The 249,795-nt window shown below is 39.7% G+C and overlaps 7 protein-coding genes across 10 annotated transcripts; 5 read left to right on the top strand and 2 right to left on the bottom strand.

Moving 5' to 3' along the window:
• The first annotated feature begins 28,475 nt into the window (after positions 1-28,475).
• Positions 28,476-53,194, top strand: BRDT (bromodomain testis associated). The gene is given in 21 exon segments (XM_068406377.1): positions 28,476-28,499; positions 28,502-28,669; positions 30,777-30,914; positions 31,644-31,773; positions 33,730-33,763; positions 33,765-33,900; positions 35,062-35,433; positions 36,476-36,604; positions 36,809-36,997; positions 37,690-37,874; positions 37,950-38,242; positions 38,349-38,462; positions 40,012-40,143; positions 41,118-41,179; positions 42,374-42,566; positions 43,301-43,416; positions 44,727-44,868; positions 48,557-48,630; positions 50,254-50,456; positions 52,278-52,440; positions 53,126-53,194. Coding segments are annotated over 21 exon segments (3,066 nt in total).
• A 6,146-nt stretch (positions 53,195-59,340) lies between these two features.
• EPHX4 (epoxide hydrolase 4) lies at positions 59,341-80,515 on the top strand. Its single transcript, XM_068406954.1, has 7 exons — positions 59,341-59,583; positions 62,249-62,334; positions 65,774-65,931; positions 67,812-67,940; positions 69,804-69,907; positions 70,849-70,997; positions 80,281-80,515. Exons 1-7 carry the CDS (start codon positions 59,341-59,343, stop codon positions 80,513-80,515), a joined length of 1,104 nt encoding a protein of 367 aa, XP_068263055.1.
• A 2,347-nt stretch (positions 80,516-82,862) lies between these two features.
• Positions 82,863-119,363, top strand: BTBD8 (BTB domain containing 8). The gene is made up of 18 exons (XM_068406773.1): positions 82,863-82,972; positions 83,069-83,254; positions 93,401-93,669; positions 94,578-94,695; positions 97,715-97,804; positions 99,994-100,074; positions 101,235-101,331; positions 101,955-102,043; positions 102,263-102,365; positions 106,100-106,282; positions 107,095-107,232; positions 108,311-108,440; positions 110,983-111,044; positions 112,139-112,772; positions 113,122-113,206; positions 113,788-113,927; positions 115,071-117,419; positions 118,758-119,363. The coding sequence occupies exons 1-18, from the start codon at positions 82,863-82,865 to the stop codon at positions 119,225-119,227; spliced, it is 5,334 nt and encodes a 1,777-aa protein (XP_068262874.1). The 3' UTR covers positions 119,228-119,363.
• A 10,490-nt stretch (positions 119,364-129,853) lies between these two features.
• On the top strand, positions 129,854-137,657 carry C8H1orf146 (chromosome 8 C1orf146 homolog). Its single transcript, XM_068405847.1, has 5 exons — positions 129,854-129,922; positions 131,885-131,978; positions 133,103-133,271; positions 136,139-136,217; positions 137,502-137,657. Exons 1-5 carry the CDS (start codon positions 129,854-129,856, stop codon positions 137,619-137,621), a joined length of 531 nt encoding a protein of 176 aa, XP_068261948.1. The 3' UTR covers positions 137,622-137,657.
• A 6-nt stretch (positions 137,658-137,663) lies between these two features.
• Positions 137,664-160,811, bottom strand: GLMN (glomulin, FKBP associated protein). Of its 3 annotated transcripts, XM_068405844.1 has the most exons (20): positions 160,638-160,726; positions 160,334-160,438; positions 158,973-159,044; positions 158,353-158,478; positions 156,804-156,923; positions 155,897-156,005; positions 154,593-154,839; positions 154,000-154,099; positions 150,376-150,563; positions 149,837-149,890; positions 148,870-148,900; positions 148,408-148,497; positions 147,820-147,861; positions 147,663-147,736; positions 147,257-147,341; positions 144,950-145,056; positions 143,747-143,810; positions 140,408-140,531; positions 138,909-138,991; positions 137,664-138,761 (listed from the first exon to the last, which is right to left on the bottom strand). In XM_068405844.1, exons 3-20 carry the CDS (start codon positions 159,036-159,038, stop codon positions 138,654-138,656), a joined length of 1,818 nt encoding a protein of 605 aa, XP_068261945.1. In that variant the 5' UTR covers positions 159,039-159,044; positions 160,334-160,438; positions 160,638-160,726; the 3' UTR covers positions 137,664-138,653. The 3 variants fall into 3 exon arrangements, with proteins under 3 accessions (XP_068261945.1, XP_068261946.1, XP_068261944.1); XM_068405845.1 differs by lacking the exon at positions 160,334-160,438 and having other exon boundaries at positions 160,638-160,811; XM_068405843.1 differs by lacking the exon at positions 160,638-160,726 and having other exon boundaries at positions 160,334-160,565.
• Positions 160,801-211,198, top strand: RPAP2 (RNA polymerase II associated protein 2). Of its 2 annotated transcripts, XR_011048610.1 has the most exons (14): positions 160,801-160,867; positions 161,873-161,918; positions 162,927-163,041; positions 163,724-163,822; positions 164,856-164,921; positions 166,147-166,235; positions 168,521-168,556; positions 169,434-170,376; positions 171,468-171,562; positions 173,941-174,021; positions 181,114-181,182; positions 202,112-202,261; positions 202,846-203,052; positions 209,807-211,198. XR_011048610.1 is itself a non-coding variant. In XM_068405842.1 (13 exons), coding segments are annotated over exons 1-13 (1,851 nt in total). In that variant the 5' UTR covers positions 160,801-160,806; the 3' UTR covers positions 202,847-203,451. The 2 variants fall into 2 exon arrangements, 1 of the variants encoding a protein (XP_068261943.1); XM_068405842.1 differs by lacking the exon at positions 209,807-211,198 and having other exon boundaries at positions 202,846-203,451.
• Positions 211,199-231,318: 20,120 nt separating this feature from the next.
• Positions 231,319-241,077, bottom strand: GFI1 (growth factor independent 1 transcriptional repressor). Its single transcript, XM_068406789.1, has 7 exons — positions 240,963-241,077; positions 240,771-240,805; positions 240,494-240,644; positions 235,582-235,997; positions 235,355-235,492; positions 233,592-233,757; positions 231,319-231,497 (listed from the first exon to the last, which is right to left on the bottom strand). The coding sequence occupies exons 1-7, from the start codon at positions 241,075-241,077 to the stop codon at positions 231,319-231,321; spliced, it is 1,200 nt and encodes a 399-aa protein (XP_068262890.1).
• Positions 241,078-249,795: the final 8,718 nt, after the last annotated feature.

Genomic DNA, 249,795 nt, shown 5'->3' with positions numbered 1-249,795 from the left:
TTATTTATATAATATCCACAGGGTGCCAAATGTTTTACTGAAAAACACCGAGACAAAGCTCCTGCATACAGAGGTAATAACTTCAATTAGCAAAGGTAAGTGAAAGAAAGGAACACAAGACAAAGTAATTGAGCACTGAAGTTGGACACACTGTATTAGTGGCTTGAATATTTTCTTTTAGCCCTTTTGGTCTTTTGTTGATTTGTTTTTCTCATTTTCTTCCCTTCCCAGTCTGATTCGATTGCAAGGACACGATCCACTGGGTTGTGACATAGAAATGGAAGGAGATTGGAGTACAGCCTCCCTCAGAGATGAAGCAGAGCCAAAAATCAAGCAGCTAGATACAGAGTCATTATCTTTCATAAAGTAAATTTCATCCAGCACAGTAAAAATGCCTGAAAAAAGACTGCTTAAACTATATTTCTGTCCCAAAATAAATAAATTGTCTAGATGTTCAGAATCTAGCTATAAATCCCAGTGAAATTAGAAAACTTCATGTGAAGTAAAAAAAAAAACACAAAAAACCCCAAACAAAAAAACCCACAAAAAACAACAAAAAAACCCAAATTTGCGAGTCCTTTTTTTTACTAAATAAAGCTACCATTTTGTAATCAGTCTGTTTGAAAAGGGGCTTGAGGATGAGGAGATCACAAGATGTTTATAAGGTGATACAATATGATATTTTTGGAGCCCAATTTTAAAGCGGAACCATAAAATGATTCTCCCTTTAGTATACAGTTTGTTTCCAAAATTGCTCCCCCACAAAGAAAAGTCATCCATTTAAACCTACTAGCTATATGAACTTAAATACCAACCTGTGGCAAAATTTCTGGATTTGGGAACCACCGAGTAATGTATTGCTCAGGCTCCAACTTATTTCTTGTTTGAACTCCAAAAGTTTGAGGAAGGAATTCTGCACTGCTCCTCCATGCTCAGGTTTAGAACTGCTCCTGGAGAACACCCCTCTATTTTTCTTTTGCAATGGAAATTACCGATACTACTACAAAACAAATGTGTAAAAGTGCTTAATGTTATACTTTCCTATATGACTTACAGGTTAGATCTAGCTGGAATTATGAATTAATGTAGAAGTTTTTTCTTCACATATACTGTGCAGTGTTAACTGTTTCAGAGGACGTATTCTTTTGTCTTTATGTAAAAGAATTAGAGTCTTTTTGCAAGCATTGGATCTCAATTTCATCCCTCCACGTGATCTGTAATATGTTACATTCCTTATTTTGCTTTAGACTGCTACTGATTAATGCCTTATGTTGGATATTTGTTTGCTTTTCCCATGTGTTAGTTCATCGTCCTTGGAATTACAACACATGCCAGGGAATGTGACCTATCAGTCTTAACTGTCCTTCACTGAGTCTGAGTGTAGATGTAAGACAAGTGCATATATATAATATTTGAAGGGTTTACACTTAAATTTGACACATAATTTGCTGCTGGAAGACTTTCATGTCATACACTGATTCATAAAGTATCAATTATTTAGTGTAGATGTGTGTGAATTGCTATCAAAATCCATTCTTTGTTGCCATTCACACATTTAAAAAAGCCAAATACAAGTTTCTTTTTCCTTTGCATATACACAAAAGATCAAGAGAGGTCTTGAGAAAAGAGAGAGAGGAGGAAAAGCAACCCAACCTCCTACCTGCTCCTCTACCAAACCTTGAGAGAAAAGATTGGTCTTTCCAATTCTTGGGTCTCTTGATTGCACTAGTGAGAATGGGGCTTTTGGAGAAAGATAATCTTTCAACATAGAAGTCCACGCAGATAAGCTGAAAGATGCTGAAAGCACCTTGAAACAAACTGACCAACAACACCAACCACAGCACAGATCCGAAGACAAACAATGTGAATACCAGTTCACAAGCCGTCCAGAGTACATTCAACTAGCTGTATTTTCATTAGTATTCCTCACTAAAGGCCCAAACACAAGCCTTGGTAATTCTCACAGCTGCTTCTTGTAACCCACCAACATTCCCTGCCTTTCACATTTCAACAAGAATTTTATGTATTTCTGGATTATTTGTTCCACAGAACTGGCAACGTCAAAAATGAAGGTGATAATGAGCTGAAGGACATCAGCAAACTGAGTACATCAGAGCCAGTGCCCCCAATGTTATCATGTGGAAATTGCTAAAAAGCAGGTACAATCCAGGCCCTGCTACATCACAGGGCCAAGAACCTTTTGGACAAAACCGGTTGCTTACACTCACCACGTGTGAGCTGTGCATCTGTTGAACCATCTGAAGTTTATCAGACAGACAACAGAATTCCACACTCAGTGCTGTTGAAAACCATGGACAAAAAGAAACAATCAAAGGCAATTTATACTTTTAGCGAGAGATCATTACATTTATATATCCCTAAGTTTGTTATATAGGTCTTTCAATTTTGCTGTTGCCTTAAGGATTAATTTTATCTCGAGGACTGGGAGTTCCATCTGCACCAAAATCTTTTTTCTGAGGTATTTACAGGCTGGCATGGAAGGCGTCCACCACAGCAATATAGATCTGCAGGAGGTTTCAAAGCTCATACTGGAAAATGCATGCTTTTCTGAACTAGCCAAAATGTACCTAAAAAATTTCAACTTGCATAGGGTGTAAGAGACAAAAATTACTAAGAAAGAAACATTATGTGCGTGCATTTTCTTTTTGATACTTCATTTATTTCATTCAATTGCTCAGGGAGTAGGGAAGGGGGAGAGAAAAAAAAAAACAGAAACCATTTCTACACAACATACTCTTTTTAAAACATGGAAGGATAACCTACTCTAGAAAATACACTGATACATCCAAGTACACACAGACAGGAAAATCTATAAACCAGAGAGCTCTTTGTTACCTCACAGATAGAGAGAACATATTTTTTCATGTTACTTAGATATCTATATATTTAGACATCAAGATATTGTGATATCAAGAGGCAACAGAAGCAGAATAGTTAACTACATCATTGAAAATTGTTCCTAATGTGTGAGCCACAAAACTAGCACTATAAGGGTGAGAAAGGCCTCATGCTAAAGAACATTGGCTGGCCTCCATCTGTCTCATCCTGTTTCTCCCACGAAATAGACCAACCACTTTGTTAATGAACAGTAATTAATTCCAGAAGGAATGGGAGATACAATAATAGATTCCCATAATCATTAAAAAAAAAAAAAAAGAGCAAGATGTGTTAATGATCAGACTGTGGGTATCTCACTAGTAAAAACTAGCTCAGTACAATAGGAAGGGGTCTATAGAACAAAACCGTATGTGTTGAGGGTCTGATGTCTACACCACACACAGTTTATAGGAAGTTATTTCCAACCAATTCCAGTGTGGACTGCACGTCCATTAGTTGTTGAAGCATGTTAGGTCCTGGGTCACAGTTTAATTTCACCCAGGAGGAATCCCATTTGTGTACTCTGGGACTGCAAACCATCTTGCGAACCAAAGCCCCACAGGTGGGAATGAGCAGGAGGTTCATTTCCAAAGCCCACTCCTGATCCAACCTAAAATGCTAAAGTAGGCATATCACAAATACCTCACAGGACACAATTTTAGTCTAACTGCTCTGTAGGGACCTGCAATGGCCAGAGAAACCTACAGATAAGATACTGCAGGGCACTGACAGCACTAACACTTGCTGCCTGCCAAACAGATGCATCTGATACTATTCCATGATGTTCACACTCAAAGTGAATTCAAATTTACAAAACATTTTAGATATCTGCTTCTAAGGGTTGAAATCTATGCCAATGCAGAGAAACAGCTTTCATGTACTGCTCTGCCCTTTATTCCCATTTTGACTCCATGTGGTGTCCAGGCTTTGTACTGGCCCTCTGCTAGGGAGAACTTCACACTGACTGTCCATGAAGGGATTGTAGAATCCTTCCCCCAAGTCCTCTTTCTCCACTCAAACAAAACACAAATGACTCTTCCATTACACTTTGAACCTTACATATCCGTACATGTATGCGTGAGGCAGATATACCAGAGGAGATACTGTCCTTGGTGCTTACCTTTATTTCTTAAATGGTTTTACGTCAAGGTAAAAATATTCGACCATAGTCCTATTTCATTGTGTGGGATGGAATTCAGATCCCTGAAGAGAAAGCAGCTGAATTCTTTGGGTCCAAAATTTCAGTGTTAGAAATATAAAAGGCAGCAAATTCTCTTTAATGCAGAAGGGATTAGAAAGGTAATTTCTTAACAGCCGCATAACAGCCCACATACATTCATGATAAAACAGACTTATTTAGCATAGGTATAAGAATACTTTTTTTTTAAAACCAAAACCAACAGTGGTTTCTCTGATGCAACATACTTTCTTTTACCTTTTATGTAAAAAAGTGTGATGGCAAATAACGAAACCATCCACTCAGCAGCAAGACTAAGTTAGCATCTGTTAGGTCAAGTTAGCAAAAGACAGACAACATGTATGACTGGCCTGCTCTCTTTTCTAATTACAAGAAATGCAGTAACTGAGAGCAATTCCTATCCTAAGTAGTAAAACTAAAGCCCATGTTGGGTTTTGTGTATTTGTTGAATTTCTGTGGGTAAAAAAATGCCCAAACCAACATATTCAGCGGTTCAGTTGAATTTTCTTGTTCTACATGTAGTTTTTGAAATAGCAGTTTGTTGTACTACTCAAAACTTAGTCCTTGGTAACTATTAGCATTTTATTAACAATGCCTATATGTACATTTTTTACTGTAACCATATACATCTCTCACAGGGGCATAAGCTGGAGAGCATTCTTAGCTCATACTTGTTTTCCCCATGCAGCCACACATGTGGAGAACAGCTGTAGAAGTTGTAAAATTGTCTTTACACATTGCATATGCTGTTGAATATAATATGCGTACACATTACGTATGAAGCAAGTCCTGAAGCAAAATAATACACTGAATATTTCTTTTTACTTATTTTTGTGAATATTTGGCTTTATTTAAAGACAAATGTTTCCCGCTTAAATTCTTTCAACAAAATAATAGCACTTAATTATTCAGAATTGCAGGCTTACCAGTTCTTACCACGAGCAAGCGTTCTAACCACCTCCACTATGGCAAAGAATCAAATGCTGTCAAAAGTGAATTTGCAAAGCAACTGTTACTATGGTATTGTGACCAGCTCCACTGCAATAAAATATAGAAATGAAAATGTAAATTGTTACTTAGATATACATTTTTTTCTCTAGGGTGCTATAAGCAAAAATTGAAAACAGCTGGCACTGAGTCACCCTTCTAGATAATAAATATTGCTAATATGAATCTGATGTGTTAAAGGGTGGGGGGAAACTCCGGAGACTAACACTCCCCTTATTAATATTCTACCACCAAATTGAAAGAAAGGTGGGGTGATTTCCCCATCTCTGGTGAGAGCTTAGTTTTCTGAACGCAGCTAAATCAATTCCCTCAGAGATATCTTATCTGCAAGGCTCATGAAAAAAAAAATCTGAAGAGCAAATGGTTAGCATTTGGAATGGACTACAGTGCGTGAAGTAACATTTATTTCATAAGAGATTTCCCATGGTAGATATTCCCAAACCCAACTACAAGGTCTTCACTCCCACACCCACCACAAATGATATTATTTGAATGCTGTGCTATACTACTAATACGCTCAGGGCAATTTGAAGCAACAAAGTACGTATAGCCAAGCACAGCAAAAGGATACCTTATTTCTTGGTTATTATTAAAAAAAAAAAAGAACAGAGAAGCATTTAAATGAGAAACACCTCCCTCTGCTCCCATCTTCCATCTGCCAACAAATACAGATACTGCACATGGGGCTTATCACACACTAGAAAGGAAAGTGTTATACAAGCCCACTGTTAATTTAGCTATGTAAATGTGAGCAATCTATTTTTAGTTTTCCCCTTTCTCTGCTTTCTTACAGTCCTTGTAACATGTTCAAAAGAATAAGCATTATTTTGAAAACTTTCAAAATTATTTGTATTTTTTGAACTATTTTGACCAACTATATACTGCAGAAATGTGCTGTCACTTTGATTGTAAAGTTAGCATGTATGAAAAGAGAAGCAATCAATTGCACATACAAAATGTCTGCAAGGCTTTCACACTTCTACCACATGTTTTCTGCATACACTAAAACTGGTCAGATTAAACTTAAATATTTTCCTTTCAATTTAAAAAAATAGCAAAAATCAGTTAATCTGATCTATCGATCTGACAAAAGAACTTACAAAAATTGTCAGCTAATTTGAGAAATTTCACGAAACATTTTCATTATAATATCTAATTACATTGCGCTCTCCCTTTTCTGTACAGTACATGTCAAAAAAAATACCCCACCTTTTACAAAGTGGTTTTACTTTACTACTTTTAGTATTAATTTATGTTTGTTCTGCATGTCAGAACAGTGCACGGATTATTCTGGTACTCTGATTTAGGGTATCATCTCACTCATCTTTACCAGTGAAGTTTTTAGGGAACTCTATCCATAACGCACATGTTCAAGCCCCAGTTCAACCAATTACTGATGTGTTTACCAATAAGTTAATAAGTTGTTCCCCTCAGAGTTAATGAAATTGCTTGAGTGTCTAAGCTGTGTTGACTAAAGCCGTAATGAGGTCATCTGCCTGGAGAGATGCAAGTTGGAACCCCTCACTATTTCAGCTTACATGAGTTCAGATCTCCTAGTGGTACTAGCAACAAATAGTAGCCAAAGACCAAGACTGAAACAATGATGAGACTCAGGCCAAAATAAGCAAAAAATAAAGTACATACTATTTTGTAGGATGCTGCATTTTGTTCCTTGTAGGATATTGCATTACTCAGCTGAGGCCCCAGTCCTGTTAGCTCTGCTCATTGGGAAAATTCACACATTATTTGACACAAGTAAGAGTGGCTGAATCAGGCCACTTCAGATTAGAGAGCCTGTGAAATTTAGCATTTAGACATATGTTCACCAGACAATTTGCTCTCCCAAAAGTTAGGGGTTTTTCTGTTATTGCAGTAATTGTCATGTAGTTAAGCCACTGTTGATACATAGGAGAGAGATCAGACTTCTACCGTAAGGATTATCCACACAGCTGCTATAAGAGATATCAGAAACAGGTTCTTCAGACATACAGGGCTGGCTTTTTTTTCCAGCAGAGATCGAGGAGAAAAGGAGGAGGGGAGAGTTGGAGAAATCCTTAGACCAGGAACATTAACTTCCAATAACGACTTACAGATGTCAGAGTAACGTTCTAGGATCTTCCTATTAGTCCAAAGCTATTATTTGTAACATATGCAGAATAAAAGTCCCTTGCATAAAACTGTAAACAAACTTCTTGACTAAACTAGTTGTGGCTCAGCCAGCTTCAGCCCTGGGGGCAGGGAGGGGCAAAGGGGGTAAAAGGGGCCTAATTTTGTAGTATCACACTCAGTTTGTCTTACGATTTTATCATTACTTGAGAGATGGGATGTCTCTACTATTTAGGTTCCAAATCACCACCACAAAACTATTGGAAATGCCAATGATAATGCAAGTAAAACCACACCCAGCATTGTAAGAGAGATATTTGAATTTAGACATGCAACAGTAATGAGAAAAGATTGGAGTTTTCTTAGAATATATGAAATGCACTGCCAAAAAGAGAATGAAAAGGCATCCAAGTTGAGCAGCTCGTATATATCTAGGACAGTTTAAGTGCATCCAGCTTTCATGGTAAACAGCATAATATCTAATTAATTATATTTCAGCAGTAAATACTAAGATGCTGAATGCCTCGTTTACTATAAAACACTTTCAAGGCTTGAATTTCAGGGTCTCATTCATAGGAGCTGTTTAATAGAAATTATTTGTATAAATTAAAAACAACATTTGATCTTCATGCTGGTTCTTAATTATCAGATAAAACTCTTAACAGTGTATCATCTTTGATGTAAAGCAAGGCGACATTGGAGGTGACATATTTCCTTTACACATGAAAATAAAGTGTTTACAGTGTGTGTCACCGCAGAAGAGATTTGTCACCACATGTACTTCAGGATCAACAAGAGACAATTTGATTCCATCAATTAGGTTGTCCTTAGGATGCCAATCAGCATTTTTACCAGCAAAAAGACACTAGAGTGTGCCTGGAAGCATCAACTGTGTCTGTCACCAGGATTTGCTGAAAGGGGAGCAGATAAGGAAAGAAAAGGCACACCTGGAGTCTCACAGACCCCCGTGGTGGAGGTTAGCAGAAGGTGACCCAATACTCCCTTTCCCTAGTCCTAAACAGACTATGCCAAGATGTACCTGGCTCCGTCTGGAATGGCACAGACCTTCTGACAGCAAGAATGGAAACCCTGCTCCTCACCAGTTATGCAGGAGTCAGCAGAGCCTGTGAACCTGATGTACCTGAGCTACATTTTAGCTTCCAAAACTGCAGTAGTAGTTTTAAACATTTGGTGCTTCTACAAGCTAGTGCAGAGTAGGAGGTTGAGCTGGACTTCTCTTACCTGGTATGACCTAGGAAACTGCCCTCTTTGCATATACACAGATTCCTCCTAAAACTAGTAGGTGTCAAGACACCACGAGGACCTCATTCTGCATCATGGGGGGAATTACTGCCATCAGAGTGGAGGAGTAACAGCTGTTGTGCTGGATTAGGCCCGTGGTTCAGTGGGTGTAGAGCTTTGTCCTTGGCCGCAGCTGTTTCATAAAACTTCAAGGAGTTTTGCAAGAGGTAGTTAGGTCACATCTGTCTCAGGTAAAGATTCTCTTAAACCCCATTAGTCAGAAGCATAAGAATTTATCTCTTCTCTAAAATGCTTTATTCTTTACTTAACAGTATGTCAAATCTGAGTAAGCTTGGAGTTTGGTTTTGTTGTGTTTTTTTCATTGTCAACTCCTTTTCTAGATCCCATTAAACTCATCAAACACTATCCTGAAATAATTTTTTCCCAAAGGAAAATACACATTGTATAAAAAAAGCTTCCTTTCAATTTTGAAGGCAAAATATTTGAGTTTCATGAATATCTTATTCACCATGTTTTGTAAGATAAAGTGAATAGCTATTCCTGCTCTAGCTCTTACTTTGTACAAGATTAGATGCATTATGGCATAGCTTATTCATCTAAGGTACATAATTATCTTAACTGGAGTTTTCACCTGTTTGAAAGCTTTTCTGTGTTTTTATCACTTTTTTTGACCAAACTAAACTTGCTGTAGCCTGCCGTAATTTGGGACGAGAAAGATTTTGCAGCAGCAGGAGTCTTATCAACATATGTGACATACTCTGTCTTCTCCATCTCTCCTACATTCAAAGTACACAATGATGTGATGCAGGGAAAGCCACTTGCGTGAGTGGCCACACAGGGAACTGAGGATGCCTTGCAAGCAGCCGCTCTGGGCTTTCTGTGTTTGTAGATGTCAAATAGACAAGTAACAATATCACTACAATTTCACGTAGGGGCAAAATATTTTCCCAACAGTTACAGAGAACTGTTTCCTTCTGTTATAAAAAGAAGCAGCAATGCAGAAAAGTAAATGTTTCCAGCACCGAGGTTAATCATTTTAGGACAAGTCCAATAGCCTTTGTTGGAAACTTTGCACAACTGAGGACTAGCATTTGACAAAGTTTTTAATCCTAAGGGAAGACTGAAAGAATTTAAAACTATTTCCAATTAATGGAAAGGTACATGGCATGTTAAAAATTTTAAAGAATATGTCTTCAAAAGAGCTTCAGCAACACCATTCAATTTAGGTTTCCCATGAGCCTCAAAAAAAGAAAAAGTGTTGAACAGAACTTTATTCATATTTCATGAAATATTAGAATTATTTATGTTCCTACATAATTTTGCTGAAAACTACAGCTAACTGAGCACCACCTGTGAAATTTACATAGTCTGTGTAAAATCATACAGACAAGACAGGATTTCTTCGTCTTGTAAAATCTGCTAAAGTCCTCAGAACCTCACTACAGGACAATAATAACCTGAACACAAGCAGATTTTGCACAGAAAAAAAACAGTCTGAGATTTCTCTCAGTGTTTCATTTTTCTTGGTAGTATAGCTGATGAGCAGGTGCTTATTCTGCAAGAATTCCTTCGTTTCGGCTTCTCTAAGCTGTCACAACCCTTGTATTTACAAACTGCTGCAGCTGTAATGAAACTCATTCCCAGCTCTGTTCATCGCCTCCACCAATACTTAACACTTCTCAAAATTTACCATTAATGCATGTAGTACAAAGTGTTCACAGAATATCTTAAGTATCCTATAAGACTCCACTTCAGCTCCTCAATCTAACTAACTGCCTATAAATAAATTTGTTCGGAATAATTACTGTAAGAGTTTACAATTATGCAGCTTGAAAATTAATGAGATGCAATATGGAACACTAGTTGAGATTTTCATTTGTTCATATTTTCCTAGATCATCATTTCTAATAAACAGAAATAGAGGGGACAAGATAGAAACCTCAGTTACAGTTAACAATACAAATACTTCTATTAAACAATCAGAAATTGCATAAACATGATACTTATCGATCTATACATGTATAATATTTTTTCTTCATTCTAAGCAGTGCAATGTCTCAGTTATGTTAGGATTATGCAAACAGAAAGGAAGAATACTTGCCATACTACAGAAATAACTGCTGTCTCTGTTCTGTGGCAGCAACAAAGAAAGAAATATCTCCGTGAAAATGCAAAAAAAAAAATTCTATCTCCTTTCCAGCAATTTGTAAATTATGTTGCAACTACAATTCAACAAAATATGTTTTTAAAAGGGCAGTCAATTATTTCTTATTCTACTATAAACCTATTTGCACTCTCAGCCTGAGATTTTAGCTTGATAAAGATTGATACCTTCATCTCTGATTAACTTCTTTTAATTTTAGATACAATTCTAAAATAAATAGCTTTATATCCCTAAACTGACCTTTGTCTCTGTTTCACTAGTTCTCCTATAAGAAGAAACAGTATAGAAGGACTTGAAATAATGTAAGGTATTTGGTTAATTAAAAAAGGTTTAATAAAGCAAGTTTTACCATGTTAAATCTACCCAGGAGCTATTTCTTGTTTAGTGAATAGAAACATATAGTTCATAATTATCCAGTTTTAATTCTTGATTAGTGAAGCCAAGAGGTGTGGTGCCTCACAAGAGCTGTAAGAAATCCTAGGTTTGATCCAAGCTCTTATTAACTTTCACAGCAGCTGAAGTGGGCTCCATTTTTCCCTTGATATCTCCACTGTACTACAGGCAAACAATCCCTTTTCATATCTCTTCTTTTACCATTCACAGACAATATATTTGTTTATAATGAAGTAAAAATATTTCCTGCTTAATAGAGGGATATATTCTCAGTCACTTTTTGAGATTTATTCTTTTTAAGGATTTTTAATAATTTTTAAGTTGATTAATTGGATTAATCAAATACTTGAAGAAATACAGAGCACTTACACCTTCCATTGAATTAGAGGGGTTTAGATCTATCTTAGGACCAAACCCTCAACACGTTACATTCTTTTACAATATGGCTAGAATTTTATCTGCCACTCACACAGCACAAGAAATCTACACAAAGAACTGAAAATATATTAAGTACCTGGACGTACTTTTTTTACTCCACTATGGACATTGTACACATTGTATTCACAATGATAAGTACACAAAGTACAGTGGGATTTGTCCCCTGCATGCAGCAATTTTTACAAATAGAGAATGCTGAAACGTCTCACTGCTGATGAGTCGCACCATTTCTCCGCATTTAGAATATTCCAGTGCTAGATGGATACTAAAGTGGATTTGTGTTTGCAGGAATCACCTAGAAAAGGTACAGGAAGAAATGACAATAAGTTGCACAGTTTTTGTTACTCGGAGGCAGAAAAGGTGTCCAGAACAATTTGCTCTTAATGGCTATTTTAGCTCAAAAGAGGCCCTGAAGGGAAGAATAAACAAACTGTCACGGGAACAGAGAGTAAGTCTCTTAAGATCAGGGTTAAGGTTCATCGGTACAACTGCTCTAAGGCAACATCACCACATCTTGGATTAATCTTGGCATGTAGATAAATATAAAGGTACAGCAGTAATGCACATGTAGTGCCTTTTTTGTAACCCTTGCACATGCAGTACAGCCAAATGCATAACACAAAATGTAGTGTCTTGTGAAAATGAAATAGGAGTTCTAAATATGTTGAAACAGAGGTTTACAAATTCAGAAAACTAGATAATAATAAACAAAAGTTAGATAAATATGCTCTGCTGTTGCAGTCTTGCACAAATTATATTACCCTTGTTTAAGCTAAAACACAGACGCCAGCCAGCCATTTATCTCAAAAAAAAAAAAAAAAAAAAGAGACAGTTTTCCCATCTACAACTTGCCTTCAGCTTCTTTCTCCCCCACAAAGCCTCAACATTTTTTTTTATTGTTTTAAAAGATTATTTTAACATATTTTGACCCTCCCATGAAGAAAACCAGATATGCACAGTGCAATTCCATGCTGGAGGACCAAGTGCAGGATTCAGAGAATTGGATACGGAAGCTTCTGCACACACCCATCAGAGGGGTTAGTTCTCCCCATTTATTTGGAGAGACAAATTACTGAACAAACATTCAATTTAGCACCAGTTAAAAGAGATGTTGTACCAAAACCCTCTTCCCTTCTATCTGCTCGTTACTCATTGCCCACGAGCACCAGAGTCCAGAATTTAGCTCCATCTCTCTCACCCCCAGAAACATGCCTCTCCATACACTCCCAAGCCCGTTCCAGCTAAAGACATTTCAGCTCTCGGAGCTGGGTCAGAAGTATCAGCACAGAGGCTGCAGTATCAACCCGAGTAGTCTCCTCTTTGCCGCCTTCAGAGCTGCCCCTGTATCAATTGCTCAGCTTCAGGTAGCAGCCAAGGACATGCCGAAGTTGGGGCAGTCGTAGCTGCAAGAGTGGGACTCAGTGAGGACCTCTCGTCTCCTCCTGTGTGAGATTCCTCATTCCCTCACTATGGACTGTAGTTTTAGTTAACACAACACCTCACCCCGTGCAAAAGTCACATATTGCCACACTGATACAGTGATAAACATTTCCGACTCACGAAGGAGCGTTACTGTTGCAAGACCAGAGCTGTATAAAGCTGTACGTCCATGCTGCTTCATCCTTCCTCGTTTATTTGCAGAACATAGCTGAGGTAAGAGGGAGAAAGGGGGAGAAGCCTTCTTCCAATAGCAAGCATCGCATCCCCTACAGCATTGCATTGTCGTTTCTCCTCCCTAACAAATAATGCTGGCCAGCATTATTTGTTAGAACAAGAGCAGTAACAGTCTATCAGATTCCTGGACAGGGCAAACTCCCAAGGACTGTGCTGGACACTTACTAAGCCTCTCCATTTGCTGATAGACTGCTCCCTTCACAGGCTTTTTGGCACAGAAAAGTGGAATATTCCCACTGGCCTCAAATATTAGTTCTTTTTTCCATTGTGGTATTTTAGAAACTGTTATACTCTTCAGGACTTCTCTGGCCTGAAACAAAGTTAGAACCAGCACTGGTAACAGGGGCTCTCCCCGGCCAAATTCTAACATTATTAAACTGTTCTTAACATAATGTGCTTGTGGACACTAATAGCAAGAGCTGCTGCTGACACGCATGGAGGGAGGAGTGTTTAACAATGGAGGAAAGGCAACAGGCCCTGCCTGAGTTTTTCCACAGAAGTGGGTGCAGAATGCAGTGCTGTACAGGCAGAAACAATGGGGCAGGTTCCTTGCAGAAGGACAGAGGCTTAGGAGCAGGACCTCATGCTCATGAAATCACTCACCAGTCTGGGGCCAAGAGCTTGTTTACACAGTTTCACAGCAGCTTCTCTACCAGCATCAATATCAGTGCCACTGCTCTGAAGCACCAGCATCCACATGCTCAGCTTCAAACCGCTTCATACAAGCAGTTATAGGACCTGCTGAAGTCTGGGGACGGCCAAGAAGTGGAAGAGTTATTCCAATAACCATTATCAATGAGACTGACCTTCAATAATCTTATTTGTGACTCACATAATTTCACTTTAACTATTTTAGATGTTTTGAGCACATAAACATACAGATCATTTAAATTCACACTGTACATGAGTTATTTTCTCTGTATGTGAACAAGCAGCTAGTAGGCATAAAATGGTTTAGCTTTAATGGAATAGTTAATAATTTGCTTTGTTTTTAAAACATGTTGCTACATGGGTTCTGCACATGCAGAAGAGCCAAGGAACAGATTACTAAGCTTTAAAAAAGTTGTAAAATGTCACAATCACTTAAAAGCATGTAAAACATATGGTCACTTAAAAATCTCACTAAACCTATAATCCCATAAAGCCTGTGACAAATTAACTGATGGTTGTATAGTAAAATCTAATTACAAATTAATCAAAATTGTTCAAACCATTATAGCCCCCCTCAGAAACTCACATCCTATGTCACTTGGATGTAGGTATGCAGGATGTCTCTTAATTCCCCCCCTGCCTTGATCTAGCCCCAGTAATGAAGGGAGTCTCTGGTTGCCCATATCAGCTCTGTAAACAAGCAGGCTCCTGGAAACACCCCATATGGAAATACCCCTGTGTCTAGAGATGCAGGGTTTGTTAGCTCAATCTAATTGACAGCCTTGACCACACTGGTATCCAAATGGATTTTTGTCACCAGCATCAACCTTCGCTCAGCCCAACAAAATCACCCTCTTGCCATTGTCAAACATTTACAGCCAGTTCTATTGTGCCTGGCCCTCTGATGTTAAAGAAGTACCATTTGTTGAGCAATGGCAATAGTGAGGAAGCACTCCCCCTAAAAAAAGTAACATGGTAAGCAGCAATGTCACTAGAGTCAAGTTTTTAAGCAAACAGGCAGTTAATCTCCTAAAGATATTGGAACTGTGCATCTCGACTTTCCTGAATTTAATATACTGGCATTCACAACTGTGCCTTGAGCTAGGCCACAGTCTGCAAAAATAAGGAATAACGTTCCCTTGGAACCGATGTATCCGTTTTCTCTTTTTAGAGGCCCAAGTGGGAGCAGGTATGCCATCTATAGGACACTTATCAGTTAAAAAGGCCTAATCTCTGAAAATCGTCTATTATTTCTTATCTTCATGAATTTTGAGGAGACACATCATTAATCACTTTACAGACTCCGTGGTACTAGTACAGAGAACTGAACTGCCAATACAAGTTTAATTTTAACTTATACATGTATTTATAAATTATAATTTGTAATATACATAACATAAATCAGCCTGTGATAGCCACCCATGGGTAGCAGCAGGTTGGTGTCAGGAAGCAGCGGGAGCTGGCTGTTCCACCAGGGAAGGTGAGCATGGAGCCCACGGTGACAGTGGCCTCACCAGCAAGGTCCCCATCCCAAAGCCCCCAAGCAAGGCGAGCAGAGCAGGTCTGACAACACTAACCAGGGTCAGCCAATAGTCCCATGATCGTCGGATAAGTTTGTGGTGATGAGGCAGGTCCTAGTCCAAGCCAGGAAGCCAGCTGGGGGTCTGGACTAGCAGGGATATGGCCAGGCATGGGCACCAGTGCCACGTAGCTCAGGCAAGGGCAAGGGTGAGGGCCTGAGCCAAAAAGGGGAGATCCCCAGGAGGCCCCTCACAGCCCCTTGTCACACTGCACTTTTCACAGCAGTCTTGCCCAAGGCTACACAGCTGCACTGCGTCAGGGCTGGCCTCGAACGCAGGCAGCCAAACCCACTCCCAGGAGAGGAGAAGGGGCTGCCCAGCCTGTAGGTGCACTCAGGGTCCTGACAGTTGGGAGGAAGCTCCTTATTCAGCCCCATGGTCTAGTTCCCAGATGCCCCACTGTCGATTCTCCCAGATGTACACAACAATGCGGCTTCAGCCCATCCCAAAGCCCCAGTCCCTTCACAGAAACGCACGGTAACTGCAGCATTCACACACCTGTTGAGTCTGTGTCCTCACCCTCCATGCCCTGTGCCTTCTGCATTTCAAGGGGAAAAAACATTTCTGAATGCCACTGATTTCACCAAACACCTACTCCACAGCACAAACAACTCGCCTGCAAGCAGGAGCAATCAATCCACTTCTAAAATGTGGATTTGAGCGGGCAAGGCTCAGTAACACAAAGAACAGGAAGAGTCTCAGTTAAACGTGAGGATGGGCTAAAGTCACTGCCCCACAGGGCACAGCAAGCTCTCCCAGTGTACCACAGACCAACCCATCATAGCTCCATGGCTGTAGCACTAAGATCTCTGGGGCAGGCCTCCAGAAGTCCTCAGAAGAAATAGCTCCAGCAGTATGGAAAGTGTGGGAATATGCTAATAGCATGCTTCTATCCCCGAAGCAGGAATTTCCAAACATAAGACTGACTGTCCCGTGCATGCTTGCTCACATAACACAGGAATACATTGAAGCAAGAACATTTCCCAAGAGAACGGTAATAAGTCTGTCTGTCCACCTTGGGAGCAGATGCCATAAAGCATCAGAGACCAGCGCTATGGCACCTGTCTCCACAGTATATAGGAGAATACACCTCTTCCCGTTCCAGCTTGTGGTTACATGTACAGTGCCACGCTACTCTAAAGACCGATGGTCAAATTTTGCCTCTCAGATTATGTTCCAGCACATATCCAAGCTGCAAATAGCCCTATAATTTTAAGAAAAGAAAAAAGAAAAAAAAAAGTCGCAAGAGAGCAGTACAGACCAAGCATATTCCCCGCATCACACTGTCTTGCAGGGGTAACCAGTTCACTGGGGCAGGAGACTCCTCCAGATGCTTCAGTAATTCTGTTTCTGCCAGCGTACAGGCTGCCACAAATTACTACCTCCCTCTGCACTACAGTGGTTCCTTTGCCCTGGCTTATTAGCTTAATCTAGAAGTATGTCAACTTGGAACTAGAGTCTGATCTTGAAAAGTCTTTCCTTAAAGTTTAACAACAAACAGAATAACTGCCTTTTCTTTTTTGATCACATATTTATTCAGTCTGAATTCTGTCTTTACAAATGTCACAGAGTGCGTAAATGTCACGCTGGTCATACGTTGAATGTCTGAATAGTGACATCATGCTTTCTGATGTTCTGAACAAGCAATCTGGTATCAAAAGTCAAGGTCAAAGCCACAGAACCACTAATTTGAATTACCTTGAAACGAACAGAATAAATTTTCACCAGTTCTGAGCTGACATCTACTGGTAGAAGAATGCAACAGTGTAGGACATGACACAATCGGGAAACTCATAGCAAGATATTTTGTTAAGGATCTCCAAGCGGTACTTGGTGAATGATCTGGGATTGGAAAGGTTGACTGCTCATAAAAGTATAAATTTCATTCAATTCTGCTCTGAGGGTAGGAATCTCTCACAGAGGGATCAAGCACATAGGATGTAACTCCTCAGTAATCACCTCAAGTTTTGCATTTCAAGCACAACTTTGAGACAATTTTATTAATGCAAACCATTGTGCTGAAATTCATTTCAGTCAGATCTGCTTTGGGTTAGCTTAGATCATGAAGGGTATGAACACATAATAGCTTACAACTGTGTTAGAGCAGTTCAAAAACTTCTTAGGTCTCAGCTGAGGAAGAGTAATTAATAACATGCATATCCTCCTAGCCAGCTGCAATGTAGTCAGCCCAGCTTGCAAAAAGCCACAATTGAAGAGGGTTTAAAAATTCAAATTATGCTGAAATAAACCATTGCTAAATCAGAAAAAGATTGTTTTCTCAGGGACTTGAACTAGTGTAAGAACACTACTTCAACAAAATCAATTCAGTGTGCAGGTAAGGCTGCGGATGCATCTTTTCCACCCTCAGTTTCTCACATACCATAATGAAGAGATTGGCAGCGTTGGGAGCATCCAAACCTTTCAATACACATGAAAGTGGCACTCAAATTCTTTGGAGTCAATCATATGATGGCAGCACTACTACACCACAGCTGCACTTGAAAATTAACTGCCACAGATTCTGTCCAAACTACTATAAATTATGTGATTTAACATATTTTATATAACAAATTAGATCCCTAGTTTATGACTAAAAACATAGGATTTTATCATGTACTGTTGCTTTTGGTGAACATTAGAGGACCTGCTAGAACAGGTCCCTTTCTGACACATTCGAAGAGGGCAGCCCATGAAGGAAAAGAAAAAAGTGAAATTCAGTCTCAATATGCTGTTTTGTTTGTCCTGTTCTTTGTACCCTAGTTGGTTCTAATAACCACAAACTTTACACAAATTTAGTGCTGATTATGGAGTATCAACACCCTGGGGAGTACAAAAATATAGTGAACAACCCTGTCATTTTCCTTTGGCAACCTATTGAAATCTTTGGTTCTGAAAAGCATGCTGAGAATTTGGTTCTGCCAGTTTTACACATCGTGAAGAGCCTCCTTTTCCATGTCAGGGGAGTTTGTAAATTTTTTTTCTATTCTCTCTGTATGCCTAAAGGTCATGGGATGGGAGAGAACTGATGTGTACTTGAACTCTTCAGAATAATGCATTAAAGTCCTATAAAGGCTTCCCTTTATAGGACCACACATCAGTCTTTAAGTAACTGAGGGCTTCTTTTCATGCTCAGTGTACAGAGGAATGGGCTCTTCCAGAGGATACCCTGCCTTTCAAAGTAGAGTAGCGCCCCTATCCGCATTCAGGTGCAGTCTCTGGAAGCACAGAAGCAAGCTGGCCATCACAACTGAAGGCCTGACCAGACAGAAATTGTTTTGAGGAGGTAATTAGTGAGGGGAATGTAGGCAAAGAAAGAACTCAGAAGATGCAAGGAGTAAGCAGACATCCCTTACCAACCCAATGAACAATAAGGCCAGGCAAGAGCAAAGCAGCTGGAGGGACACATTTGTTTTGGGTGAGAAGATGAAGTGCCAGAAGGGAGAGCAAGGCAGAGGAGACTGCTCATACGCAGGCTGGTGGAGACCAGGAGAGCAGCAGCAGGGGTACAGGGAGCATCTCACTGGCTGAATGTCAGAAATAATTGACTCAATTGTAGTGAAAGAGTTTAGAAATGAATTTTCAGGGAGAGAAATAGGTGGTTGCCAGTTCCATCAGCTGATGATGTAATAGGATCCCAATCAGGGATCACGCTGCAATAGTCCCTTGGTTGGACACTAGCTGAAAGCTGAGTAAAGCGTGAGATTTCTTTAGCAAGTGAGACCACTCTAATGGGTGAGAAAGGCAGCAGCAAACAGGAACAGGGCTGCTTTCTGGGATGGATTAATTTTTCAGTCATTTCCTGTACGTGCCAAAGAGCTGCCTGCACAACTTTCATGGGTACTCTGCTATAGAGTCTCAGATGAACATAGCTTTATAAATAACTGGGAAAATGATACAACGAATTAAATTAATACCATAGTGCAATGACACTTTGCTATCATTTACCTTGAAGGAAACCTAAGACAACTCTGTTAAGTTAGTAGTTATTACAAATTTAGAGTGGTATCTGAGAGCCAAATTTGGCCTATAAATTAAAGCAGTAGTCATAAATTTCTATGTCTTGCTATGACGCAGAGATGACTTCTGTAATCACATTTTGTTTGTGGGGAGCTTCAGTCCCCCTTACTCTGTTTCCCATGGTTTTTGAAGTATTTGTTACTCGCACAGTTATGTGTGCTATTGCACAGCATTCACAGTGTGAAGCCGTAATTTAAACGCTCACCAGGAGAACAAAAATGAACATGCTGTAAGTGAATACTTTGGGGAAATACCATTCAACTGTAAATACAATTAAAACAAACCAAAGTCTTCATTCACAAGGTTTCATTTGTTTGCATTTCATGTGTTATGAGGCTGATTCAGCAGTCTCAGAGCAACAGCCCAAAACACAAAGTAAGCATATATCAATGTGAATTATTAACATATGCATCAAATTAAAGCTACTATCTAGGATAGTGCTCACCATACATGATTAAACCTAGAAAGTGCTAAAAGGTAAGTGAGGGGGGAAGGGGAAGAGGTGGAGGAAAAAAAAGTGTCAGGAATCTGATTTATAAATAATCGTCTCACTTATCAGTGTTTCTCCCTAAGATCTTTTTTGCAGAACACAGCCCATACAATTCTGCAAAGCATTTGCCTTTGTTCAATGTTCTGTTCCAAACACAGAGACAGTATTGCTGAAATGCAGCAATACGTGCAGCAGCACCTCGAGGGTTGTTTTTAGACTAATAATAGGAAGTAATGCTACAGTAGCTCAGACACCATGTCATAAAATCCTACTCAGAACAGATTTAGGTGGGCACAATTCAGAGAACTGTTAACAGGAACGATGATGTCAGCACTCTCACCAGTACACTGTCTCCAGGGAAGTACCTGAGCATTTTAGAAAAAGTACAATAGATCAGAAGACTATAGACAGCTGCTGGTATCTTAACCACCATATCACCTTACATTACAAGCAAGGGATAGCAGAGGGTTCTTTTAGTATAAGTATCTATGAAAATATAGCTTCCTATTTCCTTTTTCTTTTTCCATTTAGTATTTTAATGTTACTAGAAAGAATAGGGTTGATTTTTAAGAACTTAATTCTGACCAAAACACATTACCTTCCTTATCACAAAGACTCCAGTGTTATAAATTGTTGTTCCATGTTTCCAAAGCATGATAACCCTCATGCTTCTAAATCAAACTAACTCTTATATGAAAATTTTATTCAGATATGACTATAATCACTATCCTTCGTCCACAAAGACTGATTTCTTGACACATTCTTCCTGTTCCTTTCTCCTGCATCCAGGGACCTTTCCTTCCCAGTTTCACGTTGGCTGCACATTCAGTATTAAAGCTGCATCACATATATAACACATTTATCATTTTGCTCAAACTCTTGCTACTGGTCTAGGAATAATAATAAGGCAGCACAGCCATTTCCAAAGACAGGATTGCATTTATAACTTTGAAGTGGTATATGGTAAAGGCATATCAGTGGCAGGCAAAGGTTTTCATAAAGGAGAATTTCTATTAGATGCTATGGCAACTCTAGAAACTATATTTGGAATATGATATCATATGAAAGATATAAGGGCTAGTCAATGAAACAATTGTAGTGTCCCAAATGCTAAAGGAATAGGGGCTGAAAATCCAGCTATCCTTAAGACATAGCTTAAACATTTTATGAGTGATATAGGACATGGCTGCTGGTGAGAAGAGAAGATTAGAGTCAGTGAGCCAAGGCGTCCTTCCTGTCACAGGTAAAAAAAAAAAAAGCAACCCCACACTCTCTGTTACCTCAAACTGGGAGCCCAAATTTCTTTGTGATAATACTGTTTTTTGATTTCTGAACTTCAGTTGGCATTGTTGATCACCTCTAGACAATTTTTACATTGATATTTATAATCAGGAAGAGTTCATCGTGATTCAGGGATAAACAGCTATCTGGTGAATAGAAATTTTCACCAGAACATATAAAACTTACAAACCTCACCTAACATGATCTATAGAAACTTTAAAACATACCCTGTAGCAAGATACCATTTTTTATTTAAAGATGACAAGAAATAGATAGTTCACTATTTCAAATCTCCTTAGCGAGCTTTTAAAAATTCACTTTCTACCCACGGGACCTTCAAATGTCTTTGTTCAGTAGGTCAGCTCCCACTCATAATATGTTTTCTACCTTTAAGAAGGTAGAAAAGAATGATCAGTGATACTTGCTTTAACATTCTGAACAGATGAATCATTTCAAATATAATACCCAATGCAGAGTCATCAATCTTTTTCCATGATACTCACCACATTTATGGAGTCTCGGGCTACTAGCTTAGACATTGTCTTACAGTCTCCCAGATAGAAGTGATTAAAAGTCTTTGCTGAATAAGATATCTTCAGAAAGAGGCAATCTAACCCACTGCAGGAAGAGAAAACTGTCAAGAAGTCTTCCACTGAAATACCATTCAATTTCAGCCATCCTATCCGACTTGTAAAAATTCATTTTCTGGAGCATGTCAGGAATGTCATTCTAATCTCTCACATAAGTGGATGGTACTAGGACTGTTTTGGAAACAGCAGATACTGGATGAGGACAAAAGCATAGAGGTGACCACCTCTTTCCACTCTTTTGTTGTCCTCTTCTCCCCTCTACCCAGTTATCACATTTGGGAGAACTGCCAAGAGCATTTTAGTGGCTACCTGCCTACAGGTGACAGACGGCCAGAATCAGAACTTGTAGCAAGTGCTGAGACTGTGGAGCCAGCAAGGAATACTACAATATTTTTCAAGTCTTTTTTTCAACACCATATTTAAATTAAACAAAAATTATTGTAATACACTCTTTTCCAGCTTATTTTAACATCAGATACACAAAGGTAGTGTTTTCTTTAAAACTCAATTTTCTACTTGATTACAAACCAAACCAGTATAATTTTCAAACATAGTGTTTCCCCGTTCACAGCATAGCCCAAAAAATCCAGCTGACTTAAATTTTTACAAGACAAAAACAGATTCAAAGGAGGATTAAGCAGTCACAAGCCAGAAATTAAAGGCAGAAAGCAGAGTAAGACAACTAACAACTACACTTCAGGGACAACAGCTTCTCTTTTCTTTTGCCGGTACCCTTCCTATCTAACTGCCCAACCCCATCAATAGTAACAAAACCTCACACTCCCCAATGACAGTCTTCTAGCAAGACCACTCAGTCCAACAAACCTTGAGACCTGCCTATATAGGACTCCACTCCCATTCCTTAATTCACTTCATTGAGGGAGATTTCTGTTACTTGCTCTGTTTCAAATATGAGGAATCATTTCCATCCCAGTAAAGACATCCCCTTCCTGTCACCTCTAAAGAATAAACTTTGCATTACCTCCTCCCAGCTCAGTAAAGGTGCCAGAGGAAGCAGCTGTTTGCTGCATCCCCCAACAACTTCATCCATATGCTCCTAACAGATTGGGCTGCTTAAGTCAGAATACATGCTGGATCTACCTAGATATTTTTGATCCTATGCCAGTACTTCATGCTTTTGCCAGGAAAACAAAGAAGTCTAAGTAAAGCTGGCCTAGTATCCAGGACATCTAGCTCAAAAAAAAAAAAAAAGCGGGGAGGAGGGGAGAGGAAAAAGGCATGCAGATTAATCACTGATACAATAAGAATCCAAACAGGTTTTGGTCCCAAGTTGACACACACACCTGAATGAAACAACATATTAAATACAAATCTGATTTTTGTACTACAGCATGCTGGGGCTGAAATTTTTAGGTGTACTAAGAGAACAAAAACTTAGTCAAAAGCCAAAATTCAAAATAAACTGGCTAAATTCTAAGTCTTTGTGGTTTTAATTACAACATCAACTTTATTAGGAAACAAGCTGATCCTCACTTTTATGCTACAGCAGCATTTACTAAATATATTTGCTCTTTAATTCAAGTAATGGAACTAAAGAACAAAGGAAGGTGTGAATACTGTAGAGTCCTTAACCAGATACACTATTTATGTAACCCTCATGCCATGACACAGTATGACTCAGGATAATTAGTAAAACATAAGCATTTCGATTATGCTTAAGCTCAAGACTTTAAAGCTAAGATAAGAAAATCAAACCAAAATTGATCTAAGTAGAATCACTCATCTTTTTGCATCGCCCCACCTTGTTTTATTGACTAACTAGTGAGTACGTCTGGCATAAATAACCACCTGGTGTGTCTTAGCCCTTAGCAGCTGTTCCTATTTTATACTGATAACTTTCCAATGAAAACCGCTGATAGGGCAGGTGTTAGAGTTGCAGGTGTGTGCTAGAGAGCAAAACGAGGGAGTGAGTAGACTATAAAGACTTCTCTGTCTTCCTTCTAAAGCTCTGTTCTTCCTTCGCCCTTGAGGGGGGGAGGAAATAAGTTCTGGCTTTCCCTAAAGCTAAGGTAAAAAGATGTCTGCTCTGTTCTGTGGGTGGTAGCTGAGTTTTGAATTGCCCAAGGCTAGTAAGGCTGGCTGGTTATGGTAGTAGCTGTAGGTCAGTGGTTTCTCAGGTTCTAATGTTTATATGGCTTGTTTCTGCAACTAATATTTGTTTGATGCACCTCAGGAGAGGTCCTAAAAATAATGAAATGCTGTTTTATGGATATCTGTAAGGGGTTAGCTGTCCTTCTGAAAGAAGAGATTGTGCTACTTAGAGTAAGAAGGCTGTGCTCTGTTCTGGGTGGCCTTAATATATCAACCTAGGGGTATGCAGTACTGCTTGTCAAAATTCTATGTGATAACTGACTATCAGCTAAGCAAAACCTGTTAAAAGTGCCTTGAAAGATGAAATGTTCTTAGTGTGGAGAGTCTGGTAGAATGTATGCTTCTGTTCTGTATGTGGTATGCTAGTATTTCTGAGCTGCTGTTCCTGACTAGTAGGAAGATATATACAGGTTCTATGTTGGTAGCTATAATGCTGAGCTAAAACAAGGGGAAATAGCCACGTTTTCAGTAGGCTAACTAATGCCTGCTTTTAGAGAGCTATCATTGATAGCAAATAATCTCTTTTTAAAAAAAAAAAAATGCTTTATTATAGCAAGATGTGATATTTTGCCAAAAGCTTTGACTTTTCTAGTGATGTAATTAATGTGAGCTATTTGCTTTTTACTCTTAAACTAAAAAAACCACACTTCTGTCATGCTAGCTAAAAACTTTAAATTGTGCCTTAAGGAGACACTCAAGGCTTCTCTTTTGAGACTGCTTGACCTTTGGGACCTGCCTCAGCAGCTCAAGGATCTATGGGGCTGGGAAGGGGTGGTTTGAAAAATATCAAACAAACTAGCTGGCTGGAATCTAGTCACACTTTTGTTTCAGTACACAAACTTGGCTCTTATTTTAAGTTAGAGTGCCTTGTGACTAGGGAGAACTGGGGGGCAGGGCAGCGGGGGGTGTAGTAAAGGTTGGATTGACCAAAATATAAACCCTTCTCTGTCCTTTAGAAGATGCAGTCCTAGCTCCTTTGATGGCATGGAAGTTAGATTCCACAGCATAAATTAAGGTTTCAAATGCTAGGCATCTAGGCCCAAGAAACTGTGTTATGTACACAAAGCTTCAATCTCCTTGTTTCCTTGGGCACTCTTGATGCCAAGTTTGAGCTGCCTTCAAGACTCTACTGTGCTAATTTATAAAATGTTCAAGAAATTATATGTTATTTTATGTTCTGATTTCAGTGCTAAATGTTATTTATCTGCTTGTTATGATTGAACTTTTTAAGTTCAAATTGTAGTCTTTCCCTTCCTGTCTCCAATTTCTAGCCTCTGTACTTCAAATGGGGAAGGCAAACAACTTGCACTTTATATCACAAAATGTGTTTTTTGGCAGAAAGAATCAGGGAAAAACAATAGTGTGGCCTAATAGATGAAAACAGTGAATGCTGGACTTGGCTGGGTTGTGGGGTTCTTAAAACTACCTCAGAACTTTTCTGAGTTCTTCTAATACTGGCCAGTTATAGGAGAGGCAGATCAGGTGTGCATCTGGATTTTTCCATTCTGAGAGATATACATTAGTAAAAAGGTTAGCATTTAGCATGATGTGTGGTGGTGCAAACTACGTGCACTTTTCTTATCTAAGATGTAATATATATGGAGTTCAACTTAAGTTTTTTCAGCTTTTTTGGCTTGTTTTAACTTCTACTGTAAACTCTTGCTGATGCAAGAAATGCAATATAGCAGTAGAAATGATTTATATTCAAAGCAGCTGCTCTTGGGACTGGATGCAGCTATATGTTGTTTGGGGGTGGGAGTGTACATTCCTTTAAATATGAAACATATATTGGGATGGAGAGAATGGAGGATAACAATTAGTTGTTTGTGCACGTTTTCATAAAACATTTTTCTGTCTGTAGTGCTGGAAAGGATGAGGAAATTGCAGCTTCTGCAGCTGTTATTCCCTTCACCTTTCTGCTCTCCTCTTTCCTCCCCCTCTTGCTAGAGTACCCAATACAATATTTGGAATTTACTTGGTCTTCCAGACTCTAAGTTCAGCATAGAACTTTCTATTAAGTTCTGGTCCTTTCTTGTTTTGCATACTGTTACCTGCTTATGTGTCTCCATCTGAATAAAAGACATGCGAAGCCTGAGATTGTGTACTTGGTAATAAAAGTTACATTTGTACTCACTTTTCCTATTAGTTAGGTGTTGCTATTTTCCAAGGCATGTGAACTCTAAATATGTGCAGCAAACTCTAGAAAACAAAGGTATGTTGCTCGCACAGAGGGAGAGCGATATGAATGCCTTAACTGTGGTACTGCATCAAAATAAGGTGTCTGGTGAGCTTGCTGCTAGCCTGTGCCAGGAGGCAGGCAAGGCTCTGCACTGACTGGAAGGACAATGCCAGTAAGGTGGTTCTCAATAGCCCACCTGGCTGGGTTCCCTCTGGGTAGCTGTGGACATCTCTAACAGTAAGTATAGAACGAGTGGTCAAAAAGAGCAGGTTAGTCTGATACCAGCCTCCCTCTAGGAGAAAACAAGTTGCTGCAAGACTGACAACCACAAAAATACAATGCATTTTGTGCTATATTGTTAGTGCCTCAGCACCTGAGAGCAAAATGACATATAGCTAACAGTTTAAAACTGCTAACTTTTCTGCAAGGAGGTAGCTGGGACTTCAGTGTTTTAAGGGGAGGTATTGTGAGTTATGGTGTTTCTAAGCCCCTCTGGAAGGAAAGAGAAGAAACAAGAGGAAAAAAAAATTAGATTGTGAAATCACTTCTGAATTAAAGAGACCAAGTTCCCTAGTGCATCAACTAGCTTTGCAAAAGCAGGCAGCAGAAAATTGCTTAACTTCAGAGTTAGTATGCCTTGTGCTTAACAGTGTGCTATCTTCTCTGTCTGAAGAGTGCAAGCTGTTTTGCACATACTGTACCCTGGCAGCTGAATATCTTATTCCAGGAAAACTAGGTTCCTTTTGGGTTTTTTGAAATTTGCTTTAAAGTGCTCTGTCTCACTAGAAGACAGAGGATGATTATTCTCCAATTTAAAATTAACACAACTTGTTATATAAATAACTTGAAACTAAAACTTCGTGCCTAAACTATTAAAATTGTCCTCTCAAGTGAAATCAATATTATGAAAAATAACAGTAGTTTTGATACCTGCTTTACTGTGAACCTCAAAATAATTTGATCTTGTACTGAATTTATTACTGATGTAATATGTAGGTATGCTAGCTCATAGCCCAGAACTGTTCCTGGTATTAACAACTCAGATTTGATAAGTTTTTCTTACTTAAGAAAAAAAAAAAAATCTTTTATCTTGATGGCAGTACTGTTCAGTGAAAGACATCTGCATTCTGTAAATGACTAGACTGAACACATGGGGAGAAATCAGAATAGCTCTTTAGCTTCGAGAGCTGTTTGAGAAGAGGCATACTTTTGAATGCTCAAATAAAGATGAAGACTTAAGATGTGTGATACGTAATGTCTGATGGGATGTTACAGTTGTAAGAGTTGGGCATAGATGCTATTCTAGCAGTGTGCTGATAACAGTAGCTATTTAGCTTATTATTTACCTTTTCTGAAACTTGTGAAATACTTCATACCATGATAAAAGCAGGCTATTAGATTTTTCTTTTAGCAGAAAGCAGGACAAATTGGGAATGGAATAAGTAATGCTTGCTTGAATGAATGCACAAAAAGAAACCATTACATTGGTAAACCAAGGAACTAACATTAGAATGAGAAAATATGGTGCTTTTTTCTCTTAATGGGGAGAAGAAAGTGAGACCCTTGACTATAACTCAATGATGAGCTAAGAAGCTGGAACTTCTGTAATCATGCTTGGCGAAGGTCTTGGCTAGCTTAGTGCTGGTGTTATGCACCCCAAAACACAGCCTCTGCCATTCTGAAGTACCTGCATGTTCTGCTCCACCACAGCAACACTGAGCTGGCTAAAGACAAATTACATGGTCGCTCCTTGCAGTATTCTTTAAATGATCCAAAACTGTTTGGCGAGGGGAATGAACCTTTTATAGTCCTCTGGTACATAACAAAGCTGATGCACAGTGGCATAAAATGCTGTTGTGAATATACACAAACTTGAAAAGCACTGTTTCAAAACACACTTATGCTAAAACGTTTTATTGGCACTTGTAGGACTTATGTGTGGTGCCCTGGCTGAGATGCATGAGGAAGGTAATACCTAGCTTGCTGTGTGCTAAGCTATTGCAGTGTGTGCTATAAAGCTGCTTCTTAGGTTAAACCTCTTCTGTAGGACTCCATTGGTGGAGGCAGGGAGGTGGCAGAGGATGTGCTCCTGGACTTTGATAGATGAACCTTAGTGAGGAAGCTTATTTTTAGGCAAACCTAACAGATCTCAACGTGTCTCCTCTTTAAGGCTTTACAAATATAGCTGTTTATAAACTAAAGAACTGACCTCCAGTGGTCCAGCATGCCCAGTTATGCACTGTAAACAAATGTGTCTTGGCTAAACCATGAAGGTATGCCTGTGACTACAGTCTTTACATTCCACAAACAGAAGTGAATATGTAAACAGCATTAAATCTAGGTATCTTCACTGAATACTATTTATTTTTCTTTTTCTCAGGTTAGATGTATAACGAAGATCTTTGAACAAGCGGATATACAAACTTGCTAAAGATGTCTGTTCCAAGCCAACACTGTTTCTATTATTATTAAACCCTCCTCCACCAGAATATATAAATAACAAAAATAGTGGTTGTCAAACAAACCAACTTCAGTACTTACAGAGGGTGGTCATGAAAGCCATGTGGAGACACAACTTCTCCTGGCCATTTCATCAGCCTGTAGATGCAGCAGCACTGAATCTTCCTGTAAGAACCATTTTAGAATTGGAGTATTAATATGTAAAGTATTACAGGACTTGTGAATTAATGTTAGTTTAAGAGTTTTTTTCTGATGCAACAGATCATAGAAGACTACTTTTGCATATGAACTGCTTTCATTAATCCAAGTCTGCAAGAAAACTGTTTTCTCTCAGGGTTCTTACAAAATGCATCTTTGTTCATTTGTCTTCTGATCTGAGACTGTAGTAAGTCAGTATTTCTAAGGAATAATAAGAGTGCTTTGACAGGCCTCTTGGAGTTTTCTTGACATTAGTATTCTGTCTTGTCTTCTTTCCACCTCCCTGCTGGTTTAGCCATATTTCTTAACACTGCAAAGCAGATCTGATTGACCCTAAAGTAAATAGGCAAATCTGGATCCAGTTTGATGCATAGAAGTAATTACACTTGTACTTCTTAATTTCAAATCAACTTTGGCATCTTGCTCTGAAGAGTCTAGAGGAATTCAATGTCCCTGCAAAAACGGGGAAGAAAAAAAAAAGGATATGGTGTTCTCATCATACCACAGTAGCAGAACATTCTTCTAGGAAAAAGATCTGATGGTTAAATTATTGTTCTGTATTGCCTTGTGGGTTTTATTTATGTTACAACTTAATTGCAACAAAGTGAATGAATATAATGTCTTGAGACAAATTGTCTTAATTCAGGTATCTTTAGACTCCAGTTCTGGATTACCCCAGCTTTTTCAGTCAAAAGAAAATGTTGGTTACTCACACAATGGTATTTCAAATGACCTGGAAGGAAGATACTGCTCTTGGTAGATAAGTAGAAAGGTGTTAAATAAAACCATGGTACATTTCCTTTGATTCTTTTTTTTCCTCCCCCAGCTTAAGCAATCATATTTAGTTCTCTCAAATTTCCAAGACTAATTCTACAAAATCATTTGTTGTTTTTAGAGCAGCCTTTATTTGCAGGTATTTCTCCTGACAAACTCATTTGGTCGGTTTGTCTAAAAGCACAGTCAAAGCAACTATCTTTCTGTGTGTTTTCTTACCCTTTTTCCTTCATGGAAGAAACTGTCGCTTAAGGTTAATATTAAGGGTCATTCAATCAGAGTTGTAGCAACATTTGCAGCTGGCCTCAGGCCAGTTCTGCCTCTCTGGATTTCTAAGGCAGCCACTTGACTTGTAAAAGTATGTGTTAGTTCAAACGCTGCACCATAACAAGCAAACCTCTGGCTCCATGGCAAGGACAATGAAGGCATTTGCCTCCTTTGCCTCTCTCCTCCAGCTGTTAGAAGATGCAGAATGGACAATACTCACTTATTAGTTGCATTATTTAAAAGCTTTCTTGGGTTTGTTGCGGTAAATTCAATGGTCTGCACTATGATGTATTTAGCTTTTTTAATTTCACTAAAACAGACTGTTAGGACAGCTTTAGAAAACTCCTGAAGTAGTAGTAACTTCACACAATTACAATGTATATGTGAACTTAGTGGGGATATTCCTGTTCTGATTTCTCAAATGTACCAGCGGGGAATTGGCCTCATGTTCTTAATCACAAGGTTTTAGCCATGCTACTAAAATAATCACAATAGTTCACACTCCAGCTGCCTTTCAGTCATATTGCCACATCTTCACTGACTAAGCCTGAGAGGAGAGCCACTATAACCCAGGGGTTAAGTATTTGATCAGCAACTGTGAAAACTTGGTGGCTTCTTTTTGTCAGTGACTGAGTCTTTGTCAAAGTCTGTCTTTGGCTGCTTTTCCCCCCTGTTCTGTAAACTAGAGTGCTACTTCAGGTAAATGGCTTTGAGATAACAAATGAGAAGTACATATACTTTTTGTAAGTACTACCACCAGTAAGCTCTGGATCCTATTGAAATAAATATTCTTTGGGGCTTTGAATGGTGGATGTTATATGAAAGAGCAAGGAGGAAATATGAGGTGAAGAGTTCCTGAACACTTACTTCTGTGGTACCTATGACTATAGGGGAAAATTTTCCTTTAAAATATTCCTTCCAACATAATGCAATTCTTCTCTCTTGCAATTTTACTTTCATAACTAAATGTGCAAGAAACTTCATATCCTAATATTAAAGATATCTGTTGTGTGACTAACTCTTTCAAAACCACAGGATTATTACAGTATTATAAAGAAACCTATGGACTTGAGCACCATTAAAAAACGTCTGGAACATAATTACTACACAAAAGCTGTGGAATGCATTGAAGACTTTAAAACAATGTTCTTGAACTGCTACATATATAACAAGGTACGTGAAACACAACCTCTCACTAGTAACCAATTCTATTGAACAATACAAACAAGTCTAAAACAAGCAAATGGTAATTAGAGCCTGCACTAAATTAGTCAATGTCTTCATGATTTTTTTAAAACTATTTTCTCTGAAAGGTGAGGGGGCTTTGTTAGGATTGACTGAGGGCACATAAGCAAAGTCTAGCCTGCTGTTACAACAACTGTGTGCATAGTCTCTTCCACACAAGGATTCTGCCTGCAAAATCTCTGGGTTTTAGTTGCAGAGCTCACGAACAGCAAGCACCTTGTAACTGCTATACAAGTTTAAGACTAGCAACCCTGAGCCATGTTCCACTCCTCCAAGAAGTTTAAGTGTGAGCATCTCCCTGTGCTTGAATGTTTGTTGGCTGTGTCTTAGTATCTTTAAGCTTCAACAGCTTTCTTTAGAACAGAGGAATAAGGGACTTACAGATCTGCTCCCTTTTCCCTTTGCTGTGGGAAGTATGTGGATATCAAGCAAGTAGGACTGTGCAATGGGACAGTGGGAGAAACAAGTTGCTTCATTATTGAAATACTCTATCAGAGTTGGGAGGGCAGGGATGGTAAGAACCTACAGACCTCTCTGGTACTGGTGGCTTGTTTCAATCTGTTGGAGCAGGATTCTGTAGTCTGTTTAGTTTACAAGGTAGCCCTCCATTACTGCAGCCTCTCCCTTACTCTGAATGTCACTGACTATATTTTGCAGCCAGGTGATGACATTGTGTTTATGGCCCAAGAACTAGAAAAAGTGTTTATGCAGAAAATAGCCCAAATGCCACCAGAAGAAAGACTAGTGGTTCTCAACAAAGGAAAGAGAAAAGGAAAGAAGCCAGAAGGTAAGGCCTATATTATATGTTGAATTGTTAACATATTAAGCAAAATCTGGAAATGGGGAATCCTCTATAGCTTGTCCCAACTCAACCCTGGAGCAGTCAGGGTGTTCTCCACTCTTCCCAGAACATATCAGACAAGTAACAACATTGCTATAAGGCTTTAGCAAATTCAGTGCAACCATAATATTTTTTTATAGGTACTAGTTAAACTACCTATTTTATACTAATGAAGTATGTTTAAGAAGGAGGAAAAAAACAAAATTAACAGCTTCATAGGCAAACCTCTGGTGAAATGTAGTGCTCTTGCCCACAAAAAGGATGATTCAGTCAAGACATCTCAAGCTTACAAGGAAACTACATAGTGCTTGAAGTGATATTGAGAAGCCTAATTGCAAGTGGCCAGGTGATTAGCTGCAACTTATTACTCATCACTGACTTTCTATGTCTTTTTAATTGCTCTTATAACCTGTTTCACTTGTACAAAGTGCTCATTTCTACATCTAAGCTCTCAATATTGCCAAAGAATAAGTATTTACGTTGACAGAAGTAAGACTATGCAGTGCCTGGAATCACTTGTGCATATCAGTGGGTTAATTTGGAGACCTCCAAGGTAGTCTTCCAAACTGGCCTGGAAGTACTGCTGTCAGTTACTGGGGAATCTCTTACTCATGCTCTTATTGTAGAGCAACTATACAGCTCTTCAGGGTCTCCTGATGACTTCATTAGCTTTCTCTTACTGCTCTTTGTGGTGTGGTGGTCCTTGGTGATGGTAGGATCTGAAACAAATGTTTCTTCAAAATAGTATTACAGTTTGATAGATCTCTGTAGCTTTCTTCTCAAGGTATATCTGAGGAACAACACTGCCTTTGAGTGATCTGGTAGATGGATATGGAAAAGCAGTGGATTTCTTGGCCCTTTCACAATAATTTTTAGGGGATTAGGAGAAAGAGGATGCTCAGCTGGCTTCCTGCTCTTACTAGCTTATTTGAGTAAAATCTCAAGCAATTCATTGTCTTGGTGGAATATGTTTGTTGAACAGGTAGAAGTGTCTCCCAGAAAAGATTTCTGTTGAGAAATGTGTTGGAAGCTGAGTTAGCTTTTTGGTTCTCAAATGATTGCAACAATTTAAGATGCTTTTGTAACATGATCTTGCTGCTATTAATGCTGTTTAAGTCCCCTCATTCCCTTTGCACACACAAACATGCAGCTTGTACAATTTTGAAAATGTTCTAAGCACTTCTTTTGAATTGGCTAGTAGAGGCACACTGCTACAATCAAGGAATATTTCTGTACCATCTCTTGCAGACTTTGGCTTTAGAGACAGACCTATACATACAGATTATTTCCCTTTCTAAAAAAAAAAGGCAACTGACTTCCATTTCAGAGAATGTCATGGTGCTGCTCAGTGTTGTGTTATATAAACTAATAGGCGTGAACATACGTGGGAACTAAACAGAATTACAGAGCTGGAAAAGACAGTAATCTAACTAGTCAATTCAAATACAGAAAAATATTGGTCTAAACTGTCCTCAAAGCAGTGATGGATATCTGTAATATTGCTAAGCAACATATGCAGGTCTTAACTATGCTTAGGAAACTTGAACCTTCATGATGCAGTCTGCACCCTTTGCTGCTTGGTCTTTGTGTATGCAAAAAACAACTTGATTCTCTTCTTGGCAAGAATGTTTTTACAGTGTACAAGTTTTAGTGTGATGTCTCTTTAATATTCCCTCTGAGGTTAATCCATAGCTTCCTTGAAGCCAGATATGTGTAACTTGGTACAGTATTCTAGATGAGGTACTAACAGTGCTGAGTAGATGTGGATACTGATGTTGCTATATGTAACAATGCTCTTGTTTGTATAGTTTGGGTGTTGACAACTGTTCAATTTGATTGTGAAAGAAATTAACTGCAATATTTAAGACCAAACTTTAAAACATTCTGTTTTAAAATAACCAGAAACCCAGCAGCCCAACCCTGGGACTTCAAATGACAAGCACAAAGCAGAAACAAGCTGAGAGCAGTGAGCAGCCTCCAGTGATGACTCAAGAGCTACATCAGGTTACACTAGCTCCTTTGTCTGCAGCTCAGCTGACTGCTTTAATGCCAACTGCAGTCCCTATAAGAAAAGTAAGTTTCTTCAAATAACTTTTTCTGAAAGAAAGGTATTGAAATTGCTGCTTCAAGCACTAACAGCAAAACCATAGGAACCATTGCGATATCTCTTCAATACACTTATTGCACTTCAATACACTTATTTCAAACTTCTATTGTGATAGAAGATAGTAAGAGATCTCTATTAAACCTTCTAGGTCTATGCTAAATAACTGGGCCAGTACTAATTCTAGAAACTAAGCAGTAATTGGGATGACTGCTTGGTAAATCTTTTCTTATAAATGTTTTAAATTGTTGTTCTCGAAGAAAAAGTGAACTTTAAGATGGTCATTCTTGAAGTGTACTACTATACTTCTGCAGGCTTCACTTTGATATAGAAACTGTTCTTTCCTTGAGGTGTAGATAATGGTTCTAGTATTAAAATAAAGCTCTAAGTTCTATTTAATAACTTCTCATGTTTTCAATGTAAATCAAATGCTTGATTAAAAAAAAAAAAACCAAACATTTTTGCTTAAACATTGTGTAACTAGCCTGGAAGGTATTTGTAGCTCACAAAAGCAAATTCTTGTTAACTGCGATCTGAATTGTATGTGAACATCTGACATTTTCATCAGATAAACACCCTTGTATTGACTTAGTTTTGGTTTGTTCTTCCAATGAGGAATAAGCATATGTGCTAGGCTCTCCTACAGTGTATATGCGTACTCTACTGAAGAGTCTGACACTGACAAAGCACACATTGTATCACTTCCAAACCAAATACCACCCAGGTTAAAGAAAAATAGAGATAAACCTGTACATAAAGCCCTCAATCAGGCTTAAAATGAATTGCAGGTAATTTTTCCCCTTCCTGTGGCAGTCATCTTGTGGTAACTTCATAACCTACCAGCTGCTTGGAATCTTCTCAAATGGCTAAAACCTGACCACAGCCTGACCTGCAGTACACACCTGTTCTTTCCTTTACATCTAAGATTGAGCTTGGTGTGCTGAATCTTGTAATGTCTTGTAGGTTTTCAGTCTAAACTTTTGGAAGTGCCACATTTTGCTCTGACTTCAATTGCTGTAAAAGTTCTGACACTTTTTAGATTATTTTTGTGTGTGTGTAGTCTGAAAGCTGAGCATTCCTTCACTGTTCTGGACACCTGTATTTTAGACTGTAAAATTTTCTTTTCCTAGGCAAAAAAAGGTGTGAAAAGGAAGGCTGACACTACCACTCCTACTACTTCAATATTCACAGCAAGTGGTGAATCTTCTGCAACTTTTAAAGAAAGAAAAGCTGTTAAAGCATGCAGAGGTGAAAATGAATGTATGATACCAAATAAGCTTCTGAAGAGATACTTGCCAGATTCTCAACAGTCACCTGAAATTCTTAAAAAGAGTCAGTTGTCAGAACAACTAAAACATTGTAATGAAATACTTAAAGAAATGTTTTCAAAGAAACATGCAGCATATGCGTGGCCTTTCTTAAAACCTGTAGATGTTGCATCTTTCTCACTTGGTGAGAACCAAGGGATCACCAAATGTCTTATAGACCTGGGAACAATTAAAGTAAGTATGTTTCAGAGGGAATTGGACTATATGTGTGCTTGCTTGAATAACTTGTGTAATGACTGGATTTTAATAGAGTTAGCTGAAAAGGTATCATGAAAGCTGCTTCTCATTTGAAAGAAATAATGGGCGTAGAAACCATATACACTTATTTCTCTCAACAAACTAAGCCACAGATAGCTGAAGAAAGTCTTCTAAGTCTCATTGTGACTATATGCATAGTGGTTAATCTACTTATCTGTTGAAGAAGCTAACATAAGTAGTGAGGTAATTACCATCTCCATGAAGCACTTCCAAGCAGGCTGCATTTTAATTATCTTTCAGTCTATATACACAATGCTATTGCTAATGCTCTATAAAACAAAATGCAATTCTGTAATGTCAACTTCTGCTTCTTTCTGAATCTCATTGTCCTTGGTGAAGTGCCCTGGAACCTCAACACTAGATATTTATGTGACACCTTTCTCCTTTTCTGTGAAAAGGAACTGTTCTAGATGGAGATATGTGGCCAGTGCTTTGTGAACACTGGGCACATCTGTCTGGGTTTGAAGTATTTAGCCAAGTTAAGATCCGCCCTTGTGGGGAGGGTTGAATTTCAATAGTCTGTTGAATTATCTTGAAAACTGGCTTGTGCAATATAAAGGTTATTTAACAATTTCTAGCACATTACTTTGACTCAAACAATTATGGAATAGGCTTTGTATAAATACTGTGCTTAGAATCAAAAACAAGTGCTAAGTACATGACCAAATAAAATCACCTGGACATTGTTGTCTTGACCTAGTGCTGAAACTAGTACTACAAAGTCCTTCTAGCAATTACAAATCTGTTTAAAAGAGGAAAATCTCTTACTTTGTTAAAGGGACAATGTTGAAATGAGAAGCAGGCAATCCATAATGGTTCTTACAATATTTACTGCCTTGATACAAGCTGAACCCGATACTGGATGTCAAAATTCTTGTTCCTCCTCTTTTTCTGCCAGTTCATGGTGATGTTCTCTACTTTTAAGCCCTAAATTTTCATTAATTTTATCTTCCTCTAGAAGAAAATGGATAATTTTGAATATAGAGATATACAAGAATTTGCTACAGATGTTAGATTAATGTTCCTGAGTTGCTACAAACGTAATTCTCCAGACCATGAAATAGTTGCTATGGCAAGAAAACTTCAGGTGAGTTATCACTTAAGTCAGACTTGAAAAAGAGTAAGACTATAAGATTCCCTTGTGGTCATCTCATGCCCTGATGTAGCATCTACTAATATTACCAACTACTATATTGCTGTGTAGTTCTAGAAAACAAGTAGCAACTTCATAATGCTTTTAGAAATCTGAAATGTGCTGACCTTTCTGCTGTTCCCAAACCTAACTCCTTAGGATGTTTTTGAGATGCACTTTGCCAAAATTCCTGATGAACCTGTTGCAAGTGTTCCTCTGCCACAGCCTATGAGAGAAATGACAGAAGCTTATTCCAGTGAGAGCAGTAACGATGACTCTTCAGAAGAAAAATCATCTGAAGACTCTGAACAGGAGAGAACAGTGCACCTTGCAAAGCTTCAGGAGCAAGTAAGCATTAGTACTCAATGTGCATGAGGGACAAATGAGGGACAGTTTAGTTTTTCAGTATTTGTCAGAGTAGCATATGCATCATCAATTTATGAATACAGGCATGAGGACAACCAAAAGTCTACAAGACAGAGCCTTTGCAATACCAAAGTATTTCAATGTGTCCAAATTCTAATTCTCATCGTGTGTCCATCTTCCTTTTAAATTCCTAGGAAGTTTAAACAAACTTGTGTTAGGTCTTTCTCTAAAGCTGTTAGTATGTTCCTAACTAGTCATTTATACGCATAATATATGGGGTTTATGGGTTGAAGATGCACAAGCCCAGGCCCACTAGCCTACTTCAGTAATGTTGTAGAGGCCTAATCTAATAAGGCACTTATGTGCTTCCCAAATGCTTGAAATTAAAGAGAAGCTGCTGGATACTCCCACAGTGATTTTTGCTTTTTTTTTAATCTTCACAGGACGCTAGAAGACATATGCTGTTAGAAATGTCTGCATAAAATAAGTAGTCTTACATCCTCTATATACATAGTCTGTGACTAATCTATGATATAGTAAGAGGTTTGGAAAGCAAACATCTTATTAATAACCACTCAGCTGTCACAAATCTCCTGTAATATTTAGGGCCAGTTTATTGTTCATCCTACATTGCCTAAGATTATCAGCACTATTTTTTTTTTTGCTTTTGATAGCTTAAAGCTGTTCACCAGCAGTTGCAGGCTTTGACCAGAGCATACTTACCTAGACTGAAAAAGAAAAAAGGGAAGGCTAAAAGGGAGAAAAGTAAGAACAGGGAAAAAGCCACAATAAAAAGCCTGATTCAAAAGAAGAAAAACCTAAAACACAAGAAATCTAAGAAAAAGCTGTCTTTGAACATGTAAGTGTGGGAGACTTGTGTGGGTGTCAAATTATTTTAAACTGCTGTTACTGCAGTACACTTTTTTTCTTGCAGCCAATCAAAGAAAACCATGCAGCAGGTCTTGTTGGAACGTAAGTCAGAAGATGAAGATGGTGCTAAGTCTATGAATTATGATGAAAAAAGACAGTTGAGTTTGGACATAAATAAACTCCCTGGAGATAAGCTTGGGAAAGTAGTCCATATAATACAGTCAAGAGAACCTTCACTGAGGAACTCTAACCCTGATGAGATAGAAATAGACTTTGAAACTTTAAAGGCTTCAACACTCAGAGAACTAGAGAAATATGTGGCAACCTGTTTGAGGAAGAGACCAAGAAAGCAGCGAGGTATGTAGCATAAATGATGCTTTAAAAAACAACAACAAAAAAAAACCCCACCAAACTAGATTTGCTTTCTGTTTTGCTGCAATGTTAACTTCTGTTTCACATGCAGCTAAAAAAACAACAAAGTCAAAAGAACAACTTAATTCTGAGAGGAAACAAGAGCTAGAGAAGAGACTACTGGATGTCAATGGTCAACTAAACCCAAAGAAGGAGAACCTCAAGTGTAATGTGACTCTTAATTCTATTCATTTGCAACAGAAATAGCTTAACGTGGGATTCTCCCCTTGGGCTTATGTACTGTTTTGCATCTGGAGACTTTCTCCTCAGAACAGTTGAGGTCTTAAGCTTCCCACTGCTAGTCTTAAGATTCTTCCTGTTGAGCAAGCTAGAGTCACAGCAGTAAATTTGGTCAGTTACTTGTCCTATCTAAAATATCTTCCTTATTCTTGCACCCAATCCTTTATTACAGGTAAAGATGATAACAGCTTCAGAGCTTAAGGAACACTGAACACCTTTTCCTTTATGCTGACATGAAAACATGGGGGGGAGGAGTGTCCCACAGTCTATGTATTTGTTTGCAATTCACTTTCTGTGGCTTAGATTCAAGAATAACAAACTCTAGTCATGCTTGTTAGATTGCAACCTCACTAATGCTGTCATGCTAGCAAAACTTCTGCATCAGTGACCAGTGTGCTCTGTTGCCTTAGTCTTAAGGAAGTGTCCTAGGAGAATCAGCTCAGTTTTTCAGGCAATAATGCATTTCCATAGCAAAGCCAGAAATTCAGTACATACTTGAGCATATCTACACTTACTGGTGGTTCATGTCAGGGACTGAGAACAGATCAATGCAGCTGATGCTACTATTATAGGTCAAGTTGTTCCTCATTAAACTACTGAGTGCTATTATTGCCCTCTATTGGATACCTATTTAGCTCCTATGTAAAACCAGTTAGCTGAAATGATAAGAGCAGCCCTGCAAGACACAGGCTTGTATCCAGCATTAGCTCAGGCAAGTCTTCTTGTCTGGTACACATGATGGCTTGAAAACATCCTAGAAAGAAAGACTTAAAGAAGCACCTGAAATGAATTGTGAAGGATATGTTGTGAGGAGAGGGAGCAGGAGGGCCAGGGAATCTTTACAGATGGCATCTGGCTTGTTTACAGGAAGAGCTTAAGCTGGCACTTAACAAAGATTTGTGTCCAAGGAAACAGCTATCCATGTAGCATTTTTAATAGCTTCCATCAGAACAACACACTTTGAAAGAGCTTTTTGACTGCAAAATCACTATGAACTGAGTTAAATCAACCCTGCAGATGCAAAATAGTCAGATGGTGGGGAGATGGCAAAAGACGACAATTCTGGAGTACATATGGCTTGGGAAAGAGGAGAGTTGTCTATAGATAAAGACCTCAGCATGCAAGTCTGGCAGTAGCAACAAGCACAGAAACAGGCTCTTAACGGCAGGGAAACTTATGGGGGGAAATTGCTTGAACTGTGTCTTAAGACAGCACAGTTTTATCCTACTTTAGGATTGTAAGTTGTGTGATTACAGCTCCTCCTTGGCTATTTCCTTCATTCAACTAGCTTTCTGCTGGTAAATCTCCCTCCTCTATAAAGGTCTCAAATCCACTGCTAAATGGACAGTGGACAACAAAATGGCAGAAGATAAACTGCTATATAGGAGAATAGACCTAATAAAGTTGGTTGTAGTCTTGTACACGAAGACTGCTCCATTGCAGATTGTTCTAAATTCTTTCTTTTTATCCTGCAGTTGAAAGCAACACTGAGTCCAGTATTGGACCAAGCAGACTGAGCGAGAGCAGCAACAGCAGCAGCTCCTCGGACTCTGGCAGCAGTACTAGCAGTGGTTCTAGCTCCTCAGATAGCAGCGACTCTGAATCGGGTCAGAAAGCTTCCTTTTGTGTTTGTGTAGGGAAAACATCTGCCTTCTCAGTTAGCATCTACTGTTCCACATGCTTACCAAGGAATTCAGTTACTCTTGTAGGTTTGCTCCATGTTGAAGGCTCAATTCCAGTGCTATTAGTGTCTTAATACTGAGTTCATAGGGTTTTTTTTAAAAAAAAAAAAAACCACAAACAAAACAAACCCACAAAACACCAAAAAAACCCCACTACAACATCCACTCAACTTAGCAGTGAAAAACTTCAGGAACCAAAATCAGCTAGCAAGAGATCTATGTATCTAATCTGGAGACTTGACTATTGGGCTAAACTTATTCTGGTGGTTTTGATTCCTCTTTGAAAGTGTGATTTACTTTACTTTCATCTTCTGGTCTGCAGGATGAAGGGTGCCTTACCTTGTGGGTAAGGCTTAGTCCCTAAGCTGAGAGACAGAAGTTCCAACAGCATTGACTGTTGAGCCAAGGTCTACTCTGGTAGAGTAGAGACAAGCTGTCTCAAGCTTGTTCAAGGGACATTACAGTGCTGCAGCATCAGGATATCAGAATGATGTTTCTCATTGTACACAGAACTCTCTTCTAGGACAGAATAGATCTGCCAAACTGGAGGTCTACAGTGTAGATATCTGTATGAGGTAACAGTGTAAGGTGAGATGAATGCTCAACCCTTTGCAGTTTGGGGAAGCAAACACAGTGAAGTCATTGATGGCAGCAAAGACATTGATCCTGCAGGAATCTTTGTGGGGTTTTTTTTATATCTGGGAGAAGTTCTCTAAACACATCAAGCTGAAGTCAAAGTATTCAAGATAAGTGTGTTCCTTTCACTGTAAGGCTTGGCTCTCTAGGTACAACTGCAACTCACATCATGTATTTGTAAACAATGAAACATATGCAAATGACTGATTTTATTTTTTTCCATCCCCCTCTCTCTGCCCACCTCACTGTATTTACAGTTACAGAAACCTGCTCAAAACAGACTGGAGCCAGACAGAACTCTCCCACTTCTATGGAAAAGCCCAAGGTAAACTGACTGGAATGGGTATAACATTTTTGCCCTAAACAAAGTTATTTGTTACACACAATGGTACTGGCAATGATGCAACTTTATCAGGAAATAATGAATATGGCTTGAATGCTACTTGTTCTGTAGGACTGATTTACACGGAGGCATCAAATCTGCTGTTTGTTAAAAGTAGCTTGTGTATCTGTATAGAAACTTACATATTGGGAGAACTCCTGAGGCTTTTATCTCTTACAATCACTGTGGTAATTCTGTGTTGGGTAAAGAAGGGAAAAGCAGAGGGGGCAAATGTTCCACACACCTACCCCCCAAAAAAAGGAAAATCCTCTCAAACTTGATTTATTTTTTTTTTAGTATAGAGTTGACCAAATAAACAGGGCAAGCCCCACTTAAATATCTTTTCTTTATCTATGAAAACCTCTCTTCTACACCTGAAAATAAACAAATTGTACAATATACTAGCAATTTTCAGGATATTTTATTACTTATTACTATGGTGGTATTATGAGCAACAGCAGTTTTATCTAGAAATAATTTTTAATCCCTCAGATTTAATTGCTCTATTCCTGTATACACAATGGGTGTTAATTCTTGTCAGGGTTGCTGCCTTTCACAATTTCCCTTGAAGCTACCAGAGGTAAAGACCTCAGATTTCAAAGCAAGGTTATAGCAAAGACTTCATTCTTCTTACAGTAGGCTTGCTTTCACTTAAAGTGCTCAGCTGGATACAGGAGACTAGACTGCAAATTTATTATTCAGCTGCTCCTTCTGCATCTTCATAAGCAAAGACTGAGGGGAGGAATTATGCAACACACTTTTTTTTTTTTTCAAAAAAGTGCAGCCTCTACAGTGACAGAATGACAGCAATAAACTTGAAAAAATAGGATACAGGAATTAAACTTCAGCTTGGTCAGCTATAACAGCCCCTAACTGACTCTCTGAGTAACAAACATACTTCAAATCCTCACATTATATTTTGTTCTGGTGGATTTTCTGTATCTGTCAGACCAAGGCACTGCACTTTACCTCATGGGTTTTTGCCATCTAAACTCTTAGAAAATGCTAGATTAGTATCACAATACAAGGACTACTGAATCCTATAAACAGTGGAAATGGGGCAGTTGTGGGGAAAGGGGATCAAATAGCTATAAAAATTAAGATTTGGCTGTATTAACTACTGCAATCTCTTTCTAGAGAATACCACTGTGTTTGCAGAGGACACCCTGCAATGCTGTTCTGCAAGTACAGCCCTCATCTCTTACTAGTAGCTTGCAAAATTTTGGTTCATCTGAACGGCAGCAGTCACCTCCCAATGTACTGTAGAAGCTTCAGTCTTTACAGAATAGATTACTTAAACCATCAAAACAAAATGCCCAGTCTCCCTCAGGTAACATCTTCATGGCAAGAAGCACGGCTATATTTGACTGCTGAGGAAAGAAGGGATGGCAGAGCTAATGTTTGTATTGCCCAATAAACTTATCTTGGTTTTGGAGGTTATCAAGTGGGTAACAGAAAAAGTTCTTGCCAAATATGGATTATAAAGAACACGATGTAAATAAAAGTGTGACAGCAGTGAGGATGGGCTAGGGTTTCATGTTATTGGGGCACTTGTGGTAGGGCAGAATAGTATTAAAACAGGAGGAGTTCATACCTCATTCCAATGAGATGGAAAATGATACATTAAGGAACCTAGGGTTATGGGAAGTGCTGAACACCTTGAGGCAGGAATTAGATGCTTAAACCCATCACCACCACTAAAGTTCATGTCTGAAACTCCTCTTAGCAGAATTCAAGGCTTGGTGCCATAGGCCCTCTGAATTGATTGCTATATTGCCAGACATATCAAATTTCAAGTTGCTTACAAACTTGATCCAAGGAGTTACTATCTTCCCTCCCTCACTTCAAAAGGTCAAGTAACTGAGATTTTGCTAAAAGACTGAGCTGCTAGCTGATTAACTGAGAAATCAATTAAAAATTAATTAAAAATAACTGTCTCAAATCATGCAGCTAGGATATGTATCTTTATATCCAGTTAATCCACAGATCTAAACAGTGACCTAATTTTGAGATTACAGCTGCCCTTTGCGTGCTAGGGGAAATCATACACTACTTCTTTCTCAGGTATAATCTCAGCTGTATCTGCTCTGCATGATGCTCCAGACTAGTAAACTCCTTGGAATACTCCAAGGACAAATCATTCTTCTTCTGTCACCCAGTGCACACATGCTCTTCCAGAGGTGAATACATGCTTCTCTCCAATGCGTTCATTCCAAAAAACTTCTTTAAAGCATGCTCTTACTACTTTAAATAAGATCTAATACAATATTCCAGGCTTGAATTTGATGCAATGAAGGCCACTTAAGGTTTACAACAAAAGTTATCTGAAACTCCACTAATGAAGTGATTCTTATCCTTCAATAGGGCATTAATTCATTGCTTGTTGGCTGCAACGCAAGGAAAGAGTTTGGCTGATCAATATAAAGTTTATGATGTACTATAAAGCTTATCTTATTTCTCTTCAGTCTTCTAGCTTGAACTTCAGTAACCCTTGCACAGTTACAGGTTAAAAGCCCATCCTGTAAACCTACAGTTTCACAAAAGAGAGAGGCACTTCATACTGTGTTCCTGTTTTCTAGAAATATCAATCTCACAAGTTCAGCAATACTCTGAAGTCTCTAGAGGCTATGCTGGAAAAGTGTGTTGCTTTTTCTTCCTGTCCCTAAAGCCATGGAAACCAGGGCTTTCAGGGTCATAGATGAGATTGTGAAATACTTAGTCACTGTTGATTTCTATCTTAATATGTTCTTGGAGGATATCCTGGTTAGAAGGGCCTCTGTTAGAAAGGAAGTTATTGATGTTATTGCAGCAGCATGATCTCTTCCATCTTAAGATGTTTAACTATCTTCCTCAACATGGTTTCAAACATAGCTGCTTTAGCCAGGTTTTAATAGCTTTTGTTTTCTGAAATGGATAGAAACTACCTCTTGAGTCTATGAGTACAAGGAGGTGTCCTGCAAGAAAGGAAGAAAAGCTACATGCCCTTTCCCATTTGCATCCGCTATCCAACAGCAGCAAGTAGTATCTATGATGAGACTTGGCTTTGTGCAACACCTTCCCCAGTTCAAGGGGATTACTACACAATCTTGCACAGAGGAAAAACTACCACTGAAGTGAAATAATACAGCTGCCTTTCACCCTGATCCAGAAGCTGGAGTGGAACAACTGGCTTTACAACAGTAAAAGCCAACTTCTATTATGTTGTACCATGTTAAGGGTTAAAGAGCTTGTATCAGTTTCTCATATCCTACCTGCTCCATCACTTAGGATCTCTGAGCAGTTTTTGTTTTAAATCCAAAGTGTTAGTGTAAGAACTTGCTTTGACTACTATAGTATGAATGAAATATAATTCTTCCCTGGTATTTACAGAAGCAAGAGCTGCAACAGCTTACTCCTCTAAGCTTCTAAATCTTTAACCCTGCTGCTGTATAATAAGAATCCACATGTTTAGCACTTCAGAACATATTTTGAAGTCTAACTTCTCTTCTAGGTATCCAACAGAACTCCCCAGGTTGACAGTGCTGACTGGAGTAAACAAGCTGAGAAAACAATACCTCTAGACAAATCAAATAATCTTCAAAACAAGGCCAGTGAGAGAACTGCTGATTCAATATTCATAAGTCAAGCACAAAGTATGTATTGTCATAATAAAAACTGTAACTGATATCAGGGGTGTAAAGTTAAAAATGTATATGAACTTGGTTTAAAGAAATAAAATGCTGAATACTTGTACATGAATCAGTTTGCAGAATAATGGAGGGGGTGCAGTTTTCCCTTGCTCTTTTTCTTTCTCATTTGCTGCTTTTTTTTTAAAAAAAAAAAAGTTAAACGGATGTTTGGTTCTTGTTCTGTGTTAAAATAGATAAAGCAAATGACTTTTTGATTTAAAAACTTAGCTTTCTGAATTTAGTACTATGGATAAGTAACCCAGTCTTCCAGGAAGTCTGAGAGAACTGATGCTCCAATCTGTTGAACTTCACTGGCCTTTAACCTGTCTTCTGCTGAAGCTTCATGAGAGTTACTATCTCTGGCTCTTGGTGACAAGGATCTGACAGCAAAGCAATGTCAAACAGGCTTTCACTATGGAACAAACTTGCAATTATCACAAGAACACAGGTTCCCTGAAAGCTGCATTCCAGATAGAGATGCATCAGACTTCATACATATTTCAGATTAAAGAATTCTGAGCTGGATGCTGAACACCCATGCTGAGAGCCTAGTGTTACCAGGCATGATTGTCTTGGTTCCTTTTTTGTTCCTTCCTCTCTAGACCACCTGTATAGGCTTGAACAGGGGAGGGAACAAGCTTCTGAAAACTTGATGAGATTAAAAGGCACAGCCTTCTCACTGATGAACTCTTTAATTGTTAACAAAGAATAATGCTGGGTACTTGAGTTGTATTAAAGCAACTCTAAAAATCGAGATTTAATTCTCCAAAATGTTCTGTTTGGTGTTTTCATGGTCTTAGAATGCCTATCCGTGCACATACTGACCTGCTTTGTTTAGGCTTGTAGCAGCTGGAGCTGGTATGTGGGTTCCATGGATTCAGCTGATGATCTTCACTTATCAAGTTTTGAAGCTGCCTAAAACTTGAATTTCTGTCCTGCATACTGCATGACTGTAACTATCAAGATCCTGGTGTTATCTTAATATGTTAAAGGGCTGGTAAAACAAGCAGGAATAAATCAAGCTCACTGTTACAATATTCATAGAAAAAAAAATCATAGCTAATCTATTGGGAAAGCTTGCTCCCTTCCACACTTAATTGTTTACTGCTTAGGTTTTATTCTTCTTAACTTTCTATTTCTAATCCTCATTTAATTTCTACTGTTTCTATCTTCTCCCCTTTTTCAAGGGACAGTTGTAGAGGAGCTCCAGTGTTTAATATGGGAACTATCCAGTAATGAGGCTCTGCCTTTGAGTACACTTGAACTTCAGCATTACGTTGCATAGCAGAGCTTTTAACACTGTTGCATGAGTGTAGTCCATAATATAGTGGTGTTTGATTGTTCCTGCAATGGTACATGCCCCAGCTGTGCTCAGTGTTATCTTAGCCTTTCCACTATTATGTCCTGTAGAAAACTGGACGGTGCCGGGGAGGAGGGGTGGAATACAGGTTTTTGGCTTTTGTTTTTTTAAACAACAACAAAAATTTGATAATCTGGAACCGTTGTAGGGCCTGTAATCTATGGGCAGAAAGTGGGGAGAGTGCTCAGTACTACATGCATCTACTTAGATCAAACCACGAAAACTCATTTTAGAATGCTTAGAACAACATGATGAATTTTGTAGAGAATCCCACTGTCTCAGGCTTTTCTGTGAGGTTACCTGCATGTCTGAAACAAGAGTTCTTGATTTTAGACTTGTGACACCTCTGATGGTACAGGTGCAGGCTTGGATGTATTGCTGAATTCAGTGGTGGCTTGTTAAGAAGCTTAACTTATGAAACTGGTAACCACAAGCTTCCCTTCCGATTAAAAAGCAGTGTCTCTCAATGAGAGGTTCTGTGAAGGCTGGTATTGCTGTAAGTAGCTCTAAAATGCATGTTTCAAAGCCTATGGCTGCAAATACTTTTGACACGGCCTCATATTCCTGTGTTATATCTAGAGCTTTAAGACAGACATGACTATAAACTTAAATTCATCTTAAGTTTGCTTCAGGTAGATCTTGGCGGGTATAACAGGTTGATTAAATTGATCTTAACAATGGGGTTAGATGTTTTTGGGTATGTGAAGCTCTTGCTTTATTTTGGAGTATTCAGTGCTCAAGACTGTCAAGTTTCTTATGTAAAGATTCAAGCTGCCTCTATGAGGACAAATGATTGATGAAAGAACGATGTCTATTGTATTAATAGAGGCACCTTAATACACTAGTTCTCTACTCTGAGGGGAACAAATCTCTGATAACAGAATTTGATCAAGGTAGACTTTGCTTAACTGGACCTGGAATCCACAACAATGGAGATTTGGAACCCTCTTCAATAGGACTTGAGAGACTTCAGAGTTCTTTCATCCTGTTTTATTCCACTGTATAGTAAAAACTCCCCTGCTCACTTGCAATTATACTATCTCAGAGGGAATGCATGGGGGCAGAGTGGAAAGGCCAGGCACTGTTCTTGTCTTGACTTTTGGAGGCTGCAAGGTCTTTCTGAAAAGTCCTTTTATAACGAACTGGCTGAGGGTTTGATACTCTGCCTTCAGCATTCTAGATTCAAACATCTAAAAACTTTATCCTTTGCCTTAAAAAAAAAAAAGTTATATTAAATTTCTTATTAAACATTTACTTAAAAATAAATACCGAAACATCTCAAACTGCAGTAGAGGATCATTGCTGAATGATATAAAATGTGTTGTTTATATCTAGTTCTAAAATAGTGGCTTTTTCAGAGTACATCTAGATTTTAATCCCAGAAGCTCTTTAGAAAGAAATGGAATATAACAAAGTAATACATAAGATTTACAAAAAATCCCCTACCCTACAATACACGGCTTTTGTTAACCATGTGGTATTCTGGCCAGTTCCTGGTATTACAAAAGTCTATTTTCAGGCTTACCATAATGACTGTAGGAAATTGTATTTGTTCTTGCATTTAAAAGGTTTTTGAAGCCTTAAAATGTTAGGGCGAAGTGTTTTTCACACAAAATAGTATGGATTTTCTATTGTAACACAGCATATCAGAACTGCTAATCTGAAGTTAGTATTGTCAAAATAGCACTTCCACTTTGCCTGTGTAAGTGTTGGGGTTTTTTTCCCTCACAAGTAATAAAGAGGTAACAGCATGGAGTATTCATACATCCTGTAGGCTACTGGAAATGTGATGACTAGCCCTTACTGGCTGACTTATGTGCTTTGTTTTAAAAAAAAAAAAAAAAAAAAAAAAAAGGTTGGAGAGCTTTAGGCAAAATGAGTTTACATTATGAATGAGCTACTCTTCAACAATGCTGGAATCAAAATGGAAGAGGGCTGGGTGCGGAGGGGACAGGAGGTGAGCAACTGGCAAGGTACTGTGTTGAGACTTTCTGACCAAACTTTTTGGGCATTCTGCTGGGACCTCTCCTAGAATTAACCAGGAGTTAATTTCTCATCTGTAGTTAAGCTTAACCATTCCTTTCCCTGCCTCAAACTGGAAAGAAGTGGTCCAGTCCAATTTAAGCTTAGGAAAGCATTTCTGCCATTCTGAACCTAATAATAATAATAAAAATCTGCTGTGTGAATTCTTAAGTCAATTTCTAGAATGACTAAATTTTTATTACTTAAATTTGAGGAAACATAGTCCATAAAATCAACATGAGTGAAAAATCTTTTTTATTCTTCCATCAGGTCATTGTACACCTAACGATAAACCTAATGGTAAAAACATGCTAAAGCCAAAATACAAAATTCTTCCAAGAAAGGTAAGTGTTGCTTAAGTCCTATTTGAGGAGAAGAGCTTGAGTATACTTAGTAGGATCAATAATTCCCTGTCTTGGGATCTTCTCTGAAAATTTGGTCTTTTATGATTCAAATCTAGTGATAGGACAAGAGGACATAGTCTCAAGCTTCTCCAGGGGAGGTTCAGGTTGGACATTAGGAAGCATTTCTTCACAGAAAGGGTCATTAGACATTGTAACGGGCTGCCCAGGGAGGTGGTGGAGTCACCATCTCTGGATGTGTTTAAGAAAAGACTGGACATGGCACTTAGTGCCATGGTCTAGTTGACATGGTGGTGTCAGGGCAATGGTTGGACTCGATGATCCCAGAGGTCTCTTCCAACTTGGTTGATTGTGTGATTCTGTGATTCCGTAAATATTTAGTGTCTGATAGGCCTTCGGCATTGTTATAACGTGTACAGATTTATCTTATTTCTAGTGCTAAAAACAAACAAAAAAATCTATGGGCTCTGGTCATTTCAGAATGTAAATGATAATAAGATTAAGTTTAAAATAACATATCCGTATTGTCATTAAAAATATGGCTCATCTTATCTAGTTTTAATATTTAAACTATTAGAGTTCCTTGATCTAGTTCTAATATTCAAGCTATTAGTGTGCCTTCCCTTGTTGATCCATTAACAAAAATAAGAGTAGTGTGAAATATAGCCTTGGGTACTATTGAAAAACCTGTTCTGAACCAGGATGATACACTTTTGATGACATTATTACAATTAAGAAATAATCTGAAAGTTTCGATTAAAGTTAAGTAAAATATTTCCTAGCATAAAACAGGTTATCTTAAATGAAGGAACAGAGGAATTTTCTTACCTATTATTTAAATTCTCCTGTGGTAATCAGCTATTTAAAAACATCAAATCAAAATTACTAGTCTAAATAATTGATCATGTCAGCCTCTGGACCTAAAAATTTTGTAATTTGAATTACAAAAATTTTGTAGTCTCTTGAATTCAAGTATTCCTACGATTTTTCTTTAGGCACTTAGTTAATAGCTTTCAGTAAGCTAACTTATTGAATTCAATTCTAAAAATAAGTATTTCCTTCATAAACACATGACCTTCTACTTAGAAGTAGTACTTTTAAGAATACTGGGTTTATGCTGTTTTACACTGTGAAGATAAATGCCCCTGGGTGGGGGGGGAATAAAACACGAGTATTTAAAACAAAACCCACGAGCCTAACACAAAACTATTGTTATGTAAGGATTGCATATAGAAATGAGATGGATGTTCTCTGTATTAAAATATTGTTAATGGACTTTGCCTAAGCTTGGTCTTGTGAATTCATGTTTTCTGGAACTAAAAAATAGAGGGATGGACGTAAAGGATTGGGTAAGAATAGCTAACAATTTTTAGCATATTGCTAAAGAATCTCAAAGCTGATGAGAAAATATATTGAAATCTGCTTAGATTGCTGTATTTGCACTAATATTCTGCCAAAGTAAGGATATTTTGTTGTATATATTCCCAAACAGGTCCAGTAAAAACCAACATTGTGCTAATGTAAGAACTAAGCAGACAATGGATGATTAGTAGGTGTAGAGTATTTTTTGCCTCTTCCATGTTTTCCTTTTTCTAATAACTTCAGGATACAGGATTTAAGAATATAGATTCCTGGGTAAGATTATGTAAAACGATGACGCTTCCAGCTCCGATAAAAACATCTGCCGAGAGCTTCAAACAGTTCAGGAAAGCAGCATTAAAGAAGACGAGTGGGCAAGCGCAGGAGTTAAAAAGGCCTCTGGTGCAAGCCGAGAGGGAACTGCAAAACCTTCCGCAAGAAAAAGAGAGGTTTGTAACCGCATATGTTTAAATATTATTATATGCTTTGCTTGTATGCTTCATTTATGTGCAGGGCTTACAATCTGGATAGTTAAATAATCTTGTGGTCTTTCTGTTTTTAAGAAAAAAATTTCAGCCTCAGGCTGCTTAATTGATGCGATACGTGTCTCAGTGTGGGTAAGGATACAGAGGTGTTGAAGAATAAAAGTCAGCTTTATAAACTGATAATACTATTATTTAAAGTTGTATAATAAATATGGTTGGAATGGGTGCTGTTACAGTTGAAGAAATATTTCTGGCTAGTGATGGTAACTGTACTGGAGCACTGGCATGATGGTCCACATTTGTGCTCAGGATATCTGATAAAATAAATTTACCAATGTAGGTCTGCAATTCAGTAGTAACTGGCTAGAAAGTTTGTGGAATCTGCTATATACCTGAGTACTACCTGATCAGTCAAAGAGAAAGGAAAATCAGGAGCTTTTGAATTAGTAAAGACCTTAACCATGTGTTGCCTACTCTCCAAAAGTTTGGTACTAGGTGGGTTAGTTATTCAGGAACAAGTGGTTTGGATTAGATAATTGCCAGGTGTCAGATGAAGGGGGGGAGCTGTACCACTCCAAGCATGACTGCACATCCAAAATGCACAAAGTGGCTTTTTCCCTTGCAAATCATTATCATTTCCACAGTCAAAGACACTTCTCAGGTACTCCCTTTAGGTACTCCCCCTTTTTTGTTTGTTTTTTTTTGTCCCCTGGAGCACTCAATTCCTCTGGTCCTGACCAGAATTCATGTCTGTCCTCAATATCTTACTTTCCTATACCTGTAGCCAGGAAAATCCCAACCTTATTGCTGTCCTAAGGGGAAGCAAGATAATCTAGTCTTCAAGAACCTGGTGTTAACATAGCCAAAGGAATTCCAGCATGCACCACTTCAGACAGCAGCATTCTTTGCATTGCTGTAGAAAAGCATACTCAATAAGTTACTGCTGTAGTATTCTTCCCTAGTTGTTTGCAGCCACTGTTTTAGTGAGTGCCAACATATGTATCCCAGTCTGAGGTCTATTATTATGCTGAGTGGGGTAAGTGACTGCCTACTAATTACTGCATTGTGGTAATATCTTGGATTGCTGTTTACTGCCTTTTTGAAATTCAGCTTTCTCTAATATCTCCCCTTCACTAGTCCTGATTTTTTCTTGTCTGTTTGACCCTGTGAAAGATAAGTCTGAGCCAGTTCCTAAATTCTCCTTCCTGCCTGTCGCTGGCTGCGTTGGAATAGGTCACTTGTTTGGCATGTATTGTTTTAATAAACAGCATTTGAGACACTTAAGAGTACAGTCCTTGTTCAGAACATACAGTGAACAGTCCAGGCACCTTCAGCTACTACAGGTTTCCACGAGGAGGAAACCAGGCATGTAGCTCTACGGAATAAGACATTACAGATACTTGCCTGAAGTTAGTGAAATCTACCTCAAATAACTAGTTGAAGAGGAAGAAGATAGAAGCAAAACATCACGGGCCAAGAAAGTAACAGAAAACTAAGTGTATATGTCTTTCAAAGTGCATGTGTAGCATATATATAAATCCTGCGTGCATATAGATTGGAAATGGAACACAGGAAACCTTAACCTACTACAGCCCAACTATTGGGTGCACATACCTCTTGCGAAGGTAAATGACTATGAATCAACATGTAAAACAGAACCACAGTTTAAGTGCAATGCATGGATTTAAATTATTTGCAGAATTCTGTTCAGGTGCAAAGGCTTGTTATGAAGAAAAAGAAGAAACAACTTTTATCCTATACTGATCTATTCTCCTGTCTTTAAAGGGGCCATGAAAGCACAGGATTGGATGCCATGGCAGTGACAGACTGTGAGTCCCAAAAAGAAGAGCATAAGAGCAAACAACTGCCTGAAGTTCAAGAACATACTCTTGTTCAAGACCGTAACTTGGCTAGAAAAATGGAACAAGAACGCAGGAGGAGAGAAGCAGTAAGTTGCTGACTCTTGCCAGCTGATTTTGTTTCAGCTTTAGTAGAGAATAAAAAATGTCAGCGTCCTTTAAAATAAGGACCTGAGTGATTGAAAACAACAGAACTATGCTACCTGAAGAGTAAGTCCAGAAAATGAAATAGGAAACTCAAAGTAGATCTTCAAGTCATGTAATATGAAAAACTATCTGCTTCCTTCTATTACTCCCATAAGCTTAGAATAATTGCATGGTAAAATCAAATTTTAAAGAGGAGTCCCTGCCCTCTGACAAAGCTCAAGTCTTGCAAGCTGTCTATCCTCTTTAACATATTCTGTGTCAACAAAAGCGCTAGCCATACTGTTCTGGTCTGAAATATTAAAACTGAGAATGAATGTTTTTTAATTGCTAGGTTTCTTAGATTAAACATTTTTTTAAAATTCATAATATTGTCCAGTGGAATGTAAGAACCACAGTGTGAGATCATGCTAGATTCAGATAAGGTCTACTGAAGCCTTCGTCCTGTTCAGCTCTTTTCAGAGAGGGCTTCAACAACATGCACGCTCAAACTTGTAATAACAGAGGAAGCATACACTTTTTGGGAAGAAGCTTTGTAGTTTTTTCTTAAATCTTTATTAAATACTTGACCTGCATAGTATTCGTCAATGTCTGACTGCTCTGAAAATACACTAATTTGCTTTCTTGCAGATGGCTCGTATAATTGATATGAATCTGCAGAGTGATATTATGGCATCTTTTGAAGAATCTCTTGAGTGAAACCTTTAGTTAATATAGAACTTAACTTCAACACTACTACAAACTACAACTTTGAAAATGTACTAGTTAAAAGCTTAAATGTTAAGACTACGTTAAAGAGCATGTAAGCCCCTCTAAAATGCTTAATACTAAAAGCTTGTTCGTTGACACTTGAAGCATCACAAGATCTTTTTGCTGCTTGTTTACAATATATGTAATCTAGTCTGCTACACAGTGGAACATAGTTGTTCTTTTGATTACAGTTTTATATGTTGTGTGTATATCTATGAGAAAATATCAGCTTCTTGAGTTTTTTCTCATTTTTTTTAAATAAATTTTTTCCAGAAACACTTGAGCGTCTGTTATACTGAGCATAGCCAAATTCTTGCATTTGACTGTTTTAAGTCATAGTATATTAAATATGCACTTATAGAAACTACTTTAAACCAAGGCCTTGTCAATTATGTGACTGCTATTAAAACAATCACTTTACTATTACACGTGCACGGAATCTGGGCTGTGACAAAAGATCTCTATAATAGTGATAATTTCTAAAGGGTGTGTAACATTATTTGTAGTTGTAAAAAAATGTTTCCTGGAACTCTGTAATTTCAGCAGCAAATCCTGTACACTTGCACATCTTTTTAGGCCCAGGAACATTGATCTTCTGTTTAATGTATTTTATGTTAACATAACATTTGGATAACGGTGCAAGCGTGTTTGTCAGATGGTTCTGCTTCTTCACAGAAAGAAGCTATCTAAAACATCCCACTTCTGGTTCCAGTTTGAAAGGCTTTCTGATTAATACAAGATTTTATTAATGTTGGGTACTTGTCTGAAGTAGAAACTGAAGTGTAAAAACCCTACATTCTTGTTGATTACATATAGCTATCTCCAATTAAGTACAGGACTAATAAAACATTGTTTTATAGAATTAATACCAAAACACAATGTGTATTGCAGAAATGTTGGGTGGAAGGGGCCCCCTCGAGATAATTTAATCTAGTTCAGTGGTCTCAAAACCTTTTTCAGTTATGCACCCCACGAGTAAAAAATTTTAAGCATGCACCCCCAAGACGTGTATATTCATTTATAAATGATATACATGTTCTACTGTACTAATTTATTATGTACAGTATAAAAAATACACAAAAAAAATTTAAAAGATGTAAATAGTGTTTATTTAATTTTGCTTAGTTATGTTTATTTTGTTTTGTAATTTAAAAAATTGTTTTGTTTTGTAATTGTAAAAAAAAATTGTTTTGTGTTAAATATTTTCTTCCCACACTCCACTTTGGAGACCACTGATCTAGTTGAACCTCCCTCTCAAAACTCTCCCTCCCTATGGACACCTCTGGTCTGTCAAGTTCCTGGATCAAAGTTGGAAGTGAAGGTAACGCTGCCAGCATTGTGGTGAGCGTCTGCCACAGATCACCCAACTAAGTAAACCAAGTGGACATGACTTTCTACACATAAAAAAAATAACTACAAATTCTCAGACAAAGGAAAAAAAAATGCATCTAAATTCATAAATGATAGCCTGGTCTTTCAGGTAGCAGGCTGATGAGCTAGTGCTTGCTCCAAAATACCTATTCTGCAATAAAATACTGCTCTGTATCTTCTACTCCTGCCATTGCTGGAATTGGTAGTATTTCATTCAATAGCAGAAAGAGTGTATGTTGACAAATGCTCAGATTGGGGTATCACTCCTTGAAATGTCTGGGGAAGTCCTCTTGCATGCATGCTCAAGTGTATGCTGTTTGGGAGATTTGAGTACTTGACCAGGAAGGGGATTTGGGGTGAAAGATGGGTTGTAACGTAAAGTGGTGCTGTTAGGATGAGTTGTTTCACATCCACATCAAAAGTGATTTAGGCCTGGCTTCATTTATAGTTTATACATCATTAATAGCTATTTGTTGTGCAATAAAATACTACAGTTCACATTCAGGAGTCCCCACCTTGCTGTCATGTGGACATACTTTCTGACTGGGTTAATGCAAGCTCAGGATCTCTTGTTTTGGAAATAGGAGGTGACGGAGAGAAGGGCAAGAATTTCTTCTCTGCATTTCATCCATTCTATATAACCATCTGTGCATTGCTAACAGCATGAACTGGTATTCTTGCCCCTTCAAAAACTAATGCCAGCTTCCATGAACTCTATATTGTCATGACGACTTAAAGTCACAACGTCAGCGCTGCTTACACTAATTTGATAAACTCTTTATTTGCAACCTACAAGCCAGCTAAAGAGGATAATCATTTCCTACCTCCAGATAGAAGGCTGAGTTCAGAGGAAAGGGAGATGGCTTCCAAACATAAGTGAGTAGCAAGCCTATAATGATTGTTTGCCCAAAGCTGATCCCACACTCAAGCAGGCAGGAATACCACTTGTGCAGATATGACCTGCAAACAAAAAGCTGCTTAAACAGACTAAGATTTGTTAGTTACCTAACAGTTAAAATGTGTACTGAGTTCTGTTACACTGTTAGGTTAGCTGAAAACAGCTGCATTAATGTGTCATTTTTATACTTGTGTCTACAGTAGTAGATTGTGTCTACACTAGTAGATTTTATCTACACGTAAATGAAGGGTAAGATAGTTAAAAATCTTTTACAAGTTCCTCTGTCACTAACAAATTGAGTATGTTAAATTTTTTACTACCAACTATGAGTTGGCCATGCTGGAAGCAGAGTCAGTGACGTGCAAAGTTGTCCTCTTTCATCTCAGAGAAACGGGATTAGTTGACCTGACAAAAGACAAGCAGGCAGATGGCACACCAGGGAGGGCAAAGCACACTGTCAAAGCATGTAAGACAAACTGCCCTGGGGATGGTTTGGCTTGGCACCCATTAGAACCACAATTTAGGGCAGAAAATGAGAAAATCAAAATATAAGGATAACAGAAAAATAATTGTTGGGGTTCTCAACATTCTTATTCATATTTGCTACTAGTTTGCATGAGATATATAGAAAATTCTAAGCTTTCTTCTGCAAAATGCTGGAAAATGTGTGGAAGGTATTTGCCTTGTACAAACAGGTTTGCCACACATATGTAGACAGCGTGGTCCTGGAGTATAAAGAAAGTGCTCCCTAATAAAAGAGGAATTCTACTACTTCCTTCGCAAACAGGACAGCTAAGGTAGTGCAGCTGGAGGTGCGCAGAAATGCTGAGCCAGGGTGTGTGGCAGCGTGTGCAGCAATTCATCGTGCAAAAGCCACTCTGAACTGCTAGGTCCCTGGCACTATCTTCTCAGCTCTGACACTGGATCCGTATCTAATATTGGAAGATGACGTAGCTGAACTCCATGGGCTATTGCAAAAGATTTGTATCATTTAGAAGTTTTGACACAAAACTACCTAAAGTTAGTGATGTATAAACTACTGGCTTAGTTCTATTCTTGTGAAAAAATTAGCTCTACAGTTTGTACAAGAAATATGGCACAGCTTGGCAAATACCTCCTTATAATAAGGCACATCGTGGTTCCATCCTTAACCCTTCTTACGTCCTACATGGCTACTATCATTTTGTGAACACTGCGCCTAACCTGTCACTGAGCTTCCACTGATCTTTCTTCAGAGGTAAGTGGAACCTTGTGGTCAACTCCAGGATTTCCAACCTTGGTTTTCCAGTTTTTCTTAGGAGATGTTTTCTACCAGTTCATTACTGGTTTATCAAGGAAATTGATGACTACTCTGATATAAACAACATTGGTTGCTTTGCTCCTGCCAAACTTTCTGGCTTCTCTAACTGGGTCACTCTTTTATTGAGGGAAAATCAGGGAAATCCTGCTGCAGCTAGTCTGATATTGAGAAGCTGCAAAGGCTTCTTCCCTACAAAAAAGGTTATTACCACAAAGTCTGACGTATAAAAAATTAGCTACATGCTAATCCTAGGGTTGGCAGTATGAGTAATCTGAGCATGAACGGAAGGCTCAGGCTTGGTAGGCATGATTCATATAATCCTACTGGAGTCTGTGGAGGTTAGTGTCTTTACTGAATCATCAGCTTCTGGGTGTTGTTCCCTCTCTTCTTACCCAAGAGAAGGAAGGAGCCTTAAACAGCCCACCGCCTTTTTCCGCAGCAGCCTGATAAAGCTCCTGACCTTAAGTTTGTAGGGCTCACACTGAGACAATGAGCAGGGACTGTGAACAGCATGATTCAGCGTTGTCAGCTGATGTGGGCTGCTGCTGTTTCATTTGTGTTATTGATAAGAGGAAGCTAGGTAGCTTTTTACAGCTACTTGAAGATGTTATCTTTAGTAGTAAAAATAAATTCAGGTGATTCTGTGTGATTCTGTAATGATTTTGTCTTATTTAAACTTTTAAATGCATGAAAATGCAGTAATGGGCAATTCTTTATAGCATTCCTCTCTGCTGCTTGAGTTTTTTATTTGATTTCTAAAAAAATAAAAATTTTGAACCGGTTGAAACCAGCATTAATTCTGTCACTGCCTTCAACGGGACTAGGATTCAACATCAGTGTCTATATTTGTAAGTCTGAATTTAGAATAAGTAGGAGAAAACATTTGGTATGTTACAGACAAAAACTGTCTACAAGCTGTGTTCCATGCATAGTGAAAAATATATATTCCATCTGTATACATGCTTATCCAATTTTTTTTTAAAAAAGCTCATTAAATTACATTTCTTAGAGTTAAGAGATGCATGGTGTCTTTGTACCAGCTTCTACTTGCGCTGCTGGACAGAGCAAAAGAGTTGGAAGTTAAGTTCTAATCCTCCAAACTCACCTGGACCAAGAAGAAATTTTGGTCCTCATCAAATTCTAGTAAAATTTGGCAAAATCCTCCCCCCCAAAAAAGGCAGGCAGTTGCACACAGGCCTACATTATTAGCTGTGACTCTCATGTGGCCTCTGCAAGTCTCGAACCTGACTGTACCCTCTAGTTTGAGAAGCAAGGGGATTAGATCAAGGAGCAGGCTGTGCAGTGAGTGGGATCAGGACCTGTCAGGATTTGATATGCAAGCTCAATTCTACTTTTCTTGTAATCAGCAACTACTCTGCATTTTGTTACCTCCCAGAACTAATAAACTCTAATTTTTCATAACATGTAAAATCAATTGCTTAATATAGCTATGCTTTTTCTTACCATTTTGGATTACATGAACCATTCTGATTCTTTACCCTGCATGTCAGTAGGTTAATACCAGATAGGTGCTGACTGGAGCCTTTCTTCTTATCCCAGCAACTGTGGCCTCGTCTGTGACTGCGACTCCTTCTTGTGCACGTAGCAGTTTACGACTAACGGACAGGCATAAGGTTGGTCAGCTTCTATGCCAGCCTTGAGTGGCTGAGATCTCAGTACTGCATTAACTCTGTTGGAACAGTTAGTAACGATGATCCAACTTCCTCTTCTAGAAAATTTCTTTCTTAGAATAAGCTGAAATTTAAAAATTATAAATTTTGGTGCTGCAGCTCAAAATTTGTATATTTTTAAGAAATATTCATAGTAATAGCATGTAATAACTAAAATTGTAATACATTTACAAAATCACCTATTTAAATATTTACCTATTTATTTAAATAGGTAACGGTGAAGCAGCAGTGAAGGGATGTAGAGTCTTGACAAATGCTAAATTGCAACCACACCGCACATCCCCGTGTGCTTCCCTTCACAGGCAGAAAAGGTGAGTACGATCTAGCAGGTGCTCGGAGCAGGCACGGCAGCCGCCGGCGGGGACCTCTGGCAGGCACCGACGCGGAGCCCGTCCCGCGCACCCCGCAGGCACTGTCCGCAGTGACATTTCGGTGAGTTCGGGAGTGTTTGGCCGGTCTGTCGGAGCGCGCAGCTGCCAGCCTCGCTCCTTTGCTCCAGGGACGGTTTCTCCTTGTTTCACTACGACGTATTTGGGGGGAAGAGCCCTCCGTGGCCGAGCTGGTGGGCGCATCCCCGGCCTCAGCGCCGCCGCCCCCCGGTTCTGCGCGGGGCCTAGCGCGCTCGGGCACGCCCGCAGCGGAGCCGCGGCAGCGGGGCGGCGCGCCGCTGTGCCGGCGCTGGGCCCGGCGGCGGCGCGGGGCGAGGGCCGCGGGGGACCGCGGGGCGGGCGCGCCGCCGCCGCCGCTCCCGGTGCCTCCGCTCGGGCGGCTCCTGGCGGCGGCGGCGCTGCGAGCCCCTCCCGGCCGGCGGGGACGGCGGCGGCGGCGGGGCCCGATGGCGAGACCCGGCGCTGCGTGCCCGCCGCCCGCCCGCCGGGTGATGGTGGCCGCCCGGGCGCTGCTCTTCTGGGCGCTGGTGTACAGCTACTGCGGGGTGTGCGCCTGCATCGCCGGGCTGCGGCTGCTCTGGAGCATCGGCCGGCGGCCCGGCGAGACCTTCCGCTGGGTGGTGCGGGAGAACCCCCCCGCCTGCCTCAACGACCCCTCCCTGGGCACCCACTGCTACGTCCGGATCAAGGTGAGGGCTCGGGCGGGGGGGAGCGGGCCCCGCGGTGCGCACACGCACCCCTGCGCCCGTCCCTGCCCTGCACGGCACCCCTGCCTGCCTGCCCGCCGGTGCGTGCGTGTGCACCCGTGCACGGTGGCCTGTGCGTGCTCTCCTGTGCGTGTTCGCACACCTGCGCGCAGATACGCGCCCGCCTGTGCTGCCCCCGGGCAGGCGGGCCGTGCCTGGCTGGGGGTCCGTCCGGAGGGGCCGCAGGCCGGGCCCGTACCGGCTGCCGTGGGGGGAAGCGGTGCCCGACCGGCCCGGGTGCAGGGCCCTCGGCGTGGGGCTCGGGGGGCGGGAGAGGCGCTCGCCTGCCCCGGGTCCCTCGCAGCCCGTGTGCAGGTACGTGCCCCGTCGCTTCGCGCACCCTCCTGTGCCGTGCCCTCCCTGTGATTTACAGTTTGCCCAGTTGCACCTGGGAGCCCCTTTTCGTGCATCGGGGTCGCAGGGAAAACGTAGAGTAGGAAGATAAGTCCTGTCTCTAAGGTTGTACAGTTAAAGCCACCAGTCAATTGTTATACTTGTCTCAGATCTCTACCTGTGATTTGCTTCTCCACCAAATGCTCTAAATGAAGTTGTATTGCCTTGGTTTCTTTTGTAGTTATAGGTGAGCAAAGAATGTGCTGCAAATTTTGTCAAGTGTTATTTTTAATAAAACGAGCACAAAGAACTCTGTTCTCAGGGATCTGTGCAGATGATTTTGTGCCAGCAGTACTAATATGAATTATCGAGCCTCCAGGTTTCTCATTATTTGCTTGGGGGTTTTTTTCCTATTAGGAGGCACATGCGTGATTTTTTACTTATGTGCTACATTCTTTTTTCCTATAGCACCAAGCAGTAAACGAATGGGTTGCTGGGGAAGTGAGGGTTGTGATAGTAATAAAAGAGCATTTGGGGGCAAATCAAATTGCTGTAATATGACAGTCTATCACTCATTTCAGGAAATCAGAAACCCTCTTGCTATTGGATAAGAGCAGGCTAATGTGTTACTTTCCAAACACATGTATCCTACAGGTCTGTACAGATTTCAACAAAACAAAGGAAAAAGCACGTTTCAGAAAAGATGGCAACATCCTATGTCTTTTTTGGGGCGCAGAAAAAAAGCGAACAGAAAGGAGCAACTGAAAAGTAAAGGATGGGCTTAGTTTGGGGCGTGTGACATTTAAACTGCTGCTGTACAAGTGGTGATTGAATTTGTATGAGTAAAGGGGATGTCCTTAAAAGCCATAAATAGATAAAAACATGGAAGGTAAATCCCTAGAGGACACTAACTGAAAGAAGTGAGATGGAGGAGGGCTGACCCACTGCTCACTAAATTGAGAAGAGAAACTGTGGAAGAAAACTGGAGAAACTTCTACTTTTTTGAATATAAAAGGATCAAAGGCAGACTGATATGGAGAATGGTGAAGATGATGTAATGGCCCTAAAATTTACTAGGAAGAGATCATCAAGTACTTAGAAATGTGTAGATACTTTTACCTCTAGGGACTTCATCAGCATCCCAGAGGAGAAGAATCAGTGTAATTTTGGGCTGAACTTTGCAGAAGTCCCTATTATATCAATAGTGAATATAAGCTCTTGATGTACAGTAAAGGCATGAGGTTTTTCTTCCCTCTTTAAAATAGAAGAGACAGTGCAGGCTCTGACATTTGTTCAGGAGCTGTGCAACCTTTCTTCCTGCAGTTGCCTTCACATGACTTCTAAACAGCACGTTGTATTTTGTGAGCTCTTTCTCAACTTCTGTATCCACTTCTGTGCCAGAATTCAGTAAACCCTCTAGGTGATAATTTCAGCTTTAAATTCTACTGGATTTGACCTTGAGCTAGTGTAAGCTGGTGGACATCCATTCATTGCATTGGCATTTCAACGTTCAGCCTCTGCACTGCTAACAGTAAGTAACTTGCCTGCTGGTAGTTCTTGTAAGACCCATTTTCTTCAAAGGTGCATCAGAAATGGTGACTATAGAAAGGGGAGAATGATGATGATTACATGAAGGCTTTCTTTTCTGAAGTGAGTCTGAAACCTTGAAGAATAAAAACAAGGGAAAACCGCTTGCTTGCTTGTTACTTGATTTTGATTGGTTTTGGTTTTTAAGAATCCATGCAGTACTTCATTGTGCCAGAATGTAACATGATGGTTTAAAATAGTTGCATAATCTTACAAATTAACAGGAAGATTGCAAGTGCATTTAAAGCATACTATGTCTTAAAGTCTTTCCATGAAGCACGACTGGAGTTCGTGTGAAAGCAAGGTGCCAGCTTTGACAATAATCTGCATTTCCTAGTCACCGTGCCAGGCAGTGCTCTTTTTCAGAAAGGTTAGCATGCACATGGCTGAGCTGGCACATTGTCAATATTGCCTGGCCTGTATTAAAGGTGGTCCTCCCTGGAAGAAGCTGTGGCAGCCGGGGTGTGGGATACTCTGTATTGTGAGGGTGTAGCAGATACCTCATTTCAGAACCACAGAAGACTTCAGCTTCAAGAACTGACAAGTTGATATTTTTTTTTAGGGGCAATACATTGGTTCTTAGAATATCATCTGAAACCATATTCATTCTCAAATCCCAGTACAGCAGTTCTGTGCAGCAATAAAAACACAGAATCACAGAATCACGTTTCTTTTTCTCTCGTTTTAGGATTCAGGGTTAAGATTCCACTATGTGGCTGCTGGAGAAAGGGGTAAACCACTCATGCTGCTGCTTCATGGCTTTCCAGAATTCTGGTAAAACTCCCCACACACTTTTCTTGTATAAAAGAGGCTGCTTAAGATACCCGAAAGTGATCATCTCAGTTTAAGTATACCCAATGTGATCCGTTTTATGTATCTATGAGTGCTAACTAATGGCATGAAGTTCTAGTAGGGAACAAACCATTGAAACTTTTTTTAACTGTAGCATCCACAAAAAATTCCTGCAGGCTGACATAAACCAACCATCTTTTTTGCATTGTCAATCCATTTTTCCCCAAGTATGTACACTTTTCTTCAAACTTTGGGGAGGAACTGCTTATTTTTAATGAATTTCCTCTTTGGATAATATTTGTACTAATATGGCTAAACTTATGAATTATAGCAGAGGGTGTTAAAATTAGGATCCATTATCTGTTAAGTGCAACATGGATTGCTGCATTTGTTAAAAATACTATACATTAATTTTTAACTGGAGGAAGGGAAGAAGAACTGAGTTCTATACACTATTGTGCAGCCTAATTTCAGAATACTACTCAGGCAAAAAGGTTCTATTATTAGTTCATCATAAGATGAAAGATGAATCAAACCCAATCCCAAATGTTTGTTTATAACAATGAAAAGCAGTCATGTGCCTAATGATTTAACCAAATTGCTCAGGCTGCCATTGCCATGTTTAACTAGTGAAGCATGGCTTACAGAACTTGCAGCAAAAAAATAAGGGAACAGGGGAAGTGGTGATGCCAGTAATTCAGCAAGTTAAACAGTCCTTTTCCTTTCTAAACTCAGTTACGGAGCTACGCTCCACTGTTGGAACTGTGATCTTTCAAGCTGAATTCAGGTCATACCATGATAAATTGACCCAGGTAAACCAGAGGTCAGTTCTTTTCCCTTAGCAATTTCGTATAGATACTAACAGCCTTGAGGATGATGGTAGAAAGTCGTATTTATCTTAAAATAAATTTTTAAAGAAGTAAACTTTTATTAAAAAGAGTTAAATTGGGGGGTTTGCATATTCTATGCAAACATTATGCATACCTTGCATAATGCGTATTCTAACACAATAAGACAGCTGAGACTACAGCTAATTTCACCTACAGTATTGATAATATTGCAAAATTTAGCATTTTATATACATATTCTGCTGAGATCTGGTGTTTACTTTCAAAAAGCAGAAAGCTATTCTTACAGTTTAGAATGGTGAGTCATGCTTTAAGTGACTGTTAATATATTGTATTATCTGACCATTCAAAAGGAATGAATAAGAAACTGTTATGTAGGTCACTGGGAACACCAATAGCATAGTTTATATAACTGTTTTTGAAAAGAAGAATACATCCCAATATTCTAAAAGTAGTCACACTACCAATACTGATGTTGGTTTGTTAATTCAATCAGGGAGGAATTTTTTATGCAAGAATAGAGATTGTTCTGAGAGCATGAGATAAAATAATCACAATTTAAGAGATATTTAAAGCCGCATCAAATTTGTATCATTTGGCTAGCAAAAAAAACCCAAAACGGATATGATTCACAGTTACAATTCTTAATTGTAACAAATCCTCTGCCTTCAAATGTCTCGAGGTTATAAGCAGGACAACTATAGCCAGACAATACTGACCTCAGTGAGTGAATGAGAATGTCTGAAGATGAAAGATCGCTTAAGAATATAATGCACCAGAGCCATTAAGTTCTTTAGATGCATAAGAACTTGAAAGTCAATACCAATGTTGTGCAAAGACGATAATAAAATATTTGAAATTGGGCATACTGTATTGAGGCAGCTGGGTACGTATAAGACACGTGTGAGCTGCTAAATTCTGTACAAGCTGCCTTTCAGAAATATTCTGATCAGCAAGTCACAAAATATTTTTCATTATGCAACCTTATGAACATGAAAGCATTCAGCAACATTACCAAATTCTGCTTGCAAAGCAGTTGCCCAAGAGTTACATTTCACATGTGGTAAAAGGATTTCTTTGAATATAAAACATAACCATTTGGTAGGTGAGACATTTGGTGATTGATGGACTCTTGTGAAAACAGAAGATGAGGATAGCAAGCAGACATTTTCTGAAAACAAAAAAAGTTTATTTATAGGCCTCATTGTTTCTTCTTACTGAAGTATATAGGATAGCTACAACAGTTACCATGGCAAATTCAGCTTCCAGGTCATTATATAATGCCTTTAAAAATTTAATTCCTGGAGATCTCAGCTAAATCTTGTATTTGCGTTATATGGCACTGAAATGAAAAGATTCTGTTCTGTTTATATGAATACAAATTTCTATAATTAATGAGTGTTACTGTAATGTTACTTATGTTCAAAATCCCTAACAGTCTGGAGGCAAAGCTAGAGTGGAAGAGCCAATTGTCTGATACAGACGCTGTTTGAATTAAGGTAGAATTCTGTGCATCACTCTTACAATCGCTGATGATCCAAATGGTATATATTGTTTATCTGAGATTGTTGAAACAAGAGCAGAAGGAAAAGCTAGATCCTGGCACAGAAGGATGCAGCCATTATCATATATGCCTAGAAGGATCATGTTTTTCATATATCTTTCTATTACAGTGTAAGATAAGACCATGTCTGTGTTGGTACTGGCTATTCTGAAATTTATTTGGTTCAGTAACAGTTGAAGGACAGGTAGTTCTTGCAGGATGAGACCCATCATTTTCTTGTTATTTTTGCTTCATAACATGCATATAGTCACTACATACTATTACAGAATGAGGAATAGCTCAGGCCTTTGCCTGAGTTCTTAATTTTGTTTGTCTTTTAATGTGTGTAATGTTATCACTCTCTTCCACAGAAACACAAGCAATTAAATTCTTTGTGTAGTACCAACACATTGAGAGATTGTTCTGGAACAATTGTGGTAGTATAGACACAGATGAAAGTGTATATAATATAAATCATATAAACTTCATCAAGTTCATTTGTTATTCATTGTATTTCTTTCTTTGGTTTATTTAGCATATGAATTATCTGACATTCCTTTTCTGAAAAGAAAAAAAAAAACAGAACAAAACATGCCTTGACGCATCTTTCCCTACTCCATCAAAATGTGTGTGTGAGCAAGCCAGGGAGAAGAGAAAGCTTTTCAGACCTTTTTTGATGATGCTGCAGTTCCAAGGATAAAACAGAATAGTCCTCTGTGTGCTCTGGTTTATGCCTGCTGCCTTTGCAGCAAAGGGACCATGCCAGACTCCAGGGACTGTTGAAACACCCAGGCTCTGGCCATGCCCCCTTTCTGGCAGCTGCACTTCGTTACTGGGGAACTCAAGAAGGGTGCACAAAACTACTATAGCCACAAAGGACCATCAGCGTACCACAGAAAGAAAAAAGAATCTCTTTGCAAACAAAGCCATGCTAATTTACCCTCAACTATTTGGGAGCAAAAGCACTGAGTTCATTTTGGTATCATACTGCTTGACCTTATAACTCCAACTTTTTTTTCCCCTTTGTTAGGTATTCTTGGCGCCATCAGTTGCGGGAATTTAAAAGTGAATATCGAGTGGTGGCCCTGGATTTGAGAGGTTATGGAGAAACAGATGCTCCTTCTCACAAAGAAAATTACAAGTTAGATTGCCTGATAACAGATATAAAGGATATTTTGGAATCTCTAGGTGCGTTAGTAGAAGACAAACTACTCAGCTTGTACATGATGGGAAAAACCCCATAAAGATGTAGCACTGATTTTTTTTTTAAACTGCATTCTCTAATATATACACATTACATATATACATAGATATAAAGCTAAGGATACTCGTATTTTATGGACTATTACCAATATTAATGAAAAAGGTTTGTTTTCTAATTATGATGTATATGTCAGTGTAAATAATATGTAAAGATGATTTTCCATCATGAGTTTAAAAAAAAATCTTCCCTATGTGTTGTGAAATCCAGCAGTACAAACCTATGGTCTTTTTCGCTAAGAAGGTCTTTGCTTACTCCCAGCTGTTGCACTTAACGGATGATGTTATGAATTAGAGTCTAATAGCACTTGCAGACCAAAGAATTTAAATCAGGTGATGTTTTTCTTGCACAAACAAGACAGAATAAATATTGTGGGCTTTATAAAGATGATGACAGTACATCTGCTGTATTTTAAAAAAAATCCCAAAATACTACTCCTGCACGGTAGTCAGTTCTCAAGAGCTGAATCACTCTGTCTTATACAACAGCGAGAACAGAAGGAAGAACAAGGGATACATTGCTCCCTATGGCAAATACACAGTGTAACAGTCTAGAGCTGAAGCGAATCTGCAAAATTTGCCCCTCCAGTTCAGTCTGAAGCGTAGCTGTTGTGATAAATTTTAACACCTAGTGAAGGGTATTTCCCTTACATACCAATAGCAAGACAAAGGATTAGACTCACATTCTCTGAATCATTTTAATTCCCTGGATACTCCAGGGATAGTGAAAGAACTTACTGCATTTCACATGAAGAAATAATAAAGCAGTGATTCCAATTCTAAGGTTTGAATTTAGGATTTGCTTTGTTTGTGATCTTTGAATATTGTCAAAAGATTGGGCAGGCAGTCCCCACACTGTGTTTACATTTTCCAACCTTTGCTGGTTGTGTTAATCTCCATGGTAATACCATGGTTATACTTGTGAAGTACTCTCATCACAATTCAATTTCATAGGGATTTAAAATTTCCTGGAAAAAAGTATTTTTGAGGCTTGTTATCTTTGTTCTAACCCCAAGTTAAATTCTTTTGGAGCACTTGATTATATCAGAAGTGCTCCAAAAGATTTCTGTTCAAGAGGGGTATAAGGTGCTTTGACAACTGTGTCCAAATTTATGTCAGAATTCTAAACAGTTTGGCTTTTATACATTTCATTTGTAGTGTATGCGCTCAGCATTACAATCCTCAATGAGGAGTGTGATGATATCTGACACTGTAGTATGTGTGCCCGCAGTGGTTAAAGGAGGAATGGTTAGGCTTTCATATATGCTATATATATGGCTATTAAGTATAATGCCCACTTTTTGCATAATGATGATGTTCAGTGCTTAGATAACCTCCCATATTCAGAGAAATTCATAAGGATTAGTTTTGTTCAGAAGGGACTCAGGAGATTGCTCCATCTTTCTGTCTGCAGTTTCAAACTCCAAACTCCCTAAACATGACAAATAGACATGCATTATAATGACTGCAAGTTGAACTGTATATCTGACCGAACATTGGCCAAGATGTGAACAGGGTGGCCATTTGGGTACTGAGTGACTTTAGTTTGACACTGAGGTAGTATAGTTAAAGTGTAATTGAAGTCCAATTAAATAATTTTAATTATTTTTTAATTTTTAACCTGTAATAGTGCACTTTTTTTTTATGGTCATTAGTAATGGAAGCATTGCAGTATTCAGTAGTCACATTAATAAATGTGCTGGACCGCCTATTTTGCCCAATAATTATTTTATTGTATGTGATAATTTGTATGGATGTATGGACAAAACCCACTGAAATAAAAGCACAAATCTGTGTTTATGTGGTAGGATACAACAAGTGTGTGTTGATTGGCCATGACTGGGGAGGAATGATCGCTTGGTTAGTGGCTATATGTTACCCGGAAATGGTGACTAAGCTGATTGTGGTTAATTTCCCTCATCCTTCTGTGTTTACAGGTGAGTTTTATAGTAGTCTTTGTTAATCCAGAGTATCTGCATTTTCATTAATATTGTGTTTGTTTTGAGGTTGCTAAAGAAGAACCAGCTACTTGCCCCTTATATACATGAATTTGTTTTATACCACTTTGGCAGGAAAAAATTCCCTGAACAGAAGTGTATATTGCGTTACACCTAGGTTAAGGCCTCACTGCATTATTAAATCTGCATAAAACAGCCTTTGTATAAATGTGAAACAGACATGAGAATTTTATCTTGATTTAGGTGATAAGTGACAATTTGTGATCTTGTACCATATTCAGTGGAACAACACTTTGTTGTGTTGCCCACTTTCCAGGCTACTTCCTAGAGGCTCAGGAATGTACTAGTAGTGTGCTGAAACAAGGATTTAGATGCACTAGCAAAATCTGTTGTGTGACAGGCTTTGAGTTTGTCTACTACCAAGAATTACAGAACTTTTCTTAGGGATTAGATCAACATTCAGTAATTACAATGAAAGTAGTATCTCAGTAATTTTAATTTCTTCAATTGTTGACCTTACCCTATTTCCATTTTAAAGGTCACCTCTTTTCCCCAGAAATAGTTAAGAATATTCAGTGCAGCTTTGATTTTCATTGCAGTTGAATGTAAATCTGACCTTAAACCACTGTGGAATCAGAATCATCTTGTTCTCACAGTGTCCTTGGGCGCCTTTCTAAGATATTAAAGAACGTTTTGCCAGGTAGTTAAGCTTCACTTACCCAAGGAAAGGTCTGTTCACCACCGTCTGAGCAAGCAGGAGCATTTTGCAGTATTTTCGCTGAGAGCAGGAGCCAGGCTGTATAGAAGACAAATACATTTTATTATAGTATTTCTTAGTATTTGTTTGCATATTTTTTAAAGTACAAAATCTGTTCTGTAGCTTGATAAAGTCTTCCTGGACCAAATTTGTTCTACTGTGGATTAAATGAAAATACACAGTTTATAAATTGTGCAGAACAGTAAAGTGAGCAGTGTTGATGATGGTCCGTCAAGGGAAAATATAATGGGTGATGCAATTTAAGAACATATAAGATATGAAAGCTTAGAAGATAGCTGACAGTTCCATTTACTTTGTTTTAAAACCTATTTTTATTCACTGTCAGAATTATTATTTCAGAGATATCTCCTATGTTGGGAGTGCAATTTTCCTTTACCGAATTTGCATCTGTAAAGGATACTTTCTAGACTTCCTAGTATCTGCATACATTCTGTGGTTACTTGGAGGAAGTTAAATATTTGAATGTCAGTGTTGGCTCTTGCAACTCATCAGAGACACAAAATTACAATTAAAAAAACATACTTAATGCAAATTTGGCTGTATCATTTTCTTTTGTTATATATGCTTCAATGTCTTTAAATTGCCAAGAAGACAACTGTTAGAAAAATTCTGTACTTCTGTGGACAGGATTGATGTTGTCTTTGGAATGTAAGTGGATTATCATCTACAGATTTCTGGGCATCACATCTTTGATGAGAGAATTACTTAAAGACTGTATTTATGCCTCTTATTCCACAGCTGAAAAAAATGCTTTGGACTAGCTACACAAATAGATCTCTCAGTGAAAACCTATCATGTGATTAAACTCTCCAATGTCACTGCCCTCACCTAATCTTTGGCAGGCTTCCGGTTTGCTGACTGTTCCTATTAACACATAAAAGAAGTATGTTTTAATGGCCACATCGTATACTTACTCCTGAAACAATAATCATCTTTTGTCACATAGCATGCTCTAACATAATATTTTTAAAACATTCCTTTAAGTTTAAAAAATAGTAATATTAACAGTAATTTTGTTTGAGTCATCAGTTTTCATTTTTAATTCATGGGCATTTTTGTTTCAGAATACATTCTACGACATCCATCACAATTGATTAAATCTGGTTACTACTTCTTTTTCCAAATGCCATGGTTTCCTGAATTCATGTTTACAGTAAATGATTTCAAGGTGAGCAAAATGAGTGCTCTTGTTTATATATTTAACTGTGAGTGATGGAAGAATTGCCACCTACGTTGATCCGTTCTGATGTAGTTATAATTACTGGAAACATACAAAGCTTTCTTATTTTTCTTCTTAAGCTTTCTACATTTATATAAAGTAGGATATGAGTACATAGAGTCTCTGAGATTAACTCTTGCTTTTGCATTTCTGGGAGGCGTTCAGGTACATACTTTTAACCTCCAGCACTATAGTGCATTAGTCCACCTAGACAGTCAGCTGGTTTTACTTGTGCCCATGCCAGTGGGACATATTTGGTGCCTGGGGAACTCCTGCTGACTTATCTGAAGCTCCTGTGTGCAGTGGGACATCCTCTTATCCCTCAAAGCCTGCTACAGGGCAGGTAGCCCGGGAGTCTGGGCATCAAATTCAGCCGGGTGATTAATTCTGCCTGAGGAACCAACAAGGCCAACACCTTATATAACCTTAAAAAATAGAAGGGTATAGAAAGAGAAAAAGCAGCTGCAGGCATGCATCCTCCTACATGCATACAGCCCAGTACAGAGCTCCCAGCGCTGCACGCACACAGGGCACAGCAAGCTGGGGAGGTCCTGAATCATTCTCCCTGCCGCCCTCTCAGCTGCTGGGTCCATCCCAAAGGAGAGATGTGCCTGTGCTTGCCTTGGCCTGTCACAGGTGGCAGGTCAGGGTGCAGAACTGAATAACTTGGTAATACTGGCATTTGCCTGTACTTAATTATTCTGAAGTAAGTTATACCAGAAATAGGTTTACTGTGTGCTTTACACATAGCTCTCTAAAAAAGCATTTAAACCATTCATTATACTCTAAACAATGTATAAATAGATTTTAGAAAGATGTGTCCTGTTGAAGCAGAGAAATCACATTTTCTAGCTATCTTATGTGGTGGCTTTTTATTCTTCCTTTCGTAGGTTCTGAAAAGTTTATTTACCAGCCAGGCCACTGGAATTGGAAGAAAAGGCTGCAGATTAACAGCAGAGGATATTGAAGCTTATCTCTATGTCTTTTCACAACCTGGAGCATTAACTGGACCCATTAATCATTACAGAAATATTTTCAGGTGAGTATAACATTCTGAAACAAGGTAAAATATTGTAGAGGCCACTCGAGGCCAAAAATGTGATTGCATGTTCTGCCACTAAAGTAGGAGGAAAAAAATCTGTTTCTAAAGTCTGAACAGGTAACAAATGGATTCAGTGTCAAGCAGTGTGATGCAAAGTGAATTGTATGAGATACCCACACAAAACAGTGACACAACCGGAGTGCAGAGAAGGAAAATCTTTGTTTCAAAATCTAATAAAGCAAAGACCCTTCCTCATTCACAGAACCCATGGCAATCACAAAAATCCATCTCTAAATAATACTTAGAAAATTAACGTCAATTAATTGTTTGCATTACAGTTCATATTATCTGATAATAAGCTCTATGAAGAGCTTATTATTAGATAATACTACTAGATAATATGACATCCCAGTAAGTTACCCTCACTTGTAACTTTACAAAACCATATCTGACTTTCATTTTATTGTGTTTGGGCTGGTTTTTTTTAAAAAGGTGGGGTATGTTTTTTTGTAACTAAGCCTAAAACTAACCGTAACTTGTATTTTTTTTCCTGCATTGGTCTAATGAGACTCACTGGCAGCAGTAAGCACATATAGCAGGGAGCATGCATAGACTAAAACTGAGAGATAGTATCATAATAGGAAATATTTTTGCAGGCTTAATATTTGTATTATTTTCTCCAGCAGTTTTCTAATGGTTTTAACTTTCCTGGAAAGAGTTGGCTTGGCCTTAGAGACTGATGCCCCCTTTTTATCTACAAAAACTTAACAGGGCCAGAAGGTCTTTAACTCTGCATATACTCTACTTACAACTTGTAGCTCTAAATTGAAGGACTATACCAAGAAGAGTGGGATTGAACTCCTTTTCCCTTTACTGCCTCCAGTCTTCAAGAGTGCTAAATCTCCAGCATGCTTCTCTAACACAAGACCAGCCTCCCAATATTCTTTAAAAATTACAATTCTTTTCCTTCCCTAAACTCAGACAGTCGATTTTTGAAGTGGATAAACTTTTCACTTTCCCTGGTCGAAACGTAGTGCCACCTATACTGCTCTTTCTGTGCCTTCCAGGAGAGCAGTCAGCAAGGAAATACTGGGAGGAAAATGGAGATCTGAGCTAAGTGCTGTCTTGTACAGGCTAAGACAAAACTGGAACAAGAAAGTAGGCAGATTATATATTTTCTTCTAAACAAGATTAACACCAAGCAGAGACACCAATGGGGAATAAATGAGATGGCTGTGCTGGTAACAGTGTACTTCTTTAAAGCTATACAGAGTGGTGATGACATCAGCTGGGATGTCCAAGGGCAATGGGGAGCTGTGCGGCTGCACAGGGGCTGCACTGCAGGAGCCCGCAGGGTAGGGCTAATGAGGAGCTGGAGTGGCATGAGCGCCCTGAGCCTTGTTCGTTACATTTGCTGCAGCACCTCGCATCACTGAGTGTGCACATTAACCAGGTGCTGCTCTGACAATAACAGTGAAAACTATCTGTGATAGCTGATAGCTGAATTGCTATGGGATTCAGATGAGACACATAAGAGTAGCGTATGTTTAAACTATTGTTTCAGGCTCAAAAAAAGCCTAGTATCAGTTATTAATCAGAAAGTATCTATCTTCACTGCTATTAATTCCTCTGTGTCTGTGTGTGTGTATGTTTGTGCATTGTTTGCTTTATTTTTCTAAGGAAAGTGTATCTGTACTGAATTCAGAGAATATTATTTTAGGTGCTATCAGCCACAATGCAGCAGGCTTTGGACTGGAAGGAAGAGACTGGTCTTCAGCTCATTCAGTTCTTGCCACCAGTTGTGATGGTCACACCTTACGGGATGTGAATCGTTAAATATGAAAACTGGATTGAAATTTTCACTTCCTCTCATAAGCCATTGAGCAGAACTTAGATGAGAATCACAGAATCACAGAATCACAGAATCACAGAATCACAGAATCACAGAATCACAGAATCACAGAATCACAGAATCACAGAATGTTAGGGATTGGAAGGGACCTCGAAAGATCATCTAGTCCAATCCCCCTGCCGGGGCAGGATTGCCTAGACCATATCACACAGGAACGCGTCCAGGCGGGTTTTGAATGTCTCCAGAGAAGGAGACTCCACAACCTCTCTGGGCAGCCTGTTCCAGTGTTCGGTCACCCTTACAGTAAAGAAGTTTTTCCTCAAATTTAAGTGGAACCTCCTGTGCTCCAGCTTGCACCCATTGCCCCTTGTCCTGTCAAGGGATGTCACTGAGAAGAGCCTGGCTCCATCCTCTTGACACTTGCCCTTTACATATTTATAAACATTAATGAGGTCACCCCTCAGGCTCCTCTTCTCTAAGCTAAAGAGACCCAGCTCCCTCAGCCTCTCCTCATAAGGGAGATGTTCCACTCCCTTAATCATCTTCGTGGCTCTGCGCTGGACTCTCTCTAGCAGTTCCCTGTCCTTCTTGAACTGAGGGGCCCAGAACTGGACACAATACTCCAGATGCGGCCTCACCAGGGCAGAGTAGAGGGGGAGGAGAACCTCCCTCGACCTGCTGAACACACCCCTTCTAATACACCCCAGGATGCCATTGGCCTTCTTGGCCACAAGGGCACACTGCTGGCTCATGGTCATCCTGTTGTCCACTAGGACCCCCAGGTCCCTTTCCCCTACGCTGGTCTCCAACAGCTCTGTCCCCAACTTGTACTGGTACATGGGGTTGTTCTTGCCCAGATGCAGGACTCTACACTTGCCCTTGTTACATTTCATTAAATTTCTCCCCACCCAACTCTCCAGCCTGTCCAGGTCTCTCTGAATGGCTGCGCAGCCTTCCGGCATCTCAGCCACTCCTCCCAGTTTTGTGTCATCAGTGAACTTGCTGACAGCACACTCTAATCCCTCATCCAAGTCATTAATGAATATATTGACTAGAACTGGTCCCAGAACCGACCCTTGCGGAACTCCGCTAGACACAGACCTCCAACTGGACTCTGTCCCGCTGACCACTACTCTCTGGCTTCTTTCCTTCAGCCAGTTCACAATCCACCTCACTACCCGATCATCCAGACCACACTTCCCCAGTTTAGCTGCGAGGATGCTGTGGGAGACCGTGTCAAACGCTTTACTGAAATCGAGATAGACCACATCCACAGCTTTACCATCATCTATCCACCGGGTTACATCCTCATAAAAGGCTATCAAGTTGGTTGAGCAAGACTTCCCGTTGGTGAAGCCATGCTGAGTGCCCCTAATGATCCCCCTATCCTTGATGTGCCTAGAAACAGCACCAAGAACAAGTTGCTCCATCACCTTTCCAGGGATGGAGGTGAGGCTGACCGGTCTATAGTTACCCGGGTCCTCCTTCCTGCCCTTTTTGAAGACTGGAGTGACATTCGCTTTCCTCCAGTCCTCAGGCACCTCTCCCGTTGCCCACGACTTAGCAAAGATGATGGAGAGTGGCCTAGCAATGACTTCCGCCAGCTCCCTCAGCACCCGCGGGTGCATCCCATCAGGGCCCATGGATTTATGGACATCCAGGTTGCTTAATTGGTCCCTGACCCAGCCCTCATCAACCAAGACAGATTCCTCCTCTATCCTGACGACTTCTGAGGCCACAGGGGTCCAGGGCGCCTCAGGACAGCCTCCAACAGTATAGACAGAGGCAAAGAAGGCATTCAGTAACTCCGCCTTCTTTTTATCCTCTGTCTCCAGGACCCCCACCTCATTCATCAGTGGGCCTACATTGCCTCTAGTGTTGGCTTTACCTGCAATGTATTTGAAGAAGCCCTTTCTGTTGTCCTTGACCTCTCTTGCAAGGTTTAATTCCAAGGAGGCCTTAGCTTTCCTAGTTGCCTCCCTACATCCTCTGACAACAGACTTATATTCCTCCCAAGTGGCCAGCCCCTCCTTCCACGATCTGTACACCTTCTTCTTCCACTTGAGTTTGCCCAGCAGTTCCCTGTTTAACCATGCAGGTCTCCTGGTACCCTTCCTTGACTTCCTACCTGTTGGGATGCTCTGATCTTGAGCTCGGAAGAAGCAGTCCTTGAACGCTAACCAACTATCTTGGGCCCCCTTACCTTCTAGTACCCTGTCCCATGGGATTTCCCCTAGCAATTGCTTGAAAAGGCCAAAGTTGGCCCTCCTGAAGTTCAGGGTTGTGATTCTGCTAGCTATTCTGTTCCTGCCACATGAGATCCTGAACTCTACCATCTCATGGTCGCTACAACCAAGGCTGCCCTCAACCTTCACCTCTTCAACCAGACCCTCCTTGTTAGTGAGGATCAGATCCAGCAGCGCTCCTCTCCTAGTTGGCTCATCCACCATTTGCATCAGAAAGTTATCATCAACGCACTGGAGGAACCTCCTGGACTGGGGATGGCTGGCTGAGTAGGCTTCCCAGCAAATATCAGGGTAGTTGAAATCCCCCACAACAACCAGGCCCTGTAATTGCGAGACTGCTCTCAGCTGCCTGTAGAAGGCCTCATCACCCTCCTCATCCTGATCTGGTGGCCTGTAATAGACACCCACAACAGTATCACCCCTGCCAGCCTGCCCCTTAATTCGCACCCACAAACTCTCAACTCGCTCCTGATCCGCCCCTGGACAGAACTCAATACATTCTAGCTGCTCACTCACATAAAGAGCAACTCCACCACCTCTCCTTAGCGGCCTGTCTTTCCTGAACAGGACATAGCCATCCATGACCACATTCCAGTCATGCGAGGCGTCCCACCAAGTCTCTGTAATTGCCACTAGATCATAGCCCCCCGACCGAACACGGATTTCTAACTCCTCCTGCTTATTCCCCATGCTGCGTGCATTGGTGTACAGGCATTTCAGGGAGCGAGCTGGGCACACCGATTTCATCCCAGATTCACCCCCTGATTTCACCCCAGGGGGATGGGGGGCCTCCTGGTCTACCTCAACACTAGAGCGTTGCCCCAGTGGTGCAAGCCCAGCTACCACCCCAACCCCCTTCGAATCTAGTTTAAAGCTCTCCGAATGAGCCCTGCTAATTCCTGTCCCAGAACCCTTTTGCCCCTACGACATAAACCTTTCCCATGTATCACTGTCACGCCTGTTGTCTTATAAAACCAGCCATTATCAAAGAACCCAAAGCCCTGCCTGTAGCACCAGTCTCGTAGCCAGGCGTTAATAGAGAGAATCCTACTATTCCATCCCACGTCATCACCTGAAAATGGAAGGAGGGAGGAGAAAACAACTTGTGCCCCAGACTCTTTCACCAACCGTCCTAGGGCCTTGTAGTCTTTCTTCATCCCCCTCAGACTACGGGATGCAGCTTCTTCCCCACCTGTCTGGAAGATCAGCAGGGGGTAGTAGTCTGTGGCCTTCACCAGGTTGGGGAGTTGCCTGGTGATATCCCTGATTCGGGCTCCAGGCAGGCTGCAGACCTCCCTGTGGTGGGGGTCAGCTCTGCATATTGGGCCCTCAGATCCCTTTAGAAAGGAGTCTCCAACCACTAAAACTCTTCTCTTCTTCCTTGTGGAGGAGGTAGCTATACGCCCGTCAGGTTTTTCTGACTGTGGTGGGACCTCTGATATAGGTTGCCTCTCCACCACATCCCCATTGGACCGGCTGTATTCCACTAGGGCTTCATATCTATTGCTCAGAGGCACCTGTGGAGGCAAGGTAGGCAAGGAGGGCACTCGCCTTTTGCCACGGCCATAGACTTGTCTCCACTCACTCTTCTCCTCTAGGTTATTGTTTTCCACCTGAGAGGGGCAGAGTACAGTTGTCCCTCGATCCTGGGAGCTCTCCGGCAGGTGCTCCCATTTTTGTTGCAGGGAGGGCAGAGCCTGGCTCCACTAGTCTATCTCCATTTCAGCCTCCCGAATGCTCCTAAGCCTTTCTACTTCGGCTTGAAGCCTTTCAACCTGGCTTTGCAGCTGTGCCGCTCGGCCAAGCGGATCATCTACTTGCTCACAGCACACACAGCCCCCTGACACCACAGAGACGGTGTAGCATTCCCTGCAGCCGGCAACCTGCACCATCGCCTCCTTCCGTGGGAGCTCTGTCTGGGTTCCCACATCCATTTTGGTCTTCTTCCACCGGGCAGATACCATTGTTCTTTCACTGAACTGGGAAATACCTGTTGGTGGCACCCCTGGTTCACAGCTCCTTGGCACCTTCCTCGCCTTGTGCACTGGGAGGGAGTCAGCGCCCTCCCCAACGAGTTGCAAACAACTGCAGCCTCTCCTGCCCTGGGACACACCCAGTCACTGCAGATTCACACAGGCACTGCTGAGTCTGAGTCTGAGTCTGAGTCTGAGTCTGAGTCTGAGTCTGAGACGCCCACGCCCACGCCCACGCCCACGCCCACGCCCACGCCCACGCCCACGCCCACGCCCACGCCCACGCCCTTCTGGCCAGGGACTAGTCCCTGCCCTCCAGGAGGCTCTTTATCAACGATAACAGGGGGTGGAGGATTTAAATCGCCCGCGGTGCCTCTGGCTACGCCCCCTCCTCTCCTGATTCGTTGCCGGGAACCTCCGGGTCCGGGGTCAGAGGGAAGCAGCTCGGGGCTGATGCTCGCGGGGGGCTCAGGGGGGGCCCAGAGTACGAAAAACCGCCCGGTTAAGCCCGATGTCGCCCTCGCCCCCGCACTAACCTCAAGTCGCTGCCGCCGCTTTCGCTGCTGCTGCCGCTTTTCACTGCTGCCGCCGCTGTCAGCTGTTTGTTCTGGTTTCACCGCGTTTAAATCGCCCGCGGTGCCTCCGGCTACGCCCCCTCCTCTCCTGATTCGTTGCCGGGAACCTCCGGGTCCGGGTCCGGGGTCAGAGACTAATGACTTGTATTCACCGTAACTCCCGGTGGGCTGGCACTGGTGACCTACGTGTTAAGGGTTTCCAACTCATTACTATCCACCTGGAGTTTCATTCTTCAAGGCTTAATTTTTCTAGAAGGTTATTTCCAAAGAGATTATTGTAATCACCTACTTCCATCCATCACCAACACATCCTTATATAAATAGCACAGCAGTCATTTCCTTCACTATACTTTAGATACAGACACTTTTGGAATAAAAATCATAAAGCTTTTTGTATCATGTTTGGTTAGGAGAAATAGGTAAGCAGTTGAAGCTTAAATTTCTTCTGATATGCGATTTTTTAGAAAATGGGATTACTTCTCTTATAGCAGTTAAGTACTCCAGTATTTGTTTACAGAAAAACTGCTGGTTAACTAACAGTGCTGTATGAAGGTTTGAGTCTGTTTTTCAAAGACTTAAACTTCACGGTGGAACTTCCCTTCCTAAATGTGAAATCTGCATGTTAGTCCTTGTTAAAGGAGATTTCTAGAAACTTCAGGCACGATATGATGTGCCGTATTCCAGACTGAAAAGAAATATAGTGTAGTTCATAGGCAATCAGAAAAAACAGGTTGTTTATCTGTGCAGTGTGCATAAAAAGCCCAGTAGAGTTTTCCTAAGTGAGGCTACAAATCTTGTGTGACACTTAGCCACAAAAGAATAATAGTAAACCCTACAGTAGTGAAAAAATACACATATAAATAGTTAAGAGATCCAGGATACTGGATTTAAAATGTAAAGAGATTAGTCTAAATGCACTGAATCATATCATCAGATTATCAATTTTTAAAACTGATACTATGAATAAGCTATGGTTCAGTAGGTTAGGTCACTTTGTTTAAAAAATGAGATTTTAAATCCACTGCTACAAAAGCCATTTTAAGAATTTTCCTAATTCATCAATCAAAATGAAATTAAATTATTATTTAAAGCGAACTTTTATTAATACTCCTTGACATTATGTATAAGTAGAGAGGAGGAATGTCTTCAAAGTCTCCATTTCTTGGTCTTATCTTAAACTAATGCATGCCATCTTCTTTGTCTTTCCCTTTTTACAAAGCACAGTCTCTTAACTAACTCCTAAGTTTCAACCTAGCACTTAAGTTTGCCATAAAAGTTTGTTCAGAAAATCTTTATACATTACTGGTTCAAAATAATCATGTTTGAGCATTAGTATAATAAAGATTTGTATCTGATCAGATGGAATCTGTTTGAATTGTCACAACTAGTCTGTTAGAATACGTGGCTAAGATTAAGTAATTCAAGCATAAATTAGATAAAGTTTTCAGCATCTCTGAAATAGATGAGCTGGAATAAATTCTGGGGGGTTAATATGGTTTATGTTGAAATAGTCTTTCATTTTTAGCTACCTGTGTCTTTCCTAATGTCTACCTTTAATGTGAGGAAATATTTGTAAAATGTTCCATTTAAAATAATTATATTAAGAAAAAATAATAAGTTTTTACTGAAACTTTAAATAGGTCATTGTGGGGGTATAATTTCTATTAACATTTTACTTTCTAAGGGCTTTTCTTCAAAGTATCGATAAAATGTCTTATAATGTATTTATCTTTAAACGCTTTCTAGTCTGCCAGAGCTCTGGGTTGTGATGTTGCAGTTTTAAAGAGATTATGACACCATGAAAGGCAAATTTTTAAGGAACCCTTTTCTTTCACTGCATACAGATGTAGGTATGTAAGTCCAAGGACTTCAAAAACGTACTGTAACTCTTTGTAAAGGGAACTCTGATGCACTGTGAATGTTAGCATGAATTTGATAGATGAGTGAATGTAACTGACTTCAGCATTTCAGGTATCAGTGTTCTATAGAATATCTTCTTCTATAGATATTTTTATTTTCAGCTGTACTACATGATACTTAATTTTGAGTAGGTCTGAAACACTCTAGCTGGGATCTTCCGTAGTGTCCAAAAATGGCAGCCTGCCATTTCCTAGACAACCATTTTGGTAAAGCAGTTTGGCTGCTCAGGTAGCTAGATGCCTTGAACACTGCAGTCTAAATGTGATTCAGAGCATCATATTTCATTAAAACCTACTTGCAGTAAATAATGCAGGTTCAGAAATTTGCCATAGCAGTCATCAACCAAGGGAAAGCCACTGACCTACAAAATTCTGGCTGTGTTGTTCCATATTCCCTTTTACAGAGATCATGGGGCTCCTGAGCTGAGCACCATGCCGAAGCATCATTCATGTTCCAAAAATAAGAACTCTGTTGCAATCAACTGCTGATTACAGTCATGTTACAGGAAAAGTAACAATTTTACCATCCTGAAAAACAGTTAAAGGACTTTGAATCACAGGAGTGTTTTCTGGGTGTTGTAGAAGATATCTTAGAACCTAGAAAGCTTGCAATGAGATTCACTGTGTTGAGATTTCAAAAGCTAAGTTGACTGAAATCTGTCTTGGTGATTTTTGTAAAAAAAAAGACCTAACTAAGTGTGTTTTATTTTTAAAGCTGCCTACCTCTGCAGCACCATGAAGTCATCATGCCAACCCTGCTGTTATGGGGAGAAAAAGATGCGTTTATGGAAGTTGAGATGGCAGAAATTACACGGATTTATGTTAAAAACCACTTCAGATTAACTATTTTGTCTGAAGCCAGTCATTGGCTCCAGCAGGATCAACCAGACATAGTGAACAAGTTGATATGGACCTTTCTAAAGGAAGAGACAACAAGAAAAAGAGAATGACTGTTTGTACATGTTTTAAGGGGTCTACATAAAAGCTCTTCAGATTTAAAAATTAATTGTTATCAGGGCCATATTTCCAGCCTGCCTTCTATTTTGAGCTCTGTTAGAGAAAAGTGTTTTCAATGTACTGTACACTTGGACACCAATGTTACTGCTAAAAGAAATGAGTATGACAATATATGATACCAACATTGGTTTTACCTGTATACTTGTATTTTGCACATAAAAACACCTGCCTTAAGATATATATGTATTTGTACAGAAAGAAAGTCATGGAAAGTTGCTTGATTTTGTTTTCTCCCTCGCTTTACAGTTTTAATGTGTGGTGCCTTTTACAAATTTATAATGAAACAATAGAGTGGTGCCATACTGAAGGAAGTCACGAGTTTTCATTCTAGATTCATCTGAATTTTTTTAATGTATTTTACCATTAAACAGTAACTAACTCTTTTTATTGTCTATATTTTAGCATACTGAATGATTGAAAAATTTCTGGGCACATTTCTAGTCTTCAAGTGAATAATGATCTTGTATTGTTGAATGTGGCTGCTTTGTGAAATGTGTTTTTTCTCTCTTGACTAAAAAATGGGAAACCTGTACCCTCAACATATCTGAACAAGAAGAATGGAAAATTAAGATCTAGCATGTATCAAATCCACTTCTGTAATAAAATGCAACTTACACTACTCCCTTTATCTGACTTCTTATGGGGAGATTTCTTACTGAAGATAAGAATTGGGTTTGAATAGCTGAAGTGTCTGTCCATTGTGCAGCCTTCCTCATGCTATGATTGTTGAAGTTTATTGGAAATAATGCCTCATTGTTGGCATTATCCTTCCTATGTTAGCAACTACTGTTCTTGTCTCCAAGAACTGCTGCCAAGTTCCTGTGTTTATAGGAGGAAGAGACACTGTGATTATGGAAATAGAGGGTAGAATTAACTTGCATGTGATAGCAGGAGTGAAGAAAAGTGGATGCTAACCACAAACGAAAAAGCAGCACAAAATACAAGTCCCCAGATGAGGTGAGTCACCTGCCTACACGATTTCCAAAGGCTCCCTTTCCACCTGCAGAGCAAGGGCCATGCACTGGGAACAGGCAAAGGTGAACAAGGACACTCAGAGCCAGGTGGGCCTGAACCAAGGGTCTACACCAAGAGTAGAAGACAGCTGACAGTTACTGGGGAGTCCCAACAAGCCCCACGCTGCCGTGTGTGTCGTCTCTTTTGACCCACAGTCTCCCGTGCAGGTACTTGGCACAGCCCTTGTGACATCTCGCTCAACAAGCCTCACAAGAAAGTGGACCAAGGGGTGCCGTCAGACGAGTGTTAGCTTGTGGCTGGCAATCTGCTTCCTTCCGTGCAGTTCGCAGAGTCTGAGGAAGAGTCCCCTGTGATAATGGTATTGATCTCACCTTTTCATCCATGGCAGGTACCTGCTTTTCAAGGGTATTTTTCACCTGAGTATCTTCAGCATTTGTCAGCTGGAATGGTTACATGCTTCTTTCACTTAAACTACAAGGTTGGAAAGGTTCTTCCTTGTTTCAGAAGGGTCTTGTAAGCGACTTTTATCATCTACACAGCAGTTTAATTTCTCGGCAAGAAAGTCGCCGCCGGGCGGTACGGTTTTTCCTGAGGAGCAGCGGCTCGCTGGGGCCTACTGGCCGCCAACCCAGCCACAGAGCTGCCCGCCAGAGCGCCGGCTCGCAGGCCCGTGCTGCTGTGCTCTGTGAGCCGCAGCAGGCGGGGAGGTCACGGGCAGTGACCAAACCCAGACTCTGCTTGTGAAACAGCCGGCGCTTCTGTCCCGGTGGGGCAGCACCGGTTGCGCACCATCTCGTTCCGCCGCGGCAGGGAAAGGCGGGCCGTGGAGAGGGCCGGGGCGGGGGCACCGGGGTGCACCCGGCGCCGGGCGGCGGCCAGCAGGGGGCTCCCTCCCCCCGTCAGCCGGGACCCGGAAGGCCCCTCCTGCCGGCCCGGCCCCGCCCCGCCCCCCGCAGGCAGGGACCGCCCCGGCCGCAGGGAACCGCGGGGAAGGGCGGGGCCAGGCGGAGCGCCGCTGGCCCTCATTGGCGGAGGCCGCCGCTAGCCGCGCCCCGTGAGAGGGAGCGGGGAAGGCGCCGCAGCCCGCACCGCGGGGCTCCCGCGTCTCGTTGTGAGGCGGTCCCGCGGCTCCCGGGGGGGCTGGCGCTGGCGGGAAGGAAGGCGCCGCCCGCGGTGACGAGCGCTGTCCCGGTTGTTTCGGTGAATACGGCGGGCCGCCTCTTCGGCGGCATCGCTAAGGGACCGTCTGTCAGTTGCCGCCCCCTGTCCCTGCCGCCGCTCCGGGCGCGGAGCGGCCGCCGGCACATGGCGCGCTGCGGCGGCGGCGCTGCGCCGAAGGGCCCCGGCCCGGCGACGGTGGAGCGGCAGCGGCTGAAGGAGGCGCTGGCCGAGCAGCTCCGGCAGGACCTCGGCAGGTAGGCGCGGGGCGGCCGCTGGGCCGGGGGGCGGCTCCAGGCGGGGTGGAGGGCCGGGCCAGGCGGGGAGACGGCGGTAACGGTGCGCTCCCGCAGGCTGCTGGCGGAGGGGACGAGCTCCGACGTGACCATCTATGTGGGCGACGCGGCGCTGCGGGCGCACCGGGCGGTGCTGCTGGCGCGGGCGCCGCGGCTCTTCGCCGGGCTGGGCGGGGGGCGGCTGCCCCGCGCGGTGCTGCGGCTGGACGGCGTGGGGCCCACCGAGTTCCGGCGCTTCCTGCGGTGAGTGCGCGGCCGCGGCGAGCGGGGGCGCCGGAGCAGCGGGCAGCAGCCGCGGGCTGGGGCGGCACGGCCTCCTCTGTGCCCTTCCTCCTCTGTTTTCCCAGTATTAACACCTGTCGGAAAGCTTTCCCATTCCAAGCGGTGTCTTTACAGCCTTCCTGCAGCACGTGCACAGGACTTCCCTGTAACTTACTTATTTTCCTCTGCCTTCGTCTCTTTGCTGACAGCGCATGGGTTTACTCTCCACCGTAGCGTGTTTTTATATGGTATGTAAAGGCTTTGTAACAGAACAAGAGAAAAAGCAGCAAAAATCCTGAATGTATCCTTTAAAATTGTCTGTGCCTTACTAACACCCTTGTTAGCAAGATTACCTAATGAAAAACAACAAAGAAAAACTGCTCTAGTGCCGTGTTAAAAAAAAAGTTATGGATTTGGAAACCTAGGAGGACTTCATCAAGTCAGATGAACATGCATCAAGAGGGTGCATCAAGTTAGAAACTGTGTGGTCATCACTGAAATCCTAGTGATCCATGGGCTAGGCCAAACACAGCACAGCTTTCCCACTGAACTGGGATCCTGGCATGCACCATCAGTGCAGTGTGTGGGCTGGCTGCTCCCCAGTGACTGGTGCAAGGGCCAGCGTGTTTTCCCATTGCCAGCTATTAGCATGAATCTGACATCTTGCTTGTCTTGCTCCAATCCTTTGGTGAGTACATCAGGGGCGTTGGCTGGTGCCACCACCAGACCTTGCAATCTTCCTTGCCTATAAATGCCTCTAATCCTTCTTTCAAAGCACTGAGCAGCGTTTGCTTTTCTCTAACAAAGCTGTGGTGGTGCCAACTACCTTTTATAAAACAGGGTTGGTGTTAGAGCCCATGGGCACTTTGGGGCATGCACAGGAGCAGAATGGTAGGCACTCTGAGTTTCAGATGAATTCAGGGTCTGCCTAGAAAATGTATGCACTTACAAGGTCTTGAGAGTGAATGTTGGCAAGAGGATGGGGAAGGTGTTGCAGTTTTAAAGTTTGGTGCCTAAAATATAACCTAGGCTGACCTTTCCATGTTGGTTTCACTCATTCTGTCCTTAAATTTGTAAATAAGGCAAATCGCTAAAAACATGTATTCAGGGTACTGAAGTTATAATAAGTATGAAAGAAAACTGAAGGTAATATTTAAAACACAGAATCGTTGTAGTGGAACAGGCTGATAAACTGACATTTGCTAGGTTACTGTCAGTCTGGCAGGAAAATTAGCAAAACAAGCAGTGAGAAACAAAACAGCATGTTTTTTGTCTCATTTTTCTTAACTCCGTTATTAGATTTCATTAATTTGCTTCACATTCACATAAGTGGTGGTACAGAAGAGTCATGCAGAAGTATGATAATGCAAATTTTTAAAATTCCAAATTATTTTAATTTGGAAATTGGGAAATAATTATTGGGAATAATTAAAATAATTATTTATCTACTGTTATATCATCCCTTTGTTTTCCTAATGTAAGCACTTAATATGCCACAGTTCATTGATACTTGCTTTCAATTTTATCTGTGTTTGCTGGAAGGCAAGTAATGATCCCTAGAGTCCTGCATGTTCTCCAAAGAGTATGGTAGTGAAAAAACACCTTTAAACTCAAACCAGCTCATCTAATTATAAACCTTTTATCTTTTCAGTGTGAGTTTAGATTCTTAAAATGAACCTCGCCATATATTCTAAGCTATGTATGAAGTGCACTTTGCAAGATGGTTGGTTTTTCTTAACTTAGTCTTCAGTGCTGTTTGATACTTCAGCTTTTGAACTCTCTCAGCTAGCATATTTTGTGAAAATGTGTGTCACAGAATGCACTGGAGTTTGACCACAGTGAACTGCTTTGGACCGAGGAAAGGAAGGAGCTTTGGTTGAGAAGAGCCTAATTTCAGTGTTGGACTGATGACTTCTGCTAATATCAGTGGCTATTGAATCTCTTACTGTTAAGATGCAAATGAGTTAGATCTTCACAAATACAAAACAGTGCCTTAAATTACAGCTTGAGGTTGCCTGAAAGCTAGCCTAGTTCTTGGAGCACGTGAATCACCATGATGAGTTGTAACAAAGACCTGTAGATGCAGTTGAGCTCCCAAGGGAAAGCTGTAATCTTCTACAATCTTCTGCTTATGAATACTCTTTGTAGAACAGAAGTGGAATGCTAGTATAGTATTGAAGAGTTCATCAGAACTCTAACAAAATCTCATTCCTTTCCCTGTTTGTGTTTAGCGTTTATTTTAGCTTCCCAAGTAAAAATGATCTTTCCTTGGGGATTTAGGGATTTTTTTTCTCACAAGCTATATCTGGCATGCATCTCAGTGAGACACGCTTCCTTTGGGCCTCTGTCTCTTAATCAGGAGGGATGTAGGCTACGTGTCACTTGTGTGCTGAAGGCTGTGCAGCTCCTCTTGCCAACCTTCTGAGCATTTTTGAGCAGGATGGAGGACATGGTGAACTTCATGCTGATCTTTCTGCATAGCCTCATCATGAAATAGCTGACTGAGCAAGACTTTGTTTCCGTCCTTATACTTGCACTGTCTGAGAACACCAGCAAGAAACTGCTGGTCACCAGGAAGTGCAGCATCCATATTGTAGAGACTATTCACCCTACATTTTTGCCCAATGAAGCTAATGTAATATTGACTCTGCCCTTCAATAGCCTTCTGTCACTCTTCATAACATAGTTAGAAAAGGGTCAACAGTTGCAAGTATGTCAATGGCAGGAGATGACTGCTCAAGCAGGGTTCTGCAGTCTGCCTTGAGAAGCAAGCAACTCACCATCCCTGAAGGACAATAATCTGTCATGGATCATTTGGTCGTTAATATCTTGCCTTTTGAGAAGCAAACTGCTTTTACCCTTTCAGTCAGAAAAATATAGCTTTAGAAATAGAAATCTAGTTATTATCTCATCGTTTCCTGATATTTGTATTAAAGGGATCTGATTTAAGGAAGGACAGAGAAGGACCTAATGACAGTCAGATCCAGTTAAAAAGCACTAAATACAGATCAAATACAAAGGAATACGATTGTCATTGTGACGTTTACTGCCACAGGGGTTAATTTGCAGCACCAGCAGTTGATTCAAAGTAGACCAGGCAAGGCATCAACTGTGTTATGTTTGTATAGTTCTGTATCAGGCAGTAGAAGGATGCTACATCTGGCTTAAGTGCAGGCAAAAACATTCTTGAAGGTAAACTACTAGACAGCATGATGACAGTAACTTCTTTCTGTAGACTCTGTGCACACCTTTCCTTTGTAGAATAAATTTTAGGCTGTAGCAACTGCTCTTAATACAACAGATACCCTATAGCATTGTTTCAGTTTCATCTGTCACTTAGTCACACCTCTTGCAATCTCATTGTTGCTCATGTCTGTCTGTCAGAATCTTTCCTGTGTGCAGGGGAAAAAGAAAACAAGCCAGAAAGTGGGGTACCTGTTAACGTTATGTGACATCAGACTGACACTACAGAAGATGATGGCTTAGCTCTATTTTCAGCTTGACCTCTTGCTTGTGAGGTTCTCATAAAGCGGTTGCACCAAATACAACACGTTTGTGCATATTTGTTTTTTAAATATGATTACCAGTTACAGTTCCATAACGTTGGATTACAAAGTAGTGAAAAAGGGAAACATTTCTTTAAACAACTTGTGCATGAGATTATTCTTACTGATTGATGGATTGTCACAGTCTCCATTGGATGCTGGCTATTTTGGAGGAAACAAATGTGACTTCTGCTCATGTACACTGAATTCCTTTATGCTATGCCTCAGCAATCTTACCCTTAATATCTAAGCTTCCGCATTCCCCTCTAGTGGGTTATGATTGCAGACCACTCTATTTCAGAAGAATAGCATGCCTCCCATGTTCTTGAAATTTTGTGGGTTATACAGTTTACTCTGATATGATCCTTCCCTTTTATCCTCTTATCACGCGTGCCTGTTGATGTGGTGTACCCTACCATGCAAGGAGTATCTTCTCTGAGGGACTGATTCATGTAACTTGAAAACAAGCTATCTGCAAAAAGGGCCTTCTGTGGCACTTGCAGGTGCATTTTATGACTCAACAACTATTATTTCCCTTGCATTAAGACATAAGGGAATCAGCGATTCAGCTGAACAAAATCATCCCTCCCAAAACAAATGGAATTAACAAACCCTGCCCTATACATATGGGCAACATGGGAAATTTGATGTGACTGTCTTAAACTTTGTAAAACAGTAAATGCTGAATTGTAGAAGTTGAAATGCTCTGTATGCTGTAAAATGCTTATCTCCAATGAACAGTGAAAACTGAGAAAGTTGAGAACAAATTATTGTGAATCAAAATGTTTATTTCCCCAGGTAAGGGATTAAGGAATTTGTTCCTCTGAATAGCTAAGCTGTTCTAACTCAATGGCTTTCAGTCACACAGCCATATTCTCTGGTCTGAGTGTATTACTACAGCACCGAGTTAGTTTGTTGTGGTTATAAATATGAGCTAAGCTAGTCATTGAGAATAATTAGACTTTGCTAAGCAAGGAAGGTGGGAGGGAGGGAAATAAGATACTACATGAAGTTTAGATTTTATGCTATATCCTGTTGAGGGAAGAAAGCCTTCATCATGATGACTTGTTTTTCCATGAAAACAAGCTTTAAACACATGCGAAACAATGGCGACCTTATCTCCTTTCCACATACATAGAAACAATGAGTTTGTCTTTTTTCTTATTGGATTTTTTGTGATCCATGTTTATATCTAATCTCAATTTCTCAGAGGAAGCTGAGAAGCTAAACTGTCAAGTCACAATATATTCTGTATGTGTGTGATATTAACATCTTGCTTTGGAAAACATAGTGTCTTAATGCCATGGATTTATGCCTCAAGAAAAAAAAAATTCAACTTATGTGAGAAATGGGTAGAAACCTTTCAGTGGGACCATGATTGTTTCAGGGCCAGATTCTTCTGCTGAAATGCTTAGCTTTCACAAGAAATCGGAAAATTGAATTGGCATCTGTGTGAGGCAGCGAAGCAGTTGATGTTGCATCTCATAAGAAATTTACTGAAATACTTGTCTCAAGAAATCAGTTAAGTTAAAATAACCATCTTAGCTGCAAAAATCAAGCAGACAGTTCTTTTAGCCAGATCTTAAGGGAATGGAAGAATCTTACATGATTAAGGTAGGTTGAAGTTGTGTATGACGTGCCTAACTTGCACTAAGAAAGATTCACTGCTATAGGTGTGTTGCTGAAATATTTTTGCAAGTCCACCAAGATTAAGTGCATGAGAGTATTTGCTGCAGTTGGGCTTGCTAAAGACCAATGATAAATGCATTAAAACTGTGGGCAGGGAGTGGCTCAGAGACTTCCTACATTCTCGGTGTTATTTTTATTAACAAAAGTTAATAGATCTTGTTTTTATTTTGGCATTTAACTGTGACGGCACATAGCTTTAAGTAAAACTGTATAATATGGTATTTTACATGGTACAGAAGATATTTCAGTGCTAATCTTGTTACTGTGTGAAGTTCTGGTGTGTGCTATACCAAGTTCCTGTTAAAAACAACACAGAGCATCTGTACAACTTGTAAATAAAAGAAAAACATAATTTGTTTTGTCTGTTTTCATTAATTGTATTATCCCCTACACTACCAAGTAAGTATCCGGTTTTGGGCATCTGTACTTGTCCATCTCTTCTGAACTTACCGTAGTATCTTTTTTTCAGGGCAATTAAACTGAGGCACTGTCAAACAGCAGAATTTCCCCTCTTCATGTGCGTAGGACTTTTGTGCTGACAGTTTCATGCTATCCATAATATTTATGATGGAGAAGTTCCTGATTTTCTGATGGACTTCAGCATTAACAATCAGTCTATGTTGCTAGCTGATAGAAAAAAACATCAAGACAGGGAAAAAAAATCCTTTCCCCTGGGACTAATGGCTTTTGTTCAGGCCTGCTTTGTAATATCTTTACTAATGCTCTGCAAATCTGGGCATATACACAACATATCCATAGCAACATGTACAAAATCCTATCTGTTTAAACAGCGAATATCTTAAGAACTCAAAAGCACTTCTCTAGTGACATTAATGACGTGTGTATGTGTATGTATAACTTTAAGGAGATCGTGGGTAAGGAGAAGATGGCAGGTAACTGTCTTTTCCAGGCAGGCTCTCAGTGAAGAGCTCTCACTCAGAGGAAGTGGAAACTGCTGTAGGGAGCATTTGAAAGGTGGATGCCTAATTCGTTGAGAAATTTTTAAAAATTTGTTTGGTTAACAACTACTTTGGGACAATAGGAGAGGCTGTCCTAACAGCTTTCAGTGAAGTTTGGTGATGATGGTGTTAATTCCAGTGACTTTCAGTGTTTTTGGAAATAACAACAAATATGGATTCCTCATGTTTTTAAATATGGTATTTCATTAAAATAAAACTTGCCCTTTCTCACTTCCCTTCTTATTTGTGTTGTCTTCATGGTCATTAGTGGCATACAATGTTTCTGTTTGGGATTTTGTCAGTCTTGCAGACAGTGGGTGTGGCCCACAGTAAGGAAAGGTACCTCTTGACTCAGAGGACCAAAGTAGTGGATCAGAACTCAAAATTCTTTTTCAACTCAAATATTATCTTAGGATTTTTTTTGTGATCACGTTTTTTATATTTTTAGTGAGCATAAAAATGTCTTCCTGATCTAGTCAGTATTTGTGGCTGTTCTGAGAAGATTGTTCCTCTAATGAGACTGTATGGTTTTCAAGTCTGTGTGGAGTCATGCATCTACAATTGATAGAAATAGGTGGGCCTTAAAGAGTGCTCTAAGGCTGAGAAACTTCCCAAAGAATTTAGCCTAAGTGATTTGGAATGAGAGGAGAGATAACTTCAGGACACCTTTAAAAACAAAACTGTGAATGAAATCTTTAGATGCACAAAAATAAATTCCGTTGGGCGTCTTAGCATTTTCTTGGTACTTTGCAAACTACTCACAAAGTCCGTGCTTTTCTTCAAAGTGCATTTTGAGATGTCTATGTAGGCTATGTGTTGTTATAAAAACAAAATAACTCCATACTGCTTATATGTTTTAGGAATCTGTTTGGTCACAGTGAGTACCATCTAGTACTTTCCTGATCATCATTAGGGATGTTGGAAGAACTGGAACATTTTTATGCCTTCTTAGATTGTTCAGATGACTATGAAAACTACTTTCTTGTAAATACTTAACTCGGTTCAAAACTGGTCAAGCTCTGATGATACTTCTACCTGATTTAAAGAAGAAATTTATCACTTTATAGAACAGTAATGTACTCTTTAACTTACTGAACTAAGGTGTCACATTGAATGATGCCTACTCAAGAGGTCTGGAACAGTAAAAACTATTCGTATCATAATTCTGCAGTAAGGGTCCTGGTTTCTTACAGCAGCTGTGTTTTAAAGAGATGGTTTTTACATTATCACTAAAACACCTGAGCTCCAAGGTCTGAGCTATGCATTTTGCTGTGGATGAAGGATTTCCCTAGCTTTTATTTGTGCAGGAAGGCACCATTTGATACTCTGTAGAAGACAGTCTAGAAAACTTTAGAAATGAGCCTATAAAATAAAGGGTGTTGCCAAGCAAAGGTTTCTATAACTGGTTTTAGAAAACTGCAGAATATTCCATTCTGGAAAGACCATCTAATGGAATTTAACTGAGAAAAAGGAAAATTTCTAAAAGATGTGCTAAAAACATTGTTGCTGTCTGGGAAGCAGAATAATGGATGTCTCTATGAGTCTTTCAAAGTAGTAAATTTACAGTCTGTATTAAGCAGGACTCTAATACAGATATTCTGTGGATTTTAAATGTTAACTGAAATAATCGTGGTTCCTTGACTTTTTACAGGAGAAAAACCATATTTCAAATAGAATAACTTTTCCAGATCTAGAAACCAGTTACTTAGTTCTGGTTTAACAACATGCCACTTTACTTGTTTTGTTTACAGAGTTCCTAGTTGTGGTAAGGGTGCCATTTTTATTGACTTAAGTCCTAGTGATAATAGAATTGCATTCCTGAGGTTTCTTATGTAGATTATCTGAAAATACCCTGAGGATTCCCGGGAGATTGCTGCCTCATTCCCTAGCTTATCAGATTCCCTATGGATATGTTTTTCAGTTACTGGCAGAAAGTGAGCAAGAATATTAAAATATTGAATTTATGTCAAAGCAGTGTATCTGTTGCCACTAATTTTCTTTCTCCCTCAAAGTCAATTTGTACTGTCTTTACATGTTGAATATGCAATAGCTCTGCAGCGACAGAAAGGTGAATAAGTAAAGTTCCAGAGCAAATTTAGCCTAACATGTTATGAATGGCAATTTTCTTTCGACAAACCCTTACGAGGGATCTTCCTGCAGTATTTCACATTCAGTATGTGTTACCAGTTTATTTTTGTAATTGTGGTATTTGCTTACATCTGCTTATCATGCAGGGATAAAGTGGGAATGATCAGATTTTGTCTAGTAATGGCATTGTCTATATGACTTTAAGTGACATTTATTGGAAGATCTAATGTGGAGAAAAAATTTGAAGACAAAACTTCAGCATACTTCTGTGGAATTTTGAAATCTCTAGGTTAATTGGGTTTCTATTCTGAATTTCTGTTCTTGGATCCTACTGCTATAGGGCTGTCAAACACAGGTGTTATATACTAAGCATAGTGAACAGGGAAAAATGTGTGGAAGTCACGGTCTTGAATTTTCTAAAGAATTGAAAAATTTCCTGCTCTAGCAAGCAACCTGTGGTCCTGTTCTTGGTTATATGACATGTTATTACTTGCCGTTCCCTCATGCCTCATGCTATTGTTATGCTGGGTTGGAAAGCACTGTAAATATAAAAAGCAATAGATGGTCAGGCCAAGTTCACAGGTTAGGAGTTCTGAAAGCACGTACAGGTACAACAATCTTAAAAACTCATGTAAAGAAGGTCCACCAACCTTACTCTTTCAATGTGAAATTTTATTATTCCTGTCACACATTTTCCTGGCCCTTGCTTTCAGAAACAAATAAAATATTAAAATTCCCATTCCCTACATTCTTATTTCTTGTCATTCCCTCTTGGTGAGAACTTGTGTCACACAGGCAAAAAAAATTCTGCCTAACTCAATGCTTTTAGTACAGGACTTGAGAAGGAAGATGATCTCTTTGTATGTTTTCTCTACCTCTTTAGAGGACAACGTTCAAATAGCATACTCAAATTACTATGTTCCCAGTGTTAACAATAAAGCCTCTTTGCCATGGAATGAGTGACTAAATGCAGTTCTGTAAGTACATGTCTGCTAAATCCAATGGAACTGTAGCTCTTCTGTTAAACTTTGTTAACTTCATCTATATGGTATGAAACCACTGATAAAGCATGTTATCTGTTCACATTGACTATTTAAGGCTCCATTAAGTTGCTGGAGTGCAGTATCTTTCTATAAATATGAAATCTTTGCAGTCACAGACTGTGGGCTTTGTTAGCCTTTCCAGATCTTGGGCCAAAAATAAGCTGGTGAAACAGATGGGAAAGTGGGAAGCTGGAATTACTATATGGGCAAAGTGAAAGCTCTTGGGTAATCTTAACTGCAAATTTTCATGCTTTCAAGCACTTCCTTTGAAATTAAAATTTATATCTCTAATACCATTCATTTATATCTCTATACCATTCTTATGGTTTTGTACTTGTAACCTTGATGTTAGAAGGTTTTTATATTTTGGGGTTTGTAAATTTGATGATATTGAAGGACAATCAAATGCCTTTTCTTGGTCATACTAAGATTTATAAATCAGTCATCTGTCATTACTGATACAGCTTGCTTCTGCTTTTGCCAGTAGATGATTATAGTAGATGAGCTATAAAGAGCAGACAAAAGTTTCTTTAATTAAAAAAGCAAAGTAACGGAGAGAAACTTATGTTCCTTTTAATGTGATGTTAAATTTTACTTGTGATGCTTGTTTATGCTTTTTTCAAGCATTGCAGAAATAAGTTTTCCAGAGATACAGTTTTAAAATGGTGGTTTATTATTAACCACTGTAGAGTCCAGCTTTTGTTTTCTGGTCATGAACTTTGTTAGAGGAAAAAAAGGGGTTTTTTGTTTGTTTGTTTTGATCAATTGAAAAATTACAGGAGTAAACTTACTGTCATCTTCTAGGCTTGTATATTCATCTGATAAAAATCTTAAAGAAGCTGAGGAGTTGACTATGATGAAAAAAGTATTGGAACCCAAAGTAATACAGGAAAACACCATTGCTACTCTTCGGAACACTCAAACAAATGTAAATTGTCTTGGAGATGGCAAAAGAACACCTGGTGATCAGAATACTCCAAGTGGAGCTGTGCAGCAAGAAGCTGCTTGTTCATCTTGTACTGAAGAGGAAATTCCAGAAACTGTTGATGCAGAAAGTGACAAAGCTGCTGCAGGTAGGCTTGGAATTGTACTTTTGTTTGTTGTTTTTTTTTTTTCTTTTAAATAATTATTTAAAGACTTATACAGATGTAAAAATGCAGGAAAAGATTACAGCTATTGTTATAACACAGCTTACATGGATATTCTTTGCTACAGTCTACCTCATTCTCTCACACTTTGAAAAAATGAATTGCTGCAGAAGTTTGGCAGGAGCAGTTCCCAGCCAATGTGTAGCATAATGAATCTGACAGGACTTGCCAGGCATTGGTCATGTTCATCAGCATTGTGTCCTGTCTTTTCTCTGTAATACAGCAAACCTGAGTCCTCACCATGGGGGACTTCCACAGAGCAGAATCTCTCCATTCCTTTCCTTTTCTAGCAAATTACACTAGTTCCACTGTTGTTCTATGAGGATTTTTGAATGTTTCAGAATCTTCCGTACTACAACCGTGAATGAAGTAAGTAACATGAGGAAATGTTTAACTGCATCTACACCAGAGGTCTTGCCTGCTACAGCTGTGTCAGTAAGATAGGATCAAGTAACAAATCTGTTCAGGCAGAAGCTTGTAGCACTACATGACCCTGAACTTTCTTCAGAGTCTACTTTTCTTTAATGTAGAGGTATCAGATCTCTGTAGAAAAAAATGAACTGGCTACACAATCTTGAGAAAGAGTAACGGTAGCACTTGTATAGATATCAAATACGAAGCATTGGTCAAATTTCCAATATCTCAAGTCAAAACGAGAAGTAAAATGCAAGGTCTGGAAAAACTTTCAAGGAAAATTCTAGCTTGAATATGCAATATTGAAAATTTTCATTATGTCAGATTCTTCTTTTCAAATATTTTAAGTTGCCTGTGTAGTGTCAATAGTCTAGTCTACAGCGGACAAAGTGAAAATAGCTATTTCTCACTGTCTGCAGGTAATTCCAAACTAGAAACTGCATCTGTGTTAGGAGAAGACTTAATGATGCTCTACAAGAACTGCTGTTGTCCAGATATTAATATTTGCATAGAAGGCAAAGATTTTCAAGCTCACAGGTACGTAAGTATTTACTGTTAAGTTTTTCAACCAAAATCCTTCTAGTATAACACTGCTGGTACTGTATATCTGTAGTAAGTTATTGCTGGTGCTGTTACCTAGCTGTGAACCATTATAGTTTTCAGGTCTTATGTGAGAAGAGGCCATACTTTGATACTTATGAAAAATATTTATCTCATTAATGGCAACTATTGTGAAAACAATTGCGTTTTTAGCACTTCTAAGATTGCCATTGTAAACTCATACAATGAGAATATACTCATGTATAAATACTGTGTAGGTTTTCTTTGCTAACATTTTTTTAAATAATCTGTGCTCTCTGAAGAAAATTAAAATCTATTAAACTGTTCAGCTATCAATGCCAAATAAAAATACCACAGAGGTAGAAAATTTCTGCAGTAGTCGGTTTTTTTCTACTCTTCAGAATCAGTGCTTACAGAATCTGACTTTACTTTCATGACTTCAGTCATGTAGATGTAAAGATTGTCAGCAGCCTTTAGTAGATCTAAAGTCCAAGAGCATTTAAGAACTTTGGCTTATTGGAATTCTGTAGCTTGGGAAAGCAAATTAAAGCATCAGTGCCACTCCTTGTACCTTTGGTATGAGTCTGTTTGCACTTGAGATAGCAAACTAGACAGCTTGTATTTTGTACCTATTGAGTATGTAAATAACAGAGATTATAAAAAAAATTCCACTATTTTTAGCATTTTCTCAACACAAAACCAGCGTGGGGGTAACTTTACTGATATTACAAATATCTTTACAGAAGATATGTCATAATAGTGTGGGAGGGGTATTATTTTATTTTTTTACATAATAGAATCAGTATATATACTAAATTTCCAGAATGTAGTGTAGTTAGGCATGTTTTTCTCTACTGGTCTACACTATAAGAAGACATGTTCTCAGGTCCTTAACTTGGAGAAACAAATACTTTAATGCAAAAAGACAGTCAACAAAAAGATTCCATCAGCAGAGCTGCTTTAATTTAGGCCACTTACTGCCTGCAGCAATGTATCTAGTCTAACCAGCATCAAAAAACGTGGCAGTAAATCACAAGAAAACAAGGATGTTCTGAAACAGGCACAAGACTTCCTTGTTTTAGTACGGCATCATGTGAACAGTAGAAAGTGAATAAGGGAAATCTAATGGGGTATAATTGTCGTGAAAGCACCCGTATGACTTACTTATTTTAAGGGGTTTTTTTTAAGTTCTCAAACAGGAGACAATTTAAGCCCCCACACTCTCCCACTCACTTATCTCAGTATTCCTTACTTTCTCATGAAGTCCTATGAACTTCCAATCGACTTCACAGTGCGAGCAGCACTGCTCTGAGCATTGCCAAGTTATGTCTTCTAGTGCTGTTGTATTCTTACAGAGCTCTGAGTGGAGCAAGTAGATTTGTTCAGTAATAAACTTGTGGCACAAACCATGACAGTAGGAAAGCACAGGTAAATTTACTTCATTTGGTATCTCCATGTATTTTATAAGTTAAAATTTTATCAGTGTATATTTAGGTAATACATACTTCTCCATATTCTACTGAGTAGCCATCTAATTTAAAATGAGTCTTTGCAATATCCACTTCAACTATGCCCTTGGAGTTGATCTAGCCCTGTTGATTACTAAAATTTATTTGGAAGAGGATGACAAAATTGGAGATAGTGTATTCCATATCTCCATGATATTGTGTTATTGTATCTTATAAAAACAAGATCGTGTGTGTATTCAGAACTTCACATACTCAAAGTTGTGATTAATACCCATTTACGTGTGGACATATTTCACTGAGATATGAAACATTCTGTAAAAGCTTCATTATTATCATTGCTGGATGAATTACAGGAGGAATGTGCGAGAAGTTCCTAATTTAAAGTACTGAGACTTCTGAAACAGGAGGAGGGAAGAGAGATGAGAGATTCCAGAATACGTAATGACTAGAAAAGAGATCATAAATAGCATTCTTACTTCTTCCTACGTAAAACGAGAGTGCTCTGAAATTTTAAGAGCCACCAAACACATGTAAAAGAAAGGAGTCTCATGCCTAATATAACACTTTGCTTTTTCTGCCACAGGAGATACGTGACATAAAGTAATTCTATAAATAATAGGAAGCTTAGTAAGTGTCAGGAAAAAATCATATGTATGAGAATATTATCTATGGCTGCAGTAGCCCTGATAAGATATATAAAGGCTAACACTATAAATGGCGTAAATTTGGAAGGCTGAAATCATAAAGCAGTTTTCATCCATTGTCTTGTCTTCCTTTTTGCCCTTCCACCTTAAGAAGCTCCTGTTGCAAAGGTCTTCTCATCTGGTTTTTTGAATGGCTATGATACTGGTGGAGATACTGAGCTACACAGACTACTGGTCTGGGGTTTCTTTATTGTCTTTGGGAGTAGTAGTAAATCGAATTAGCTCCTTTATGGCCAGTTATGCCTTTTAAATATACAAGGGTAATAAGTCTAAACAGAAGTAATTGATAGCTCTTCTCAAATAGTGCTGGAAACACACATCATATGGTTGTATCATATGTTAATATCAAGTTTGTTGGACTTTTAGGATGTGCTGGTAGGTGACCAGCCAATTTCGAGTTAGAGAAGTTTTATACTTCTATTTTCATTTTAATAATTACACATTCTGTAGTAGAAAAAGAATTTAAGAGATTCAGGATATAATTATTTGGCTAAAATGGGGCTGTATAAACAAGGTTATTTACGGTTCTTTGGTAAATAGAAGAAATAAATTTGCAATTTTATATTATATAAAAGGAAAATGCTCATGGTAATAATTTCCTCTGTGTGAATGTCAAAGTCATACTAGAAACAAGCTTTAACTGAGAAATTTAGAATACTGATTGGTTTTTTTATTTTGAAATTCCAAACATGCTGGGAAAAAAGGCATGCAGTATACAGATGCCACCTTAATGAATAAGGGGCAAAGATTTAAGTCACTGTTATCAGAGTCTCACAATAAATATTTGTATCTAGTGGAATATGTTTACTTTTTCTCTCTCAGGGCCATTTTATGTGCCAGATCTAGTTACTTTGCTGCTATGCTGAGTGGAAGTTGGGCTGAAAGCTCCCAAGAGCACATCACTCTTCAAGGGTAAGTGTTGTCTTTGCAAGTGGTATGGGAGCAAAGGTAGGCAATTTAAAATCACTGCAAGTATGTAAGAACTGTGCTGCGTGAAGAGCCCTGAAGATTAATCTGCCTTGACACTTTTCTTCAACCTGATACATTTCCTGAGTACTGTTTTGACTTCAGTATGAAACAGTGTGTGTAGTGTATTTGTTAATATTGTCAGATGGTTCAGAGAAGTCTTTTTTCATCAGCAGAAGAGTACTAATCATGTTTTGTAGAGTATGTTTTAGTATTCACAGTCTATTTTACAATTCTCTTCTCTCCCTTCACGTTGTCCGTGTCATGAGAAGTGTTATGAATGTCTGAACAGTGTGATTTATTTTCATACCTATTTGTACAATAAGAGTATATTTATAATGTAAAGACAAATAAACAATTACATTTCTTGAATAGTGTTTAATAATATTTCAGCCTCATACACTAAACCAATTTTGACTAGTGTGCCTGTTTGCAATTGGCTTTCTGTGTGTGAGGTGAAAATAATGGAGCTGTCAGTGTAGGATGAATTCTTAAGACTTTGTAGATAAATTGGGGACTGCCAGGTTAGTTCTTTTCAGTATCAGAAAAATCATGGAAATATATTCAATTTTCTTTAAAAGCAAAGTAATGCTGATACTTGTACATGTTTGCTTTTTTAGTTCAGGCATGATGTTGGCTGACTCAGCTTTCTTCAGGAAGAACTGTGTACCTTAGTGTTGCAAAATGTAATTGCTTTGTGTTAATATAAAATTGCTTGGCCAAGTGATACTTTCTTGTATTGTCATAATTTTAGTTTTCTGTCAGTATAATAATTTTGCTGCAAAATCAGGAAGGTTATCTGTTGATTTGGTTATACCTTCCTAATCCTTATAAAACAATACACTTCTTTAATTGATTTCTTAACTTTTATGCTATACACAGTATGTTTTAGAGGCTAATCATCAACAATTAGTCTGGTATTTACAATTCTCTCCCTGTAGTAGATTTCTATATGGCTAAGAAATTTTCATCCCTGTTTTTCAGCAGAGGCTTTCTCCTGAGAAGTGCTTCATCTTTATATGAGTATATTCTCATGCCAATGTCTCATAATTTCTGTTAGTAAGAATCTCATCCATTTATTTTACCTTTTCTAGTTCAGTTTTCTGCTTGGTGCAGATTTCCATGCTGTCTTTTTAAACACTTATAAATAAAGTACATATGGCTTATTCTGAAATAATGAAAACTCTGCCTAAGATAACACCTGTCAAGACTGTGGGGAAATTCCTCCTTGCTGATTTCATGGCTGTCGTGTACTAATACATAAACAACTGTGTTGATTTTGCTGCTTAGCGTGTTGCAACCTTTTTTTTCCCTTTCCTTTTTAGTCAAAAATGTCTGTTGCTTAAACATGTCTAATGTTTTAAAGGGTCTTAGCTCAACCTGCATGACTATATTCCATTTGTACTAATGTATGCAGCATTTGTGAGTTCTGAAGATTGCACACAGAGACATACGTCCCCAAGTACAATAAAGTATTGTTCAGGAGATTGCGTCCACCATTTAAAATAGACGTTCTGTGCCTTTCCCTGTTACGGTGCTGGGATGATGCAAGGAAGCAAACACAACTCCGTGTAGAAATTCCATCTATCTTAATCTGAATCTAGGCATAAAGACTTTTTCTAAATATTTTGAGATGCAACATTCCTACATTGTGTTGTAGTAAAACTATTAAATGTATTTTTATTGTGGGAAAAGCTTAAATATATTCCTAAAATCAAGAATTAAAACTAATTATTATAAAACAATTTTAAAATATATATTTGCTTAATAATTTACTTGTTACTAGTAAAGAGCTTGGAGATGATGAAAAAAAAATCCTTTCTGCATATTATCAGTGTAAATAATCTAAATACTAGTATTAGTCTGCTTATGACTTAATTTCAAAGATTTAAAGTATTACAGAGTTTCAGCAAGACTATTGAGTAGCAAAATTCACCCAAAATATAGTCCATTTAGATATTTTTACGTTGCAGTAATCTTGAAAATAGCTTTAATTTTATAAGACCATTTACCTTCCATTCACAGAATGGCTGGATAATGTATCAGCCTTTTGACGAACTTCCTTTGGTTAAGAAATGTGGTGGGTTTTATTCTGGACATGTCTTTATTTATGTTTTTTTCTTTCTTTTTTTCAGGATAAGCCATGTAGAAATGAGTGTCATCTTGCATTTTATATATGGAGGTATTCTGGACTTCCCAGACAAAGTTGATGTTGGGTACATGTCAGCTTTTATTATTTTTAATTGTCGTTTGTGCTTGTTCTGTATTTTCTTAGTTAAAAGTCAGAAGGAAAATTCTTCATGTAGTATAAATCAGACAAAGATGTCAAATATAATGATCATTACACCTAAACATACTTGAGGAAGTTCCAAAAATAAAGCTATTGAAGAAATCTTTTTATTTGGCAGCTACTGGAAAAGGTGGGCCAGACATTTTTGGAATATTATATAAGGAGAGTGTTTTATAACCAAAATAATTCCCAATTTGCCTGTACCTTCCTTTTAGTTTTCAGAATAATATGTACAATGTGTGATAATATATAATAGTAAATATTTGGAATTTATTTTTAAATAATCATTTGAGTTGATGCGAAGGCTAAGTCTTAGATAGTCTTAGATCCATAGAAGATGATATATACCAACCCAATGTAAATGTTGGCATTTTCTTCTGGTATATTTCTTAATCACAGTTTTATACATAATCCTGAATTAGTGAAGGAAGTTCTGAAATGTGTAAATTATCGCCTGAAACCACTTATATGTTAGCTGTTGAACTGTGCCACTAAATATTAAAACACTGCAATTTCTTCAGGTTAGAAATTGTTGTTCAAAGCTTATCTATCTAAAATAAAAATATGGACTTGTTTATAATATGCCCCAATGTCAATGTTTAGGTAATGAATTGATATAGAAAATAAAAACATAGTATTGATTATTATGTAAAAAAATTAATAGTTTGCTCACTGTGCTTTTTAGTATTTGTAAGGAACATAATTCTAAGATACGATGTCATCAATAACATTTTATGTAATCCTTGGAAAAAACCTACTAAATGCCAAAACTCTGCTGGCACAAATATCTTTTTCACTTGCTACCTTTAAAATAGAGAAACTGAGAGTCTTCTAAATAGTTTCTCAGTCAGTGACTGAGACTTACTTTTATATAGACTGGACCCAGTGGTTGGGAGATTATTAGTAGGTTGATACGTGTTCCTGTTTGAAGATTATTCTTTGTAAAGTTTCACACCTGGTTATCAATCTATTTCTGCAGTAAATTCTGATTGAACAAAGAGGTGAATTAGCATGTAAACTGTCTTGTAAGCAAAATGCATAATTGAAAATGATTTTTGATTTCTGTTGCTACTGCTTTCTCTTTAGTCGCATGTTGGGCATTGCAGATATGTATGGGCTAGATGGGCTGAAAGAAGTAGCTATCTACATTTTGAAAAGAGATTACTGCAATTTTTTCCAAAAGGTATGTCAGTTCTCATGCTACCTTGTCAACTGTAAAGCCTAAGAAGAATTTCCATTCTATTACTTACACAAGATACTTAACAACTGTGTGGTCAAGGTGTTAGCTTAAGTCAACAGACCCCATTTTTGCGTCTAAACCTGCTAAATTCACTGGGATTGGTGATGAGAGTAAGGCCTGTGGTATCATCCACCTATTTATAGAAGCTTGTAAACCACAACTGATGAAAAGCAGTATTCCACATGATCAATTCAATATATACATGGAGTATAATTTAATACATTCCATGGTACAGGTGATCTTAGTAGGAATATGGAAATACTATATGTCTGCATCTCAGATTTCATGGACAGGTATTTAGAAAATATTTCTGTTCAAATAAAATTAGTTGAAAAACAAACAGCTTCTTAGAGTCGAGCAATTTCATGCATTAGGCTCACTAGGCTGTATACTACTTTATTGACACGTCTGGAAGCTGATGACTTCCCTATTCTGCGTAAAGGCAAACAAACTTAAATACCATGGTAGCTAACAGTACTTCTGTTTGAACTGAAGATATTGTACTTCTCTACAGTTTCTGTAAGTAAGAATGTACAATAATTGTGATAATTTGCTAACAACTCTAGCCTGTTCCTGGAAAACAGCAACCTGTACTAGAATGTATGGCTATTGCTCATTCATTGGGAGTGGAACACCTATATGCTGCTTGCATGAAGTAAGTGAAATAAAACAAATTATGGTTTATGTTTTTAGTTTCTCTGCGTTCTGCTGAAATTGTTTTACTTTGTGAGATTGGGTTTATTTTGGCATATAAAATGTTCACATTTTAAACATTTTTTTCTTCACAATACTTTAGAAGTATCACTGATGCTAACAAGTGAAGATAGAACGTTTTTCATGTTCCTTACCTAAGAAACGCTCTTTTTTTCAACAGATGGGTAGGAAAACATTTTGCAAAATGTTTGTCAGAGAGAAGCTTTGCCAGTTTACCTCCTGAACTTCAGAACAACTGTCTTGTTATGTTGATTAACTCTTTGGTAAGTAGTATATACTGTGCTTTATATAAAAATAGAGCAATGTAAACTTTTTCCTTATTTAGCTGTGCAATGAAATTTAAGAGATAATAAATATAGTGTTTTAAATCTGTAGTACTTACGCTGTGTAAATGTTCCCATTAAAATAACAATTTTAAAATAGATTTTGATGTGCAGATGTCGTTATGCTTCATAGCACACAGTCTAGTGATAATCACATCCAAGTCCAGCATAATAATACAAAATAAGTTTATAAAACACAGCTGTGACATCATAGCGCAGCATTATGTATTCAGATAGTGAGGAACAGCAAATTACTGTATCAATTTCTATGTTAGGTGGTGGCATACGCGGTTTGTGATGGCCTACTCCTGTTTGCCTGTATTTGAATTTGGAAAAAAATGTACTACTTTTTTTTCAGACTTCAGCTGATCACTGGCTATCAGTGATCACAAGCCATTTGTTTACAGGCAAGCTGACTTTTCAAAAATAAACTAAGTATAGTGTACATATCTTCTACTTCTCAGATGGCAGTACTGAATTGGTCCCTTCAAAGCTCAGCATTCACTTTTTGTGGCATGTATTTACATTGTTCCAATTTAGATCTGCCTAAACTTAAATACTTTCTAATTGTGCTTCTGCACAAAACTACTCCCAGAGCTGACTTAAAGTAACTGATTTGAACTAGAGCTGTTAACAGGAATTTGGTCCAGTAAATAGCCTATAAAATACATGGAATTGTAACAGATATGAAGAGGAGGTAGAAGAGCTAAAGGTAAACCTGTACAGCTGTTGCCAAGCATGACAGTATATGTATGTGACTGTAAAGTGGGTTGACATCCACAAAGTTTAATCTAGCTAGCTCAGGTAATGTTTACGGGATGATTTTGGTTCTAGCACACACCAGACAGCTAAGTATGTGATATCTCATGCTGAACTCCTTGTCCCCGTGTCTCCGTCACTGTTGTTATCCAATCTAAATAGCTCAGGTATGGCTATCCACACTGCCAAACATACCACTAGTTCAAGACATGCACTCTTAAATGGTTCTGGCCAAGAACTGCCCCTCGCTGAAAGGGCTGTGAAGGCTTCTTGGGACTGTTTTTTTTTTCTCAGGATTCTTTGATGGAGTACTTACCCCATCAAATGCTGAGGCCAGCAGGTCAGCTGTGAGTGGTGGCTGCTACTCCATATTCTGGTGAAAGCCTGAAAAACAAGAGATTTCAGAGCTATGTGGCTGTACCAAGAGAAGCTTGAGAGTATCCACAGTTACAGAAACTGAACAGTCCTTCTACCAGAATGCATAATTTCTAACAGAATAAAGATAGTAGCTATGGCTCTGAAGATACTAGGTGTTCTGCCGTTATATTAGATCAGTATACTGAGTTGTTCCTAGAATATATACATAGCTTTGTATGTTATACATTGTTTAAATATTTGAGAAGTTTTAAGTAATGTTTTTGGGGTTATAGATCAGTTCATTGTGATCTACAGGTGTTCATAGTTACACCACCACCCACCTCCAAACTAGCTCAGGTGTAGACAAGGAGTGTATGGGGACACAGTTCTAGGCTCCCCTCTAGGCACCCTTGTGCAACATTATCAGAACAGCTTACAGGTAAACCTAAGCCACTTCAGGCCTTCCTTCCCCTTTGTGCCTATTATATCAAGATGCTGTGGTTACAGTTTGTGTTGAAATACATGAGCTATCTTTAAGCTACCAGCACTGGCAGAACAGTCATGGTGCTGTGGTACTTGGTACTGTTCCAGCTGTGTACCCAGCTTCTCCAGAAGATTTTTGCAGTCTGGACTAAAGTGTGTTTTGGTTCCCATTTTACTGATTTAAAATTTGTGTTGGTGCATGTTTGCAAGATTCACTGGTATTTTAAGGACTGAAGCCTGGAAAGCTTTTAGAATTGCAAAATTAAAAAATAAAGCATAAGCCTCTTCTGCCACAGAGCAGTTCTGGTGAGTGATGATTTAACTCTGAGCTTTTAAGACACACAGTCCAAAAACTTGTGGAATTCCCGATGGAGTTTTTCACAATCTGCAAAAATGCTTAAGGCTGCTTGAGGGAGAAAGAAGAAAAGGTCTAACATTAATTTTGCAGGGGCTACTGTATGTTTCATGATCTTCTTTTTCTCTGCTGCTACAGTTCTCTGCTGTAAAACTTTTTAACAGTTACACCCAGTTACACAGTATGACTATACTGATCCTTTCATTTACCAATCTTGGAAATGTAAAACCTAGTTAACGTGGGCAGCCCTTTAGAGAAAGAAAAGGAGATTGCTGATCGGAAAATCTCTGGGAAGCCACAATGATGAACAGAGAAACATTTAAATATTTGGGAGTGCAGTTTAAAACACTGTTCAGGTACCTGTCCCTGGTGTCTCAACTACATGCAATAAAATTAACGGTTTTTTTAGATAAGTGGACTCTACTTTAGAATGCTTAGGAAAAAAACATAACAAGAGAAGTAAAATTCAGTTAGAGCCACTCCTACAAAGTGCTGACTTAATTAGAAGTCAATGAAGGCATTTTATATTTCACTGGAAGTGTCTAATGGAAGTCAATGCTTATTGCCTTGTGAGCAGGGGCTGAATTCTGGACAATTCAAAAAGCTTGTAATTGAGTCCAGTGGGAGCAAGATCAAACCATATGCATATACTTAATCCTTAATTTACCTTAAATGCATAGAAGCAAACTGATTTTGTCCACAGATGAGTAAAATAATAAAAAAAAAAAAATAGTTGAAAAATGGCTGGCCAGATTTTATAACTACAATGTGCATGAAGAAAATCTTCCCTGCTTTCTACTTTGCGTGGGACAAACATGATTACAATCTGAATTTACAGGGGTTTTTGTGTCAAATATTTATCTGAATTGTTGCTTTCTCCAGTGTCACTGATCTTACTGCATAGTTTATCAGTGACCTGCTAGGTCATGTTGAGTAGAGCTTTCGATCCACTCTGATGTGGATAGAAATAAATTGCAAGTTCTTTTTTAAGTGATGTGTTAGCCAGTAGAAGTTGCCCTCAGGTACCGTGCTGATGAGGCAATGCAAATACTTAGACAACTATGAAAGAACCAAAGGCACCGACCAGGGGAATAAATACTAGGAAATCTGTTTGCTCGTTTTACATGTAACTATAGACATAACCGTTATGTTTCTTCGAGAAATGTTGGACAACAAAGAAGGTAAGTTCAGTTAAAACTCCATCTGGGAAGACAAATATTTGATGACTGACTCCTTTAAATAAAGCAAAGGGGTTCATAACTATGAAAATGCCTGGGTATTTATGTATCCCAAATGCTAGGCCATCTACACTCGCCTAAAACTTTCACTTACCCATTTTATTCAAGAATTTATTACATCTTTCAGTGACCTAAAAGGTTTTTTCTCTCTTCAGTTTCTCCAGTTAACATTTGCTTTATTTTGTTCAAGACTGCAGTATGTAATGACACACGGTTGAAAAAATGCAATAAAATTTACTGAAAAGTTTACTGCCTAACTTCAGCAGGCAAAACAGAAGCAGTAGCTTTTCCTTTTTCTGCTTTAGTTTCAAACGTAGGTATAATGATCAAATTATTAAAATCCAAATTTATTTAAAGAAGGGAAATTAATACATGACTGGATCCTTGTGTAAGTGTTCAGTAACTGAACAGAAGCTATTTTAGGAGCAGCAATTCTTTAGGTGACTACTTGGCAACAGGCTAATTTCTGGTTTTATTTTAAGAACCACAAGAACGCTGCTTTCCTTTTGATGGAGAGTGACCGGCTGATCAATAGTCTTCCCCAAGTGAAGTGGACGGAGACAGCTGTGGCCTTGGCATCTAGGCTACAAGAAGAATGCATAATGTTTATTGTGGCAAACTTCCTACACATAGTACAAAGTGAAGGCTTCTCTGTTTTGTTGCAGGTAAAAGTGCCCTCAAGTTATTGTATGCTTCCAAATAAATTGAATTATATCACACTTTGGATAGTTCAGGCTGCTAAATAATCAAAATAGTTTCAACTTTTGCTTTAAAGTACAATTCTATGGAAAAAAAAATTAGGCAGTGCTAAGTTTTTTTTGGAGGGTGGGGAGTTTTATTCAGTGTTGTTTTAAAGCATATTAATACTTTGATGTGCAGGGTTGATACTGCGTTCACCTTATGTGCCTCAGGTAAGCAAAAGTTCAAATTAATTTAGTGGGACAGTTTCTGTGTTGCAAAGAGATAAGTATATACACAAGCACTGAAAAAGCTTTTGTACCCCTAGAACAACGGCATGTACTTACAAGAATGATTATGAGTATTAGCAGTATACTCAAACTTCTACTGATTTTTGTTGCAAGTTGCAAGAATGTGGCAATGCTGCAGGTCCTGGTGAGAACACACCTACGCATCTAGCTGGTGCATTTCTCCCATTAAAAAAATTTTTAATATGTACAGAGGATTAAAAAAATAAATAGGGAGATGTTAAAACATTTTGCCTTTGAATCAAGAGTTGCATGTGGCTGCAAATTCATCACGGCGTGCTTGTTCCTAAAATTTGGGTTAGCGAGAGGCCTCGGGATGATTTGTTAGAGGCCTGGAGAGGGGTGGGGTTATGGAATGGATACAAAGGAAGATGCTCAGCTTTGGAATACCTCCTGCACAGCATGAGAGCAGATCCTCTCTGCTCAGTAATGCTTTTGCATACGAAGTACACTCTTTTGTATTAAACGGCTGCCTTTTGTTGTTTCCTCAGGCACAGGCAATGAGCAGCAAACCTGACCTTCTAGAACTAATTTTTAATGCAATTGAAAAAAGTATTAATAATGAAAATAGCTGCTTTCTTCTTGTAGCTGTGGATACATTGTTGGACTCCACAAATGTGAAGGAGATGGTAGGTTTTTCAATGTGCAGTGTTTTAGGAAAAACACTTCTGGTATTGTTTCGTGTAGTGGTTCAAATCAGGTGATGTGGTTTGAGCTCAAGTGTCAGTCCCACAATTGGCGTGGCACAGAAAAGCACCTGCATAAATCCAAGGTCCTGCTGGAAGTGCAGAAAATGTTGGCATTTGTTTACTGGATTTTCTTTTAAAGAGAAACTTTATCTGGTATTAAAAAAAATTATTGTGTATTACTGAGAATGTGAGTCCCATGGGCACCACTGCTCTGTTGTTCTCTATCACTTTAAATTTGTGATGAGAAAAAACCTATCAAAATGTTGCATTACCTTAAACTTACAGATGAAGAGAGCTTATTCTTTTTCTCTGTATGGGTCTTTTCCCCCTTTTTTGTAAAAGTCACAGCTACATTCGCTTTTGTTTAAGACTGTCCTCTGAAGCAAGGACTGCCTCTTAATCTAGTGTGTGTGTTTTGGATTGGGGGGAGGTGTCAGTCTCTGTGTGTGTCATATGCCGTGTATATTCACGCAATCTAAACAATATTTAAGCTATGGTTGACTGTAATGCTGGGGATAATTCATGAATAATATGATATACTGATTAAAATTCAGAATGATGCTAAAAGCAAAAAATGAAAAATAAATGCAGAATGAATTACTGCAATCTGGTGCTATTGATGATCATCTTGATAAAAGCAATGAAAATTTAATCAGATACATTATTTTTCCCAAGAGTATTTGACCTTGTTGTGACACAGCTGACAGTAAAGAGCTCTTATGGGGTTCATTTAAAAAAAAAAAAAAAAAAAAAAGAAAAGGAAGATAAAAAAGAGCAACGTGGTGTTTTCTAGTGCTGTAGTATACCTTGGAGTGACTTGGTTTTAAAGTATTGTAAAAATTACTGTGGTGGGCAATAATCCTTCAAAAACAGCATCTCCATCTACCAGGCCATTATAAAATATAAGTGATGACATCATTGATCTAGCTTAGGGAGTAAATAGATTCTGAAAGGAATAATGACTGGTTGCCATGACAATATGCCCCTCGCCAGCTGCTGATTTGTTACTTCAACACAGGGTTTTACGTGCAAGATCCAGGCTCTGCGTGATAAGCTCTGGGTCTTCCTGGTTCAGTCTTTTTATGCTGTTCGTCACACAGAAAGCTGGAAGCTGATGCGGCCAGACCATCAACAGAAAATACAAGCAGGTATGTCCGGCATCAAATGGCATTAGAATTTTTTAGCAATCTGTTTAGTAGATAAAATGTACGTGGTATTGTGGAGCCAGATACAAATTAAAGCAAAATTTGTTATGCTCTAGGTTTTTGAAGTGGTATTGTAGAATAGAAGCACGATAGCATGCTTAGCTAGTTTCAAACGTGGAAATCAGTAAGTCATTTTCTGTGAAAACTCTCCCCTCCTTTTCTTTTTAGGAGCATCTATAATAGGAACCAAAACCATGTAGATGGATTCCGTTCTTATTTACAGCTACTCTAAATTATTGAAAATACTGCAGTAGTATTAAAAACCTTATCTGTCTCATTTTTAAGGAGATAAGCACCGTGGATGAATTAAATATGCACAAAGCAGATTATCCATTCTATGAATTCAGTTTCTATCCCTAACTTTTTCTACATAATGTATAAATATTGCTTGTCTCTTGCATAATGCTCATCTTGTGCACTGTGAGTGCATGCAGATAGCTTGACTTCACAGTTGATCGGTATTGTGATATTGTGTATGCTGCTGCAGAGAGCCCCTAAGGAGCTGCACAGCGTTCTCTCAAAATTTTAACAGGCAGCACTTCAACAAAAAGGAGTTTTTGTTCTGAATGTTTCTTTGTTTTGAAGTACACGCGTATTCTGAGGGTGTGGAACTGATGATGGAGTTTGGGTTATGGTTGAATACAAACTTTGACAGTAGAGTGTTATAAAAGAAAAGAATGTTTTGAAGACCTCTAAAATCAAATCATTTTTGATTCAAAGGAGAAATAAACATTTTGCAGTCCTCTTGTTAAAGACATTAGTAGCTAGGATATGATAGTTATAAAATTTATGCCTATGGATAGAGTAAAATTTTATTCTACAGTTACATGCTGAGAGAAAGACGCAGTGTAAGTCTTTCTAAGTGTGATTTAGGGATGTAGTCAAATAACATCTCACTGCTGCTGTATAAAACAGGTTTATGATTTCTTTCTGGATTATAAAATCCTTCAGAAGCTCAGGAGCTGGCTTTAGAAACAAGGGTGGGGTTTTTTTTGTTTGTTTTGGGGTGTTTTATTTTTAGGATGATCGTGTCCTTATTGTAAATAAGGTTTAGGCTGCTTTGCAGTAGCGCTTTCAATACAAAATGATATTTAAGACCGAGGTGTGCCTTAGTTGTCCAAACTCCATCTTGCCAGAAACAACTCAGAGCTAGCATACATTTTATATGTAAACAAATAGGCTGAAATGTTTGCATAAATTATCTGGTTTTAATTACAGGCAAAGCGATCGCACAGTGTTGGTAGACAAATTTTAATCTTCGGGTGAAATATGTCTAGGATAACTTAAATCTACTTTCATCTTAAAGATTTCTGGTGGTGGTTCATCTTCTAGAGGTGTAACCTATATAGAATTAGAAGGCTATAAGAGAGGAGGAAAAATACCAAAGACGACAGATGATGTTGTGGATTTTTCTTATGCACAACATATATTGTGTTTTCTTAGGAACAAGTTTATATGGATTTTGTCTTAATATATTGGTATGTATTAATGTGCAGAGTCATTGCTAGAAAAAGGATTAGATCCCTGGGGTGCCATTTTCAGCATACCTTTTGTGTGATTTTTACAGACCTATATAAACATTATTTTTAGTATCTTCAATAAGAATTCAGCAGAATTTTTGTTTATGTTATACGCAGATATATTTTTGTATGTATAAATACTATGTCAGAACATGAGGCACTGAATGCTTAAATTTTTTAATACTTTTTTTGCAAAACCTTTTTTCAGCTGAAACATTAATACAAACAAAAATGAAACCTTCTCGATTCTGGGTCTGTACAGTGTCTATAAATATCCTTTCTGTATTCTACAAGTGCAATTGATTTAAAGGCTTTACTGAAAAATGCTTCCCTCCCAGAGTAGATCAGTCAAAAAAAAAAAAAAAAAAAAGGTATTCAGCGCCTGAAAATTCCACATGACAATCACAGGGATAACTCTCATGCCATTACGCTGCATGCTATCTAAAGAGGCACTGTGATCTCACTGTGCACATTTAGATATTTTGACTTTACCACTTTTGAAAACTAATATAATTTACTTTACTGTCATTAATCTCTTCTTTAAATAGTTTAAATAAATATTCTATAAATTACAGTACATCCCTTAAGTCATTAGTACTCTAAATTTGAAGGTCTTTTTTGTAAATTGTGTACCTTTCAAAGGTCTCAGTGCACTGCAAGCTTGAAGTGAGCTAAGCCTGGATAAACAAGTGTGTCTTACTATGGAAATGGCGAAACACAAGAATTAAACAACTTGCTTATGGCCATGTGACCTCATTACAGATACCACATTTTTTGTTCTGAACATAAACAATGTATTTCCACTTAACATTTGCTGTGTCACCAAAACTAGCCTTCCTAGAATAATTACAGGACCCAAAGAACTGCTTTCTGATTTCAGATGATGTTAATTCAGTAGGCCGGATTGTTTTCTGTCTCCCTTCTTTCCTGCCAAAGAGTAAAGAAACTGCTTGTTCCTTTTACAGCTGCATTTGACAAGGGTGATGACCGAAGACTTGGCAAAAAACCTGTATTCACTAGTTCTCAGGTAAACATTTATATCCAAACATTAAAAATACTCAGAAGCTTGCAAACAAAACTATTTTCATCATGTGTTTTAAATTCAGTATTAATTTGTCATATTATTTAATGGAACTTGCTTTTGGAAAAATTGTATTTTTTTTGGTGAACTGTTATTTCTGCAGAATCAGTAATGTCCATTACTGGAAACATCTTAGGACTCAGCCTACACTCTGCCACATTTTCAAACAGATAAGCTTAAATAAAAGACAGGAATTTGAGTTCAGAATCTCACATTCCCTTGTTGCTACGTAATGAAACTGATCTGTTTCCCAGAGCAAATGGTTTGCTACTGAGCTAATGAATCTCTGCTACTATCACAAGCCACCACAGCACTGAGTCTGTTACACTCCCTGCCCTGAAAAATATTTTTTAGTGCCCTCAACAACTCTTCTGTTGAGACTCACACTCAAAACTACATTACTGTTCGGTACAAAAACAGTATGGGTTTCACATGATTTAAGAGTCTTGGATACAATGCAGTGACGCTGGTATCACAAAGATTCCATTTCATGCACTTAATTTTCTATGTTTCAGTATATATCTTTACCTGAGACAGAGTGAATATTGGCACTTATCTGGTGGATACACTGTTGGTAATGGTTAAAAACATCACATGTATTATAAATTAAGTTTTGGTTTTATGTTTGTAATAATTCATAGTCTTTATTCCTCTTTGGAAAATATGCACATATAAATGAAAAAAAGTTTTCTTACTTCATCAGACACTGATAATATAAATAAATATTACAGGGTAATTTGTCCAAAGAAAAAGTGAAACTCGGATATTTCTATAGAGTAGTATCTCACATAAGATTTACTAGGCACTCTATAGTTATTTCCAGTACTTCTACATCTTTGAAAGCCAGCAATCTGAGCTAAAATACGATTTTTAAAAAATTATTTCTATGTTGAATCTTGTTGCTTTAGATTCATCTACTACTTAAAAAGTAGCTGTGTTTCAGAAAGGAAAGATTATGGATAGTTTGGTGTTATAAATGTCTTCTGTTTGTTGTTTGGTTGGTTGGTTGTTTTTTTTTCCTGATGCTTTTTTTTTTCTAGCTAAACAAATCTATTACTGCATCTGTTGGTATAAGGAATACTTCCTGGACAGAACACGGCAAGAAAGATTGCTGGGGAGATTCTTCCACTAATCAGGATAAAATGAAATCTGATGGATTAGGAGCATCTGGGCATACATCAAACACCAATAGAAACACTGTTAATAAGGCTTCAAAGCATGAGGATGTCAAGGGGAAAGATGGCAAAAAAACAGTTTCCAAGATTACCAAGGATTCAAAACCTGGAGAAAAAGCTGCTTCACCAAAGGCTAGAGCTGTTATAAAGACAAAAATAGAAAATAATGGAAATGTGAAGGCTGAAAGCATGCTTACCAAGCAAGACATAGAAAAGACATCATCTGCAAGTGGTCAAAAAAATTCAGGAAGTGGCAAAGGACTAAAGAACCATGAAGGAAAAATTGCAGGTGCCAGACCTAAAGTGCTGACAGTAACCTCAAGTGTGCAGATCAAAACAAAATCATTGAAAAAATCCACAGGGAAGGAATCTCCCTCCTTAGTGACGGGGGCAGGAACTTCTAGCAAGTCAGCAAACTCAAGCATAGATATCCCGGCTGCCAGTGAACAGACAGAGGAACCCAAAGAGGATAAATTAGAGGAAGGGAAAACACAGACTGGTAATGTTTTGTTTTATTTTTTTTTTATTAAGTTCCCTTCTGGTTTGTCCCAGGCTGGTCATAACACTGAAAACCAGCCTAGGAAGCTTGTAAAAAATCTACTATAGATTGATAAGGGTAACCTTCTTCCCCTGTAAATGAATATTAACTTGAGATAAGAATATTAAATTTCTCCTCTATTAACTGACTTTATTTTATGATCAACTCATAGCCATGTAAAATGGTAAAAATTTTACAAGTTTAGCATCTATGCTGTTTTCAATAGCTGATCTTCCTATATTAAATTTTTTCAGAACTTATATGCAATGCATTTCCCCCTATAAGTAACTTTAAATTTACTTTACAATAGTGAAAACAAAGTCATCTGTGAAGACACCAAATGGAGTCACCAACAAAAAAAAAAAGACTGAGCTTGAGGCTAATATAACAAGCAGGTATGTTACAAATCAGTATGCTGCTTTACCTATATGTATGTGTGTATCTGTGTGTATATGTTTGTGAAAAAAGTTTCAGGTGAACTATTAAACTTACTGTTAAGTCAACATGTTCTTTTTAATCTGAGAATGGTTGTCTATTGTATGTAATCAGCAAAACAATTTGAGTTAGCTATTGGAACCATTGCTGTAAAAATAAAACTGGTTTGGCTTTTGTGTTGGATTGTTTCACGCTAATCCTTTTAAAATTGTTGTAGGTCATTCAGAATTCTGCACACTGGAACAGTTAATGACTACACAAGGTGTTGTAAACTTACCTTTTCTGGGATAGCTTAGATTAAACTAGACAGGAAGACAGCTGAAGCACTGTGAAATTGTGAAATGGGTCATTTATATATGTGTGTATATATAAAAAATATATATACACATAGAGGTTTTATTTTCAAAAAGTGTACCTTTTAGGTTGCTTTTTCAATGTTTATATATGTGTGCATATTAAAACATATATTGCTTGTTTAAATATAATTAAACATTGTTAGATATTAAGCTTGGAAATGATGGATGTAATAATTTCTTTGCAGCCTGACAAAAAAATCAACAGGAAAAGTGTGTAATGAACAAAATGGACAAGCTGTTCAAAAGAAAAAAGGGAATGTGAGTAGCAATTCTGCAGCACAGCAAAAGGCTCAAAACGCACCTACCAATTCTCCCAAGAACCAAGGTAAAGTTTCATATGGCAATGAAATGGTCTGCCATTATGCAAAGCTTTGTCTTTTTTTTTTGTCTTTTTTTTTTTTTTTTTTTTAGCAGAAGCATTTGGCAAAATCTCCTGAACAGTTCTGTTTTCCATATTTCACTTTGGGTGACAATCCTAAACTGTAAAATGCAAATGAATGTGTGTCAACTTCAAAATATTTAAAAGATGCTCTTCACTGCCAATTGGTGTTTTCTTCTGCTTGTTTAATCTGCTTTGCAGAGTCTTTTATTTGCTGGTCCCCTGCACTTCTGCACTTGGAACTGTGACTGAGTTCAACAGAAATTCTGTAGGTCAAGCATTTATAATATGCATCAAAGATCTGGACTGCAGACTTCTTTATGAACTGTTAGTTTATGCCTCCCTTATTTGGTGATCCGGCCTAGGGGCAGCACTACTGGTACTGACCTGCCCCACAAACGAATACTTTATTTCAACAGCTATTTGTATCAAGTGTGACACTGTAGGCCACAGAGAGGAAATCCAGTTTTATAAAGGTACAAAGTGTTAAGGATGGAGCTCTTTTTAATCCCATTTGGACTTTGCACTTACTGGGAGGGAAAAGAATATTCAAGTTATATTATCATAAATGCATTATGATATAGAAAACACAGGTCCTGTCAATTTGTGGTCATTAAAGATCTTGCAGTATTTTCTGACTGAGCAGGGATATTAATTCTGGTATTCTAATCACATTATAACTAATGTAATTATTTTCTGCCTACTTTCATTTCCTCTACAATAGAAATTGAATACAGTACTCATCACTTCCTGTGCTAAGCTGCTGTGCAGTGTTTCTGTGCGCTATTAGATAGCTGCTGCTTTCTGCGGCAGTGATGTCTACTTCAGTTAAAGGCTGAAGTAATTCTTTTATGTATAGTCTAAAAGTGCTTTAGTTTTAAAGATGGCATGTAAATGCAAGATGGTATTTTTGTCTAGTATTTGTTTAAGATCTCGATTCTTAATTCTTTAACAACCCTTAAATCCTTTTGTTACATAAGAAGTTGAGTAACTTGCTTCTCAACATAAACAAACACTAACATAAATTTGGTGAATATGCTTTGACTGGCATCTACAATCTTTATCATCTTTTTTTTTACTGTTTGTTAGGCCCTCAGGGGGAATCACCAAATTCACTGAAATCAGGAATGTCTCCAAAACATAATGAAGAAAAAAATATGTTACAACATCTGGCTCAGACAACACTCCCAGAAAAACATCCTTCAGCCAAGAAGAGGAGTGTTAAGCAGTCGCAAACACCTGTAGCAAAAGCCACTGCAAAAATAACACCTAAAACTCCATCAAAGCATGCTGAAATTATGAATAATAAAGACCTGAAACTGAAAACAGCTGGGCAATCTGTATTAAAATCTCAGTCCTCTGCCCAAAAACATTCAAGGAGTGAATCTCCTGTTGTCCAGAAGAATGTGCACACCTCTGAGCACAGAAGTTCAGGACAGAAACCTGAAAAAAACATGGCTGGTGCTGTGGCAGGTCAGCTTCATGACAATAATGAATGCTGTTCTGCAAAGCAAAGTGAATCTTTAAAACTTGTGATGGAAAGTAGCAGCGAAGATAAACTGCTGGCGTCCTGTCAACCCAATAAACAAAAATTATCAGATTCTTCTGAAAATGTGGAATACAAAATACCATCCGAATCTTCTTCTCCTCTAATTACAGAAGAAACTACTTCTAAACTGCACATTTCACTGCAGAATGAAATGGAAGCAAGTCAAATCTGTGGAGATCAGACTGGAATTAAACAGATTGAAGATACAGAGAAAGATGATAATACAGCTGAATTTCACTGTCATGCGGAGTCTTCCAGTGATGGATACTCAGACTTTTCCAACGAAACCAATCAAAAGGCTACTGCTTCAGGAGAACTGGTGAAACATTCAAAAGCAATAAAAGTCTGTACTGAACAAAGTGATAAATTAAACTCTGAAACAGGTCTTAACTACGATGAAAGTGCTTTACCAAGCTTTTCCAGAACGATAACCAATGAAGAGGATGAGACATCATCTCCTCAGATTCATATGGAGGGATTTCTTACAGCTGATGAGCTGTGTGATACATCAGCCTTGACTGAATACAGATCAGTTACAGCAGATTTAGATGATATTTCAGAATGTTCCACAGAACAAATAACAGAAAAATGTTCACCTAGTTACACAGAGCCTATAGATCCTACAGAAATGCCAGAAAACCATGAAAATGCAGAAATTCCCTTTGTGGACCAGTGGAGTACTGGTGCACTAGATCCAAAAGAGAGTCCTGAGTCAGATACTGGCAGTGCAACCACATCCTCTGATGACATAAAACCAAGATCAGAAGATTATGATGCTGGAGGCTCTCAGGATGATGAAGGATCCAATGAAAGAGGGATTTCTAAATGCAGCACTATGTTATGCCACGATTTTCTTGGAAGAAGCAGCAGTGACACGAGCACACCTGAGGAATTAAAAATTTATGACAGCAGTCTAAGAATAGAAGTGAAAATGAAAAAAGAGGGTTCTGATCTCTTCCGCGTTAATTCAACAAGTGATGATGAAATACCAAGAAAAAGACATGAAATTTGGTCCCATCAAGAAAGCGCAAGGACCAATACTAGAGAAAGCAAAAGTTCTACTTTTGGCAATGCACAGTTTACTCAGGAAGCAGACCAAGTTTCTTCTTCTGCTGATGAAACAGAAGATGACAGATCTGAAGCAGAGAATGTTGCAGAAAACTTTCTTCCATCAAATGTTCCTACTCAGCAGTTCCAAGGAATTGATAATTTAGCTTTTGAAGATGCAACAGAAAATGATACTGCAAGACAGTTTTCTAAAACTAAAAATTTCAAACGATCTGTTTTACTTTCAGTAGATGAATGTGAAGAATTGGGATCTGATGATAGAGTGGAAACTCATACTTCATGTCAGCATTCAGTAGATTCTCTTACTCCTTCAGAAGTATTTGACAGTGTTTCTCAAGAGCACCATGGAAAGACTTTTTATTCAAGATACTCCCTGGAAATTGAAGATGGATTCCTGGACTGCAAACAGCATAAGGATAGAGACAATAGATTGGATAAAAGTGAAAGTTCTCTCCTACATCTTCATGGCACTGAAATCCCAGGGAAGGAGAATCAAGGTGCTTCGATGACTGAACAAAATTGCCCAGAGAAAGTATATTCAGCAGCTAGTCCATGTCCAGGAGAAAAACAAAATATAAATATGAAGAATGAGGTAGCTAGTGAATTTCACCAGTGCAATAAATACTTAGACAATGATGCAAAATCTCAAGAAAGACCATGTCATTTGGATCTTCATCAGACAGAAACTAATTCTGATGTGCAGAAGGGCAACTCTGCAAAACCTGTAGAAGCCAGTAAGAATCAGATACTGACTCAGGAAGGTCAAGTGAGAGACAGTCAACCAGCAACTACTGAATGCGCTAATACTGATTTACTTCCAGGTAATGTACAGAAATAGAAACATTCAGTCATTCAAAAACAAATTAATAGGGAAAGCTTTGGCAATTTGTCTGGGATTGAATCGTGAACTGAAGTAATTTTGGCTGAAATTATATTAAATTTAAATTTTTTTTAAGTATTTCACTTGGGTAGAGAATGCTTGTCTGTTTGAAATGTCCATCGGTACCCTGCTGTTCAATGAGAAACCTGACTACAAGAAAAGAGATTTTATGTAATGCTAAAAGAAAGATTGGATGCAGTTGTCTGTATTTCCGTTATTTTTGATCCAATCTAACATTGACAGCATCAGCTTTTGATGGAATCTTAGTGTTTGTTCTGTCTGCTTGACAACATATAGTATGTCTGAATGGGATGTGCAATAACTACAGTAATAACCTTAACTAAAGCGCACTGAACTGTTTACCTGAACAGCTATATGCATTATTGTTGTAATTTATTTATTTATATATTATACACAAATTTGGATCCTTCTCCCACTGAATATAACTGAATATTTGCCATATACATCAGTGGGAGCAGGTTTGAACTCTGATTTAGAGCTTATGAGATGTCTAAAATTCTAAATTTTACCAGTAAAAGCTTATTTCCTAAGAGAGATTATACTTAGAACTAATGCTTACTTACAGAAAAGTTCTAACTTGTTTCACATAGCTAGATGAATACTTGTCTAGTTTTGTATTTTGTCTTCTTTATGCTGATAATTCAGTCTGTTTATCCCATCAAAAATATACAATAGTGTTGATTACAACTATTGTGTATTCAAGAGTAATGAAATGCTGATGATAATCTGTGTTCAGCCAGACCACAGAACAAGAAGACATTAAAAGTTGTACTATTTTTTAAGTTTGCTTGCCCTTGCCTGCAGCTGCCCTTGCATGTGCAGTGTAGAAATAAGCCTGTGGATAAACAGTTTTGGTTTTAATTCTCTTCTAAGCTGACATAGCTTAAGTCACCATTCAGTAATCATTCTCTATTAATTCCCTCCATGCACCTCCTGGTCTAAATTTAATTTATGTAGTAAATGAGAACTTGCATGTGCATTAAGTATATTTACATTGTCATTTTCTGTATCAGAAAATTACGGAGGTTATTGTTAATTACCAGTGGTGATTGCTGATTTAACTTAATTTATAAATCATACTTTGTTTTTTATATAGGAAATAAATGCCTCAAATTTTGTCAATTTTGTATAACCCTCTATCCCCCCTTTAACCTGGTTGGATTGTCCTTCCTGAATGAGTTAAATTTTGCTCTACACAGCCCTGAGGGGGAGGATCATCTGCAATTTTTACATTGTACAGTATTGTGAATTATTTCAGGAGACATAGATGATTATGACACAATGGCACAAACCTGCATGTATGAGCATCGGCCTTCAAAAACCCTTTCTCCAATATATGAGATGGATGTTGGAGAAGCAATTGAGCAGAGGATGGATTCAGAAACAGCAGTTCTAGGTGTGGATTTTGAAGATCAGCAGTTTGCAGAACAGGACTGGACTCTTCTCAGGCAATTGTTATCTGAGCAGGACTCAAATATAGGTTTCAAAAACTCTGTTCCTGAAGACCTTAACTTAGCACAATGTCTTATCAATCAGACACTGTTTCTGGCACGAGATGGTTCAAATCCTCAGGGTACATCACAAGTTGACACATTCAGTAGGTGGACTGAACTAATGTCTCCACTCGATGATTCTTCAGCAAGCATTACAGTGGCAAGCTTTTCATCTGAAGACTGTTCGTCCCCTCAAGGGGAATGGACAATTCTTGAACTGGAAACCCATCATTAAGGTGACCAAATGTTTGCAACTGAACTCCAACCCATTCCCCAAATCTATTTTTGATGAGTTGTTTCCATACAATAATGAAATACTGCATCAGTCAAGAACGAGCAATTCTTGATACTGAGGCAATCTTTCTGATATAATGAGGTAAATATGTTAATTTATAATCTAGATTTAATCACAAGTACAATAATTTTTCAAGACTTAAATGTATGTCTTTTCTAAAAATTAACTTTGAGCATGTATTTTCTAGAATTGTTAGAAAAATTAGGTGACATGAAAGAAAAATATTGGTTTCCACCCTCTCTTTTATCTTCCTCTCTGACATTTAATACTCTCATTCAGCAAGAATTTAAAGATGACTGCACAACTGTAGCTATTCCCCTCCTTTTTTTCCTGCTCTCTATATGGTGACTTCATTTTACAACAATAAAGATTCAGAATGGTTGTGTCGAAAGGTGATGTGTGCCAACACTGCTTTAAATGACAGAAACATATACTTATGTTCAAAGAAAATGTTTCAATATGAATCTGCCTTAGGCCTTGTTAATATGAGCAGCCTGTTTCATCTGTTTCTTCCAGATTTGATTTTTGTATTTTTGGTTTGTTTTGCTTAGAAGTTTCCAATAAATTTTTTAAATTGTCTTTCCTTTAAATATAAGACTTCAGAGGGTTTGTGCTATAGGAAGAGCACTGTTTCTTTCTTGGAAATGCACATATTGAAGTAAATATTTTTAATGGCACAGTGTATGAATTCAGAGGATTTGGTAGAATGCTGCTCCTGTTCTAAAAAAACAGTATGTCTGATATCTCCAGAAGTGTATCTCAGTCCAAAGTCGTGGTCAGTGTTACATCCTAAATCTGACATTGACTAGAATTACCTTCAGGCTTCAATTCATTGCATTTGCACCCTTCTGATGCTGTCTGAGGCATAGCAAGATTCTCAGGAATTTGGTTTTGTTTGTTCTCATAGATGCTACATTTTTGGAGGGGTAATGGGATTCTCGCATCTTCATTAATACCTCTAGTGTAGATTTTATATTGAGACTAAATGTCAATATAACCATTCTTCTGATTGAGTGAAATAGGATATAATTCTCAGTACTGCTCATTCTGCTTTTGGCTATTAATTTAGGTGTGGATAGGACTGTTTATTGTCTTTTCTGATTTGACAGGGGAGGAAGGGAGTGAGAAACTATTTATAACTCTTACCAAGTCAGAATTCCTCCTGAAATATACAGGGGGGATTCCCTGCTAAGGTTAGGCCCTCTAAGATACTGGCATTATGGAAATCATAGGGCTTGTCTTTCACACAGCTTAAAATCTAAGCAGGAAGTATTCTACCTCCTCTTGGTCATTAACAGAAGTGCCTTCAGAAGCGTGTGCCATATGGCAGCAAAAGGCTACTAACTTTTTTTTTTTTGTCAAAACTGTTTAAGATAAGTGCACAACTTAAGCTAGCTGTAACCACTGATAATATGGTCAGTTTTGCAAGCTTTTGCACAATTCCAACAGTGCACCTGAATTTTCTTTAGAAACTTCATTTCTTTTTGTTCACAGTCAGAAATTCTCAGTTGTGTGGAAATATGAAGTTGCCCCAGCTAACTAAAGAAGTTACAACTTGTCTTATCTTTGGACTTGACATAATAAAGAGCTCTGAGGCAAAATAGTTTATCTAGAAAGCCACTTTGTTGAACTTCTTATACAGAAGTAAAAGCAATGTTTTATTTCCCCCAAAGTAAATGGAGGAAGAATTTTATCTCTTCCTTTTTTTTCCTGCCTTGATATTAGAGAATAGCATTCCTTTCTCTTTATGTCAATGAAGAAGGAGGACTCGAAACTCATGGAAGGAAGATGTTCAGTCTCATAATAAAAATCTTTCCCCTACTCTTGTAGCTTTTAGCAGCATAAATAGTCTGAGATCTAATTCAAAATATTTTAAATGTAATATGTTGTATTTACCCCAGTCTTCATAGTGGGTGAGTTAGAAGAACATTTAGAAGTGCAAATCTTCAAGAAAACCTGTGTTTCACCTTCAGGTTTACAAGGTATATTGGCAGTGAATAATCTTTTGGATAAATGAAAGAACTATAGTATTAGCCATAGGAAAAGATGAAACTCTAGGGAAGCTCTTACAGAAGGCTACGGAATGGTGTTTTCTCAATTTCTGTGTAAAGACTAAAGTAAAAGTTGTTTAAAATAAAGTTTAATCAACTTTAAAATCCTGATGATATCCTGGTAGTGGGCATTCGCATGTTAAACAATGAAATGATGGAAAGGAAAAGATAAAGGATTAGGAAAAGTGACAGAAAGTGAAAGAAGGGTCCGTTTTGTCTATTTTTGCTTTACCCATATTTTTAACTTCATACTCAATTGAAAAAGTAACACTGAAAAGTGGCACACAAAGTTCCATGTTTCTCATATGAAATACAACCACATATAGGGGTTTTTTAATTGTTTTTTCCTTTGCATTTACTTTTCCAGTTGTATGAAAATTAAATTAGCTACTGCCTTCAAGTGCCTAATGTTACTGTTGCAATTCCTTTAATAGTTTTGTAGTAGACCAGTGATTAGGATTTGGTGTATTGTTCAGTTGGTACATATGCAGTTATAGAATTCAGCTTCCCACAGCCAAATAGTCTCCGTAGAAGTAGCAGGAATAGAAAGTGATATTGTTTTTAATTCATGTTACCAGAGTGCCTGTGAGGCTTAATCAGACCAGCATCCCACAGGCTAGACACTGTACAAACACAGAACAAAAACAAGGACTTCCCACTGGTTGGTTATAATCCAAGTTAAGACAAAAGACAAAAAAAGCATGGATGAAAAGGTAAAATGAGTGTCAGTATTTGTCTAGCTGATTAGCAATGGTTTTTGCACACCATCAGTTTAAATATTGTCTTTTTTTTTTTTTTTTTACTTTGTATGCATTATGAGAAAGGGAAATGGGAAGGTGAGATTTGGAGGCTGGATAATGAGGGAGCTGTAAGGATCTGTATTCCTGACCAGCCCTGTGTATCACCTAAACTCTATTCCTGTTTGACCTTGTTTAGTAGTCGCTCCTCATTCAGGAGGATGTTCAAGCTTTAAGCAGGTGTAGGTGGCTATCTGTTTAATAGTATCAGTCACCTGATTTCTCTGGAGTCCTGCTCATGCCTTCTGACAGTGATTTTGCCACTGTATTGGCCTCCTCTCCAAAACATGAGAGAATGGACAAAGGTTTGTTTGAAAACTTCATATACAAACAATCAAAGCTAGTGTCATGGGCTCCAAGTGAATAGTGATTAAGAGGTCCTGAATGACCTCTAAAGTAAAGACAAGGTACGTTATCTGATGAAACAGTGAAAGGGCATCAGTGAAGAAACTAAAGAAAGAGATGGCATGGTCAAAATAATGTTTAAGAATTTACCTTTGCAGTAGTATTTTGAATGAGTAAGAGCAGTGCAATTGCTTTCTCAGAGCCTGAGAAGACAATGCTGCACTCAACAGGTGATACTGATTGATAGCTTACATGTGAATGGGTAAAGATGTCTATCCTACAGGTAGTAATGAGTAACGAGAAATTTAGTGAGATATCACTGAAGTTTAGAGGAGAGGACTCAGAAATCAGAGTTTAAGATAATGACCCTGTTTTTGCCTACCTTGAATGACATGTTATGAGAGTGAAAAATAAGGAGAGATGTTTTACGTGTATGGATGTATTTATTAAGTTTAAAATAGGCTAGACCTCCAAAAGGTCATGTCAATAGGCATAAATACTTTTTTTTGCTTGGAAAATTAGAGTCTAGTCTGGACTGGAGAAGCAGGTCTGCAGGTTTTTTACATATAGACACTAGCTAAAGCAGTATTTGTGGAATAAATCACTGACAGACATATTGCGGAGGGAAAAGAGAAGGAAATTGAGGCCCAAACACTTGGACCACTACAGGAAACTGAGGACAGTGGAGGTTCTTCCAAATGATCTGCTCAAAAGAACAATTAGGGAAGCAAAGGAAATAAATAGGATGGAGTCAAATAAGGATGACAGGATATAAGGGAAAAAGCATTGTTGGCTTCATTGAAGATGGCCCACAAGACAGATGAGTATAAAATAGCAGTTTTGAGGCTGGTTAAGAACATGTTCTTAAGGACTGTGATCAAAATGAGATACTGGCTTCCTCAGAATGAAAGGCAGGCAGATGCCAGTTGGGTAGTATGACAGAATTGCCATGGAGAAACTGAGCTTAACCATTAAGAGAGACGCAACAGTTAGAAAAGCACATCAGTTGTTAGTAATATATTTTGGTTTGTTTTTTGAAGGCATGACATTATCCCATATTTATATAGTGTAGCAAAAGAAATGAGGAGACTGACCTTACGTGAAGATCAGGAGAGATAAGTATTCATGAAATGAGATCAGCAGGCAGTCTGGGCTGCTACCACAAGTGATCAGACACGAGAATAAGCAAAGACAAACATCTGCTTTTGTAGTAGGGGTAGCAGAAAGGACACTCCATATATTCATCATTTTTCTCATAGAAAAACTTGCTGTAGAATCATAATTACAGAAAAATTACAGAAAAATCATAGAATTATAGAAAAATGCAGGCTTGAAGGGACTTCCAAAGGGGGTAACTTCAAAGTTAGATCAGGTTGCTAGGGCCATATCAAGGTCTGTAGCATGTAAAATGGTAATAAAGTCAGCAGACAGGAACATGGTGCTCACAGGAAATAGTTATTTGAGATAAAAAATATTATAATAAAACTACACTGGGTATTGTTGGAAAAGATCAGTAATGAAGTACAAGAGAGATGGCTTGCTTACAATATTTTTAAGTTCTGGATGATGTGTGACGGAACTGTACACATTTCATAATCTTATTCCACACTTTTTACGGTTTAAAATTTTTCAAAATTACACTGAGTTTTTGAGTTTGCAAATTTTATTATTTTGGAGGAACTAGTGGGCAAGAGAACTACCCATGTTTCTCACACAAAGACTGTCCATAGGATCTGTTCCCCTAGCATTGTCTATCTCAGTTTCTTTCAGGAAATATGTACAAAAAAAATTAACACACCTGTTCTGGGTACAGATTGCAGGAGACTATTTTAGAACTTTGAATATATATTATTGCCACCTGGAAAATAATTAGTAGCATGCTCATTCTACTTTGCTCCAGAAAATCTAAACCTTTGCATGAAGGAATTAAGAACTGCTATTATGTTGTTCATATGTTGCTCAGAAGCAAGACATTTAAGAAGTCATTATTTTGCTTCCACTAATGTCACAGGAAAAACTCCTGTTGACCTCAGCTGAAGCAGGTTCAGGGCTTACCTATAGTAAATGCATGTACTAGAAATGCTATTTTTCCAATATATCTATTTCATAGGTTTCTAGTTTTACTCTACTAATAACATTGTACAATTGTAGATGTGACAAATTGCAGCTGAAAGACTTCAATTTAGGAGTCATAATTGTATGCGTTCTGTTAATATTTCATGACTGGGGTGATTTAACATTTGTACATTGATAGATTATATTCTTGCTGGGACTACACAGGAACGGAGGACAAAAGATAGAATGAGAAGTAACAGCTTTGTTACAACAGATGATTCCATGGAAATGGGCTTTTAGATTTGAAATCCAATATAATTAGCAGCTTTCATCTCTCGCAGAAAATACATACTGGTTTTCAGCTCTATCTCTTGAGCACAAGCTATATGTGCTATTTTTGAAAAATAAGCTTTAATGTGTTCAATTTTGGAAAAATTACAGCTCAAATCTATTCTTTGGCTAATTTAAAACCAACCTTCCCATCAACAACTACTATGTGTTTAAGGAAACTAGACCTGTAATAGAGGAAAGTGATTTATATAAAAAGTGGATATCAATTGGGGAAAAATGCTGGGTTTGATAATTTTTTTTTTCCTTTGGTAACTAATAACTGAAGAAGCTAAACAGTGCAGGCATGCACACACACCTCTTTATTTCTCGCATTTGACCTTCCTTTTATACTTTGCTTTGCAATCTATACTGTGTAGTCAATTAGGCTACAGTTCTGCAAACATGGGAGCAAATCCACTTAAACATTTGTGGATTAGCTTTCAGGTTAACATTCACTTTTCAGAAAGGGTAATGGAACTGGCACTGGGGGCAGGCACTGTGCGTACTTGTGTTTTATATGGTACTGAACTTAATGAGGTTCTAAGCCCCATGAACCATCTGGATGCAGTTAAAGTACGAAATAATTAATAATGGAATTCTATTAAGTTGCTTCCCTATTCTCCTTGATTTATTGCTGAAGTTCACAGCTCAGAAGACTGTTCCATTAGAGAAATCAAAGTCCTAAGAAATCTAACTTTTTGCATTACGTGCAACAAAAGATCTTTCGATATTGCACAGTAAAATATGAATACTGATCAGATCTTCAATAACTGAAGCTTCAATATTGGGGGGAGTTGATTATAACTCAGTAACTAGATATATTTAACAAGGACATCAACTGTCAGAATAGTTTTTGTATGTTAACAGAAGATGACTGTTAACTGGATTAGAGTGAGTGAATATTCTGGTGAACCTGAACAGAGGCTCACATGTACAAATTTGGGGACTGAGCCAAATTACCCAGGTAGCCCATCAAGTCTTGTATTTATGCACGCAAGTAACAGTGACTCTGACTTTTTCTCAGCTCCTACTGAAATTAGTGTGAGTGGTATCAGATCCACATTTATAAAAAACAGAAAGACTGGTTACCCGAGTAAAAATTTTGGCTCATGTAACTTACTTTCTAACTGTATAAAACAGACTGAGCTCACCACATGACTTAAATCTACAGCATCCTCATTTATGCAATCCTTATTTAGTCATTTGTGTGATTTTCTTACACTTGTGTTTAATTTAATCATTTTAGTTCTTCACTTCTTTTTTTATAACCCTCTTTTGAGTGTGGCATGGCATCCTGCCTCTCAGTAGAATTGTATCAATGTGCTTAAGATAAGTATAAATAGGACAAACCATACATAGGTGCCATATTCAGTGCAGGTAGTGTAAAAACTTTTTGTTACCTTCATAGAATGAGGTAATTTTCATGAACATGAGACCTACCTATAAGTCAAACTTCCTACCTGTAACAAAATGTCCTCCTGTATCTTTGTGGTAGAGAAGGAAACTTCAATCTCTATTTTCTGTATTACCATGTTCTAGTAATCAAGATTAATCCTATATATGTATAATGGGATGCATTTGGAGAAAAGTCTGAATCACTACCTGTAGTCCAGGGCTTTATGGTCCAAGAATATTTTGACCTCTCAGTATTTGGGAAGGGGGGGGTTGTTAAGCTCTCAAACTGAATGCTTGCATGTTTTTCACCCGCTTGCTTTTCAAACCTAGATAATTAGCTGGGGCCTAAGTAACCACATTTCCAAATGACTCCTTGTGAACACAGTCTTCTGTTTCCAGAGTCTCTGTACGGTTGCATAATCCCACAAGCTTTCTTCCCCATGCTACAAACTGAAGATTCTTAGTTGATTTCTGTGTGACAGAAAATAATAAATCCTATGTGTAACTTAAACGCTGAGTCATTGTACTTCATTGAACTTGTGCACTGCTGCCATCAATTTTTATTTGTGCTCTGTACATTGAAAAAAAGTGTTACTTTCCTCTTCTGTCTAGTGGACTTTCAGTCTTCCTCCTTCTTCTCTAAAAGGAAAAAAACTACTTTTTTTTTGATCATGTCATTGGCGAACAAGACAGGTGTGAACAAGATGGGTGTGAAGATGAACAAACAGTTCTCATATAAAAATCTATAGAGAAGGAAGATACCTATGCAAACTGCCCTATAAAATCAAAAAATGGTGCTGATTTACAACATACAGGATATAGCCCAGGAGAGCCTAGAGAAACACTAATTTGATGAAAGATTTTGTCTTGTTATAAATTAGTTATTCACCCAAATGCTTAAGCCATTATCTTCATCATATGGGAGTTCTAACCTCAAGCTCCTTCTAAAGTTCCTGCCTAAATGGGGTTCTCTGCTTTGCTCCCAGGAGGTATTTGACATGCTGCCAGATACAGTCCTATTCTTTCTCTCTCTTGCAGCTTTACCAGTATATGAAATGCACCATGTAGGTATGTGGAAAAGGAATGCTTCTCTAGTACTGAAACACAACTTCATTCATAGTGTGCATGAATTCAAACTTCGTGTCAGCAGATGTCAGTGGGATCATCAATCCTCATCATAAAACTGCCTTATTATTTTATAATTGTATTTTAAAATAACTCCTGATGTTCTTAACTCCCTGATCTTTGTACACAGTCAGAGCACGTGGCTCCACTCTGTTACAGGAAACAGCTTCACAGTTTGTTGGTCCTGTCACAGCTCTCCAGAACACTGCAGCCAGCATACCTCATGCATCTGTTATTTTCCTTTAATTTGCTGACTTTCACATTTATACTCCACAAAAATTTAAAAATTCAGTATTAGAAATATTTGACTTACTATCAAAAGTAGCATGACATTTCCATACTCTTGCAGTGAGGGATAACTGTAACTCGGGTCCATTTGACCAACAGAAGTAGGAAATCAGATGTGAATCCACTTATTTGTCTGAAATAAAAAGAAGTGTCATCTTTAGATCACTGAGATTGTCTAATTATTTCTGATCAAGCCAGACAATTTGCTATTTAAATGTATCATTTTCAATATATAAATTAGTTCACTTTCTTCTATTTTAAAATGCTCTGAGTTTAAAATGGAAAAGCTTTTACTACAATCTCAGATTTTCAGTAAAAATACTGGTTTCAGTAGATAGGCATGAGTCTATATTCATATACTGGGTGAAGAGCACAGCTGGAAATCAATGCTCTTTTTCAGTACTTTTAATGACTCTACACTCCAGCTCTTCTTTACGATATAAAAGACATAATGTTTCCTCTGACATGATGAAAAAAAAATCTCCAAGATTCTCGGTATTTCTTTCACCAAAAGTGGTGCTGTTTCTTGCTTTCACATTTTTGTACTGTGTAACTTCTATATTTAGAATATCATAGAAAATTTGGAATATTCTTGCCCAGAAACAGCTGCAGAATTAGCTGTCCATTAAAAACACTCCCCCAAGTTTTTTTTCTATGCAAAAATAGACTTACTACCATTATTGTTTATCGCACCCGCTTGTTCTGCCTGGCGTCCTTCCACATTTTTGTCCTTTCAGTCATTTTTTATCATCTAAAAATGTCACACAAGCTGTACTTGTACGGCAGCAGTCTCTCAGGCCAACACCAAGTTTCTGGAAGACTTATGGGGACACAAGGTGTCAGGGTTTTCAGGAGCATCCGAGCAGAAGCCAGGCCCCGTACGCTGCAGGCCGAGGCAGAGCAGCAGGCAAGAGTGGAGCGGGCCGGGGGAAGGGCAACCGGCTTCGGTGCTGCCTCACTTCCCACCAAGGCCCGAGGCACTACCTCAGCAGTAAGTTCCCTGCACTTCATTTGGTTGTTGGGAGCTTTTGTTTGCCAGCTCTTAATTCCTCAGATCTGTGAGGCAAGGCTGGCTTCAGCTGCCGCACGTCCCCGGTAAGGAGCAGCCGCGGTTACCCCTGAGGGCGGCGGGAAGGAGACGGGGGACTCTCGGAGAGGCCCGGCCGGAGGACGGACCTGCTCCGGGCCCTGCGGCGCCGCTGGATGCCGAGGGCTCCGCGCCCAGCTGCGAGGCTGAGGGACACTGCGGCACCGGCGGTGTCAGGCGGCGCGGCTCTGCGCGCGGGGCTCTGCGCGGAGGGCGGGAAGCGCGGGGCGGGCGGTCCCTGCCCGCCGCCGCCCGGGCTCCCGCTGCCCCGCCTCGCGGCCGGCCCCGCCGGGCCACGGCGGTCTCGTTTTCGCGCCTTACCAGGTTTTTACCACGAGGAGGGGCCCGATTAAAGCTTACGTTGGGAACCAGCCGGCACCCCGCTTTCGTGGAAAACGGCTCTCCCGATCCCACAGCGCCACCGTGCCCTGGGCGGGCACCTCAGGGGTGTGAGGGGAGGCCAGGCCCAGCCCCCAGCCCGCCTCGCGCTCTGGCCCGGGAGCTTCAGTGTCCCCCGCTGCACCCCATGAGCCTCACCGAAACAGAAGCGCCTGCCAAGCTGGATAGCCAGGGACGCGTTGAGAAGAGCGAAATGCAGACGTACATGAAAAGAGCTAGTGCTCAGGCCCGCGGCATGGTGGGCTGCCCCAGGCTGGGCAGGAGGCCTGGGGCAGGCTTCCCAAAAGTAGCTCAGTGTAAAAGGTGCACAATGACAAATGTGCCCTTTGAAAATAGGGCAAATCTTCCTTAGTCGTTTTAAGTGCTTTTAGGAATGCTTTTCTAAAGTCATTTATGCATTATGCTGCTCTCTTTGTTATGCCTTATAGAGGAAGCCCTCTCAGGTGCAGATTCTTTAAAGCCATGTAGGTTTCTAATTGCCATCTTAAATTAGTTCAGTGGTGGTGGGCACCTGTATACATTTTGGAGAATTGGGTAGTGGCCCTAGTTTTTAATCAGATCTTTAATGGATCGGTGTACCTTAAACATTTCACCTCTAACATTGGCAGGTAATATTTGTCATCTTTCTTTTTCCAAGCTTTTCAGAAGGTGGCAGCTGAGATTTTATGGCAGAGCCATTAACCCCTTGAAAAAAATGACAGGAAGTCGTGGGCAGGAACAGTCAAGATGGATAACAACAGTTATTATGAGTACAGCTCTGCAGGTACAATACCACTTGTCAAGAGCAGCATCTGACTCACTAAGAAACACTGAAAGAAGCATTTCCTATATTCTATACCTGCAAATATTTTATGCAATGTCAATGAATATAGCTTTTTGAGGATAAAACAGTGACAGTCTGAAGTTGTTTCTACTATGGTACTGGTTCTTTGTGTGTGTTTTTTCTCCTAGCTACTTCTGTACCTGTTTAGTATTCTTTCCACCTGCTCTTCTGAGTTACACTGCTTTAGGATTGTCCTCCTGACTCATCATCTTCGTACTGCGCTGATTCTGCTTTCAATTAGCACTATGAATAATTCCATCAGAAATGTTTTTAATTTTCTGAATTTGTCCCTAAACACTTTATTTTCTACGATACAGTATCAACATTAGGCTAGATTATTACTCAGTAAGTGTGCAATTCAGTTTAAAATAGTGTTACAGATATTGATGTATATTTATATCTGCTAATATCACAAGCCTGGGCTGTGTTCTTCAGTAAAGTGAAAGGGTATGTCAAGGAGCTGGTAATTAGTTCCTGCAGCTGAGACCAATTTCATGCCAGCTGGAGAGCATTTAGAGGCAAGAGGGCTTTGATTCACAAGCAAGGATAACTTATGCTAGCTTGGCTGACAAGGTTATCACCCCATCTCTACTGTATAAATGGGTGAATGGTGTTGAAGTAATTCCTAAATCACCTCAGTTTAAAGCCTGTTCTTATTTGCCTGCTTGTCTTGGAACGACAGCCTGTAAACTGTTCCAGTTTGGGAACTGCTTCAAGAGCAACTTAATCCATAATATAGTGAGAGGTATCAGAGGGCAGTGATCTCATCAGCTATACCAGCATAACTCACTTCTATTAATAAGAGCCCTAAGCTCTATTTGAAACTGCTCCTGTTGGTAACGGCTCCCAGTGAGCAAAGATACGGAAATAGCTGAATGGAAATCTAAGATGGCTTTTCTTTTACGAAGGCATTGCTCTGTATTGGTTTTGGTTATGAGCTTTCTCTTTTGCCTGTGCAGCTATCCTTTTTTTCTAGCTGTTATTTATATTTGTGTATTAAATAATTCCCTGTTAGCAGTGGCTTTGAAGCAGAGAGTTTTTCCAAAATTGTAGTTATACCTCATAAGAAGCTGTCATTGAGTGTTCCCTTTCCAGACCAATCGAAAGCATAACATCCCTGGTTACTGTCTCCTTCAGGGTTCACTTGCTATCCTGACTTTATTTTGTATGCTTCCACTAAATCACGACACTTCCCTATATAAGCAAGTTGGCTATGTGTTAAATAGATAGGTTAAAGAACATGTTATTAGCTAAAAAGCGTTCAATGATTTAACCTTCAAAATGTGTTTAAGCAGCTTCTGTAGAACATACTGCAGAAATGCTTTTTGCAGGCTGAAAAATATATCCAAACCCACTCCATTCTGTAGATGATTATGTTGCATAGTGCCATGTTCTAGTTTTCCTGAGTGGATTGCATGCTGTCAAAAAGCTTTAAAGAAAATAATATCCTGTAGAGATTTTCTGAACTGTCTTCCAAATGAAGTGCTGACATCTGTGAAAATAATGCAGTCTAATTAACTGGAGTCATAGAAACACACTACTGCAAATCTTCATTTCTGCAAATCTGCCTTTAGCACATCTTAGAAAAATAGACTGTAAAATGTTTGAGCTTCTTCATGTATTATGCAAGAGTTTCCTGTGGCAAACTGAACATATGCATACAAAATTGTCGTTCAATGTTTGATAACTTCCAATGCAAATATTTCAAAATTTCATTAACTGGAAAAGTTTAATTAACATTTTACTACTTTTTTTTATTGCAAGTGGAATAAAAAATATATTTTAAACAACAATGCTGAAGTTCTATCTATAATGGTTCATACAATGCTTTAAGAATATTTCTATTTATCTAACTTCTTGGCTGACAACATATTTTTAAAATAACCTTTTAAATTTTTTTAGAATCACGAAATTTCTACAATTCTACAGAGGCAACAACACCGAGTTCGATACTCAGAATCAGTAGAAACTGGATCTGTGATTTTTTCTCTTTCTGGTACAGTACTTTGAAGTTTATGTTTTTAAACTCATAAGCTCTAATGAGGTACAGGATTAGGCCCTGTTGTAGGCTACACTAAACTGAATAAAAACTGCCTTGTTGGAATGTCGTGCCATAGTGGAAGGAGCTGTGCTGTGATTGCACGTAAATCAGAGGATGGAGCAGAGAACTTTGAGGATGAAACATTTTCATTGGTTTTTACTGGTTTTGGATGTGTTATAGAACAGCTACATTAGATTTGGCGATCATCAGCTGAACTGTTCAGTAAATTTTTGTTATAAGTGAGCAAACACACTGAGCACCACTAACATGTAAGACAGCTATCGAGATTTTTAGTATTCATGGTTGTAAACACAAGAGTGAACCAAGACCCTTGACTTTCATCTTCCAAGTTGAGTTTGCAGACTGGATGGCAGCAGAGGAGTTAGGGAAAGGATTCTTTGAGCAGGTTTGATTAGGAAATCACTGAAACTCAAACACGAAATATCTATCCTTCCTTTTTAGAGCAGAAGATGCTTTAGACAGGTAGACGAGATCCTTATGCTGAAGCTTTCTTAAACTATAAGGATTAACAAGGCCCACATTGGCTTAGTATTTTGTATCCTCGATTGTTAAGCCTCCTGAACTTCAGTCTTCTTAACTTTCCCTTTCAGAATAACTTAGATGATTTCATTTTTCATGGTAGACAGTTTAGCTTACTTTTAAGATGTTACAGGTGTGTTTGTTTATCTCATTGGGAAGCAGGACTTGCTGAGCTCTTCAATCAGTCTTTGCATTTGCCTTAAATTCATTCTGTTATAGCAGTTGCTTGTTCCTGACGCATATGCCTTCAAAGGCATTCAGATGTCTGTACTTGAGTGGATTGAACAGTTGGGGTTTTTTTGATGTTATAGTCAAAAATAACCTCTGAGTTATTTGTAGTTTTATCTTAAAAATACTAGTCATCATTGGCCAAATCTCATGATTGCATTTCACTGTCAAGATGTGTAAATTCATTCATGTGTTTTGTTCCATCGCCTTTTAAACTAATGTTTGAATAAGAATTCTGCTTCCTGGTTTGTGGTGAAAACTTGACCACCTTACTGCCATGACGTATACATGTATGTCAATTTCTTCAATAGGTGTTGCATTTATACTGGCAGACACTCAAGACTTGATTATGACAGGGGAAGAACAATTTTTCACAAGAATTCAGAAGTTCATAAACATTCATCGGAACAGTTTTTTGGTTTTGTCAGCTGCTCTTCATGGACCAGAAGAATGGAATGTCATGTTTAGGATTCAGAGAAGGTATGGTTTCAACATCAAACCAAAATTTTTATTGCTAGGAAGAAGTGAAGTAGCAGTCCTAGATTCGGGAATGTTATTTTAGGAATTATTTTCAGGAATATGAATTTTATTTTGCTAATGCACTATTTAAAGCATATGTTTATTAATGGAAAATGAATACTAAGTGAGTCAATCTGACATGTCATAGGTAGCAAAAGGGGACGTTCCTCAAAACATAGCAAATAAGATCCCTTTCAATCACTTTAGGGCTATGTAATATAATTCTTTTTAAAGTTTTTTCTTCAACTGGGAAATTAAGCAATTTTCTTAGCTCTGTCAGTATCTTTTCATGGTCATTTTCAAAACAGAACAGGCAAGTTTCCTTCATGAGAAAAGGCTTTATTGCAAAGTGCAGATTCTTTACCAGTTTTTAAAAATCTGTTTACTTGGAACAGTGTCTATTATACAGAGCTAGAACAATTGAAATAATCAATGTTATTTTACACCAAAAGTATAAAACTGGACATTAAAACTGGTTGGTTTAAAACTTTATCTGTGATGTCTAATGAAGTTTGAAAACCTGCACGTTTCAGTACATACCTGCTGACACGATTTATCAGATTGTGCTCCATACTTGTAGTCAAAACCTTTTTCTGGTAGGTACAGTAGTCCTAACTGCAGTTGATTTTCACTCTTGACATCAAAAATTGACTGTTCTAATGGAGTCTTTGATCTTTACCTCCTTGAAACTAGCACCATTTTCGTTAGTTAAATCCTGGGCACACTGCCAAATGCTGATGAGTAGCAGTGTGTATGGGATGAAACGTAGGAAATCTATTACCTGTTTGTGAAAATTCCATAAATTTTCATGAGAGGTCTTAAAAGCTGTGCCACCACTCAGCAAGAACATGTAATTCAGCTGATGGCAATGCTAATTCTTCATCTGCTTTGCTTTGTGGTTGTATACAACGTATTTTGTGCACGTGTTGATCACTAACAAACATGATGTTTTGAAACTATATTCCATTTGGCAAGTCAGTAATTTTATTAAAATAAAAATAATAGTTTTGTCATTGCAGGCCATACCAAATTGATGTTGACAAGGCACAATTATATTTTAGATGCATGTGCTTTGTTACTACCTCGCTGCTTGGAGTTCTGCTATTGTATGTAAATCACTGACTGAGCTTTTGCATTAGTGGGGTTGAAACTTGTGCCATATTCTCTCAGACTACAAGCCACCTGTTGGATTTGTTAAAAAACAAAGTCCCCTGTTATTTTCAGGTCTTCCTGTATTACTGTTTCTTTCTGCTTATCTATGGTTTTGTTGCAATTGGGAAGGATTGGTTTTTTTTTTACTGTTAACAAGAACATTATAGGATTGTTGTTCAACACCATATGAAGGCTTTAAGTAGGGTTGTGTATATCAGTCATGGGGGAAGGGGCAGAAAAGCCATCTTTATCATCACAGCTCAAATGAACATTGCACTAATGTCCTCAGTAAATCCGTATGTTAATTTTTAAACACCTTGGAGCAAAGACCAGCCTTGTGTTCTAATGGCCAGCATTCTGCCCATTAATCAAATTAATAAAATACAAACTAAATTTAGACCTGCTGTAATTGGAAGCAAAGCTATTGACAGAAAGGGATTTTCGTGGATCTAGGTAAGTACATGTAGCTGATTCTTTGTTGCACTTCATTCATTCCCACTTTGCTTAGCCCATTGCTAGTATTTATTAGCAAAGTTGCATCTATTTATTTCCCTAATCCCCAAATGTGAATCAAATCGCAGTTTCTGCCTCAGATTTTAGCAAAACTCAACAGTGACCTGAGTCCCTACTCTTAGGGAAGGACACTGCCTATAACATTTATCTTTGCTAATTAGAAGAATGGGCAGCCAAGATCAGATCGCTAACCAGTATGGGTCTTAACGTGAATGAGTCCAAGTCATCAAACAGACTGAGGGGAAGAACAGGTGGTAGGCACCAGGGGAGCTCACAGGGGAGTATACAATTGAGCAGCTGCGTACTTTGTTTGGATTAAATTTTTGATTATTTAAAAGTCCTCATTCTTTGTTGTTGAGTCCCGATCATGTTTTAGCTCTACAACAGAGAACAGCAGCAATGCTAACTGTTGTCATTGTTACCACACACTTAAGAGACAAGTCTTAAGGAGAGGCTCTGTGCTTGCCTAAGCTTTGATCTCTCCCCTTCATGACTGGATTGAATGACAACTGATGCTAGTGTTCTAAATCTTCAGATTCCATTCTCAAGAATGAGTGCACATAAATAACATTATTTATAGAAAGAGAAATAATTTTAGGTTAAATTATTTGAATGAACAAGTCTTTACATGAAACTCTTAGCAGAATTATCCCATTATCTTAATCACATCTGACGTAGATTGCTATATTTAGATAGTGCACTACAAAGATATAGTTCAAATTTTGAAGTATTTTTAGCACAGTGTTTTTAGATACTTTCCTGTGTTTTTCCAAAGCCATAAAAAAAAAAAAACACAAATATTTTTTTACTGGCACTAAGAACAGCCAGTGTTCAACAATATAGCAGAAGAGGGTTTAGTTCTCTCTGAATGTGCTCATGCCTAAGAAGTCTTGATTGATTGTCAAAGAGCCCTAGAAAAAGAAACGAGCCCTTCCAAATCCCACCTAAACAAGTGGCACAGAAATGGGACAGATGGCTGTACCAACAGCATGAACTCTCCAGTTGCATTTAAAGATAAAAGCAATCATCTTCTCTGTATTTGTGAACAACAACTCACTGTGCCTTCACCACATCATGTGGGAATGCTTTTTGAGTTTTGTGGCATAATAAATTAAATGTGCATTCTAAAAGTAACCTTAATCTTAATTTATTTTGATGTGCAGATTCCTGGGCAGTAATTTACGTATAATACCAGTTCATAATACTGCTGAAACTGTTAAGTTAATGCTGACTCTAGCTAAGGTAAGGCTGGTTGCTTATACTTAAAAATATTAGTTCTTCAGAAGTATATTAGCCAGAAAAAGCCAAGAATTAGAAAATATTTATTTTTCCTTAATGGAACTTTTTGGGTCATATTGACCACAATCCATGTAATACATTGAGGTAGGACTGTTACTCTGATGCTTTAGCTGAGTCTTTAAACTATTGTTATAGGTAAGTTTAAAACCTCTTAATAGCATATTTAAGAGCTAATTCAGCTCTTACCACTGTTAAGTTAGGATGTCTTCACTTCATTTACTAGTGCAGAACCAGTATGAGATCTAAATATGTAATGACTTCAATGTAAACTCAACTCTTAGTTACTTGTGGATTTTTAATGATGTACATGCTAGTATATTATTTCTACTGCTTAATGAGCATAATTCATCTGTGTATCTATCTGTAACATATCCTTCATGCATCAACACATTATTAATTAAATCTATTTACCGAACCTCTTTAAAGCACATTTTTCTACGCTTTAGATACTAACTATAACAGTACTAGCAGCATCCCATGTACCAAGAATAAAAAGAGCAGGTTGAATGACATGTTAGAAATCAAATATGAATTTACATTTTATCCTTCCCTGAAGTGGGCATCTCAAAATAATAAGCATTAGCCTATTCAGAGTATTCATCCTTTCAAATGCATGTAAGCTATATCTCGCTTATTATAGGGCAAAAGTTGTTAAATACTTACTACAATGTTGAACATTGTACTTAAGCTTTTTATGGAATCTACTGATGTCTGGCCCAGTCTCTTAATACAGCATTAACCTAAAAGCTCCTAAGATTACTGCTGATCCTATAAACTTGAATTTGCTTTGCTGCTTGTTGAAATCTGCTGTAAACGTTCTGAACAGGAGAGCCTTATAAGAAGAGATGATAGTATATACCACAAATCTGTTGGTTGCCATTACATTATTTCTTACTAATGCAGTGCAAAGCCAGGTTAATGAGCTCATCTTTTGCCACAGAATCCGTAACTGGTACAGGGCCTAAAAAATGAACATGGCCAAAGGAGCAATACCATCAAACTGATCCCAAATTACCATACCCAACTGGTATTTTAGGACGGGTCTTGCACCTAAAGGGATAAATCAAATCACTTCTGTGTACATTATTCCAGAGTACTTCAGAAAACATGATTCAAATTTCACTGCTGAATAATTTTACATTTGTACTATGTGAAAAAAAAGATGTTGAATATTCTGTTACCTCAGGGTTACTGTGTCCTACTCACAATATTTTTCTTTCCTCTAAGATAACTTCCAAGCCACAAGCAGATGATACTCATTACAAAATGGCAATGACAAAAGCCCAAATAATAGAGCACAGTCCAGTTTGGAAGATGCTTCAGGAGTACCAGTTGCATTGTAATTAATTCAGTATTTGTTTTTTTTTTTTATTCATAAATAGAGTGGCTACATTTTAAACAAAATACAAATGTTCTTAAAAATATAGTTACATTTCAAAGGAGTGTATATACAACTTATGCATTTGGAATGAAAATTTGTATTAAATAACTACACAGTGAAAAATAGCATACATTATACCAAATGTGCATTCTAAGAAAAAAAAAAAGGGGGTTAACTGCACTATAGAAAAGCCATCCTTATTTTTACCTTGATTCTGAACTTATGAGCTCATCTGTTTATAATAATTTCCCAAAATATTTACTATATCTTAAGGAAAACTTTATCATTAAAGATAAGGATGATCAAAACAATTCCAAAATACAGGTTTCCCATGCATAAACAAGTATATGTATGAAATCTTACACAGTGTGGTTTTTAAACACAAGTGTTATCTGTTGTGTTACTAAGTTTTAACATGTTATTTGGTTCAAAGTTGATGTGTTTTTCTTTAAACCTGGTTTCATTTGCCATAGTGTTTCTACTGTTATCTATAGCTTACAGTCCTGTTTGTAAATACAGAAGCTTATTTATCAACATTAAAAACTGCTAATAAAAATACCTTGTGCTTAAACAGTGCTTTGTAATTAATGGTTCTCCAGTCACTTTATAAAAATCTTTGTAATTCACACCACCAGTCAGGAACTATTATCTAACAAATTTTGAAAATGAATAGAAAAATAAATGCACAACCATACCTCCTTGCCACAGCATAAGAACCAAAAAAACCCCTTGTTTTTAGTTTCTGAACTTAAGAAAAAACATCAAATTCTGAAGAGGAGTACTTTAGTAAATAGGCCATCTCTGTGAATCGCATACAACAATAGCAAAAGAAAATAAAGAACAGCAGCAACAAGACATGCGAAGAGCAGCATTTACAGTTCTTCTAGAGGCCACTCTAAATTGCTCTTCTTTAAAGGTTGGTAGCCTCCTTTTCAAGTGAAGTCTCATACTCAAAATGATCTTATAAAAAGTACGGTAATTCAAATACTTCAGCCGACCTAACTGTTTTCATCCATTACAGCTTTTACTTTCACTTCAATGAGTTCTTCTACTCGAGCTAGAACACTCTCTATTAAATCAAATGTGAAGAGAGCAGAGTGTAAAACCTGAAATGACAAGAGAGATTAATGTTATTTTTATTAGAAGAATTTTTAATTTTTTTTTTTTTTACCCACTGTATATGTATATTTGTCTCCAGCTTGAAAAGAAAATTTCAATACTTCTGAATAACTTTGAAGGAAACACAAACTCACCTGAAGCTGCATTTCAGTAGTCATGGCAGGCATCTTTTCCCCACTAACAGTTACAGAACAAACTGTGTTAGAACTGTGCGCCCCTGTAGCAGAAAATAACCAACGAGAGATCAGGCTGCTGTTTCATATAACTTTTAGAATGAAAAGAATATTTAACAGATGAGCATTTCTAGACAGTAATTGTTAAAAAACACAAACCTAGGGATTGACTAAACACAGGACAGAAGGTGCTGAACATTAAGAGGAAGACAGTTTGAGCTGGATGCTATCTATACTTTCTATATCACATATGATACAATAATGTAACAGGCAATATCTCCCACTCAAAACAATTTTATAGAGCTAAAATGCTCCTTAAAAGGAAAAAAAATATTAAATCTAGTTATTTTTTGATACATTTTTAATATTTCCACATCCAGAGAGATAGTAGAATGTTCTTTAGCTGGACTGAATGAATCCAGATATGAAATACATATTTTATTTAAGAAAAGGCTGCAGGCTTCTGTTTCAGGCAGATTCCTTGCAGCAGGCAAATCTACACAGACAAGTCTGAAAACTAAGAGGAAAAACTCTTACATTCAGACCACATATTTGAAATTCAACATAATGCTTGCAAAGATTATACACTGTGGAAAAAGGCTAAACCACTTACTATTATGAGTTAGATGTTCTCTCCTGAACTCAAATCTCTTTATGCTTTGTCAAAGGCTAGAGAAATCTAAGAGGGACTTGAAGACCGAGCCTCCTGATTCATTTTAAAGGATTCCCTTTAGAAAGCTATCCACAGGTTGTCTTCAGAAAAATTCCCCTTCTCTGCCTCACGCAGTTTAGAACAACAGAAGAGGATAAGACTAGGGGCAAAAAAGCCCTGCTGACATGCTTGGTAGCAGAAGCAAGTTCCTTGGGCTTAATTATACTGGAGACCACAAAGGAACAGAGGATCTGACATACACAGAGATAGCCTAAAGCAGCTCTAGCTCTTATGCCCTGTGGAATGCGTCTGCTTAACCCACAGCAGAACCTGATTCTGTGTGTCAGATTAAAAAAAAAATTTAAAAGAACCCCAGAATGTAATCCTTCAGGCTCTAAGAGAATACCCATTTGCTGTGTGAATTATTTCTTCTCTTGTTAACCTCTCCGCTCCCAGTAGAAAACCTAAGGGCTATATATTCACAGAGAGACTTAGATGCTCCTGTCTAACCTTACAATCAAAAGTATAAATGCAGAATAAGTTTTGAAGATCTTCATGTGACCTTTCTGTCAGGGTTCCATAAGGTTTACAAATGTGATGAGAGATAAACAAGTTCAGATTTTTCTGACCAATTATGAAAATTATTAATATCAAATATAGCAACTACTGAATTATTATTTGAAATCTGGAATAGTATCAACAGTTAAATAAAACATGATCTATACAGCACTCACCAATTCTTTGTTTCCAAAGGATTTCCAAAGTTTCTAAATATGAACAAAGCTAAGGAAAAAAGAAAACAACTTACCTCTTCTATTTTCTTTCTTATTCTTTATTTCTGCTTCATAGTGCGCTTTTGACATATTGAGTCCTACATGCAGTGGTTTTAGAAAGTTTTGCTCAATCTTGGCAAGCATGGTCCATACACCAGTCTATTCAAACAGAACAGAGAAGGTTATAAATGAGTTTTAATGGAGCATTGCAATGCTAAGCTTTGAAGCACGAGTTTTTGGACTAGTCTTTATAACATACACTTCTGTTCTGGGAGGAAAAAGAAAAAAAGAATTTAGACCCATCCATTTAAGCATGAATAGGACCCTGATGGATGCTTATGCTCCTCTCCCTCTCTCTTACATTTTCAACATTATTTGCTGAAAATTGGAGGATGAAGTAGTCAAAAAAAAAATAGGAGGGTGGGGGGCAAACTTAGTATGTAGGCTGATAACTACAGGATGGAAACACACATTTTCACATTGTTCTTGTCAGCAAAGCTGAAAGGATCTTGGTACGTTGGAGGGGGACCACTAGCTCCCCCTCCCAACACATGAACTTCTCCCCAGTTTGGCATGGGTGAAAGAAGGGAAGCAAGAGACACAAGGGAAAGATGCTCAATAGCAAGGCTGTTCAAGGTTACACAGCATGAGAGGAAAACTTCTCTGCCTTGGCACCTTATAAGCTTGTAGTTACAAAACTGCTGTAGAAGGAAACAAATATAAAGCAGCCTTTGTGTCTTTAGATACAGAAGCCATTTATATGACTCCTTTCTTCAGGCAGTATCCTCAAAGGGCAGAGTAAGGACGATAAAAATAAGAATTCTCAATGTTAAATAGTATTGTTCATTACAGTGGAAAATTCACCAAACTTTAATGCTAAATGACACAAAGTTAACTGGTCAAATAAGAAAACCAGTAATTACTGCACCAGAATGGGGCTAAAAATGAAGAAATAACTTTCCAGAAAAATACTGATTTTTAAACTTGATTAATGAAAGTGCTTGTTACACAGCAATCAAAACATCTGAACTGACATGAAAGGAAGCTTTTTCTTTCTGCCCCACTTGCTCTATCTGAAGGGAGACAGGGAGGAAGTCAAGAAAAACTGTCAGGGCTTAAATTTAAGGGAAAACTTAGAAGAGGTGATGCTATTTTCTCCTCCAACTGTAGGGACATTCTTTATGCCAGGTACTAGACAGCACTGTTACAGCAATTGTGTGCTACTATGTATAAATTTGTAATAATAACAAAAGAGGAATACTCTCTTTTCTTACAAAGCTATGCATTTACATGAAACCGAGTGGACCATAATGAGCACCTAAATAGTAATCACTCTGTAGATCTGAGAAATAGATATAGTCTATCAACACTTACTAACTACATAAATACTAAATTAGAAATGCACCATTTGAAATCTATTTTTATTATTCATTTTCATTATGGTTTTGGTAATCACTGCAAGCTATATTATTATTACTCTACTTAGACTAATAACATCATTAAACACCTATAAAACTGGTATTGACAGATCTCAAAGCGCTCTAAAAGTAGATCAGAATTTTTTCTGTATTTTAGAAAACAGAAAATGATATGCTGAAGTCTATTACTCCAAATCACAAAGAAAGTCAAGGAACTGAATGAGAAAAACAAACCACCTTAGGATACTAATCTGCTGGTTAGAATATTAATCTGACCATGATATTGCTTATTCAAGTTAAGAAAGGCTTTACTACCTACTTTAAAACTGAAAAGCAGTTTTTCTTTAACTGTCACGAATTTAAACAAATATTTTAATGCAAAAATCAAGACATTTAGTACTAAGGAGGTCATAGAATAGTTTGGGTTGGAAGGGACTTTTAAAGGTCATCTAGTCCAACCCCCCTGCAATGAGCAGGGACATCTTCAGCAAGATCAGGTGATCTTGTTCGCTACATGATACAGTAGATAAAAAGCTACTGAATTGCAGAGTTAGAGGAACAGTGGAACACAATGATTTGAAAGAGTCAACAGAAGGCGCATTTACTATTAGAATAAGTAGCCATTTGGCACTGGAATGTAATCGGAATACTAAACATAAATCATTCCATTGGCTCTTCAATGCTCTCACAACACAATGCAAGTCAGAGCACTTATAAATCAGCTGCTAGAATATGGAATCCATGTATCGACCCAGTTGTGAAATTCAAACAAGTTTCCCCTTGAGTATCCAGGAACGCATTTCCATCATCTGCAGGTGGACAGGACTGACTGTACGTAAAAACAGCAGCTCCATCACAATATACTACACTGAAAAGCCATACAGCAGTTGAATAACAAATGCAGTTTGCACTGATCTGCCAGTAACGAATGTTGCTGACTGCTTCAGACAGAAAAGACCTAACCAAAACAGAGAAGAAAGAGGTGGGGATTACAACTAAAACTATAAAATCCTGCTTTAAACTGAGCTAGCATAATATTGTATGGGTAAAATACATAAGGGCAGTTTCCGTTTTTTAAATATACTGCAAAGTTTAAAAATGCAGAGTATTTCTGAAATACCTACATTCAAACATCCACACACAGTAGAAATGAAGTTAAAGAGGTATATTTATAACAAAAACATGTAAACTACAGTGGTGGGCAGTTTAGGCTGGCAAGTTACCTTTGTGCATAAAATATTCTAGGCCGTATCCCACAAAGCAATGTAACAGAAAATTGGATAGGTCTGGCCATTCCTTTTGGTACTTCAGCAGATGGATCTTACAGACGAGAATTTTTTTGATGCTAATACCTAGAGAAGCTTTTAACATGTACCTATTGTGCTGCTGCACAGATGCTGTAAATATAGAATACTGTTTTGCACAGCTAAAAACTATTTAAATGTGATTATTAAATACTTTGAGAAATCTTAATACTATTAACTTTTAGCATATAACACAAAAAGTACTTTGCCTAAAGATTAATAAAATTTATTTCTTTAACTGCAAAGGTTTGTATTATTATTATAAAGAAGTCCACTTGGAGGCTTGAGGGATACCACCAAATAAATAAGCAAGAGTAGCAAATATTTTTCCTCATGGGAATACTTGATAGAGATGTTATTTTATGGTGACATACTCTAAAATTATGGACATAGACCACAGTTCATCAGGCAGAGGAAAAGGATTAGGTTGTTTACAGTAACAGCTAAGTATGAATGCAATCAAATTTCATCAGAATAAAATAAGACACCACATACCTTCTAATGTAGTTAATAAAAACATCACTTCTGGATTACTGACCATTGCAAAGAAAAATGCAAACACCATGTTTCTGAATCAAGGATAACAGTGTTGACATTAATCCAGCTCTCAGCCCTTAGCTAATCAATCATTTTCAAATCATTCAGTACTTACTTGATTATCACTTTCACAATCCTTAATGACTAAGTATCTCAGTAGATTTAGTGATGCCATAATCCTGTGAATTAAAAATACACTAGTATTTAGAACACAGATTTATAGTACAGGGATAGAAATTCAAATTGTCCATTAGCCAGACATCCTAAAAATATCCATTTGTACAAAATGCAACCACTCATCTGTTGAGCAATAGAGCTTAGTCTAGAGCACCAGTGTGCAGTAACGTCCATGTTACAACAGCTGACACTTTGCAAGTAGGATTAAAACTGTCAGCAGATTGGAGAAGGCTGGTGACTGTGAGGGAAAGAGTTCTCTGAAGAGAGACAACCTTATTACAGAATTTGTAATACGCATCAGTGGTGATCCCAAAGTTGGTATGAAACTAGTGTGCCAGTTTTCTTTGATTCTGTATTGAATTTTTACTTCTGAGTGCTTTTTAAAAATATGCTTTTTGCTTTTGTTTTACCATACTTTTTAGCAGAAACTACTTATTTCTTTTTCCAGATAAACAGTACAATTACAGGCCACATATTTGTTTTTTTAAGTAGTTATGTGTTCATCTGGACACTATCACCCTACTGACTTACAAGCCCAACCTTTACTCATCGTATGGGAAGAGACTTGTCCTACACAGGTGATTTTCAGAGACATTTCCAGTTATTTTTATATTACTTAATACAAGTATTTGCTGTTCAGGTGGCTCTGCATTCCAACTCATGAGATACTGGATTCCCAGCAGCAATCTGTGAAACAGTCTCAAAAAGGTTGTGTGCTCTAAGTTGTATCTGATAATTATTATTCCTCTGTGTCACATAAGACAACACACCACATTTCTTCTGTTCCTCCAATTACTTCTGCAGAAAGCTGACAAACCATACAGTCCTGAAGAAATAATGCTTTACCAATTAGTTCTGTAATTTGACATCTGAGGCTTTATATGCTCAGGGAATGGAGCAAGAATTCCTTTCTTATTGTTAAAAATCAATGTAATAGCATTGTGACATTCTTCTATACAGAGTTAGTTGAAAGGATGGTTGAAATCAGTGATTGTTTCCATTTCTAGTTCCAAAAATTTAAATACATTGATGCTGTCACCTCAATTACATGACAGCCTATCCCCCATTGTAGTAAGGTAGTTTGAAGTCTTTTTAAATGATTAAAAAAGGAGAAAAGCCTCTAACTGTGATTACAACTCACCTATCTGAGTTTTGCAGAAGATCTGTCTCAGCACCTTCTGGAAGCAAAAGCACTAAATCTAGAAGGGAGATCAGGTGATGTCCTGTAAACCAAATGTTGTCACATGCCTTCAGAAAAAATGATACAAAAAGTTTAGCTGAGTGCAAAATTTAGATCTTTAAGATACCTTAAATAAATATTAAATAATTTAACAACAATTTTGGGAAAACAGAAAAGCAGAAAAAAATATCAAACACTGGATGAAACACTTTCTAATTACTACATGGGATTCACGTAGTATATACAAATTAGTCTTTTCATAATCCTCCCTACTTTGTCCCTTCATGCCAAGCTGTTCTTTTCAGTTTCATCAAAATAGATTCTCCACCTCTTCACCATGCCACCATCTATATAGTTAATATTTGGTTACATAAACTTAGCAAATTGTACTAGGCACTCTCTTTTTTTTATACTGAGGTATGGAACAATTAGCTATCTTTACCAGAGACTATTTCATTTCATAATAGTAGTGTCACTTTTTTTTTTTAAAAAAGATGAACAGGTGGTGTAAGTTTTCTTTGCATATTTCTAAACCCACAACTCCTAGCAATGCTTGCAAGTAAAGTACACCTTCACCTCTATGGTTCTTTGATGGAGGAAGGATATTCAGTTACTTTCTTTTGAAAGAGGGAGGGGGGAGAGGACAGAAAGGGGTATCATTTAAGCATAAGATGGAGAGTACTAGGTTTTGAAGTGGCAGAACAGAATTATTCTGACGCCCTCTGCATCACAGACAGACCATTTGCTATTTTCACAAAAATTCCCCTAAATGACAACAAATTATGAAGTGAGGAGGGGCAAAACAACAAAAAAACACCTCTCTCACTTGCTTAGCAAAAGTTTTTTAAAGCCTTGCAGCTAAGACCCCTGAAAATTCCCTCCTCAGTGAGGATGGTTGAGCCTCCCTGCACTTGTGCTAACTTAAGGGTGTGCCCATCATTCCCAAAGAGCAAGTGAGCATGCTTCTCAACGTTTCACGGCCTGTTCAAAAGGCTATTTCAGGTCAGTACAACAACGCTGAGAGTTGTTGCAAAGATCCCATGTTGGCAAAGTCCTTATCTCAGGTAAAGGTGGGGAAGATTGGGAGAAGAGATATCATACACAGGGCAAAAGCTAGATAAGAGAGGAAACTGGGACAAAGCCAGAAATGGATTGGAAGGAAAACTGAGACTAGGTAAGGAGGTGAGAAAGGTAACTTAAACCAGATCAGATGAGGAACCTGGAAAGATTAAGACTAGCTGGGAACAAAAACTAAGATGAAATAAATGGATAGCAATATGGAATTATTATAGTTACGTTTATAGCAGAATTCTTTGCAACAAACCTAGAATATTCAAATTCCTATGATGAAATTTTAAAATTGTCTTTTTGACAGCCAGGGAACTCTACATGAAAGCAATGTATTAAGAGAATTCTGAAGCTGCATAGTCAAAAAATTCATTAGTAAGGAAATTTCAGAATATACATTTACTTATTCAATTTTAGTGCAAGCCTCTTTTGGAACAGTTTTCATATTATAATCTTCTTCACCCCCACTGATTCAATATACAGGGCAGACTATGATCTTATAAATAGTAATTCATTGTTTTCTAACAAAATTATACTAGCATAAAATATGCATAAATTTACTATATTGTCCTATTTGACAAAAGGCAGTAGCCTTGAGAATCAAATTTGGTTCACAAAAGGCCCTAAGCAGTTAAAAAATTTAAAAAAAAAAAAAAAAGTTATTAATTTATTTTTAATTAATTTTTCCAACTTCCTGGTATAAAGGGTTATAAAATATGAGATTTAAATGGCTTTGATCTAGCTCAACCCTTTCTGATAAATTTAACATTTGTGAAGCACTCATAACATGAAGCTGACAGGCATCATAAAAACCAAGAAAAAATTAATAATTCTGTCCGGACTGTAGCATTTGAACTATATTCAAGAAATGAGGAACTGTGAGGATAAAACAAAATACTGAGTAGTTCCTCTTTAAGAAAGAAGCAGGTATTTTCAAGCTCAGAAAACGTAATAACTTCTTAGAAAAATAGAATAAGATTGTGCAATTAAAAAATACATTTGTAAAATTATAATGTAAAAATATGTATGCAGAAAAAGCCAAATTAATACTTTTAATGATATAATTTCCCAATCTTATGTTTCATTTCAAAGTGGATTTTTTTAATGCATCACTCAAAGCTTAAGCTGTACACATTTTATCATCTGAATACTGATACAATTTTGAGATGGCAACTTGGTGTTTAGTGGTAATAGCCTCACCGTTAACGATAAGTGAATCTGATCTTTTATATTTTTAATAATGTATCCTTCCACACCAGCATGGTTGCTTGTCTTCAGTAAACACCTTCAAACAAACAAAAAAAAGATATTAACTCTTCAAAACTGCCTATATAGTTTTGCTGAAAACTTAAATGACATTATGACCTTATTCACTAAGTGGGAGTTTTACCACAGAAAAATAAGACGACTATGTAACCTTTAAACACTAGCTTACATAAGGCAGCTGATTTTATGTAAGGCAATAGGAATTCATTATTTATCCAAAAATTAACATAGTAAAATTAATGTGGTTTACTAGATACAATGATTTCTGACAGTTTCTGTCTATGTAATTAAGCTGCAATAAGGCTGATATTACACAATCTACAGTAATTTGGATGCATACCTGAATAATGTGTATTTTCCCTCCGTGTCAAACTTGTCTATGAACAACTGCAAAATATTTAAACTCTTCTTTCTCTAAAGTAAAAAAAGATGTTATCAGAATAATTCTAATTAAATAAATTCAGCACTTAACTGATTCTATAGGTCCCATTACGTACCAGATGCTCTATAGGACAAAGGGTCATAACTTTCACCAAATCCTGCAGTTGGACAAAGAAAACATGATTTCTAATTACATACAGATTATTACGTTACATCACACTGACTAAAATCTACTCAAGACATTAAAAAACCCCACCCCAACCAAAACCAAAAACCCACAGCCCAGAAAACCATGCCTATGAGAAGGTTCTCATCAGAGAAATTCAGATTAGCTTCAGTGGTTGAAATCCCAGTGCTGATACACAAGAATACTATTCTCGTTGGGTCCAAATAAGAATGCAGTCAACCAGCAGATTTGCAAAGAAGAGGCAAAAACGAGCAAGCATCATCTTTCAGCTAAGATCAGTGCTCACCTGCCTCAGTGGCCTGTACATACACTAAGTATATTTTAATTGTCACTGAAACGTTATGCTGCAGTGGGTAGAAGAGGCGATCTATTCTGTATAGCAAGACACTGAAGGTTTCAATTTAACAACACAAGTGTATAAAGATTCAGTAGTATGTCCTCTCTCAAACACCCAGAAGACACCTAGATATTATTTATAATCAAACTTTAAAGACTTCCGTACATTGCTTCTTATTACCTGAGGTACGTTAATAAAGTCTCTGCATTCTAAATACTGATGGAGTAGGCTATTATCTTCCATTCTCAATAAACAGCTCTCAAACAGATCCTGCAGGTGGGAGGAAAAAAAAGCTGCCAACATGTTGCACACATATAGGACATTAATCTATATGCTTAACACTTCATGGCTAAAACTGCCTTCACTATAATGCTCATTTGCATATCCAAAGTTCCTAGGAGCTACAAATGCAAGTGACAATGGTAATTTAAACATTTATGCATGTGTGTAAAGTTCAATAAATGTAAGTGTTTGTACGACTGAAGAATACCTAGTTAAGCCTCAAAATATTTCTGAAACTATTATCTGAACTATCATTTGTACCTCTCTTAGAAAGGGAAACTGAAGTTTTACCATTACTTATACTGGAAAAAAAAACCCAAAACATTCCAACATTGAAAATGTGATTAAAAGAAAACTTACAAGTCCTTTAGATAACACAGATTCTTCTGTTCTAGAAAAAAATGAAACATTATCAAATTTAAGCAGTTAATTAAAAGACACTCTTGATATTTCAGAAGAAATACTAGAACAGAGATCAAAAAGAACTTGTTCCTCAATAATTTTCATTCTGTTTTCTAAATATAGTATCTTCATTATTCGTCTCAAAGATTTTTATAATAAACTGGTTGATGAAAAGTTGAAAATTAGACTCCTCTCTTCAGGGTCAAAAATGACATTTTTTTTCCCCTCAATATCTATAAATGCTCAAAAGCAGCATCTCATATCTCGCAGTTATCACGACACTGATTAACAAAGAAAATGAAACTTTTCACAGATTATTCCATTTGCATAGTTCTGCAAGCCTAAGAAAAACACAGCAGATCCTAAACTGAAGAGACCAGGAAGTATTGTTTAAATTTTACCAGGGAATGGTAAGCAGTCATAACGGGAAGCCTCCCTTCTATAGCAGTGCTAGAAACTATTTGGTCAACACTGCTGCTAATGGAAGGTGAAATAACCACAATATATAGAAAAGGCTGCTTTCCTTTAGAAAGCCTGACCTTTAATCAAGATTGCATATTGTGTCAGAATACATTCAAAAAAATACTATAACAATAGTCTTCTCTAGTAGTAAACGAATTGTTACAGAAATACAAGTAAATATGCACTAATTATTCTGCATCTGTTTAAAAGACCTTAATTTTGCATTTTCAGAATAAAGTTTCTAAAAATGGTATCACAATACAAGCTGAAAACAATAAATAAATGTTTTAGACAACTTTTTATACTACTTAGTAAAACAAGCCTCCTTGTTGTAGAACTTTCCATTTTAACTCAGGTTTAAAAACCTCCCCTGAACTTATGTGGTATATTCGAAATTTGATTCTATGAATTACTATCCAAGATCACACCCACTATCTAGAACTCCAAATACCATAAACTCTACCTTTTCAGTAGCACGCCAATATGCGTCATATTGCATTGCAGAAGGTATGATGGGCTAAAAGAGAAAAATTAGGTTTACATTAAACTGCATAAGCCATATACATTTGCACATATTTGACAGGATTAGTCTTTTTTGAAAAATGTATAAAAATATCTTTATAAAATTAATAATTTTGAAATAGACACAAAATAGTAAGTCAAATTGCTGGTAATAACTCTTATGTGGAAACTGTCTATAAATATGCAATTGAAAATTTAATACATGTTAATTTTCAGCATGTGACTACTTCTACCAGTTTCTTTAAAAGGACAGCTCATCTAAAATGAAACCGTAATAGAGTAATCTGCAGGACTGGAGTGTGTTCTTATATATATAATATAAGGTACATAAAATATAAGTGCATAAAGATTGACATAAAACAAATACTAGTGAAATACACAGTTTTCATTCATAACTATTCACAAATAAAAAGTTTTCTTTTGCTCAGAATGAATCTTCAAAGTATAGACTTACGATAAATGAAGAAGAATAGTTCTTACCTAAATACCACTGGAAAGCAATCAATGCCAAAATGCTGAACAAACATCAGATATGACAGACATGCCAAAGAATCTGCAGAATTCTTTCGCTCTATGTCTGCAAACTCCTGATCCTCCCAGTGTGGACTTTTGCCTTTATGATGTAAAAACACTAATGGTATCATTTCTCTTATATCCCACAAAATGTCCTAAAAAAGAAAGACAGATGGCCTATTGTTGCCTTTAAAAGACTTGTATACCTTCTAAGTTTCAAAGCTGTAACTGTATTTACAGTAAATTCTCTTACACAGCATATGTATAAATTAATATAAGTATTTTGTGAATATTTATGATATATACACATACACAAAAAAGACCCTGCAGGAAAAATAACTGCTGTTAGAAGCGTGTTACTAAGATAGCAAAGTCAAGCACTCAAAAGTTAGCAAAAACCAAAATAAAGTCACTCTGCAAAACCCTGGTTTGGCTCCCTTATCCACAATGCTATGGATAATGATAGCTTCATGATCACATTATACCACAGGACCCCTGTGTTTTTCAGATCACAGAACACTCAGTATTTTGTTTTCTGCTCACTAATCAATATGCAACACAATGTTCACCTGCTAAAGGCAAGCCCTGCTTTAAAATTCGAATCACTCTGTATGGCCTTTCTTTCCAGTGATGCACAACACAATGACACCCGAGTACTTCACAAATACTAGTGTGTTTTTTTCCCCAATGCACACACATTCATGTAGATTAGGAGGTAGTGTAACTCCTATTGTACATATTATGAAGAAACAGCAAAATCAAGGTTAACTCACTGTTCCAGGGTTGTCCAACCTGAACATCTGGGATGTCACATTTTGGAAAATTAGGATTACACAAAATGTCATACAGTCAAAGCTTCACTGACCTTAGCTGCAGCTCTCATTACCAATTCCACAAAGAGCAGAAGTGAATTTCTTGAGAAAATGAAGAAAAGGTAATTCATAATTAGCATAAAAAACATGGTTTCAGACTGTGCCCAAAAGGAGAGGCAGAATAAAATGCCGGTTTCTCAGAGCACCCTTCAACTACCTTAACCATGAGATCACCTTCTGGTAATCCCTGCCTCCTCCACTGCACACCCTAAAAGCCCTGCAAGAAATGAAGGAAAGGCAAGATTCTCTTTCATTGCACAACCCTGATTGAGCCACGCAGCGGTTCCATCCTATGCTGAGACATGCTGAGGAAAAAAATGGATGGGATCATGACAGAAAACCTAATTATGGTTGAAAAACAACCAAAAGTTTTGCTAACTGCTTAGTGTGCTTCACTTTACAATCTTAACATTTGGATATAGAATTTTGTGTGCAAAATGCTCAGATTTTTAAACACAAATTGGAGAAGAACAGTTGCATCACATGGCAACTTCCAGACTTCCTCTGCGTGCATGCACATTTGCACACACTTACATATAGTATATTTATGTGTGCTTTCCTCATCCCAGCTGGCTCAAAGTCTTCCTTTTGAAACTCATCAAGTCTTAGTGTGCCACTCCCTCCCCCAAAATGACACCCTGACCCAGTCTCTCTGCTCTTCTAGGACTAATTCCTCCACCGTTTCATATAAAAAGCTGTCTTTCTTCTAACTCCCCAGCTGACAGACATCTTCCTCTGATAACTGGATTTCCTCTGTCCCTCAATCACCTTCACCCCTACTCTACCTTCTCTGTAACTTCCATTTCCCTCTTACATAGCTCCAGGCGTTCTTTGACTTTTGTCTTTCTACATTCGAGTTGCGAATTTTCCTCCTCTAACCAGGCGTAACAAGGCAGAACAAAGTCCAAAGCTCAAACTTAACTCTATGCTTTCATACAGTCGACATTAACATGAGAAACAAGTGTATCCATAGTTAATAAAAATAACTTACGGAAAAGAATTGTAATGGCCAGTTACCAAAACAAGAATTGTATTTTTGTTAACGATAATTATTAATAACCAGTTAATAGTAATTTAATGCTCAGTTCTCCTATACATCTAAAAAGGTCAGCTTGTTTTACAAGAGTTGAAGACATTAGCTGCAATCTTGACACAAATGAGCTGTTACTGTCCATTCTGTGTTACCCAACTAGTGGCCCATTGGCCATCCTGAGGGAAGACTCCATTTAGTACTGAGAATATTTTTCACCCTTCTATTTCATTGTAAGATTTACCAGCCTGCTTCTGAATAAACTGTTATAAAATAATCCAGCACCTGGCTGTCAAGCAGGTTCCTTCATCTCATCAGCCCAACAAAAATCATTGTATAACCATGCATTTGAAAATTAGAGACAATTGATATTTACAAATTTTTAAATTTGGTGTACTGGGTCTGGCTGGCATGGAGTTGATTTTCTTCATGGCAGCCCATACGGTGCTGCGTTTTAGATTTGTAATCAAAACACAGTGTTCATAACACAACGGTGTTTCAGCTATTGCTAGACAGTACTTGCACAGCACCAAGACCTTCTGTTTCTTACGCCTTCCCTAAGTGAGCAGGCAGAGGGTGAGAAGCTGGGAGGCGACACAGCTGGGATAGCTGACCCAAACTGATCAAAGAGAGATTCCATACCATATAACATCACATTCAGGAACAAATTGCAGGGGGGAGAAGTAGTATTTTTCAGATTAACTGTTGTTCAGAGACTGGCTGGGAATCGGTCTGCTGGTAGGAGGTGGTGAGTGACTGCCATTGCATCACTTGTTTTTTTTCCTTCACTTATTAAATTGTTGTTTTCTCAACCCATGAGTTTTTCTTGCTTTTGCCCTTCAGATTCTCTTTGCCATTCCACTGGGGGGCCCAAATGAGTGACTGGGTGGAGGCTTAGCTGCCAGCTGGGGTCAAGCCACTACATTTGGGTATGTGCGAGAGAAGAAATATTCTTTACCATATTCAAAACACGAACAAAGCACAGCTCTACTTGCTGTAACTTTAGTAATCACACCTAGTCCTATTTCTGAAAACATACACATATTGTGTGTCCTAACATACGCACAGACTGTACCTGACTCCTTATAAGGCTTGGGTTTGCTGCAAATTTAAATAAAATTATCTATACCCACAATAGTCTTGCTCTAATAAAACACAGCTGCTATGTAAAACATTCAAAACCAGAGTAACTGCATTGGTAGCATGGAATGGACACGTTCCCACTGAATTTCCAGCTAGAGCACCAGAAGGCATAAAGCATCAATTTATATTCTTTAATAGTCAGTTGGCACTGCACGAGGCACATTCAAGATTTCTCTCTGTGGAACACTTGGATTAAAGGTAACGTAGATTTTGCCTTGATGTAATACTGCAGCAAAGATGATTCTTTAGATATTCTAATAAATTAATACATCACCAAGAAAGAGAAGCAGTTACAGTAAAAAGTGACTTGAGAGCAGTTCAAACTGGTTTATAAGGAGCAAAACTGTGTCTGCAAGATTTGTAATTTCCAGAGATGGGACCTGGAACTGTTCTAGACCTTCATCCACCTGCATTATCTTACAAGGCCCAGTAAGTCATCCCACTAACCAGTAAAGGAAGCAAAATGAGCTCTAAAATGAATTATAGGTAGTTCTGAACTAGACCACTGGTTTTGCAAACACTGCAATTAATTTTGACTGCACTTACTATAATTTCAGTTGCAAAATGCCGAAAGGGATGTTCTTCAATGCCTTCAAGTTGCTCAAGCTGAGCTGTCAATAATGGGTATTTCAGGCTTTTCACACAGCTGAAATAAAAAGGGGTGAAACTAAATCACAAATAAGGTCACAAATACAGACTATTATTCTTGGTCATCAATGACACTATTAAGTCTATACTCATATTAGCTGCTGCTATTCCTGATATCCCAAGGAGAATAAAAAATAAGAACATCTCCTGTAGAAGCATTCCTTAGAATTCATCTCCAGAATATTATCCTCACTGTTGTAAATTTGAGAAGCAGCAGAATACCAAAACAGCTTCACAGCACAGCAACTAATATTTCTTTACCATTTCCCTGTACTAAAAAAAAATATAATTATTTTTACCTTTCTTCTCTTACTTCATAAATATGTAAGGCATATTTAAGGTTTTTCTTTTTCAAAATGCCACATTAGTTAATATGAGTTGGTAGCACTATAAAACACTAATAAGACGAACTATTTGCTGCCTATGTAATAAATGCCTACTGTTCATTTGCTAAGTTGTAGGAATATATTACACTAACATAAAATGCTCACAATTTTAATAATTCTTCTTTCAGCTCCGTGTCATTGTATTCTGATGACTTTTCCATGTTTTTAACGACTTCACTCACAAAAGGTTTAGCAAAGTCCACCACTGCATTACAACATTGACAGAGACCAAGTTTATCTTCTTGTATTTGTTGTTTTGTATAAGGTACAGGTAAGGGACTAAGCTGATTCATAATCATGGCCAAAGATAAACCCACTGAGTAGGCCTTCTTGTTCTGAAGTTTCAAAAGCACTGAGGGAAAGGAAAAGAGAGAGAGAGAACATTTTGCAACATTAAGTTATTACTTACTTAGTAGAGGAAAACGTGAAGAAAAACAATGTGTCTACGTAAAAATGCCTTTAGTTTCAGAGAAGGAGAGAGACTGATACATAAAATCACATGAGCAAATCTAGCAAGACTAAACATCATCAGCTAGTTTAATATGCTGTAGTTAAGATGACCACATATTTGATTATGACAAATATTAAAGCAGCCATGCATTTCAACACATTCTTCCTTTCTCTGTAGCACTGTGATGTGGATTGAAAAAAATCTCTTTCTAGAACTAGTCTAAGTGAAACAATATTCATTTATCTGATCTGGAAAACTGATTTATTCTTGCTTTATTGCCTGACTCCTTCTGTGCTTGGCAAAACCAAAGGCAATGGCCCACTGTTTCTGCTGAGACCTAACTCTACTTGAAGCAACTCAGAACTGTTCTACAGTCCACGGCAGAACTAACAGAAGAGCTCCCAGACTGAGGAAGAACACTTGATTTCATCTCCCATATCAAAACAGAAACTACTACTTGTTACCTATTTAGTGTCTAAAATCAACATTTTTAGTTTTTATATGTAAGCCAGAAGAATGCTTCCCCGCAACCAATCAAATATTTCAACCTGCTTCAATCTGAAATAGAAGTTTTATACCATGAAAATATGGAATTGTATGTTTTAAAAGTTAAATAATGAAGAATTTCACAAATCCATATAATTCTATTTCTGTAACAACAGTATGAATGGTTTACACCTCTAAATATACCTGTCACAGGACCACATTCTTGTAAATGATGAAAAATAGCTGAATATTGCTTTTTCAACTGATGCAATTAATCCCATCTAAAATCTTTTACTAACAGGCCAAAATAAGCATGAAAATTGTACCTTGTGTTATTCTGCAGAATATAATAGACTGTAAAGCCTGTCAGGACAGACATATTCTGAAACCATTCCAGCAAAGGCTAAACTAATTTGATAAATAAATGAGAAAATAATTTAATTCAGAAATCACATGAGAAAGTGCATCTTACCTGTCTGCAAAGGCTGAAGCAATAACATGACAGTTTGGCACACCTGCTCTCCAGAGGTCTGCTCCATCTGCTCAAGTAAACCCAAAAAAAGTTCCTTCGGATTGCATAGCTGCAGGAGAGGAACAATGCATATTTTTTAAACACCATGGTTGTAAGGTAAAAAATTCACCACAAGCAAACTTCAATGTAGAAGTTCCTGAACATCAAGAAAGCAGATCTGAACACCAAGATAATCTTTAAGAAAACAAATATGAAACACTTCCCTAAAAATTAATGTATTCTGTAGAGTGTATATGTGTGTGTACACTTTCATATAAGCTGAAAATATATAATCATAAATAATGACACTAAACTTGATTTCTGTGGTCTATAAAAACTCACAGTACCTTAGCAAAGTAATCCTTAGGAGTAGAGAGAAAAGAAAAACTTCAGTATGAATTTAACTAAAGCTATAGAGTTTGCGAGTTGTTTTTCAAGTACATGAATGAAAGGGAACTAGTTTTCTAGAGATTAAATCTTTTTCCCCCTACTACTCCATCAGAATCATCAGGTACTTATTGTTATACTGTATCTGCAGTAGACAAGAGCAGTATTGCTGTGGCTGCTCCAACTGCAGCAGCCGGGTATTAAAAACTTCATGAGTTCTGTCTGCCTTTTTCTGCTGGGTAATGCTAAGTCTCTTTGTTTTGCCCAGTTCCTAATTTGACAAGATTTGTAAGAGGTTTATTATCTCTGAGAATGCTAAGCCTTTGTCTACTTTAGATGACATGAGTTTAAAAGTTATGGGAAATGGACAGAAGAACCAAGAAGTATTCATGCCTTGCTTTCTTTGGAAATCAGAGGGAAAATTTGGACCTCTCCCTTTCCTACAATTATTGTATTACAAACATGTATTTCAAAAACATACCTGTGCCAACTGATCTAGTATCTTCAGGCAGTGTTCTCGCTTATCATCTTCCTGTTTATACGTGAAAATACATCTAACAAGAGGAGAGATGAGATTCCAACCCATATGCTTGATGATAACCTAAAAATCAGATTTTCAGAGTATAAACCAAAACTGGACATCATCTAAACCCAGAAAGATTGTACACATGAAGGCCAAAAAAGACAACATATCAATGTCCTGGTTGTAATCAACACCGTAATGATGTCATTGAAAAATTTAACATCTATTACCATAAAGTTTTGTACTTGACATACTTTGTATTCTCTCCCCATACCTATAAACACAGCTGCATATTTCATATAGTTTTCTTCGATGTATTAATTCTAACATAATTCTAACATGTCAATATATATTTCTAAGAATGTATATGACAATACATTTAAAACAAGACTGAGCAGAGGAGTTTTGCTGAAAGAAAGAATGCTTAGACAAATTATGTTCAACCTGAGGCGATCAAGATCTTCAGTTGTTTCTCTAAACTCACAAAATTCAAAACCAGACTGTGACGCCCACATAACATTGCCAAAACATTCCATCCTTCACTTTTTTCCTGAACTTCCTATCTCTGTACAATTCAACATACTCTCCCAGCTCCCCAAAGTGCCTACAGACAGTAGCATTTCTGACATTAGCATCAGCCGAGTTGGCTCTTACAGTTTTGGCCAATATTATTATATCCAACTGTGGTGAATTGATCCTAGACTAAGCACCCACCAGCTGGTTACTCACTCTCCTCTCCCAGTGGGATGGGGGAGACAATCAGAAGAGCAAAGCAGAGAATAACTCACGGGTCGAGATAAGGACAATTTAGTAAGTGAAGGACAAATGGGGACAGGGGGAACGATGCAAACCAATTCCCATCAGCAGACCAATGCCTAGCCAGTCTCCAGGCCAACAGCTACTTTGGAATGGGTCCCCATCCCCATCTGTTCTTATTGCTGAGCGTGATGTTATACGGTATGGAATATCTCTTTCATCAGTTCAGGTCAGCTGTCCCAGCTGTGTCCCCTCCCAACTCCCCTGCTTACCAAGGGGGCAGAGCGAGAAACAGAGAAGGCCTTGACACTGTACAAGCACTGATCAGCAATAGCTGAAACACTGGTTTGTTATCAACACTGTTTTGATTACAAACCTAAAACACAGTACCATACAGGCTGCCATGAAGAAAATGAACTCCATGACAGCCAGACCCAGTACACCATCTGAAATCCTGTCCTGCAAAAGAGGGACACTGTCACTTTCTCTTAATTATGCTTTTGTCCTCTCTTTTCTCTTTGCTTAACTCACTGAAAAACAGTTATTAATGATTTTGTTAAGATTATCATGACTTGGTTTCTGTGAGCTACCTGAAGTTACACAAGAAGATGCACTTAATAGCAGCTTATTAACTAATCATACACACAGCCTTGCTCCACAGTGAAAGTAGCTTTCCCTTTTAAATAAGCAGTTTTATCTATTTAACGGTGTGTTAGTGCATAACTAATATATAGTGCAAACTTAAACTCACCTTATTTTTCTCATTTTGAATTACTTCTAATAACTGAGCTGTGTACCCATCTTCTAAACATTTCTGACCTGCTACCTGAAACAGATTAAAATCTTCTCCTTTGAAATCAGCTTCTTCCAGAATTTGCTAGAAAGAAAACATGCAGGTTTAACTCCACACTTATAAAAGGCAAATTAAAATCCAAGCTTTCATTTCAAAATTAAATGTAGTATCATTGTAACTTATCTTTTCTTATATAACTTCTTTCACATATTAAAAAAAGCTACCAAGAGCTACTACAAAAGACGAAGCAGTAGTCAATAGCACTTTCTAAGTCTAGACTACAGCACATTGTTTGGAAGATATATTTTCTGTAAAAACCTGCTAGGGTTTTGTTACTTCAGACAGCTACTGTGGAGTACAAGAACACTTCTTTCTCCAAGAAGCAGAAGTTATCAAGTATCTTCGGAGAAGCAGCACAGAAAAGTCAATGAAACATGGAGGCTGAACTTAGCTGCCAAATGAGAAGTTCTGCTAACAACTGTCTTGTGTTTCGGGGTCATTTTGGTTTTAATTATAATATATGAAGAGAAACACACACTGCTTACACCTGTTACTTTTATGGAAAGAAAACTACTTACACATCTTTGTATTATGGCTTGAAGTTCATCAACTGCCATTATAGTTTGACTTTGTTCTTCTGGCATTGAAAACTATTATAAAGAGTGCAGTGTTAAAACACATGAAGTAAAAACAGAGACCAAAAAATAATCACATTCTAAAACAAAATGCCAATAGAGGAATGAGAACAACCTAAACAGATTGACATTATGAAGGCCACATGATTAAAAAACTAAGAAAAATGCATTTTTAAGAAGCGTACACGATATTATTCTACTCCCCATATTTGCAGGAGACAGTATTACAGACAGGAAACAACCTGCACTCTATGTACAGGGAAGCAATTTTTCAAGTAGTATCAGGGTCATCTTAAGAAGTCAGGAGGCCTCAGCTACTTCTTGGGCACATACACTGAAAACTGCAGCTAATACAGAGCAAGTCTGGGCTCACTGCATACCAAGTGCGCATGGCCATGATACCCTACATTTTCTGTGACTACTGTCACCAGAGGAGCTCCTGCTCAGCTGTGACTAGAACACTCAAACCCGATGCCTGGGTTGTGCATAGCTGATCCAACCACTGTGCCAGTTGATGTCAACAGTGCAATCAAGATTATATATGCAATATCATTTATTTCTTTTTAGTGTCTAGGTTGGGCTAGTTCAGTGACCTCTAGATACTATAATTTAAAATTTTCTTGCTAAAAACAATTAAGTTAAACATTTGAGCAATGTTAAGTGCACACAAAGTTCTACATAGTCATGACCATGAATTACAGATAAAATCAAGCTTGGTCATCCATGTGATATATCATAGCAGCAGTCATGATCTTTATAGTTTTAAGTAATTCCACGTGCTTAAACCTGGTTATATGATCACTATGAGTGTCAAATACCTGTACACCTGGATAACTAGTTAACTATTCATCAAAACACCCAAGCTCCATGTTTATACAGAGATCTCAATGTAACATCCTCAATCTCTCCTCTTATGTTTGACCTCTGCTATGTCACCCAACATCTATATAACTAAGCTACCTGGATGTTTTCAAAAAGCAGGCAACTCACAAAAGCTTAAAAAGCATCTGTGTGTGAATTTTATTATTCAAAGAACAAACAACTCACTTTCTATTCTCAATGGCCTATTTTAACATTTTTACGTCACTACAATCTAGCAATGTATCTAGCCCGTCATTTTAATTTGGTCGTTATCATATACTTTATTACTATGCGTCGTACTACTTGAGCTCTTAATTTTACAGGACGTTACTAATCCTCCAAAACTATTTAAATATACGTTTGAATTCTAATATTCTTGCACTGTCAGCCCTCATTAACTCTACAATGTACTTACAGCCTTGAAACATGCCCTGAGCACCCACCTCGTTGTTCCAGGGATTTACCAGCTGAGCTCGCAGATGGTCTCAGGCCTTAATCCAGTTTGTAATTAAATCTTTTCAGAGGTTTCAGCGGCCAGTGCACAGCATCTGAAGCACGTGAAACTTTCTACTATTGATACTCACCAAACTCCCTCCTCGCTAATAAACATACACCTCAGCCCCTTCCCTAGGTGGGGTACAACACACAGGCCAGTACGAAGAGGCTGCCAACGTCAGCCTTTAACACACGGCTGAACTAAAAAATCACAAGGCCACCCCCCCTCCCCCCCCCCCCGCAACGCCCCACCTCAGTGGGCCACCGGCGGAGCCCCTCAGCCCCAGCCGCCCGTACGCCTCCGCGCCCGTCGCTCCGTAAGACCGCGCCGCCGCCTCTCCCCGCTCCCGGCCCCGGCCACGCCGCGACGGCGGCTCCGCCTCCCGGGTGAGAGGTCGGAGGGAGGGAGCAGACAGCCACGATGATGGCGGCCGGGAAGGCGCAGGGTGGCGCGAAGGGGAAGCCCAGCCGGCGGCGCGCAGGTAGGCTGCAGGCTCCGCTCCCCCCGCTCGGCGCTTTGGGCTCTTCCTGTGCCCTCCGGCCGGCACAGCAGATTCGCCCAACTCGCTGTACCGGGGGGAGCGGCGGGACTGCCGCGGTCGGCGGTGCGGGGCCGCTGCTGCGAGCTCGGTGGGCCTCGGGCGGGCCGGGCTGGCTGTGTGGTCGGGGCCGGCGAGCGGTGGCTGTGGGCGGCGGCTAGGGCCGGCGCCCCTGGGCGGTCGGCAGAACGAGGCGGTGCCGGGCGCCCCGCTGTCCCCTCAGGCTGCGCGGGGACTGCGCGCGTGGCTGCTGAAGCGCCGGCAGCCCGCCCCGCTCCGAGCGTCAGGCGGGTCCCAGGGACCCTGCAGCCGGTCAGAAAGCTGCGTCCTCATGTTTTAAGCATAGCAGCCCATTATTTTCCCTCCCTGTTGCCTTCGTCTTAAGGGAACAGCTGCCCGAGCCCTCCACGTCGGTAGCCGGGTCAGGGCGGGCAGAGCCCCGCGGCAGCCCGCGGAGGCGGCGGGGAGGGCGGCAGAAGCGGGCGCCGCGTGAGGGTGCCGGCGGCCAGGCCGTGGTGTCCAGCCCTGCCCGGAGCAGAATCCAGTGGTGGGGCAGCTGAAAAGGACAGCGCTTCCCAGCAGCGGGGTACAGGGGCACAGCTGGGCTGGAGAGGCAGTGGAGAAGTGGAGTGAGTGAGGTTGGCACAAAATTGTCAGAATTATTTTTCCTTTAGCTTTCTGACTATACAGAACATGATAAATGAGAATATGGACAGAGTTGGGACTGCCGGTCCTCACAGTTACAGAAAGCGTGTCTAACTAGTTGCTGAATGGTGACTAGCTTACTGAAGTCACTCTCAGCCACCAAAAGCAAGTTTCTAAGCAATTCTCTTGATCATGCTTGCAGTTTAGAGGTTTTAATATTTTTCAGGCTCCAGTATTTTCCATTCTTAAAGGAAGAAAGTACACTAATTCCTACATTTCTGCATTTGTATATTTAATTTCTAGGAAATAAGCATTCAGCTGTTCTGAAGAATGAAGATGCTACTCAAAGGTATAATTTCTAACTAATAATATGTGGCATTCATGTTGTTTTTCCTCACTTTGAAATCACACTCTCTGCCTTCCGTGTTTTTTTGCTTTCTCAGAGTACCATGACTAACTTCAGCATCAACAGCTTGCAGGCTTGTTTGGAGTGATGCTATGTAACCTCTAACAGCATACACATATGTGCATTGTATAATATGCTAAAATTTTATGAATCTAACCTCCACAGTTTTATTTCCTTAGCCTGTAGTGCTTGCTTTTTGCCATCTTAACTTCTTTGCCTACCTGCCATTTTTCTTTATTTACTTTAAAAACCAAACTTGAGAAGAAAAAACACTTTCTGCCATGGACAATTACCTAAATATTCATTTGACTCTGTAGTAGACTTAGACTTCCAGGTGAATAGCATAGACCTCTATCGGTTAAGACAGCAGAATGACTGTGCATTGACAACCTCTGTGGGACGTGCTGCCAAATGGACATCAGAAACACCTAGATGGTTGCTCTGGGTATTTGCTGACAATAGAACAGTGCCAAGACTCAGGAACACTCAGGAAATGTGCTGTAGTGGTATTTGTTTGATTTATTCCTTACTTTACTTTGTACCCTCACACTCAGTCTTGTCCCTTTCCTTTTTTTCTTCCCACTCTTCGTGTCTCATCCAGCTCCCATTCTCCTGGCAACACTCCACAAATTGTCCCAGGCTCTTTGTCCAGCCAGTTCTGGGTTTCCCTCTCTTGCAAGAAGAGATGGGTAACCTTGTATGGAAGTCTTGCAATGCAATAACAGTCAATACTTTTACTGACCGGGGTGGGAATAAAGCAAACCAAGGTTGGAAACTCCTTTGTGGTTATTACAGAATTACTAGTCCAGTTACTTGTTGCTTTGTTTGGCCAACATAGTGTGATGCAGAAAAATGTAAGCTACTGTATTTCAGAAAAAAGATAAAGATACAATTGGAGAATTGTTTATGGAAATCTGCCATCTGTGTCATTCAGTGTCTGTTCTGTTACAGGAAAGCAGCTCTGGAGGCTGCTATGAGAAAGAAGATTGAATTTGAGAAAAAAGCATTGTATATTGTTGAACAACTCCTGGAAGAGAACATTACTGAAGAGTTCCTTCTGAATTCTGTAGGTGTTGCAAATTTTTACACCATTTTGTATCTTAGTGTTTAACTTTTTTTTTTTAAAGTTCTTGGAACAATTTGCTGCAGTTTGAAGTAGGCAAATCGTTTGTTCCCTCTCTTGTCAGCTCTGATGATAATTGCCTTATTTTCAAGGGTTCTGCAGTGAAAATATGGACTAGTTTTGCAGGACTGTGCACACTTGTGAATCCTTACTTTATTGCTACAGCCTTTGTTTATGCATCTATGGTTCTGGACTGATAGGTGAACTATAAAAATTTAGGTCCACATCACATCATCCATGAATTTAGACAAAGTCTCTGTAGTGCCTCACAGTTTATCTGTCAGTACAGTTTTGCTGGAACAGTGTGATGATTACCCCTGTTCAGGTTGTAAATAGGTTGGTAAATAGATGTACAAAACATGTAAATAAAGGAAAATTATGAAAATAGGTGCAAATAGAGGCAAAATTATGAGGGTTTTTTATATGTAAAAAGAAGTGCCCATGTCTTTCGTCTTTCCCCGTTTATCTTTTCACCACTTTTACTGTGTAGGTTCTAGGTGTTTTTTATTAAACTTACTAAATAACTGTTATAAAATGAAAAATATTTATTTGTTTATGAGATGTTTTGGGTATGAAAAATGACAGACTTTCCAATATCTGTTGAACTATTTTCTTGTCATTTTAGGGAAAATTTATTACTCCATCTCACTATAAAGATGTTGTTGATGAACGGTCTATCATCAGACTATGTGGTTATCCTCTATGTCAAAACAAACTGGAAAATGTAAGTTGTTTTTTATTAATGCTGTTACCATAAGAATCTCTTCACAATTTTTATTCTCTTGCATTTTTTCTTTAATTTTAAACTTACAATATTAAACATAGATTAAAATACTGTCAAGTAACGGTCCAGGCATCTTATCATTCCATTTCAGTATAATCCTTTTCAAGAAAAAGGTAAAATTTGATCAGTTGCCAATTACTGTATGACAGAATCGGTTAGCATCTACTTTGAGAGTAAAAAAGATGAATGAGGTATGGCTTCATGGCCTTCCTTTGTGCATGCAGAAACTTTCTAATCTTGTTCGTTCTTCAGTGTCACCACGTATCTCTTTGCAAAGGATTGAAGTGAAAAAATAATACAATGCAGGGATATCACTATGTGAATGCATATACATCTACTCTAAAAATGTACGTTACCTGTGTCAAAATCATAGTCACGCTTATTTAAGTATGATATGTCAGAGCTTAAGCAGAACTCAGAGTTCAGTTAGATCACCTGTGATGTAATATCAGTTGTGGTATACCTGATTATCTGAAAAAAATCTGTTCAAGTATGAAGTATTTTACTGTTTTGGACTCCACATGTCCCCACAGAAATTGACTTGGAAACTGTATTATATTTTATTTAAGTTCCTCTCTGGGTTTGTCTGGGTAGTGCTGGGGGTCTCTGACAGTACAGTCTCACATGCATATAAATAGACGTGGGTTAAAGAAGGACCTGTCTGTAATTGCCCAACACTTGTACATGAGTAAAGTTTCTACCGTGCAGCTCCATTGTTTTACGTTCAGCGCTGGCTTTCTTGTAGATCTGAACTTGTCTTCTACTGATAGTGAGATGTAAATGATTAAAGATAAATTGCCATTCTTACATCTGAGAAAGTACAATATCAGAAGAATTGAGAGAAAAGGTGGTTGTAGCAATTCAGTTAAAACGGAACATATTACACATATTAAAATATGTGAATTAAGAATGAAGTTTTCTGTAAAGTCACAGTGGAAGTAACAGTCTGGCTGATGAAAGCATATTGTTTTAGGTGCCAAAACAGAAGTACAGAATTTCAACAAAAACGAACAGAGTTTATGATATCACTGAAAGAAAGGTATGGTAACAAGTCCATTTCTAAAATGTATTTAATATTGTCTCAACAGCAGAAATACGTTTTGTAACAGCATTCATATAGTGGCTTGATTCAGAGCCAATATGTTTGGTGCTTATGAAAATCGTTTTCATGAACTGTTAGAATATGAAGTTTTTTGTCCATTTCAGTTTCTAGATGCTCTCTTTGGAAAGATAAACACCCACTTATTTTCTTTTCTAAATTTAAACACAACATGGAAAGTTTTACTCGGATAGCAGTTTGAATGTGGTACACCTGATCTGTTAAAGATATTTGTGAAGAAGCGTTCTCTATTTTGCTCCAGTATAGTCAATGAGCTTTAGTAGGGTCGAAGTGCACATCCTTGTCATTCACTGAAGTTTGCAGTAGTGTAATACAAGTTACATCTTATGCATTCCTTAGTGAGACTAGCTTTAGGATGCTTTTTGGAGGACTTTTCAACATAAAACCTGTCTCTTCACAAAGTCTGTTTCTTTCTCTAAGCATATTCATGCATGTGGTTGAGTAAAAGTCGTCTTTGCGTGCTCACAGGATACACAATCACCTACAGGTGCTTATACGCTAAATTGTAGGATAAATGTTTCTAGTTCCAGAATAGATTTCTTCAGTGTTGCTAGTATGAATTCCTTTCCTCTGGTTACAACTCTGGGATACACAAAATTCTGGGAATTGTTTGCTCAAGATACTAAGCAAGACTCCAAGAAGAAGTCGGATGTTTTGTCTTGTTCCCTGATGCAAGTGTGCACGTTAATTTTTCAAAGATACTGCAAAATTTTAAGTGTCGTTCTGAGAATTGCAAAATATCCAAGTTCCATTGACAACCAAAATTTTCATTATTAAACACCTGAATTTCATTGCATATCTTCATGACCATCTTGTTGGGTTAGGGATTGCTCTTTGAACAGTTCTGGGGCTTTTAAGAATTATTCTTATGTAGAATCCAATACTGGTTTGCTTCTCAGTATGTAATAAAAGTGCAAAAAGCAGAAAAGTGATGAAAAAAGAAGCAGCTTCAAGTGGCTTTTGGGAAATGGGATAGACCTATTTAATAGGTTTGGTTTCTCAGGTGAATTAAAAACCTAGGCTTAAAAAGAAATGTGAATTGGTACTTAAATTTTACAGGCATAAAAATGATTACTTTTGTACCTTTCTATGAGTATTAAAGTTGTCCGTAGTCATATTTTCTTGCTTTCTCTCTCATTTCCAGTGCTTTTGCAGCAACTTTTGCTATAGAGCATCTAAATATTTTGAAGCTCAAGTTTCCAAAAGTCCAGTATGGATGCGAGAAGAAGAAAAGTAAGTGTGACCTTATACATTTGTTGCTCCTTTTGAGAATATTATTTTCTCTGTCCAAGCTGCAATGCTAATTAATTAGCTACAGTGCATCAAAATGATTAGGCTGAAGCAGAGGTAACTGATGTTAACAGATTAGCTTAGCATAGTGTTTCTTTTAAAAGTGTTGTTGCCATATTGATCACAGTAATTGACATGACTCAGTACTACTCGTGACTACTCAGTAGACATGACCATGTTAGTTTAGAGGGCAGACTAGTCATAAATAATAGTCAACTCCTATTAACTTTAAAATGTACTTATTAGGATTGGATTTTTACAAACCATACAATATACAGGATTAATTCATCTTAATCCTGTTAAAAGAGATTTTCTAATTTTAGCACAGCGCTTGGCATTGGTCTTAAGGTTAGACTGTGAATGCTTGCACCTGAACGCAGGTTATAACATGAAGAGGTTCTTTATCCTGCCTGAAACTCTAATTTCAGATTGCTCATTTCCTGCTGTTACTGTGATACACACTTTGGAACAGTGTGATGCAGTCCATATTCCTAGCTTAGGAATCAAAGGCTTGCAAATAATGAATTGAGCCAGTGGGTGTCACTGTTCAACAGTAAATACTTGCTTAGAGACTGTTCATCTGAATTTATTCAGCTTTCGTTCTCCAAGACACTACTTTTCTTAGTCTCCTGGTTTTCAACAAAAGAAACTAGCTGACGTTATGTGTGTGAGCTTGGTTTCACAGTTCAGATCAGTCATATGAAATACCTGATAAACGAGAGAAGAGATTTAGAGCAGCTTGATCTGATCTGAGGGTTTCTAGTACGTAAAACTAGTCTCGTCATTAAATGTTTAAGTAAGCTTACCAGTATTTTTGTGCTTTTGATTTGCTGTCTTTAAAAAAAGTATTTAAAAAATCTCCCTTTATTCTTAACATCGAAAATCTACAGTTCTGGTGTGCCTGACGCAGTTAATTATTTATGCTCTGTGGTGGAGGGGAGGCAGTATTTCCAAAAAAACCAAAGAAAACTCCAGATAGTTCATGGCTAGGTATGTCTGTTTGCACAACCACATACATGTGCACACACTGATAAACGTTTACACATTAGGCTATCTGAAATTCTTTTGACAGAAAAGAGTACAACCTCCACTTAAAACTCTGAAGAAGACTTACATGGAGTTAATAATTTAAATCATTGTATGTTACCACCTTTAGTTTCCAAACTCAATTCATTCATATGAGTGGTGCAGCTTTCATCTTTTTAAACCTGGGGGGTTTTTATATGTTGCCTGAGAGGTGTTAGTGCATTGACTTGCATTTAGTGTATGCTTAAGAGGTTTTCTTTCATTCATAGGACAGGTGGGTGAGGATTTCAACATTTAGTGTTGGAAAACATGAATGAATAGAATTGTGATGCTGCCTCATAACTGAATTGAAGCAGATTAACTGCAAGTAGAGCTTTGGAAAGAAACCCATCAGAATTTGTTTAGTTATGGTTCTTAGAGTTTCTGGAAACCTTTGAACTCTGTTTTCTTAAAGCAGTATAACTTGATAGCCCAATTTTTAACAAAGTAAAATTTTAAATAAGTAAAGATATGCTGAATATTCATATTTTTTGCATTAATTTGGAGCATTTTCCTATAAACAACCCAGGATTGTTTTCACTATAGGAACTCTGTGACCTGTGAGGATCTTGGCATGTTCACTTTGTTGGAGACTGAAGGATGATCTGAAAGCAATCTACAACTGCTTGGAAAAAAAAGTTACAAAGATTACAGAGCCAAGCTATTTTTGGTTGATGGCAGAAAACTTAACAAGGGTGATGGCCACAAATTATTGCATGAATGGTTCAGGCTGGACATTGGGAAAAAACCTGCACTAGGATTATGGTGGAATGAAGCAGGATAGTCAGCAATGTTTTGAAATCTCTGTCTTTGGATGTTTTTGAGATTTTAAACTATATGAATTTGTGGCTGACCCAATCTAGTGCTGGTGACAATTGCATTACAAGCAAGAGGTCAGACTAGAGACCTCCTGAGGTCCTTTCTGACTAACATTTGTGTGACTTGCTGATTCTGTTAAATGTTGTTCAACATGACAGCATCATGCTGTAGGCATATGGGTCATGCTCTGTGAACACGTATGTATAAACCTACTCTCACTAACCCTGCTTTGAACAGAGGGTATTGGACTAGAAGATCCTCAGATGTCCCTTCCAACCTCACCTATGTATTTTGAGAGCATTGATTTAGCAAGAAAATCTTCATTCTGTATCTTCTTTTTGCAGACCACCAGACATAGAGCTGCTGAAGGAGGGACAGAGGTACACTGAACAATAATTTTTTTGTTATACACACTTATAGTTAGAAATACTAGCATCATATCAGGTGAAAGGGGAATCTTTGATTTCCTGTGTTGTAGACAATAACTTATTAGAACCTACACAAAGGATTATTTGTCTTGTTTAGTTTTTTCCTTTGTGATTCTAAAGCAGCATATTTGATCTGTATGATTTAGTGTACAGCTGCTCTTGGCCTGCGTGTCTTAATTGAGTCTGTTGAAATCTGAAACAAATACACTGTTTGTACTTTGCATATTTTATACCAGCTATTCTTTAGAAAGAAAATGCTACCAATTATATGTGATGAAAGCTTCTGTACTTCTTAATCTAAACCATCTATATCAGCTAAAATGAAATCATGCTATTCTGTCATCTGTCTGTACCTTGCTGTGTATTGTGAATTTTTGTTTGTTTTCTTTTGCAACACATGGCCATTAGGTGGCAAACTTACATACGCTAAAAACAGCTCTGCAGTCCCCTGATTTTAGGGTATTATATTCATTATGTATGTTAAGATGCCAATCTTCATTTTAAAATTGCACTCTTCATCATGCTAAGTCTGACATTATTCTGTTGTCTTTAATAATATCTTGTTTACTGTTCTTTTCTAACTGCCAATAAGCAACTGAGAATTCACTTCTCTAAATAGTGTCTATACTTGTCATCTTGATTGCAGAACATTACAACTCTTTGAGTTCGAGAAGACTTATAGAAGAGCAGACATTATTCTTAAAGAAAAAAAGTACACTTCTATTATAAGGGAGAAATGCTTTATTTATCTTTCTTATACAAGAATGAAAAGCTATTACAGATAACACCCATTTCTTATTTCATTGATAACTTGTGTTTTCTGTTACAGTGGACAGTCTGGAGAAGAGGTGAAACTATGTGATGAAGTAATTAAAGCTTCTGACATTGAAAATCCTAGGATGTCTTCAAATCCTTGTGAATCTGGTTCTCATGAAACAGCCAGTGACAGCAGTAGTGATACTGAACAAGAATTTGTTTCTTCTGTCCTACGAGGAAGTCACTCAAGTTCAGCCAATTTTGCACAGCAATTGCACAGAAACAGCATCCTCAAAAAAAAAAAACATGCTCAGAAAGTCTATTCCAGCCCTAAAACTGAAGACTCAGATATGGTAGAAGCCACTGAAAGACTATCTAATTGTAAATTAGATGCTCAGGAAGAAATGTATGCTTGCTCTGTTCATGATAAAATAACTGCAATGCCTTCAAAAAATACTACTCTAGGAAAATCAAGTGCTTCAGAAAAATATGAAAACACCTGTAGTGGTTCACAGATAGTTTTTCTAGGTGTAAGCAAAAGAGGGGCAGAACATCTTAGAAGAACACTAGCTAACTCAAAAGAACATAAAAAAACTGAACTGAGGGATCCAGTTAATTCCAAAGGCAGTTTATTAGAAGTGCTTAAACAAACACTTATGGAATGGAAAACTGAGGAAACTTTAAAGTTTCTCTATGGCCCAAAGTACACTTCTTTGTGCTCATCAGAATGCATATCATCTGCCAGCCAGGAGAATGAAGAACTTGATGAGGATGACTTGGATGCAGCTGATGATCTTAACACTGTTGCTGTAGGGGAGTCTGAAAACAGTTTGAACTGTTCTTTGCCTTTCACAAGCCCAGGTGGAATAGTTAAGCCTGTGCCTAGTTATGAAAAGTTAAAAGAAGAAACAGAGTTCCTAGAGCTCCGAGTAAAAGAGTTCTATAAAGGAACGTACATCTTAGCTGAAGAGGCAGTGACACATGCACAAGCAGCGGAACATGCAAGCAAGGACAAAGTAAGTGTCCAGTGGAATAGTGTCGAGGCTGTATAAAGCCTGCCTTCAAAGAATTATTACAAGCTCTTTGTTTCTGTCATCGTAAGGGGGTATGGCCAAGGTAACGTCAAGCTATTAATGTAAAATAGTAAAAGGAAGGTTGGATAGATTCACAACAATCCCATAAGGTTGAGGAATCATATTTTAGGTTGGTAAGAATGAGTTTGTATGACTGTTTGGGACACATTCAATTCTGATAGCTGTCTTTCAGTTTGTGAAGCGTGAAGGTAAGGAAGGTTTACTTGGATGAAACAATCTGCCGTGAGACAGAGTAGACTTTGGGTGAGGAGAGAACATGGGGTTTGGGGTTTTTTTCCTCCCCTTTGATTCATTAAATAAAATTTTTATTTAATGATTTTTTGCCTCTTATTCATGACAGGGTATACTTGAGACTGGATTTCTTTCTTTTGAGTGAAACTAGATCTCTGGCATTACTTATTGTTAAAATTCTCTGAGTTGGAACCTGCTGAGTTTTTTGGGTATGTTGCTGCAACCCAGACAATTTGGAAAAAGACCTCAGGAGGATTTGCAGACTGCAAGAAATAGAGTGGTGTGAGGTTTTACCCCTTCCAGGTCAGACAAACCAGCTGACAGCAGCTGGGTCTTCTTGTCACTACTGTAAAAACAGTACGCTGACTAGGTTAGGTACATTGTACAGTTTGTACTGGCATGTGAAATTGCATTTGCTTTTAAAGTTCAAGTGTGATATTAGCATCAGAGGGTATAATTTTCATAATGTTGCTTCTTGTAAAACAAAGCTATTACATTGCTTCTTAGAAAAAGTTGACTTAAGTTTTGAAGGGCTTTACCATTAGTTGAATTAAAGTATCTAGCACAGCGAAGGGAAAAGGTAAGTTAGCTGCACACTGTAGTTTGGGTCAGATTAAGCAAACTTCTGTCCATTAAGAAATTACTGGTTGGGGTTTTTTTTCTATTCAAAGATAAGAGTTTTCTTATGTTTAAACATTTATTGATAAGCTGTGACTATTTTGATGCATTGACTTTAATTAAATACTAGGTTATTGCTGTTAAAAGTTTTTTGTCTAATACAGGATGATCAACAGGAAGATCTCACCTTCCCACTTGTTGATTCAAATGCACAAATGCAGATTAGAAAGCGAATCGTCCTTGAAAAACTGAGAAAAGCGTGAGTATCCTTTGCTTCAGTAAATATCAAGCTGAAGCTGGTGCTCATTCGTCATTTTAAGAAACAAACACACTGTGGAAGGATGTTCTGGCATTTTCAAGGTGGCCATGGTCATAACTTAAACTCATTATTGCCCTAAAGAAGTTATTTATTTCTGAGACAGTCATCTGCAGTACAGTTGCAGATGACAGTTCGCACAGCCTGCTGAGGTAGATGTCAGAATCTCACTACTAAGGTGTTCTAGAGAAGAAACCTGTCCCTTCCTACAAGCATTGGAGCTTGTAGTTGACAGCATTCCAGGCTGGCATGACAGCATGTTCCCACTCTTGAGCAGATGGCAGAAGTCAACGCAATTGTGCCATTACACTGAAAAATTCTTTGGTTTTTGGATCTAAATGTTGGTAAACACATGGACCTTAAAATGAGAATATATGCTTCAAAAAAGAAAAATTCCACAGCAAGCCCTTTGTTTATCATCCTCCTTTCCCTCAGTTATCTGGAAATAATCTAAACTATATAGATTCTTGTAAGTTGTTTAAAAGTAGATTCTGATGGACATAAAATATGAAATATTTAAATAGCTGTATGTACCAACCGCTCAAGTCTAAACTGAAAAACTTGAAGTTGGTTGGGAGGAGTGTAAATATTTGTCCTGTACATTAAGTATACTGTTACTGGTAAACAAATCTACACAGAAGGAAGTATCAGTATATGCCTCTAGCTGCAACCATTAAAGGCCCTCTGAGTTGAATCTTAACTTTCCTAACACCAGATCCTAACACCAGACCTTTTTCACATACAAAAAAGGGCTTTGGAGTCCCAGAAAAGAGATTAAGGCATCTCTGCTGTAGCTGTTAAAATTACTAAATTGTCGAAGGTGAGAGGACCTTGAAAATACTGCCGTTGTCAAGGTAATGCAGATAAATAAGTGTTTGAAGGCCATGATTGTGGTGGTTTTGTAAGGGGTATTTTGCTTTTCTATGGTTGTGGTTTGCTAGATTTTACAGAAGCTTTTTTTTTAACTAAAAAAACCCACTACCAAAACTCTCCCCAAAAACACTATTCTGTTTCTTTCTACCTGCAACAAGTGTGGACAGGCCACAAACATGGAATCAAACCATGCTGCAAAAAAACGTGGCGATCTCTGATCTTTCTGTAAGTGTCAATGTCACATAGATTCCAAGGTCTACTACTGAATGGCAGATCAGTTTCTCTGGTCTTTCAAATTTTTCCACAAGTTTGTCAGTCATTTTCAGCTTCTAGCAAAATTTCTGTTGAACTTAAAAGTCTGGTACTCCATGAATAGAGGATAAGAAAGACGGAATGGTTTTTTCTTAGTTTCTTCAAAGGTTTTATTCTTGACTATCTCCTTCTTTAGTTGGTCTTTTTAAATTTTATGAGGTGATGCAGTAGTCCTGTTGCACTCAAGGAAGAGAGACAATTTTCATTGTGATAGAGCAATGATTTCTTGGTGTGTTCAGATGAAGTCAGTGGGAGTATGAATATGCCCAACATAGTAGGAGTCCTGTGCTCAGTTTTTGTAAAACATGCAGTGATGTGAAGAAGAATAGAAATCTTGATTCTTCCAGCAATATTGATGCACCATACGCATATATACGTATAAATGTAAATAACTGGTTATTGAAATGCCAAGAGGATGTTAACTATTAAACAAGTAAATAGAGGCAAAAGTTTCATCCTAAATGTGAAAAACAATGCATGTTATTTCCAGAATTTGGGGATACTGACAACTAGTTAAACAGTGTGTGCAGTTTGTTGTGTGCTGTATAAATTTTTATGCGCAATCAAGTAGGGAGGCACTCTTTCTTTTGAAATTTTCTGATTAGCCTACTGTCATCTTGATTCCAACTATCAGGCTTACAGTGGAATGTTATTTCTGTTGCATCTATGTGAGTCTGAGGTTAGCAGCTGTATTCTCTGTGCAGACCTCATTTAGACATGTAGTTTCCTTTTGTTTTGTTATTTTTGAACAAAGTAAATAAATATTTGAAACATTTATGAGGCCTGGAATTGTAATCCTCATAATGTAAACAACTTCATTTTTTGGTAAGAATGTCTTGTCAGAGCTGAAATATAAAGTTAATAGACTATGCATGTAAAACTATATTTGATTTCTTCCTCACATTCACATTGAACTAGAGCTTCTTATTTTTTAACAATAAGCTGTTGTAAAGTGAAGGAGCTGCCCAGATACCACTCAGAAGAATCTGAAATGTGAACTACAGGCCTGATCTGCTCCCCAAAAGTCAATCTCTCTCTCTTTTTATTAACTTTCGTGAGCTTTGGTGGAAGTCCTACTTGGGAAGAAATGAGAAAGAGAAGACAATGTATATTGACCAGCATCTTTTGTCTTCTAGATTACCTGCAGTTTTGGGCCCTCTTCAGATTACTCCAGGTGATGTTTACACAGAGCTAAAAAATCTTGTCAAAACTTTCCGGTGAGTGTTGGTCTTTATACAGAGATTATTCTTGATTGATTAATTAAACGTGCTGTTGAATGATTTGTGATTTGGGCACAGAGAGGGCCCTATTGCAGATTTGCCCTTTTCTAGCTGTGTGTTCATGTAGGTAATGTCATATTCCCTGTGGACTAACAAGTCAACCCTTTCCCTGCTCCTGACAGTGGCTAGGTCACCAGGAGTATTTGTAGATTTTTGAAAACTAGGCCAGTGGTCTCTGGAGGATGATGGTGAGTCTTTTAAAGGTTCTGCTACCTCGTCACCTCCTATTAAGCATGAGCTTCTGAGATCTGTCGCTTTCTTTTGCTCTGGCTCCCTACAGCTAGGCTAAATGGTTTTAATGTGATTAATAATTGTTACCACTAACTTCTAGAGCCAGGAAGAAGGTCCAGTTTGACCTGTCTTGTTTCTGATTTCAAGGGGAAGTAGATCTAGTGGACACTTTATCACCACAGATGAAGCTTCTGCTTCAGTCAGAAACACTAAAGATGGTATTTGGGAATACTGGAATAAAGAAGGAGGGAAAACAGAATGGTGGTCACTTCTTTGAACATTTATAGGTTTTCTTTGGGATACAACTGTCGTAACTTCAACCTAGCTCAAGTCCTGCATCTTGAAGTATTGTCAGGAAAAGGAGCAACAACAGTTGCTAACTCTGTGTACGTTGTCACTCTTGAAACTTCCCCCGCCACGTCCCCAACCTGCATGAGGTTTACGTGTAAATTTTCCAGAACTCGTTCATGTGGCATTTGCCCCAAGGAATCTAGGCTGTGGTGAATAGAAACCCAGCTCTACCTTATTCCTTATGATTTATCTGATGTCTGGAAGGACACCACTAAAACACAGGTATTTATATGCAGGACTTCTTACTATGGAAGATACTCTTTTCCTTTCTGATGACTCTGTGCATGATCTCTTTTATTTAAAAGAATTGTTAGTGTTTGAACTTGATTCTGTAATTGTAGTCTTTCAAGTTGTGATTAACGTTTTTTTTAACAACAACACTGGAACCAGGGAAGATATTTTTGTTTATATTGGAGCAGCATGTATATACTGTATATATACCTACTATTTGAATGAGATTTTTTTGTCTTTTTTAAAAGAGTTTTGTTGCTCTGCAGTCTGAATGCTTAATAGTCACTTCAGCTTATGGATTGATAGAACTGGAATAAGTACATTTGGTCTCTGTCAATCTACTTTTCTATGATTGATTATGTAAGAAGCCCTGGAGGTTCTCAAAAGCAGAACTTCTATTTTAAATCATTTTTGCTATTCGAAGACAATGTGGTCTGAATATGAAGTTTTAAAAGTGGTTTATAGCAAAGGAGCCTTGAAGCCAAAATGCACTTCTAAAAACTTATATGTGTATACACCTGTGGATTTACAGAATGGAACCAAATCTAACTAATTTGGACTTTGATCCCAATATCTGGCTCATGTAGCAATAATTTTATCATATTTTAAAAGTCTCCCCTGATCTATTTCTAATCCCTCAGGTAACACTTTGTGAATTTATTTTTAAGTCTTTTTTGTTAGGAAGCAAGTTGAAGGTAGTGGTAGCAAGTTCTTGGGGTTCTCTTGCTGTGAAGATTCCAGAGAAATTGCTTAGAAATTCAGCATTCTGGTTAGAGGATGGTTGAAGACAATTGTGGGCACGACACAAGAATTTTTAGGTGTCTTTATATGTATCTGTCTCAAAATAAACGGAGTTTTATTGTCAGTGATAGTAAAATAATACAAAAATACAGGAAATAGGGAAGCAATAAAAACGTTTGGGCCCTTTCTCCTTCTTGCATTTCTGATACGGAAAGGTCTGTTGATACACAAAAACTAGCTCATGGGTATTAAGATGAGGACATAGATTTGAGTCTCCAGTTCTCTATATAGGTTTAAATGTACTTAATATGAGTGGTCTCTCTGACTTTAGGTTGAATGCTTTGGCAGAGGGACCTGGGATAAATTTTAAATGGTATTTATGTTTGCAGGAATAGAAATAAAACATTACTTTCTTTGTTAATGCAGTTAAAATGCTTAACACCAAATGCTAGTGCTCTTTTCTGCTTTTTGTAATGGAAATATTTCAGGCTGAAGAACTTGCCAAAGAAGGCAGGAGATAAAACACATGGCTGTAGTAGAGTTTAGCTGAAAAAGGGTAAACTAAGCATATGGTGAACTAAGCAACAACGATTTTCAGCTCCATTGGTTTTTAAAGGAGCACTTGCAGTTCAGCCTCCTTTGGGCAGCATTTTATTCAATCACCACTGCTGGGAAACGCACTAGAGGGATCTCAAGAGACATTTTAGAATGGTTAGAGCTCTGCCCAAACAAAGTCCCTCAGTGCCTGTAAGCTTTTGTTACGAAAACTGAGATGTCAAATAATTCTCCAGAGTGTGTAAGGGCACTTTGTTAAAAGATCAAGAGAAAATTAGCTATTTATATATAAATCAAGACTAAAATGATTGCATTTGTGAATGTGTGGTTGGGTTTTTTTAAGCATAATATTTCATAGTGAAAATAGAATTTCGTCTGTATCTTATGGTTGCAAGTATTTTAATTCCTTTTATAGAGCTTATCATTGACATTCCAACTCTGTCAATGAGTATGATACTGTTGTTTCCTAAAGATGTGTTCAAGACTTTTTATTACAGATTTGTCTTATCTTGTTTCCAAGACAATATTTTAGCTTTTAAATAGGTATTGTGAGTATATGTTATCTAGTGTATACACTCACTAGTAGGCCTTTACCTTTTACCCTTGTTAAGTGGAATTTTAGGTTCTGAGTTTCAAGTCAATCAGCAATACTTTGTTGTAGACAAGGTTCTGTATGGAAATGTGAGATTACAAGAATGTTAATGACCTTTTCTCAAGTAAATGGGCTTCTCTTGAAGAGAACCTAAAGTTATAATAGTAGCTGATTTTTGCTGGTTGTCATCACACTAAATTATACTACAGTATGTAAATATGTTCCTCTTTTTTAGGGGGTAGAAGAGCTGTCTTTTATGGTTAAATTGGTCTAGTTGAAGCCTAAAGAAAAACCATCTATGCTTTAGTATTTGCCTGTGCTGACCTGGGTTAGTTAAACTTCACTCATCTTAGTGCAAGTTTTGGAAAAATTGTGGATAGCGGAGGTCCCCTAAAGTCACAACTTTATGTCCTAATGCCATGAAGTCAGCATGCTGCCTTACAGAATAGGCACACAGCCAAACTAACAGGTCAGATTCTTGAACTGAAGTTATGTATACCTACATCTGGGAATCTGGGTATCTGAACAAAAAGGCTGCTTCATCTGCAAAGATGCTGATGACTTCACTTTGCAACAAAGACAAATTGTAAGAAGAAGAAAGAAAGAAAATCTTCTCCCTTTGGGGCACATTTTTTTCTTTTTCTCCTAGTGTGAGGGCATGGGCATACTGGGTAGAACTGAAAGACAGCAAGCATGGACCTGTTCAAAGGAATGTTTTTTCACCAAATGTACATTTAGTACCAATAGCTCATTGCTACTACCTGTTAGCCAAATGCATAATAACATGTTAAAATTGAACTTAGAGATTCATAGATGACAAGTATATTCTCATTGTAAGGAAAAACAAACTTCTAGAAAAGGTAAAAACACTCAAGACTATGAATTATAAATAGGTATAAAGAAAATATACTTTTTAAAGATTGTTTTATATTAACCAGTAACATTTTCTTGCATCTTGTTCATAATCCTGATGCTAGAGGCCTGTTCAGGGATAACTATTTAGTGTAATAATCCTGGTGTCCATCTGCCATTCCCCACTGGACAGTGTTCTTGTTATCCAACTGTTTCCTAGAAATGCCAGGAAATGTAATCCTGCTGAGGAAAGGGTGGTGAGCTCCTGCATTGCTGAATTTCTTTCCTGTAACTTCAAGCTTGTCATGGTCCCTGTTCAGGTTCTGGCACAAAGCACTTGAGGATGTGCTTAAATCTGGTGCCACAGCATGCACTGTTTACAAATCAGGCCATCATTTGCTAATGGAGTTTTGCTAGCAAAATTGACAGCTGACTGTAATTAAATGAGAATATAAAGGAAAATAAGTGGAACCAACTGTGTATGCTCTTTTTCTGTCACTTTTGGGTTTACTTTTTTTATTTTCTGGTTACTTTTAACCTTGGACTCTCCTGTATTCCAACAACTTCCATATTGGAGTTCACTTTCTTTGCAGGCTGGGCACTAGTCAGTTACTGGGAGGTCATTTGGGATGGAATTTTTATGCATCTTACTCTTTATGCTAGTCTTAGTCCTTTATCCTGTCAGCTTCTGCCACTTCGATCCATCCGCTCAGTCTGAGCTCCTTCACAGAGTATTAAAACTGCTGCATGGGTCCTGCTGCCTACTGGATGGTGGAAGCAGTCAAGTCCAGCTGTAGTGCGTCTTGCTGGGATGAACCACAGCACCCACAAACTAGCAACTTAGTGACCCACACAGGTATTTGGAATCATCCAACCTTCTTGGCTTGCCTGTCCTGCCCTACAGAGGCCAAGAAAGTAGAGACATTCTGTTTTGAAAAGTTGCATGTTTTCTTTCTTTGGGTAAGTGAGGGAGAATTTAGCCAAACTCTTTAACAGAAGATATTTCACTGCAAAACTCAAATCATGTACACAAAGTTTTGTAGAGTCTTAACATTTCCACTTTATATGTTTTATGACAGAAATCCAGTGACCTCTCTTTCATGGATTGTTCTGAAGTAACAGTTTTGGCTAGAGGCAAGACAAAGAATTAATGAACCATTTTTACAGAGGACTTGCACCTCCGTGTTTTCTGAAAGCTTTGCTCTTCGGAGGCCTTGGTGTTGACACACAGCTTGTTTTTGAAAGTGACTGCCCTTCCACTGCTCCTTATTATTTAAGGCTTCACACTTGTAGGTTGCTAGCTTTAGTCTGATCTGCCTGAAATGTTTTTTTTTTCAGCTGCACAAGTGCTTTAGGACAGGTGTTACACTGAAAGGTTACTCATTGTGGAAGCCTGACTTGATTGTTCATCCAGTCCAGTAGTACATCAGCAGATCCATATTGCCATATCCTGCTGGTTATCTGTGTCTTTTGACTACCTCCTTCATAAATAGCATATTGATGGCAATGACTAGTGTTCAGACCTTGCCAATCAATACTAACATTGAATAAGAGTTAATTGACACAAATAACTGCATCTCTCGGTTTGTGTACAAGAATGACACCTTCCTGTGCTCTAATCAATAACAACTCCTTGTGGAGCATTGAAATAAAGCTGCTTTCTCTATTTGACAGAGTTTTCCCAGGTGGCTTGGAGCTGTCGCTTCCACTGTGTCTCATCATAGCAGATTAACTGGAATGTTACATATGAATTGCTTGTCAAGATGATTCCATCAGGCATTTCTTGGTAGTGTTTGTCACTATCATCAGTATTGAGTCAAGACATTCAGCCTTTGTTTTGTCTCTTGTTCTATAGCCAGAAAAATCTAACAGTTTACCAGGTACAAGCTTTGTTGCCACCTAATGCGGTTAGCTATTTCAAATTGTAATTGGGAAACACCAATCTTTTAATAACAAAAATAATCTGTATTTGACAGAACTATTGGTTCTAGTTTGATGTGACAATTCCTGTACATGTAGTACAAAACATGGCTTTTCCTTTCATCATTTAACAAAACTCAGGCTGTTGAGACACTATTTCAGTAATCGTTGCTTCAAAATCTTATTTTGCTTGGAAGACTTGGAGATTTGAGGAGAAAAATAGAACAATATTGCTTTAATCGTTACTATCCTTAAATAATATTAATTTTATTATTTTTTAATATCTTTCTGAAATAGGGAAATGCAAAATGATCCTATAAAACATCTTATTTGTAACTCCATTTTTAATGAATGTTTTGAATATAAATTTGGGGAATTACTTAACAGAATTTGAATTTTATCAATAGCAAGTACAAATACTTTTATTTTTCCACTTTTTAACACTGTTTTGGGGTAACTATATACTATATGCCCAAAGAAATTAAAACTTGAAAAAAAAAACTTACTGGGAAAGAAAACCCTGGATTTTAATTTGTTGCCAGGTGTTTCATTTTAAGCAACCTCCCATGTTCACCAGTGCCTGCAGAAGTGGGTGTGAATGACAGGGTAGCTTCATTCTGGATTTGAATTTATACAAGGCTGCATAGAAGGGAAGCTGAGAGCAGGAAGGAAGCAAACCTAGGGAGGCGCTAGCCCCTCAGTATTTCTGTTGGATGGTGCCATCTGAATAAAATTAATTCTGCTAGCCTTTTTGGGTGCCCACAGAGCCACAGCTTCATTTTTAGTTCTGACTTTTCCATGAAATTACTTGTCTTGAACACCAAGGGTCATGCCTAGATTCAGCCACAGCAATTCACACGTGAATTGCTTCAAGTCAGGTTAACATTTCACTTAAAGCAGATCTGTCTTATTACGAAGTTCAGCCAAATGGGTTAGCAGGTATAAACTGCAGCAGCACTTTTATTGAGCACCCAGGTGGTTCTTGATTCACACCTCATTTTCTTGCTCTTATGTCTGCCCTGGCTCCTATTGCATAAGTTAGAATTCCGGGTTTCCATTTTAAAAACAAGAATCATCAGAGAATTGTCTCCAGTATCTTATAAAATCCAGTCTGTTTCCACAACATTAGCTTTTACAGCAAATCTGGATCTGAAGCCAACAGGGAGGAAACTAAGTGTAGGAAAGCCTGTCTTTTCAGAAGCACGTGTGCAGTTCCTGAGAATTTCCCAGTGAGAAGGGAAGGTAGGAGTGAGAGCTGAGCCCTCACAGCAGCCAGGACTATTTGCAAGCTAATTCAAAGAATTAGCTTCTGTTCAGTCTTCCCCATCCCACTTTCATGTAGAAAAAAGAGACACATTGGGAATTACGCAATTCTTCCATTACAGGCTAAGATGAGAGAGAAGCCGGGAATTTGGTGAATTGTTTGGATACAGCTGTGATTGCTAACTTGTAGCTCAGTGTATTGAGTCTTTTAATGGTAGACTTAAATCTAAATTCAGCAGTTGAAATCTGTTTACTTTCACTCTGAAATGTTCTGCTTTTTTATTATTTTTCAGGTTAACAAACAGAAATATTATTCACAAAATGCCTGAATGGACTCTAATTGCTATCGTTTTGTTATCCGTGTGAGTACGCTTTAATGTCAAATATTCCTATACACAACTGTCTTACTAGCCCATCGAGACAAGATTTAATTTTCAGATAAAAGGAGGGAAAGATTTCTTTAAATTAACTGGGGAATCAACAATAATATTTTTTTCACGCAAATTAACTAGATTCTCTTGACAAAACAGGATTGTCCCACTCACAACAACATGTTAACAATGGGCAAACTTACTGTTATGTTGAAAAAAGAAAAGTTAAGCTTTAGGGATTTTTAAAGAGGGCTGGCAGGGTGAAGGAGGAGTATATTTCACACTCTTCCATTTGCTGCTGACAGTCATTCTTCCCCTCTCTGACAGTAAGACAAAATGACATGTATTGTATTACTTGGATTTGGCAACACTGTTACACTTTTAATTTCTCATTTTACTTCTTCTTAAAAGATTTCACTGTCATGATTAAAGTCAAATTATTTCCATAAAGATATGATGTGCTTCTAAATATGTTTGTTTGAATATTCTAGCAAACTTCTTTGACAGGGGAAAGCTTTTTTAGCAACTCCCAAATTTCTGAAAATTATACTGGGACCTAGTACTTTATTTTTATGAGGATTAGCTTTACTGCTTCAGATTATGACACTACGGTGCCTACAGTCCTCGTTAGCTTTGTTCTACTTACTGTAGAATTAAGTTATTTCCAAGGGTTTTCGTAATGGGAAGCCTGATTTTTTTTTTATAGTGTCTTTCAGTAAACTTCTACACAGAGGTATGATCTATAAAAGCTGTAGTCATATGCATCAAGTAACTTCCTTAATTTATATTTTCCAAATTCACGTACATTTCTGAAGTTAAAGATACAAACGTTGTAGTGTGTAAACCAGTTCTCTCTCAAATTCGTATTAAACATTTAACATTAGTTCACCTTTTAAGAAATCACTGGTGGTTTCACACAGTGTCAGGCCCTGCCTTTCTGTAGGGTTAAACCATCAAGCAATCCTTGTATGTCTTTCAGCTTGAATTACAAGATTGCAAAAATCTTATTCCAGAGACTGTTTATTACCGCACTGCTGCTGCTGCTGCTTTTGGGCTTCCTGGGTCACTGGAGCCTGTAGGACAGAGAAGTACTTACAGACATTCACAGGTCAAGAAGTGTTGTGGGCCAGCCTCATAGCATCCCCAGTACTGCACTTAACTTTCCTTGATATTACTTCAGTCTGACACATTATTCTGGCTTTACTGTCCCAAGGAAGACTACACCAGCAGGCATTAGAGTAGGCTTCAGCGAGCCTTACATCTGTGTCACCCAGCCAGATACCACTCAAATGATTCATTAAATCAGAACACAGAAAGTAACTTTACTTGAATGCCTTGGCATAAATATTTTATCAACTATAAGAACAAATCTTTTGTCATTTTTACTATATATTCCTATGGTTGAATTGGTAATTAGTGAAACAGATCTTATGAATTTTTCAAGTAGTTTCTGTACATTTAAGGAAATGGTCTCTCGATCAGAAGTTAAAATATGTTGCTGGTCTCTCCGCATATGATGAGTTCTAAATGCTTACATACCTAATGATTGTTTTACAATTGCTTTAAAATGTTATACAAGTAGCAGGCAGTCTTTGTAGCAGTCGGTATAAGCAGAGGACCAAGTCTCGTTTTACTTTTGCTTTCTAAGGGTCCACCCCTAAACAAATGAATTATATTTGGTCCTAAAATAGAGTAGATTTTATTTCTAATATTATTCTAGTGAAATCATGAATAAAACTTCTGTTGACTTCCACTTATTTGTATGGTTCTTGCAAGCTCATGATCTTCAGATTTTGAACAACTTCTCTCAGCCCCCTCTTAGGAGAGGATGTGAAAGAATATAGATGGGGTGGATGAGTGTTAAGATGGTTCTAAGAAGATGATAAGCGTTGCATCATTTCCACAAAGATTAAAACAGAACATTTAATTATTTGGGAATTCTAATCAAACTTGAATATTTAGTGGAAGCCAAAAGTGTGCAGGGAAAGGCTACTGAGGACCTGAGCAACCCCTCGAAGACAGGTCCTCAGATTGTGGCCCTTTCTCACCTCCTGCAATCTGCCAAGGAATCTGTCATACCGTACTAATATTGCTCATAAAAAGAATTACTCTCTGTTAAACCTTCTTTGGCTTCCCTGTGGCTATACTGAGAGATGGTGCGTGTTGCAGCACATGTAATGTCATTTACATCGCAGGGTTGTATGGGGCCTGAGTCAGAGTGGCTCTTTACTAGCTTCTGTCACTGGAAGAAGAGAACGTTTTTGGAATATGTATTCACAGGTCTTGACCTGGTCCCAGATACAGGGTGGCCATTTTACTCCTAACATTAAACAGTGAAGTAGGATAAGCAACACCCTGGAAGAGGATAATCCTTCCTCTTTCCAGGAGGATGAAAGACCATATTACAGGTATCCTGGGATGCAGGAGGTATAAGAACAGAGACTACAGAAAGCAGAGTGGGCATGGGATTTCAGGGTATACCTCAAAAGAAACCTCAAGTATTTTTTGTTTTGTTTGGAAGGGGGCAGGGTTGTTTTGTTTAAAGTAGCAACTGTTGGACTTTGCTTGTCCATTTGTGCATCCCATTTTGTGCATCGATATTGTGGCTCACCACTTCCTTCTTGTATATGGCTAGCATGTGCTGAGGACTCAAATGGTGTACTTAACTTCACAGTGCTCTTTCAGAGTGCCCCGACCCTTTTTATCATATGCTACTGGACAGTATAACTATTATCATTACTGCTTTATTGGATTCAAGTGGCATCACTGCTTAATACTTTGTATTAAGTTGTGATAATGCTATCCTCTCTTCATTGGAGTGTGCACATTAATTCTTTGTAGGATACAGCATGTTGGATAGTCATAACACCTAATTTTGGTGCTTAAATTAGACATAGGCTCCCTTTATAGTCTGCTGGTCCTCAAGAAGCTATTAAAAGTACCCCTGTGCCCTTGAGTCTACTGACTATTAAAGAAACCTGGGCTTCTAATTCATTGCTCTGAAATACCGTGCCTGAAACTAGACAGTGTGACTGTCTTTCTCAAAGTACAAAATGTAGGAGATCGCCAACAGTGGAGCATTTCCTGTTCCTAGTAAACAGCTGGATTTATTCAATCAGATTATTGTATAAAATATGAACAGCCAGTCTCAGCCTTTATTGAAAATCTAGCCTGAGGCACTCCTATCTTTACGACCAGCACATTCAGCAATGCTGTATCGACCTTCTTAGAGTACACTTTGACAGCCAGAGAATTATGTTCAAATAATTGCATTCATGCCTATCATGGAGTGCGTGACTCTATAAAATTATCTGTAGATCAAATTTCTTATTTATTTGTCATTTGTAATAATTTTGGCAGTGGTAGCTTTCTGTGTCTTCCTCTTGCAATGTTTAGTATGTTAAGCAGAATTTTTTGTTATAGTAATAGCTACTTTATAATGTACTGTAAACTAGAACACAGGAGTTGCATCTTTTTCCCCCAAAGAACTTTGCAAGATATCAAATGAAGCAGATAAATAGATACAAATACAGTAGTTCAAAAAAGAATGGAGAAAGCATTGGGAAGATGGGTTGCTATATAAGCATGGGCACTTGCTGGTTTTAGTGTATACCCCTGGTACAGTCTAATGGAAAGCTTTCAAGATATTTTCAGGAAATGTCTGCCTTCATCTTACTTATCTGAGCTGGCTGGTTCCAGTGAACTGTGGTCAGCTTCATTACAAAGCCTATGCAAGAGGTTTCCCCCGTTAAAAGCTTTGAAGCATTTCAAAATGTTCTGGGATTAGTTTATAAGCATTCGGCTGCAGTATTTAAACAAACTCAAAATGACCATGATCACTAAACAAAAGCCATCATTATATGTGTGCAGCCACTTTAGATAAATGTGTCATGTGGAGATGTACTCTAGAGGTTTACTCTCTTGGAGATAACAGTTCAGGAACTGGAGAATCTTGGGTTCAAGTATGCGTTTTTACTTCTTTGCACTCAAGAGCACATCTATTGCTCTACACTGACATTTCTAAATTATTTTAAGAGGAATTCAGATGTTTGTGATATCACTGCTGTGTTCTTGTCTGAAAATGTCTGAATGTTTGAAATGTACAAATCTAATGTACAAATACATACTGGTTGTGAATCAGACTTGCAGAGTGACTCTTTTTCCTACAGAAACCACATACGAGTCAGCTGGATGATCTTTTATTTAGCAAGTCTGATGATAGAAGATTGGTTACAGGTTTCAGCTGAGCAAAATCGTTTATCATTAAGCTAGAAATATAATTATTTCCCATTTTGAAACAGAGTTTGCAGGACCAAAAATCCAAAAAGTCTTTCTTTTATAAAAGTGTTTGAATGTGGTCATAGTATTGTCTCTATTCTTGGTCTCTATGTGTAGAGTTATATTATTGTGTGAAACAGAGAAAACGCAAGTTTGTCTTAACGCGTATAAAAAATTAAACGGTGTATTCTTCCCTTTTTCTCTCTAAATAATTTTAGGTTGTCATTTGGTGAGTGTGAACTCAAACAGGTTTTCTGTCAAGCAGTTATTACTTATCAGCACTTTCTAAGCAAACTGAAATCTGCTTGTTTGGCATATTGTGGAGGAGATTAGTATTACTTTACTTCCTCCTAGCATGTTCCAGTGTTACTTAGGAAATATATATAGAACAGTATTTTGAGGGATTTGCAGTGTTGTTAATTGGGACATTAATCAGTGCCAACTTTAATTAAATATCTTCATCATTTGTAAGTGAGAAAATAGAAGAAGAAACCTTAGCAGTTTCAAAGAAGCTGTTTCTCTGTGTACAAAACAACCCCACTGTGTTGCTGTAGTGCTGTTACGCAGGAAGGTGACACTGTGGATTTCATTGCAACACACACAGCTGCAGTCATCTTCCATTCTAGTATTTCCCATGGATAGCCTTCTGAATGGGAGCTTTGGATGTGCTGTGTAACTTTCATATATGCCCAGCACAAACTCTGAGGTCAGTCCAGGATAATTAGTTCCCCCTTTACAGTTCTGGTCCTTGACCTCCTCATCAGGAGCGGAGGCTTAGCACACGCTGAACTTCTCCTGGACTTCTGTTGCATGGACTTAGGGAGCTTGGCTCACAAAGCTATTTTCTCTGCATCTGCCAGTTTTGCTGCCCAGTGCAAGGGAAGAGCAGGGTCATGGCTTTCTGCCCAGTGTCTTGGAAATCCCTCCAAGAGATAGAAATCTGCATGTTCCCAGCAGCTGTACGTGTGGGCATGCAGACTGAAGTCATGCCCAACTGTGCAGGGCTGGTGTGCAGATGCAAAGTGCATCACCAGTTATAAATTGTCCTTCATGGTGGTGGTGTTCTGACTAATCTTTTTGTTAGAATCTAGAAATACTTTTGTGTTGAACGTTAATTGTGGATCTTCTGCTTTAGTCGCCCTTGGGAACTTTATGTTCCAAATGTACTTGTGAATTAAGAATATGGCAGTAGGGAAAGTACTTTACTCCGCCGCTTCATTTTTGCCTTTTGTGTGAATAAATAAGAGATTTTTGTTGCAACTTCTGTTTCAACCCTCTGAAAGATAGCATGCTAGATTTCAGAAGACTGCTTTATCACTGCTTTATTGGTCAGTAGAGTTCATGTCCTATTGAACTCTATGCCACAACTATGTGCTGATCAAGCAGATGGAAAAATTGCCCAGCCCTATTAGAGAGAGAACTGGTTTAAATTTATGTTTCTTGAAAAGGTATATATTTAGAAGATTTCTTTGGTAATGTCACGTTTTTCCTCCTTCCATAATTGCTGCGTACAGCCTTGCTTGTTGGAAGTCATGTCGTAACGCAGAATAAGTTGTACAGTTACATGGTAATAGAGACAGTTCTGAACTAATGCTGCAAGTAAGATGTGAGTAATCCACACTGTTAGCAGCTGCCCTAAACTTAGGTTTAAACTAAATATATTCTAACTTCATTGACTGAGCAAAGTGAACTGTTAATTTTGCAACTGAATCCTGAAGCTGTAGCCTTATGAAAATATACTTGTTTCCTTATTAATAATTAATCTTAATACATTCAATGCAAATACTTTTTTATCATGAAACATTACCCATCTGTTAAAAGAAAAACATTACTTTGACACACACTTGCATCTTTTATTTTCAGAGTTTTAACTTTATCTTAGTAAACTTTCTAAAGAACAGCCTACATTAATGGGGACATGACACATAGGCAGTGTTTTTGACTTACAGGAAACTTCATTGTAAGATGAAAATCTTGTTAATTTGGCTTGTTGTTTCTGAACCCAAAAAAAAGTACAAGGTACACATCATTGGAAAGGTTACTGTGGCTTCCAAACATGTGATCCCCAGATATTTTGTACCAGCAGAATTTTTAACATGGGTTCTGGATTAATTTGTTTGGTTCTATGCAGAGAGTCGTAATGGTACCTCTACTAGGCTAAGTGGTGTGTCCTGTTCTTCTTTAGCACTGAAATAAATCGTGCCCAAAGTGGCAGTGTTGTATTCCTTAACTCTTCTGGAACCACTATAACAGAAAAACTTTGATTGTAGAAAATCCCTGAAACAGCAGTATCTCTTGAAGATCTAATCATTCCTCTCCTTATAGTGCTTGATGCAGATTATGGAATGTAAAACCTTACAATGCTAGAGAGTAAGACAGGCTGCCTTCATTCTGGACTTTCAGTTTTCCTTTGTCATACTACTGTTGAAAGTGTCAGACCAGACATGGCAGACAATATATTTTCTATGAAGTGTATAATGGTTTTTAAGGAGGAAGAATCCTGAAAGTGATTGATTAAAACCATGAAGATCTTAAAAATCTTTCTTTATGAATGAGTGATGTCTTAGAAAACAGAATTAGTTGAATAATTAAGCTAAGTTATAATTTGCTTGGATCAGAACAGTGGTCTACAGACCTACTTAAAGCCCGATGCGTCAAAAGATCTCTGTCAGGGGGAAAGAGACGTGCATTTTATTAGCTTTCATATTGATAATGTTATGATGGAGAATCCTGGTGTTCCTATAATATTCTACAGTGACCAGGGATATAAAAATTGCTCAGAGGCGTGAAAAATTTGGAGGGGAGAGGAGAAGATTACAACTAATTAATTAAGAGGGCAAATTATTTTTATGTGATAATTGATAGTGGGCAGTACACTGATGAACTGGAGACTTGTTTTCATTTCCTAATACTGTAGGAATTGAGTGCAAAGGAAGTTTGTACTTCTCACTAGTTTGTTACTTCTTGAGATATAAAAACATTTTGACACCCAGTGGTCTCATCCACTCTGGCAATTAAATTCTAATTCTGATGTGGGATGTTAACAGTGAAGGTAAAAAATGTAAAGTATTTTCTGAAATGTGTTCCTTTCATATTTATGAAAACAGAAAATATAGCCTCTTTGGGGAAGGAAGGAAGGAAGGAAATACATGTCACTGACAAGAAGATGATCTATAAAGGGCATCTCTAGGCAATAGGCTATGATGACGCTCTTGGAATTTACAGACAATCCAAGCTAGAAGATTTAGCATCAGGGTGCAGGTGGCTCTCTTGATGTGAAGTGTATGAATAAATACTTGGGATAAGACAGCAACCATCAGTTAACCAGAATGTTGTATAAATAAACATAAAATAACTATATATTCATAAAATTTTGCATGGCATAATACAAAGAAACTAGAACAATCATGTCCATAACAGTGCATGTTCTTCTCTTCCCATTCTTTCCCAAATGTAAAAGTGTGCTTTAATTAGCTGGTAGCAAACATAGCTAACCAGTATGTGGAAGCTTAGTCCAGAAACTGCAAAGCATATATGTGTAATTATGTACTACTAGGTGCAAAACAAACATCGGTGCAAAAACTGTACAAATGCTTGATTGTTTAGAGCCTTTGGATCTCAGTATGTTTCATTTCATTTTGGTGTACACCGTGCTTATACTGTATGTTCTACAGAAATGCATATATCACTATCTCTTCTGCCCTCTCTATCCATCTCCCTCTACCCATCTGAACACTTTAAGAAGACACTGAAGAGATCTAACTCATTCATCATAAAACTCAGAATTACTCAGTTTTTTAAAAGGATAAAGAGTAGTTGAGATTCATGTGGCTCTTCATATTTGTTTCAAACCTCATCACATATTCTGCTCTTTTAGGTATACGTTTAGGTCAGTGTACTTTCACAAATCAGTGTTAATAGTGTTCTTCTGTTATAGAGGTGGTAAAATTGAGATGAAGAGTAGAAAAGTGATTTACTGGAGATCAAGTCAGTAATAGATCTGGAAATAAAACAAATAAAAAGGAAAAGATGGGTGGGGTTTTTTTTAAACCTGCAGTGAGCTAGCATGTCTGGGAAAAGGTGCTTAAGAATCCTTAACCTTTGGAGATTTTTAAGAATCTCATTTTGAGAGGTCCAAAACTGCACTGGCATTTGTTTTCAAAATTGGGAAAGGCAAGTAGAAAAATATTGAGGTCCTTATGTTTAACTTCTGAAGAAAAAAAATTTGGACACAGTGGAAGCAAATCTATTCCTAGCAGGTCTCTTTACTCAGCTGCAATATTCCAGGTGTTTGATCTGTATATTGGACTGAAAGGCAGATAATCAAGTTACAGTGTTAGAAAGTTGTGAAACTAAACTATGGTCAATTTTATGATCATTGTTTCCATAGTAGCTGAGTACAGGTGAGTACATTTTATGAAGTCAAGTATTGACGAATTATTTGCCTAAGCATATTGCATTATAGCTATTTTAACTGTAAGACAGTATATTTTATTTAATCTTTATTGAAATTTTTTTGCATATCACTGAGATAATTAATTGATAGGAATAGATTACCAGTATGTGGCAGCAAAAAAGTCCAACAATTGCAAAAATGGATGTATATGAAACAATCCTTAATTCATAAAATGTACCAGGTTTGTATATAAAGGCATCTTTTAGATATTAAATTGTCCCGCTGTATGTGCACAATAATGTATACAACAGTGTATATTTTACAAAGTACTTAAAAGGTTCAGGCTCTCAAAAGCTTACATCTTAGCATGTTTTAATCTTACAGAGACTTATACCTGTGCTTAATTTCATGTAGCTAAGTAACACAGACTTCAATGGCATAGATTGCAGTATTTGAGAGGTGTCACGGGAAAACTTTGCGGAACATGAAAAGTAAGGAATAGAAGACTGAAAGGGATGAAAGGATCATTTTTAAAATAAATAAATAAATCACTAAATTTAAAATTTTGACTAAATTGAAAAAGAGGGAAAAATGGGAACAAATGGTAGGACTGAGAAGTACCTTTGATCTGTCAGCTGGTTAGCAGGAAACAGACTTCATATAAACGGAGCTCTTTAAACAAGGCCTGTCCTTGAAATGTGTATCTAAGAAACTTAGATTTGTTAGAGAGAAACAGCTGATAGTGATTTCTTCTGGGTTTATATTGTGAAGGTTTTTTTGCCTTGGCTTTATGCAGATAAGTAAGCTAAACTGAAACCTTTTGGAACAAATCCTTGTATGAATGTAAGTGCTTTAAATGGCACACAGTACTACACAAGTTCTGATGCTTCATGTCTGTGAACTAATGTTGTAGTAATAACTTGGAATATGGTAATGTAGAGGTGGGTACTGTACTGCACTTGTTTTTTAAAAAATCATCCTGCAGTCATATCTATTAATACAAAATGGTGAAACACAGTCTCTGATCCAGCTCAGCTTTGTATGAAGAGTACTCTGGATAAGTAACCGTAGATGTCGCTGAGATGGTTTTGATGCTTCCTTAGTCATATTGTCTGGCTAGAGGTTTTTGTAATCCACTGCTAAAGAAATCTGGAAACTCTTTTGCATACGATTGCCCAAGTAATTGATTTTTGCCAGACCTATATGATATTCGTGTTGATGGCAGTTTTGGTAGTCATTTTAAAATAAATAAGTGTTTGAAAATAGAGTTCCTAAATATCACAATAACAGAGGCAAATAGAACCATTATGTATTATTACTATAGCTTTAAAGGAGTCATGGGTCCCTGAGTTTTTGTCACTGGCATTGTAACGTCAAAGTATTTCCAGAGTGTTGGCCATCGTCTTTCTTGTTAGACAGGCTAAGCCTGGGTTAAAAATAGTGATCCCTGAGTCCTTAATGAAGCCAACTGCTTAGTATTACAGGATCAGCATAATGCTAGCAAATGCTTGCAGAGAATGTGTCATCATTTTCCACCTGCTGAATGTTCTGAAATGTGTAGTTCCTTTCCTGGACAGTTGCCGAGGGGTCTGACTTTATGTGTGCATATATAAGGTCAGGAAACTTGCTCAGAAGACACATTAAAGGAGTGATACTGCGTGAGAAGAAACAGGCTGATGCTTGCATTGCAAAGGTTAAAATGATTGTACAAAGCAATAGACTTGTAATTTTCTCTCAGATGAATAGAAATTGTTGCTATCGTGTTTATGGTTGTTCTCAGGGAACTGAAATATGGGAATAGTGAGAAATGCCATTTTCTAGCTACTTTCTGAGAGCAATTGTATTGTATAATTAATCGCATTGTGATAAAATAGTACGAGTTACATGAACTGAGAGTTTCAGATGTTTATCTAATTTTGAGGCATTTTAATTTTTTTTTCAGTTATTTGTATATACAGTGTATATTCGAAGGCTATGTACAGAACTCACACAAATAGCACTAAATGGCTATAATTATTACACCATTTGATGAAATGTCTCACCATACACTTTGAACACATCATGTATTTTCAGACTTATTTTGGGTGTTCCTTTGCATTGGACTTTTACTTTGCCTGTAAAATTAATTACTGACCTAATGATATAAGTATATTTTTTTAATATATATAAGAAAGTGTTTTACTTGTTCTCCATTAAAAGTCAAAGGTCATCTACCTTACAGAAGTTAATGTTTTGAGGACTGTCTAAATTTACTTGAATTTTTTTCTTGTTGTATCAGTGCAATATTATTATAAAATCTTTTCATTGCAGGATCTTTGAAGTTATACAGCTGGCTGTTATAAATAACAGCTGGCAGCTGATGGAGCGGCCCTTAACTTTCAGGGGAGCAGAAAAAAATGGCATAAACAACACATCCTGCTATTCATGCAAATAGTCTGTTTGTTAAGTTAAAAAAAAAAATACAAAGATCCAGAACATTTGCATTTTATTAAATCAATTTTAAATAAACAGTTTCTGTACCTGATAAGGTAGCTATAAGCCTGTTGCCTCGACACATCTCCCCTGCATAGCACAGTTAAAACATTGGAGTGCCTTTCAAAAAATTTCCTTATGCAGCTTAACGGAAAAACAAAAAATGAACTCTCATATGGTATGTTAGAGTAGAACCAGCAAAGTATTTTGCAAATGTTCTCTCAGACTCCAAAGCCTGTGCGAGGAGAGCATGATATGGCACAAGGGAGCTCTGCTGCCAGCCTGGTCCCACGGGCCTGACCCAGCTCCCTGACCACCATCCTGGAAAGCAGCGGTGCTTGGGCTGGTACAGCTTTAGCTGTGCCTCGCGTTGTTTTGTGAATTGCCGGTGCCTGTTTGGATACAAATAACTGATTGGGGGAAAAAAAAGAAAGACAGAGAAAAAAAGAAAAAAGCAAATCCATTGTCTCTTTTTCAGTTGTTAGGAAGCACTTCTATCAAATGGTTAGACGAACCCTTGTTACTGTAGGTATGCTTTCCTTTTACTGATAGTTGTATCCATCCGGCTGCACCACAAGAGAAATTTTGGCCCTGTTAGAAGGGAATGGAAATTGACTTATGTCTGGACACCAACTATATGAAAAGTGTTTGTGGAAGGTGAACTTTAAAAGAAGAAAAATACGTATTTTGTGTAAGTATATACATAAACATGTATCAAAGAGAACACTTTTTTTCTTGAACAGGCTTGTAGAAGCTGCACAGAAGAAATGAAGGTAGTGGAAACAATTAACAAAGTTAACTTGAATGAACCTTAAGTTTTGCCATACACTTGGATTATGTAGGAATTCCTGTTGTTAATTTTGAATCAGTGTTTGTAGCATTGATTTAAATGTAGTGGACAAAAATTTTAAACTATGAATAATTTAGTTTCTGTTGCCATCAGAGGATTAAAGTGTCTGTGCTGGATTCTGTGGACAAGTCAGTACACAATAATGAAAGGAAGTTAAATAATAAATAAAACATAGGTTGCACTTTAGCTACAAAATTCTTGTCTTTATGATGAGAATAGGATCTTCAGGCTGTATTTAAAACTAGACCAGAAGTGGCTTTTTTTCCTCAGTAAGAAAATTGCCTGTTTATTTCTGTCAGTTGTTATCATTCAACACTGTGGTCTTTAGTGTGTTTTATCTTTCATTAAGAAGATAGAATATAGGAATAAATTTAGGGAGATTAAAGAAAACTGTGCCTGAGTACTGACTTCCCTCTTTGGCCGATAGGATGTGCTAACAAAGGGCCCCAAATTAGAGGTTGCTTTAATTTCTGAGTTGCAAACGACACTGATCATAATTGCTTTTTTTTCGGCACTAGTATCGTTTAATTTAAAACAAGACTTAATTGCAGATATATATTTAAATACTTCTGCATCTTGTTTGTAAGTTAGATGCTTCCAGTTCAAGATTGTCTGTCAAATATTAATGTGTTCTAATGGAAAGTGTTCACTCTAGAGACAGTCTTCTGCTTTTAAGGGTTTTTTTAAAATGTTGAGCTTTTTAAATCATTGCCAAACTAAAGTTGTAAGAAACAAGTGGGGTTAAGCGAAACTGTGAGCGTAACAGCTAAATTACATAAGTTGAGGCTGTAATGTTTTCTAAGTTCTGAGTGTATTTTAAAGCAGTATGATGGTGTAACCATTTAATTATACCAGAGTTTATAATTTTTTTTAGCTCCCTGGTGTTACATCTTTAACTTACAACTACAATCACATTTTGCTTCAGATCAGCTTTCTGTCTGATACTAACTTTTGCCTGGTGGATGCATTATGCTTTAAGGTCTGTGGAAATCCCTGCTGTGATTTAAGATACTTTACTAACAAAATTGTTGTCCCTAGACAAGTGTACTGTATCCAGTGATACACTGTGAGGGACTCTACCTCAAATTAAGCAGGCAGTCAGTATATTGTGAAGAACATGCAGAATTACAGTGATGCGTTGACTTATTCTGTCAAAATGTCTGAGTGCCTTTCGGTAGGCGTTCATGAAATGGATAAAAACGGCAAGTGTTCCAGTTCACCCCATCAACCGAAGCACTGTTGTTAAGTGATTGATACATTGGCGACACTCCAGTTATATGTACAGGCAGATGGTCTGTGGGCTGCAATACACATCTATTTCAATGAGTTTTATTGCTGATCTGTAACACTTGTTGTATTGACTCAGTCAAGCCATTTGTCTTAAACAAAACAATTACTTTTGTTTAATCAGTTGTGTTGGATACTTCCTTTATAGGAACATAATTAAAATGGAATCTAAGACTGTATTCTATAAAACTGCTATATTAAAAGAGTGGTATTTTTGATTAATAACATTTTTATTGCATTGCTAAGACCATCAAATCTGTAACATTAGTAGCGCAAATATATTTGAAGTGTTTAAAAAAAAAAACCCACAAAACTAAAACACTCCAGTCCTGGTGTGTTGATGCAGTAGAACACATTATAATGGCATGGTTGTCTCCATTTATTCATTTAACATGGCTTTGTGTATTTCTAGAGGATTTTTAACACTAAGTGAAACGAATTATTACTGAAAATGACCTGCAGTATCGTACTGATATTTAGTTTTTATAAATCTGCTCAAAAGTTTATTTAAATCTGTGGATGAGGTTTTGTGCTCTCCCTTCTACTTGCAGTGCAAGGAGTAGGAAATTTACTGTAGACAGCTGCTGAAGGAGTCTTAGACTGTTGATGAAATTAAAGTACCTTGTATTACTGAAACAACTTTAGGGGCTCCTGTCTTAAGTAATGGCATCCTCTTTGGTACTGTCCTGTAACCCGCCTGTGGTCCAAGAGGTGGTACAATATGCTCAGCTGGGCTGTCTGCCTGTCTAGTGCAGAGGGCTTGTTCTGGGCTCCTCAGTGGAGTGCCTTTTCACCAGTTTTCCACAGGGTCAGTTTGAAAAACAATCCCTCTGTTACCACTTGCCAACTGAGATTGCTGCATATGGCTTGTTTTGATCCATGCAGTACCCTTCCAATCCGTTATACCTTGTAGAAGCAATCAGAGATGATTTCCCTCATGATTTCTACTCAAAATGGTAGGTACAGAGCTGGGAAGAAGAGTATGTTAATACTCCTTGCAAATCTCAAAAGCAGTTGCTATTTAGGTAGTACTGTCCCAAATATTTTCAAAAAAAATAGGTGGAGGGGGGAAAGCTGGAAATCGTGTGGTTTTATGGCCTTGTAACTTAATTCCTCTAAGTACCAATTAATTATTCATAAAGATGGGCTGTCCTACATTCATGACTTCGTTTTTCCAAATCCGGAATTGACTCATAATAGTCTTGCAAGTGTGAGTTTTGAATGGAAAGTTGACAGACTTCCAAATTAATTTCCATTATCTGTGACCCACACAATGGTGGTATTCCCTGCTTTTGAATTAAAGATTTAGACTTTGATAAGCTGCTCTGCTTTCAGAGCCATTTGATCACACACACAAAAAGAGCACTGGGTCACTAACCAGTCCTTGCCAAATCCCAGCAACACACTTCAGTGTAGAATTTCCATTAAAATATTTTTCATTTGTGTCTGAATATTGGCAATACCTCGGAAAACTTTTAGTATAAAGGGTCTTTCTATTCAGATGGGGTTCTGTTTAATGCTTTATTGTAGTAGTTGACAGGTAATGATCAATGGCACTCCACAGAGTGTTTCCTGCACAGTTATGTTTCTTCGTGTTTTTTTAGTATTGTTTCTCCTAAATCTGCCCTTGTTAACAATGTGACGTGACTTTAGGTCATAGCAGTGGAGCAAACATACTTTAGCGTGGTGCTAACGGCACATTGCTGGAATGGCTGATTGATCACTGAGAACCTTTGATAGCTATGTTAAATCACCAAAAAGGTTTGTAAGCATTTTTACTCTTTGTTAAGTGTACATAGTGCCTGCTACCATAGTGCCTTCAGCTAAAATGTGTGTGGGATGAGAGGACTAGGTTGCTCACAGCCATAGTCCAACTTGTGCCTGTCCAAAGACAGCAAAAAATGCATTGCACTTCCTTGCAGGTAGGGACACTTAGCAAGAGTCTATTGATGGCACCTCAGTCAGAGGCTTGTTGGCACCCTCCCTGTAGCACAGATGCATTAGTCCGTGTCTGTGTCTTTGTTGGGGAAGGAAAAAGATAAAGTGCTGCCTGTAGTTGCTCTCAGCTCTTGCTTCGTTTCCATGTTCTGAAATGAGTGTTTAAGAAACTTTTGTGATCATTAGGGCAACTCTGTCATTCTGATAGAAGAATAGTTATCAGTCATCCTGCTTATGATGATCTTAAAAAATTAAGGCTGAAGTGCCTAAAACAAAAGAAACTGAGAGAATTAAAAAGAAAAAACTTTTTATGTTGTTATGATTATATGTTAAGAGTCTTGTGCATGGTCCTCAAATGCCTATAACTGGCAAAAATGTTTATATCCTATTTCCCAAAGCTGTCTATGGAAGGACAGGTGGTGCTTGTCTCTTCCATCGTTCTGCTTTATAATTCTGTTCTTGTTCAAGTTCCAAGCAGGCCGAACAAGGTAAGGGACTGAAATAATTGTCTTCAGATCCATGGCTTCTGCCACGATCAGTGGCTTTTATTTTTTTAAGCTTCTGCCATTAGGAAAACTTAGGAAGACTAACATACTTATCTTTTTCTAGGAGAAGCTTATTATTATTCTTTTGAAAATAAGCATAGGACTTTACTTCATGAGTATACAAGTACTTTCATTGATATTGGGTAAATTTATGTGCACGCAAATTCTCAACACGTTTTGTGTAATTTTAAGTGACCAATTTTGGGGAATGGAAAGGAACCCAACTCTTGGGTGGTTGTGTTCTCACGCCTGTTTTCAGTTGCCTATTTCAGAGAGCTGTAACTGGCTGATATCACAGTGGTGACTTTGGAAATTTAACTTTTTTTGAAGGGGATCACAGAATTCATCTTAAACAGAAAGTCCAGGAAGGTTTTCCTGAGGTCCAGTATCTGAGGGGAGGATGGTATTGTACAATTAGGCTTTTTTTTTAGAAATGATGTTCAGACTTTTGGATAGGAAGTGCCAATTAGTGCTTTTAACTACATAAAAATACTGCTCCTCCATCATCTTTTCTGAATGTATTCAGCTGTCTGTTTAAGGTATGCATAGATCTAAGAATGAGTTGCACACACTGGCTGTATCACTTAATGAAATTTACTTCATATAATGTGACTGACTTCTAAAAATATTTTAATTTAGATTAAACTCCTGAATATACTTGTCAAATGTTTTTGTAAGGCGACTAATTCATAGAAAGCTTCGGTCTTGAGTTGAAGCACTGAAATTATGTAAACATTTTTGCGGTAGCCAGATGTCGTTTAATAGCTTGATAATAATAGCTTGGTCTTCAGATGAATTTCACTTTTTTTTTTCTTGAACACGTAACATATGTGGAATAGTCAGCAAATATGAATTTTATCAATCAGATATAGTTTGACATTTTTAACACTTTTTAAACTTTACAAAGACCTGTTTACCATATGGTGTAAGTGGGTGTGCAGGAAACAGCACTGTTTCATGAAGTCTGAATGTACTGTACTGCTTTTCCATGAACCGAGCATGAACGTTTCCTTTTAATGGGTGTGCTGAAGGCAAGTCTTTGAAGCATGGGTGTATAACTTTGGCCAGTAACATTTATGTTTGTGTGCTTCTGTAGGTGACTGTTTTAAAATCACTTAATCCTTTAGCTTTTCTTGTTTTTATTTGACTTTATTCACAAAAGTTTGTTCTGCATTAATGTTGCAATATGTGAAAGAAGTAACAGAAAAGCAGAATTTATACTTTTATTTTCATTGTTGCAGTAGACAGTTGTTATTATTGTGGTCCCAAGTATCCTGTTTCCTGTTTATATTCTACGTCTTTTGAAGATGCTGCAGAGTTTCAAGGCAATTCCATGATCCTTGAACTGAAGTCCTGTATATCATTAAATTGAATTGGTCATGATAGTTTCTTCAGAGATAGGGTCGTTGCAGCTTTCAGTGACTTGAAGATATTGATTCCAAATACTGTTCTGGCTTATTTGCATACAGTTATGGTTTAATTCAGTTAGCATTTCACGCAAGGATGAGAGTGCAGCCCTTAATGCTCTGTTGTGCAGTACCTCGAATATACATTGGACTAGTGTTACTTAGAGCATGGAACTTGCCACTTAGTGCAAACTAGCAACTTGTGCTTGCTCCTTTTGCAGACAAAAGCTTCTGCTTCTGTTCCAACAGCCACTTAAAAGTAGATAAGTACTCGACGATAACTGCTTTTCAAATGACAACTTAAAGCATCGTTTAAATGCCAAAAGGACACAGTTTTCCAAGATTAAAGTGTTCGTACATATATTCATAAATGTTTAACACATCCTATCTAGACACAGTTTTTAGCTAATTGCTAACATGCCTCTTTTATTTAGTCTCCTACTTATCAGTAGCTTAATTAGTTTTTAAACAAAGTTCAGGTAAGGAAAAAAAATTGATCCACAACTAAAACGTCTCTTCTTTTTTTAACTTAATTTCTCAATATTTAATGCCTGGCAGATTCTTCGACAATAGCAATACCTTTTTCTTTCTTAGTGTGGGCTATAATAGCTGCTTTTTAAAAAAAGTGTCTTAAACAGCATCTGATAGTTAGGACACGTTTGTAATCCATGCAACTATGTAATATCACAGACTGCAGTTCCAAAAGAAAAAAAAAAAAAAAAAATATATATATATATAAAAAAATAGACTGCTTAGCATGTGAGCTTCATGGTATAAAGATTTTAGTTTTAGAATATTACTTAAAACTGTACAAGTTTTCTGCTCTTTTTGAAAAATAACATCCTTATTAATGTCCTCTTAAGCCCAAGGCAGGAAGAAGAAAATTCAGCTAAAAATGCGTGTAAATCTGCAACATTGCCAAGAGAGTGTTTGCAATGTTACAGCCGCCCGGCACCAGCACTCAGGAAGTCATGACTGTTATGCCACCCAGTCTCTTTTCATATATAACCTACTTAATCCTGAGAAGGGTGAATTGAAGACTAGTAATAATGCATCTCCAGGTCTTTCTCCCACTATCCTTGTCTCCAGACTAACACTCTGCAATGGTCACTGATCCTTTATCAGCACTTCCTCTGCTCCCCTGCTGATAAAGTGTCATAATGCAAAAATCAACCTCCAGATTGTCAGCCCTGGGCAGAGGCACTCTGGTTTACCAGTTTAAATAGAAACTGCTATACTTCTCACCAGGAAAGAAACAACTCACTCCTGTCTGTCTTGAAGGACATTACAAAACCTAGTGGCCTCAATCCAAAAATCACAAATCCAACTGTGAATACTTCTCTTTTGTGGGAGGGTTTATATAGCAAAGTTTGTGCATAAGTCTCTTTCTTTCCACACATGCCCTTACTTTGAGCATCTCTTGAAGTCCTTCTCACCAAGTGTCAGTGTTTGATAGCTGAAATATTTAGCTAAATGTACATACTGAAACGGAATCCAAAAAGAAATGGAAAATAATTTAACTCCTTACAAGTCTATTTATTAATCAAAATTTTTTGTAAATTTATTTTTGTATTAAGGGATTCTATTTACTATTGTCTTGTAAGATCCTTTGTCTATATTCTATCACTATTTTTGCTTAATTTAAAAGAATCTTCTTTTATGTGCAGTTTTCTTCAAGTGGAGATGGTCTTAGTACTAGTACTGCAGGGAGATTGGACTCACTTAAAGGCTTTCTGAGCTGGAAGGTTTTTAGGAAGCTGTAGACTACCTTGAATTTCTTATTAAAAGTACATAATTTCACAAACATAATCTAAAATAACTCTTTCCTATATGGTGTCAAGGGCACTGTTTATCTAAATACAGTATTCAAGACTAAGTAACTTGCTGGGATATGAGTTCTTGTTAAGTGATCTTGTCAGTAATGTTTGTTGTCGAAGTTACTTAACATTAAGCATAAGCTTCAATGCTTGATTTTGTTCATTAAAGATTTTTTTTAAAATATTTGTGCTTAGAAAGTAGGTTCAGCTATTACTACTTTTGCAGTATTTTACAATAGAATTACGAGAAAAAGAAAGGCCTGTAGGATAAAAATAGATTGAGATAAAATTAAAGCACAAATGAAAACCGACAGCTCAACATCTCATCTCCATACAGGTATTATATAAGTAGGTGATCTGCATGGTGATAGCTCCTTCCACACTGAGGAATGCGTTTTAGCAGCAGCACTATGCATGTTTGGATTTAGATCCTTTGAAGATTATGCCTTCTGTTGCTGTTCTTGTTGATTCTGGAACTAAATGCAATATACAGTAATGTGTGCCTTGCAGTTTCCATGATTTCAGATGACGAATAACATTCTGTTTGGGGATGTGTGCTAATGCCCTTTTTATTTCTGTTGTCTGTTCTCATGTATATACTTTATTCTCCTAGTTGGCAACTACTTTCAGCTTCTATTCATTGTAATTTTTAAAAATCGGTGGAAACTGGATGAACTCCATCTACTCAGAAGTTCAGAAAATCAGGCCCAAATGGAAAATTTTCTGTAAAATGTTATTGCTAAATAGCAAATTTTGAAAGGCCAAGTATTGTTTGAATTTTAAAGCTAAACTTCATGAGCTGAATTCAGAAATATAATTTCCTCCCTCTCTCCCCCTGCCCCGCCTTTGATTTTCTTAGGTTTCTGAAGCACTCTTAAGACTGCAGGCACTTAGGGACTTTAAGCACTTAATTTTGTTACCAAAACAGAAAATAATTTCACTATAGCAAGGCTTAGTGCTAAGTAAGCAAGGCTTTGCTATAGTATCATCTTTAAAACTGAAGTTTAGTATCCCATATAAAAACTTCTCAAGATTAAATTAGCTTTCTTCTAGTTTTGTCCAGCTTTCTTAAAGCCTATTTTTTAAACAGTTCAGTGTGTAAAGAAGTATAATTTAAACTGCTTTAAGGTACAGACTGTCAGAACTAAGAAATCAAATTGCTCTGATTACTCACTCAAATTGCTCCTTGGTTTGAGAATTTAATTGATGTCTCATGTGCCCATGTGTGTCAAGTAAAATTACTAATAATCCAAAAAGCCTCCATGAGAGGCTTCTATGTGTTTGGAGAAATCTCGGCTTAAAGCAAAATGCGTTTGCTCTTTTGACGTACTGTGTGTTTTATAGCATAGAGAATGGGGGAAGAATTGTCGAAGTAAGTGACCCTCTTGAATGTCTTTATGAAGTTTGACAGTGTTTGACTTACCAATGAAGTATAACTTCTGTCAAGGAGCCCTGTTAATAATTTGTAGTTAAAATATTCTTCTTGGTTACTTTAAGATAGAATTTTATAGCTCTTTTATATTTTGCTCATACAAAGAACTATAGAACTTTTACAGTATGAATGTTTAGGAGCTTTTTGGTAAAGACGAAAATAATGACTGATATCTTTCCTTTTTGCACTTTGTTCTGAATTTTGTTTGTCTACATTATATAACATCAATATACAACTGATCAGAGGCATACAAACTACTAGCCCATTTTTTTCTAATTAGATTTTTTTTGTTTCGCCACATCTTAATAAAAATTCATATTTTGGTACAGGTCATATTGTATATAATACATACAATCTTATGTACTGTAATGAATCAAGTGTGACGTTATAAACTGCCTTTCTTCAGTACAGTTGTTCGAACTCACAAGCTTTGCTTTTTTTACATCTGACACTGAAAAGTCTCTTCTGTATGAAATACGTTTGGGTTTTTTTTTGCCAGATTGTCACAAATTACTCCACTTGTCAAGAATACTCAGACAAGCCCAATGTACACACAGTTCCTGACTACGTTGCTGGAAGAACTGCATTTCAGAAATGAAGATCTGGAAAGTTTAACAAGAATATTTAGAAAGGACTGCCTACTTGAATGGTCAGTCAATTTTAAGCTATTTTGCATGTCATAAAACTAAGCCAGTTAACAATAGTTTTAATTTTCAGTATTTTATAAGTATGCACAGTAACTAAAGATCGTATCAGCCAGAGTACAAAATGTGTAAAGTACATTTTAAAGTAAAGAAATATATGTGGTATGGAAATGAGTGTCATCATTTTGTCACTTACAGTAAATGCCAGCTGCTTACTTATCACTTTAATCTTTTATGAATATATAGTTGGTTTACTGCAATTTTGGGAGGAATTTTTACTCAAGTTCTACTACAATTTATAAAAAAAATTCTGTGTGGCTACGATGGCTAAGTCTCAGCAGGGTGTTTTTTATTATTAAAATGAAATTGTTATGTTCAGTCTTTGTGATATAAAATTGAGCTAAAAGCCATGTATTTTTTGCATAATACTGAGATTACATTTTGCATTCTGGGTAGGCTGAAAAAGTTAAGAGCAAATACCTTATTTATGCTGACCATATTCAACTGATTAATGCTATATTCATTGATAGTATTTAGGTAAGTAATTAGTGTACTAACATTACTGATCTCAGTCCTTTGTTCCCCACAGAATAAGGTGATCATCTTAACATATCCTACTATCTGAAATCGTGGCACAGAGAAAAAAGAACACCTTCAATTGTTGGAACTTTTTTTAAATGAAAAATGAAATTTGGTATTAATTGTACTTCTTGCACTTCTGCTTTTTTATTTCCTTCCTATGAATAAGAATTTTGAAGTCTTGTGGAGAAGCAGATTGTAACAGCAGTTGTTCAAGGTATGCATGAAGACTAGTTGAAATGTGGAACATCTGAGAACTGTCTATTTAAAAGCAGTAGAATGGAGTTTGGATTGGTTTGGGTTTTTCTTGCTTTGGAAATTTTCAGCCAAAATTTGTCTACAGGAACTGGGGAAAGAGAGGGGGGAAAAAAGAAGCATATTAGCTTGGAGTGTTAAGAACACTGCTGCTGCTATTTTTCCAGTTGACCCAAGTCACAGAGCAGTAATCTTTAAGAACGATGACAACAGTACACAGAGATGTCTGATCTATAGTCTGTTTATCTTGCTACTTCTAAGAAAAGAGGTGGTCTTTGAACTTGTGTAGAAGTTATTTTTAACAGCCTCTAATTGTTACTAATTTGGACTTTAAAATATATTTTAATAACTAAAAAACTTAATTTGTGGCTTTCAGTAATCATTTCATTTAAGAGAGTTTTGTTCTTTAGACTGTGTTTAGACTTGCTTCTGTCACTAACTGATTATAAAATGTCATTTAAAACTAATCCACTAGTAATTCTTAATGATTTCATAATATGGTTTATTGCATAGTTCTCAGTTCATAGGACATTGTCCTTTGAGAGACTTGAGAAGAAAGTTGTAACTGACAGTGCTTAGTCTGCAGCAAATGCCAGCACTAGTTAAGGCTGATGCAAGACTTACCAGGCCTGCTACATAGCAACTCCATTTAAAAAACAGAGTTTATGCCTGTGTTTTGTTTCTGTAATTGGACACCAAAAGGGAGCTCTGCACATAATGAGTTTATTGCTGTGTAGTTCCTTTATGATAATCAGGATAAATATGTTGATTGCCCCTGACACAGAAGCTTGTGCAGCTTCTCCCTGGAAGCTTCATTGTGTGGCAGAGTTTATTTAGGTGATGCCTGACTTTTCCTGACTTACTTTGTAATGGGAAGTTATGTTCAGTATTGTAAAAGCAACAGTTTAGAATGAGGAAAACCTTTAATACAGAGTTAAAGCTATGCATTTTTCTAAGTATGCAATAGGAAAAAAATACCCATCGTGATCAGAGTGTGTCTGATGTCAAATTCATAGGAATGCATGATGTAATCTGCATAGAAGGTACATTGGTTTTGTACCACGATGGAAAACTTTTTACTTGATACATATGCAAAGAAGGGACAAGACCTCAGCAAAAGATAAGCTTGTAGAAGACTGAGTAATGGGTATGATAACTCTGAGCAAAACTTAAACCTTGTATTTAACTTCCAAAATCAGAAGCAGATAGGTATAAATCCATTTCTATTTTTAGCTAGCACTTCACTGTAGATTCTGAGCGAGCCATTGTTCTGTTCCATGTATGTTTACCTTGGGGCATAAAGATTACAACTACCCTATGACAAGGCTGCTATACGGAGTACACCTAGAAGGCATTACAAATGTACATCATAGTGGGAATATGACTGTTTCATTAGGTTCGGTGGCTCTCATTTGGAAAGTTCTTACACTTCCTGTCAGTTTAATGGTGTGATTTTTTTGTTAGTTATTTTTAGGCTTGGTCTTCAGCACTTACTGTGTCGGAAGCGTATGATCTTGTAATAAGAGTTAGTAGGTCACAGGCCCAAAGAGCTCTTTATCAGGGTTCACTGTAGCTGCTTTTACTGTCTGCCTCAGCAGCTCAAGAAAGTAAGCTTCCAGGATTTTTGCATCTCCTCCTTGGCTGCTATGTAGTAAGGTCACGCATTCTTTTCCTTGCCCTAAGAGAACAGAATAAACTTTCTCCTTCCATGACCTTCTTCACCAGTCCAGACGCAAGACTTCTATAATATGCTGGAAATGCCCTGAAGGGATATTCTTCACTTACCTTTAACAATTTCTTCTCCCTTAAATGTGTGTAAAACACATGTGAATAAATGCAGAAAGTATACATGTACACATTACTTTTGTGTAGGAGAAAGGCTGTAGACTCATCTCAAAAGGATCTTTCATACTATCAGCCATAACTGGTTGTACAAAGAGCACAACTCAAGCACCAAAAATTACGTTCATCTGTGTAGTTTTCTTATGAACATGTTTTGTAACAGCTTAACTGCTTAGAAATGTTCAAATCTAGACCTCATTTATGAGCTTAAAGCTAATTTCTGCCACAGCTATCTGTCCTTTAACAGACTTTACTCTTTCTCAGCTCACTCCCCCCACCCCTTCTCATTTTGGTTATGTATGCAGGCAGATTGTTTCCTTGTGGCCTTGCTGCTGTGCTTAGTGTTTTTCCTTCCTATGTTAGCTGAGCAGATGAGAACAGCTGAGACTCGATTCAGTGGTGGGTTTGAGCCTTAGCTCAGATACGCTAAATTTTAGTGACTTAATTTGTGAGCTGCAGGCACGTAGGGACATTATGGCTCTGGGGCTTAGGGTAGATGGGACATAAGCCTCTATTTCTGAACAGCTTTATGAAAGGAGCATGCGCTTGGTAAAGCCATCAGCTGCTTAGATCATCAGGATCATAAAGTCATAGAAAGCCATTGCCAAGGCTGTGTAAAGCATCCAAGCCTGTCTGGCAGTGGATCTGTAGTAGGGCAAATATGGTATGATGTGTTTCTTTTAATAGCCGGGGGGGGAAATAGAAACAGTTTAGTTTAAAGCAAAGCCTGCTTCATGCTGTTGCAGCTTCTCAGCATCAAAGGAGGAATGTGTGACATACACCTGCATAGTGCAGATACGGATTTCTTACCAAGTTTTCTATAGATGTAATGAAGTAATCTCAGGAAGAGAACAGTGTTAATAAAACCACATATACAGAGAGAGTCAAATTGTTCAGTTATGCAGAGCAGTCTTTGTGCTGGCCAAAGAGGATAGAAGAAAAGCTTTTGTGTCTATTTTCACACCAAAGTTCAGTTAGCAGTCCTGTAAATACTGTCGGTTTAAGTACTGCACTCTGTAATACTGAATTTCCTAGTGCAGAGCCCTTCACTGCTGCTGTACGTACATGAGATACATCTGGGGCCCCAAAGGCTGTGTCCACACAACACACAGAAGATTCACCTGTATTTTCACTCTTCAGTCTCAGTGAGGAGTTTAAAAGCAAGGCATCTGTTGTGGTTTTGAGGAGAAATAATGGTCCTGTGAATCTTGGTGTTGAACCTGCATGTCCTACCCTTCTCCCCCTAGTTTGAGAGAATCTGGACTCCACAAAATGCAAGAGGGGATGAGCAGCTCAGCAGGACATTAAGTCTCAGCTGACCTTTTAACTGCTGGAGAGAAAAGGACTAACATCAGAGAGAAGAAAAAGGAAGAGAGAAGGGAAAAGCGGTATTCACACCTTCTAAATTTAGGCATCCAACCTTGGGTACCTGCCTGTCTATTTGCTTCAGAGAGAACTGATGCTCTTAAATTTAGGTTCTCCAGATCATACATTAGTGCAGTGTATGAAGTAGGTGGTGTTAATGCCTCTGCTCCCTGGTGGCAGAAAGCAAGCAGGTAAGTCAGCTGAGAACTTTGACCATAGTGGACTGGCTCTCCCTGGAGTAATTTATTTAGTAATAAAGCATGGCACAAAACTGAATGGGGATCTGCCACTGCAAAGTGGGAAGTTTCCAAGCAATCTGATCCTATTTTTTGGTTATTTTGATGGCTACTACTTCACACAGAATTTTTTCTTAACCTGTAAGAGTTAAAACCAAAAGAATTAAAGTGAGTGTCTTCAGGAAAAAAATAAAATGCCAGTGTGTTGAAAGTATGTCCAGGAGGTTACACTCTAATTCTACAATTTGCCTCTAAGCTTTCCCTACTTACTGTTTATTTCTGCAATTGCTTACGACCACCCAGTACTGTGGGTGGGGTTTAGCTTGATCTCACTGGGGTAGCAGGTAATGCTGAACTGTCATTTCCAATGAGCATTAAATATTGAAAACACAGAAGCAGCCTCTCTTTGGCAAGTCTTAAGTTTCCATAAGCAGCAGATGGTATACAAGGCAGGGCTAGGCACCTATAAAGACCTCTGTTGCTCAACTGCATATCTCTACCACCTGACAGCCAGTCGTCCTCTGATTAGAGTCAGAGGAAGTGGGTGTGCCTGCCATTAGCAAAGGCAGAAAGCAATACTGCTAGAGACTTTTCCTCTTGTGAGCTTTCTTTGTGTGACTCTTCATCTTAGAACCACTTCTCTGCACAGACTGCAGACTGTGCTTTGGGAGACGGGCTGCCTGAAAGATGCTGTAGAACGTGAACTGTGGCATTTGTGGTGCTAAACAGGATTTGGTGAGGTGGGGGGAGAGAGCTGGAAACCTATGTCTTCAAGTAGCTCTCCTTTGAGCGCTCTGGTTTCAAATAGCAAGTGAAAGCATAAATTGCCTCAGTAGCTGATCTGGACATGTGTGATAAATGTTGGTCATTCCCCCTTGGTTGCTTGCAGCTGGCAAGGCAACCTGGAGTTCTGAAAAAATAGACAAGACTAGCCAAAAAGAGTAATAATTAGCAAGAAGAAAGGTGAGAAACAAGCACAAGCCTTTTTAAACTGTTCTTGACCTGGAAAATGGGCAATATTGTCAGATACTTTTTGGGCATTGTCCTCAAAATAGTCTCCTCAGTACAGCATCATGTTTGAGGCAGCATTAACAGTAGTGGCAGAGCTACAAAGGCCACCAGCTTCCTGACCAGCGTTTCTGAGATCTGTGAGCCAGGTTTATCTTCCCACTGACTTTGCCACCATAGTTGAATGTGCAGACTTAAGTCCTAGACTTAGGAAGGCTTATCAATCAGAATAATACAGTAGGTGTGGCCCCTGTGACACTTCAGATGTCCACCTCTTTGTTGGTTTTACTGTGCTATCCTGCAGTCACCCCAAGACAACAGTTCCCTAATGAGTCCCTTCTCCAAGAACAGACTAGAGCTGACACATTGGTGATCGTAAGGCAGTTGCATCTTGCCACTACGAAAACTCACCCTTTAGAATCAGTCCCCAGGATGCTTTGGTAGCCTGTACTTTAAAGGCAAAGTCTTTAGAACGTTCTTGCACGCTGTGATTACCAGCAGAAGCTGCATGCAAAGATCAGAGGACAAAGCCAGTGGGACTACTGACTGGTACATCCTGCATCATTGCAAGCCACATCAAATCAATGCCATTTCTGGCACTTTTTAGCCTCTTAAATTTTATGGGGTACGTAACTGAATTGAACACTTAGTGGGACAGCAGCAGATTCTTGGAGAGTCCTACAGTTTGGTTAGAATGTCATTAGTATGGAGAGTTAAAGGACTTTGGATACAGCTTTAATAAGCTGCAAACACTTAGATCAGGATTTACATCATAAATCCTGCCTTTCTGTTCTACTCAAATGGGAGTGTCTACAAATCGGGTTAATATAGCTTACAGTACAGTAGTTAAGTAACAAAGATGATCATAATTGGTAGTATTATCTAAGAAGCCAGAACAACCCTGCTTGCAGCTGCCAGCTAAGATCTGACTCATCTAAGGTATTTTACAGCAACCAATATGTTAGGCATGTCTATCTATCTCACCTATTACGCAAAAAAATGATAACATTTCCTAATCAGGATTTGCCACTGAGGAGGATTTTCCATAAATATCTCAGTATTGCAAGCGCTCTTCACAGTCAGGAGAAGGCCTTTTGCAGACACTTCCAATTTGTTAATTTAACAGATAGAGAATAAATGGCTACAAATCTGTGGCTAGTACTGATTCAGCAAGGCTGGCTGTAGTTCAAAGTATAGGCATGTTACTTTGGCAGTTGACATGTTACAACATCACTTACGCATTCTGTGTTAGAAGGTAACTTCAGATACCTGCACTTGTCCAAAAAACCCTGGGTGTTTCAAGTTGAAGACGTAGTCTCGAAGCAGGAATGACCATGTGAGACATTAAAAATACTTCACTGAGACGGTACAAGCAAAGTGTATTGGTATAGTATATTTACCTGCGTAGCCAGAAAAGAGAGGGTGAGTTCATATCAGTATGGAAGAGAAAGATTAAAAATTAAGTTTGAAAATAATATGGTCTTTTGATAACAATGCAGTTGGTTAAGCTAGAATAATTATTGCATTTTAACAAAGGCAGACACCACTGTGAACCCTGTGTTGGCTGTTGATTTTTGAGCAAGTGTTACATCCAGTTCACTTTTACAGAGAAACCTGCCTAAGCCTACCCTCCTCTGCAATCTGACTTCAGTTCTTCTTGCATAAAGACTGGTTAAATGTCCGTCAGCCTTAACTGTTCCTAGGCTATTGCTGCAGTATCCTACTCTAAAGGAGTAATATGTGGGGGTGAAGCTGCAGTCCAACACTCCCTTCTGTTCTCAAAAGGGCAGTAGTTTTACTGCTTAAAGTTGTGATGACAAAGCTCCTGTTGATGCAAATGAGAGCAAACTGTTGTCTTGGTAATTATATACCTTGTTTAGGAATCACAATCTCTCATTTTTTGAAGAGAAGCCCTTCACTTAAAAGCTTTGTTGAATACATTCTTTTTTTTCTGAACTGTGGGCTCTCACTGAACACAAAAAAAATAAAAAGCGAAGTAGATGTTTCTGCTGCTTAAGATCCTTGGCTTATCATAAAATTTCACAACTAGAAATATAGTTAGAGTATTTCTTCCTTATTAATTTCTCCAGAGGGCATCTGAAAACTTGGAAAATAAGTTATTTTACAGACACTACATTAGCCCTCAGCAGCTCTGGGTCAAATACATGTCGTCCCTGCTAACTAGTCATTTCTAAGATCCTCCCAAGCTCTGCTTTTTTGTACGATGAACATCTGATGCTTCTTGTTTTTCTTCTATAACCACAGATGTGCCCTCTTCAAAAAACTCACAATCTCAAAATACTAAACTGACAAGCTGAGTGTCAAACCACACACCCCAAGCAGCAAGCAGTGCTGAAGAAAAACAGAATCACGCTTGAAGAAAAACAGAAGAAATCACACAAACTGTTTCCAAAGAACGAATCTGAAATGTTTTCAACACAGTGCAGGCGTTTTTTCTTAAGAACGCAAATGCCATTTGATGCTTTTAGTTTTCATGGTCCCTTAGTGTATAACCCGAGGCTGCTCTCAGAAAGAAGAGATTAATTTGAACAACACTTTGCATTTGCTTGTTGAGTTTTTTATCTCTTTGAGCTAAACTGGATCCTTGCTATGGGACCAAGATGGGTCTCCTTGTTTGCCGAAGAGCAGCACCAGTGTTCCTGCGCTAGCTGAGTTACACACTAGGGTAAGCGAGGCCTCTTCACTGGGGACGTGTGGTTTGTGCACACCACGGAGCCTCTCTGCATCAGAGCCCCCGTGTGTTGCTCACCGAGAGTGCGCTGGGGAGCTGGACCGGAGCCGAGCAAAGCTCCCGTCGTGAGCAAGCAGGCCCATAGCTACAGACTTGCTGTAGCAGGTCCCTACATTACAGAAGGCTGTTTGAGCATAGGGGAGTGATTTGTCCAGGTCTTCAGGGGCAGGCAATAGCAGGAGCCACAGCTCTTTGAGGTGTAGTGCCTATCTGCAGGGCATCCCTCCTCCCACTGCAGGGTTGATGCGGGACGAGATTTGGTCCACAATGCTGTAGTGCTCAGGTGCCAAATATTTATAATTCGGCTTGGCAGTAATGCTATGATATGGCCTCATGATACTGTCCTGCAAAGAATGACATGTAGAAGGGGTCATTTTCATGCTGAAAAAATACGTAAGACCAGCTAGCTTGTTTCTTAATTAAACTTTCAAGCACACTTCACACTTTGCAGCATGCTGTCACCTTATCTCTACAGTTCAAAATTTGTCATAGCATTAAAAAAATGAACACCTAAAATTTAAAAGCATAGCTACAAATGTGTATTTGGCTGCCTTAAGGCTCTCTGTCAATATGCAACTGTAAGATAATGCTGTTGTGCAGGTTTCACTGAAAGAAACATCATTTTTTTAATCTGATGATTCAAAGGTGAAACATTGACCTCTAGTATGTACTTGATTGCTGATCTTCTGTAAAGATCTGTGTAAGAGTAATGCTGGATTCTGATTACATCATTTGTATTTTAAGGGTTTGAGTCAAAAGCTGGATTTTTTTTTTCCCTAGTTCATCTCTATCTGATAACTTTGAATACAAGAGAGATGATGCTGGAGGCAAAGCAGATAAAGTCACCAGTACTAAGAAGCATGTGTGTTGGAGGCGGGGGGGGGGGGGAGCACAACAGCATAGATACATATCTTCACATCCCTATTTCCTTTACAAACGGAGGAAGGAAGTTCCCTGCAGGTTAGCCCAGGTATCCGCTCTCATAGCCTGAGAGCTAGCAAAGTACATTTTCCAAGAGCCACAGGTTTTTTAAAATATTGAATTCACTATTTCACAGATAATACTGGCTTCATCAAGTTTTTGTATACCTAGCACTATTGAAAGCCTTTTAGTAAAAACTCACAACTGGGTATCACAGCCATCAGAGTTCGAGTCACCCCACCCTTTTTCCTTTCTCTGCTCTGTTCCTGTCTCTTCTCTTTTCTTCCAAACCTTTCCTATTCTACCCATCCCCATGCCTGGCCATTCCTTTCCTTTACCCCTTCAGTAATTCCAACAGCCAGTGCTCATCCTCCTGCCTGCTCCCTGGCTGCCCCTGTAAAGCTCCCACCCAACAGTTGTTTCCACACAGGAGACCCCCTGGGCTTCCCACCCCTCACACTGGCTCCCTGAACCCTGCAAAGGGAAGGGATGGCGCTGCCTGGCGAGGGCTGCCTCGTGTCTCCCACCCTCCCGTCCGCACACCGAGCTACTGTGGGGAGCCTGCTGCAGGGCTCATTTTTTTCAGCACATGATGGTGAACTGGCCATCTCTGCCCTTGCTCCTTGAAAGAGGCTCACACGTGTCGTTGGTTTGGTGCCCGTTTACATGGGTGGCCTCTCTAAAGCTAAGAGGACACTGCCCCAGGGCCACACAACTTGCTGGAGGGACAAAGATACTCATATAATGATTCTTACAACAGCATCTATAGATTATTATAAAACTTGTCACTAAAACAGATATGAATCGCCCAACAGCTACAGCAGTGCTCCTGTGCAGAGATGATTAAGAATTTTTATGCAACTTCTTTAATCAGAAAAGGCCTACTTGGTTGAAAATGAAACCTCTGCAGGAAAAGGTTGGTTTTGATTAATTTCTCGACTTGAAAAAGTGTCCAATTTGTCAGTATGTTTCACTTCAACATTTCTAAACACATAGAAAAGGGGGGAAAAAAATCAAGTTTAAAGTCACTTTTCATTTTAAGATGGGTTAAATTTCATTATGACGAACTTATATCCAGCCATTTTAACACACTTTACGACATCAATTTTTTGTTTGCAAAAATTTAGATTTTCACTTGTCTTCCCAAATTGTTTGTTGTAGGTTAGGTTATGTGAACACTCAAATGTATTTTTCTTTAATAGAAGTACAATATTTATTTTTAAAAGTGATGTGCTGAGGAGCAGTAACAGCTTTGTTCAGAATTTCTTGCTATATAGGAATCCCCAAATAATAGCCCCTGTATCTCTGTAGGCTGTTACCTGTCAAAAGCCATTGTCTTTCATAATGCAACCTCAGGGGAGATTGTATTGCTGAAAGACGGGATGCGTTCCTACTTTAACTAATTGTAAGAAATTGTCTAGTTTCAGAACTTTGACCAAGCTTACGAATGCACCACTGAAGATGGATCAAACTGATCAGTGATTACACAGGATCGTGCTTGGCTTTAGTTGCTAGTTTTTTTTTGACTGAGCTAATGGTCTTCTTATGGCACATTTACGTGTATTGAGGTGAGCTCTTCACCATTTGAGGACTCTTTTAAGAGGGTTATCAATTAGCAGTTTCATCATCAATTTCCAAGCATTTTTCCAAAGATAGGTAACCCCTTTTCACAGAAAAGGAAAGTGAAAGGGGGGTGGAGTGACTCATCCAGACACGTGGACTATGTCAGATGCAGAGCCAGAAATAGACTCTGAGCTCCTGGTACCCACACTTATGGCCTGGGGAATAAAATGGCTTTCACCAAAATTCATAGGTGTCATCCCACCACTTTGCAAAGGAAAATCCCTGTCAGGTAGAACATGCATTTGAAATTCAAATTATATTTGCTTTCTTCTTGGTGATACATGCTGTAATACCTCCCTTACTCTTTTGCCTAAACCTACCCAGAGCTGAAAGAAAAATAAAAGTTCATTGTGCGTATTTTTCTATATCTGTTGCTTTGCCCTGATGTTGCTGATGATACTATAAACTTGGCTCCACACCAAACAGAAACATTACAACTGAATTGGGTCAGATTCTTACAAGTATTCACCACCAGAGTTGAGTCATACCTGTAGATGGATGCACCACTGCAACCTTTAGACTTTATGTTGAACATGGTTAAGTATGTTGAGGCCAAGCACGTTAAAATAAAGAGAGACTAAAAGCAGGCCATTTGCTCTGGCCTCAGTTGTGATGCTGAGGTCTTTGAGGGATCTGTCTATCTTTGAGGAACCTTCGTCTATCATCTTGCCTATTTATAACCTTCCTGCCCCTTGAAGAAGATAAGATGAGGCTACAGATGTAAGGGGGAGCAGATGGTTGGGACAGAGCTACATGGGAGATGTTTGGAGAGCAGGGGACAGGAGCGCTGTGGGGACAGAGTTTGAGATCCTCTGGCTCAGTGCTGCTCATTGTAGCCACCCAACAATAAACTCACCGGGTTAGCCCAGGGACTTTAAACTGACCTCGGGGAGAAGATAATGTGGCCACTCTGGTACAGTGAACTATTTTAGGCTACACGAGAAAGAAACCAGGAGAATGTTGTCCTTTCCTGTGACACTGCAGATGGACTAGACCAACTGATGTTAGTTTTTAAGTCTTGCAACTGGAGTACATGTGAAAGCAGCAATGAACTTCACTATGTTTCCAGTAGTAAAAGATGAAAGAGGATATGAGAGTTGGTCCAAGGAAGCTTAAGCCAAGTGGTCCCACACTAGTTCTGGGTTAATTTGGGACCGTGAAGGAAGAAATAGATGCATGGGGATTGGGTGTGGGTGGAAACTGTTCTTACAAACTAGTAAAGGTTGCAAATCTTGAGTTTCTTCTACCAGGTGTACTTATTAAAAATAAACCCTTCTGTTAGGGAGAAGAAAATAAGAGGGACACACATTAAGTGTACTGAAGACCAGCTTGCTGATGAATCTCAAAGCGGAATCCAGTAGTTAATGGGACTTACTAGGAGAAAAGATTGTAAGTATTAGCTCTTGGTGAAGAATGCTAATCAGTAGGTGGCTTGTTTTGGGTTTGTTTTTTTTTAATCCAGACTGTCAGCGTGGAGGCATTTTGCATTCAGTGAATTGCACCAGCACAACAGGCAAGGTACGTGCAGTGTGTGACAGGGCAGACCAACAGATTTTGCTGGACTTGCCAGCTTAGAGCCCCTGCCTGGCACTTGTTCAGAGAGACGGATAAGAAAGCGCAGCAGGTGCTGTGTGGAAACTTCAGCAGCAGGAGCGTAAGAGGAGAGAAAACATCAGTAGAGGTTTAGGGCAGAGAAGAAGGATGACAACAAAGGTTTGGCAGATAGGGAGGGAGGGAGCAGCAGATCAGCTCACAGTGAGGAGGAGAAAGGGATGCGGGGAAGAAGCTGTGATGCTAGAAATCTTTAACAGTGGGATTGGCAGAGAACATTAGAGTGCGTGGGGCTGTAGGGTGATAAGGAAGGTTAGGTCAGTGTTACAGAGTGATCTGAATCACATGGTCACAAAAAGCATTTTAACATACCCAGATGCAAGAGAACCCACCTGGGAGAAAAGCAAGCAAGCTCCTGTGGCAGGATGAGAATCTGCCTCTGAAAGCAAGGGTGGATACTAGGGTATGAAGTCAGCCTGGACAACTAAATGCTCAGCACAAAAGCGTAATTATGTTTTTATCATCTGCATCTACCTATCAATGTTATGTACTACTTATCTCTGTACAGATGTTTCTTTAAGTAAAGTTGTAATTATAAATAGGAGAACCACCACAAAATCAGCGCAAGCGTCATAGACCTGTGAAACCATTGCAGAGCAAGCCGTGTTGCAGATGGTGAAATACAGTGGTGTGTGGGAGTTAACTATTTCCACATTAACGTTATTCAATCACAGTGGCCCATTTTCACATGGCTTACTGAACTTTAGAAAGTGCACAAAGGTTAAGGTTTGACATTTTGAGACAGAATAGCTTAGTCCTCTATCCTGAAGTGAGAACTACAATAAATAATCAATAATAGAAGAGAAACACAGACCCTTACTTATCCCTTTCCAGGGTGGAAGCACTGAAAACATGCTTTTTTTGACACAAATGCTTATTCTGAGGTCTTCATTACCAGGATTTCCACTAAAATAGCCATAGGCAAGAAAGCACTTAATCTGACTGTTACATTAGGCTTCCTGAAACCACATGTATGTGCAGTTGTGAGTGCAGGCATAAGAAAATGTCCTCTAACTTCTAATGGACTAACAGAATGATATTTTCTATCAGTATGTAAGGTTGTGATGAGGTCCTACATAGAGCGTAGTCATTTAGTGCATTAGGATTTCTTTATTTTTTAACTGGTGTGACTTCTGTGTTAGTTTATGCAAAGCATGCCTCTAAGAATGAAACAGATTGAGACAGGACATAACGTCTTGTTCATAACAGCATAATTCATGACTGCACTCAGAAATCACTTCTCTCTTTAGCTTTAGGGATTAGTTCAGAGACACTTCAAGAAAGCAGTATTCTCTCTGAAACACTCAGTTCTACAGATCCCTAATTATGTGTTTTGCTAATTTATTGCTGCTGCACATCTGTTATTTCTGCAGTACAGAGTAGATAACACTGAAGATATTGTGCTGTATTACCATCACAGAAATACCATATCTGTAGGTGTTTGCACCACTTCTTAATCAGAACTTTCCAATTCTGTTAGAACTGGTGCAATAATTCACTCCTAACACCTAAAATAGACATCCTTCAACTAGCCGATTTTCCCACCAAAAGATATGCATCCTCCGTCATAATATGCTTAGGGGTAAACTGTTATCTTGTGACATGGCTATCACCACATTTCACTGCAAGGTTTCTTGTCCTCACTTAATGCTCACAAATGGGTGGCACTGTTTTGGCTGTTCGGGATAGTCTCAGTTTTCAGAGCTGAGGGCACAGAGCACACATTGCCCATGGTGGTGATGCGACGGAGCAGAAGTTCAACCTGACCGGAACAAATCACACAGCCCTTCCGAACGCAGAGTCAGACCAGGCTCTGCATCACACCAGCCACTATGAGGCCTCCATGGCGCTGCTCATTAGCAGCATGACTGCTAGTTAAGCTTCCCATTGCACACATGAAGGAAGTGGTACCCTGCCTTTCCCACTTACATACCCATCAACCCCTGCAGCCAATGAGACAGGGATCATACAGAAAACCACTTTCTGTGTTACCCAGTCTCGAGTCCTCCCAAAGCAGGTCAGCCCAGAGTGTGTACTCTGGATAAAGAACAGCCTTTGGTCCTGCACTCAGAGCTCATATAGTGATGGATGTGCACAAGCAGCACTGAAAATGCTGGCATTTCCACAAGACACCTGCCTTTGCAACCATAAGCATGTTCTTTTTTTAAGTGTTGGTTGAGTTCTGATTGGGGGAAACCCCAAACCCCATTAGCAGAAAAGCTGTTGTGTGGCAATGAGGCTCCTTTTACAGCACAACTGTAGCTTCCCAGCTCCAGGTCCCTCAGTTGCACACACATCCTGTCCCTGCTCATTTCCAGTTCTGGGTTCCTTGTCCCAGATTTCGGAGTCTCCTCATTTTAACCTGCCCTTGCTGCAGAAGTCCTCCACCTGTATTAGGTGATTTGTCCCACCCTTCTCACCCTAGTACTCAGTGTCCTGAGGCCATGGGAGGAGGAGGGGGACCCTGGAAGTAGCCTGCCTGCTCTCACCTCTGCCTCCTGGATGCAAGGAACCATCTTAAGGGGATTTAGCTGCAGAGACCTTGAAAGCCTCCACTAAACCTGTATGAATTGTGGGTTCACAGCTTGCAGTAGGTCTTGCAAGTTGGACAGAGGTAGAACCCTGATACTAAACTCAAGATCTTTGCTACAGCCTTGATCCCAATGTCCTGGAGCAATGAAAGAGCAGCAGAGTTACCAAACTGTTACCCACAACCAACACAGCAGGAGTCAAAAGACCTATGGTCTGTGTGCCAGTGTCAAGTCTGTAGCTGAAGCCAGCTGCACAGTGATTCCCTGGTACACAGCTGAGAGTCGCTGCTTTGCTCCAGGAAGGGACTGGAGCAAATCCAGACACCACTCGCAGGCATGCAGGTACAAGCATGACATAGAGGTAACTGGTCATTAAGGAAAGCCCATACTCCCTAGTCTCACCAGGTATAGGTGCCATTTCCCTGTCACACACCTTGCGGTGAAGAAACAAAGTGCTCAGCTCAGAACAGCAGCTTGAGAGGGATGAACTCTTCCAGGTGCTTTTCCCCCCTCGGGACAAAGCAGTTCTGCAGGGACCCTCCAGACAGGAGTGTGGAGAGAAGACATCCCACCCAGTGTGCCACGAGAGGGAACTGCAGCTTCGTAAAGAGAAGGGCACAGAGCCAGAGTGACATTTCCCCAAGGCCTCATTCTCGGAGATTGCTGAACCACAGTGACTGCATGTATCCCAAGCAAACAGCAACATAAGTGTTCAAGCACTGACATAAGAGAGTTCAACCTGCTTTGTAGGCCTGACAGTTATAGGCAAATGAGAACAGGGACCATAACACCAACTGTTAGGCAACTTTTAAACACGCAGTGTTTCCTATAGTCATAACATACAGCAATCACCAGGAATAACTTCTCTTAGCGTGTAATGGCTGCTAAGTCACCCACAAGAGAAAAAACAGCACTGAACAATTCTGCTTTGTAAATGCAACAAAGAAATCCAAAAAAGGCATTTGAAATAAATACCTGCTACAAAAAGGAGAGGACTTGTCAAACCCTGCTGTGTGCATTCTGCTAATGGGACCAACCTGCACCCCACACCACAGAGCATTACTGCATTACCTTGCAGTAATCCCACTGCAAGGGGGCTCCAGTTACACAGGAACCTCCCTTCTCGCTGAGGTCAGTTTCTGGCCAGGAATGGGTTCATCCTTTGGCCTGGTGTCTGAGGATTAACTGTTTTGTGATAACACTGAATATGCCACTTCCAGTTTAATGCAATGAATTCAGGCTGACCACAACCTGGTGTGCAGGTCAGTTCTTTCTCCTGGAGGGTTGAAGAGTAGCCCTTAGTGTTATGTTAGTTCCCGGCCTTGAGGAAGGGCAGAGTGAAAAACAAATGCTGCCATAAGCACAAACCCAAAATGCGCTGAGCCACACAGAATTGCAGCAGAAGTCCTGGAGATAAGAGTAACGCCTACTGACCTGGCATTTCCAATAGTCAGCAGTGACCAGGAAGCAACCGTTTTCCCCCAGCAGAGCGATCGCTGCAGAGTTTAGCCTGCAGAAACACCTCTCCAGCACTAGTGAGACTCTTGCTATGGCAGTTAGATGCAGTCCAGGTATTACTGACTGGGTTATGGAGATACAAACAGGTTCAGTTCAGTTTAGAGCATAGACCACTCAGATTTACCCTAAATATGACAGATTAGATGTAGGTCATCCTACAGTCAGTTTCTTGCTCTTTGATTTCAGTTAGAGTAAGACAAAGCTGTCACGTGCGAGTCAGCTCCTAAATGCTCTTGGGGCAATGGGAGTTTGCCTATACACAGAACTATGTAAATACCAAAAAAGAAACTAAAGATTTGACCTTTGTTTACCCAAGCAAGTCTTAATCGACCAAAAGGCAAGTCAGATTTTAATACCATTTCTAGGATTGATTCAGCTCTGATTTAGGCCAGCTTCTACAACTCAACTGCAAGTACAGCATGTCTGTCGGCAGGAAGCCTATGCAGAGACTGCAGTGGCACCAGGAACATGAAAGTCACACAAAATAAACAGTTTGGTGCAAAAATCTGCAACAGGAGCACAACCAGCATGGCAGATTGCACTGATTTATTCACTGTCTTTGCTCCAGCAAGGAGCTCTGTGCTGCGAATGTCTCCATCACATCTGGCTGCCCCAGGGGAACGCCCAGCAGGTCGGAGAAGGTGCATGAGCAGTGCCAGTCCCCCAGCAGCACCAGCGATGAGTCAGGCCCTGTCTGCCCAAGTGCACAGGGGCCAGTCAGCGAGGGCACCATCTGAAACTATCACTAGCAGCAGCAGTGCAGGACCGGCGGTGCCAGAGATGCCCTCTCACAAAGCTCTGGGTCCCTTTGCGCAAGTCCAAGGCAAATCCTCAACGAGGGCACTTTTCCCTTTAGTCAGGACTTCATGACCGTCTTTGTAATACCTTGGGCAAATATTGACTCGGATCCAACAGACTGAAAATATTTGGTTTGCACCAGATGTGGTGCGTATATATCTTTGACACATTAGCTAAAGGAGTGATTTGGGAAAATAAAAATTCTAGGTGGATGTGTTTACTTTGCAAGGTTGTTCGTGTTGTGCTCAGATCCTGAGAAGTGTGTGTGAAGGTTTTAACCACAGGAAGAAAACCAGCTGTAAGTGCCACAACGCACAGTAAAACTGTGTGTGTGCACGTGCATTCCTGCATCTGCAACTCACCCACATGATAGTTGAAGGGCTGAGGATCACTGGTGACTATGACTATGTTAACAAGTCCATACATTCCTGCCCTGAAGAAACTTGAAAAGGTCTGTCAGGTGAAGAAGAAATTACTGAGCTTATCACTGCAGGACAGGTCCTCCAAAGTACTAGGCTTCTAATGCTGGGCCTGCTTTTTCCAAGAACTTGGGCACCATTTCCCTGGTATATTGGGTTTGCGTGGCAAGATTTTGTAGTGGGGGGGCTACAGGGGTGGCTTCTGTGAGAAACTGCTAGAAGCTTCCCCCATGTCCAATAGAGCCACTGCCAGCCGGCTCCAAGACCACTGGCCAAGGCCAAGCCTATCAGTGACAGTGGTAGCGCCTCTCTGATGACACATTTAAGAAGGGGAAAAAGTTGCTGCACAACAGCAACTGCAGCCAGAGAGAGGAGTGAGAACATGCAAAAGCAACAACTCTGCAGACACCAAGGTCAGTGAAGAAGGGGGAGGAGGTGCTCCAGGTGCTGCAGCAGAGATTCCACTGCAGCCCCTGGTGAAGACCATGGTGAGGCAGGCTGTGCCCCTGCAACCCATGGAGGTCCACAGTAGAGCAGAAATCCACCTGCAGCCCATGGAGGACCCTATGGAGCACCCCATGGAGCACATGGATGCCCAAAGGAGGCTGTGACCTTGTGGGAAGCCCATGCTGGAGCAGGCTCCTGGCAGGACCCATGGAGAGAGGAGCCCATGCTGGAGCAGGTTTGCTGGCAGGACTTGTGACTCCATGGGGGACCCACACAGGAGCGGTCTGCTCCTGAAGGACTGCACCCTGTGGAAGGGACCCACGCTGGAGCAGTTCATGAAGAACTGCAGCCCTTGGGAAGGACCCATATTGGAGAAGTTCGTGGAGGACTGTCTCCCATGGGAGGGACCCCATGCTGGAGCAGGGGAAGAGTGTGAGGAGTCCTCCCCTGGAGGAGGAAAGAGCAGCAGAGATGATGTGTGATGAACTGACTGCAACCCCCCATGCCCCATCCCCCTGTGCCGCTGGCAGGGTGGAGGCAGAGAAATTGGGAATGAAGTTAAGCCTGGGAAGAAGGGAGGTGGGGGAGGAAGGTGTTTTTAAGATTTAGTTCTATTTCTCATTATCCTACTCCGATTTGATTGGTAATAAACTATTTTCCCCAAGTCGAGTCTGTTTTGTCTGTGACAGTAATGGATGAGTGATCTCTCCCTGTCCTCATCTCGAACCACAAGCCTATCATTATATGTTCTCTCCCCTGTCTAGTTGAGGAGGGGAGCGATAGAGTGGGGTCAACCCACCACACCTGGCTCCCAGCTGACAGCAGCTTTTGCAAATACACTGTTCCAAGGGAGGGGAAGGTAACTGCCCTGTCCTCTCCCATTTCTCTTGCCCCAGCTTATTAGAAAGAGTTCTAGTAATAAGTACGTATCTAAGCAGAGAAACAGCTTTGTCAGAAGGTTGAAAGCAACAGAGAGGTAGTTTGAATGGTTAAAGTTGCTACAGTTTTCAATTCTTAGGTCCCTCCCAGCCCCAACTGTCAATTCCCCATGTGTCTGTCTACTGTCTCATGCTAAAAATCATCAGTCAGGTGTGGCTTTGGCAGTTGCAGAGCTTGCCTTATGGGAACCAGGGGAGGGAGGGAAAGCAACATGGGAACTAGAGAAAAAGCACTTCAGCACCATTCAGTAACCTATGGATATTGCTTTTCTCCAATAGTTTCATTTGGGGATTCAATGGGCATTCATTTTAGGGGCCTTTCAGAAGGAACACAAGTGTGAAAAGAGGTTCTTCCCATATTTACCAAATAAGCATAGAAGAAAAGAGAAAACCTAGACTTGTGTTCAGTATATTCACAGGAAGAATCCTAGTGAAATATTTGTTTTCTGGACAACTTAGGGCCAAACTCAACAGGTAGAAGTTTGTACAGAACAGAATTATTGTTTGGGACTGTAAATTTATAGCAATGCTCTTTGACCACCTCTCTTAAAATAATCCTCTTTGAGTCTGCAACAGATCCCAGGAAGCACTTAAGTACAAGAGTAACATTTTGCTGAGTCTTTTTCCACGAGTGAATCTCTTCATCAGATATGAACAACACCTGACACCTGGGGCTCTCATGCCCTCTGAACAGTCAACAGATATTGCCCAGAGCAACACAAATGTGCAAGCCACACACTGATCTGCGTGTACACCTACCTCTAATGGACCGCCTCCCAACCTTCCTGGAAATTCAGGGGTGTTGGAGCTCTCTTGGTCATGAAAGACCACCATACAGCCAGCCTATCCCTCCAGACAGCTTAACTACTGGCTCGCTGTGAATCCCTGCGGGAAACTAACCCTGAAAACTTTACTCAGACACTAAGCTTGCATTGAAGTCAGTCTGATAAAACTTGGGAGCGGCAGAAGCATCACACCCCCCAAAAGGGGAGTTACAGATTGGTTTCAACATGACGATCAGTTAAACCAGCACTAGAAAAGATACTGAAACTTTGGCCGTGTATCTCCTTGAAAATATTCCCTTGTGCCACAAGTTCACTACCAGAAGCCAGGATGCTTCACAGTAGCATAGCACAGGTTCAGGAACTAACCCTGAGGGGCCCCTAGAAAGACACTTTTCTGTACTCCTGGTAAAAGTTCAGTTCAGGCCAGTGTCACAGCAGCATGCAGAGCCTCCTAACACAGCTGTAAATCCAGAAAGGCCGCTTTGGGGTATCCCCCTGCCAAGGAAACTCTTTAGATATGTTACAGTCAATATGCCTCATACCTGGAGGTTTCTGAGCCATCATCCCCACCAGCAATGCTTCCAAACCCCCCCTTCCCAGCTAATATTGATGGTCCAGCATGCTCTTAGCTCTGTGTGTCCGAGTGAGTTCAGATTAGGTTTTCCTTCCTCGGGATCGCAGCCTGTATTTCAGTACTCCATCTCCCAAGTCATATTCAGGTCATACGCTCCTTTCAAGGTGTTTGAGGCATTCCTGTGGAGGAATAAAATCGCTCCAGCACCACCTCATGAATCCTTAGCCTGACCTCTCTGGCTACAGCTGCCCAGAGCCTGGATGTGCCAGAAGCACTTGCTGCACACACATTTTCTCTCACATATTGTGGTGGAGTTTCCTCCACCTCTTTGTCAACCACTGTTACAACATACCACCGAGCACCACCATTAGCAAGATGTGCAACTACCCTATTTGAAATTTCTCTTTCAAGTTTATAGAACTGCAAACGCACAAGAAGTCCCTAGCAGGTCTCTGTTGCCGTGGACAGGTGGAGTTAAACACGATCTCCCCTGGCCCATGGCTTTCTCATACTGATGGCATCTTCCTTACCCACCCTGCTCCTCAGCCCTGACCAGCCTTTACACAAAGGAGCATCTTAGTTTGGTTTTGTCCTACAGAAGTGAATTTCAGTCTTCAGGGCATCATATAAAGCTGTTAAGTCAGATTCTCAGTCACATGAAGACGGCTTCGTGCAAAGCTAACAATAAAAAGGGTCTTTCTTTGAAAAGGTATTTTAGTGCCGGATGAGGAATTAGACCCATTTCACACTTGTTTAAGTTGACAAAATACTTTGTTATGCTGTGAAGAACATGAAACCTCCCAGAAGCATAGCTGAAACAGCTGCGGTGTCAATGCGACTGGAGATTACACCACGTCCCTTGGCTACTGGGGGCCGTGTTAAAGTGGTACTTCAGCTCCTTTAGCCCATATACCTGATTTCAGTCCCCACCTTTTATTCGCAATAAACATAAGAGCACCCCTTTGCAGTAAAGGCACTGAAATAATAGGAAACAGGCACAGGCCAGATGCACGGCAGGCCAGGAGCTGCACGGTCACAGGCCTGTCCCTGCCATGCACCAGCCTGGCTAGGAGCCCACATGTGGGAGCCAACTCTTAGCAAGGGCATCTGCCACCAGCTCTCACACAGATGTGACCCCCGTCTCTTACAGTGTGTGAGATCAGGGAAAACACACGGCATTGAATCACCCCACAGCAGCAGCAGAGAACAGGCACAGCAACACCTGCAGCCCAGCTAGGAAAAGGATAAGAAGCAGCTTTTTGGGTAGGAAGCGAGGCCCAGTATCTGTTGGCTTCTACAGCATTCAGGAAAATAAAGCACAGGGAAACAAGGGGGTTTTGTTGTTGGAGATTTTTACCTTTTTCTCCCCCCACCAAAACAAAGCCCACCAGACCTCCAGCATTGTCAGGCCACTCCGGTCAAGAGGCAGTGGTACTACCATCAGAGACTTGATTCACCCATCTTGTGACCTCAGAGAGTTTCACTGATTATCAGCTGAATTCCCACCACGCAGCTAACTAGGAGAGGGACTGGACAGAGGGCTATAACATTTACCTAGGAGACTCTCCCTACCAGCAACAAGACACCCTGACTGTAACACATCCCATGTGTCTAGTTATGCTGCTTAATGGTAGCATTTCTCCTGATTTGGATGAACAGCGGCAGAACCCAACCCAGCTGGTGCAGTGGTCCTTCTGTGCTACTCTTTATTGTATGGGATCCTTAGGATCCAACACATTTTCTGGGTTGAGAACCATGTCTCCTTATGCCTGCATTTTGCAGAGAGCTCCTTGGCTCTCCAGCCACTACTGAGATCAAAAACACCAGCAAAGGGAATGAGGTCCTTAACCTTACCAGAGCATCAGTACAAAGGCTGCAGCAATCTTCTCCATCATGTGGAGGCCCGCAAAAACAATTGCTCAAACATGAGATTTCAGCAACTGAACATGCAGAGGAACAAAACGGACATCCAAACGGCAAGTGGAAAGAGCCACAGTTAAAACCAAACCACAGCACTCTCAAAAGAGAGAAGTAACAGTCAAACATCTCCCCCTCTGAAATTATTTGGTGCCTAGCAGTTTGAGGCACTTCACACTTAAGCAGGCACGTGCTCCTCCATGGCCCCATGTCTGGCTGGAGTCCCACTGTGAGTGGCATGAAAGGTTTCAGACAGAGGTATTCAGAATTTAGAGAAGAGTGAGAGAGGACAGAGCTCACCCCACTTGCATAAAACCCCTTCCTCCCATAAATGCAACCGCTCTTTTCTATCCCTGCAAGGGTCTGTGATGCAACATGGGCTGGGGAAACCGTGACGGAAGTGTCCGCTGGAACATCACCCCCCTCGCCTGGAATGAAGGGAGAGGTGGCAAACGGCCTCGCCACCTCAACTGGCCATGGAAATCAGTCAGAGATTGCCAAACCCCCGCAGGAAACAATGGCAGGGAGCCCTGCCAGAGCCAGGCCTGGCTTGATACACAGGCAGAGAGGGAGGGAAGCTACCCGGCTCCCGCGGCAGTGGAGCTCACAAGCAAAGTGCCTCAGCCATGGTGGAAATATCACACAGGAAGGACTCTTCTCGATTGCCATTAACGTTAATTTTAGCTACTGAAAACACAAATAATTCCAAAACCGACTGACAGCAGATTCATAGAGTACATGGCAGAGCTCAGCAAAGGTCAGGCCCCTGCAGTGCAAAGCCTGGCACAAGCACACAGGAAGACCCAGCTCTCCACTCTCAGAGCTCAAGGCGCTGGCACCCTGACTCACACTGCTATTACTCAGCGTGAGCAAGAACATCACGGTCCAGTGGGTCCGAGCTACCCAACTGCCAGGTTTGCAATATAAGGGATGTCTACACCTGCAACCATCGTTCCTGCAGTGGCTCAAAGAGCTGGAACAGCTGCATAAAGATGACTGAGACCATTTTCACCTATTCCCGTTTTTGGGAGCTGGTCTCACCCTTCTGCACAGCTATCCACATTGCTGTGTTTCAGAGAGGCAAAAGGCAACAGCAGAGGCAGAGCTGACAGTTGTGAAACTGGGAATTTAGCAGGTTTAACAGATAACGTAAGATCCCTTGGCTTAAATCAGGGTAAATTAATTGCTAGAAGCAGCCACTGCAAAACAATTTAGACCAAGTACATGTCTGATCTCTTCTGCTGATCACTTAATGAAATACAATATAATTTGTTGTGGCTTTTCGCTGCATACTTAAACTTTCCCTATACGAAACACTGAAAACATCTATTTTGCTCTTTTCTTGTCAGATGAGCGTACTCTTTTGAACTCTGGGATTTCAGTTTCCCGTCTCTTGCACTGACACCATCTTTTTCCCCTTTGAACTCACCCGTTGAGTCTATCAGTGAGTTTTGGGAATGTATTATTCATAGGAAAAAAAAAAAAAGAAAGTGTAAAACATAAGTAGGATATCATACTGAACTGCCTGTCACCTCAGAGGATTACAATTTCCCTTTAATGCCAGCTGGCTACGTTAGCAGTACTACATCAATGAAATATATTGGCCATTTTAAACGCGTGCTGTGCTGTGCTCCTGCCAATGCCCTTGGCTGACCAGCCACCTCCATCCCATACACCAAAGAGGGAGCTGGCAGGACAAGCCAGTGGCCGAGGTGCCTTCTGGGCTGCCTGAGCAGAGGAGTCCAGCATTGCCGCAGCAACTGCTGCTGGTGCCTTGGCAAGCTGGGTCTGGGCAAGCTGGGGGTGTGGGATGTGCCCCATGCATGGTAGTATCCAGCTGGCTGGGAGATCACACACCTGTCAAAGTTGGCTAGATGGTATTAAAAGAAGGAAATAATTTCATTAGCTGTCACATTATTTTCTTTCTAGGTTTGTCTTATTCAGTATTCTTTTGTCATGTCATCTCTACTTAAAAAAAAAAAAAAAAAAAGATGAGAAGCATGTTGGAACAAGCACACAAAAGTGCCTTGCTTTCATCTTATTATCACATGCTCCAGGTTAATCCATTAGGCAACATTATTCCAACAAGGTATGGCCAGTATTTTTATAATGTATGAAACATTTTCTTCCAGATTTATGTGCTCCCTCTATTTATAGTCCATATGTTGTGTATATTACAAACTGGTGCGATACAGGCTCAGGAAATTTTCTGAGACTCGTGTTGGGGTGGGTTTTTTTTTTTTGCTTTTTCTCCCCCCCACTCCGATCCCCCTGACTAATGGGGCAGCAGAAGGCACAACTAGATACCCATACCCAATACATATTCAGACTCATCTGCAGCTTTAGATGTGCAAATATATTTTCAAATCTGGTTCCATCACTTTACATGCCTTATAATGCATTACAGAGGTTTACATCCCTTAAATCTATTTAGATTGCTTTATTGCTCAGAGGAAAAAATACTGGAAATTACCACTATCCTACTGACAATTAAAAAAAAAAATAAGAATTACAATTACCCTTGGCATTCAAAGAAGCCACCTCCACTGCAGGTGAAAACATGCCAGACAGACAGGATGTGGCTTGGCAGTGGAGTGAGGTCTAGGATTTAGCAGGGAAAATCTCTGGAATTTTAACTCTGAGCAGGCATCTCATAAGGTCCCTGCTAGAGAAGCACTTCATTGACTTCCATGCATATTTCAGTGCTTTTTCTAAATCAGAATTCCCTCAAAGGGCTGTATGATGAGCTATATGTCACTATTAAGTTTAGGGAAAGACCCAAATCACAAATAAAGGCAAAATCCATTCCTGATGTGAACTGGGGTTATGCTGGAGATGAATTTGACACAACTGACCTGTTTGTTTTTTCTTGCTTAAGGAAAGAAAATGCAGAGACTTGTGCAGCACTCCTTTATCAACGTGCAACAGCAGCACAGCTTGCAAACACAGTTGCACGAGTCTCGCAATCTCTTACCCAGGGCTTATTCTAGAAACCTCTTCCTCCCTCCCCATCAATTGCAATAAAAGCTTTGCTTGAGGAAGGAGCAAGACCCAGAAGAGCTACTTTCTCCCTTGTGTTGCAATATCCAATCTGAGTGTTACTATCAGCTTTTAGAAATTGACTGTACAGAAAACACAGATGATGTTTGCATATTTTAATTTTAAACATCTCTGCTCAGCACAAGGATGGAACCTAATAAGCTGCTTTGTTTCTGCCTCATGAATTAATTCAGCCTGCTAACTGATTTGGATAAAGCATTTTGATTCCAACTAATAAATTTGTTTTCTGGGCAGGCAAAATGACTTTTGGAGGCAAAGTAACAAGTTCATTAGCTTGCCACGAGAAGTACTTTTATAATAACTATAAGGAATAGACTTTTTCTTTTTAAACCCACTTGTTCCACCGTGTCTTTTAAATCAATCAGATAAATTCACCTTGGTTTTCAATGCCCTGAATCCTGATAGCTCTGCACACTTGATAGGTAATTTAATCATCATTGGTGTGGATGAACACAAGCTCAAATTAGCTTCTGAAAGGCTTAGTCAGCCTGTAGATAGCTCTGCCTTTCCACTTTTATGCAGGAACTGAGCTTCACCAACTGGTTAGCTAGAGGTGTCATTAAAAATTTACAGAAAGAAACAAAGGTGTGCTCCAGCGTCTCTCCTTACCCTTTCTACTGTTACTCTGGCAGACAAAAGGTATGGAACCTGCTTCATGAATAATGAGTCATGTAATATGCATAATGCATTTTTAATGGCATGCAGTAATAACATTGAGAGAGATATTTCCAATCTTCAGACTTGCACCACAGCCTCTCAGTAGCCTGTTCTGATTCTCCCCAGATAGATCTTATTTTCCTCCTCTTCATTTCAAATTCCCCACCTTAAAGACATGACTTTTTCCCAGAAGTAGCCGCATTTCACCCAAATCGGCAGCTGAGCTGGTGCTCGGTGCAAGGAGGGCTGCTGAGGCAGAGAACACCCTCCCATGCAGCCACATACCGCTATTTCAAACGGGTTTGGGTCTGAGCTACTGCTCAACGCCGGTGCCCTGAGGTGTGCCAGTAAGTTGCAAGACATTCTGGGGGAAGACACGCTTAAACCAATACAAACACTCGCTGAGTTTCTTTTCCTGAAGAACAGTCTTGCCACCTAGGCTGCGTCCATACAGGCCCCTCCTGCCCCACCAGTAGCTGCCTCCTCCGGCCATCCGGCCCCAGTCAGCAGCTCTGCACTAGCCTCAAACCACACCACTTGTCCTGTTTGGAAATGAGACACTTGGGGAGGGCAGGCACACATTGCTATTGTGGTTGTAAAGGTAAATGCCGGTTACTGAGCCTGCTCAGGGCCTGCTGGAGTAAAGCCTGACTGTAGGGAGGGAGGCTGGGCCTGGCAGGAAAGGGCCGTCCTGAGGGCCGAGGGGCTGGGGCTGTCTGCTGCACCCCGGCAACCCCGTGCCCAGTACCCCTGACCAGCATTTACTCCACCCACAACAGCAGCTTCCCAATAAAATAAATATCAAGCATCACCCTAGGCGCAGCCCCAAGCCTACCTGTGGCACACGCTGAGCTGCTCCTCAGAGCCTCCCCTGGTCTGGGCAGGGCCCAGTGCATCACCAGGCCTTCTCCATTACCACTTAGTCTCCTACACTGATCTTCTGCATTAATTAACCCAGCATAATGTGCCTAATGTGGTCTTCAGAGTACCTGGCAGCTCCTGTGGTGCCTATGCTGCAGCCTCTCACCCTGACTGCTGCAATTGTGTACCATGTTTCTTTTTAATAAAAGCGCGCTCTGTCAAGCCTTCGTGTAGGCAAGCTTCCACACACAATCGTATGTGAAGAGCTGACCCCTGCCCAAGAAGCACATGGTGGGTTTGCCCTGCGGAGATAAGCTTCAGACACAGCCTACGAGGGCAACCCTGTGAGGAAGGGGCTGCGGCTGAAGTTCTTTCTCTGAGGTGGCAGAAAGCAGAAGCACGGAGGGACCTGGGTGGCACTGTGGCAGGTAGAAGGCCACGGCCCTGCAGTGGGCAGGGTGCCCTGAGGGCAGGGCTGGGCAGGCAGGGCAAAGAGGGCCTCTGCTCACTGCTTTTACCCAGAATAAAAGTACAAATGAAGCTGGAAACACAGTATATATCCATATGGGCACGCGAGGTTATGCGCATATGTAAGAGCCCGGGCTGCCATGCTGTGCTCTGCTGGGAAAAGAACAAGGGACCCTTCCATCATCTTCCTGCTTCTCTTTTGTGTGGGCTGCGACTGCCAGATGGAGCAAGCCCTGCTGACAAGGCATGAAGGCAGGCAAAAGGCAATTCTGTGAGTCCCAACAGGCTTAAGTATAAATGACACACCTGCTGCTCAGGTGTCCCTGCAAACTCCCGGGCACAGACATTTAATCTTGCAGGAGGACATTCAAGTTCCTTCTGGGCTGAGCGGGGGACTTCTGGCAGCCTACATGTGCCAAAAGCAGACACTTAAAAACTGCTCTTTCCCCTCTAAACCTTTTATGGTGCTAGTTCTAAGCACAATATACCCTAGTCTTCAAAAGTGTGAAGTGTTTAACTGAAATCGTGGGAGCTGGACAAATTAATATGACAGTGGTGTTCTGTTATCACCAGAGCCCTTCTGCAAACTCTGCGTGCCTGCATTCCCTCCTCGAATGCCGTATCCGCTGAACCATCACTGTGTTGTATCATTGGAACGGCTGACACTCACATATGCTGAAGTTACATATTAAATAAAAATCACTCTGGACCATCCTCAATACTTTATTAACTTAAAACATTTTTCCAATAAATATGTACCAATAAACATAAGACACTCCATAAAATCTAAATAAGGACATTTACAAACCTGTCAACAAAGTAAATAGAGCATTTTTTTTTAAACTGAGGTACATGCAGGGTCATTTAAGGCAAATTCAGTCAATTTTACTTTTACAATGATTCCTGCCCACCTCAGCAGTTTCCCTTTAAAAATTAAAAAAACAAAAACAAATATACAAATTATGCTATTGAGTAGCTATTTTCCAGTTATTAGAACAAGCCCAGAGCATGGAAGCTAGTAATGGTTCTGGAGAGAAAGTCTGTGCCTCCCTGGTACTCCTGCCCTCCTTAGCCAGGACCACTTGTTGGATGGGTTTCTGGTAATAAGGCATAACGCTGTGCTTTGGCTTTTCCACTTGTCTTTCACAAGCTTCCTTCTCCCCAGTGGATGTAGCAAGAAGTAACCCCCCCATGCCTCAAACACACACGCACACAGCCAGGCCTTGCACAGAGACAGCCAGCTCTGGGAGGATAAAAAGGGCCTCTCTATAACTGTTAATGCAGCTCCTGATTTGCACCAGAACAAGTGAGAGCAGGATCAGGCCCAAGCTGGTACCTTTGCTTAAAAACCAGCAAGATGACAAACTGCACAGTTCAGTCCTGATCCTTCAGGTTTTCTCACGGGAAACCAAGAGTGAAGCCACTCAGCACTGAAACTCAACCAAGGCAAGCACTCCCTACACCACATGCTGATGGCTCTGTCATTGCCATGTAAACACTGTTATACCCATGTTTCCCTGCAAGGTGATTCAAGCTACTGAAAACTTCAGGGTGTTCATCTTGGCCATGGGAGAAATATTTTCCAGCTTACAGATATCTGGTAGCTTATCCGTCTTTGGAGTATCAGGCTTCATATCTAAAAGGCTTATTTTCCAGTGTTATTTCAGAAACAGAGAAGGGGAGAGAAAGAGATAAACCCCAGCCTTTAATTTCCCCTTTCAGAGTCATTCAGGTTGAGCTGTCAATGCATGGCCCTGTCTTCTTCTTTCCTCTCCAAGCTCCTGGTCAGAAAGGTAATGCCAGGGTGTGTGCTCAGGACAGGGCTCAGGTCCAGCGGGAAAGCCAAGGGAGTCTGTTCTCATAGTGTTGTAGGTGCTTTCTGTATTGCAGCTGAGACTCATTTCAGGCCGTGCTGTGTCTCCCGGTGTCTCCGTAAATCCACCTTTCGTTGGAAGCCTTTGCCACACAGATCACAGCCAAAGGGCTTGAAGCCTGTGTGCTTCCGACTGTGGGTGATGAGGTTGGAGCTCTGACTAAAAGCTTTTCCACACACCTGGCACTTGTGAGGCTTCTCACCTGCAAGCAGAAGGCAGGAGGGAGAGAGAGAGGGTGTGAAAGAGGCAACACGCTGCTTACGCAGGACCAGAGGAAACAGGAAATGCACACTGGGCCTTAGAGCTAATCAAAGGGATTCCTGTGTGATTACCAAAGAAGTCATTCTTATAAAAAACATGCAATTGGGAGCCCCAAAGCATTAGCTGAGCCTGCACTGCAGCTGAGCAGGCCTGGACTTGGCCACACCTCCATCGGCCCAGTATAGTCCTGGGAGCAGCCTGAAGCACGGAGTGTTCCCAGGACACCAGAACTTGTGAATACATTTGGCTGCATGGGCTCTGGGCGATTAAACTGGCTTTGTGTCCTAGAAACGTGAGGAACTCCTGGGAAGACCCTCAGGTCATGCTGAATGCCTGACATCAATTATTATAGCATCAGCATGGGGGCAGGTGGAATAGATAAATGGAGGTTGTCAAGCCAAACCCAGGGAGCTGGGGTCTGTCCCCAAGGGAGGTATGAGGGCCCTTAAGTGAACCCTGAAGGGCAGCGTTCATCCAGAGATCTGCTCTTCTCTCCGTTCCCCACACTGAAATGCTAGCAGTCACCCCGAGCCAGCCCTGAAGTTCTCCTTCAGGCAAATAACGTAAATGGGAATAAATCCAGCCTCCAGAACTTCTACGGAGGGATCAGTAGCAAAACTCCACTGGCCTTCATGGGAGCAGGATCTCAGTGCATTTTGGTAGTGTTTATTATCAAATAACGGATAAAAGGGAACCCAACCACAAAACCAAGCCTGATTTTCAGAGTGGCTTTGCACCTGCAGAGCCCACTGACTTCAGCTGGAGCAACAAACTCTTTGCACGTTTGAAGATCAGATTCTTAGAAACATAAAATAACACAAAATGTGCGGGAGGCTCAGTTCACAAGTGTATGCTGCATATGAAAGGGATCTCTGATTCAGTTAAGGACCTGCTTTTATATTAGCAATCTAAAAACCCAAGCACAGTTTCTGATCTCACAACAAAATAATGGTTTTGACTAATTCAGAATTTGGTTGAAATTCTACTTAATCAAGCCTCGTTTGAAAAAGTTACTATGGAAATACTTTTTGTGTTACTTCCTAAATAGTTCATTTTCATTCAGCAAACGTGGTGGAAAATCGTTTATAACTAATATTGTTCACTGCTTGTCATCTAGAAAAGTCACAACCAAGCAGCACTACATATAATGTCATCTTTCTACATATTTGCCATTCTTAGGCTTCACCCTTGATATCTGCTAGTGGTCACTATCAGGAAACAGGATTTTGGTCATCTGAACCTTGGGTTTGGCCAGTACAGCTGCTATTTTGTGTCTACAAATGCTTCTGTATCTCACACCATTCATTTCCCTCTACTTTAAGTGAATGGTGCAAGTCTGAAAGGCAAGATTTTCTTTTCAAGATTTCTGATAAACCTGCCTTCTCACTGAATGATATATTTAAAACAATTTCCTTTGGTGATTCACCTGCACTTTATTGGTTTCCATGTTTATTACTAACAGTGAAACTTGAGAACTCTACACCTCTCCTTCCATTTTGTATCAAACTGCAGCCATTTCTCAGAAAGTCCGGGTGGAAGTGCAGACAATCTCTGAACAAATATTTAGACTAAGAGTTGGACCCTAGGCCCTCCAGTTTAGTGTTTGATCTAGAGGAGGAGACTCCTGTTGTTCCTATTGTAAATTGGTAGATCCTGCAAAAAGAAATGCTGCAATCAAACTCACCTGTCATTTTCCAGGGACCTCAGCTGTAAATCAAGGCTATACGAATATAATACTCTACAAATCATCTTACACAAAAGCCCTTTGAATAAACATTGGTGGATCCTATTAAGGGAACACTGATTGGATTGCGAGGATTTGGGTTATTTTGCAGCTGCTGTTCATGGAACCACATTCAAATCACCCTCCTTTGCACGAGTAGAGCTCAGATAGCGTGAACAGCAGCAGGGCGGTGAGAAGCCCAGGGAAGTGCATGCACTGTCCCAGCTGAGGAGGAATGGACTGATGCAGAGAGACCTCTTTAGAGACCTGCCCCCACAGTTGGGGCTGAACACCAGCAGCTGCAGAGCTGACCTGTGTGAATGAAGGTGTGTTTCTTCATATCAGATTTCTGGTGGAACCGCTTCCCACAGTACTGGCACGGATAGGGCCGGGTGTCCGAGTGGATAAGCAGGTGGGTGGACAGAGTAGAAGATCTCTTAAAGCTCTTGCCACAAATCTTACAATCAAAGCTGCGTTCCTGCAGAGAGAGGAGCCCAAACACACACACGTTAACCACAGCAACAATCTCACCAGCAACAAACTGCCTGGCAGCATATCAGTGTTGCCCCTTCTGCCTTAGCAAGCACTTCCACTTCTCCAGAGAGCTGGACTGGCCTATGGAGATGCTAACACTGGCATGATAGCACCACATGATAAAAAAGATAATGCACCCTCTCCCAGTGCTGTGCATGGCTTCTCACAAAAATTTAACTGAACAGCTCTTCCTGCTGGCAGGAATGGCCAGGTGGGAGCAGCCACGACCGACGGGGCAGAGTCCACCTGCACATTTCAACAGGGGCCCAAAACATGACCACTCCACTGGGAAGCCAACAGCTGCAGCACTGTTCAGAGGCCACCTCTCCACTGTACACAGGGAAGTGGGTGCTGAGGTCTGCTTGGCTCTCCTGGGAAATCTCTGTGGCAGGCTGACTTCTGCTGGCAGGGTAACAACTAACTGCTTGTTTGTAGTTCCATTGTAATTCAAGTGAAAGGTACCTAGAACATCTGGGGAAAACAGCTTTTTGGCTTACTACTTTAACATATCAAAATAAATGCATTAAGACCTTGCTGTCTCTCTCCTCTCCTCTCCCTCACACACTTCTCTCCACCACTTTCTTCCACCATAAATCATCTCTTTCCATCCCTTGCTACCATCTCACCTTCCTCTTCCTGCTATGCTTCCATACAATCACCTCAGTTTATTTGGCTTGTAATGCACTCTCCCCAAAATGTTGCCCCCTCCATGGACATAATATACAGTGCTGTTCTTTTCAACATTATTTAATGGGTGATGAGATGTTTCCCCTCATTGTGTACTCTGTTGTTGCACACTTATGAAATTGTAAATAAAACAGTTAGCAAAACAATATTGCTGTAACGCTATCCTCCAAAAGCCAATCTGAAGAAGGAAGATTTGCCAGGTCAAGTGGGTGGGTGAAGGGGAAATATGGCACAATATCAGCAGGTGGAAAATGTTACAAGTCCTCCTACCAAAATTAACTACCATATTCTTTTGGTGTGTGACTCAGAGTGTGTCGAGACGGGTGAAGTCTGTGCTCTATACCTGACTGGTCGTTCAGATGTTCCCTGCACAGACACAATGACTACAAACAAGGGAAGACTCACTTCTTTGAGGGCGGGGAGGAGAAAGAATGAGGAGGGCTGCATCGAGAGCAAGCACAGTGAGTTCTTTAGCTGTTAAAAAAAAAAGTCCACATCTGCATTACAATTTCCAGCTCCGAGCGTGAAAATTTATTATTCATTATCTGTTACTTCTGGAGCACCAGAAGTGCCCATTGCTTAATACAGACGCATGCAACGTGTGGGGAATGGAAACAAAGCCTGTGTTCTTTAATTTGTTGATTTGCTCCTTTGCTGACTAGCTGCCCACCCTTTCCTCTGCCTGCCACCATATTCTTCACCCACAACTGCCCTACCATGTTCTCTTCCTCTCCTCAGTTTAGATGCCCACCTACTGCCCTGTGATTGCCTTCATGGCTTCCCTAGCGCCGGCCGAAGCAAGCAGCTGGCCCTGGCCCTCGGACCTTCATCCTGGCGGCCCGCCACGCTCTCACCTGCGAGTGCACGGCCTTGTGCTGCTCCAGGCTGACTGCATGGCCGAAGGTCTTGCCACACATGTCACAGGCAAAGGGCCTCGTGCCACTGTGTGAGCGGCGCACGTGTACCTCAAGGCCATGTGGTGTGGAGAAGACCTGAGGGGAGAGAGCACACAGGGTCAGGCTTGCCAGGGAGAAGGGGCTGGGGAAGAGCCACAACCAGTGAGGGAGAAAGGGATCCCTACCTTGCTGCACTTGACACACTTGTAAGAGCCAGTGCTGATGAGCAACGGGCGGCACAAGAGGTCTGACTCCACTTTGATGCCACCTGGCCCCTTCTCCTGCTGCCGCCCAGGCTGCGTCTCGGCATAGAGTCCAGGTGCTGCTACCGGCGGCCGCTCAAACAGCCCCGCGCCTGGGGAGCCAAAGTCACCATAAAGTCCGAGGGAAGAGCTACACTCTGCGCCATAGAGGGCAGGCTCGGAGCCTCGCTCACAGAAGAGCCCCAGGGCTGAGGTCCGCTCCAGCGTCGGGCAGGGCCTGTAGCTTTGCACAAGGTGTCTCAGCTCGGAGCCACCCAGGCTGTTCCACATGTATGGTTTGAAGGGCACCGAGAAGGGGGGTGCTTCATCTAGGGACGGACACACAGATTGCTCCGAGGCTGCGGAAACACAAGGGCATAGGAATTAGTGCGCTTTGCAATCCAGCCACTATCACGGGGCAGAATTGTCTCAGCACTCAGACTTGTGCCCAGAGCCAGACCCCTGTACTGCACATTAAGGCTGCCCTTTCATCTCTAATGGGAGGACATTTTGTATTGCACAGTAGGGTCAGTGCATCCAGTACTACCTACTCTCCTGCTGTCCCAGCCAAATCATTTAAAGCAGCCACCAGTTTTGTCTGCCTCCATCTCTGAGTGCCCAGGCGTGTACACACTGATCTGACTGTTTAGACATTAAACAACTCGGTCTGCAGCTTTCTTTGGTTTTATCTGTAGCTCCTCACAAAAGTATATCTACTATGTCCCAAGATGGGCATCAAAGCTAACTAAAATCAGATCTCATTTGAAATAAAATCATGGTTGTTTCAGATTGCTCTGAGTTTCTCCAAGTAAAGAAACTGAGTTCACCCAAAACACTCAGCCTCACAAAATCATCGGTATAGGCCGCATTAAAAATTGAAGACTCAGGAAGATTTTCCTAGTAGCCATAATCAAAGCCATCTTCCACCAGGACAAGCTCAGATGGCTTCAGTTGGCTCTAACAGGCTCACCTTTGGCAATGGCATCTGAGCAAGGCAGTGGGCACCATAAGTTGAATCACACTTGGGGGGCCCATAGCAGAGTCTGATGCAATGGCAGGAACACAGCCTTTGAGATGAGTGTCTAAAGGCACAAATGCTCAGGGAGTCTTGTATAGAGGAAAGCACAGTTGGGCAGAGAACATGAGGTACCAGACCCCACCTGCATCTGCCAGAGATGCTGATTAATGCCCAAGGTGCTCTGCTTTCACTCTTCATCACAACAGGCAGCAGCACTGGGGAAGTCAAATGTCTCCACTGGACAAATGTTTCAGTGAGCCAAGGAAAAGATGAATCAATTCACTGCTGAAGTGCCGATGCCTTCACAGAGATATTGGCATCCCTTTCAACTTGGGCTTCCAGAATAACCTCCCTTACCGAAAAACTTGCCCACACACAATTGCTCTCTCGCTTTTTCTCATTCCTGTCAGCTTCATAGCTCCCATGATTTTCTCAGCCTTCAGCAAAACAAGATAATGAGGGGTGGGCTAGGGAAGGAAGGCATGATGTGTTAGGCATTTGGACAGGCAGATGGTCACTGAGGGTTACAGAAGGGAGTGGGAAATTATTTGAAAATTGAGCTTTGAATGACTTGACTGTTTCCTATCTTTTACATAATTTCAGATGTTAACAGTCTCAAATTCTTCCATCGAAATTAGCAGTCTTTTGTTGGAAATATATGCGCACACACCAACTGGGACATTTGAACAGAGCGATGAAATCAAATTAGCTGACATGGTGCTGAGCATGATTTTTCCTGTTCTACACTGACTGCAAAGTTGTGGTCAGCGTCACATCATCTATCTTGTGTCTTTGCAACCAGTTTCAGTGTTGCCATGTCTCACGATTTTATCACAAGATTCAAAACTATCTTAAAGCCCCAGCTCTTGAAACTGCATGATTTCATCAGGCCCTCAGCCTTCCTTTTGTTTGCTTGTTCTTAACTTTTTTTCCTCTTAAAGTCAACTTCCAGCCCAGACTGTAAAGAAAAGCATGAAAACATAAACCCTCAATATTTCAACACTAGAACTGAATATCCATAAGGTATTAATTACAATCTTGATTTCTAAGCCAGTCTGTTGAGTGAGAGGAGAGGGAAGGCTGACCTGATTTTTGAGCCCTTGGAATTGGCAACATGGGACACGGTAAACATTGCACCACAGATCAGTTTGCGTGCAATGTTCCTTCCATCACCTCACATGCTTTGGAGACCTCTCAAGCACAAGTGCAGGGGAGCAACTGACGCTCTACTTCTCAGGGGCAAGCTCAAGCCATCCAAGCCCTGTACCCACATCAAGGTGACCTGCAAACCCTGCTCTGCCACACTGCAGGGCACTTCTGTGTTTGCCTCTCCTCTACTCCACAGCATCTAGGCCTCCAAGGGGTAAGCAGGGAGGGAGAGACAGATTCTCCCTCTTCTTCCTAGCAGCCTTTATATAGACAACTTCTGAGAGGAGAAATATCAATGCTCTTTCTTGAAGGCAAGGCAAACTCAACCCGAAATGGTTGGGAACAGACTGATATGCACAGCAAAGATTCAAGTGTCCTCCTCCGCAGATCACAAAACACCACAGTCTCCACAACTCCCTTTAGAAAGGGTTATTAGACATGGTCTAGTTGACATGGTGGTGTCAGGGCAACAGTTGGACTCGATGATCGGGGCAACAGTTGGACTCAATGATCGCAGAGGTCTCTTCCAACCTGGTTGATTCTGTGATTCTGTGTGAACTCCTTTATACACAGCAAAAGCCTTCCTCCAAGACTGCAGCATCAACAGGCTCATCAGAAGATACTAATATACAGCTGCACTGAGCTATCAGGCACCTTCTGTATATGCAAACGTATGTGATTACTGACACACATAGAAAGTGAGGTTAAATAACGAAGTGATTTGTACTGATGGAGTCAACAACCTACTAGAGTGTTAACAAGTATTGTGTCTGTGCATGCCTGCCTGGATCAGCAGCACAGCACTCAAAGACAAACCTGAAATCTGGCTTTCACTGCGTATTGAAGTGCAGCCTGCACCTATGTTCACTTCTAGGGATAAGGGGGTGATAGTACTACTCACCACACCTGCCCTGAGCATGATTTAGAAACATCATTTCTCATTTGCCCTGCCTGCTAAAGCACAGAAACTGTGCCCCACCCAGACAAACACAATCATAGAAATCCAGTCTCTCACCAGTGCATCTTGCAGAAGGGACCTAGGCACAAATTCCAGCTTCACGCTGAATCTGACAAAGCAGATGGAAGGCAGAGGGGTTTGGGGGAGCTGTGGGAAGAAGCCTGACTACCTAATCCTGCTGCCACTGCCTTGCATCATTAACGTAACACCACCTGTCTCAATGCACTGAGGTTCATTTAATAAAGCTCTTTCCTTACAGTTCTTGGAGTCCCTTACCTTCCCATTCCTCCTGTGAATGAGATCAGACAGTCCCAGGACCACCCTCCCCCAACGCCCCGAAAAATCTTGATCTGGGGCTGTCACCCTCATTTTGCAAAGATACTTTCCTTGGGCAGCTGGATGGTTGGTGGGGAGCTAATGAATCCCACGGGAAGAAATGAGTGGGGAGGAGGAAAAGGCAGAGCAGCCCTGGTAAATATTGCTCCATTTTACATCTCTCTTTTAGACACCTCGTGAAAACGGTTTGTTTCCCGTGCAGAAATTGTAATTATTTGGGGAAGGAGGAGCAGGACAAATTCGTTAGAACAAAAATTACACACATTGCTACACTTTGTGCAGAAACATTAGCAAAAGGGAGACTGCTGCATTCCTGCATTTGGTCTGGTCTCTCATTTGCACGGACTGAAACTGTCCTGTGGCTGGCTGTGATGATACTGGGCAGCATTTTGAATGTCCCCTCAGAGGGCGTTAGGACTCTTAAAAGAGGGGCAGGCTTTAAAAATGCAAACCCACATCACTACAATCAGCCGTTGATACGCAAGGACACTATAAAGAAGAAGTGGGAAAATCGGTGCGGAAACGGGACTAAGTGTTCGTTTGCTGGCGTCTGCTGTCGGTCGGTAAAGCTGAGACAATTTTTCCTTTGCTAAGACAAAAACTGTCTTTTTCCAGCTGTCGCTTTTTAACCGAGGCAATAAAGTGATTTTTATATATACATATTTTTGTTATAAAATTACACCATTGTATTTTTAAACGAGATAAGTATTCATGCCAGGCTGGGGACAGCATCTCCCACTGCTCCAACCACATCAAAGGCAGGACGAGGGAGCTAGAGACAGGCGCTGCAGCCATAAGTGTGAGTTTCCTGGATTTGGGGTGTTTAAATCTGACCGTCATTATTTTCATCTGTTTTTTACAAATACGTTTTTAGAAAAGCAAAACAAAACAAAAAGGAGGAGGGGGGGGACGGAGGGAGAGATCTTTTTTATAGGCAAGAGGCAAGAAATAACCTGAAAGGGAGTTAGGGAAAACGTCTGGCAGGTAGTACAAAACACAAAGTCAATGCTGTTTACTACAAGTATATAGATAGCCTAGTAGAAATTTTTACTGTCTTAAAAACCATTTAAACTCCCAGTAGCAGGACCCTGTAGGAAAATGCCGGGACCTTTAAAACATAACCGGCTTGCCTCCAGCAATTAATCAGAAACCAAAAAATCAACGCCCGATGGCATCGCAACTTTCCTACAGTCTGTCACCCACTGCTCCCTTAGCAGTGGGAGATGGGCTGCAAAAGCAACCCGAGAGAGATAACCCGAAAACGAGTGGAAAAGGCAAATCTGTCCCTTCCACTTGTTTTCAACGGCGGCGCCCAGCCATGAGACATTGCCCATGGCACCGACACAAAGACATGCAGCCGGACCCTCGCCGAGCGCTGCTCGCCCCGGTCCTACCTGGCGAGACGGAGGGCGAGGGAGGTCTCCAAAAATCCTCAAATTCGGACACCCTGTCACAGAGGCTGCCCTCGCAGCTGGGCGCTGACTCGGAGGTGCCATCGGCAGCCTCGGTAAGGTGGGATTCCGGGGAGAAGCGTCCCTGGGAAGGCTCCGGATCGGGCAGGACGGTGCGGCATAGCCCCGTGTCCTCGGGGATCTTACTGTCTGCAGGGCAAAGGGGGCGAGAGGGCTCCTCAGTGCGGGTCCACGGTGGAAGCCAACTGCCTCCCCCGACGGCCCCGCTCCCACCAAGGTTTGCTGCCGGACTCTCTCCAACCCCGCATCAGACTCTCCGGCGCCCCGCGGGGGCTACGGGGCCGGGGGCCTGCACAGCTACCGGCCGGTGCTGGTGTCGCTGGCAGCGGGGTGATGCGGGGCAGGCCGGCGCTGTCCGCCGCGAGCGAGGCTGCGACCGAGGGGCTCCTACCTGCACAGATCTGGGCTAGGACCGTCTCCAGCCGCAAGCTGTAGTCCTCGTCAGCGGAGCGGGGCTGGTGGTAGCTGTGCGCTTTCTTGCTCTTCACGAGGAAGGACCTCGGCATGGTGGGGTGCTGTCACGGCCGGCGCGGCCGCAGTCCCTCTCCAAGAGCCGGGCAGGGCGGCGGCGAGCGTCACCCCCGAGACAGCCGCGGGGCGGTGGCGGGGAGGCGACCTGCGGAGAGGCGCCGAGACCGCCGGTGAGGGCCGGGGGTGCCGGCCGGGAGGGGCCACTCGCCGGGGGCGGTGCGCCAGGTGGCGACGCGCAGGTGGCTCCGGCCGCCGCCCCCGGCCCCGCTCGCCTCGCCCCCCCTCCCCGGAGCGCAGCTACTGAGTCTCCCACCGCCCCCGGCCAATGCTGCCCCCGCCCCGGGGCCGCTGGGGCCGCCCCGGCCACGCTCCGGCGGCCCGACGGCGAGCGGTGCCCGGCCTGTCGGAGGAGGGATGCGGGCCCGACGGCGGCTGTCAGATCGCGGGGAACAGGCAGCAGCAACGGCTGGGCACCGCTCGTCGGACGAGCTGGGGCTGAGGGAGCAGGTGGGGCGGCCATGTGCATCCCCGTCCCTCCGCGGGAGCGCGGCGGCACTCGGCGGAGTGGGCACACCGCGCCTCCATGTCTGCACCCGCACCGGCAGCCGCGGCAGAAGCGGCGTCAACAAAACGCACCTCCGAAACGGCTTATCGGTCCCCACCACCCAGAACAGGCTGGACGGCGCAGGGCTGCTGCCGCGACGGGCGGGAGAGTCGTTACAAACCCCACAGCCTATACCCGACGCCGGGGAGGCTGTTGCTGTCGGAGGGACTGATTCACCCATCCAGCGCGAACCACGATAACGCGAAAACGAACAAAACGGAATCTCTCCTGCAGCCCGCAGCTGTCGGCGCCGCAGCACCTTGCAGCTGCGGGCACTGAAAGCCGGGGCGGGGAGAGAGACGAGGTGGGAAACCTCCTGGGGCGGGGAGGGGGGGAAAGCTACAGGGAGCCGGGGGGCCGAGGGGGACAGAGGCCGGGTTAACCAGAGCTGCCCCGACCCCGCTCCTCGGGGGAAGGTGTGAGAGGTTCACTCGAACCCGTCCAGCGCCGGGCCGCCTCTGTCGTTCCACTTCACGCTTTGCAAAAAGCCAGTTTAAACCACGTTTGTTTGGTTCTTTTGGGGGACTTCGGAAAGGTCCTTTCCCCACCCCCCCCGACAGTGAACCTCAGGTTTGCGAACGGGAAAGGTGGGAAGAGGCCCTGCCCCGGCAGGAGCGCGGGTGCTGCCCCGCAGGTGGCGACCCGGCCGCGCCGCGAAGCAGCGGTCCCGCCGCGCCCGCCGAGGGCAGGGCCGCTCCGCGCCGCCGGGGAGGCACCGCCCCCGGGCACGGCGCCGGGCGGGCGGGCGGGTGGGAGCGTTCCTGACCAGGCCCACCTGCGCCTCGGTTCATCCTTGAGCGGGGGCTGGCAGCAAGCGGGGGGCGACAAATCAAAGCGGCCCGATAACAAGCAACGGCAGCCGCAGCCGTTGAGGGGCTCCGGCGCTGCTTCTGCCGCGTGTTTTCGTCCCGGCGCGGCGCTTTTCCCTCCAAAAGCCACGCTGCGGCGGCGCCGACGGCCTCCCCCGCCCCGCTGCCCGAGGCCGGAGCCTGCCAGGCTGGGGCCGGGCCCGGGCCCGTGGGAAGGTGGGTCCCGCAGCCCACCTGGCCGCGGAGCGCCGCTCCGCCGCGGGCACCTGCCCCCGCTCTCCCCCTCCCCGCCGGCCCTTGGCCGCTTCTGGCGCCCGGCGGCACGCGGGGCCCGCACCCGCCAAGGCCCGCCGCTGTGGGGGCGCGAGGCCGGTGCCTCCGCGGGCTGCCGCGGCTGAGGCAGGGCCGGAGCGGCGCGGGGGCCGGCGGAGAGGAGAGGTGCGGAGAGGTGCGGAGACGAGGGGTGAGGCGAGAAGTGAGGTGAGGGGGCGCTGCCACCCCGGCCCGCCCGCCGGCAGCTGCCCACGCGAGGCGAGAAAAGCAAGAGCGCTTACCCATCTGGAGGGGTGAAGGAAGCTGGGCTGCAGACGGGGTTTGCGCCGCAGCCTGCTAGTTTGGGTGACTTTAAATTTAGCCTCCCTTTAAGGAGTAATGGTGCTTGAGTTGGCTTTTTTTTTTCTTTTCTGTCTCTGTCAACTCCTTCAGAGCTCGGCCCCCTAAACCACAAATTCCACTTCCTGAGCGTTAGGAGCTTCTGCAACCAACAAAAAAAAAAAGCTTTTTTTTTCTTTTTTTTTAAAAAAAGGCCAAAGCTTCACAAATCAGCACTGTTCCCCCTCCCCTCTCTCTCATTTTTCCTTAAATTAAAATGTCTTACCGTATTCCACCTCACCCCCCGCTAAAGTGACATCAAAGTGTCATTCTGGAATCGGGCGCTTCATTTCTCTCGGGGTTCTGCTCTAGAAATTACACACATCTATCTGAACTATTCTTGGATCCCCTTCAACTTCCGCAACGAGAACAAGTCACAGATTCAAAACACAGATTGACTCAAGGCGGGCAGAGGCAGAGGGCAGGGGACGGAGCGCCCGCCCTGCCGAGCCGGCCCCGCGCAGCATCCCTGCCCCCGGCCCGGGAACAGGGGGACGCGCCTCCCGCCGCCATCGAGCCGTGCGTGCCGTTATAATCGGGGCTGAGGCAGGGCCCTGGGCGACGGAGACCTCCCCTAGACTAGAAATAACTTGTTGTGGAAAACTCTTGGGATAAATACGCCCAACGGCGCTGAAAATACCTTAAGACCCAAGCCTAGAGGTTTGCTCATTTCCCTTCGGATTTAGGTAATGCTTAAATATGGAAGGGGTGGGCGAGATCCCCCACCACCCCCCCTCCCCGGCTCACGGTGGCTACTGTAGCTTGAGAGCGATTCAAACACGAAGGCAAAAGAGAAGCGGAGCCAGGCGAGAGGGAAGCGACTACCTTCCTCGCCCGCGTGCCGGTGCTCAGGTTGCTAATTCGTGGAGCGTCCATGGGGCAGGCACCGGCGGCGAGCACGGTAGCGGGGTCCGCGGCAGGCGGGGGTCCGCACCGCCCGCACCTGCGGGGACCCCCGCGCTGCGCAGCCAGGAAGCCTTCTCCCTGCTGCAAAGAGAAAAAGGCTCTCCTTACTTTACACGCACACCCCGATCCCAAAACACAGTTTTCCAGGTCTAGCCTCGGATTCCTGATGCAGCCAGGAAATCCGGCTCAGGTCTTCGGTATCTTTCTGAGGTGGTTCTGGGCTTCGCTCTCGGACATCTCAGGCCACCAGCAACTTCGTTTCGATGACTTGTAGGGCCGCCCGAAGTACGGGTCTGCAGTGAGCAAATCGAGGTTTAACACCATTTACCGCACAGAAAGGACCGAGACTGAAGTCGGACAAGGCAGGAGCAAACTTCAGCCTCCCTCACGCCCAGGAGCATGCTACCTTTGCCAACAGGTGCTTTTTGTTCACCACCATCCCCAAGCATTCACAGAAAAATTAGTCACTTTGTGCCTGTGAACCCGTGTGGAACACAGGATTAACCTGACTTCCCAAAATCGAACTAAGCAAGCAAACACCACCACAAGGAAAACTGACCAACCTTTTGCGTGATGCTTTAGCAGTGACACAAAAGGAAGTTGAACAACGCGACTGACACATCACCCTCAACACCTTCGTTGTTGCCGGAAAGTTCCTGCTGCTGGGCGCAGTATTTTTACTTACGGCATCTGTGTACCGCGGTCTCCTTGCTGCGCCTTTGGTCGGTTACTCTGAAACTCATTGACGCCGTTAGCTTTAAAAAGAAATGCTGGAATCAGTAGAAACAACCAGATTAGAACAATTCGGTGTAATTTCATGTATGCGTTTTCGTTGACTCACTGCCACTTTTTGCAAAACAGTCTTTCTCGTTTGCCTCTGAAATGGGGTAATAAATTAACAGGCTCTCGATTGTTTGCCAAACAGCGCTTCGACTGTGGATAATGAAAGCAACAGAAAACATTGCTGTGACTTACTATTAGCGTTCATAAACAATTCTGACCTGGTTACAATAAAATACATACTCGTCTTTATACATCTATGTTCAAAATTGATGCAGGCGCTTTGGCGCGTTGTCAAGCCCGATGATTTCCGCGCGGAAGATGCTCGCTGCCCGCCGAGGCGCTGGGTGCGCTGCCGGGAGCCCGAGGGCCCGCGCCCCGCGGCTCCGCTCGGGGCTCTGCGGCGGGACGCACCGCGCCAAACCCCCTTACGCTCAGCCCACCTGCAGACGGCACTTTCTCACCTACTGCTTCATAGACCATTTAAAAGCCTTCAGCAAAAATAAGGAAATCAAACGAGTGAATTAAGTGAATGCTTAATTCAGCGTATAATCGCTCATGTAAGGGTGGATGCTGCACGGGCACCAGGAACTTTCTTTCCGTCATCTTTCTCAAACGACTAGAGGAGAAGGGGTACGAAAACCGCTTTGTTTCGTGATTTGCAAAACCAATCCGTGCCTGAACTGCACCCCGCCTTCCCCGGTTTTCGTCAGGACGGGCGATTTGCTTTGCGCCGCCGGTGAGGATGGGGCGGGCGGAACGCGGGCGCTGCCCGCTGAGCCGCGCCGAGGACGGCCCGAGGCTCCCACAGGAGCCTTGTGCCGGCTTAGCTCTGTCCCCGACGGTGCGCGGCCAGCAGCCGCCCGCCGGGACGCGGCAAGCTCCGAGCATCGGCACCGGCTGGCGTTACCGGCGGCCGGGCGCGCCCCGCCGCACCGCTGCACCTCCGCCGGGCGCGGGGCCGCCTCCTGCGCGCGCGGGGCGCTGCTGCGCCACGTGCCCGCGGGCGGCGGCGCGAGGCCAGGCGAGGCGGGAAGCGGCCCCTCCTGCCTCACCGCCGCTGAGGGGAGCCGCCCGGGGAGCCCGTGCCGCGCACCTCGCCCGGCAGCGGGGGCGGGCCGGGGCCGCCCCGCTGCCCGCGGACCGGAGCTGCTCCGCTGCCCGCCTCTGCGGCCCTTTGCCGGCTGCTCTGCGCACGCGAGTGCCTCGGCGCGGGGAGCTGGCGGGCGGTGCTGCCTCGTCTCCGGCTCCCGGGGCTTTGCCGGCCCCGGCTCATGCTGAGCTTCCCTCATCTCATGACCTTCCAGCCTTTTTTTTATCTGGAACTCCCCCCTCACACGTTTTATCTAGAAACGTCGCTGGGTTGCTGTCTCTACGGAACAAGGGACAGAGAAAAGTGCTGCAGCTGCTGCAATCCCTAGGTAGGGCCTGAAGGCAATTTCCACTCCTTAACCTCCGACAGCTATTGAGATCTCTTTCCACCCCCGAGAGGAGCTTGCTATCTGTAGTAACAGCACACTGAACAGAGGTGAAGGGCCTAAGCTCTTATTCTTGGTTTATGGTGTGACCTATGGGCCACAGTTCAGTAACATTTAAGATGGTCATATGTCACTATGTGACACTGCGAGAGCTGTGTGACAGTACCAAGTATTCTGTATCCCGGTGTGAAAAAGCCAAAAGCCAACGGTCCTGAGTTGGCAGAGGGATGTAACTCATGTGCAGTGTAGGTGATGGGCGCTGGGGATGGGTTTTAACAGAGCTGCTCTAATGCTTCCCCCAAAGGGAGTGTGATATTCAAAGTTAAACATAAAACCTTGGTAAGATACAGTTGAATGCAATGGTAAGTACATGATCATTACCCCATAGTGACAAAAGAGGGGAAGAAATAAATAGTAGGAGGCGTTTACGTTCTAGTCGTGCTTAAGACTGAAGAGCTACTCCGTGTAATTTACTGCACTGTTCACAGCAGCTGCCTGATGTCACCATTAGAGCTAAGAAGACATCAGATAAGGCCCCAAAGGTGACGAGATGCAGGTGAGATCTTCATGTTCAGAAGTGATGAGACACTTTCTAACAGGAGGAAGGATTGGAAGAACAGGATTTGACAGGTTAGGACGAAGGGGAGGAGGAGCGATTTCTTGTGTGTGGAAGTCAGGACTGGGAGAAGGCAGCGAAGAGGGTGATTATGTTGGGAACTCATGAGTAACATATGCACTTTAAAGTGATAAAACCCAAGATCACAGTTATCCAGAACACTTTCACTATGAGAAGCTGCACGAACTTGTAGCACTGTGCATTCTGTTGGGAAGCGTCTTTATTTTTTATTAACTTTTCTGTAAATATTTAATTATTTTTAACATATCCCGCTTATTGTTTTTTTTTTTTCCCCCAGCATCTTGTCACTACCTTCTTTATGTTTCTCCTTGTGGCATAAACGTGCTATAAATGTGTGAGACATTAATCAGTGATTTTTATAGCAATTTTTTGGATCACTGGGGAAACCAAAGTAACTTCTGCTGCTCTCAGAGCAGATTAGAAAAGTAATGATCACTCTAAGCACAAACTGGAGAGGGAAAGTGACAGTAGGCTGCAGTGTTGAAGGCTGGGATGAAAAGAGGGATTCCAGCTTTGGGAAGGAGTGGACCCTCCATTATGCATAGAAGAAAGTTGGATCAGTGGGTTTCAGAATGTAGACTATGCAAAATGGTCTCAGGAATTTTAGTTCTCATAGCGGGGTGCTAGAAATTTCAGTAGTTATGCAACAGCATACAATTCGAATAGTATGCCACATTGCTTTTGTTTTTCATGATTGTGAAATGAGGTATTAATTCCTGGAAAAGGAGAGTGTTAAGCTGTTGTATCTTGGATTTAGTGGTTGTATCTTAGTCGGTGTCCATGTATGCATAGGCATGCATATGTTTGTTAGCATGTTTCCTCCATTCTGAACCTGAAACTTCATGCTATATAGAGGTTATGTTGAAAGTCAATTTACTGTGTGCTTTTCATTCCATCATTCAGAATCTCAAGTTCTATGGGCTACTGCATAAATGTATTTCCCTGATTTTTTCTTGTCTTGAGCTAGTTTGTGTAAAAAAAAAATCAACCAAAACCCTCAGAGAATTACAAAAAATATATTGTGCAATTATACTGATAAGAGTATTTCACAGAACAAAAATGAACTTAATTAAATCCAGAAATCCATTAGTTGATACATAGCTTTCCTCTTCCCTCTCAATACACATAGAGACAGTAGCTGGTGTATAATTAAACATAACACTGTAGTTTCCACTTAGATTGTATTAATCTCTATTTTATAGGTTGATTTTTTATTTTAGTCTCCAGGACTAGCTTAATGGCTTTCCTAGGGGATTTGCATTATCCTCTACCTTGCCCCCAAATGAGTTACATTATTTGGAGCCTCTACAGGTAAGGCAATTGGCAGCACATCCAGTCTAAAATGTGGATATTTTTACACTAACGTATCTTTAGGTCATTCTAGCTTAAAATGTAAATATTGTATGAGCATCAAGTTTCACTAAGTCACTAGCATAGTCTCTGATACAGAACAGTGATTATATTAAAAACCGCGTGAGAAACAGGCAATTCGTTCTGTGTTGCAGTTCCACAAAAGGGCTGAGTACCAATTAAGTTCAATAGCACAAGATTTACAAAGTGGTTTTGTTAAATTTATGCAAACACCTATGTGGATACGTATTTTAATCACTTTCATAGCAATTTATTTTAGTTAAAATAATATAGGAAATTGCACATACAGTTGAAAATTGAGTTTAGTGGAAAATACTACTTTGTGAATGTGTGCGTAGAGGAGGCCTGTATTTTGTCGAAAAATGTGACCAACATGAACAAATAGTTGCTGAGCCGTGAATGTAATATATGCTTCTTGACTTCACAGATACACTTTCTCCCAACTAGTCATGTTCCCAATTTTTCACAAATGTTGCAAACTTCTATGTGAAATTAAATGACTGAAGTAAAAAGAGGTCTAAGCATAAATGCTACTAGGACCTAAAATATTCACCCCCTTAGCCTGGAGAAATAAGAAAATGTAAATATTGAGGCTTTTCTAGCTAGTGAAGGCATTTGATTATCAGATTGGGAAAGCAGAACCATTTTCACTACCAAACATAAAATGTAATTTACATGGAAACTCTGTACATAGCAGGGCACACCCCCTTCCCTCTTTCACCTGTCTTCTCAGCTGCAGCACTTGCATATTCAAGAATCTTAAGTTTTCATGTTTATGTGCTTTTTTTACCTTATACTTTTAGCATTCACATTGAGCTCTTACAGCCTGCATGTAAGAGCAAATCTAAGAGAATGGCAATGTTTGTTAGAAGGTAATGCAAGCAACATCATGGTGTGTAGCATAATTAGTATGCTTTATTTATTGACACATTAGTAAATATATTATCTATGCTGTTGATGATTTGACATTATTCTGGTGCATATTCAAATTATAATGCACATAGGCAAAGAGATTAGCGTCATTTTTTGGCAGAGTAGTTGCAAAAAAAGCAGGATGATTCTGAACAGCCTCTCTTGGGTTGCCTTCCTAGGATATTCTGTGCATAACTGTCTTCTGAAACTGAAGCATGTCCAGTGATTCCCCCTCATCACTAGAGGAGATGCAGTTAGTTGGATAAGGACTTTTGCTTTTCCTTGATATTTTTATTTATGCTGTTATTCAGTATCATTATTTATTCTATTAGTATACTTTAAAACCACAAAAGTTCAGGAAATAACCCTTGCCAACTAATCTCATTTGCTATCACTTTAAAAGTAAGGTAGTTATTGCAAAATCATAACACTTCACTGTTCAAACAGACAGGATTTTTATGGCTCTCCAACTGAATTTTGCTCCTGCCACTTGTTACAGAACATTAGCTTTAAGAGAGACTTGCAGCTGGTATTGATGACAGGCAACAAGACATTTCTCACCTATCCTCTTGGGCAACAATTTTCCCGGTGCAAACATAAGTTAC

The sequence above is a fragment of the Nyctibius grandis genome, chromosome 8, assembly GCF_013368605.1.
Source record: "Nyctibius grandis isolate bNycGra1 chromosome 8, bNycGra1.pri, whole genome shotgun sequence".
Lineage (NCBI taxonomy): Eukaryota > Metazoa > Chordata > Aves > Nyctibiiformes > Nyctibiidae > Nyctibius > Nyctibius grandis.
Note: the sequence above shows the minus strand (reverse complement) of the source record. Positions and strands in the feature narration are given on the sequence as shown.

Excerpts from the sequence above, each read along its gene's own strand:
- C8H1orf146 (XM_068405847.1), top strand. The coding sequence starts at position 129,854 with ATGACAGGAAGTCGTGGGCAGGAACAGTCAAGATGGATAACAACAGTT. Across the intron at positions 129,923-131,884 it reads TTATGAGTACAGCTCTGCAG|AATCACGAAATTTCTACAAT; the intron begins GTACAATACCAC and ends AAATTTTTTTAG. Across the intron at positions 136,218-137,501 it reads TAATGCTGACTCTAGCTAAG|ATAACTTCCAAGCCACAAGC; the intron begins GTAAGGCTGGTT and ends CTTTCCTCTAAG.
- BTBD8 (XM_068406773.1), top strand. The coding sequence starts at position 82,863 with ATGGCGCGCTGCGGCGGCGGCGCTGCGCCGAAGGGCCCCGGCCCGGCG. Across the intron at positions 111,045-112,138 it reads CTGTATTCACTAGTTCTCAG|CTAAACAAATCTATTACTGC; the intron begins GTAAACATTTAT and ends TTTTTTTTCTAG. Across the intron at positions 113,207-113,787 it reads GAGGCTAATATAACAAGCAG|CCTGACAAAAAAATCAACAG; the intron begins GTATGTTACAAA and ends ATTTCTTTGCAG.
- RPAP2 (XM_068405842.1), top strand. The coding sequence starts at position 160,807 with ATGATGGCGGCCGGGAAGGCGCAGGGTGGCGCGAAGGGGAAGCCCAGC. Across the intron at positions 161,919-162,926 it reads AATGAAGATGCTACTCAAAG|GAAAGCAGCTCTGGAGGCTG; the intron begins GTATAATTTCTA and ends GTTCTGTTACAG. Across the intron at positions 171,563-173,940 it reads CTTGAAAAACTGAGAAAAGC|ATTACCTGCAGTTTTGGGCC; the intron begins GTGAGTATCCTT and ends TTTGTCTTCTAG.
- EPHX4 (XM_068406954.1), top strand. The coding sequence starts at position 59,341 with ATGGCGAGACCCGGCGCTGCGTGCCCGCCGCCCGCCCGCCGGGTGATG. Across the intron at positions 69,908-70,848 it reads TTACAGTAAATGATTTCAAG|GTTCTGAAAAGTTTATTTAC; the intron begins GTGAGCAAAATG and ends TTCCTTTCGTAG. Across the intron at positions 70,998-80,280 it reads CATTACAGAAATATTTTCAG|CTGCCTACCTCTGCAGCACC; the intron begins GTGAGTATAACA and ends TTATTTTTAAAG.
- GFI1 (XM_068406789.1), bottom strand. The coding sequence starts at position 241,077 with ATGCCGAGGTCCTTCCTCGTGAAGAGCAAGAAAGCGCACAGCTACCAC. Across the intron at positions 240,645-240,770 it reads ACCTTGGTGGGAGCGGGGCC|CCTTCCCAGGGACGCTTCTC; the intron begins GTCGGGGGAGGC and ends CCCGATCCGGAG. Across the intron at positions 235,493-235,581 it reads AGTGTGTCAAGTGCAGCAAG|GTCTTCTCCACACCACATGG; the intron begins GTAGGGATCCCT and ends CTCTCCCCTCAG.
- GLMN (XM_068405845.1), bottom strand. The coding sequence starts at position 159,038 with ATGCCAGAAGAACAAAGTCAAACTATAATGGCAGTTGATGAACTTCAA. Across the intron at positions 147,737-147,819 it reads TTTGTCCTATAGAGCATCTG|AGAAAGAAGAGTTTAAATAT; the intron begins GTACGTAATGGG and ends TTTTTACTTTAG. Across the intron at positions 140,532-143,746 it reads ATTGTGAAAGTGATAATCAA|ACTGGTGTATGGACCATGCT; the intron begins GTAAGTACTGAA and ends CTGTTTGAATAG.